Raw genomic sequence first — 288,358 nt, 5'->3', positions numbered from 1 at the left:
CTTAGAAACTGGATATCATATTTGCCTATATGTTCAACAACACTTCCGTCTTAGCCACTGGGGGCAGTGGTTTGAATTGTAATTTGTAGCATGTAATTTAAAGAGGCCTTATTATGCTTTTGGGGATTTTACCTTTCCTTTAGTGAGCAACATAGCACTTTGTGCATGTAAAAGTTCTGAAAATTTACAAAGCACAAAGTCCATGCAAAAGGGAGTTATGCTCTCCCAAAGACAACATTGCTCAAGAACTACATGAAACTGCTGGCTTGTAGAAGCCATTACAGAAGCCATTTCTTCTATAAAGTATCTATGTCACTATTTCACAGATTTGCATAATGCCCACCTAAGGGCTACTTTGGCCCACCCTCAAACAAAGGTAGTTATAGCCGAGGCCAGGATAAGTTGGGTTAATGTTGTCTCCATGTCAAGAAGATGCTGTTTTCTTCACTGCGAAAGTAAAGCCTCTGTTTGGACTTCCAAAGCCAGACGAATTGAAGTATCAGTAGTTAAAATGTATTTTTACCACTATTTCTCAGCAGTACAACCACAACCAATGCCGGATTTTTAAGATAGTTACACCTGAAAGATGGTGCAGTTCCCACTTTGTTGGGACAATCTGGCATTTCAGGATCTCAACCTGTATGTATGTTTGATTATTTGTGGATTGTTCTGCTTCCGAGAGTTCAGATGCAGAGTTTTGTGTTGTAGCTTTGGTGTACACCCAGTGCACAGCTGTAGGCCTCTGCTAACCTGATAGCTAATGTTATTTTGTTGAAATAGTTTTGCTAATCAGCTGTGGGCCCAATTTTACCTACAGTTGTGTACAATTATGCAGATTGTTTGTTTTTCTTACTATCTTGAATAGTGATCAAGTGTGGAGATGGATTTATTTTTCCAAATGGTCATTTTATGTGTGCAATCCACAGTAGTGCTCGGCTAACTTGCTATGAAAAGTTATTGTTTTGGTAAGGATTTACTATTCAGCTGTCGGCCAGCTTTTACCTAAAACTGTGTAAAATGGTCACTCTCAAGAGTCTTATATATTTATTTAATTACAAGCTGTTATGTTACTTCCATGGTAGTCCATGGCTAACTTGCTCTCTAAATCTCTAATACGCCCGGTAATGTCCAACCGGGAGTACAGTAAGCCTCAGTTCTCCACTCATATCTCTGGTGAAAAAACCTTCAGCTACCGCCATTCCAGCAAAAGATGACTATGCACTTTGTCTTTTACTTGAAGCTTTGTTAGGTTCACAATACTCAACAGTGTACTTGTAAGAAATCTACAAAATTAAAACTTACCACTATGAAACGTCCTGCTAAAGTCGTCCTTGCGAAGGTGGTTCAGGCCGATCAGTTTGTACTTTCAAACTTTCATTACCAGACTCAGGCTAGAGCTGGTATAGTAAAAACCGATGCCGCTGTAAACGTTGTTACGATAGTGTTTACAGCTGCTCAGGAAGACTCGGAAGCTCAAACTCAGTTATGGTAAGTGGCGTACCATTTCTGACACACGCTCTACATGGTTGACCAATCATAACAGATGAGGCCAGCTGACCAATCAGAGCAGACTAGGCTTTTTGGAAAGTGGGGCTTTAAAGAGACAGGAGCTAAATCAGAATGTTTCAGCCAGAGGATGATGAGAGGGGAGCAGTAGTTTTTTTTAACATTAAAACATGTAAACCTATTCTAGTAGACTTCCAAAATAAAAGAATAAACATGTAAATTAGCATAATATGGCTCTTAAACACAGTACCATTATGTTGAATGAGGAAGTGATATTATTGTCTGTGATATACCTGTATTACATGATTGTTAGATGTGCTGATATATGAAAAGTGCATAGGAAATTTAATGTGAGGTTTGCTCCAGTGACCGCATGCTTACTGTTTATGGAAAACCATATCAAGTTAGAGGTGAAAAGATACGCTTGCCAGAATGGCATGTTTTTAGTACAGTGACTCACTATTGATATTCAGTCTAATGTAATGAAATGTAATGAAAGATTAATCTTCTGGTAAAGTACTTAGGTGAGACCCAAACACCATGCAGATGTGCTATATCATGACGTCGCAATTTTACATTTTGTTTTGCTGGAAGACAAAACTTGTCTGAGCTTGTAACCACCAGGCATACCTTTGAATACACATGCATTAATTCATAAACAGAGCTAAAATTAATTTACATTTTCCAGCAACATATTTCTAGGAAACAAGCCGATGTCTATGTTGCACAAAGAAAAAAAAAAAAAAGAAAGGGCACGGTCGCCTCTTATGGGAATGAGAGCCAAGGGAAATAACGTGGGTTAAACTGACCAACGGTAGAGCGTCTGAGTCCAAACACTTAAACGATGGATCACTTGAAGAGTCCAACCAATCATATGTTAGAGTACCTGATTTTTTTGGGTCTGCTCAACACGTTTTTTTCTAAAATTTTAACTAAAATAATACATTAATTCAGCAACATCAAAGAGTAATTCTTACACATGAACCAGAAACTATAAGAATCTATTTGGACATGATGCAAAGCAGTGTTTTTGAAACATGCATGGCTGTTTAAATTCAGATTTAATATGAAAGCAGTGGTGATTTATCTCTGCATTTAATAAAAAGAGATGTAGTTAACTAAAGCAGAGATTGCACAAACACATGATCATTTTGTTCTGTTTAATAAGTTTGTATTAAAGCACTTACTTGTGTTAGTTGCATTTGCCTTTTCATCATCATGTAAGGTCACTGTTTCATATACAAAGACAGGAATAAACTCCATACAGGCAGGCGAACTAGACATCTTCTAGAGGTCCCTATGAGGTAAATCTAAAACAACATTCTCATGGTCATCTCTGGGTGTGGGCCAGCAAGCCAGCTTTCCATGCCAAGTTTTCGTTGTCTCATTAAACAAGACAGTATCATGGCTTACTGTAAGATTTGTTTGAAATGAGAGAAAGTCTTCAAAGCGGCCCACCCTATTTGATATTTGATAAAAGATACTCCCTCACAGAAAGTTTTGTTTTCCAAATGAAAATGTTATCGTGCACGTCCAGTACAGTGTAGTAGGCCAGAGGGCCAAGCATGGTTATAATATCAAGTAAAACTGAGACCACAATACTTTGTTTTTGGAGACAATGAGGTCATACAGCATAGTTTAATTTAGATTGATGTGTGACAGATTTAAATACGTTGCAATCATTCAGTTATAATGGATTCTTTGTTGAGTAAGCCAAACAAAAGCACAAAAGTTATAATGGATTTTGGTCACCATCAACGCAGCCAACATGCCTTAAAAAGCTGAATAGAAAAGGCCAAAATAGCCAATCAAGGGGTGTAACATTATAAATCATTCATTACCACCATTCAAGGCTTAGACCTGCCTGGCTTTCAAAGCATGTTGCTGAAATAGACACTATTTTACACTTTATCATCAAACTCTGTTGTGAAACAAAGTTTCTTTGCTCGGTCTTACCACCTTGAAAGTGAGGAAGACTGAGTGACTTTTGAATTTGCAATATATTCTAAATGTATACTATTATTTATAGCCTTCACCAGGGGCTTGCACCCATGACCTTGGCATTAAGGGTTGGCAACTTTTTGCCACACAAATATAGGACACAGAATGGAGTTTTTGGGGTTTAGGACACGGGATGCATTTTGGCAAAAATACAGGACATCCCAGCTGGGATAGTTGTGACCCTATTGACATTGTTATCACCATGTTGAGCTACATGAACATCAGTAAAAGATCCTAAATGGGTATTCGTTACCTGGCAGGTCCAGGCCTGCTAAACTAACTTATAATGTTAACGAGGTTGCTACTGCTGTCAGCTGCCCCTGCTGGAAGTCCAGCTAACTACTCAAAGCTGGTAATTTATGGTCATTTGTTAGTTTATTCAGTTGTTTGTTAGGAGTTAGTTTGGGCTTTGGTTTGTTGTTTTGTCTTATGCTGACCCCTGAAGTTGTTGCGTCCACTGTTGTGTTTTAAATTCAAAGTTGTAAAAATACATTTATTTTTTGTTCCAGTTTTATTTTACAGCCTCTTCCTGGATGGGGTCATAACAGCAGCACATAAAACTAAAGATACATGACTGTGATTGTAAATGCAGAACTATTTTAATTGTTTGGTAAATTGTTTTTAAATGTGCAATAGACCGAATAGTATCCATGGACACTTAACAAGCAATATGGAAAAGGAATTATAATTATTGCAATCATAATAATTGTAATCATTGTTAAGAATTTTCAAAATATTTCCAGTGATTCCACCCAATAGACAGAAGTGCTTATGAAAATCTTACAAAATTGAACTGGCTCAACTTAATACTCTACATTTTCAAACTGTATTACCTGCACCAGATATCAAAACCCTAAACCCAGTCTTTATATGATGGGACATTCTTAGACTGCCCCCATCTCTCTGACTATAGAGATGTCAAAAGCATCCCAACACTGGACACCAACCGATATCACTGTTCAGTTTGTTCACTTGACCATTTTTACAGAAGCTGCATAAAGAAAAATACAGTTGGAACATACTAAATCTCCAAAAACATTATGATTATAGGAAAACGTTTTATGGTAGTGAAGATTTTGAATACACAGGCCAACTGAGGAGTTGGGTAAGAGCGTAAAATACGTGTAGCTCCCCTACTACTTACCACATCTTGTGATTTCCAGCTGTGCTGTTTACAGCACTTGACATATTTATGCATGTACACATAAGTTTGTCCCACTGAATTGTTGTCAATGGGACAAAGTTAAGTATGTAAATGGGTAGACCAAGTATTTGAATGCACTGCATCAATGGCCAGGATATCAAATAACACTGCAGTGTAATGTATAGGGAACAAGCTGGAATAATGCAATTCAGGAATAATTCTCCAATTCAGAGCTGCAGGGAGTTTCATGAGAGTCAAGTATGTAAACAGATGAGAGTGTAATAAAATGATGTACAGTATAATGCTTCCATACTCCTGTGGTGTTCCTGTTGCTCAACAACCAAGGATTTGATGCCCAGGGAACACACATAATGATAAAATGATTGAATGTGTTGTACAGGAAGTAATTTTGGTTGAAAGGGACTGTCAAATGCATGAATTTGTTGATGCATTGTTATTATCTTTGCATTCTTGTGTTAAACAATGCTGGGCAATAAAACATAAACTCTTAAAAAGCTTTTGACATACACATTTTTGTGCAGTCAGTTCTGATATTCTTTGCCTATGGTGAAAAGAGACACATATACAGTAAATAACTAAGAAAGAAAGTCACATGTCATTAGAGTGTATATCTGACATACAACATTAAGTTAGAATTGAGCAAATGCACTGTGATTTGGATAAATGTGATTTTTAAATACTTTTGTGACTCATTTGGACTTGAGTCAGCCATGGCAGGTAAAAAGTCCTGGCTAGGAATATGGCCAAAAAAGCCAGTTGCCAAAGCTGCAACTCATCTTTCATCTCCTGTCTAGACAGCCTCAGGTCCTCTGTAGCCACAGCCAATCGGCTTGCTCATTTTCACAACCAAGAGTGATCTGAAAGCCCAAAGAACAAAATCTACTGACCCACACTGCTGCACACATTATCTTTGACCAAGGCCAGACCAGAGATGCGCTTCATAGACACCATAAACAGGGATAATTAAAGGGAATTCTGTCTTTTCTCCAGTGCATATTATCATAGTGAAATTCTAACTAATAATAATTTCAACTCATCCCTCCTATTCTTTAAAAAAAAAGCAAAAATCTGGGTTACAGTGAGGCACTTCCAATGAAAGTGAATGGGGCCAGTTTATGGAGGGTTTAAAGGCATAAATGTGAAGCTAATAATTTAATAAAAAGCACTTATATTAATTCTTCTGTTAAAACTCATCTATTATATGAGCTGTAACGTTATTTATATCATTATTTTTTTTACAGACATTTTATTCTTTTGGGTTTGTTGACATTACATCATCATGGCAAAATTGGCTATAACTTTACACAGAAAAGGTTATTAAGTGATGTTATCACACTAAAATCATGTTAACACTCATATTGTTTATGTTTTGTGACTATCATTTTGAAGCTAATGGTGGAGTATTTGAACTTTTATGGATTGGCCCCATTCACTTCCATTGGATACCTGGAAGCCAGATAATTGCTTTTTTCAACATTATCAACAATATGCTACAAATGCTTTTGATTGATCTTAACTTTTTTTGAATCCAGAATATTCCTTTATATACATGGGATGGAAGCGCTGCTTTATTTGCAAATAGTTTTTGTGATATTCTGAATTTGCACATGAATTAAATTCGCAACTTACATGGAAACCAGGGTACTGTGGGTTTGTGTCATTTTCAAAATATTGCTCTGATTGTTAAAGAATACCTACAAGCCCGACATAGCAACAAGGGGCTCAACCAGTGGCATGAGTTTGGGGTGGGAGACTCTTTATGTTTGGCCAGTGGCAGACAGGGGGTGTGTTTGGGAAATCTGTTTGAAAATAATAATATTATTTGAAATTCCGGCGATCTAATTGCACAGTTCACCTTTCTTAGAATGTCTATCAAAGTTTGGGTTGAATTTTCTCTAGGAGAGGCCTGTATTTGCGTAATTGTTCCTCACATTGATGTATAATTTCATTCCCAGAAAAAATACTCACTGGCTAAGTTTAGACCTTGGGAAGCATTTAATGTTTACTTGTGTCTTCGGCATACACATCAGAATCTCTTGTGAAATTTCTGAGTACGGCCACAAAGTCAACTGTCCCATACTTATAGGGTCCAGGCATCAAAGATGGCCATAAATGTCTTATATATGAGTAAGAATATTTTGGCTAAAAGGGAATGTGGCAAGTTAAAAATAGATACATGGATAACATACTTCTAACCTGAACTCATGTCCATTACCGTGATAATTTTCCCATACCTCTGCTTTATTTACTGTGGTGAGATGCACACGTAGAACTAGATTCACCCTCTGAATATGTGCAGGTGTTGTCCCTATACTATCTGTAATATATTTTTAATCTGTGGCTCAATCTAGTGTATACATTAATATAGTTATATGTATTTCTTTAACTCCACTAAGGTTGCAGCTGGACTGGTTTTTTTGCAACACTGTTTGCAATTGATCTTGGTTTAAGAGCTCACTTTTGTTTTGTGAATTTATCAAAAGTGTCAAACCTGCCAGTTAGATCTTTGGATGTCCCCCAGTGTGATTTGAAAACTCTGTACCCTGTAAAAGCATGTACTGTGTCTAGACAACATGGTGGGAAAATATCTAGACCAACCCATTCTTCCTGAAACACATTATGATCAAAGGGTTTTAGATGGACACTGCAGAAAATATTAGTCGGTTTCAGCTTGTCCTTTTATTCACTGTTAATTTGGTGACAGGAGTTTGAAATTTCTGTTGCACCAAAAGGGAGTTGCATTTTTAGTTGTAAATAAGGTAATACACTCAAAAGAAATGCATAATTATTTTATTAACTTTACCCCTACCCCAAACCTAAACCATTACCATTCAGCAGAAATTCAGCAGAATGGGGTTGATTGCAGGATACATTCTCATTTGGAAGGAACATTTTGATTTCCAGTGTGATCATGTCAGTAATACTGTATTGTATCCATATTGTATTGTATCCATAACTAGTTGCATCTAGTTAAAGGTTGAGCATGGCCATAAAATGTTGTAAAACACCTGGAGATTTTATAATATGACCATCTTGTCACTCTGAATCATGTAAAAACTCCTAATTTTATAAGCCACTATATATTGAAACTCCACCCCATGCTGTCTTTTTGAGTTCATCTCAATAAGAACTGGAAGTGCCAGCTTATAAGACTCAACAAGCCATTTGAGCACAAAACATACTAATGATTTCCACACGAAAAAGATCCCTGAGGGGATTCCAGAAAGAGTCTTGCCTTTTCGATGACTCCAAATAAAAACAAATTAATGGTGACTGTTCAAATCAAATCATAGCTCCTGCACTGTTCTCCAATCTGACCCTGAGGGCAGACACTGGTTTGCTAGTCTCAAGGCGGTGGTGTTTTAGTTTTCATTCACACACCGATGACTGCTAAGTGATTTTCCTAGACAGGCTGATCTCATGCTGCCAGAGGAGAAACTAAAGCCTACAGGTGGAGTTCACAGCTGTGAGTTTGTGTCTGAATGCACGGGTTGAAGGCAACACTGATGAACTCCATGATGTGTAGCCTCTTTTGCGTCTAACCCTGTTGGCATCAGCAGTGCTTCCACGAGGCCATGGAGAGGGAGAGCGAGGGGAAACTTGGAACAAGGCAATAAGTAAATAAATGTTCTGTCTGAAAAAAAGCAGGCTTCATCGTAACAGTCCTCTTCTCCTAGTGTGTTCCTAAGATACGAGAAGTAATTATTTGTTTGACTGTGATAATAAAATGGTCTAATTACCACTAAAGCCACTAATCAGGCAGAGGTGACTGTTGATGTTACAGATTAACATCTGGAATTGAGAGATTGTGATAAATATTCAGTCAAAGTGCCTCAAGACCAAAAGACCTGAAATAACTCATATAACAGCAGAGACCACTGGTGAATAGTTCCATATTCCCACATTTCTGGCCATAATCTCGGTAGATATCATATGTTCCTTTGTATTCTGATGCAAGGGATGGATACTCTGTCAAGCAGCAAGATGACAGACCTCCTTTCTGATAAATGAGTTGACAGAAACATGTTTGGTGTGATGATTAAATCCATAAAAAAACATAGCAGGTGCAGTGAGGTCAGAGCTGTTTATTAGTGTGTTCACATTCAAGCGTGAGCAGAATTTGGATTGGCACACTGATGGACGTTGGTGTACTGATGGAAGGGGCAGGTGAATTTGTTTTGACTGTACATGTTACTCAACTTATGGCTTAATGGCACAATTGATGTTACTCAAAATGTGCTAGAGTATGTGGTCAAAATGGAAATGTTTTCACAAAGCTGCCTCAAAATACTGAAGCTTTGGTACCATGCTCATGTGCCTCATGAGATTAGATATTTGGAGTTTAGTGTAAACAAAAATTATTTGAGAGGCACAGAGATGGAGAGCGAGGGGATGTATATGTACTCACTGTGTGTGTATATACATACACTCACTGAGGAGTTTATAAGGAACACCTGTTCACCTACTTATTCATGCAATAATCTAATCAGCTAATCGTGTGGCAGCAGTACAATGCATAAAATCATGCAAATACGGGTCAGGAGCTTCAGTTAATGTTCACATCAACCATCAGAATGGGGAAAAATTAGATCACAGTGATTTCGACAATGGCATGATTGTTGGTGTCAGATGAGCTGGTTTGAGTATTTCTGTAACTGCTGATCTCCTGGGATTTTCACGCACAACAGTCTCTAGAGTTTACTCAGAATGGAGCCAAACATCTAGTGAGCAATAGTTCTGTGGACGGATATACCTTGTAGATGAGAGAGGTCAACGGTGAATGGCCAGACTGGTTCGAGCTGACAGAAAGTGTACGGTAACTCAGAAAACAGTTCTGTAGAATTGTAGTATTGTAGAGCAGAATAGCATCTCTGAATGCACAACACGTCAAACCTTGAGGCTGTCTAAATTGTTTTTGTCTCTTCATGTAATGCCAGACTGACTCCATATGTTGGATAATGTGTGTGCCAGACATTAATATGAAGGTATAACATGCATAAACGTGATCTAATTTTTAAATAACAATCACAGTCTAAAGAGCACAAACAGACAATGTTTCATCTTCTCACAATTCATGCTCTTCCATCACTTCCAAGAAAGTTTGGAAAGCACTGGCGTTTATGCAGGGGAGGGGGAGGGGTGGGGGGGACTGCTTCTGCGTCACATGGCTTTAATTCGTCCGCCAGCTGCCAAAGAAAATTATTAAATTGCTGAGGGGGTTTTGCTCTTGGCTCACCAACTGCCGTGACACACTGGATTGGCTGGACACCGACGCTGAACAAGTGTAATCTGTACAGTTAAATTAATTATTATAAATAACACAAATAAAATAAAGTGGTAGAAATACCTGGTACTCTGCCCTAATGTATAAAACTGCTGGACTTCCCCCCAACTACTCTTGAATGTCCTAAATACTTAACTGTTTAAGCCATTGTAAGACTATTGTTGTGTTATTACTACATACTTTACTGTGCAGTCTGTTACTGTAAAATAAGTATACCAGTTTATCTAAAATCTGTAAGCACATCCTGCTGATAAAAAACTGCTTAAACCAACCTATGCTGGTTTGCTGGTCTTAGCTGGTTTAAGATGGTCTAGCTGCTCTCTCAGTTTGGCCAAGCTGATCATCAAATAGTCTTCACCAGTGACCAGCTGAAAAGTGCCCCTTTTAAATTCAGTAAACAAGACCAGCCTGACCAGTCTGGGGAGAACAGCTCACCATGTTAGGCTGATTTAAGCTGTTTTTTGTTGTTGTTTTTTTTTAGCAGGGTATACATGTTTTTGCTGGGTATGATAGATGATAAAAGCAAGAATAACAATGTATGCTAGGGATTAAGTAACATACAAGTTCTCTTGTTAATCAGAGATAATCAGATCTCTGTTTATCTGTCTTATGGTTTATGTTCATATTTGGCTCAAATGTGTAGTCCATTTATTGGCCATGGCAATGGACTGATGTGCATTTTGGGGTCACTGGATTATTCACTTGCTTATCTTATGTTTTCTTTTCTACTCTTGCCAGCTGTGCAAACTCAAAGGAGATGTTTTGATTAAGCCTGCTTGGATCTGCCTGGAAAGCAGAGTATTACGTCTCGATGATGTCGAGTTTCAGGTGACAGACGGGGCGGAACCGTGTACACCTTCAAAGCCGGAACACTTCCTGAACCGGTACCTCAGCGCTATATAAACCGGCAGCACGACTCAGCAGGGACAGAGCATTTCTCTCTGGTTCTCAGAGAATACAACCAAAGCTTACTACTGTTCAGAGACAGGGAAACAGGAGCCGTGTTTATATCCATATTCTGCTCGAGTATTTCTCAGAAGGTAGGGAGGGATATGTGTGTGTTGGTGGATTTTTTTTTAACGGTCCAGCAATTTGCGACTTTTTAAAAATCTGATTGTGTTGGAAAATTGTTTTGTAGACAGATATGAGCATGTTCAGATAGCTAACTTTGAATTACATTTTATTTATTAAGAGATAAAGCATGTACTATATATTTATATATTTTAATAGCCTATAAAAATCTAGCTTGCCATCTAGTTTCTAGCTTTTGTTATTAATACCATAATAAATACATATTTTAGGTTATCTAATATTGTGATGATTTCAGAATCCTTCTACTATTTATTATATATGTATTTATTATGTTTATTTTTTCTTGATGTCACTGATGCATTAGCTACGTTATCACTGTTTAACTGTAGGCTAGAAACATTAACTGTATTAAACACATTTGGGATGAAACTATGATTACTATGATACAGTAAGAGTTAAATGACAGAATAGGGTTTGTTAGTGCCATGTTCTAATAAATGGGAATATTTCTATTTCACAGGCAATTTCTGCGAAAGGAATAGCTACCTCTCACCACAACGTCAATCATGAATGAAAACCGCTTGGCAATCGACATTCTGCTCTTGTGTGTATTCTGTGGAGCAAGTGCACTGGCAGCCTTTAATCCAACTTCATCCTTGCCAGCGACCAATTTCACTGATATTGGCTCCGCGCCTCCTAAATACCTCACTGAGGCTACGAACATTCCCAAAACCAGACGGAAGCGTTATATTTCCCAGAATGACATGCTTTCTATACTTGATTACCATAATAAAGTCAGAGGAAAAGTTTTCCCCCCAGCCTCGAACATGGAGTATATGGTAAGTCACTTAAATAATTATCATTTTTAAGTAAATACGATAAAATCCGGAGCAGTTCGAAACTCTTAGGGGCCGTTCACGTCTAATCTGTTCTTGCTTCCATCTACGCCTTTTTTATGTAAACATGAGCTAGATGGACGTGTTGGATCATCTTGCGCAGGTGCGCCGCGTTTTTTAGACGCCATATTAAGTAAACCGCGTCTTGAGACACATGTGTTCTGCGCTATTCGTGGCGCTGCGTCGAGCTTTTTTAGCGCGAGGACGCGTTCGGTGTGAACGGCCCCTTAAAGTTTTAAACTAAAGTTCTGTTCGTTTGAACTTTTGCTCAGCATTCTCGCTGCAGTTCACCGGGTTCAGCTGTTTTATATATTTATTTGCTTAACTTCACATTTGTTGAGGGGTATACACACCAAATAGCACACACACACACGTGGGGTTTTCGTGTTTATGAAGACTCTCCATACAAACTTTATATTCAATCCCTTAACCCTACCCCTAAACCTAACCCTCACATACAATTTCTGCATTTTTACATGTTCAAAAAACATCTTTTAGTATGATTTATAAGCTGTTTTCCTCATGGGGACCGACTGATTGTCCTCACAACGTGAAAAAAAATCCAGGTTTTACTATCCTTGTGGTCCCCACAATGTAGGGAGTAACTGGATACACACACACACACACACACACACACACGCACACGCGCACGCACGCACGCACGCACACACACGTTGGTCTATGAGGACTTTCCATTGACATAATTATTTTTATTCTGTAAAAACTATATATTCTATCCCCTAAACCTAACACAACCCCTAAACCTAACCCTCACAGAAAACTTTCTGCATTTGTACATTTTCAATAAAACATTGTTTAATGTTTTTTTTAAGCTATTTAAATTATGGGGACACTACAAATGTCCTCATAAACAACATTTATAGCATAATACCCTTGTAATTACCAGTATGTAACCTAAAAAATTGTCCTCGTGAACCACATAAACACACACATACACATATACGATACATGTCGGTTAACTTCAAGCCGTTCTTCAAGATTTTCAGTGATAAAGTGATAAGTTAAGCCTACCAGTCTCTTTGTCCACTTGGACATTGTTTTCTTAATTTTAATGCACTGTTTTTAATGCACGCATTCCCCCTCTGACAGTCAGAGCAACGTCGGTAGAAAGATGGTGAGCGGTACCTATGAAGGTACTTCTTGATGAAATAAAATAAAATAAAATGTATATTTGAACCCATTTAAAATGCTAAGAAATTTGAAAGTTAAATTAAAAGTTAAACAAAATACATCCTTTCATTAATTGTTTAATACATAGTTTATTCTATGAGATTTAAAAAGTATGCGTTGCATATGTTGCATACCCCATTTTTGCGCCCCTGATTTGCGTAATTGTCTGGCATTTTGCCCAGTATGCAATCAATGACCTACCTCCATGTCAATTCGGCACCGGCAGCTGTTGAGCAGATTTAATTGGCTTGGTCTACCATACTAGATCCTCACGAGCAGAGATCAATGTGCTGATACTACAGCTAAGCAAAATTGCACAGTCATGGGAAATGCAACATCAGAGATGCAATAAGTGAACCAAGTCGGATTATTCTGGTATGATGTTTTTGTATTGTAAATAACTTTACCATTAATTAAAGTCAAGCAGAAGTTATTGAATGGTCTACTGTGGTGAAAGTCAATAGTTGAGGTAGATTTGCTGAAATAGAATAAATTGTTTTGTCAACGCATAACCATGGTTTAAGACTCCCTCAGCTCACTCAGGGACCAAGGAAATCATTATTAATGCTTGAGGGCAGGAAAAGGTTATAGCCTACTCTTCAGTGTCATTCACAGAAACAAATAGTCTTACTTTGTTTAGACATAATGGCCAGATCTTCCTGATTATATGGAACATTTTATATCTGTGGGTGGGACTCTTTTTAATAACCCAATTATTTCCCATAACAAAATGTGTATATTCACAACTGTATAGATTCCATGTCTATAGCGGACTGATAGCAGTTTCTCATTTTTTAAATGAAAGTTCCCATATTACAATAGATTACATTATAAAGATGGTTGACACAACAATTTTCAATTGAAGGAATAACATTAAATGGAAAAAAATAATAAAAGAACATATCAGACAGGAAATTAAAATTAAAAAAGAGCGAAAAAAAACAACAATAAGAAAAGAGGGCATTAAAGACAATAATAATTTGTACATCTATTAAGCTAAAGAATTTAAAGGTAGTGCAAGTGCATTTTGTTAATAGAAAGGACTGATTGCACCTTATTTCATGTCTCAGGTGTGGGATGACACTCTTGCAAAGACAGCTGAGCAATGGGCATCCACATGTATTTGGGAGCATGGTCCTCGCAGTCTTCTCAGATTTCTGGGCCAGAACCTTTCAGTCAGAACAGGAAGGTGTGTATCAATCCCCTTATTCACAGTGTGTCATCAGACATTTTTCATAATATTGTGTTCTGCTGTATCAATGGACATTTTGGGGGCCTACAAAACCAAGCAAGTCTTTTCATGAGACCATTTCCATGATGAGATTTCACTATTGCTATGTTTGAATTGTTCAGGTATAGGTCCATTTTGCAGCTGGTGAAGCCCTGGTATGAAGAAGTGAAAGATTATTCTTTTCCCTATCCTCGAGACTGCAATCCCAGATGTCCCCTTAAGTGCTATGGGCCTATGTGCACTCATTATACACAAGTGAGATAATTATTTGTTATTACAATTTTATAACAGTGGAATTCTTTAGGTATGTCATCCACAATTTGACCATTTCTCTGTTTTTGCCTTCAATTTTACCAGATGGTGTGGGCAACCTCAAATAAAGTAGGATGTGCCATCAACACTTGCCATGATATGAATGTTTGGGGCTCAGTTTGGAAGAGAGCAACATACTTGGTGTGCAACTATTCTCCAAAGTAAGTACTGTGTATGCTGTTGCCTTACGTTATGCCACATAACTAGGATTTGCGATGCTGTAGCTGAGATAAACTGCACTCCTGTCGCACAACTACAGATTGTACACAAACCTGAGAGTAGCAACTTGACACTCGTCTGTTAAAAATATTTTTGACATGGACATGCATGGTGCCTTCTGGTTCAAAGAACTAGACGACCTCTTGCATTCCTGCAGCTCCTGCTGCATGTGGAATTTTGCCTCTAATTCCATAATCAAAGCCTCTTAATCTTGCCAGGCTTGTGACTGGCTTGTGACCTTCTTCTTTTAATCTTTTAAGGCAGCACACTTGAGAAAATTGTGAGGCTACTTCTGAGCAAGCTATTTTTAAAATGCAGTAAAGATTTAAGACTTGCTGACTGATAACTATTTACAGTAGGTAGAAAATTATTAAGTATGTCATATATTAAACATGGAAGTGTCCATAGAAATGACAACACAAATGTGATTCAAATCATATTGCAATTTCAAACTGTTTTTATTCATTGGTTTAAAGGGTAATACAGCAATGTAGGAAGAATTGACAATTGCCAAACTCTTTATTTACAATCTTGTGACATTTTAGAAGTGTTTTTCTGACAACCAAGTATACGTCTAAGCAGGTATTTACCTACAAATAAAGTTATGGTCAAATACAGTAGGTTTATGTATTTATGCATATTATGTCTAACAACAACAACAACCTAAAATCAGTGCATGTAACTCTCAATCTTGTGTCATTGACAATTATGTTGTCAATGTTGTTTATAGGGGGAACTGGATTGGTGAGGCTCCATATAAAGTAGGTGTTCCTTGCTCCATGTGCCCTCCAAGCTATGGAGGATCATGCAGTAACAACATGTGCTTTCCTGCTGTGAACTCAAATTACCTGCACTGGTTCAAATAAACACAGACAGACAGAATGCACATGCCCCATCACAGAGACACTCTCCCTTGATGGGAATTTGCACAATATTCCTGCATCACCCTGTTTTGTACATTTGGGCTATATAGGACCATGTTTGTTAGGCAGCAAGTGATTATTTTTTATTTTTTTTGTACATAAATAATTTTTCAATGTTTATACTATGTATTAATATTACTTTGTTTATGGAGTCATTAATTGGAAATACAGTTTATTTCCTGAGAGGGACTGTTCTGTGATCTATCAAGACATCATTGGTGCTTACAGTTTTCAGAGTAACTGTACTCAGTTAACACAATGACAGCATTACACTTAATGTAACATTAGCCAGTCTAACGTTACAAATGATCTGTAGTTCCAGACTAGGTGCCCAGAAAACCAACCCTCAAGGTATTCTGCTTGATCCATAGATAAAGACATTGTTGAATGACTCTGAAAAGTCAACCCTGCTAAAAAGAAGAGTTCAAACCAGCCTAAGCTGGTCTTAGCTAATCTTCCAGTCTGCTCAGGCTGGTCTGTTGACTGGTTTTAGAAGGGGTTTTGGGCACTTTTAAGCTGAAAGATCTGCCAGACCAGCTGAAGACCAGTTTAAACCAGCTAAGATCATCAAGCCATTTAGGCAAGTTTAAGATACGTTTTTTAGCAGGGTATTCATCAGTACTGACATTGGGTCAAGCAGTCTGCTTTGTCTTATGTCATTATTTATTAACCCTTAGGGTTGAATTTTGGTGCTTTAGATGAAATACTGAACTCTTTTTGAATAGGAGTGAAACACGGCAGTACTTTACTTTACTACGAATTACTTACTGGTATCCTCAGTCATGCTTTGCTTTAGGTCTTCCCTCCTGGAATGTTTCCAGATGCGTAAAGCATTAAGCCTAGAAATGTGTGTTTGTGGCTTAGAAATGGTGAAATGTAGAGTAGTAACATTTAATTGAAAAAACTCCACATTTTGCAACCCCAGCATTTTGCAAGGCATAGCATTGAACAAGATGGCAAACTGTGCTGTACCCTCATGGAATGTTGAGGTGAATTAATATGAAAACATGGCTGATATGTAATCGCACCTTAAAATGTTTTTTAATGTATTTTTTATTAGAAGGCTTTTATTGATGGTGATTTTACCTTTTGTACATACATTTATCATAAATTTAGCAATATGCTCTGTGTACAATGCATGCATAATAGTGGCACTCTATTGGGGGAAATGTACTGATTGTGTTGATTTTACTCATGTCTTTTGAACTGCATCACACAAGCACTTAGGGAATCTAGCAGGCATACTTTGCAACAATGTGCATATAGAGGAGGTTATTTAAAGGGTCATACTTTCTCCTTCTACAAATATAGGATGTCCAACATGACATCAGTGTCATTGTATGACACTTTATGTTCATGAATTTGAAAAATTCTCTGAAGGCAAGTTCACACTCAACCGTTGTTGGGTTTTGTTGGATCAGTGTGTTGACCCTGTTGCCGTTTGTTGGGGCAGTGTGAAAATGACAGTTATGTTTCCCAGCATTGTATATCCAGCAGCCAACTTTAGAATGCTGGAAAAGTTTGCTTTTGTTGGAAAATGTGAAAAAATCTTTGATCTTTGTAGACCTCAGATTTTTATGCTACTTTTTTGTTTAGATTTTTTTTTTTAAATACCATGACAGGTTATGGTTCTGGATTTCATAAACATAATGTAAATTTGTAGTTTGCACCTATTGTTAAGATGCCATATACCCAATTGGCATATATATTTCAGTAACAAACTATTTATCATCTGTAATAAGCTGTACATAGCCTTTTTTATACAAATATTTTTAAATGTCTATTTTATTATGAAGCAAGTGTTTATATCTGTTATTTAAAAGTGTTCATTTATGCACCATTGCAAAGCTAGGCTTATTAAATCTTTCTGTTATTATTCAGCTTTCAAATGACTCCCATTACTAAGAGATTTTTATGGTGAGAGCTTCTGAGAAGCCATGGAGTTTTGGACCAAGGCTAGATGTGAAAAAAGACACCACCTGAGCCTTGAAACCAATTTGCCTTGGACTTTAGCCTGCAAACAACAACAAATGCATTCAAAACCATTCAAAAAATAATAGAGGTATAATTACTATTGGAAATATACTGTATGTTTTTATTATATATACATATACCACCACCCATGTTGACTATTTAAATTAATGTTGTATTTATGATTTTTAATCAGGCTGCTTGCTGATGATCATGTTAAATAAGAAAAAAGTTTGTTTTTCTTGACTTCTTAATCAGACAAATTCTTAATAAGTCCCATATTTCCTCTCTCTCTCTCTCTCTCTCTCTCTCTCTCTCTCTCTCTCTCTCTCTGTCTCGCTCTCTCTCTATACACAGAAACAGACAAATCTGATAGTAATTATGGGATCTTTTGAGAAACTCTTTCTTATCCCTGCTTCTTTTGATGCACTGTTTTCAGTTTCACTTAAGCATTGTAATTGTAAGAATACTTCTTTGATATGAGAACTGGTTATAATTAAATCTTACTAAGAAAACGTTGACTTTGGCCCAACTCATACCAGACTACACAAACAAAGTGTATATGATCTAATGAGAGGGGCCTCTGCCTCAGTCCTGAACAAAGCGAATGAAACTGATGAACTCTGATAGCTAAAGGCCCTGCCTTATGCGCTCTGTTTGATAGAGGGTGGGGCAAGCAGACAGACAGACTCTCACAGCTACCAAATTCAGCAGACTTGGGAGAAGTATGTAAATATCACAGGGAAATATGATGCCATTAATGTTTTGATCTATTGGACAGACACAGCTGTTACTTTAGACTTCCAGCTGTGAGAAGGGCTCAGAATCCAGCCAATAGCATACAAAGAAGAGCCGACCATTGTACCCTTTTGTAAACCTTATGGAATGCAGTAGCTATGATTAATATGCAAAAAATTAACAAGGTAGTGTTAATTTTTTTCTTTCACAGGAAGGCTGAAGTCGTTGCAAACCTGTATGACTTTCTTCATTCTGTGCAACACAAAAGTAGATGTTAGGCAGAATGTTAGCCACAGTCACCATTCACTTTCATTGCATCTTTTTTCCATACAATAAAAGTGAATGGTGACTGAGGCTAAAATTTACTGTATAACATCTCCTTTTGTGTTCCACGGAAGAAAGAAAGTGATACGGGTTGGAAACAATGTGAGGGTTGAGTAAGAACTATCCCTATATCTATATAACCAGTTATTAACCTGAGGCCGAGTCTCAGCTTAGCGAGTTTGTCTTTAATCAGATTTTTCACATGCCGCATTGCTATATATGCATCATTAAACTATAATACAGCCCTGTTTTAATTTAAGCATTCATGTTAAAATGACAAATGTGTGTGCATTGTATAAACTAAGTCCAGTGGAAATTAGTGTTTTGGGTCTTTAAATAGTGAATCGATCTCTCACAACCAAGACTCGGACCAAAGACTATAGCTGCAAGAAAAATACCCCACCTGTGTAAATTTCAAGATTTCAAGATTTAAACATTGAAATGTGCACTCGCCAACAAAAGCTATTTGAAGACTGACATTTTCCATTTTATAGCAAACCCACTGTACAAAAACACCCAATTGGGGCACCAAATTGCTGCCTCTATTAGTCTCTAATTAATGCACTGTTAAATAAACTGTGAATTTTGAAACTATTAAATTACATTGTCTCATGAAATGCAGGCTGGGGATTTATCACAGAATGGCTTTGACTTCCAAGTTAACAGGTGATTAATTGCCAGGAGTATGAGCTTTCAACAACCTCTTTTTCCAAATGCGCCCCAAGCTCTTCCAGCTAAGCTTAAGGTGAATGTGGTTGATGGCAGAATGTCAGCCTGAGCTTTGGCTACAGACTGGACATGGCAGACCATCACCTGCTGATGAAAACTTGGCGCCTTCACTTTTTTTTCCTGATCTCTAAGGAGCCATTGAAGATAGCATTCTTCAATTCTTTGTGTGCTTCTTTACTTTTTCCTTTCTCTCTTTTTGCTGTTCCCTCTGCAGGAACCCACAGCAAATCTGTTCATTCGACAAGTGTCCTTCCTCCCCCTCTTCCCTCTCCTACTTCCTTTTGTCTGAGGTGGCTCCTTAATTTGTCTGGAGTTCAGACTGGCCTCTGCTGTCCTCTGACTGCCCCATGAATACTATCCCTGCTTTCCATTGTTAAACGAGTATAAACAAACTGTTTGTTATAATGGAGTTAAAAGGTTAAAATAATATGTAACAACTATTGTAACAGTTCTTATTTTACCTTGGTTTATCCACTGAATTTCAGAACACCAGGTAATAGACCAGTTTTTTTTGTCTAAGTTCACTACGGAGGGCAAGACTGATATGACACACAACACAGACTAGGAAATTATCTTGAAACAATGTTATATTTAGGAAATGTGTGTATGTGTGTGAAATGAAATTACAATGCAGTAATAAAATAAAAATAAAAACACAAAAGAATGTTTTTCCCCTTTTTAGATCCTTTGAATTCCCTTTTTAATAACCTTGAAAAGTTATTTTAAGCTATTTTATTATTTTACTTAGTTATATTTTAATTATATAATTTTAAAGTTTAATTACTTTTTCTATATTGATTTTATAGATATTTAGATATATTACTAGTAGTTTAATAGCTTAGTTTAGAGCTTTTGCTAAACTTTTGGATTTGTTCTGCGCTCATTTATTTATTTATTTCTGATATGGAACTATTAACCCATAAACAGAAATTACAGAGTCACAAAAACAGGTTGAAATCAGTAAGAGAACAATGCAACTCCTCAAACATTACAGCTTAACAACATTTCACAACCTGTGAAATACAATTCTCAGTCCCTAGAACTTTGTGGGTGAATGAATGTCCTTTGAGGCATCCAAACTAGATGTAAGTGTCACTGGTAGTAAGTAGTAGTGCAAAAAAAAGATCAGTAGTGCAAAAAACAATCAGTAGAGAGGTAGTCAGTTCAGTCCTACCAATGAGAAATTCCAACAGAAATGAATGGGCTCCACTTGCAACAGTAGAAAGGCTCTATTCTGGTGATCAACTTTAGAATCTCTCCTCTTCTCTCTTATCAATATTCAGTCACTGGGTGGCTCGCCATCTCGGTTTTTGAAGGGTTTGATCCAATCACAAAACAAAACCTGACCAAATCCGGGGAATCTATATGCATTCACCATCCACATTAGATTTAACAGGTTCACAATCGGCAACCATCAGCATCAAAATCAACAAATCACCACTCTTGGATTTGTCATCCGCGATCAGCAAAACGTGTCTCTCTCTTTACTTCCGTGTCTCGTCTTTTTGACATCACACACAGTTTTTCCGGTCTCAACCTAACTCATCACACTTTCAATGTTGAATTATTTTTTAATTCTTTTATTTTTTAAATTACACCATGGCTTTTATTAGACATTATATTGCATCTGTTTAGTATTTTTGTTGAAAAAAATAGTTATTGCAAATTATATTATTATTCTAGTCAGTCGAATTATGACCTGTGTTACAAATACATTTTTCACAATATCTTTTTTGTTGTGCCAAAAAACTATATTTGAGCTTTTCATGACAATTTTCACCCTCTCTCTGACTTTTAAGTACATTTTAGGGTTATGCTTATTTCCAATATATTATTTAATTAGAATAGATTAATTATGGCCCATAATGAGTCATTGTTAAAGAGAAATGGGAGGTGCTGTCTGTATGACTTGTGTTTAACTGTAACGTTCAGCAGGCAGAGGCAGACGAGGAGTGAGGATCTACACGCGGGTTTATTAATCAACAGTGAAACATCCACGGGGGGAAAACTGAAACTAAAACATGAAAACATCGGAGGTACAAGAACTGGATGAACACGGCAGGATGAACACGGCAAGACAGGCATGAGAGCAAACATTAGCAAAACATCAGAACATGGACAAAACATCAAAACACCGAACGACAAGGGAATGGAGGAACAGCGGGGTTTAATTACACAGAGACAAGATGATAACTTGGCAGACCAAAGGGAGCACACGGGTCAACCAGACAGTCCAAGGGGGCACAAGGGGCAGACAGGCAGTCCACGGGGGCACAAGGGGCAGACAGGCAGTCCACGAAGGCACAGAGGGCAAGCAGGCAGTCCAAGGGGGCACAAGGGGCAGACAGGCAGTCCAAGGAGGCACAGAGGGCTGGCAGGCAGTCCACAGGGAGCACAAGACGGGGACTGGGTCAGGTCAGGGTCCGGAGGCCTGGGAGTCGGCCACAGGACAGGTTTGGGAGGTCTGGGAGTCGGCCTCAGGACCACAGCCAACGGGACTCCGAGGGCGTAGCCGTGGCAGGCGGAGCCATGGAAGTTTCTGGTGGCGGAGCCATGGGTGGCTCAGGAGGCGGAACCGTAGAGGGCTCTGGAGACGGAGCCATGGTAGGCAGAGCCGTGGGAGGCTCAGGAGGTGGAGCCAAGGGAGGCGGAGCCATGGAAGGTTCAGGAGGTGGAGCCGTGGGAGGCTCAGGAGGCGGAACCGTAGAGGGCTCTGGTGATGGAGCCATGGTAGGCGAAGCCGTGGGAGGTTCAGGAGACGGAGCCGTGGTCGACGGAGCCATGGAAGGCAGAGCCGAGGGAGGCTCATGAGGTGGAGCCGTGGGAGGCTCAGGAGGCGGAGCTGAGGGAGGCTCGGGAGGAGGAGCCGAGGGAGGCGGTGGCATAGAAGGCTCTGGAAGCAGGGCCGAGGGAGGTTCAGGAGGCGGAGCCGTGGAAAGCTCTGGGGTTGAAGCCGTGGAAGGCTCGAGGGGCGGAGCCCGGGAAGGCTCGAGAGGCGAAGCCCTGGGAGGCTTGAGAGGTGGAGCCCTGGGTGGCTTGAGAGGCGCTGGCTCTGGGACGGTTGAGGCTACTGGCGCTGGCTCTGGCATGGTCGAGGCTACTGGCGCTGGCACAGTCGAGGCTACTGGTGCTGGTTCTGGGATGGTCGAGGCTACTGGCGCTGGCTCTGGGACGGTCGAGGCTACTGGCGCTGGCTCACTGACGTTCGAGGCTACAGGCACTGGCTCACTGGCGTTCGAGTCTTCAGGCACTGGCTCGCTGACCGTGGCTGTCGTTGGCTCTGGCTCGCTGACCGTGGCTGGCGTGAGCTGGGGAGCGGAAGCCTTTCTTCTCCTCCTCCTCTGGGCGGACGAAGCTGGCAGCGCTGGCACTTTGACCAAGGCAGGCGTGGGGGTTGGCTCGCTGACAGGCGGGGCAGGCGTGAAGAGACGAGCCATGGATGAATGGGGGGTCACCACTCTGGGAGAAGAGGCAGGGTCCTCCTCAACGACGTCCACAGTGAACGGCGAGCCGCAGGCCAGCAAAGTTTCCTCCACGAATTCGCGGAGCGTCCAGCCGCGCGTCGCCGGTGGCAACCGCTCCTTGAGCGAACTGTTCAGGTTGACCTGGAACAAAACCACCAGGGAGGAGTCTGGGACGTCCGTGGCACTCGCTAGTTCAAGAAAATCGCGGACATGGTCCTCCACCGGACGGTTTTCCTGCATCAAGCTGAGTAGACGACAGTTGGCTCGTAACACCGCTAGATCCATTTTAGGGTTGTTCGTTCTGTAACGTTCAGCAGGCAGAGGCAGAGGAGGAGTGAGGATCTACACGCAGGTTTAATAATCAACAGTGGAAACACGACAAACAGGAACAAATGAAACATCCACGGGGGGAAAACTGAAAATAAAACATGAAAATATCGGAGGTACAAGAACTGGATGAACACGACAGGATGAACACGGCAAGACAGGCACGATAGCAAACATTAGCAAAACATCAGAACATGGGCAAAACATCAAAACAACGAACGACAAGGGAATGGAGGAACAGCGGGGTTTAAGTACACAGAGACAAGATGATAACAAAACGACAATCAGGTGAGCACAATGACACAGTGATGAGGGTCGGGAATCATGATAATTGGAATCAGTGACGGCGACACAAGAAACACGGGGCAGACACCCAGGGATCGTAACAGTAACAATGAACAAGAAAGGGGGGCCTGAGTAGCTCAGCGAGTAAAGATGCTGACTATCACCCTGGAGTCATGAGTTCAAATCCAGGGTGTGCTGAGTGACTCCAGCCAGGTCTCCTAAGCAACCAAATTGTCCCACTTACTAGGGAGGGTACACATGGGGTAACCTCATTGTGGTCGCGATTAGTGGTTCTCGCTCTCAATGGGGCGCATGGCAAGTTGTGCGTGGATTGCAGAGAGTAGTATGAGCCTCCACATGCTGCGAGTCTCTGTGGTGTCATGCACAACAGAGATAAGATGTGTGGATTGACGTTTCAGAAGCAGGCGGCAACTGAGACTTGTCCTCTGCCACCCAGATTGAGGTAAGTATCCACGCCACCACAAGGACTTACTAGTGGGAATTGGGCATTCCAAACTTTTTTTAATGTTTTAGAAGGTAACTTAAAAGTAATTCATTTGATTACTTTTCCAATGATGTAATTAGTAAATTAATCTGATTACAATTTTAGATAAATAATTATTAATTTGTAGTGTCTATTTGCAAAGCCTGTATGACAATGTGACAGGATCACCATGCATTCCATGCTTAAATGTGGCAAACAATGGTAAAAGCTGATGTACCATAATTTCTGTGACAGATATATATATATATATATATATATATATATATATATATATATATATATATATATAAAAAATGTATGTACAAAACATTTTGCGCTTCGTTTTTTTCTTCATATGATCTGTTGCTGAAAATGAAAGCAAAATGCTGTGCCTGCAGATTAGGACATACCGATTTGCAAAATCATACAATGCATGGTATTTACACTGTAAACATTTTCCATACTTTTAATGGTAAAGACTGTAAAAAAGATACAGTAAAAAAAAACTTAATTGGTAAACTTGTTACCTAAAAATATATGGTACTATTGTAAAGACAATACATGAACAAGTAAAAAGTCAGATTTTCCCATATAATTAAAGTAAATAATTAATTTCATGTTTAACAAGAGAGAACATGTACTCGGCATAATCGGGCATTCCCAGAATTTCCTGCATGACTCATCACATTTAATTATATTTTATGGGAATAGTTATGTTTCTTATTTTTTATTATAATTTTTGAATATTTAAAATTTGTGCAAGTATAAATCTCTGATTGGGGTGTTGCATTTACTATCTGGCAACCCTGGGTATTTTAAAAGCTGCGTGATAGGTTCCAAAGCCAGATTAATGAAAGAGCTAATAAAAAACGTTCATGATAAATAGACCCGCGGGGCAGTAGTTTGCCGTGGTCTGCAAATGAGGATGCTCTAAGGGTGCTTTCACACTAGCACTTTTGATGCACAGAAGAGTCGAATGACATCAAACTTCGGTTCGTTTGGGTGGTGTGATCGCTGTTTTCCGAACTCGAAGTGCTTGAAAAGGTTCATATGAATTCCTGTATGGTTCGCTGCTGATTTAAACACAATCCTACCAAATCATGGAAGTGAACCGCTTTTGATGATGTTAATTATTGTGGTATAATTAATTTCTCCTACCTGCTTGTGTCCAAATAGTGCAGATCGCATTCTTCACATCTCTTGCAATGAGTCCGCGGGCTCACGGCAGCCAAACGTGAATATTCTTCACATCATTGCACATTCAATGCATCTGCAGGAGACAAACACAAGTGTTGTTCTGTGCATGGCAAATTTTCATAGTAAATCAAAAGAGACTTTTCTTCACTTAACACAGTGACGTCTGTCGACAGTGATGTCTTGTCAACACAAGTTGTTACCTAGCTAAAGTGGTAAACAGCTGCCGCTTGTACTCACGTTGATGACGAAATCGGACCATGGTTCGGACCCAAAAAATATGATGTGAACTGACACCAACGGGGCAGCGGGAGGTGAGAGAAACAAACTCTGGTTCGGTCCACGCAATCAAACCAAGTGTGAAAGCAACCTAAGGTTCATTTGAGGGTGCTTAGCACCCCCATAGAACTGGGCCTGAGCTTGGTTTCAATAAATTGTCTTTTTTAACTAGCGAGACCGAAGTTTGAGGATCTTTGAGGTCTTCTAAGATCAAGAAAAATGTTATTCCTTGTGATATGACCCTTTAAAAATCTTTGCATGCTGCTTTGCAAATTCAGCTTGGAAGAAAGCTTGTGCATTCACTATCAATACTAACTTTTTAATTTTTGGGAGATCGGGAAGGAAAAGCAACACTTGGTGAAATGGAGGGTGACGAGGCTGCAGAGTAACGTCCTGCATCTGGTGCTCTCCACAGACGCAAGATCTGGTCTACTGCAAAAGCAACAAAACGGACTGTAAACATCCTCTGTGCAATGCAGAACTGTCTCTCTAAGCTCAGTTCCACAGCCCCATCAGCCCAAGTACCCCTTTGTCAACACCAAACCAGAAGGTATTCCTATTACAGTAACTCATATACTGGATATCCTTTATTACTGAAATGATTACATTTATTAAATGTTCTGCTACAAGTGATATAAATAATTTCACCTTGAAAAAGGGTACAAATTGCAGTTACAGTATGACACTTAGGCCTACAATGGAATTGTATAGGGCCATTCCATAAACATTAATGCACACTTATTTTAAAAGTATAGCCACAACATGTGTAACCTGTTAACATGATTTAAGTGTGATAAATTGGATAAAGTTATATCCAATATTACAACTTTATTGTCATGACAATGTAACACCGGTAAACCCAGTTATCTGGTAAACACTGTCTTACAGCAGTAAATACCTTACTTTATTGTACTAAAATTATGTTGACACTTATGTTTATGTCTTGTAGATATACTTTTAAAAAAGTGTGTATTTTATAGTTTATCTGTACCTTTAATGTTTAATGTAAGGTAACTTACTGTAAGCTTACTGTAACTAAAGTTGTCCTTCTTTTTATGCTTTTATTTTTTGAATGAATGAGGGACAATAAAAAATTATTCTTATTTTATTTATTTATTTTGGTAATCAACATTGTGCCACCACACATGCTAATGACTGAACTTATACTGTATTGAACCTAGAACATGCTGTTAATTACACAAAGCATTATATCGTTTTTAATTCTTTTAATCTTTTGACAGCACTAATATTTTTATTTTGAGGTTGTAATTTGTTTTTTAGGTTTAAAAATGCTAAATCAATTTTTCCAAGTACTCCCTAGAATCTGTTAAAGTTCTCCTTTTGGTCCACATAATCATGGTTGGGAATCACTGTCTGGTGTTAAGCAAGCTGGCAAGAAACAACAGAGAAAGCGGTCAGATGGTAAGTAGGAGGAGAACCGAATGACGCCACTCCAGTATTACGCATGTTTGTCCCCCATAGCTACAAATCACATGGTCTTAATGAAGGTGCGTGAGGAGATCTGTTGAAATTATAGGACTCTGCTTCAGTGGTTTATGATTGTCAGGGTAGAGACCAGGAGATCGGAGGTAAGTGATTCAAATGCTGTTTATTTTAGGTGATAATCGTGTAAGGTAAGTATATGGTGAATCTTCGGGTGCAGGTGAAGATCGTTGGATGTACAGAGAACAACAGGTAAGCCAGATAACTTCCAACGTAGTAATATCACTTAGAATCAGTTTGTTAACCCCTCTTCTCTTCTAGGGGTGATCGGGGCCATTTGATCAGATCTCGGACATGGGCTCAGGAATCGGGTGGGAGATCTGGAGATGGCAGAACAACAGTGCATAGGGTTAGCATGAATCAGGTAAGGAAAATAGGATACTCAGGAATTCAGAGTTGACGGAGATTTCAGGATGTGGGAAGAAACGGTCTGTTCCTGTTGGAGGCTTGACAAAGACTGGAATCGTGGTGAGTGTTCTTATGAGCTGATTAATGATGTGATAGATGATGACCAGGTGTGTGTGATTAGTATTCTGGGGAGAGTGATCTTTGAGTGGTGGATTGGAACGAGCTTGACTGATTCCTGACATTACCCCCCCCTCCAGGGTCCGCGCTACCGGACCTAGTACCTTGACGTCGTGGGGGTCGACCTCGAGGTCATGGAGCAGGCCTTTCAGGATGTTGTTCGTGGAATTCCGTGAGTAACATGGGGTCGAGGATGTCCCTTCGAGGTACCCAACACCTCTCCTCTGGTCCATAATCCTCCCAGTCTACCAGATATTAAAGTTGACCACCTCGACGTCGGGAGTCCAGGATTTCTCTAACAGTATAGATGGAGTCGGTTTCAATGGGGGGTACTGGGGGATTGTCATCCTGAACTAAGTCTGTAGAGGGAACAGAAACAAGTGGGTGATGGGGTTTCAGAAGTGAGACGTGGAATGAGGGGTGGATGCGATACTGGGCCGGCAGACGGAGTTGGTAGGTGACTGGGTTAAGTTGTCTTACGATGGGAAATGGACCAATATATCTTGGACTTAGTTTGCGACATGGTAGCCTTAAACGAATATCTCTGGTCGAGAGCCAAACCAGTTGTCCAGGCTGATATTCGGGAGCGTCACGACGATGAACGTCTGCAAAGCGTTGTTGACAGTTCAGGGCTTGTTGGAGATGATGATGGGCTTGGTTCCATACCCTCTCACTGTCTTGGAACCAGGTGTTAACTGCAGGGACTTCTGATGGCTCACCGGACCAAGGGAATAATGGTGGTTGGTAACCTAGTACGCATTGAAACGGTGTTAGATTAGTGGAGGTTTGTCGAAGGGAGTTTTGAGCATACTCCGCCCATACGAGATATCGGCTCCAGAGGTGTTGATTAGAATGGCAGAAGGTACGGAGGAAACGACTGACATCCTGGATCTTCCGTTCCGCCTGACCATTTGCTTGTGGGTGATACCCTGAAGTTAGACTCACCGTAACATTCATTAATGCAAAAAACGCTCGCCACACCTTGGAGATAAACTGCGGTCCTCTGTCTGATACAATATCCTCCGGAATGCCGAAATTCCGGAAGACGTGCTCCATAAGTAGTTCGGCGGTTACAAAGGCTGTGGGTAAGTTCTTTAGGGGAATTAATTTGCAGGCTTTAGAAAAGCGATCAATGGTTACCAAGATACATGTATTCTCGTCTGAGGGAGGAAGGTCTGTTACAAAGTCTACTCCAATGTGCGACCAAGGTCGTTGTGGAACTGGTAAAGGCATGAGTTTTCCAGTGGGTAGGTGACGGGGGTTTTTGTTCATGGCACAGAGGATGCATCCTTGGACGAAAGTCTTGATGTCTTGGATCATGTGGGGCCACCAGTAGCGCGTCTGGAGAGTGCAATAGGTTTTGTTAATTCCAGGGTGACCTGTGCCGACGGATGAATGTGCTGAGGAGATTAGTGAGGTACGAAATTCTTCGGGTACGTAAATCTTTCCGGCTGGACACTCTGGAGGGCTGGGTTGGTGTTGGGATAGTTCTAGCAGCTGTTCATTTAAGTCCCACTGAATGGGGTTGACAAACATCTTTTCGGGTAGGAGGATATTTTCAGGTTCTTCGTGGGAAGTTTCGGGGGCATGGAGACGGGACAAGGCATCGGCTCGGACGTTCTTCGAACCAGGGCGATAGGAGATCCGAAAATTGAAACGAGTAAAGAAGAGTGCCCATCTGGCCTGGCGTGGGTTAAGTCTCCTTGCCTCTTTCAAGTACTGAAGATTTTTGTGGTCTGTGAGAACCAGCAATGGATGTTTGGCTCCTTCTAGCCAGTGTCTCCACTCTTCTAGAGCAAGTTTAACTGCCAGGAGTTCTTGATTGCCAATATCATAGTTAACCTCTGCAGGAGATAATTTGTGAGAGAAGAATGTGCAAGGCATGGGTTTGACTGAAGAGGCAGAGTATTGTGACAACACAGCTCCTACTCCTGTAGTGGAAGCATCAACTTCAACAATGAACATTTTTTCAGGGTTTGGATGTTGGAGTAATGGGGCTGTGGTGAACGTGGTCTTGAGAGATTGAAAAGCCTGTTCCGCCTCAGTGGTCCAGAGTAGTGTCTTTGGCTTTCCCTTGAGTAGAGAGGTCAGAGGAGCAGTAAGCAGGCTGTATTGGTGAATGAACCTCCGATAGAAATTCGCAAATCCGAGAAATCGTTGTAATTCTTTAACAGACTGCGGAGCGGTCCAGGAGGTTATGGCCTTGGTTTTGCGATCATCCATCTCTACCCCTTTTTCACTGAGGTGGTAACCGAGGAACTCGACTGAGGTTTGATGAAAGAAGCACTTCTCTGCTTTCAGGAACAGGGAGAATTCACCCAGCCGTTGGAGTACCTGAGAGACATGTCGCTGATGTTCCACCAAGTTTCTGGAGTAGATTAAGATATCGTCTATGTAGATTATTACAAATTGATTCAGGTAGTCTCGGAAAACCTCATCCATGAAACTTTGGAAGACTGAAGGGGCGTTTACCAGACCATATGGCATGACGAGATATTCGTAATGTCCTGCTGGGGTGATGAATGCGGTCTTCCACTCATCGCCCTCTTGGATTCGAATGAGATTGTATGCACTTCTCAAATCCAGCTTGGTGAATAACTTGGCTTCTCGAAGTTGTTCAAGAGAAGAGGGAACCAATGGAAGCGGATAACTGAACTTGACGGTTATCTTGTTTAAAGCTCTATAGTCTATACATGGGCGTAGACCTCCATCCTTCTTCGGGACAAAGAAAAAACTGGCAGCAGCGGGTGAGGTAGAGGGCCGAATATAACCTTGTTTTAACACCTTTCCAATGTACTGTTGCATGGCTTCTTGTTCAGGGATAGCTAGAGAGTAGATTCGCCCCTTGGGGATGGATTCTCCGGGAATCAGATTGATGGCACAATCCCAGGATCGATGAGGTGGTAACTTGGCAGCCTTGACGGGATTGAATACATCCGAATATTGAGAGTAGCATGAAGGGATGGATACCGACAGGTTTTCTATGGGGCTTTCAATGGAAGTTGAATTCATTGGGATGGCATCGGGTAAGTTAGCGACAGAAGAGACTGGGAGTTCAACACTCGTGGATGAGCACATGCAACCCCATTTCAATACCTTACCAGATTCCCAGTTGAAGTTAGGTTGATGTCGTATAAGCCATGGGCGGCCAAGGATAATATCAGTCTGGCTATTCTCAAGTATGAAAGGTTCAAACAGTTCATGGTGGGTGTCTTCAATACAGAGTAGAATGGGTTTGATTTGAGAAGTGACGTACCCCTGATTGATGGTTTCACCAGTTACTGCATGGATGGAGTATGGCTTGGTGGTGGCGGATTTCTGGAGTTGGAGTTTCTGACAGAGCTGTCCCGAGATGAAATCTCCTGCCGACCCGGAGTCCACAATGGCGGTAGCAGAGACATGGAAACTCGTAGATTTTAGAATCACTGATATCGTTAGAGGAGCTGATACAGATACGGACGTGCAGACGGAACTCACAAGCATTCTAGGAGGTCGTGTAGGGCATGAACGAAGAAAATGTCCTCCCATTCCACAATACAGGCATAGTCTCAATTCTCGACGTCGTGAACGTTCTGTTTGAGACAGTCAATAGGCATCCACCTGCATCTTCTCTACGGTCACTTCGGAGGGGCGTTTATCGGGATACTGAGGTGGTAAAAAGGTGGGTTGCTGGGCTTCGCGATAGCAGCCTTGAGATCTTTGGTGCACACGGAGAGCTTGCTGTATGAATTTCTCGACCCCCAGGCTATCATCAAAAATCGCGAGTTGAAGGCGAAGTGCAGGATTCAAGCCACGTCGGTAGACGGAGATGAGCGCCTTTTCGTTCCATCCACTGGCGGAGGCTAGAGTGCGGAATTCTAGTGAATATTCAGAAACTGATTTCTTGCCTTGATGTAATTGTAATAGTTTATCACTGATGGATGAATCATCTACTGGGCGCCCGAAAACGTCTTTGAAATGGTTTACGAAATCCTGTACAGAGGAAGTAACGGCAGATTCCTGCATCCACAAAGTTTCAGCCCATCTTAATGCAGCTCCTGATAATTGTTGAATAATAAAAGCAACCCTTGACTTTTCAGTGGAATATAACTGGACTTGCTGTTCTAAAGCGAGTGAACATTGTAATAGGAACCCGTTGCAGTCCTCCGCCCGGCCGGAGAATGGCGCTGGACGGGAAGTTGGGTTGGCGAAGCAAACCAGAGAGGAAGCGGGGTTTGCGGAAGTACTGGGATTCACAGCGGCGGCTGGCGGTTGTGCAGGATTATCAACATTACGAGCAGATTCCATCGCGCTGTTTTTCTTCCTTTTTTCTTGGTCAAGCCTTCTGTCAGGGTAGAGACCAGGAGATCGGAGGTAAGTGATTCAAATGCTGTTTATTTTAGGTGATAATCGTGTAAGGTAAGTATATGGTGAATCTTCGGGTGCAGGTGAAGATCGTTGGATGTACAGAGAACAACAGGTAAGCCAGATAACTTCCAACGTAGTAATATCACTTAGAATCAGTTTGTTAACCCCTCTTCTCTTCTAGGGGTGATCGGGGCCATTTGATCAGATCTCGGACATGGGCTCAGGAATCGGGTGGGAGATCTGGAGATGGCAGAACAACAGTGCATAGGGTTAGCATGAATCAGGTAAGGAAAATAGGATACTCATGAATTCAGAGTTGACAGAGATTTCAGGATGCGGGAAGAAACGGTCTGTTCCTGTTGGAGGCTTGACAAAGACTGGAATCGTGGTGAGTGTTCTTATGAGCTGATTAATGATGTGATAGATGATGACCAGGTGTGTGTGATTAGTATTCTGGGGAGAGTGATCTTTGAGTGGTGGATTGGAACGAGCTTGACTGATTCCTGACAATGATGGTGGGAGCAGCGTGAATTTAACACATCTGTCTGACAGAAAGCAAGGACTCTGTTAGCTTGTTTGGCGATCTGCACAGATGTTGGCACATGGATGTTAAAACGTTCTCAGCAGTAAATCTTCTTAAGTTTGGTGAGCTACCGCTCACAGTCTGAGTTCTGAGGAAGTGATCTAAGGATGCAACCAAGTCAGCTGTGTCCTTTTAAACAAGGAAAATAAGCAGTGGGTAGTTTGAACATACAGTACATTTCGACATGACATCTATTGTTTGTATAGGCCCGCTCTCTTAACACAAAAGTCAATCTCTATACAGCTCCATCTGTTTTTAATTTGAAGTGGCTTGTGACATCCACCAATGGGAAACTGCGATAAATGTGATGAAGTCATATGTTGCAGTCTTGATATAATTATGATTAAAAGCTGAAGTCAGCAATTTCTCCAACCCTAGCATCACAAAACAGAATTGCAAAAATTATCAGTCTTTTTTTTTAACTAGATTCAAGAAAACTCCCCCGTCTTCCATTGATTGCATAAACATATAGTCCCGCACCAAACGCACACAATTGTTCAAACCAGTTTTGCTGTGCCAGTTTTGACGGGAATGATTTGATTGCACCACAGAGCCACAGTGTTACACTTTTAGGAAAAGTCAACCTACAAATGGCTTAGGCTATGTTCAGATTGCAGGCAAATAAATTAATGTGTCAGTTTTTTGATAATGCTGTTGCTGGGCAGCAATATGTTGCTATGATACACATTTGAGAGATTTTCTGTTAAACACATTGGCCACCCTGAGAACTGGGATGATGATTTTGGGCCTGATAATGAAGTTACTGCAGAGATTATTTAGCAAGAAGAGGAAGTCCCGCCTCACTGTTGAAATAGCCAATCACCTTTTAGATACAGACATCATCTGTCAATTAAGAATGTGCATGCACATTAGCTATACAAGCTGGGAATTTATTATTATTATAATAATTTTTGTAAAATGAGGTAAAGAATCACAGTTTATGATTCCAGTAATGTCAGTTTTTATTGCTGATTTGAAATATGTTATTTGATCATAATCTTGACCAACCATTTTTGAGATTTCTATGTTTCCCCATTCATGTAGGAGCTGCACTGGCGTTACAGGAAATAGTCTCCCAGGATCGTTCCAAAGATGGCCAACGGACTGAATTGCTAGAAAGACTTTGGTTATTGGCAGTGTGGAGCTGCATTAGGACAAAGATTGCCATCTGCTGGTAAAGGGACCACGTGAAAAAAAAAACATTAGGGAATTTGGGGACTGATTATAACAATAGTAACTAGCATTGACAAAACGCACATGGTCAAGGGTTGGATATTTACAGTAAAACTGCATACAGCCTATTTAATACATCACAGTTAAAAACTAAATAAAATACTGAATAAATAGACTGTAGCTTTCTGAGCAACACTGAGAAAAATAATTACATTATTATAAATATGTAGTTAATTTAATTTAGGATGCTTTATGTCTAGTAAAGTTAACCCTTAAAACTCTGCATATTGTCCTAGTGAGTTTTATGTTGGGGAAATTCCACTTAAGTCATTGAAAACAGTAGAGGGAGATGGTTGGCTGCATTTGGTCTTGAATATCTAAGTTCATTCAGTTTACTGGGCAGGCAAAATACTGTGCATAGGACACATCAACCTTAAAGGGATAGTTCACCAAAAATTATGTTTGAATCATTATTTACTCAACTTCATGCCATTACAGATGTGTGACATTCACTTTCTTCAGCAGAACACAAATACAGATTTTTATAGGAATATTTCAGCTCTGTTAATCCATACAGTGTAAGTGAATGGTGACCAGAACTTTGCATTTTAAAAAATTACATAAAGACAGAATAAAAGTAATCCATTTGACTCTGGTGGTTATATCAATATCTTCAGAAGTGATGACAGGAGTGGGTGAGAAACAGATCAATATTTTTCTATAAATCTCCACCTTTGCCCAGCCGGGGCCAGGGCCAGGGGCCAGTAGGTGTCGATATGCATGACAATTTATGGTAAAAATTACTTAAATATTGATCTGTCTCACCCATAATTATCATATTGCTTCAGAAGATATGAATTTAACCACTGGAGTTTAGATTAGATTACTCTTATGCTGCATTTATGTGATTTTGGGATATTTCAAGTTCTGGTCACCATTCACTCTAATGTGTAAAACGTTTTAATGAGGAAAAAATGAAAAGACTTCAAGTAGTATGGAGATACAATAGGACAAAAATTGCCATCTGCTGGTACATTACTCCACAGCTCAATACAAACAGCTAAAGGGGACTATTAAATGAATATTCCTGGTCCAGTATAGGTTAAGATCATTCATCAGCATTTGTGGCATAATATTGATTACCACTAAAAAATATTTTGACTTGTTTCTCATTTTCTTTGAAAAAAAGCAAAAATTGAGAGGAAGTGGAAATTGAAGTGAATGGGGCCATTTGTTTTGAGGCTTGAAAGACAGAAATGTGAAGCTTATAATTTTATTAAACCACTTTCATTATTCTGGTAAAAATCCTATATTATTTGAGCTGTAAAGTTGTTTATATTGTAATTTCTTCAGTAATTTTTGAGTTTTAGGATTTGTTGACATTATATTGTCATGGCAACAAATTTGTAAAATTGGATATAACTTTACAAAGAAAAGGTTATTAAGTGATTTTATCAAGCATACTGTTTAAGTCTTGTGGCTTTACTTTTGAAATGGTAAGTATTTTAACATTTACAGATTGGCCCTATTCACATCCATTAAAAGTGCCTTACTGGAACCCAGATTTGTGCTTTTGTCAAGAAAAGAAGGGGCCTGTTGATTGAGCTTAACTTCTATTGAACCCAGAATATTTATTTAAATATATTTATATTACATTAAATATTTCCAACCATCCAGATTTAGTTTACAACTAGCTGAAGACCGATGCTATACTTTTTTTTATAAACTTATTAGGGCTGTAATCTAGGGTACTCACTGTAAAAAGTATTCATGGCAACAAAAAAAAAAGAAAATTAAATTAAGTATTCATGGCAAAATTCAACATATAAATGCACACAGCCTTCATAACTACCACACCAGTGCTTAAAATGGATCAAAATGTGTTCAAAAATGTTTAGCTATCAGAATCAGTGAGAGAGAAAAAAATAGCTTTATTATTATTATAATACTTTATAGCAAAGCTTGTGTCTGAGTATATATAGAGAAGACCCATCATATGTTGGCAAATATTCACCTAGAAAACAGTAGAGGGAGACAATGAATAGCATTTGGTCTGTATATCTGGGTTTATCCAGTCTATTGGGCAGTAAACACACAAAAGGACAAAAGGACTTTAATTTTTACACTTGGCAAGGAAGGGTAGATTTGGCTGCCCAAACAGGGAGCCAAGAAAAAGTGGAAACAGACTTCAACTGAGAAACAGAGATTCCCTTTTGATTCAGTACACTCGACATTGCTGTAAGCACTATGGAGAGTGTACTTTTTCACAACCATGCTAAAACCCTTATACAATCACACCAATCCTAAGATTGGCAATGGTGTCTAAGCCCCGCCCCTTCAGGTGCGCAGTTGGCCTTTATAAGCGGGCACTAAGTCACCAATTCTTCAGAATTTCCTTCCTTCAAGACTGTATATACAGTATCTATACATATATATATATATATATATATATATATATATATATATATATATATATATACATATATAAGCTCCGCCCTTCAGGTGCTAGTTGGCTTATAAAGGCCAACTGCGCACCTGAAGTGGTGGGACTTATATATATATATATATATATATATATATATATATATATATATATATATATATATATACATATATACAATATTATCTAAAGAGCCGCTTGTGTGATATGGTTATTTTTAAAGATATTGTTCTGCAAGCGTTCCATATGCTAACGGCATATGCCGCCACCTGATGAGCACAAGAGCTGTGTTCACTGCCTGGGCCAAGCCAACGCACATGCAGCTCTCATGGAGACAGACTGCCCTAACTGCGAGGGCATGAATCACAGGATGTTGCACTCTAGGATTGTCCTCCTGAGGGAAGATCCAGCCTCTCACAACCTCCCACCTCGGAGGTGCTGCTGTCCTCACTAAAGTGGACGACGCTGAGAAAAAAACTATTGCCCCCTGCCCCCCTTCAAGAACTGTACATTTCCAGAGTGCGGAAAAAGGCTGTAAAAATCACTCTGGATCCCACTCACCCAGCCCACTACCTTTTTGAACTGTTGCCTTCTGGCCGACGCTTCAGTGCTCTGAGCACCAGAACCGTCAGGCACAGGAACAGTTTTTTCCCTCAGGCTATCCATCTCATAAACAGTTAAAGCTGCCCCATTGAGCAATAATGATGTGCAATACACAGTTTAGTCTATTTATATTACCCAACATATCCTCTTCTGCCATAACATACAAAGAAAAAAAAAAACTTTTTGGACTGTACATAACATACTGTATTTTTGTACTTTATATAACGGATCCATCCATCCATCCATCCATCCATCCATCCATCCATCCATCCATCCATCTTCAACCGCTTATCCGAAGTCGGGTCGCGGGGGCAGCTGCTCCAGCAGGGGGCCCCAAACTTCCCTATCCCGAGCCACATTAACCAGCTCTGACTGGGCGACCCCGAGGCGTTCCCAGGCCAGTGTGGAGATGTAATCTCTCCACCTAGTCCTGGGTCTTCCCCGAGGCCTCCTCCCAGCTGGACGTGCCTGAAACACCTCCCTAGGGAGGCGGCCAGGGGGCATCCTTACCAGATGCCCAAACCACCTCAACTGACTCCTTTCAACGCAAAGGAGCAGCAGCTCTACTCCGAGCCCGCCACCCTTCTGAGGAAGCCCATTTCGGCCGCTTGTACTCACGACCTAGTTCTTTTGGTCATGACCCAACCTTCATGACCATAGGTGAGGGTAGGAACAAAAATTGACCGGTAGATCGAGAGCTTTGCCTTTCGGCTCAGCTCTCTTTTCGTGACAACGGTGCGATAGAGCGAGTGCAATACCGCCCCTGCTGCCCCGACTCTCCGGCCAACCTCCCGCTCCATTGTCCCCTCACTCGTGAACAAGACCCCGAGGAACTTGAACTCCTTCACTTGGGGCAAAACCTCCTTCACTTGGGGCAAATATTTATATAACGGATTAGTAATATATTTGCACTACGTATGTGTATGTGTGTTTTATGAAGGTGTGTGTCTGTGTGTATGTAATACTTTTTTTATTATCTATGTCTTCCTGCTGTTTTTGTATTGTTGTTTGTATTGTTGTGCACTGGAAGCTCCTGTCACCAATACAAATTCCTTGTATGTGTAAGCATACTTGGCAATAAAGCTGATTCTGATTCTAATTCTGAAATATTCGGCAATGCAGAAGTTGACCCCCTTCGCAATGTCTTGTTCCCTTCATCTCAGGGAAATGAAGTTACTTGTGCAACCAGAGACGTTCTGTATGGAAACAAATAAGAAGCAACTGCACTGTACTGCATATTATAATCTCTTTCCTTTGAACTACAAATGTGAATACTATGTGAGGTTGAATCTTTTTATGGATAAAAGATGGAAAAATTACATCAGTAATAAAGGTACTGCATTATAAATCATTATTAAACACCATGACCTGCTAAATGTTTACTTTAAGCCACAGTCTCAATGACTGAAACAGTGAGTGTGTTTACATGGACAACAGAAAGCAGTGTATTGCTTATTGAGAGAAAGTTGCGTTCCTGTTTACATGTAGGCCTACTGTATAAGTGCATACTCTTAACTCGTGTATACATGCGGCTTGGTGAGAAAGCAGCATTCTCCATAGCAATGTAATATCCCTGCGACGCTTGTGTAAATAACAAACACAGCATCTGAGAAAGACTTATCTGTTTTACTCTCTGTTGCTTTGCTTAATTTATATACTGTATATTCCACAGTTGATGCTGTGTTTGTTTACTTAACTTTCTGTTGCGACCTGCAGCGGAATTGAGCAGCAATAGTGGGGTTTTCTCTCTTACATAAAACGCCAGTATTCCTCCAATGCACAAACGCACACGAAAGTAAGGGACAGTCGATAATTTACACTGGTGTTTATAAATGAGTATAGTTTATTGTGTATGTGATTTCCCTACTGTACTCCCAGAAATTTTGAAATCTTTCTGATTTGTTTACTTCTTGTTCGGCTCCATCCGATGGCGTGTGTTACCCCGGTCTGTACACGCACATGCGCACTCTTCAAAAACCTGCGAGAAAGGCGCTAATGTGTATACATGGCCAGATATAAGCCTTCTCAGAGAGAAACCTAGGTGTGTTGAACCGCTTACTCTTAATCCCTTAAGTGGCTTAAGGAAACCCGCATTCTCGTTTACACGGTATTTCAGACATAGGCGGAAATTTCAGACATGGGGGGGGGGGTATTTTAATCATTAAAATATGTGTATTGTAAATAATATAATGATATATTCTTAAAATAATTGTTTAAGAACTAAAATAATACAAATGCAAACGGGGCAACAACAAAAAAACATTTTAAACATTTTGCTCTTGACAATTGTTATGTTTATTGCCCCCTTCTTAAGTGCATGTAAAGGGGTCAGTTATTCTCAACATTTTGTCAACAACAAAAGTTCAATGTGGACGACTAACCATAACTGTACGTGGCATATGAATTATTGTTTTGTGGCAAGCTCCTACTGGCATGGGGAATACAGTGGCATTTCTATTTTCAGTTGGGGCAAGTCCTGGTCTCTTTACACAGCTATGCATTCTGATGGCTGCGGTCAGGACCTATGCCTTTGACCTTGATGACTAGCCACAATCTTGCGTTGTTGTTTAAAATGTGGTAGGTCAAACTGATGAGGTCCATTAAGGCATTAATTGAAAAGTAAATCTTTACTCAGCCCCCCTAAAAAACAGCTTCTGGTTTGGAAGCACAAATATGGACAGCAGAATGAAGCTAAATACTGTCTGTATGATTGAGAGTCAGTTGTATGCATGTGGAGAAGAGAGTGATAGGACAGTGGTTTGTTACACTTTAACTACACGTACATGTAGTATAGATGAGGCAAAACATGTCTAATGCTGTAGTTATGTGTTTGAGACTGTAAAAAAAAAAAATGCTGTGAAAGTACAAATGTGATATCACATACAATGATTGTTGGGGCCATTTTGGGTGGTTTGGTTTGAGTAAGATATCCTTAAAATCAAACATATTACAATGAACTGCAAGCCCAAACGTATGCTCAATTATTAAAGTGAAAAATAAATAAATAATAATATTAACATGAGTATTATTAGTGTACCTAACAAAGTGGCCAAAACAAAGGAAGTTTTTCTGGATAATAATGTGCTGTACTGTTATCATGGTACTGTACATACAGCTGTGCTTCAGCCTCTGGCACACATGAATACCAACAATTGTTGCATATTTTGTCTTTGAATTCAGGTAAAACGAGCGAGTTGACTAAAACATGGGAGGTGTGGTTTACAAGAATCTGGACAATTTTCAAGGAGTTCCGTGTGAATTTAAAGAGATGTCCGTTCTGTCCCACATAGGGGAAACCAAGTCTACTGATCCAGAAACTGCATTTATGTTCATTATTTCAGATGTTTGCATTGTGGTTTATGGATGAGAAGTTGATGCAAACAAAACAACACGTGCAGTGCTCAATACTGAAACTTACCGCAAGTCTGCAGAAAACCGGGATCAACACTGCTGAGGAAACTGAATGTGAAGCCGTTCGCTGGATATAGGGTAATAATCACCCTTCAAACGTAGAAATAGTTTCCTTTTTGACAGTAGTTTGAATGTGTTTTGGATCTGTTTTACGCATTTTACCTACAAGTGTTATCTACAAGGCAATATGCGTGTTAACATGATTTAAGTGTGATAAAATAACTTACTAATCTTTTCTGCGTAAAAGTTTTATACAATTTTAGTACGTTGTCATGATGACGTTATGAAATATTTTCTAAAACCCTATGAAAAAATTACCACAAAAATGATGATGAACATGATGAATTTAAGAGCTGCGGAAATGGAAAAGACCATCAACTGTTTAAAGCCCCGAGACACCTGCTTTCTTCTGCTCAATTCGTGGCGCTGCGTCTATTTTGTTATTTTTTTTTTTTTCTTAACGGTCGCTTATACTATGGAGTTATATAAGTGCCAAAATTTTGCGCAGCACTAATTGAGCGCAATAGATTTTTTAGGCGTGACCATGAAACCCATGCTGTGTCTGAAACCAGTATTTTATAGATCCATACCCAAAACCAGGAAAATATTGCCTTCAGAGTCCGGATGAAAATAAGTAGCTTTTCAAACTGTTCGGCATTTCATTCATTTAAAACAGCTGTCAGTTAAGCCATTAACAGCCCGGATGTAGTAGATGAGCCAATAGTTGAGGAGTGGGGAGCGATACAGAGAAAAATCAAGATCGTTCGAATGGTCTGGGGACAAAAAGTAATATATATTTTTAGAAAAGATTAATCTCGAGTCCGCCATGACAGTTGTTGATTGAAAGAAGAAAGTGCACTCTAGTGCCTCTTGCGGCAATGCTGAGAATGCTGCGCGTACTTGCGTTGAGCACAGACACGTAACAATGCGTGAACTCGAGCTTGCGTAGCAAGGTGCGTACCTGCGTTCAAGTACTTGCATAGAATATGTTTGGGCCTTTAGACTGCTCGTTTGCTTTTCCAACCATATTCTGACAAGTCCCGCCTCCTATGTCAAGATTGGCTATTAGAAGCTGCTTACAAGCGCTCTGTGAATGGACAGTTGAGGTAGCAACCGCAACCACGAACATCTCAGTTTAAATGTAGCAGAAGAGCCAACAGGCACAATTTGTAGACATAAAGGGATACTGTAAGGCTTAACTTGCTGTAATGTATGTTTTTCAAATATAGTAGCCTGGAATCATGCAAAACTAAGGATTTCTTTCTATTTCTTATTTTATTTTAATTTTTTTACTTTTTGCAGTCTCAAACAAGTGAGGTTCATAGGCAGAGCATGTGTAAGATTGGGCAAGGCTTAGTCTTCCCCTGTCCATGGACATAATGTTTGTATTAATACTTATTTGGTATTGATCGGAAATTCTTGTTGCCGCTCCTGGGTAACACTGCTTATAGCTGCACCAGTAAACTGATCAGTTTCCCCACCTCATATACAAATTTTAATTACTAGCGTAAAGGGAAAGCTGACTCTAGATCAGTGGTCATGGCCAACTTAATCTTAAAACATTAATCTCTTGAGAATTTAACATTTTAAAACAAATATAAAATAACGTAGTGCAATTCTTACATTAATACATATTTATTAGATTATGGTATGGAAAGGAGTGTATCAGCATTTGTAACATTCCTTTTTAATTGCATTCATTCACATTTAAATCAATAAGCATCCAATCATACTCAAAACGATCCACTGAAAATAAATTTATCATCATTCCTTGAGCTTGTGAAGAAGACACTCTCCACTGGATTTTATCTAACTTCCATAACTTTTAATTCAACTGCATGACATAGGTGCGGGACCACTTTAAATGTCATATGCAGTCCTGTGTTTTTAATTTTATCTTTTATTTTTATTTTGCTGTGTTAGCAAAGAGTTTGTACTACTTATTATTTTTGATTTGCTGTTATGCCGATAAAACAGATTGTGCATATTTGCATGATGTAGCCTAATATTGAGTCGCTAAAATAAGTTTTAATATGAAGAGCCTACTGGCATCTGTGTAAATAACAATAATTAACCATTTATTCATCTGGAAGGTTTTGTATGGTGTGTGAACATTAACAGTTGGTAGTAGATAATTGAAATTTAATCAAATATTTTGTCTTTAATGCAGGGGTTAAATTGAGATTTTGGAGATGGGGAACCTCATATGATTGCTGTTATAACATACATTCAATTAAAAAAATGGGTGTCTAAAGTAAATATGTTTATATTTATAGGCCTGTTTGATACTTCATAGAATATATATTTTTTCTCTCTCAGATGAATCTCTGAGTGGAATTCTTAATTGTGAAAATAGATATTTGATTTAGTTCCTTAAATGACAGAAATACATGTTTGATAATGATATCAGATGTATTTTATGTGTTTTATAATAATCAGATGACAGCTGGGACAAGTTTATATTCTTGACAGAGGTAAGGCGTCATCTTGCTTTTGAACATTCTAAACTATCCTATCTGTTGAGTTTGCTCACCCTCTGCCTATGAATTCAATATACTGTACATTTAATTTGCCTCAATCTATGACAGGAGGCATAATTAGCCTATTTTCCCTTTCTTCCATTTCTACTCAATCAGTTATGCCAGAAGAATTGTGGTAGCAGGCATAAACATAAAAACATGTCATAAAAACAGCATACTAAAAAATTCAAGATAACCCACAGCTTTGAAATGCAAAAATAAGCATCTTTTCTAATTTATTATCAAGAATAGAATGTTAATTTAGGCAATATTTATAATATTCATAATATTTATTATATCCAAGGCTGTCAAAAAAATAGGAGAGGACACACAAAAGAAGGTGGACTAAATAACATTAGTTTATTAAAGAAAATAATATTTCATGTAATAATAACAAAAAAAGAAGGTAGCTGATCCATGGTGCACTAGCTACTGATGCTAGAGGCTATAGTTTTTAGCCTTCTTGTTAGCGCACCCTCCTCTCATGCCAGAGATGCCGGTTCGAGTCCCGTACAGAGTGGGTAGAACAGGAGTGTAACACTGGTGCCATGACCCGGATGGGAGTGAGGTTAAGGGAATCCAGTGAGTGTAACAGGATCCAGCTCGTAGATAGCGGTGCAGTAAACCTCACTCTTCTGACCTCAAGAGGTGCACTAGCGACTGATGCTAGAGGCTGTAGCCTTTAGCCTCCTTGTTAGCGCACCCGCCTTGCATACCAGTGTTCCGCACGGAGTGGGCTGCACCTCTTGAGGTCAGGAGAGTGAGGTTTATACACATTGCACAGCTATCTATCAGCTGGCTCCCATTACACTAACATAGCCAAGCTAGTAGCTATGTCTCCTTCTCTATCATGTTCTATTCTCCTCCTGTCCTTCCCTTTGCAACATAGTCTGAAGACCCTCAAACGTCATCATCAAGATCACCTCTCCAAGTCCAGAACTCATCCATCATGAGTCACTTACCCTCTGCATTACTGAGGGGGCTCTCTCTCTTGCTGGTGTCCCAGAGTGTGTTTGCCATGGTGCTATTGAACGCCACCGATCTGGGAATTCTCCTGGAGAAGTATCTGGATGATGATGATGGAGACAGGGCAGTGGCGAAACAGCGAGGCAAGAGGGCTATCACAGCTAGTGATATGCAGGCTATCCTGGACCTACACAACAAACTCAGAGGGCAGGTCTACCCACCAGCTTCAAATATGGAATACATGGTAAGACAAGTCTTCTCATAAATGAATGTTACAAGTGATAAAATAATGTACTCAGATATTAGTACAGCTTGACTGAATTTACTGCTTCACCTTAAACTTTGATGCGAGAGGCATGGTTATTTTCCAATGCCTTTGCTCAAGCACAGCCAACTTTCATTGGATCGTTTAGTTTTGTTAAGACACAGTGATATGTGCCAGCAGAAGACCACACACTTTTAGGCTCTTACCACCAACCTTGCTCTAGTCTGGATGTAAAACACACAATCCACAAAGATGGCACCTTACAGAGTATATCACCTGACATTTATTGTTTTGTCTTAAGGATCAATGTCAATATGGAAGGTACATTTTTTCTCTCATTATTCATCCCATCAGTTTGTGAAACTGACATAGAGCCCCTTCAGTGAGATGTTGACTCATAGATATAAAATAGCAGATTGTCAGTATCTGCAGTACTGTAAAACAAATAAACTTAATTAGTGCTTCAGATGGAGGGCTCCTGCATGCTTAGTCAGACTGGCTCAGCACAAACATTACAAAGCCTTACAAAGAAAACACATTGACGGTCCATACATTGACATACTACAATTGTATCACTAAGGTTATACTATTGCTGCAGTATACAGTACGGTATACCATGCAAACACAGTGTGCAAATGTTCTGTATGCATAGAATAACCAGACGATCTACTACATTTGCCAATAAGAGTAGTATACAAGAAAGTCTGCTGTGTGGAATATAGAGATATAGATCTCGCAATGTGCTGAACTTGACTATGGCTGAGTTCGAAATGGTGTACTTCTCTTACTGCTATGTCTTTATATGGCAGAAATAATAAGAAAAGTATCATAGTACAGTATTCTGAACTCAGCCTTGATAAGTTGAATGAACCGGATGTAAAACAGCCATGATTTTTAAAAGAATAGAATGCAGAACACAAAAGGAAAAATGTTAAAGGCATATTTCACCCAAACATGAAAATTCTCTCCTCATATACTCACCCTCAAGCCATCCCAGATGTTTATGAATTTCTTTCTTCTGCACAAACAAAGATTTTTAGAAGAATATTTCAGCTTTGTAGGTCCAATGCTACATTGGTACCAACATTTTGAAGCTCCAAAAGCACATAAAGGCAGAATAAAAGTAATCCATGCATCTATCCATGTCTTAATAAGTGATTTAAGTGAGGGTGAGAAACGGATCAATAGTTAAGTAATTTTTTTGCTTTAAATCTCACTATCACATTCTTGATCTTTGATTTTTTCTGATATGCATTCTTCATGCATATCGCCACCTACTGGCCAGGGAGGAGTATTTGTAGTAAAAAAGGACTTAAATATTGATCTTGTATTGATATTGATTAAATATTGTTTCTAACCCACACCTATCAAGTCTTATGGATTACTTTTATTCTGCCTTTATGTGGTTTTTGGACCTTCAAAATGTTGGTACCCATTCACTTGCATTGTGAGGACCTACAGAGCTGAAAAATTATTCCAAAAAATTAGTTTGTGTTCTGCTGAAGAAAGAAAGTCATACACATCTGGCATGAGGGTGAGTAAATTATGAGAACATTTTTGGGTGAACTATACCTTTAACGGATATTGTAGTCTGGCTATTCAATATAATGCCAGTTTATAGACTCCTTTTAAAGCTTAAAAAAAGGACCCCAAAGTATTTTAAAGTAAACGTCCGTTGCGTGTTCGTGATCGTTATATTTTTATTTTGTTGTATTTATTTATTGATATCTCTCTTAACTCGTTTGTTTTTGGGCAGCAAAACGTTAAGACAATTTTAAACAAAATTTGATTAAAAATGCAAAATTACTGTCTTTTTTCTTTCTTTTCTTTGGATGATATTTGAACTGCACTCCCTGAATTATAACATGTTGAAGTTATGTGAGTAATGTAGGGAGTTCATGTGAGAACAATGTTTATTCATAAAGACAGGAAATGGCTTGAGAGATGCCTTGCAGGCCAGAGTTAACTGGATGTCAGGATTGGAGTTTGGGTAGCTCAGCAGAGTGAGAGTTATAGAAACGTTTTGATGGATGTGGAGACATGGAATGTGATGATGCGCTGTTCCAGCCCTCCACAACAAAACAGCAGAATTCCGGACTGCAGTGGGGAAAGAGAGCCATCAACAGACCCTTACATCAAACAGCCACCCACTCATTCATTTTCCTACACACATACTTTTTCAGTCTGTTGCTGTACAGCCCCTCCACTGACTTGCTCTTTTAATACTTTCTCCGTGGCTCTTTTCACTCACAACAGAAAAAAATCAGCTCCCTGAAGGACGCTGGAAACTTTTCTCTTTCTTGGAATGCAACCAGATGACAAAAAACATGCAGCTAATGAGGTGTCAAATGAAGTAAACAATAGTGTTTGAAGGAGTGTGAGTCTCTGCATTGACGTGTCGTGTTGTCCTTACTGGTCCTGTCTAGGTGTGGTCGGATATTTTGCGGCCTCCCCTGTTGAGAATGCTGTGCAAACAGAATCAGTTTCCTTTTTTTCAGTTTGCAGATTTTGCTCTAGAAATGTGCAAATCTATGTAATTGGTACTCGCTGGAAAGGTTATGCATACAATCAAATTCTACAGTACTTTAGCACAAATGTATCTGTCACCTGGTAGAAGCAAATCAAACTAGGCAGATGCAAAAATGGTCAGGTTGCGTGACATGCCCTTGTCTTCAAAAACCATGAACGAAACACAAGTTAAAATAAAATACAGTTACAGGCTTGGTGTTGCGTAGGGGCACCGCATGATGTCCAGTTTAAAGTCTGGGCCCTGAGGCAAAACCAATTGAGACCACTGATATAGACAACTGTTTCCTTATGATAACTCTGCAGTCTAAAGGCCCACTTTGATGGGTGACTTAGAAAACCAAGCAAACATCCTGTTGGCAGGTGCTACCTTCGAGGATTAATGTCCTATGCAATTGTTTCTGGGGGCACATCAGCTATTTTGGGGACCTTACTGGACAAGATTTACCACTGAACTGTACTTTGGGACTTTCCAGGGAAAAAGTGTCAAATGTATGGGCAGTGACAGGGCAGACAACTCCCCTGTCACCCACCTCACAGTTCTGGCTCCGATTTCTGTCCAACCTTGAGTTCTGTGTGCTTTCCATTCAAGGTGAAAGTGGTGTTTTGCTTTAAAGTAAGCCATTCCCAAAATAAACGCAGGCCCATTTTTATTAAAAAGCAAATGGGGGTCAGATGAACTCTTATATTTGTGAGTTGGCTTGTATAGGTACGATTGATTTAGCTTCCTAGCCAAAACCAAGATCACAGAGTTGGAATTGCAGAATACTTAGTGAACTACAGAAACAAAGACATATGGAGAACAATGCTAATCTCCAAAAAAACGTTGTGTCTTTTTGATTAAACACACAAGAAATATAAGGCAAGGTGTGGACCAGAGAGAAGCATGGTTTTTTTCTGGAGTCTGCAAGCACACGTTTTGTTGAAGAAGCACTCAAAAGAGCTAAAAAAGGGATAGTTCGGCCAAACATTAACATTCTGTCATCATTTACTCACCCTTGTGTTATTCCAAATCTGTATTTGGAATAACACACTGACTCTGACTTTTTCTTCTGTGGAAAACAAAGCGAGATGTTTAGCTTTCAAGTCAAGGTGCATTTATGAATTTATCCTCATTAAAAGAGTTTAACAGACTAGTTTTCAGTGCAAGTTCAAGATTGCACAAAGGCAAAAGTTACTGAGTGCAACTTTCAGTGCATTTTCTATTTCATACAATAAAAGTTGGTGAATAAGTCTGTCAGTCCCTGAAATTCTCCATTACATCTCCATATCTGTTCCATGGAATAAAGAAAATCATATGGGTTTGGAAGAAACTGAGGGTGAGTAAATTATGACTATCCTTTTAAAGCAAAAACTGTCAAGTCATTTAGACTACAACAGTCATTGACTTGTTTGCTGTCTTAGAAGTATTTCACTAAAATCAAATCCTTTTTTCTCCTTCATACAAGTTCAAAAGCACAACACATAGTGATTTACAAATACGAAAGATTAGGGATTAAACAGCTTTGGTTTTATAATGTTCTACTTGCAACCCATGTTCATTTGATCCTCATCCCAATCTCTTTTCTTTTAGGTATGGGACACTGAACTGGAGCGGAGTGCTGAGGAATGGGCTGAAACCTGCTTGTGGGAGCATGGCCCCGCTGGCCTGCTGCCTCAGATTGGACAGAACCTGGGAGTGCACTGGGGAAGGTTTGAATGGGCTTTTTGTTTATAGAAATGTGGGCTAGCTAGTCATTGTACTAGTTATATTTGGAACAGCATACAAACACTTGAATATTCTTGATATTACTATATATATAGTGTGCACAGTATGCAAATTGTATGTTTGGATTAAATACCCAGGTGACCTACTAAATATTTAAAAATGTGCAGTATACAACAGAGCCGACCTTGCAGAATAGTGCCTCCCCCAATACAATGAGCCTGTCTTGTCCTACCGTTTCCATGTTATGAACGAACCAGACGTAATTACAGCTGCAATTTTTAACATTTCCAAATATTGCATTGATATCCAAGATTATAATGGGACGCCACTCGCAACATGATGAGATAACATAAAAACAAACATTTAGCATGCAATAATGTCTACTGTTTCACATAATGTTATTAAAAAATAGTAAGCTAATATTTAATTTCGAACATATCCGGTGTGATAACTTAAAGTCGATACTGCTAGAATCCAGCTTTATTAATATGCATATGTCTTTTAAAAGTGCACTCAGTAATGTTTTATTTATGTCATCTTGGACTTACACTGACACCTTGTGTGTAGATGCAGCATCATTCAAAGACAATAGTTTTCAATAGTTATCAATGCCATTGTAGAAATTCACTATTTGCAATCAGGCATGATTAATTTAATTAATGATTGAAAGTGTCCAATAACAGGGTGGTTAATTAGATTAAGTGAGTAGTGTTTGGCTGGTCATGTGATTCTAACATGGCAACCCCATGAGGGAACCCTGCGGAGCCCTTAAAAGGCTGGGTGGGAATTATTTTCCTGAAATAGTTTTGCATGCCCTTGCAATATGTTTTGCTATCCATAGCAGTAGTTTGCGTGATCATAGATATTGAATAAATAAATTGTGAATATAATGTACTGTGTGTATATATATATATATATATATATATATATATATATATATATATATATATATATATATATATACTGGATGGCTACTGTAGTAAAACCATTGTATATGTATTGCAAGGAAATCAAAACTATTGCAAGGGCATGGACATCTTATTGTGAGGGAATGCAAACTATTAAGAAGGCACACAATATGTATTATGAGGGAAATAAAACGTATTGTGATTGAAATCAAACTATTGCAAGGAAACTCAAACTATTACGAGGGAAAGCAAAAGTTATGTGAGGCCACACAAAATGTATTGAGAGGGAATGCATAGCGTATTGCGAAGCAACGCAAACTATTGTGAGGGAATGTGAAACTTAATGCAAGGGAACACAAAACCTATTGCGAGGGCACGCACAACTTATTGTGAAGGAACGCAAACTATTGGGAGGGAACACAAAACTTAATGCGAGGGAACGCAAAACTTAATGTGAGAGAACGCAAACTATTGCGAGGGAATGCATAACTTAATGCAAGGGAACACAAAAAGTATTGTGAGGGAACGCAAACTATTGCAAGGGAATGCAAAACGCATTGCGAGAGAATGCAAAACGCATTGCGAGAGAATGCAAAACGTATTGCGAGGGAACGCAAACTATTACGAGAGACAAAAACTTACTGTGAGGGTATGCAAAACTATTTCAGAAAATAAAATCCCACCCTGTCTTCTAAGGGGCTCTGTAGGACCCTCTCCATGTAGAATATAATATCTTTTATAAGGTTTCTGACATGACTGGTGTGAGGGCTCGTGATTTTATACATCTGTTTCCAAATTACTTTTCATTTCTTTAGGATAATTTTTTTTTTTATGTGGAAAAAGAGTGCACCTTCAATTGAACTAGTAAATTTCTCTGTTTACATAGACTTCATTAACTTGACATTTACCTTTATTATACATCAGACAATGCATCAGTGATGCTGTATGTTTGTTCACCTCAGGTATCGTCCACCTACTTCTCATGTTCAAGCCTGGTATGATGAGATCAAAGACTACTCTTTTCCAAACCCGCAGGAATGTAACCCTTACTGCCCTTTTAAGTGCAGTGGTCCAGTCTGTACCCACTACACTCAGGTAGGAATGGCATATGGAATATACCTAATAAGCATATCAAATGATCATATCACATTTATGTTCACATTGATGGATTTAAACACCAGCGACAGAATTTGTCTGTAACTGGGAACCCAGTTACAGACTTTTAATAATGTTGTCAGCTTGTTTGGGCGACTAGTAGTCGAATTGGATGTGCAATCAATGTGTGCTACAACATGAATGTGTGGGGCCAGATCTGGGCAAAAGCTGTGTACCTCGTGTGCAACTACTCACCAAAGTGAGTAATCTTATTTGTTATTAAATGTTGCACTGTTTCTCTGTGAGCTGTATTATGATAGATGACAAACACTTTAGTGTTGTCTCATTTCTTTGTGTTTTGACCGTGTTAGAGGGAACTGGTGGGGATATGCCCCATATAAACATGGCATCCCTTGCTCTGCCTGCCCACCCAGCTATGAAGGAGTGTGCAAAGAAAACCTCTGTTATAAAGGTTTGTTTTTATACATCGTGCAACACAAAATGTTATGTATACAATCTGCCAAGATAGCTTTTAATTAAATGGTTTCTAACAAGGTCCATACATTTATTTTATATGTTTGATAATTTATACAACAGTTAGTCCCAGTCCTCCAATATAATTGGACAAGAAACATTCCAAGAGTGCTGATTTTTAGTATAACGGGACTGGAGCGCTTCACTGTATGTATCACTCTGATTGTTTTGGTGTTCTTATTGCTTGGTGACACGCAAAGATCTATAATGTTTGGCTTTGTTTGGACAAATTTTCATTAGCGGAGCAAAAAATGACAATGTTATTGGCCATATTTTGTTTATAATGTAATCTACGCTAAATTAACTTTTTGTTCAGAGACTGTTGAATAAAAGCAACATTTCTTAATGCTTAAAGATTGCTTGATGAATAACATCAATTTCTGATGCACCATATTAACATTGGATCATCCAAAATGGAATGCACAATTGGAGGCATTCCTCTACAACCATTGGTGGTAATTTGCATCTTATTCATCAGTGACAAGAAAACATTCATTTCCCCTTTATTTCACTTTCAGGTGAAGGGACAAATAGACAAAGTCCACATGAGGAAACTGAGGAAAGAAACTCTGTAGAACCAGAGGCCCCTCATAGACCTGGACCCCGTTTACGTGCCCCAAATACAGTTGTGAGCAAAGAGCATATGTGTATGTTTTTCTGTTTATACTTTCAGCTTAATGGGGGTACCACTTTCTAAAATAAATGCTATCCTTGAAAACCAATTTCTCTTTTATCTACAAATTTATTTTCCAAAAGGGCCTGTGCCCAATTGCATTAGTGTTCCGGATAAAAGTGCTAGCTCCCAAACTGAAACAAACTTGTTTCTGCTTATCTTAGATCGTTTTGATGTTCAGCAGGCATATATCTGTCAATTCCACTATTTGCCATGGCAGAGTTAGGTTTTTTGTTCTCATAATGGCGATCTCCCTGCTGTGTATGTTTGCTTTGGGGATGTTGAATACTTGTGGGTTTTATATTGTTTCCTTTGCTGAAAAGTGGTTTGGACTGAAAGCTGAGATCTCCTGCTGGAATTCCTCAGCTTGCTTTTACAGAATTGCAGGAACAGAGCTGTGCAATACCAGCCTTGTTCTTTCCATAACTCTGCTAAACTATACAGCATGTCTAAACATTGCAACATACCTGATCTTGCTAACTGATGCACCTGGTTTGTTTGTGCAGCCCAGATTGTGACGTGCGACACAAAGCTGAGAGACCAGTGTAAAGGCACCACATGTAAAAGGTGACGTGAAATCGTTCATTTTTAAATAATATTCAATAAAAGCTCAGATAGGCCTATTTAACATTTTTTACATATTATGACAAAATAATGTGTTCCTGTTTCTCAACTTATAGAGCAACCCACAAGCAACACAAAGATTGTTGATTTGATTTCCAAGAAAAACACGTACAGATAAAATCTATACTATATGTGTCTATACAGTATATAGACATGCTGATCTTACATGCATGTAGCTTATGAGAGCTAAAACCGTTTTGTGTGTGTGTGTTTTGTTGTCATTTTCAGTTTTGTTTAAGGTAATTAAATCAAAAGTTTTTCAATAAATGTCCAATAAGTGAAAGGAAAGTGTTTGGGGTTAAAAGTCCCCTTGTTTCAAGTTCATAAAATGATATTGCTCCAGCAATATTTAATATCCAAAACAAATGAATGTTTTTTTTCTTTCAATTTTTATACACTTTGCAACCAGAAAAAAAAAACACATTTTCTTTTAAGCAGCTCCTTAAGCCCCATTGTACCTATTGTTATTTGATCTGTATGCCATTCCTTCCAGTAAAACAGAAATTTCGCCATTACACTAAATCCCAAAAATTTTTTTTTGCCTCTGTGAAGGTACGAGTGTCCTGCTGGTTGTTTAGACAGCATGGCAAAAGTGGTTGGAACAGTGTATTATTACATGGTAAGTCTATAAACAAAATATTAACAAAGTAACTTAAAGAAATAGTTCATCCAAATGAAAATTGTCATTTTCACCCTTGTGTCTTTTGAAACCTGTAAGAGAAAAGTAGAATTTTTTCAAAGAATTATTTTGTAGTTCTTGCATATAATAATAATAATAATGACAGTATATTGTGACTAGGGCTTGTCAACCTCAAAAAGTAATTGAATAGCACCAAAAAATGTATCCATACGACTCCTATAGTCCAGGTCTTACGAAGCAATTAATTAGGTTTGTGTGAGGAAAAGACTGAAATCTAAGTGATTAATCACTGATAATATTCACCTCCGCCAAAGCTCATGTCAAGCCTGTGTTTGCATCCAGATTCAACAATGCTGCATTGGTTACTACATGTGAGAACCAGTGCAGTTTTGGCATCAATGACGTCAGTACGCTATTTTTAAATCTGGACAGACTGGGCTAGATGAGTGCTTTGGCGGAGGTGAAGAAGATTTTTTCCAAGCTATCGTATGGCTTCATGTGACTTGGAATAAAGTAAGAAATAATGAATACATTTTCATTTGTGGGTGAACTAGTCCCTTTAAGTATATTTTAGTTGATCATGTTGCAAGTAGTCTCTGCTCTTCATGCTAAGATTATCCTTTTCTTTAGCATTCCAGTATTTGCCGGGCAGGAATTCATCATGGTGTTATTAACAATGATGGAGGCTGGATGGATGTCACAAGACAAGGCAGAAAGGAATTCTTCATTAAATCATACAAAAATGAAGTTCAGTCTCTTGGGTAAGCAATCTGTGTAAGAGTGACTTTCATACACATTAGAGACGACTCAATCTAACAGAGTGAAAATGTTATAGGAAATACCAGAGTGCCAATGCTTTCACAGTGTCAAAAGTGACAGGTAAGTTTTAAATGCAAGTTCTTCCAATTAAAATTGCTTTATTGTTAGATTTAATAATCTTTCATTTGTTGCAGTAAAAGTTATCACATGTGCAACTACAGTTTCTGTGCTATGTCCTTACCAAAAGCCTGCATGGCACTGTCCAAGGTAAATCTAAAGTTTATCAGAATTGTATTTGATTACAATTAAAAATAGTTTCATTACAATCGTTACAATCATAACCATTTTCATGCCACAAATGTCTGGAAATCTTACAGATTTGACAATATTCAAAATGTAAAGACACTCTTTCTGACCTGTTTTGTCTTCCTGCTAGGATTTACTGTCCTCGGGACTGCTTGCAAGAAAGTCCTCACCTGTCCCGAGTCATTGGTACCACAATTTATTCAGATGTAAGCTTTATTCATTTATTAATTAATTTAATTTTTAAAACAAAGAGAATGCTGTACCAATAATGAGTGTGTTCTATTTGTATTTATTTTGTTCAGAAATCTAGTATATGCCAGTCAGCAATTCATGCCGGTGTCATAAACAACGAATTAGGTGGTTACATTGACGTGATGCCCATCGACAACAGGAAGCTGTACATTTCATCATACCAGAATGGCATATTATCAGAAAGGTATTGTCACTTTTGTTTGTCTGCTAGGCTAAATACTACATCTTTGGTCATCTCAGCTTTTACACCCCCAAACTGGCCCAGTGTAAGTATAAGACAGAGTATGGGGTAGCCTGTCTCTCCATAAGCCTGTACTGACAAAGCTGATTACAGCCAAGCTGTACCAGTGTGGTAGAGTAAAGCCAAAGAATAAAAGTTACTTTGTGGGTAAGTATGTGTGCTAACTACAAAATAATTTGGTGAATAGATGAATACTACAATTATGTAAATTTATAATGCCTTGGAATAACATAATGTCAACATTCCCATAATCAAATCAACACAAAAGATTTTTCTTAACATTGTAAAATATACTCTTACTCTAAATATGCTTTTTTTGTTGTTGCAAAAAGCAGGTTTCTATGAGTGCAGTAATGCTTAAGAGTTTGGAAACAGTGCTTATTTAACTTTTGTATTCTTTTGCAGTCTGCAGAACCCCGCAGGAGGCAAGGCATTCAGAGTATTTGCCATTATATGAGTGTGTGCTGAAACTGTGGTCACTCATCAACTGTCGAATAGGCTGTAATCATGCCCATTGTGAGGGCTGTTCTGCTCTAAACCACATATATATATATTTCCTTTCACACAAATGTTGACTGAACTAAGTATTTGCTGTATAGACGGAGAGCCCCTTCAATGCATCAAGTTGATTAGCCATTGTCTTACCTAAAATGTATGTAATTAGATGATCATTCAGGGAATATGGTGTCTCTATTGCAAACAAAAGCTCTTAAGAGGATTTAATCTTTCAATATATTCACTAAGCACATTTCAGTGAGTGTTATATGTATGATAGCTTTTAGCTATATTACATGTTGAATATGCCTCTAGTTCTCACTCATTCATTGTATTCTTCCTTTTTTTTTTCATGTATTTCTTTTAATAATTTTATTTGATTTAGGGCAAGAAAGGACTGCTGATAAGAGTTTGACATTTTGCTGATTATCATGATGATAATACAAAATGTGGATATAATCATTCAACATAATAAATAAATATATATATATATATATATATATATATATATATATATATATATATATATATATATACATTTTTTAGATCAAAAGCTTGTTGTAAATAGCCTGTTCATTGTGTTAATTGTCTGAGGTTCTGTATTCGACTCTATGTCACTGAATGATTTAGTAGGTTGGTAAAAACAAGTATTTTTTTTTTATATTACAAACATTTAAGGTGCTTTTCACTTGTAAATTTTTTTGAAATTCTGTATTTTCTTAGTTTATGCATATAATTGTGCACATTACTGTTCCTACCTCATATTGTACAAACATTTTACAATAAACTTAAGTTATCAGTCCTAATGTCTATTATGCATTCCTATCTGGAAGCATAGTGTGTGTGTTGAGCACACAATGTGAAATATGACATTTCACTTTTTGGAGATATGCTAAAAAAAACTGTGAGGGGCACAATGCATTTACCAGGTAAAATATTGAGGCCATCTGTCTGTAATGAAAACCAGATGGAAAAATTCTTAGTGTTTACTGGTCTCTCACCCTCTGGGTAACAGCTAAAACAATTCCCTTTTGAATTACAGGTTCATTTTATAGAGCAACACACTTCCACATCAGTTTCATTAATTTAAGTTGATATAGTAGATCTTGGTTGCAATTTTGGAGAACATCGAATGCCTTCTAAGTAAGAAGAATGGGCAAATATACAGCTCTAATAGCTCAGGTGGTGCAAGGCACCATTAGAACACCTGCCTGTTGGGCATCTCCAGTCTTCTTTTGAATAGCTTTATTAGCTAAATATTTTAAGTCTATTTTAAATTTTTAATTTAGTCAACTTATTGGAAGACTTTGAAGACCCAAAAAAAGTACTTAAATATTTAATTATTTTTCACACACAATTATCATATTGATTTTGAAAGCATGGATTTAACTACTGGAGTCTTATTGATTACTTTTAGACTGCCTTTATGTGATTTCTGGACCTTCACAATTTTGGTACCCATTTAATTGCATTGCGAGGACCTACATAGCTGAAATATTCTTCTAAAAATCTTTGTTTGTGTTCAGCAGAAGAAAGAAAGTCCTAAGCATCTGGGATGGCATGAAGCTAAGTAAATGATGAGAGAATTTTCATTTTTTGGGTGAACAGTGGCGGCTGCTGGTCTTTCAAAGAGGGGAAGCTCATTTTCGGCCTACATTATAAACTTATTTACCCTATTTTTTGCATTAAATCAATCTTATGTGTTGATCTGCCCTGCTGTTTAATTCTAATTTTTTCCTCGTATGGAAGACTTTCAAATGGCTTCGCCAAAATCAGGTCGACAATATTAGCACCGTCTGCCATCATGCGCAGTTTCACCTGTACGACGCTAGCCTAGCCTACTGTATGAATGAATGAATGAACGAACGAACGAACGAACGAACGAACGCTCTAAAACAAAATATATTAAACTTGGTAAAACTGAAACAAGGAATGTGGTGTATAATTGTGTGAAATGTATTATGCAAATTGACTAGCAATTTCGCCAAACAAATATAAAGAAATAGGTTGCAGCAGTTTGTCTTTCGACTACACTTGAGAAATCCGCGATGGGACTGACCGCGAAATAGCTTCAGTGACTTCTTATAGTACAGATTCGCTGTCAATCAAAAGGAGATGCAGTCTTTCGACAGATCCTCCAATCATCACGCGGAAGCCCGGAGTCCGGGCCAGCCCACTCCTCATTCACCCCCAGAGACGCTGAGCGTCCGTGGGCGGGACATAATCGCAGCATTTATCCAATGACCGTCTATTTTCGGAGCACTGAAAAAAACTGTTCAGAGCAGCCCCATTGAAGTCAATGGATGCTCGGCTTCAACAGGGAAATGCACTGACGCTACGGGAATGTATAAGAAGTAAATCGAGTCAGCCGACCTGCTATATGTAATGTAGCTGATTCTGAACGAACTCGTCTTCGAGATGAACGTGTTCTAACGCATTTTTAGTCAATAAATTGTTTACACAATAGTACATATTTGACCATTATTTTTTTGACATTATAGGGGAAGCTGAGCTTCCCTTGCAGTCTTAAAGAAATCCCCACTGTGGGTGAAATATCCCTTTCAATTCGTAAATACTATTATTCATTTTACATGTACATCATTGGGGTCTCATCAGTCAATCTCAATAGAGTATGCAGTTTAAGGCAGTTCAGACTATTTCAAGTAGTTTGGTAGATTTTTGTTCCACAATCTCATGTTATGCTGTGTTATAGAATTTATCATCTATGTCCAAATCATCACTCTTCTTCCAGTTCTGTTCAGCCTGGATGCCTGCAGTCCAGAATCACAACTATAGTGTAATTACCAACTGGCAAGCTGGTGTCTGACATCATAACAAAACCATTGCTTTCACAGAGTAATGCAGGGTGACTTCAGCTGCCACAATAACACATGTTCATAATATAAAGCGCTGTTAACGTGGAACGGCATGATTTCAACACCTTGGTAAATAACAGTATGCCTGTTAATGGGTGTTAGGTGCTTTTGGAAGGAAATTACCAAATGAAGCAATAAAGTAAGACATGGAAATATTAATGTTACTACTGCTTTATACTCCTACAATATAATTGGCAAAATTTTAAAAACAGAGGAAAATACCCACCCTATTTAAGGAAAAGTGATAATATAGAAATGCAACTTGTATAAAGTTGTGTACTCAACTGCTTTTTTTCAGCTTAGTGACTAGAAGGGCAGACAAAGAACAACATTGTGAGCATGCCAGAATAATTCTGGCTTCTTTCACTGCTGAATCAATTTACACGGCTACTGCATGATTTTGCTTGTGCCATCAAATGCATGAGCTATGGCATACATTCAAATATTGCTTCAGAAGTGGTGAGAACAAACAATTGACAACTCCTGGTGTTACTGATACTGGCACAATTTTTAAACTATTCAAGACTTGTTACACTTTAATTTGGTTCAATCCACTGTGAATTTTACCATGCTATTGATGACTGCTTTGCATGGAACTTGATAGGAAGAGTAAATGTTAAAATTAAGTGTAATTTTATGTGTGTTTGTGCAAGATGAATACAACGGGGGGTACTTGTTAGGGTTCAATGTTTTGTTGTGTTGAGATTTAGAAGCATTTCTGTTAATTCTGAGTTAGGGGTTAAGAGTGGAGCTTGAGCTAATGCTGAGGACAGGTAAATGTCGCACATGAATTGTATCGCTTGCTTTGTTGAGCAAATTCTGTGCTAACCATAGCATAGTTACTAATATATACTCTGTAGTGCTTCCAACCAACATGTATTTAGCATGCTAACATTTATTTTCACTATTTAGTACATAAGGGAACATCCAAGATATATTTGAATTACATTGACATGTCTAATTTTGTTGGGTTTACCCAATTAAACTAGGTTCTTTCTACACAAAGTATTTTTATTGAGATTACATAGTCATTTTAAGTTAAGAAGACTCATTTCAAACATGTGGAACCACTGTCCATGGTTGAATCACATTCAGCCAGAGAGCTATTTTTTATCAGATTACAGTTACTGGCTTTCAATTAAGTTAATTTCGTTTGCATTACATGGGTATGTGAAAAGTGTTTTAGAAAGTTAATGTAATTAGTATTGCAGTTACTTTTTCAATTAAGTAATCAGTGAAGTCATTTATCTGATTTTTTTTTTTAATTATTAATTAGTAATTTGTGAAACTGGAGACCAAAAAATAAATCTGGAATTGAAAATCTAATTTAAACATTGAAATAAACAAATGCTGCATCCGAATATCCAACTTCCCTACTATATGTACTATATATAAACAGTATGCCAGTGGCGTAGTATGTCAAAATCCACAGTACTCATTAAGCCATAAGCGAGAAATACCCGGATGACCTGCTATATCTGGTGAAATTTTGAAGTGCGGATTGTGATGAGGATCAGCAGGAGAGAGATAAAAGGAGGAGGTGTGGACGCCAGATACAGAGAGATGAACGCAGCAGTGTTTGTGTGTACACGCTTTTTGTTTGTTTTAAGTCTTTGTCAGTGTTTTGTTAAAAGTCTGTTGATTGTTATCCTGTTCCTGCTTCTTCCTTTTCCAAACAAGTAGAGATCTGTTACAGAGATCAACTGGACACTCAATGATCCCATAATCCCTCGGGAGCTGAGGCGATGTTCAAAACACTGGATTTAAAGTAACGGCGAATCCAAGCAGACGAATCTTCTCAGCTGTAAGAGCGATATATACCAAGATAATTGTTCCTTGTGCTTGAATTGTGGTTGTTTAACTAAACCAAAGCAGATAGTTTTCGCATTGTTGTTATTACGTATATTCGGGTCACAAGATGATGCCAAGGTCCCCGGATGAATTATGTCTGAATTCTATTCACACTACTTGCATGTACTGTATATGTAACCAGTCCTACTCGACCCTCTCCGAGCGGGATTCGAACCGGCGTATGCAGCATGGGAGGTGGGCATGCTAACGAGGAGGATAATGGCTACAGCCTCTAGCGTCAGTCGCTAGTGCACCTCTTAAAGCCAGGGGAGTGAGGTTTACACACACTGTACAGCTATCACATACCAGCTGGTTCCCGTTACACATACCTAAAAGAACATACTGTTTTGCCGGCAGATAAGTGTGTCCTTCGTCAAATAGAGAACATACTGTGACAGTATGCATTTTCGGACGCAGCAAAAGTTTTATGAGGCTCAAGTGCATGCTGCAGACTTGTAGACACCACTGTATATTTTCTTTCTTTCTTTCTTTCTTTCTTTCTTTCTTTTATTCTCTATATTCTCAGTAAGAGGGATTTAAGAACTTGAGCTCTTTCTCTCTTAAAGAGAGGGCTTCTTTGTGTAGTGACCTTTCAAATCACAACTTCTTAAACAATGACAGGACAGGCCAGATATTCACAATGTCTTCTTACAAGCACAATGTTAAAACTTACAATAATAACACATAGCATTAAAATAACACTTTGTAGCTCATGTCAAACTCATAGTTCTCCTCTTAGAAGCCGATATAGAAGGTTTTGTTAAAAATAAACCAGTTCATATGTACTGTTTTCCAAAAATTAGCAGGACTAAGTGTCTTTCAACAGCATGGCAGTAGAGGGTCACACAGGACAAATGGGTTTGAGTGTTGCCTCAACTTTCCATTGACATGTTCAGTGGTTAGCATTGATGACTGAAGATGTTTGTGTACATGATGAAATTGAAAAACCCTACAGACTAAGGTTCCACTTGTGTCTTCTAAGAGTAATTTGAAATAGCAGTCACTATTAATAACCTTCTAAGCTGCAGTTTGATGAAATAAAAGCACTATACTGTATATATTCACCGCCTGGTACACTTTGTCAATCAAGCCAAGAACATTTATGACTTTTCTCTTTTTCGTCTTTTGGAACACTGCACCAATCTTATTAATTCATGTAGGCTAATTTGTCTGTTTACATGCTGCATTTACTTAGATGATTCAGTCTGGCTTGCACAAAGTTGTTGACGATGAATTCAAATATTATGGTCACCAAAGGCAATGTCTGCCTTTCTACGCCCATCTTTTCCTTGGCATCGGAATTGAATTTACAGATGAAGGAAAATGCTAAAAATATGACACACAAATTGAATATGTTTTTAGTGGAAAGTGTTCTTTACCTCAAATGAGTTGCCAAATGAGTCCTAATAACTGAGTTTTTTCATTATGATTTTTATTTTTTTATTTTTTTAAGACAAAGAGCCCATTCAAATTTGAGACAGTAATTTTTAAATATCCTTTAATTACTATCTGGCTTTCTTTCTGGGATTTTGAAACACTGTCTGTTTGTGTCCATGAACAACATAGCTTTGGAAAACATTTGAACAAGTGATTTGCACATATGTGTGTTTGAATGAGATATTTGATTTATAAGGTCTGACACATTAACAGGACTAATAACATCTCATTCTAAGCACAGTCAGATTCACATTCATACATATAAAAATGACATGTCATCTATTTCCACAACACATTTAAAATGTGTGGGTCTTACAGTACCAGTCAGTCATCATGATCAGTCAGCGATCATTACAGCAAATGAGATCTGGATCAAGTAAAAAACACGTGCTCTGATGTGCATTTATGAGAAAATAAAGAAATGTTTCCTTTTTGGATGACATTTCTGAAATATAACAACTGTTTAATATAAAATCTGGTTTTGTTATCTGCCTCTCTGTATTTCAATTCATGTATATAGGCAGTTTTGCCCAAAATTTGCACCATTCTGTACTGAGATTTTTTTAAAAATTGCTGCCATTCACTGTACAACATGATAAGCCAAACCCCTATCAACAACAAGTCTAAGGCTTATGTTGATAGGGTAACATAACAAGGTTATGCTTCAGGTGTGTACCATTTGTAAGCCCTTTTCTCCCCAATTTGCAATGCCCAATTCCCAATGCGTTCTAATCCTCGTGGTGGCGTAGTGGCTCGCCTCAATTCGGATGGAGGAGGTTGAATCGAAGTTGCCTCCATTTCTTAGACCGTCAATCCATTTATCTTATCACGTGGCTTGTTGAGCGAGTTACTGTGGAGCCATAGCGCACGTGTAGGCTTCACGCTATTTTCCGTGGCATCCACGCACAACACACCACACCCCCCAACGAGAGCGAGAACCACATTATAGCGAGCACGAGGAGGTTACCCCATGTGACTCTACCCTTCCTAGCAACCGGGCCAATTTGGTTGCTTAGGTGACCTGGCTGGAGTCACGCAGCATGTCCTGGATTCGATCTTGTGACTCCAGTGGTGGTAGTCAGCGTCAATGTAAAAAGCTTCTTAAAACAAGCAATCTCAATATCAACAATTCAAAAGGCACAAACTGCACATGAGAATCGAGTGCATCTAATATCCAGAGTTCCCCTCCAGAGATTCCCATTCATTCGAAAGGTTAGCATTTTTATGATCTACTCTAATGGCATATTGGAGTTTTTGCATTAATAATCAAATTCAAGATATGATTTATGAGATGAAAGTGTTGAACTTTTTTAATACGTGTAGAATTATGATTCTAATAATTTTTTTCCTTCTAAAACAAGAACAAACACCACTGTTTTAGATTACTACACAACCACCATATTAGTTAAATGAGGAAGTTAAACAAGAAGTGGCATAGAAAGGGATGAAAACTGGGTCCAATAGGATTATGAAGAATATTTTCAATCAGAAGTACAATGAAAAGTAGGATTGCAATGAGGTTATCCAACAGATTCTTTTTGCATTAAAAAAAATTAGATCTGGTCTGGCAAGTTTATTTACTAATGCTCATATTTTCGAAGGAGTGACTTGACTTACTGCTTGTTTTGTGTCTCAGAGAGCTCTAGGCTATATATATATATATATATAGTAATGTCAAAATTAAAGTGTTATTTTCCCTTCACATTTTGTAACCCATCCGGGAGATGGGCTAATGTAGTTCCCAAGGTCAATTAGATCCCAAGGACACAAAAACAAATCCAATAGGCAGGAGTAAACATTTTTGAAATATGTTATCAAGTTGAAATCTCGGCTTTAAAACTATATTGTTTATTAACAATTCTTACAAAATTAGGAAAATTTGAAGTATGTTTTTTAACTATTTAAAGGGACATAAAAAGATTAAACTTGATCGTCAGTTTACACTGTCACAGCAAATGAACTACACACTCTCATGGCGAAATGGCGAAAAGGATTCACACGCCTTTTCTTAATTTGTCTAATTCGTATGATATTATACGACTACACTTGTATGAATTCCTACAACTTTCACTACAGTCAATGACTTAGTTGGACATTGTTTCCATCTAATATGCGACAGTTACTTGCTTTTGTCACAAACAACATCTTCCTATCATGTTTACACTCTCACCTGATCAGTTAGGTTTAGATAAGGTATTTGGATAAGGGCAGAATATTAATAAAAATGTCCAACTTGTGCACAAAACTCATGCTTTATTCCGCATTACACATCCAGACATTTGCACGTGATGAAATTGTAAAAATTTTCATGAGACTGGGTTGAAATGAAGCATGCTCCATGCAGTTAGGGTTATGTACCATGGTGAGCCTGAGGGGCTGTGCTACTCAACCACGTCATAACTGAGCTTTCTGTGTTTCTAAAATGGATTTCATTTCGCTCCTTTTTCCATGTTCACACATAAGTTGTCGGTACCAGCGTGGTGAGTTGAAAGAGCCTTTGTCTTGATGAGATGGCAGCACCAGCCACACGTGTGTCTGTCAAATCAACGCAGATTCAAGAGCCCCACAAACTTTACCTGTTATATATTCAACCTTGTCAGATTAAATGAGTGAGCTGATAAACTGCTGCGTTTACAGTGTGAGCCAATATACGGTATATGCCTCTTTCCCCTTCAATGCCTCAAGTTTCCTGCTGTACTCTTGATGCGATGCAATGAAAACTAGAATGCTCCCATTAATCAACGACTCTGTGCAGCTCACTTGCAATGAAAGCCTGTCAAATTAAATCAGGTCCCAAATAAGCAACACTTGTTTGATAATCAATTAATTTCCCCTCTAGTTGGGTAACTTCTACAGTAAAAAACTATTCTGTATAATCAGCATTTAATTGTGTCTCCCCATCACTTGTTGTCCATGGTAGGCAATGAAAATGACTGATACAGCAGAGCAGTAAATCAATGATTAAAATAAACCAGTGAGCGCAATACACAAATATAAATGCTTGTTGAATTGTTGTATAATCAACTTTCGCTTTGATCCTAAGACTGTTTGTGAAGAGAAAAAAATATATAAACTGGACTACTTAAATTTTTGGCTAGATTTGTTCATTTAGAGGCTAGATTGTTACCATCTAGTCTCTTATTTAAGAGGCAATGGTGCCACAAAGTCTAGATTGTTACTATACCATAGCAGCTTCAAAAACAACCAAAAAAGTAGGCTACCACTGTATTACTATGCTACCATCACCTAAAGGATACAAATATAATCTATATGCTGCAGAGAACCATTTAAGAACCCCTTTTTAGATTCACACTTTGAATTTTCTCAACAAAAAAAGCCTTTTATTTTGTTTGTTGCTATGTAGCCTATAGTGCACATTATTCTGTTGAGGAAATTGTTCACTTCACTTCAGCTATAGAAACTGGAGGAGTAAATGATGTTCTCATGTGAGTGCTTAACAGCCACAGATTTAGATGAACCCTAATGGCTTGCTTGTTAGTTCAGTTATCTGTGTAATTTACTGTACACTGCAGTACATTCATATTGAAGACAACACCTCCTTTCAACAGAACCCATTGATATTCATGACACCCATATCAAAAGGAACATCTCACTTCTCATTGCCTGGTTCAATACAACAATCAACAGCATTTGTGGCATAATGTTGATTACCACAAAAATGTATGTTGACTTGTCTTCTTTTCTTTGAAAAAGCAAAAATCACTTGCATTGACAAGGGAAGTGAATGGGGAAAATGTGTAAATGTTAAAATACTCACTATTTAAAAAGTATAGACACAAGACTTAAACACTATGCAGGTTAAAGGAATAGTTCATTTACTCTTCCTCATGCCATCCCAAATGTGTATGAATTTCTTTCTTCTGCTGAACACAAACAAAGATTTTTAGAAGAATAATTCACCTCTGTAGGTCCATACAATATAAGGGAATGGTGGTTAGAACTTTGAAGCTCCAGTGGTTTAATCCATATCTTCTGAAGTGAGATGACAGGTGTGGGTGAGAAACAAAATCAATATTTAACCTCCTGAGACCCGAGTGTGACTGCTGTGTGCATTTTCCATATCCATTTTTGATTTGTAACTAGTAGCCCCTAAGAAACATGCAAAAAAAGAAAAAAAGATTTTAGACCAAATTTCCTAAAAATGTATGTCCACAAATGTGGACAGTTGGACTAAGTTGTGAAATATAAATTATACCAAGCTATAGCTATATATAGCTTTTTAGATGTGTTTGAGACTTCACATACATTACAAAAGAATAATTCTGATTCAAAGTAATGGCCAGCATCATCCTCACGTCAAAATAACATTTTACATGAAAAAATCGGAATCTATGTACTGATTACCATTGTCCCATGTCTGCCAAACATTTTTAGTGTTCAAAACATCTTCTGCAGCCAGAAACTGAACTTTTGTACAGTTGGTAGGAGTGAATGCACTTGGCTTCATTGGAAAGATAAAGGATGCTCCCTTGCTCCCAAATGCTGCCTAATTAGGGAATGACTTAACCTCCAGTGTGCTGTCTGCACTGGTCTCAGAACAGTCTGAAATACACCTTATTTTCATCTTAACTCCATATACAGCTTACGAAAGCAACATTTTCCAGCTGTTGGATACATCCTTTGATTCTCAATGTGATAATGCACAGTGAATATTGGACATTTTATGGAAAATTAGTGTGGCATTTCATGATAAATCGATTAAAGTTTTTAAATGGCATTTCAAATTAAACTAGATACTCTACTCTTTTGAAAATTTTTGTTTTTCAGTTTTTTTTACCAGATGTACTTTTGTCGTCGTTTCTCCCAAAGACAAACTCAGCTGAGATTGGCGCTATGTTGTTTTTTCATGTGACTCATGTGCATAGTAATTTTAACCCTTTAATGACAGCTTAAAGTTTCTGAACTGAGATCAGTCTCTTTAAATGAAATTAAATTATGCATTGCCTGCTGTGAATCCAAAACTCAATGTTCACGCATTTGGATACTTGGTCTCAGGAGGTTAAGTCCTTTTTTGACATAAACTCGTTCCATGCCCCATAGGCAGAAAAGAATGTGAATTGCTAAAAACAAAAGAAGAATGTGAAAGTGGAGCTGTATAGTAAAAAGGACTTCAATATTGATCTGTTTCTCAGCCACACCTATCATATCTCCTCACAACACATGGTTTAAACCACTGGAGTTGTATGGCTTACTTTTACGGTGCCTGCATTTGCTTTTTGGACCTTCAAAGTTCTGGCCACCTTTCAATTGCATTGAATGCACCTACAGAGCTGAGATATTCTAATACAAATCTTTGTTTGTGTTCTGCAGAAGAAAGACAGTCACACCAATGTCTTTCTAGCAAGTCAATCCACTGTCAGCCATCTTTGGAATGCTCTCTGGAAGCTATTTCCAGTCATGCCAGTGGAGCTCCTATCTACTTGAATGGAGAAAGACCAAAATATCAAAAACGGTTGGTCAAGATTATGATCAAAGGACATATTTCAAATCAACAATAAAATGTTACAATACTCAAGTCATAAATTGTGATTCTTTACCTCATATTACGCAAAAAAACACAATTTTCCTGGCTTGTATATCTAATGTGCATGCGTGTTCTAAAGTTGATTGACACATGATGTCTGTATCTAAAAGGTGATTGGCTCTTTTAAGTGTAAGGCAGGACTTTCTTTCTACATTCATTGACCACTGGGCACTCAGAGTTCCTTGGTTGTGTGACGTGTGCAGGAAGACAGGACCCAAAAGAAGAGGAAGCTGAGAGGCGATTCCTGCTCCGGCCGCTGACGCCTGATCCTACAGATACACAAGCCCACACTAACTGCACAAGAGAGGAATATTAGACAAGACAGCTAACATTACGGTCACAGTAACACCTCAATACACCACAGTAGACAATGATCTGACATCGGACGTAACACATGCAGGGGTTTAAATAAGAGAAACAAACACAGAGCAGGTGTCGCTCAGCGTTCCCATGGAACCAATCACAGTTCCCATGAAAATGCTGATTCAGCATGTCAGCAACCCCTGAAACACACAAGGGCAAAACGTAAACATGCTTTGATAGAAACAGACAACGGAATGATGATGCCATGGTCCTCATAAGGCGAACACCACCTGGCAAGGTTCCATGACCATGACATCACCGGAGGGCACACAGTGGCAAATCGCGCACAGAGAAAACCCACTGCCTGACCCGAAACACAAAACATTACAAAAAATATGAACATGAAACATAAGATAGACAGGGCACAAAGATATCATGGTTCTCATCAGACAAAACCCAACTTGACTGGAAGACAGAATCATGACATCACCGGAGAGCTCACACAAAGGGGGAACACAAAGAACAAAGGCAGGCCGATACTGCCACGGTACAGTCAGGTAGAACCTAAACCTGACAAGATGACAGGACCGTGACAGTACCCCCTCCCCCCCTCCCCCCCTTCGAAGGGAAGCCTCCTGGCATCCCAAACAGGAACATCAAACAAAAGAGAAAAGACAAATACTTAACAAAGAACAAGAAACAAAGAAAGGGAGGGAAGGGAGTTTACGGAAATGGGAACAAGGTGACTGGACTGTGACAGGTTGACTGTTCCAATTTCTCTCATTCATTTTAGTAGAAGTGACCCATCTCTGCTAAATGATCTCTGGTTATACACATCTGGGATGGCATGAGTATGAGTAAATAATGAGAGAATTTCAATTTTTCAGATTTAGTGAGATAAAATTGCTTCTGTCAAACACTGGTCAGCATAACTCTCTGGATTTTTTTATTTACACATTTTTTAAGCCATTTTAAGTACAAAGTGAAAGATAGGCACAGTTCATTTAGAACAAAATAAAGATTGAGTTGTTGGACAGATGAAGACAAACGATGAGTAAACAAACTAGCACTCTTTGCCTTGTTATATATGTCATTAATTCATCCACTTTGGGCCCTGCTACATTGGTAATGTACCATCTAGCCTTTTCGAGAAATGGTTAATCAAACATTCGAAAGGACTGACGTCATTAGTGTCCTTATCTAAAACATAGAGTGCCATCCATGATCAGTTGTTTGTGTAATGTGAACAGAGAAGGACACAGACAATTGATGAATTCTTGATTCTTGGATTTTTGATTATCCACAACTATCCACATCTCACAACCTGCAAAACATTTGCCTATATGATGACATCAGGTATCGAAACTGAGAACAGCAGAACTTGTGTGTGAAGAATTACGGATAAAGGATACTGGTGAGCAGTTTGCTACAAATAGCCCAGGATTTTGCACTGCAGCATTTATACCCTTATGTATTCTTGCATTACTTATTCGGACGACTTGATACTGTATCTTTCTTTCTCCCCCTCAAAGAAAAAAAAAAATAGCCTAGTTCACAGGAACCAAGATTTTAATATACATTTGCTTTTCATTTAAATAATGTTTTTTCTCTGGTTAGAAGATTTTTGTGCCAATTGGTGGATAGTGCACACCTAAAGTGAGTCTTCAAACTATGTGACATTTATCTGGTTTACATAGTCAACCAAGGGCCATGTGAGCACTCTGCAAATATGACATGAACTGACCGGTCTCTGAGGTTTCTTATAAAATGCATCAAATGTAACAATGCCATCTATTGGACAATAGTTGCTGTGACAGTTGGATGAACAGTATGGGTATTTCACATTTCAAACATTCATGTTTCTAGAGCACAAAGGAGAAACTCACTTGAGATATTTTATCATGTTTGAAATGGATTTTGCAACATCTCATGTTTAAGCAACTGTAATACTATTTAATTTATCTCTGAAGCTCACCCTTGGAAATTGCTCTCATATGGCAAAAAATTCATAACATATTTCAAATATTTCCATTATACAGCTTTTATGGAAAAAAAATAATACTGTAGATGTTCTATGAAAATATCCATCTGTTAGAAAGTGCTTTTAACTGAATTTTCAATCAACGTGCAGTGGCAATGCGTCTTGTGACATTTCACATGCTCAGTGTGTATGTGTGAATCAGTGTCATTGATACACAGCAGTAAAAGTGTGACAAGACACACATTTTTTGACTAAATAAATCTTAATATAGCACATCCAGCCTGTGATTAATAATTTGGATTTAACACTTCTGCCTCACACAGACACACACTCTGCACAAAGAGATGTGTGAACTTCTTTCTTTTTCTTCTTCTTCTTTTCCGGTGGAAGACTTTGTTCCAACACAGAGTAAAGCCTTTATTGTCACATTCATGACAGCTCTCAGACTCCTTATGCAATGAGGGTTACATTTTTGTATAACTCTTTTTTTTGTTGAGTTATCCTCAGCACAGGTAAATTACTTCAAAGGCAGCAAGCCTGCTAAAATATATTACCTCAGAAAGGGAAGTTTAAAGACCATTTCCAATTCGTCAGTTATGAATAAATCATAAAAATGACACCAAGGATAGACAGTGGAGATTTAATTTTTAATGCATTATGGTGAGTGGAGAGCTTGCAAATAAAATTGCTGTGAATGTATATTCCATCTTAGGGCTGTACACCTATTTCTGGCTTTCTATGAAAGGTGAAAACATAAGGAATAACCTGAAATTTTGTTAATTGAGCATTGAAAAAAAGGGAAAGCCGCTCTGTTCAAAGTACTAAACCAATACTCTTTTAAATCAACTTAATACATTAATGTTTGAGATGAGAACATAATTATATAGTGGAAAGTCCAAGTGATATTCAAAAGTCATCAAAAAATAATATAATCACATTGCTATGAAATGCTCAAATGGATTCAGACTGAACGTGATTTTTGCTACTTGCTCAATTAACTACATTTAATTTATTGAACTAAAATAAGCTAATGCAATTCTTTAGCATTTGTTCTCAACTTAATTTCATTGTATACAATCGATCTGTTCACTTAATCCAGTTGTGTTGGGACTATGTAACTAATATTTGTTGCATCGATTTATTTCTGAAACCGGGCAGGGGATTTCTAGTTTCCAGAATGCTTTGCATGGGACTGGATTGGTAGAGTCAATTTTAAAATGAAGTGTTATTTTAATGTATTTCTGCACAAAATGAAACAAATAGGAGTCTTCTTGGTGTTTAATGTTCTGATATGTTGGGATTTAGAGGAGTTTCTGTCATGTTTATTTAAATAATTAATACATTTTTATTATGTTACCATTGTAGAGAAGAGTTGAGCTAATGGTTAGGTCAAGGCTGAGCACTGTATTACTGAAAAATCAGTGTATTGTTTATCTCATGAAGAATTACTGACAGTACATCAACAAATGCCCAGCAGTCTCATAATTGTCATACTGCACAAATATATATATATATATATATATATATATATATATATATATATATATATATATATATAAAACCTCCTGAGCGAGTCTGCTGTGTAAAGCTATAGATAGATAGATAGATAGATAGATAGATTTTTTTATTGTGTTTTCAGGAGTGTTGGTTATTCATATTTTTGAGATGTTACAGACATTACTGTACATCACAAATGTTGAATGGTCCAAACATCATCTGCAGCCTGAAGCTGAACTTTAAATAGGAAGTTTGTATTGAATGCCCTTAGCTGCATAGAGAGCTATAGGATATTTTTAATGAAGCTGAGCACACAGTCCATGTAGTGTGCCATTTTGTCATAAATTGCTCTAATTTTAAAAATGGCATGTTGTATGAAACTAGAGACTCTAATATTTTGGCTCAACCAGGTTTCAATGTAAAAACTTTAGGTTATACCAGATGCAGTTTTGTAGGCATTTCAACCAAACACAAACTCCTTGCGCTGAAAGTTTAACCCTTTGCTGACAGTCCAGAGTCTTCTGAGTCAGTTTAAATGAATTTAAATAATGCGTTGCATATAGCGAACCCAAAATACAACGTCCACACATGCAGGGTCGCACAAGGATAATATGCTAATGTGTTTGTTGCTAGCTAGAAAAAGTTCAAGGTTCAATTGAGTTATTTGAACAGATCAAGTTAAGTTAGATTAACTCAATTTATTTAGGTTTGTGCTGCACAGAGTATTTGAGTAGAGTCTACATTTTAATTTCATATTAAAGCTGCACTATGCAAGATTTTTTGGTTAAAATTGAACAAATTGCCATTTTTGATTGAGTACATAAACCATCAGTGTTCAAAATAATGTTCTTATACCTTGCACTGATTCACTAAGGTAAGCCTATGATAATGGTTTGTATTTTGAGCTGTTGGGTTCTGTCGCAGGCTTATGATGTTCATCCATGCGTCATTACATCATGTCCGCACACACAGGAAAGAAGTGCCGGATGTCTTGTGTTCCAACTGGAGAAACTAACAACGCTGTTTAACTCAGTTCCGTAACACTCACACAGTTCAGGACAGCATCGTTGCAGTCTAGATGGATGTTCATCTGTTATCCATTTGGTGAAGTTGTTTACCTGCTTTAATGTTTGGTTTCAAAGTTACTGTGACATATTTATTATGTACTGTATGACTTCTGCAACTGAAATTTGATCTCCATCATTATTGAATCCTCGTTTTAGGTTTTATGTTAACGGTGTTATTGTGTGCATTGCATAGAAATGCTTTTGTAGTAACTGATGCTGGACAATACAGTATAAAAATAAAAAAGTCTTCTATTGAATTTGTATCAGCCATACCATGAGTTTAACCTCTTAATTTGAAAATTTTAGTAAAATTCAAACATTAATAGTAGATAAAATACTTGAATTATCATACTAAGATCTACTGGTGATGGACTTAAGTGTAAAATTAACTCAAGCATGTAAATAAGAGTGTTGATTATTGTCATCAAAGCATGTAATATTTCCGTTTCAAATGCTAATCGTATAACATAACATCAACATGCGAACTGTGTCATGCGAACTGTGTCACACACAGGTGAGGTCCAGGTAAGCTCAAATCATGAGACATAATGTATTCTTCTGCAATTTCTTACAATTTTAAATTTCAACCACAGATGTCGCTATAGAGCACAAAGTTACATAGTACAGCTTTAAAAAACGAATTTTCATTGTGTGGAACCAGTGTCCACAATTGAATTAAATGTAAAAAAAATTCAGTGAGGTTGACAGAGGTTGTTTTTGTTATGTTGTTGTTGTTGTTTTAATCTACTAAAATAATATATAATATTGTTTGGTATATATATATATATATATATATATATATATATATATATATATATATAAATACATGTGATCATTATTTTACATAACAGATATTTGCAGCATATTCTGAGTGTTTATATGTGCTATATAATCATTTTTTCATCATCATCAAATATAATTGTTATAGTTTTAGTTTAAAAGTTAAGACATTTTGGATTCTTGCATACTTGTATTCTTAAATACATAACGATAAATTGTAGACAGACTCAAGCGTGAGTATTTACTTGGAAAGGAATGATACACAGCTTTCAATGTCTGGCTGTTTGTGAGAAGAGAAAGTTTGAGAAACAAACAGAAACAATTAATAAATAAAGACATAATGTTGTTTCACGAAGCACAGTGAAAAAATGACAACTTTCAAAGTATCAATCTATAAAGTAAAAAATACTTTTTTCTTTTCTACTGTCAATAATAGATTTTTTTTCTCCCCCTAGGGGAGATCAATGAACGAATGATTGTATGACATTATGGTAAAATATACAGAGATATAAACTAATAAATACACAGATTGTTTTTATTATACACATATACTGTACATAGGATTCAATCATCAGCATCATCATATATTGTCATTTATGCAGTCAAAACTCTCTGTAACTGTTTCATCAGTTGTGCTTATAATGTGCTGGATTTGGGCATCCTTCAAGAGTGTCTTCATAAAGTAGGATTAATAGATGAGACTTTTGCCGGTATTTTCAGTATTTGTGTCAGTAGAGCTACATCATGCTGTACATCTGAAATATGAATATAACATTCCAGTTTTTCACCAATTTTTGTTTTTCATTGCTATTGATCCACTTTGATCTTTTAATCTCAAGAATCCATCAACAAATCAAATCTCCAAACCACGTTATCACCACTTTTTGATAGTGGATGCTCACATGCAAACAAAACCTTTCTAGTGAATGAAAATTAAGTCTCAAAGTTTACCACATAGCACGTGCTGTAATTGATCGACATAAATAAGTATCTTGTTATGAACGTAGAGACGAAGGCAGGTGAAGGCAGACGAGGAGTGCGGATCTACGTGCAGTTCTTTAATTGAAAATAATAGGACAAACAAGACTGGAACAAATAAAACATCCACGATGGGAAAAAACAACATAAACATGAAAAAACCATCAACAGAGAGTACGGGACAGGGGAATGGAGTACCGACAGGATTTAAACACACAGACTATAAAAATATGCACAAACATCAACATTCAACGACCGACAGGGGAATGGAGAAACAGCAGGGTTTAAATACACAAAGGAACAAACAAGGGAATGAGGGACACCTGGGGCAACAATCAGGGAAGGAGAACCAATCATAAAAAGAAACTACAAAGGACTACAAAAACCAAACAGGAAACAGGAACTAAACTAAACTTCAACATAAAAGCACAAAAATAAAAGACAACAGTGAACTTGACATGTCTTTAGTCTTACGTCTTAATTTATCAGATTACTTAAAGGGGTCATTACATGAAGGATAGAATTTTCCTTGATCTTTTGACATATAAGAAATCATTGTACTATAAAAACATACTGCAAGATTCAGAACTCAAAACTTCCTCCTCACTGTAAAAAGAGCATTTGTTGAAGCAAAGCTGCTAAAACAACTCATTCTCTACTTTCTCCACATTGTGAAGTCACACTGAGGTATAGATATTTGAACATTAAATTCTGTTCCTTTTAAATGAAAATAAATATGATGAACAATGCACTCAATTTACCTGTTATTTAATTCCCTCTATAAGAGGTGTCTTCCCATCCATTTTTAGTTTAATAAAGACACGTACAGTATATTAGAGATTTCAGAAATATGATAATCACATATCTCATACAGAGAGTGTTGGGAATATTTACATGATAGAAGAGAAATCAAACATTTTAACAGAGAACAAAACATCACTGTTGTTTAAGCTGATGAACGAGTCAGCAATCATTTCCCATCGTACTTGCAGTTTGTGCAACTCTGAAAAAATAACTGCTGTGCCTGCCTGCGACAACTGCGGCCGCCTCACTCTCACAGGACATTTTTTGCCAAACGTCATTGTGACATCATAGCAAGTCGGACAGACTATTTACCGACATGCACCTGCATCACCGATGATCGGTTCTGCGCAGAACTTGCTCATCTCAAACGAGCCTAATATCAACGCCATATCAACGCCTCCACAACAACACCTAATTTACCTGATTGCTTCCTTAACCTGTCCAGTGGCGGTGAGCAGAAATATGGCAAGTAGAGAGAGCAGGTCAGTTGAGATCAGAGAGCCAATCATAACAGTGGGTGTTTACTGTCAAATCATAAAGGAGAATCGGCACCAAAACCGAGTGTTTCCAGACAGAGGGTCAGAATGAGGGTAGAAAATTATCATGTTTTACAAATAAATGAATCTTTTTTTTTGTGCGAAGATATTTACTAATATTATAAGTGAACATCAAGGAACATTTTAAAATAATAACAAAAAGGCATGCCATGACCCCTTTAATGCTTGTGCTTTGTTTTGAGCATCTTGGAATTAATAATAACATGCAATTGTTAGTCATAATACACAAGTGTATTATTACTTTGCATCACTCAAAACCTGTCAAGAACATGTTCATCCCAAAATCAAAAGAAAAAATAATATTGTATTTTGGTTAAAAATATGACTGTTTTGATTGTTCTAATGAGAATCACCATTGAGAATGATGCAATAAATGTGTAAATTAAAATGTGTTAAATGTCGCAAAAAAATCCCAAAAAAGCTTAATTTGAATTCTATAAAATCATATAAGTAGTTCATAATCTGAATAATAGTTAAATGTTTTCTAATAATTACAGACACAGAAGTATTTTTTTTATTCAATAAATAAATACAAAGACCAAATAAATTTCCTGTGTGAAATATATTACAAGATGACTCAAAATTATATTACATTTAAATAAATAAATAAATAGTCTATATTCTTATCTATACAAGTGATTCGCTGCGTCCACCCCTCTGACCCTCCTCCTATGGTGCATTCCAGGAAGCTGACACTTTACTGAATTAAATCATCTGACGCGCGTTGTCTCCCCATTCTCGGATGGAATAAGCCGCTCGAGCCGGTAGCCCGAGCAGCAGTAGCAGCGGCATTGAGGCAGGTTGTTTAAGGACTGAATGTCGTATTGACTTCTAAAGGGACTCGCAGCCGACAAGGGGGTAAGAGAAAAGAGAGGCTGTCAGAATGGCTTCAAACTTCAACGATATAGTCAAGCAGGGATACGTGAGGATTCGGAGCAAGAAACTGGGGGTGAGTACAGTCACAGTCTGCTGGACGTTACTGTGTGGTCAGTAAATTTGGGTCTCAGCATCTGCCGATGCATCTGTGTTTAAAAAAGCTTCAGAGAGCGCGCGCTGATCAATGAGAACATGCTATCATCGTGCACGAGCAAATCTACTCACTGCAGGCTTTATTCTTAGTGGTCAGTTATTTTACATATATATAGCTTAAATCCTTTTCTGAATTAGTCAACAATACTATAATGTGTAAGTATGTTGGTTTGGCTTTCTGTTTGTGCTTAAAGTAGCTTAATGTGTTTTGTTTTAAAAATTGTCACATTATTGTTCCATAAAAAAAATATAATAATGATAAATAAACACTGGCACCATGCACTATTATTAATTTATTTTGATGTGTTTTATTTTCAAAGTTATAATGGATTTGAGTGCATGTAAAATTTTTAAGATTATTACGTTTAATTAAGAACATGCTGTTTTCAATAGTTTCTTTGCATATTTAGAAGACACATTATTCGATTATATAATTCCAGCCTTAAGCAGCATCATGTGTACTGTTCACCTGATTCTGCAGCTGTGACAAGAGTGAGTAGGTCATTAGGTCTGTGTAATACAGCAGGTGGATTTATCTCTGTGCTTCACTGCCACAAAATACTTTATACAACATCACCTGTGCAACAATGAGAAGCTACAATTTAAAGAACTCAATGTTTAGAAATAAACTTTATACTATATTTGGCAGCAATGTACAGTATTGTATCATAGCAGCAAGGGGTTTGAAGACTTTACATTTTAGAGTGTCTATCATCTAAGTCAGGCTTTTTGTTTGAATACCAAGTGGAGTTCAGATTGTCTTTGAAAAGCTGATGTTTTCTGGCCAAGATTGCTCTTATGAGAAATATCATAAGAGCAAAGCTCAATATGCAATACAATATAAATCAGAGTAAAGTAGAGCATATAATACACACGGTATACAATACAGTATAGCAGGTGAATAGTAAACATTGGAAAAAATAAAATAAAATGCAGTCATGGACCCAGCACAATATACAGAATAATGCAATAACATATAAATAACAACATATGTACAATACAGTACAGTACAGCACAGCACAATGTAAACCGTATACAAAACAATATGCAATAGCAGCACAAGAAGAAAAAAACAATATTGTCAAGGTGCATCAATTTACATAATTAAATAGGCCTATATGTTAACAATAAACTAATAATGAACAGTGTAGGCATCTTGTATTTTTCTTAAGCCTTTTTCACCATACAATATATAACATAACATATAACTTAAGCTCAAATCAATACTTGATGCCTCTCACAGCCAGATTCAGTGATGTTTGACCAAGAAGGTTTGTTTTTGCCCTAGACATGGGTTACGAGACGTGAGATAAAGTTTATTGCCACAGATATTGCTTCCATATGGACTCACCCTAATTGTATTACTTAAAAGGCAGCTTCATATCATTTGTTGATTTTTGTTGGTTATATAAAGTTACCAGCCCCATTACATATATATATATATATATATATTATTAGTACAATACATTAGTCTATAAATATATAGTTGGGGTCACATTTCTTTGGAACACATATAAAAATAAATGCACATTAATGCAATATTTACTGTATTTCTTCTGGCATGCAAAACGTAGAAATATAATTTTATAATAGCGCTGTGAAAGAATATAACCGCTTTCATTATTTTCAGATTATGTGCAATGGGTTCTGGTGTCGCATTTGTCATTAATAGAAGGATATGAATGTTTAAAAAAGGAAAAATGTGTAAAACTGTGTTAGTGAGGTTGCTGCGAAATCACTGTAAAACCTTGAAATATGAATTTACAATTCAGTGCACCTGACATTAACTGACCTTCTCACACAGGCACAATGACCTTTGAACTCACCATCTTGTCCACCTTTGGCATTTTCCCACTCTACACATATCTCATACATTGATGATTAAAACCCGAGACAACAAAACAGCGGAACACTTTTATTTATATTTAAAATGACCATTATTGGTCTTTAGTGCCATTTGTATCTATTTGAGTATAATTTTTTCATTTGATAAAAATATGACAATGAGACAGCAAGTGGTGCTCCTTTGAAGGTTTAAAGGGAAAGACTACTTGTCTTATCAGAGCTGGCACAGGCTTTTTTCTATAAGTATGATGTTTTAGACTACAGGATCAGCTAAGCGTTTCTCTCTGATATCTTAATTTTCCCATTATTCTTTAAATAAAGTCAGTTCTTAATTAGACTAACTCATTTATGGTTCGATTTCTTGGTCCGAACTTGAGTTTGATTCCATCCTCCTCCCCTTGCCCACGCTGGTTTCTTTTTACATTGCACTGTTGCAAACACGAAGTATGCTTGCGCCATCAACGTGAGGACCACTGTGTAAAACTGAGGAAGAGAATATGTCGGTTTTACTGTTATTGAAGTGTTTGTCCCTTTTGATTTACCTACCCAAACTTTACACACAGAGAAAGGCACTTGTAGATGCATTGCAAGAGATGCAAAGAATGTGAACTGCTCTCCCAAGGCAATTTATTTTGAAACAAGCATCTATGAGAATGTAAGTAGTTTGAATATAAGTTTGACCAATTGCATGCAAAAATGCTAATTATACGTAATCAAAAGTGGTTTTCTAAACTGTATTGGTGTTCACATGAACCATACTGCTCAAAATCAAATAGCTTTCACACCAACCACACAAACCCAACTCAGCAAAAGTTCTAGTGAGAAAGCACTCTGAGACTGTAATGCATTTCTTCTGCCATCTTAGGCCTAGTTCACACTAATACGTATTCATTTGAAAACGCATGTTTTTCTCTCCGTTTTGGCCTTCTGTCCATACTGAGCTTTTTGAAAATGCACTCCAAAGTGGATACATTTGAAAACGCCGTTTTCGCATTGTTGTGTGGACTGTGAAAAAGGATTCTTTGGAAAACGATGACACGTTTTAGTCATGTGATCTATCCAACCAAAACAATCAAGATGACGGCCTGTGTTATAGCGGTGCTGTTGTGCCTGATACTCACTTTGATAGCGTTGTTAAAAAATAAATGTCACTTTGTACAACCTTCACACATTGCATTCCTACAAAGGTGAAGGGAAATTTACTCGGAATTGGTGTCTGGCGACGGAACACGAGGACAATTGCGTTTCAGACCGTACATGCAGCGGGGGTTTTCCGCATGCGCAGTGACACGATTTAAGTATTTTCATATGTTTCATTGTGGGCAAGCAACTTTTGGAAAATGCTTGAAAACGTTAGTGTGGACGGAGAGCGTTTTGAAACGAAAATGCCGTTTTCAAATGTATCCGGATTAATGTAGACGTAGCCTTAATCTGTATCTACCCAGCAGACAGCCGGGGACTTTGTACATAAAGTAAACCCAGTCTGTACTGAAATGCTAGTGCCCTTTAACCTTGGATAATTTCACATTTTGTCTCTATGTCGTCACTGTTATCCCAGACAGTCACAGTTGCGTCATAAAAATAATTATAAAACCTGATAATGCATTGTGAATCCATAGAGAATCAACTATAAGCTTACCCCGAAGCAGTTAACTTAAACCTACCTTTCCTCTCAACACTTCAAATGGAAGTGCAATCTTATTTGAGATGTTTCTTGACCCATATTTGAGACCTGTGTCTCTATATGTACAGGCAGTGTTGTAATGTCGGAGATTCATGTATGACAGAGATGATCCTAACATGAGGCTTTGGACAATGAAAATGTCATCAGTATCTTGCAGAAGAGCCCATTAGATATGTAAACATTGTCTAGCCCTATAGATACTGTGGCAAGAAAAATATGTGAACCCTTTGGAATTATTATTTGGTCATAAAATGTGATCTCATCTTCATCAAAGTCACACGGATAGACAAACACATATGGAATGATATTCCGGACATTATTCAAAAGGAATTGCAAATTGTATTTGCAATTGCGTTTTCAATTTGTGGACGCATAAAATGTGACATAATCCAAACGCAATTGCAAATCGCGCATTACGGTTTGCATTTTCGTTTAAGCGAACGCACAGTGACTGCCAAATTTCAAATGGAAAAGCAAAGTCCGTTTGCAACTGTGTTTCCCATATCGAGTTTTGGCCCTGTCATATTTAAATAGCAATTTCAATTACCACGTCTGCTTTTTCACTTTCTCAGCGTCGCATATGTAGCCAGCCAAAACTCAAATGGAATACTATTTTTTTTATTTTTTATTTTTTTTATTGCAATATTAACAAACAGAACAAGATGATACATACAAGAAATATAAACAATCTTTCAAAACAAAAGAGAAATTATGGTTCAGAATACATTAAGAGAGGAAATGTGAAAGAAATTTAAATATATTCAACAATAGTCTAAAAAGAAAAGAGAGTAAGAGAAAAAAGGAAAAAAAAAAAGAAGAGGGCACAAAAGAAAAAAACATTAAGAGAGAATATTAAACATGGCACTAATTCTGGATGTTTTCATTGCTTTCTTGTTAACAGAAGTTGAAATTGTATTTAAATACATCTTCAATTCTTCTTTGAAAAAGCTAAAGTGGGGTTTACTTTTCATATATTTACATTTATGGATATGAAACTTTCCAATATATAAAAGAAGGTTTATACAAAAACATGCATTAATTAGATTCTTGTCTTTAACATAAAATCCAAAAAGAATGTGTCTATATGATAAAGAAAAGTTACATAAAACCTTTTGGACAATCAGAGCATCAATATTGTTCCAGAAAGACCGAGTAAAAAGATATTCCCAAAACAAATGATCAACAGTTTCAGAGGAGGCTTCACAAAAGAGCAGGAAGTATCAATATCATTTCTAAATTTCTTTAAAAAGTATTTAACTGGATAAAATCTATGAATAATCTTATAGGATATTTCTTTAACTTTATTAGTTAGAAAGAATTTCTGAGGAAGTGACCAAACATATGACCATTTAATATCATCAAAAGGTTATTCCAATAAGAAATGGAGGAAGGAATTGAAGTAACAGGGTCCAAAAATAATGACCTAATTTTATAATTGGATTTATGTATTGAAAAACAAATAGAACCAACCACAGTAGATTCAGGGCAAGGGGGAGAAACAGAAGTCACTGTAGCACTATTATTGTTTCTAAACAGCATACAGATTTCCAAAGAGATGGCCTTGAAAACTATATTAAATTCTTTACTAGATACTGGGAATTTGTATCCTGAAACAAAATCGGAATAATTAAACAAATTACCTTCACTATCAAATAGCTGGTTTACTAATATCGTATCAGTTACCTAACGTAACCTCGGTTCTCTCTAGATGAGGGAACGAGTATTGCGTAAGCTAGCTTACGCTACGGGAAAGATTCATCTTTTCTGAGATATTGAAGCCAAAAAATTATCCTTAATTTTTGTATCCATTGTCAACGCAGTGCGGCAGCTGCAGACCTTGAGCGGGCTAGCTAGCGAGCTCATAGGTTGCTCTGCGGCAACTGCTGCAGCCTATAGACGAGCTTGGGCGAACTCGCATCCAATGAGAGGCGTCCGCGCGCTCACTGCATCAAAGCCCGCCAAAATGGGCGTGACTTGAGTGCATATAAGCGTAGTTCGTAGGCTGGAACCCTGGTTTTCATTGACTGAAGCGAAAAGTCGCTCGTGGCGCGAGCACGGCCGGCTACGCAATACTCGTTCCCTCATCTAGAGAGAACCGAGGTTACATTAGGTAACCGATACGTTCTCTTACGAGAGGTTCTCTCATATTGCGTAAGCTAGCTTACGCTATGGGAACCCATTGTCAACGCCGTGCGCGCCAAGCATCCACTGTATGAGCCCCAGGGAATTAAGGGGGGACCCGGGGGAGCCCTTATGAGTGGGGAATTGGCCGGCAAGAATGCGGGTCATTGATTGTGTAATACATAAGCACATAGTGGGAAGGGAACGACAGAGCGGCGGTGCCGGTCTGTGTGGAATGTGTCCCATCAGTGCAGCTCACCAGGGGAGCTGTAGCGTATTAAACCGCTAGTAGTTTTGCCTGCAGAGCGGGCACTTCCATATTGTAAAGGTGGAGGGGGAAGTCCATCCCGCTGCCACACATATGTCGTGAATGGAAATCCCGCTGGACCATGCCCACGAGGATGCCATGCCTCTAGTGGAGTGAGCCCTAATGCCCAACGGGCATGGCAGGTCTTTTGACGCGTATGCAGCAGCAATAGCGTCCACTATCCATCTAGATAGTGTCTGTTTCGAGGCGGCGAGACCTTTGGTGCGCCCTCCGAATGAAACGAAAAGCTGCTCAGAGCGTCTGGAAGCGGCGGAGCGCGCAGTATACAATCTCAGTGCTCTGACCGGGCAAAGGAGATTGGCGTCGCGTTCGCTGTCGGGTGCTGGCAGCGCCGATAGGGAAATGACCTGTGCTCTGAAAGGAGTACCGATCACCTTGGGAACATAGCCGTGTCTAGGCTTTAAAATGACCTTGGAGTCACTTGGTCCAAACTCAAGACACGCAGCGCTGACAGACAGCGCGTGAAGGTCTCCCACACGTTTGACTGATGACAGGGCAGTCAGAAAAACAGTTTTGAGTGAAAGGTATTTCAAATTCACGGATTGAAGTGGTTCGAAAGGGGGGGCTTTCATAGTTTCGCGAACTATAGAAAGATCCCAGATAGGAACCGATGGGGGGCGCGGGGGGTTCATCCTTCTAGCTCCCCTGAGGAAGCGGATGACCAGCTCGTTTTTACTGCAACGGCCGCCACATACACTTTGAGCGTGGATGGGGATCTGCCCTTATCCAGCAGCTCTTGTAGAAATACGAGCAGCGACGACACCCCACATGTCCGCGGGTCCAGGTCTCTGTCGGTGCACCATTTTGAGAACACAGACCATTTTGACGCATAGAGTCTTCTTGTGGAAGGGGCTCTAGCGTGTATGATGGTGTTTATTACTCCTGGCAGAGGGACGGGTAGTCGTTGATCACCCACGCATGCAGCACCCAGCGCTCTGGGTGGGGATGCCAGATTGTGCCGCGAGCTTGAGAGAGGAGATCTGCTCTCACTGGGATGGGCCACGACGCTGTCAGTGACAGCTGCGCAAGCTCCGGGAACCATGTCTGATTCTCCCAACGCGGGGCTATGAGGAGCACCGAGTGACGCGTTTCCCTGATCCTCTGCATTACCTGTGGCAATAGCGAGACGGGAGGGAAGGCGTAAAGCGGGCGTCTGGGCCAGTCCTGGGCCAGCGCGTCCTCGCTTTTCGAGAAAAATATTGGGCAGTGAGAGTTCTCTTTGGACGCAAAGAGGTCTATCTCTGCTCTGCCGAATAGGTGCCATAACGTCTGGACTGTTTGAGCATGCAGGGACCATTCCCCTGGGGGAATATTGTTTCTGGACAGTCTGTCCGGGCCGTCGTTCAGGTGGCCTGGCACGTGCGTCGCCCTCAGCGAGCGCAGGTGGCACTGGGACCAACTCAGTATGCGTTTCGTCAGATGGAATAGGTTCCTGGATCTGACACTGCCCTGACGGTTTAGGTAGGATACCACAGATCTGTTGTCCGAACGGACCAGGACGTGGTGACCCTGAATGACCGGGAGAAAGCGCACAAGCGCGTACTCGACCGCTATCATTTCCAGACAATTTATGTGAAGGAGCTTTTCCTGAACTGACCATAGGCCGAAAACCGGAGAGCCCTCGTAGACCGCGCCCCAACCCGTGTTGGACGCGTCTGTCGAGATGACTTTTTGGCGAGATACAGCTCCCATTGTCACTCCCCGCTGATACCATTCGGCCACTGTCCAGGGCTGCAGAGCTGAAATACAGGTCTGAGTCACCTTGATGGGCTGGCGGCCTGTGGCCCAAGCCGGCGAGACGCACGGGTGTTTAGCCAATGCTGAAGCGGGCGCATGTGCAGTAAACCCAGCTGAAGTACTGCTGCGGCTGAGGCCATGTAACCTAGCACTCTCTGGAATTTCTTCAGAGGCGTGAGGCTGTTCATCTGAAAAGATGCGGCTAGTCGCTGAACACGGCGCGCACGCTGTGTAGATAAGCGAGCCGTCATTGCCACGGAGTCTAGTTCTATTCCAAGGAAGGAAATTGTCTGACTGGGCTGTAGTGAGCTATTGGTACAATTGACTGCAAGACCCAAACTGTTCAGATGGCTGAGGAGAACTGCTCTGTGAGACAGAAGCTCCATATGTGACTGTGCCATAATCAGCCAGTCGTCCAAATAGTTCAAAATTCGCAAACCCTGACTCTGCAGGGGTGCGAGCGCCGCATCCATGCACTTCGTGAAAGTACGGGGTGCTAAGGACAGGCCGAACGGAAGGACGGTGTATTGATAAACCTGGCCGTCAGGCTGAATCTCAAGAATGGCCTGTGATGGGGATTTATCTGAATCTGAAAGTATGCATCTTTCAGATCGAGAGAAATAAACCAGTCCCCTGGCGCATCATGCGCGAGGAGTTTCCTGATTGTAAGCATTTTGAACGGTCTTTTTGCAAGCACCTTGTTCAAAACCCTGAGATCTAATGTGGGTCTGAGGCCGCCGTCTTTCTTGGGAACAAGAAAATAACGGCTGTAAAGCCCCGACTCGCTCAGAGAGGGTGGCACTTTCTCTATGGCCCTTTTGCACAGAAGGCTTGCTATTTCTGAACGAAGCATGCACGCTGCTTCCGTGTTCACAGTGGTTTCGAGCCGCGCTCTGAAGCGAGGAGGGCGGCGATCGAACTGTAGCAAATAGCCCTGTTGTATTGTGCTTAACACCCACTTGGATATCCCTGGAATAGCTTTCCACGCTTTGAAGCATAACGCTAGAGGGTGAATGGCCAATTCGCTCTGATTGCCGCACACAGAGCGCTGAACAAAATGTGTGAGCGCGTTTAGTCTGTTTATGCATGATTGCTCGCAGACAGCATGAACAGGCTGTTTTGTGAGTGACTTCCCGATTGGAATGAATGGGGAAAGAGTCACATCTGTTATGTGATGCGCAAGCATAGTCATGGGCACGGGACTTACACACAGAGGAATGTTTGCTGGCCGTGTAACAGAGCGGGCAGAGAATGGGCGCGCACACGTATTCGTGGGCGCATTTATTGACTCTAGCGCTCGAGCGGTTCGTAACCGCTTTATGTGAGCGTGCTCTGGTGGGGACACGAGACATGCAGTGCTTGTGTGTAGAGGTGAACACTGGATTGTGGGCACATTTTCTACACATAGGGCTGGTCGTGTGACAGAGCAGCCAGAGAATGGGCGCGCGCATGCATTTGTGGGTGCCTTCATTGACTCTGACGCTCGAGCGGTTCGTAACCGCTTTATGAGAGCGTGCTCTGATAGGGGCACGGGATGTGTTATGCTTGTGTGTAGGGGTGAACACTGGGTTGTGGGCATATTTTCTACACATAAGACATGTTTGCTCTTTACAAGATTTATTTGGGTCGCCGTGAAAACGGCGTTTGAGTGCAGGCAAGCGGGCAGTGTCACTGGCTTGTTGGCTGCTAAATTCACCACTGCAGTAGCCTGAGAGAAGGGGACTGACAGGGGGCGAAGCTTTGACGGTGGTCTGGCCGCGGCGGGACTGAGCCGTCGTTTGTTCAACACAGTTAGGAAGACTTCGGCTGCTCGGGTTTCAGCGTTACCTTAGATCGAGGCCCGGGGGGGGGGAGGGGGGGCAGGAAGAGTTTCATGGCTTGGGTGGCTTTCTGGACTTCTGAGAAGCGGTCAACAATGCCACTCACTGCGGAGCCGAAGAGACCGGTCGGAGAGAGCGGTGCGTTGAGGAACGTGGAGCGCTCTGCTTCTCCCATGTCAACTAGTGTTAGCCACAAGTGTCTCTCGGTCACAGTCAGCGAGGCCATGCACTTCCCTAGAGCTTGGGCTGCAGCTTTGGTAGCGCGAAGGGCGAGGTCTGTCGCGCTTCGTAAATCAGTAACAGCCTCTGGGTGCCTGCCTTTCTCATCCCACTCCCGAAGAAGGTCTGCTTGTAGGATCTGTAAAACGGCCATTGAGTGCAGAGCAGATGCGGCTTGGCCGGCGGCGGAATAGGCGCGGCCAGCATAGGCGGAAGTCGCTCTGCAGGCCTTAGACGGGAGCACAGGCTTGGAACGCCATCTCGCGGAGGGTGGACAAAGGTGTGCTGCTACCGAATCCTGGACCGGGGGGATGGAGGAGTAGCCTCTCTCAGTGGCGCCGTCCACTGACGCGAGAGAGGTGGAGACGTGGGAATGGGACCTGGCTGAAAAAGGAGCGTTCCACGACTTTGCAAGCTCCGTGTGTAATTCCGGCAGGAAGGGAGCGGCCCGGGCCGCAGGTGTAGAGCGGCGATGGCTTTGAAGAAAGCAGCCGTCGAGTCTGTTGGGTGCCTGCTCAGGGGGCGGTGACCACTCGAGCCCGAGGCGGTCGACGGCCTGTGTGAGGAGGCGTGTTAACTCCCTTCGACTCGGCGCGGGTCCTGCTGGATTCCTGGGCCGAGGAGGAGGCTTGGGAGCCTGACCACTCCTCGCTGTCCGAAGCCATGATGGAACAGCGGCCCTTATCCTCCGCCTCTTCATCCGAGATGGCAGCAGTCGCGGCCGCTCGGCGGCAACTGCGGCGTCCGGGGCGGGGAGGGTGAAAGCGATGCTCGAGGGAGAGGCTCCGGCGAGGCAGTCGCTTCAACCACAGTTTCCGGCAGCCTTTGTGAGCGGCGCTTCTTCCTGCGCGGCTGAAGGTAAGGCGGCGCGGCGTTTCTGCTTTGAGCGCTCGAGTCGAGCCCGCAGGGTCGACATCGGTAGCTCCTCGCAGAATCGCATCCGCCCTCAGTGAGGGCGAGCTCTGCGTGCCCCAGTCCCAGGAAGAGAGCGCAGATGATGTGGCGGTCTCCTGTGCTGAGAAGGGCGCGACATGAGGCGCAAGTGGAGTGAGGCATCTTGAAAAAGACGCTCGTACTCTTTTGTGAATAGTTCGTGAGAACTAGCTTGCTGAATAAAAGGATACGTCGTCGGATGGCGTAGCTCGCAGGATGGCTGAAGGTGGCTGAGACGGCCGGCTTCTTCTAGCGCTGTCCACGCTTGCTTGATGCCCCTCAAACGGCGACGCGGCTTCCAGGTCAGCGATGCGAAGAGCTTCGCTGAAGAGATGAAAATCAGGGTTCCAGCCTACGAACTATGCTTATATGCACTCAAGTCACGCCCATTTTGGCGGGCTTTGATGCAGTGAGCGCGCGGACGCCTCTCATTGGATGCGAGTTCGCCCAAGCTCGTCTATAGGCTGCAGCAGTTGCCACAGAGCAACCTATGAGCTCGCTAGCTAGCCCGCTCAAGGTCTGCAGCTGCCGCACTGCGTTGACAATGGATACAAAAATTAAGGATAATTTTTTGGCTTCAATATCTCAGAAAAGATGAATCTTTCCCGTAGCGTAAGCTAGCTTACGCAATACGAGAGAACCTCTCGTAAGAGAACACCCCATTATTGAACCAGTTTTCAAGAAATAAAGATTTCCTCTTATGAAGAATATTACAGTTGTTCCAAATTAAAAAATTGTGTGGCGAGAAATTATGCTTGTAAATAAGTTTCCAAGCCATAAGCATCTGCTGATGATAATTGGAAAGTTTGACAGGAAGTTTACTAATTGAATAATTGCACATTAAAAGAAAATGTATACCTCCTAATTGAGAAAAAATATATCTTGGGATTATACTCCAAATAGAAGATTGATTGTGAAGGAAACGTTTAAGCCAATTAATTTTCAAGGTATTGTTAAGAGAATCAAAATCAATGAAATTTAAGCCACCTTTATTATAAGAATTCAAAATAACTGATTTTCTAATACTCAAATGGAATACTAATTCTCTTAGTATTTCCATTTCCGATGCCTTACACAGAAACCTGTCAATCAGGGTCAAGGGTGGGATTATGCTATGGGGCGTGTTTGTCTTGGGAAGTGACGTCACTCACAGTCGACGGTCAAGAGGTGATGCCCGGTTTATCAAATCAAATCAAATCACTTTATTGTCACACTACCATGTACACAAGTGCAACAGTAGGTGAAATTCTTGTGTGCAGTTCCGAGCAACATAGCAGTCATGACCGTGACGAGACATATACCAATTACAATAAACAACATACTTACACAAAACAATTTACAAATCAAATGTACACATACTTACACAACACAATAATTATATACAATGTACAGTAAACAATACACACAATATACAATATACAATACAATAAGTAGGAGTATATGAAATATATATATATATCTATGAAGTAGTATATTGAGGAGAATATGTTGACAGTCCAGTGTGAGATTATAGATGAATAAAGTGCAGTGCTAATTATTGATCCTGATAGACTGAGAGTGATGTCACTTCCCAAGACAAACACGACCCATAGCATAATCCCACCCTTGACCCTGATTTACAGGTTTCCCTGTAAGGCATCGGAAATGGAAATACTAAGGGAATTCGTATTCCAGTTTTGGCTGGCTACATACGCGACGCTGAGAAAGTGAAAAAGCAGACGTGGTAATTGAAATTGCTATTTAAATATGACAGGGCCAAAACTCGTAAGATATGGGAAACACAGTTGCAAACGGACTTTGCTTTTCCATTTGAAATTTGGCAGTCACTGTGCGTTCGCTTAAACGAAAATGCAAACCGTAATGCGCGATTTGCAATTGCGTTTGGATTATGTCACATTTTATGCGTCCACAAATTGAAAACGCAATTGCAAATACAATTCCTTTTGAATAATGTCCGGAATATCATTCCATAAACACAAGCTAATAACATACAAATAATTATAATCTTTCTTGTCTTTGAACACATTTCATTAAACATTCACAGTTCTGTGGTAAAAGTAAGTGAACCCTTGGATTTATAACTGGTCGATTTAATAACTGGTTGATGCTCCGTTGGTAGCAATAACCTCAAGTTAATTAATGTGGTTTTTATTGTCATTCAACCATGTACAGTTAGTACAGTACACAGCGAAATGAGACAACATGCCTTGAGAACCATGGTGCTATATAAACAACAGGGGACAAACACAGAACCACATGAGACTACACAGACTAAATAAGACCTACACATTCCTACATAAAGTGCACCTGCAAACATGTGCAAAAAGTACAGGACAGTACAATAATTACTTAAAAGGAACAGGACAAAAGGCACAGTAAGAGAGAGCTCTCTCAACCTCAACCAAGCGTTACCGGAAGCTGCAGATTAGATCTGCACAATGCTCAGGAGGAATTTTGAACCATTCTTTCTTACAGAACTGCTTCAGCTCAGCCATATTCTTAGGATGTCTGGTGTAAAGGGCTCTTTTGAGGTCATTCCACAGCATCTCTATTGGGTTAATGTCTAGGCTCTGACTGGGCCACTCCAAAAAGGTAGATTTTCTTTTTTTGAAGCCATTCTGGATGATGTTTTCTTGTTGGTTTGCAGTGCCCCTTTTACACCATACATAGTGCTGGGTGTTCTTCCCAAACAATTCCACCTTAGTTTCATCAGTCCACTAAACATTTTCCCAGTAGTGTTGAGGAGATGGTCTTTGACACTTCACATGAACAGCAGTTGTTTTTGTTTGGAAAGCAGCTGCTTCTTTCATGGTGTCCTGCCATGGACACCATGCCTGTTTAATGTTTTCCATAAAGTGGGCTCATGAACCGAGATGTTAACCAGTTCCAATGATTCCTTCAAGTCTTTATCTGTCACGCTAAGGTTCTGTTTTACCTCATTGAGCATTCTTCTGTGTGCCCTTTGAGTAATCTTGGCTGGACGGCCACTTCTAGGGAGAGTTTCCACAGTACTAAATTATCTCCATTTATAGGTAGTATGTCTAACTGTGGACAGCTGAATATCTAAGCTCTTCGAGATAACTTTGTATCCCTTTCCAGCTTTATGCAAAGCAACAATTCTTGATCGTAGGTTTTCTGAGATCTCTTATTTGCAAGGTCTGTTCCATATCAGTACTTCTTGTGAATAGCAAACTCAAAATGTTTAGAGTGCTTTTAAATAAAAAAAAAAATAAATAAAAAAAAGGCAAAATAGCACTAAGCCACACCTCCAATCTCATTTCATTAATAGGATGTAGGTTTTATATATAGGACTCTTTTTAGTTTTTGTTGACGTCATTATCCTAGAGGTTCATGTACTTTTTCAGACCTACACTGTGAATGTTTGAAATATGTATGCAATATGTAAAAGAAATATACAATAATTTGTGTGTTATTAGTTAAAACAGATTGTGTTTGTTCATTATTGACCTAGATGAAGTTCAAACCAGAATTTAAGACAAATGTATACATAAATACAGGTTATACATAAATTCCAAAGGGTTCACATATGTTCCTTGATCTTCATGAACCAGACAAACACCCAAACCATAATTTCCAAATTTTATGTTAACTAAACGTAGTGTGCATCCCAATTTCCCTCCCATTCTTTCCCCTTTGTGAGCATTGATGTATAGATGTTAATTACCTGACAGCAGTTTTGGATAATTCTTTCTATTGTCTGTCACTGTGCACATAGCTACACCTGTGTCATATTCATACCTATTCCCTGTTTTCGTGTTTATGCTAACAGTGTTTATCCAGCTTTCATCAAATTGATTCAAACAAAGAGAGGAAGACAAATTGGAGCCTCTTATTAGTGCTGATGAATTGCCCCCCACAGCAGCAGAAGCTGCAAATGTTATTCAGAGTGAATAATGCTGCACTATTGTGCTATTTCTCTCGCAGATAAATCTCCTCTCAGTCTTCACTCCAACATTTCAAATCATCGATCCCTGCTTTTTTTAATTACAAAAAAAGCACTTTTGTTTTGAACTAGGGCTTCTTGATTATGGCAAAAATCATAATCACGATTATTTTTGCCAATATTGAGAATTATTTAACACAATTACTCATTGACTTTGGAAACATCATGCATTTATTGAACTTTTAGTTTTTTTTTAAATGTTCTTTTTAACAGTGGATCTCCTTGAATTAAAATGTAAACTGCACTGGGTAGGGGAGGAGGCTATTGTCATATGATAATTATTTTGTCACATATGGTTGTCAAATAAAGGAAAGCCTCCATCGCCATCATTAACAGCTGGGGTGCTCACACTTCTACTTTTCAATCATGTTACTGCAGTAAGATCTACCATGTACAATAAAGACTATACATTATCACAATAGCAAAATTTCAGTGGTCTGTTGTGAAATTTGACTATTCTCAATTTAAGCTTAAAAGCAACAACAAATAATAAAATTAAGTAATATGTTAATTATGGAAGAATTTTAATTTAAATTAAGTAATTATTCAAGACTAGTAAACAGTCAGTAATAAAATAACAATAAAAAAACAGCAATGAATAGAAATGGATTAAAAATAATAGAAGAAATATACAAATTCAGTGCTTTTTTTTAAACAGCTTTAAAAAAAATGTACTGCGGTAGGCTATAAAGTATTCACGGAAACATTCAGAATGAAATGCAACATAAAATTACTACTGGTCTTTCCTGTATGATTATAACACATTAATACATTTTAAAGCTACTAAAGTTACCTAGTCAAGAGCAGTGAGTGTTTTCTTGTTATGGCTGTTTGATTATTATAATGACACACTAGACAGCAGCAGGTCTGTTAGCTTACTTACAAGTCCGACATTTAAATACAAATTCACTTTTTTCTCCCCTGTTTACATTCACTTTAGACATCACTCTATTTGTTTACAAAGACGGGCATTTGGAAGTGTTTAAAATGTATTTGACCGTTCAAGTGCGCATTAGTGCGAGCATTCTCGGAACACACACATATGGCGCCTGCCAATCAAACAGGGCGCAGCTGTTACTAGATAACTAGAGAATTATAAAATGACTTGTTCTGGATTTCTTTCAACAGCAGATAAGAATATGAACTTTATAATAAGTGACACAGGCCTAGGCTATCACAAATATAGCCGTTTATTTATTAAAAAATATTTATTCTTTTCTCCCCAATTTGGAATTCCCAATGCTCTCTAAGTTCTCGTGGTGGCGTAGTGATTCACCTCAATCTGGGTGGCGGTGGACGAAATCCACTCATCACGTGGCTTGTTGAGTTCGTTACCGCGGAGACATATTGCATTCGGAGTCTTCACACTATTCTCCGCGGCATCCACGCACATTTCACTACGCCCTCCACCGAGAGCGAGAACCACATTATAGTGATGTGGAGTATCTTCACCCTCCCTTAGCAACCGGGCATATTTGGTTGCTTAGGAGACCTGGCTGGAGACACTCAGAATTAGAGGTCGACCGATATGTGTGTTTTCAGGCCAATGCCGATCTTTTGAAATCCGGGTCGGCCGGTGGCCGATTAATGCTGCCGATTTATTTTGGCCGATATGTGCTTGTTTGTAAGCTTGTTAATTGAACATTTTATTTGAAAGTATGAATGTAACACAAATAATTACTTAAGATAGACAATTTCTCAACAAATACATTTATTGAACACTTGACCAATCTGCACTTGTACACTTAAATTAAAAATGTATAATGTAAAAACATATTGTATAAATAATGTATAACAAATATATTAAATAAACAAAGCAGGTGTTACAAACTGCTCTGCGACACGAAGGTTGAGATCCAAATGCAGCTTTAATTAAGGGGCAATCCAGACACGTAATCCAATATTCAGAGCATTCAAGAGAAGCACAGGCATAACTAGGGATGGTATCGTTAAGGTTTTAATGGTTTTACTACTCTTACCGATACTGCTTATCGATCCGGTACTTTAACGGTATTCTTAACGGTTCTTTTTGTTATATATTAAACAAAGTTAAAAATTATATAGGCACAGTGATTTAATTTCAGGAAGGTCTACTAACATTACTGTTCAGGTGTGGTCTAAAAAGAAATCTAATAAAGTAATCAATTGTAAAATAACACTGCATAGTTTATCATAGATTAATGCTTATTAATGCAGAAGTTATTCATTCAAGAGCTGTAAGTGATTTTCTCTTTGCCTTTTGTTGTTTGAGTCGCAGTAATGGCTCAATCGTCGGCATGTTTATTAGACTGCTTCCCCTTTAAGACCGAGTTCAGATCTAATAGACTCCTGATGCAGCATATTTTCTCCCAAACTGTGTTTAAGTGAATCTCCAAGCCGGTCGTTTTGACATATTTTTGTGTATAGTTGATCGTTTAGACACGCACATGAAACCCAAAGTAGCCTATACTTGGCTTGTCTCATCGTGGTCTGTTTCAGAGCGCACGCCGCCTTGGGAACGGTATCTCTTGCGCTCTTTTTATTATTAAACGCGCCCCGCAATTTATCAACAGTAGCTAGACTGCATTTTACAACAATCACTGATCGTGCTGATTCTGACGTTAAGTTTGAGTTTTAGGGAGAAATGTCAGTGCACCGCTGTGAAGGGAAGGAAGTTGTGCTAGACAGAAAGCAGCTTATGTATAAATATTCTTTTTATAATCTTTGGAAGGCGAAATCTAAAATAAAATCAGACTAATATCACAGATCTAAACCAGGCTATGTTTGAATGTTTTGTTTTGTCCTCCGTCGTCACTCATTAAGCAGGGCTCGTGTTGTGCTCGCTGTGGCACCACGTGAGAGATCTCTCACTCTCTCTCTCTCTCTCTCTCTCTCTCACTCTCTCTCTCTCTCTCTCTCTCTCTCTCTTCTCTCTCTCTGACTGCGAATAGCTAAATTGCATCACAGACAAATGGTTTAATATTATTATACATAGAAATGGCTGGCGAGATAAAATAACTTTCTCTTTATAGCAATAATAAATGTATTTTCTTAATTCCTCCAGTACCGACAGCAGAACCGATAATGTCCGAGCTTACCAAAGCCAGTCCTTCAATAGCCTGTAGCGCGTTGGTATATTTTTTATTACTTATTTCTCTGCATTGAGTGACAATCCTCTCAAATATAAGACACACAAACAGAACAAATAAAAGTCTCAGATTCACTGTCTGTAATTGCAAAATTCTTGCTTACTTATTGTGACATGATAGCAACCCTTCTGCTGTGATAATGCAACTTCAACTACGCTATCAATATCCAAAGTAGCCGAACGTCATGTCGCCTATCGCGTTTGTCGCGTTTGTTCTTGAAGTTGGCAGTAACATATCAAAAGTTTTAAATTAAATATAAAGGAGTTCTACAAATTTAATCCTTACCGTTTTCTCCAAGGAACTTTGCTCACTCTGCTGGAAAATGACTCTTGGGGCAGCGTGCGTTGACAACAACACTAGGCTGCCCACAGATGCGCCTGCCTAATAATCGGCTTGATTTACTTGGATATTGGCCGATGCCGATTATGTTAAAAAAATTCAAAAAATCCGCCGATTAATCGGTCGACCTCTACTCAGAATTCCCATGGGTGTCTGTGAATTGGGTATTCCAAATTGGAGAGAAAAAGAAGATAATTTTTTTTTGTTTTGTTCCAGTGTATAATGGGTTAAGACACTCTCACCTTTTATGTTCACTTCAAAAACAAACTTTCTCTTCTTAATAGAGCTGCATATTGCCGATTTTCATCATAAGATACACATAGCGAACGTGACACATATATTATCATTTACTACATCGCGAGCCATCATGTTATAATCTAGCTGCAGCAAACGTTCGCGAGTGATGAGCGTCCCCGCACCAGAGTCTGCCTCAGCTGGGAGAAGATTCAATCTCTTCCCTGGTCATTTCACAACATATAGATGCGGCACTGACCACATAGAGAAATGCCATTTTATTGTTTATAACCAGTTTATTTTCATAACCTGCTTCCTTAATATTTGAACATTATTAAAGGAGGCTTTAAAGATATAATGCCAGGGTTTTTATTTGTGAAACTGAATGTGGCACAATAATCGTTTTATCTCGATAATCTTGCTTTCATAATCGTTGGAAGCCAAAATCGTTATTGAAAATAAAATGGTATTAATCGCCAAGCCCTATTTGAACAGAGGCAAACATTAATATTAGCTGTTACCGATGTGCAAAACATAACTGATTGCATAGGTTCTTCAAAACTAGAAGTGGTTACTGCTCATATAACACAATGCTGAGTGAGTCAGTGATGTTTATGTCACGCTATTTTCTTGTTACACTCATTCACATTCTCAAAGTTTGGAATCCTCACACAATATTATGCATTATGTACCATGACACCACTTTGAGCAGTTCTTTTTGTGTGTATGATTTTAGACTTTACTGTCTGTAAATTGAATAATCCAGAGAGAGAGAGAGAAAGCGAGAAGGCAGAAGTGAGAGATAAGGGCGTAGCAGCTGCAGGGAACATGGTGATACGTCCCCCGCACGCTTTAAAAAGATGATTTTTGTCCCCCGCACTTTTCCAAGCTAAAACCCTACAGAGTCCAAATGGTGGATTTGTATACATTATTCTTTGCGTTTTGTTACTTCGGGCTGATTGAGTGACCATGCACCCAATGACAGGTGAATTTCATGAGGCGAAACAACCCTTACGTAATAGGCCGTCAGACAGACAGTCTAATCAACGCAGCTCTGTTCATTTATACAAAGATACTTTCAACAATGCTCTTGCATGTTTGTTATCAGCATTGATGTTGATCTAAATGAATATTCTAGAGATGAGGAACACACAAACAAGAGTTATTTATCTGCATATTGTTCTTGATTGGCAGCTATACGTGAAATGTACTGCACAAAATAAAAAAAACAGGACAATCGTTCTTTTAAGGACACGTTGTAAGTGGAGTTTATATCAGCGCATGAGTCTTCATTAAGTTAAGCTTTTTACATTATGTTTGTGAGGTTGTTTTTGTCAATTTATTCAGGTCACTAGATCTGTGTTATATGTAAAGCTATTTTTAATATCAGCTCCTGTTGTTGACCTCTGTGTTGGTGTGCAGTCCACAAAATGTAGGAAAAAAGATAGACCTGCTGTGTTCTTAGAACACTTAAGCATTTTACTGAAGTGAATAGATGTGTAGAAACACTTCGTTATTGAAACTCACTATTATTGTTGTCTTTTGATGAAAGTCATGCTCAGCAACTCTAGGGAAATTACAGATTTGCTTTTAATGCTTAAAACTAGTGGTCAACCGATATATCGGCGAGGCCGATAAATCGTCCAATATTGTAAATCTTTTAATTATCGGCATAGATATATTTTCCCGTTTGGCCGATTTGTTTCTTGAGGGCGCCGATAATCGCCTGCTTGCATGTGAAGGAACTGAGACATGTAAACAACCTGTCACAGTTCGTTTTCTTGTTATGCGCCATCATGTTACTACAATAATAGACCGGTGTGTGTGCAACACAGTCTCATTTAAACAGTCTGCATATCAGAGCCGCAGCAGACGCGTTTGAGCTCATAATGTTAAAGTTCTCATCTGCTTCATTCTCCCTCTCTCTCCTTAACAGTTCCCTGTAACTTTTAACTGTCTTGTCTTATGATAAAAAGGCAAATATTAATGAAGCTAATATGATATTCCGTCTTCAAATATGCATATATCTCGTTTAAACAGATGCAATAAACTAACCTCACACAACTTCAGCAGATCCAGCATCCTGTGGAGTGCTCATTTATTTGACCTCTAAATCATGTTGTAACAAGTAAAGGATGGGCAAGGAGTAGGCGCGGACCGGCTGAACAGTAAACGTAAGGTTTAATAAGTATAAAGTTGTAAAACTAAACTTAAAACAATATAAAACATAAGACAAACAGACACGCACAACGCAGTCATGTGTGTCTCTCTCTCTCTCTCAAATGCTGTACAGTATGTACTGTATTTGATGAAAAATTATTTAATCATAACATTTAATTAAAACATTTTACATGGAATCCATAACATTTTTAACAGAAAAGGCATAATTTGTATCTATAAGACTTTATGCAGTTCTTTTTATCAATCGTTTTCTGTGTAATTTCATAAATAATCTGAGTTTTTTTTATTTGTTGCCCAAGTATCAAGCTAGTATCCATACCCTTGTCTGTGTGAGCCACCTACTGACAGCTGTGTCCCCCCACTTTTAAAATGACTGCTACACCCCTGAGAGGAAGCATTTACACACTCCTACTGATGAAAGTCAAAGGACTCTTTTATCCAAGGTCATTTGAAGGCTGCCATTTAGCCAGTCATCATCAGACTGGAAAGTCAAATCACACTAGTTAGAATCTGAAAAGATCTTTTATTTTAACTGTCCACAACTTGGAATCCATTTGGATAGAACAACTATACATATTTGAATAGCCAAGCACCGTGTTGCAGGGTTAGTAATAAACCACAACTCAGGGAAAAATGCCAACAGAGCTGACAAAAGCAACCTAATCTCATAGAATGAATGTTACTAGAGCTTAATTTTTGCGTTTTACTGCCGCAGTCTACATTTTGTCAGAGTTTCCTGGTGTAATTAGTAGTTTAGGCGCTACAACAACTGTACGTTTTCACACAAATTTTGAGTACAATGACTGGTTATGAATTATTATTTTTTTGTTTGTTCTTTATTTGATATGTTAAATTTTTTTACATAATTGTTTCCATTTTATGCATTGTACCGGATTTAGCCAAAGGCTAATTTTCATACGCAGTCCCCTGCCAGGTCATCACTAACATAAATGATAAAAAATAATTACATACCTACATACAATAAAACACACACACACACACACACACACACACACACACACACACACACACACACACACACACACACACACACACACACACACACACACATATCTTATCAGGGCCCAAAAAACAAATAAATAAATACAAAAAATATTTTAACTATATATCATGTTCACAGATCATTGACATCGATTTAAAAAATGTTTTAGCTTCAGTTTAAAAAGACCAATATATTTACACCCTTTTATATCCTCTGGTAAGGCATTCCAATGAGTAGTTGCTTTCACTGAGAAAGACGATAGTCCACAAGCAGAATGACGAAAAGGAACAACACAAAGAGTTTTTAGAACGATAATTAACAAAATCACAGAGTACAGAAGGAGCCAAACCATTTAAAAGTTTATATACCATACACAAATTTGAAAAAAAGTCTAAAATTGTCAAAACTCTTGTTTTCTCTAAGATCCTAAAATGATGATAATATTTTTTTTTTTGTTTTGTTTTATCTAAAATTTGTAATGTCTGTTTATATAGGGATTTTAAGGGTTTAATCACAGCTTCATCAGCTTGACCCCAACATGTCAGACAATATGACATATGAGAAAGGATCGTATCATGTATGAAAGTCTTGGCTACATCAATAGAAAGACATTGTCTAATTTGTCTAAAATTTGCCAAGTTATATTTAATAGTTCTCACCATTTTCTTTATATGTTTTTTAAATCTAAGATTTGAGTTCAATATTACACCAAGATAATTGAGCTCAGTAACGTTTTCTATCATTTTATCATTAATAACAATATCAACATTGGGGGAATGAACATTGTTTTTTAGAGAAAAACATCCCTTTTGTTTTACCAATGTTCAAACTAAGACACGATTACTCCAGCCAACCTTTTCATAGCAGCTTTTAACTTATCCTCTGCTAACTCTGCTGTTCTCGCATGTGTAAAAATAACAGTATCATCAGCATACATTTGCACTTGTATCCCTTTACACTGTTTCAGGAGATCATTAATATTCAGACTAATAATAAAGGACCTAACACAGATCCTTGGGGTACACCCATTGTATAATGTAAGTTACTGGATAGAACCCCTTTATTTTTTACATATTGTTCTCAATTTGATAAATATGTGGATATCGACTCGGTTACTAACGTAACCTCGGTTCCCTGAGAGGAGGGAACGAGTATTGCGTAAGTAGCTTACGCTATGGGAAAACTCAGTTTTGTCGAGAAATATTGAAGTCTTTATGTAAAACGCATTGCAGCTGCACAGCAGACAGTAATGAGCGAGGCAGCTCGGTCATTGGCTGTGCTGCGGCAACTGCTCGAACCAATGACGGGGCGACTCTGAACGCGCGACCAATGGGCGCGCCTCGCGTCCAGCGCTCAGAGCCCGCCGAAATTAGCATAGCCAGGCTATATAATGGGCACCCCGTCATGCGAGTTCTTTTAGGTTCAATCGACTGAAGTGAACTGACCAAGCACAAGCACGGCAGCTTACGCAATACTCGTTCCCTCCTCTCAGGGAACCGAGGTTACGTTAGTAACCGAGGGAGGAGACAATGAATAAGGGAGGAGACAATGCACAGCATATACATACTCTATTCCATTCTATAGTCAGGCTGATAGAATGTTGGAATGTAATGAGGGGACCTGTAGGTTATAAAACCTGATAAATGTTGAAGGCGAGGCCCAGCCTGCCGCCGCACAAATATCTTCAATGGGTATCCCACTCGACCACGCCCACGAGGAGGCCATGCTCCTTGTAGAGTGAGCTCTGACTCCTAAGAGGCATCGAAGGCCCTTGGCATCCACTATCCAGCGCGATATTCTTTGCTTTGAAACTGCAAGACCTTTAGTGCAGCCGCCAAAGAATACGAATAATTGATCCGTCTGTCTGAACAGGGCAGAACGTTCCAAATATACTCTGAGCGCCCTGATCGGGCAGAGTAAATTAGCGTCGCTTTCGTCTGCTGGGGACGATAGCGCTGCCAGAGATATCACCTGCACTCTGAAGGGTGTAGAGAGCACTTTAGGAATATACCCGTGCTTTGGCCTAAGGACAACTCTGCAGTCGTTAGGTCCAAATTCCAGGCAAGCAGCGCTTGATGACAGTGCATGCAGGTCGTCCACTCTCTTGACTGAAGCGAGTGCCAGCAAGAGCGCGGTTTTGAGCGAGAGCTGTTTAAGGTGCACGGTTCGGAGAGGTTCGAACGGGGCACCCTTGAGTGCGTCCAGGACAGTGGCCAGGTCCCAGATCGGCACCGAGGGGGGGCGAGGAGGGTTCATCCTCCTAGCGCCTCTTAGGAAACGAATGATTAGATCGTTTTTCCCTAATGAATGTCCTTTATCAGGATTGTGTGACGCCGCTATGGCAGCCACATAGACTTTGAGCGTGGAGGGTGTGCGGCCCACCTCCAGTAGCTCTTGCAAAACGGCGAGTACACTTGGTATCTCGCACGATTTGGGGTTCAAGCTCTTGGTATCACACCAGTCACTGAACACTTTCCACTTTTGGGCATATAAGCGCCTCGTAGAGGGTGCTCGCGCCTCAGTGATGGTTCTCAAACTCCACTGGGGAGGTTCTCGGGAACCCGTTGAGGGGCCATGCATGGAGGGCCCACAGATCTGGGCGGGGATGAAGAATCATCCCGTTGGCCTGCCTGAGGAGGTCTAGCCTCAACGGAATCGGCCATGGGGCAGATTGCATCATCTGCATCAGTTCTGGAAACCACATTTGGTTGTTCCAGAGTGGGGCTACCAGGAGCACTGCACATCTCACTTCCCTGATCCGACTGATGACCTGAGGTAGCATCGTGATCGGGGGAAAAGCATACAAGGGGCGGCTCGGCCAGACTTGGGTGAGCGCGTCCGTGCTCTTTGAGAAGAAAAGGGGGCATTGCGCATTTTCCCTGGAGGCGAAGAGGTCGACCTCTGCCTCACCAAAGTTTTGCCATAACCACTGAACTGTCAGGGGGTGGAGAGACCATTCTCCTGGGAGAACCTTGTCTCTGGACAGCATGTCTGCTCCCTGGTTCAGGGCCTGGCACATGCGCTGCTCTCAGCGAGCGCAGGTGGTGTTGTGACCATAAGATGAGCTCCCTGGCCATAGAGTGCAGGGAGCTCGACCTGAGTCCACCCTGGCGATTTATATACTGAAACTACCGTCATGTTGTCCGTTCGGACCAGGACGTGTTCGCTTTTCAGGTACGGAAGCAGGGCTCTGAGAGCCAAGGCGACCGCTTTCATTTCCAGACAGTTTATATGTAGGCTTTTCGGGTTTGACCAAAAGCCGGATACAGGCCTGCCCTCGTAAAGGGCCCCCCATCCTATTTTGGAGGCATGTGTCGTGATCATTTTTCTCCGCGTATTTACGCCCAGACTCACGCCGGTTTGATACCAGTTGACGGCTTTCCAGGGCATCAGGGCTTTTATACAGCCATGATTCGCTCTGATCAAAAAGTGGCCCTAGCGCCACGCGTGAGTGGGGACACGGCTCTTGAGCCAGCGCTGGAGAGGACGCATGTGCAACAATCCTAGCTGGAGTACCGCTGATGCCGAGGCCATGAGACCGAGCATTCTTTGAAATCATTTGACGGGGGCGTGTGCGCCCGTTCTGAATGATGTTGCAAGGCGTCGAATAGAGAGCGCTCTGATGAGAGGCGCGCTGTCATCTGCACTGAGTCTAGCACTATTCACAGAAAAGAGGCTGGGGGATAGCACGCTCTTTGCAAAATTGATTCTCAGACCCAGGCATTCTAGATGGCTTATAATCCAAGATCTGTGAGTCGTTAACTGATCCTCTGATTGTGCTATGATTAGCCAATCGTCGAGGTAATTCAGTATTCGCACTCCCCGCTGTCTCAGGGGGGAAAGTGCCGTGTCCATACATTTCGTGAATGTACGGGGGGCCAATGATAGGCCGAATGGTAGTACTGTGTACTGGTATGACTGTCCCTCGAAAGCGAATCTCAGAAAAGGCCTGTGATGAGGCGCTATCGGAATGTGAAAGTAAGCGTCTTTCAAATACACTGATAGAAACCAATCCCCGGGCTGAACTTGCGTGAGGATATGTTTGGTTGTTAACATTCTGAACGAGCCGAATCATTAAAGCTTTGTTCAGATGTCTAAGATCTAGGATGGGGCGGAGGCCACCGTCCTTTTCGGACGAGAAAATAGCGGCTGTAAAAACCCACCTCGCTCATAGAGGGAGGAACAGTTTCTATAAGCCCTTCTCTATCAGTTTGAGCACCTCGGTGCGTAGAACATGTGACACATCTTTCCTCACTTCGTCTCGACCACCGCTGAAAAGCGGGGTGGTCTGCGAGCTAATTGAAGTGAGTAACCGTGTTTTATTATGTTCAAAACCCATTTTGGCATGTCGGGGATTTTTTCCCAGGCTTCTGCTCGCACAGATATGGGCTGAATGCTGGCTGGGGGCGTGTCGCAGTGACGTATGGGCCCCACCGGCAAATTGCGTTGTGCTAACACAGAGTCTACAGCTCTCAGAGGCGCAGGTGCACGCTGAGCAGCCGTGTTGAGTGCCGAGTGCAGGGGTGCGTGTGAGAGTACAGGCACGCGCGCTATCTCCGAGATGCTCGCAGCATGAGTCGGAGAGATGCTTGAAACTGTATGAACAGAGTTTTGTGGTGGGGGTGCATACATCGTAATAGGCACGCACGCCACATTCATAAAGCTTCCCGCATTTAGCGGGGAGTTTCTTGGCTCGCGCATTGCATCTGTGATGCTTGCGGCATGAGATAGAGAACTGTTTGGAACTGTATGGGCAGCGCTTATGGGTGGGGGTGCATATATTGTAGTAGGCACGCGCACCACTTCCATAAAGTCTTCCGCTCGTGGCGGGGATTTCTTGGCTATGCATACAGTGTTTGTGTGTAGGGGTGCGTGCAGTACAGCAGGCACGCGGCTACATTTATAGTATTTCCGCTTTTACTGGGGAAGTGTTTATAACTGTGGGAACAGTGCTTGTGTGTAGTGGTGCATACATGACAATAGGCACACGATCTACATTTTTGGGACGTCCAGCCTGAACTGGGGAGGTATTTGGCACTGTTTGGACAGTATTGATATATGGGAATGTGCACTTTAGTGTGGACATGTGGACCCTTAGTGACACAGGCAGAAAATGACTCTTTTCTTGATTTCTGTGTGTCGCCGTAAAAACGGCGTTTGATTGCAGGTGAGCGAGTTCTATGACTGGCCCATTGACTGCTGTATAGACATTTCCAGCCGCCTGTAAGGGGACTGGGTAATGTTTTACATGTTTGAGAGAGAGTGGTCCGGCTTTTGCGAGACACGTACTCTCTCTTTTTCTTCCTATTGCTAGGAAGACTTACGAGGCTCCGGGTTCAGTGTGATCTTGGGCCGAGGACCTCGTTGCTCATGCGGCTTTCTTCGGCCAGCGGAACGCGATCGGCGTCGAGCGTCCTTTTCAGCTCTGCTCCTTGGCTGGGAGACGGGAGGCGCCGCCCTGGCTCGCTGCTGCTGCTGAGGCGGTTTCTGAGATGAGCTGGAGCGCTTGGGCATGAAGTGATGCATAGCCTGCGAATCCTTCCGGGCCTCAGTGAAGCGCTCAGCAAATTCTTTCACCGCCGGTCCGAACAGGCCGCTCGGAGTGATAGGCGCATCAAGGAATGGCGCCTTATCCGCGTCCTTCATCTCCGTTAGCGTCAACCACAGATGGTGCACAAGGACAGTCAAGTTAGCCATGGCCCGGCCGATAGATTGGGCGGTGGCCTTTGTGGCTCGCAGGGCTACGTCCGTGGCGCTGCGCAGGTCCTTGAAAGCCTCAGGTTCAGGTCCAGACTCGTCCATGGTGTGGAGAAGTTTGGCCTGATAGACTTGTAAAACCGCCATTGAGTGAAGCGCTGACGCAGCTTGGCCGGCGGCGGCGTATGCGCGACCGGCGAGAGCTGAGGTGGATCTGCAGGGCTTCGAGGGATGAGAAGCTTTGGCCTTCCATCCAGCGGTGGAGGGTGGGCACAGATGGTTGGCCACGGCCTCCTCGAGGGCGGAGTTGCCTCGTAGCCTCTTTCTCTCGCGCCGTCCACTGAGGAGAGCGAGGAAGAAAAAGAAGGCTTTAGGCGAGCAGAGTGCGGGGCTTTCCACGACTTCGTGAGTTCGTCGTGGACTTCGGGGAAGAAAGGAGAGGGTCTCTGTCGGGGGGGCCTGCCGGCGCCCCTGCAGGAACCACTCGTCCAGCCGGCTGTGGGCGGGTTCTTCTGGAGAAGACCAGTCGAGCCCGAGGTCTTCCACGGCCCTGAACAGGATACGGACGATCTCAGAATCCATGCTGGTGCCCGCGCTCGTGTCCGCTGATGTCGATGGCGCGGGGTCGAACGAGCCCGGCCAGTCGTTGGATGCAGCGTTAATAGAAAGGCTGTCATCCTTTTCATCGTCGTCCCCTGACGTGCCAAACGAGACGAGACCCACCGCTCTGTTGGAGGGGTGCAGGTCCGCTCTCGTGAAATGGACTGGCGGCGGGGCGATCTCTGGTAGCGGTGACGCACGCGGGGACTGGGCCGGCGTGACGTCACCGAAGTCTTCGTGCTCCGGCAGCCTCTGTGAGTGGCGCTTTTTCTTGCGCGGCTCGAACAGAGGTGGCAGCACGGTGGAAGCAGGCTCGTTTGCGGCGAAAGCGTCAAAGCGAGCGCGCAGCTCGGCGAGGCCCAGGGAGTATCATTCGGGGCATCCGCCCTGAATGAGTGCAGCTTCTGCGTGGTCCGGTCCCAGGCAGCGAGTGCAAATGACGTGCCGATCTCCGTCAGGAAGAGGGCCTCTGCACGAGGCGCAGACTGAAGGCATTTGAAACAACGCCTTGGAAAATTACTCTTTTACTTTAAAAGCGTCGCGGGGGCCAGCGCTTGCAGTAAAGGATATGCGATGCGCGCCGGATGGCGTAGCAGAAGGCTTCGAAGGCGGCTGAAGGCGCCGGCGTCCTCTTAGCAGGCCAGCTGTAGGCTTTTCAACGGCGAGGGAAATGCTCCAACAATCCGGAGGATCCAGCGAAGAGAAGGTCTTCGCTGAAGGAGATTAAATCTAAAGGAACTCGCATGACGGGGTGCCCATTATATAGCCTGGCTATGCCAATTTCGGCGGGCTCTGAGCGCGCGAACGTGAGTTCAGAGTCGCCCCGTCATTGGTTCGAGCAGTTGCCGCAGCACAGCCAATGACCGAGCTGCCTCGCTCATTACTGTCTGCTGTGCAGCTGCAATGCGTTTTACATAAAGACTTCAATATTTCTCGAGAAACGGAGTTTTCCCATAGCGTAAGCTACTTACGCAATAGGAGAGACCTCTCGATAGGGAACCATGCTGAAGCTCCAGATGAAAACCAGTTTTCAAAAACGATTTTCTCTGCAACCTTTGAGAGTACTGGCAATATACTTATGGGTCTATAATTACTAACTGCATACTGATCTCCAGATTTAAAAATAGTAGTAACAATGGCTAAACAAGCCATTGGAAAAATGCAGTTGGAAAAATGCTATATTCAAATGACAGATTAATATAAAATATCTTTGAGTTTTTACAAACATAGTGTCAAATTGATGAGCATCTCTAGATTTAGCATTTTTTAATAAACTAATAACTTTGTTAACTTGCATTTCAGTAGTCATAGTTAGAGTTAAAACCTTGACCTACATCATCGATTGGAAGAAAATGTGTATCTCCCTTGTTGCAAAATTGTCACGTAATTCATTAACGGAATTAATAAAGAAACTATTCAAAGTAGTAGCAATTGCATAATCGTCTTCAATTAGCTTTCCCTGAACTTTATTCTTAAAATCTCCTATAAAATTTGGTTCCTTCCGTAGAAGAGTATTTAATTTTTTCCAAATTAGCTTGCTATTGCCTTTTGCCTTGTTCATTTGATGAATATAATAACTGGATTTAGCTTTTCTCAGCTCTCGAATAACTTTATTTCACAGACCTTAACAGAGCCTATCAATGTCTCTTCCAGACTCAATAGCCCTATTCTTCATCGGCTTCCATAAATTATCTTTGAACCACGGTAAATATTTTCTGAAATATAACAGTAAATTTTAGCTCTTACAGAATTAATTCTATTAAAAAATGTGTTACAACCATAAACTATATCCTTAGAAGATAATATATCGTTCCACTTTAAACCAACTATTTCCTCATCAAATGCTACTAACTTCCCTTTAGGTGAAAAACATTAGTAGAAGTTACAATATTATTTTAAAATCTGTTTTTCGTTAGTTTCCGTGCCACCAAAGTTAAATTATGATCAAATAACTCAGTGATCAAATTATAACTCCTAATTATCCTTTCAGGTTTGATAGTGAAAATTAAATCTAATTGTGTCTTTGAAGATTTAGCAATTCTTGTTGGCCTTTTAATTATCTGATTTAAGTGAAAATTTTCTGCAATAGTTTTAAATTTTTTCCTCTCTGATTTATCTTCCCAGTTCAGATTAAAATTACCCATAAGAATTATTTCATTGTTATGATTACATTCTTTTAAAATTCCTGTTAATTGATCATAGAATGTATAGAACTTGGATGCGGTTTTTAATTAATGTGAAAATTTCCCAGCCCTTAAAAAAAAGTTGGAATTTTGGACGCAATATATTCTTTATTCCCCCTTGATAACAGGGCTGAATGGGGTCAGGGTACCAAAAAATTTGGTAGGAACATGTTAAGTTCCTGTGTGATCATGTTGAATATTTTCATATTACCAAAGATAATATTACAGAAGGAGAAGTGCTGAAAAGGCCTAGTCTTACTTAATGTGAGGCATCTCCTGTAATACACAGTTACATGGTTCCAGTCTGTGGAGACTTTCAATTTGTATAGAAGAAATCCTACTCTGGATGAAAATACCATTTAGGTCCATTTACCCATGGTGTCTCTCTCCTCTAATCATTTGGCACACATTAATCATAGCTGTGTCTCCTGGGTTTTGCTCATCTCTGAGCACATTACAGTATGTGCTCTGGGCGAAAGTATCAGCACCCAATCTGGCCAACCCAGCCCCATTCATACTAGCATGGCCCATTGAACACACTTCTGGGGTTTTGTTTTCCACAGGGCATTTTTTTTTATTTCACACCACTATCACCCTCTTTCCCACAAAACATCTCGGTTTCCTTTTTTCTCTCTCTTACTCTCTTAAGCTGAGAAAGTTCTTGATGCTTCAGGCCTCTGAGAATTTGCTATGTGGACATACTATCTGCTTTCCTTTGCCAGAAGCTAGTGTTTTCATGCTATTTTGTATTCTCAGATAAACTACACAGCCAGAGGATAGCTTAGACTTTATTCTTTTCCTCACAATTTCATAGACAATTTACAGTTAAGTGTAGTTTAGCACTGTATGACCCCAGCATAAGGACACTATGTGAACAAACTGTGGTAAATTCCTATTTCAAAGTTTATTGAGGGCTGTCAATTTAATGCATTAATAGTGATTGATTATATTAAAAAATAACATGTTTTAAAATGAACACAATTTGTCATGTCCCCGGACCATAACAAGGAATATTACTACCATCTAAGCAATTTAAGCTTAAAGTAATATGTTCACACAAAAATGAAAATTCTCTCATCATTTACTCACCTTCATGGCATCCCAGATGTGTATGACTTTCTTTCTTCTGCAGAACACAAACAAAGATTTTAGAAGAATATTTAATCTTTGTAGGTCTATATACAATGCTAGGAATGGGGCCAGAACTTTGTAGATCAAGAAAACATACAACCCCAATTACAAAAAATTTGGGACAGTATGGAAAATGACAATAAATACAAAAATAATTGATTTGCAAATTATATTCATCCTTTGCTATATTGAAAGCACTACAACTAAACATTATATTATGTTTTACCTTAAGTAATTTAAAATCAGATGATTGCAACACTCTCCAAAAAAGTTGAGACGGGGGCAATTTAAAACTAATAACAATTTCAGGAGTTGAAATAAAAAGGCGATGTGAAACAGGAGATGTTAAACAGGTGAGGCAATCGTGTCATAGTACTGTATACTGTATAATGTGCCTCCAAAAACAGCCTAGTCCTTCAAGAGCAAGGATCATACAAGACTTGTCAATTTGCCAAGAGATGCTTCTGCAAATAATGCAGCACTTTGAAAACAATGTTTCCCAAAGACAAATTAGAAGGATTTGGGGCATTTCATCCTCTACAGTGCACAATATGGTTAAACGATTCAAGGAATCTGGTCAAATCTCGGTGCGTAAAGGGCAACACAAAAACCATTTCTGAATGCGTGTGATCTCTGATCCCTCAGATGTCACTGTCTTAAAAATGTTTTATTCATCTGTAATGGATATCATGAACATGAGCTTGGGATAACTTAAGTAAACCTTTGTTTGTCAACACCACTCACCGCTGCATTCACAGATGCAATTTAAGACTTTACAATGCAAAGCAGAAGCTCTACATCAACACTGTCCAGAAGTGCTGCCGACTGCTCTGGCACCATGCACTTGCATTTTGAGGACCTATTGAGATATTTGTTTGTGTTCAGCAGAGGAAATAAAGTCATACACATCTGTAATGCCATGAGGGTGAGTAAATGATGAGAGCATTTTCATTTTTGGATGAACCATTCCTTTAAAGTACCATCTTCATGTTTTTGTGCGTCCCAGTCAGTAGGGGGCAATAAACGCAACACCAGCTGAACAGGCAACAAATCACACATACCAACAGCAAACAACACAAGATGAGGATGTGTTCTTGCATTTAAATTCACCTAAATGGAGCTGAAATCGAAAGGAGTCTTAAAGAGGTGTTTTTTTCTAATGTTCAAACTACATTTTACTTGACACAGTGTCCTACAAACGACATGTTTATGACACAACACAACCAAAGTGAAACACCCCAAAAGCAACGGTCTGATGAATGTGTACATAGAGGCATTCTTAGAAAAGCCCTTAATATAAGTCTAACCCAGACAGATTGACAAATTCAATTACAAAATGGACCGTGTGGACTGTAGAACAATGATCGGCTTATGTTCAATGAAATGGAAATAAACAATATTTTGCATTCCAACCAAAGCCAAAGAAATGGTCTAATCAATGCTTTACTCATCTGCCACAAAAATTTTATGTATTTTAATTATCTGAAGTATCATATTTTTATGAATGTATGATATTTATAATTATTTATTTATGTATAATTATGTAATTAATATATTTGGAATTGTTTTTTATTTGAGAGCCTTTCTCTGCAAATATTGATATGTGATTGTGTTTCATTTAAAATTAAATTAATCGGAATATCATGTAATTGATTTGATTACAATTTTATATAAATTGACTGCCCTGGTTTCTAAACATCTTATTTTTGTATTTACTGGCGTAAATCTGTAAAGATGTAATGTAGAAAGCTGATTGTGGTTTTATATTTGCTCAAAGTGTAAAATGCACTCATAAACGTAGTGTAGTTTAGCTGACTGATTGTGCATGTGGGAGTATTCATGCTCTCTTTTAATTGGAGAGCCACTTGCTAAGCACCTGATTCGTGCAGTACATTTTGCAAGCAGCTTTCCACAGATCCATAAATGCTGTCAGTCTTTGATTTAAAATTTCTCTAAAGCAAAGGCTTAGTAGAAGTCACCATCTGCGAAGTGTTGTTTGGTCATTCAAAATTAGTTATTTACAAGCAGGAATGGGGTTTGTGATTTTCTTTAGAGGTTCTTGATCCCACCATGGCTCATTTTGGAGATATGCTGCCCATACGGTACCATGGGGCCATCAAACTTAAAATAAAATGCAGTGTTTACTTATTGGTTGCCCATTCTGCTTTGTAATATCTGCAAGAATGAAGAACAGTCCCTCGCACATATATGAGTGACCGCAGGCATTCTGTCGAGAAATGATGGTTACCCACATATAAGTGCAATAGACTATAATGAGCAGAGTGATGGCTGCTAAGCTGCAAAATGATCCAGTTTTTTATAAATATCAAAGCATTTTATACTCAAAGAGTTATTGGCCAGTAGAATGAATTCTGCCTTTTATAAGGCACTATTTCTATTTTGGCCAAATATGTTTTTCCAAAGAAATTTAATGGTAAGAGATGCATGGGGTTACATATGGCCCACAGAGTAATGACAACATGTTACCCAACAGAGTAATGTTACATTGCCAGGAACAAAATTATGTGTCATGAATATGATGAAATATATTCCTGGGAATGGAGATTCATATGAGATATGTGGATTTGTAGGTCACTGGTTTATTTGATAAAAGCTTCCTACGTGAGCTTTGAATGGCTTTTAGGTCTACCTGACCTTTTTCTTTTCCATTAGGGCTTCTCAAAACGCAGATATCACTGACCACAATCTTCCATTCATGACAATTGAATGATTGTTACAAATGACATCCTTTTGTCATCCACCATTTAGTCTTATGGGCCTGCATAATTTTACGGTAGACTTTTGGCTTGGATTTCTTTATAAAACGACACTGTTGTGCATGGATCATCGAATTGAGTCTTTCAAATAGATAAGTGAGTATACAAATAAGCATGTAATGATATAAAATAGCTATTTTTCATTGTGCACTAGTGCATTTCAGTGCTTCAAGTCTCCGGCGATCTGTCACACAGGCTTCATAACAGATTTATACTCTTACAACTAATGAATATATAGATGCACCTGAATTCCTAAAGGGCCACAGTGATCTCTCAGAATAATCTATGAACAATAGTTCCGGATTAATCATAGTTGTTTATCATAGCAGGTGTGTGAGTGCACGTGCTTAGCCTCAGTGATTAGTCCAAAAATAGCAAACCAACAGAGTCCCCAAACTCCATGTGTGGAGATGGTTGTCACGGTGGCATGAAGGTAAACAAGTTAAAGTGACAGAAAATCAAAGCATCTCGAGTTTCTCAACCATGTGTCTAAACAGGATAGAGCTTTGCTCATGAATAACATACAGAGCCTTTGAAAAAACAATTCTTTCATTTCAGTGAATTACAAACCCTCACTGACATTGTTACATTATAATAATTATATTATTTCAAAACACTGAAACTCAAAATTTATTATTTTATTTATTCTTTTAATATTATGTCACAAAAATAAAACAAAGAATTTGAAATAGGCTGTTAACCCAAAAGGAAATGATAGGGAATAGGCAAAATGTTAGGGACTAATTGCCTCAGTCACCATTCACGTTCAATGTATGGGAAAATAAATGCAATGGAAGTGAATGGTGACTGTGGCTAACATTCCAACCTGGCCTCATAGAAGCATGTTACTATATCTTTAAGTTTTGCTAAATCATTTTTACATTGCTGATTGTATCACAGCACTTTCCTGGTAAAATGAACACTAGAGGTGCTACAAAAAACAATTACTTTTATTCCCTTTCACACAAATCACAAGTAAAATGCTAGATTATCAGTTCATAAACCAGTACTTTTCACCCTGTTCCTAACACAATGCTATCTTACGACATCAATAAACATTTACTATAGTGCATGACTCGTACGGCAATACATTTTAATGTTTGCATTACTTGATTAACTACATTTACAAGCTTGTTTGGGTGATGCAAAGGATTGGGTACAAGTCCTGAAGAGAATGCAGGTCAACATGTGAGTCCTAAGTGTCGTAAAGGCACCACAAAAATATGTGGTTGCTTCAGCATTTACGTTTTATGCTTTTTCACATTTGCTTTTCATGACAATATCGGTTAGGCTTAGGTTTAGGGTAGGTAGTTCGGTTTTGTTTATTTAAAACTCTCAAGAGCATTAACCTTCAGTACAAGTTATGTTCAATCGACAGCATTTGTGGCAAAATGTTGATTACCACAAACTTTTATTTTGACTCGTCCCTCTTTTTCTTTAAAAAACTAAAATTACATTGAGGCACTTACAATGGAAGTGAATTGGGCCAATCCTTAAACGTTAAGATACTCAAAAGTATTACCACAAAATGTAAACAATATGCGTGATAACATAATTTTAGTGTGATAAAATAGTTTGATATCCTTTTCTGTGTTAAGTTAGATTACATTTTTACAACTTTGTTGCCATGTTGACATAACGCTGTAAACACTAAAACCTTAAAAAGACAGTTAAAATGAGGTTTTAACAATTTTACAGTTCAAATAGCATGAGTTTTAACATAAGGATTAATGCAAGTGCTTTCAAAAAATTACAAACTTCACATATCTGTGTTTAGAGGAGAGGAGAAACCAGTCAAAATGTATCAACATTATGCTGCAAATGCTGTTGACTGAGTTTAACTTGTATTGAACCTGGAATATTCCTTTAAGGTTTAGGGAAGGGAGGTAGGCTTTGTTGGTTTAAAACTCGATCGAGCATTAACTTTAAAAATCTCATCTCTTTGGGAGAACATTTACAGTAACGCGCTTTTAGTTCCACACAGTGGACATTTCACCTTGGAACTGCCGAGAGACCACATAATATAATTTTACAAATATGTCACCACAATTGTGTCATTTTTATGAGATTGGGGAGTAACATTCTACCTAATATCTAATTTTGTTTAACGGAAGAAATAAAGTAATACGGCTAATATCATTAGGGTGAGTACATAATGACATAATGCTCATTTTTGGATGAGCCATCCCTTTAAATTCGGAGTAAGTATAGGCTGAATACAAAGTATGCACACATAATTGTTAATTCACACCTGCAATGTATTTTGCCAAAAAATTAAATTCCTTTCTTGCTCACTCAAAAGTATTTTTTTTTTTGCAGACTGAAACAGGTTTTCTAGCAGTACTTTTAACAAGATGCTCACTCTCTGCTGATGAAAGCAGCCCCTCAGCATGATCCTATCACCTCTATACTTCAATCTAGGTGTGGTGTTTTTCAAGGGCAGCATTAGATTTGCACCACATGCATGTTTCACTTTGAATTTTGGCTCTGTCGTAGGCTCGTCTGACCCCAGATTCTTTTTAGATGTTGTAACTGGGTCATTATTATACTTTTCAGCTAACTTCAGACATGGTTTCATGCAGTTCTTTTGGGGAAATGGCTTCATTTGTGCCTGCCCTCCCATACAGACCAATGTTATGCAGAGCTCTTGATGTGGTTGACTGCTGCACCTTTACTTTCTTCTCAGTGTATGAACTCTTTAGCTCTTTCAAAGTGATTGTTGGCTTCTCTCTGGCTTCTTTCTCAAATCTCCTTCTTGTTCAGGTAGAGTGCTTTGACAGATGACCATTTCTGGGTGGTTTGCTGTATCCTCCACTTGATAATTGACAATTCAACCAACAGTGCCGACTGGTACTGGCAACATGCTGTATGTGTCCCACCCCAAGGAAATTAAATGATGGACTAGTATCTCACCTGCTGTGGTTTTGCTAATAAACCATAGATGTATTTTATTCCCATGTTTATATTTTATTATGCCATATAGATCATCTAGCTTGACAGTTCTGTGCATAGCACAGTGTTTTCTAGAATTTTTTGGTCTTGTCGGCAGCCGTATGGATGACATTGTTTTTCGATGAGAGGCTTAAAAAGAAAGTAATGGATAAGTGAAAAGGTTCCATAGGCATCTCATACATATTCATGGTAAAAAAAAAGGAAATCCCCCATTAGAGAGTGACGAGATTGTTGTAGTTATCCAGTTTATAGTGTTAGCCTCAAATGGCACACAACATTTACATCATGCACACTGTGCGTGAGACGTGCATGCACACGGAATACAAAGTATACTTTGGCCTAAATGCTTATTGCACACAGAAATGCAAGAGCTGTCTGAAATCACCAGTTACAATCTGATTGGCTGGCTTCGGTGCAATTTCCAAGAGTAAGGGTGCATAAACAAAATTGTGTGTTTTTTTTTTATACAAATTACTACAGAGAGTGCTACATAATAGGAACTGTATTTGCCATAATTTGCAAAGTTAATTTAATCATTTTAAAAGTTAAAAAGAGAGAACCTTGATAATACCTGTACTATTCTGAGTTAATTTTTTTTGCTATATCCAATTTCAGAATTGTTTGGCCATAAATGTAATCAAAACAAGACAAATAAAACTGCTTGTTCACATTATATGTCGGTCAGAGGGATAATTCTTGACCAGAGTGAGCGGCAATGTGGGCCAGACTTTAAGCCGATAGTCAAACGTCTGGCTGCATGAAACTATCTGGCTTATGTGATTACAAAATTCTACAACTTCTCATTAATCCAGACTCACAACCACAAATGTATTGTATTTCTGCTTACTGAAACATAAAATTTTGTCTTAAGGATATATTCGGTTGTTGTTGTTTACCATAAGATGCGCTTTTACCAAACTTGCTGGTATTTTGAGAGCGAAAACTAAATATCAGTCATTGAGAAACTTTATAACATAATATTTAATATGAGATGTAGGCTTTTATGTTTGCATGTGGAGAATTTTTGCATCCAGAAAAAGTCCATTGGCACCGCTTCACTTTAAGATGAAGAAAAGTTGACCTACATATTGTTTCAACATTATTTTGCAGCTATTTTGGTAATGTACTGGTATGTCCAGAGCACAGGCAGGCTGTTAGTCCTGCCTCAATTCTGACATTTTAACTATTGTTGTTCATGAAAGGTTAGAGTGACCTACATGCTCCACATAGATTTTTCTCTCCCCCTCCCTCTCTCTCTCTTTGCACCTGAATTAAATGATGCCAGTGATTAAGTGTTAGAATGCACAAAATAAGAAGTCCTAATGATCCAGGATTTCAATTATGTTTTTCATGAAAATGAGGATAGTATGATAACATTGATAACAACAGTGTCATCCTACAGTAAAATTAGCCCTCCTAAAAGAGAATATGAACCTCTTTTAGGAGGCAACCTGACTTTCAGTTCCTATTATCAAACAGGATGTGGTGACTCTGATCACCCAAATGTTTGTGCATGCTGAATGTCACCTGAATTCAATTTCCTTCTGCACCTCCCAGATCGGTTGTCCATAGTAACAGAGAAGATGGAATTTTTTTGTACAGTATACAAGAGAAATTAGGAAAAGTTCAATTCGGTTATTATTCACTCACCCTCATTCCAAACATGTATGATTTCCTTTCTTCCATGTAACACAAAAGGAGAACATTTGAAGACAATGCTGATTGCTCCGCTTGTTTCATTGAATGCAGTCAGTGATCAGTTTGATTTGAAAACAAATGATTAAGATCAGTTTAATTTACCAGATCAATTGATTCATTGAAAATATCGATAGAGAATGATTTGGTCATGATTCAGACATCACTACTTTTATCATGAATGTGCGAAGGTGAGCTAGGCAGGATGTCCTCTTTCAGTTAACGACAACTTACATTACTGTCCGTTTCTCATACAAAGCTATAGTTTTACTTGAGAAAACTTGGAATATAGTGCACGTTTATGATAGTTATTATGGTGCTTTTGCATCCTTTTTTAAGCTTGATAGGTCCAGTTCCCTTCATTGTAATTCATTGGAAAACAGGTACCAGCAGTCTTCAAAATGTCCCATGCAAGAATGAAAGTCATACTGGTTTGAAACTACATAAAGATAAGTACATTATAACAGAATTTTCATTTTTGTGTGGACTAATCTTTTTAAGTGTTGTTGAACTGTTGAAAGAAGAGAATTATGTTGATCATTGAGCTCTTTTCTCTCTCTATCTCTCTCTGCCTCTCTCTCTGCCTCTAATTCTCTCTCTCCCTCCCTCCTGCAGTATGCTGGACACCGTTTCTTGCTGGCAGTGTTGTTATCCATGCAGACCTGTGAAATGCTTGTCTTTGGATTAGCCCTATGCTGACACAGCTTGATCTTGTTTGTGTGTGTGTGTGTGTGTCCTTAATATGTGAAAGTGTATGGATCTGTATGTGTGTGTCAGGAGTGTTTTATCATGAAGAGGCAAGGGTGGCAGTGTCCAAAATAATAATAGTACATAAATAAAATAAAAAGAATGAGAAAACTATAGACCGTACCGAAGTAAAAATAAAATAAAATAAATATCATAAAAAGAGATCAAACAATATAGTAGTATTTTCCAATGTAACACTTTCCAACAGCCACACCAAATTGGAAATTGACTAATTATAAAGTAAAAATCTCAGATATAAAAAGAATATCATCCCTTTCGAAATGTCAAAATGAACTTGAAATAATTTGGGACTTGAAATAAAGGTGCACTTCTGTGCCTGTGACCATCTATACACCTGTTGTGTTTAAGGATTTCACCCCACTGGCATTCGTGGATGGGAAGGGAGCAACCGCCGGCCGACGGCGAGCCACAAAAGGACTACGCGATCCGAGGGACCCGACCAGGGACCCCCGGGCACGTAGTCGGCCCAATACCTGACCCAGCCACCGATCCCCCCCGACCCGACCCCGTTGGTGCCATGGAGGAAGACTACAATCCCGTCAACAGGGCAGGTGTCACAATCATAGAATTCCGGCTTGTCCGCCCTTAAAATGTCTGATCAGAGCCTCGGAAAGAAGACCAGGTGGCACACTCTGTACTGGGTGCGCACGATTCACCAGGATGGAGCGACACCCAGCCTTTGTGTCCAACCTGGCCCGGGCATCAGGGTTGATCTTGTCCGCCCAACAATCTGCACACTGGGGTACAGACACGTCATGCCGGAGCGTACCACAACCCCCCCCCCCCCCCAAGGCTGATGGTCCGGGGCCCGGTAACCGGCATCCGGGAGTCAGCAGACCACCCGGCATCCCAGGCCCATTAAACTTTTAAAATATTGTTTTCCATAAATTTTTACCGAATCATTATCAAATATATTAGAGTGTATATTACAATATATTAGGTTTTTTTGTGGTTTGACAGCTTGAATAAAACCTATTCATACAGAGAAATTGCATAATAAATGTCACCATTTCTAATCGTACAGTTTGCGAATGTTCAGTTTCATACACTAACCTGCAAACTCATCTATGTCACTTTGTTAATTTTTGAAGAAGTACAAAGACCTATGTAACTTTTGTGTGTATAGTGATCCACCACCTAGTTTGGAAAACTGTGCCCTGTCCTACCTGTGTCTGGCTTCAGTAAATAGTATATCACCCAGTTATGGTCTTCCAAACCTATTACGCCAGACAACATTAATATTAACTGGCATTGAATAAGAAAGGATTCTAAATTAGGCTTCTAATTTGAATGTCGGCTAAATATCACTATATTGATGCATTAAAAACATATCGATAAAATACTGTGCTCAGGTGGTAGAGCTGGTCGGCCACTAATCGCAGGGTCGATTCCCGGCCCACATGACTCCACATGTGTCCTTGGGCAAGATACTGAACCCCAAGTTGCCCTCAATGTCAGGCTAGCGCCTTGCATGGCAACTCTGCTGTCATTGGTGTGTGTGTGTGTGTGTGTGTGTGTGTGTGTGTGTGTGTGTGTGTGTGTGTGTGTGTGTGTGTGTGTGTGTGTGTGTGTGTGTGTGAATGGGTGAATGGGACACAGTGTAAAGCATTTTGGTAACCACTAAGGTTAAAAAAAGGCGCTATATAAGTGCAGACCATTTAGTTGTAATAATAAAAAATACACATAATTTGTATGCTACTGTAGAATTGTAGTTATTATTTTTGAAGTTATGTAAAAAAAACTTGATAAAACTTTGATGACTTGATTTTAATAAATAGTGTGTTAAAAATGCAAGAAACCTGCAAAACTATTACAATATTTGTTATTTTTTTTTGTATAAGGTAAATTGTGTTGTATAAGCCTTTAATCTGGAAACTGTGTAACCTATGATGCGCCACTGGTGTCTGTGTTGGGGGGGCATGTGTCTTCTTGATACAGTATGTGAAATTGTGTGACTCCAATTGTATGAATCCCATTGGCCCATGCCATTAACTCCATATTACATTTCTGGACTTGGGTGGTAGCCCAGTAGGGATATTTTATTAAAGATCGTCCGTGCATCGGAAATGAGCTGGAGTTTTATTGTAATTACTTGCCACTGGGACAGCAGTGTGCTTTACATTTGGAATGCCCCAGATAGTGTAATCTATGATTAACTAGGAAGAAATTTTACCTTCCCTGGAATGGTTTTTGTCACAGAGGAAATTAATAAATAAGGTGACGGCTAAACCTGAGACGCATCGGCCTGCAGTGACATAGCAGCCACTGGAAGTGGAATCCAATATAATCTGGCGCTAATCTGAGTGGAGAACGCAAACAGAAGTCTGTATATGATTGCAGTAATGATGGCCTTAGCGACCATCCGTCCAGATAACAAATCAAATCATAGCATACTCTCCAGCTCTGTCCCAAAACAGCTTTGCAATCATGTGGAGAGGAGCCTATTGTCTTGTTTGGAAACTAGTACTCGTGGTGTCAAGATATTCCCAAACAACAACACTGCTCATCAGCCTTGCCGCTTTATTCTTCACAGTTCCACACAATCAGCAGTAAATTGCTTTTGTATGTGTGTTTAAAGAGATTATATACATTTTAATGTGTGTTGTGCCTAAAACTGCTATTGACCCTAATTTCAAGTGTTAAAATGACTCCTATTAGCTGATTAAAAATGTGATAATTGTATTGTTACAGTAAATGTCATTTTCTAGTTAGACTGATGAAGACCTTACCATTTTGTAAATTCAACGGGGTTCTGAAGTCTTGGAACTCCAATAAAAATACTTATTTTTTGCAATATTTTTTAATTGTTTTTATGACATTTCTTATAATATGAGCATTACAATTTGAGTGAAAAGCTGAACTGAAAAAATATAGGCTATATTTCTGTGGAATGTCCCCCTTTTCCTTTAATGACAGCATGTAATCAAGCTGACATGTACTCCACAAGTTTGTGCAAAACTTTTTGATTTGAGATTTTTCCTGAGAGTATCTTGTTTGCTTCAAGGGATGCAAGGATATCTGACCTAGTGCACAAAGAAGTTAACATGGTCAATGTCACAAACATTCTTATTAGTGACCTAGAAATAGTACAGAATCTGAAATGTTTCTTCTTGATTTTTTACATCATAACCTTTCTTTTTTTTAATATTTTCCAAAATCCGAAAACTTTATTTAAAATTTTAATACAAATTTTAATCTCAGATTGTCATTGTGGTCTCAGACTGTTGAATGCTTATAAACAAATGTACTAAAGGTTTAAATTGCACAACCTGAATATGCAAAAAGCCCTTGAAATAAATCTACATCTAAGTCCAGAAAGATTTATTACACAGATTTTCTGCCATTTTCTGGTCTACTTTCTCTGAATTGAATACATACGTTGAATACATTTAATACATACTCCAAAAGGAACTATATATACAGTGAGGAAAATAAGTATTTGAACACCCTGCTATTTTGCAAGTTCTCCCACTTGGAAATCATGGAGGGGTCTGAAATTGTCATCGTAGGTGCATGTCCACTGTGAGAGACATAATCTAAAAAAAAATCCAGAAATCACAATGTATGATTTTTTAACTATTTATTTGTATGATACAGCTGCAAATAAGTATTTGAACACCTGTCTATCAGCTAGAATTCTGACCCTCAAAGACCTGTTAGTCTGCCTTTAAAATGTCCACCTCCACTCCATTTATTATCCTAAATTAGATGCACCTGTTTGAGGTCGTTAGCTGCATAAAGACACCTGTCCACCCCATACAATCAGTAAGAATCCAACTACTAACATGGCCAAGACCAAAGAGCTGTCCAAAGACACTGGAGACAAAATTGTACACCTCCACAAGGCTGGAAAGGGCTACAGGGAAATTGCCAAGCAGCTTGGTGAAAAAAGGTCCACTGTTGGAGCAATCATTAGAAAATGGAAGAAGCTAAACATGACTGTCAATCTCCCTCGGACTGGGGCTCCATGCAAGATCTCACCTCGTGGGGTCTCAATGATCCTAAGAAAGGTGAGAAATCAGCCCAGAACTACGAGGGAGGAGCTGGTCAATGACCTGAAAAGAGCTGGGACCACCGTTTCCAAGGTTACTGTTGGTAATACACCAAGACGTCATGGTTTTAAATCATGCATGGCACGGAAGGTTCCCCTGCTTAAACCAGCACATGTCAAGGCCCGTCTTAAGTTTGCCAATGACCATTTGGATGATCCAGAGGAGTCATGGGAGAAAGTCATGTGGTCAGATGAGACCAAAATATAACTTTTTGGTCATAATTCCACTAAACGTGTTTGGAGGAAGAAGAATGATGAGTACCATCCCAAGAACACCATCCCTACTGTGAAGCATGGGGTGGTAGCATCATGCTTTGGGGGTGTTTTTCTGCACATGGGACAGGGCAACTGCACTGTATTAAGGAGAGGATGACCGGGGCCATGTATTGCGAGATTTTGGGGAACAACCTCCTTCCCTCAGTTAGAGCATTGAAGATGGGTCGAGGCTGGGTCTTCCAACATGACAATGACCCGAAGCACACAGCCAGGATAACCAAGGAGTGGCTCTATAAGAAGCATATCAAGGTTCTGGCGTGGCCTAGCCAGTCTCCAGACCTAAACCCAATAGAGAATCTTTGGAGGGAGCTCAAACTCCGTGTTTCTCAGCGACAGCCCAGAAACCTGACTGATCTAGAGAAGATCTGTGTGGAGGAGTGGGCCAAAATCCCTCCTGCAGTGTGTGCAAACCTGGTGAAAAACTACAGGAAACGTTTAATTGCAAACAAAGGCTACTGTACCAAATATTAACATTGATTTTCTCAGGTGTTCAAATACTTATTTGCAGCTGTATCATACAAATAAATAGTTAAAAAATCATACATTGTGATTTCTGGATTTTTTTTAGATTATGTCTCTCACAGTGGACATGCACCTACGATGACAATTTCAGACCCCTCCATGATTTCTAAGTGGGAGAACTTGCAAAATAGCAGGGTGTTCAAATACTTATTTTCCTCACTGTATATATATTTATTAAAAATTTGATGACTAAAAAGAAATCAGAAGAATCTACCATTTAAATATATATATATATATATATATATATATATATATATATATATATATATATATATATATATATATATATATTTATAATCTTTTTTTTTTAAACTTTTTGACAAATGTTCTGATTAAAAACAGCATGTAATTGGTTTTCATCTCACACAGCACTGTGTCAGACTGTTCAGACCCTGTGCTGCTGGACTATGATCTAGTTGGAACAAAGCCTCTGTTTGGGTCTGAGAAATAGATTGTAGCAACATATACAGAATTATTTCTCTGCCTTCCCTGCCTGGGTTTAGAGTGAGTATGATTGCAGTGTCTTATAAGGAATCAGATAACCTTCACCTCTCGCAGCTTGTAGTTGGTGGATCAAAACAGACACAAATTTTATTAGAGAGGTGAAACGTCAGACTGTTTACATCATCTTGCTAGCACATGAAAAGGTCAGCCATCTCCCTGTCTGAGCTGCTTTGTCTTTTATCAGCTAATATCATAAATGAAGACATTCCTGCACAGATAGAGGGTCATGGTACAATTCATTTGCTTTTGGGCTCATATCAAGAGAACTCTGCTCTTCGGTACACTTTCATTTCAATTCAGATTTTTACACTCATGCTTTTATGAAAATATTTGGATACTTTCACAGTTTGGTAAATAAATAGAGCCCTGTTGCACGATTCAGACATAACAATACAGTGTTATGGCTTGTTTCAAATGGCCGGTTATTGAACACATTGTTTTTCCTCTGAGAATCCTCTACAAGGATCTGTTGGGATTAAAGAGCTTTATTGAACATTATGGGGTGAACTCAATGAAAAATTGTGCAACCTTTTCCCACATTATTTCAATATGAAAATCAGCATTTTATCTAAGTGCTCAATGCGCTGAAATAGCATTGCTCGTTGAATATTTAAATTAAGTTATTGTCATTATCTTTAGCGCAAACACACCTCTTTTCTATGTAAAATAGGTTTACATTATATTATATTAGCTTTTTTCATAAAACTCAGTGCTATTTGCCTTATACATTTAACATTATTACCGCTCACTGAAAGTAGTCTGTTAGAAGAATTTCATCTTAAAGAGATGTTTGTGTAAATTTTTATTGATTATGGCAGAAGTAATTCATCAAATGATGGAAATGGGCATTATTATTGGGCATACAGTATATCCAGATGTGCCATGTAGACATGTTTTTTTTTTCTTTCAGCTTTTTAAAAGGCTGATCCTGGATCACTGTGGAGTGCTGCAGTGGAGTGATGCTGTACAGCCACTGTAAAGCCTGATCACTGTAATCTGCTGCAATCTGCTGCATACTCCACAATCATCCAACTGGCTTGCAAAATCCAATATTGCACTGTGAAAATGTAGTCAATTCAGTCTTAGTGAATTCCCCCCATATACCATTGAAGGTTTCCCTGCATCATTTCATAAACGCTCTTTGTAAATACTGTTTATGGTCGGTTTTTAACGAAGTGGCTAAATTTACCTGTCTTTGTTTTCAGTGAATAGTCCTTGTGTGTTTACATTTAATTTCAACGCTTCAGAACGGCCATTGTGTCCTGATTCATAATTAAGCAATCCACTCCAGAGACTGAAGGTTTGTTCATTAATCAGCCTTTGAAATTTCAGTATGCAATCAGGGAGCTCAGAGAGATACTGTCCGCCCGTAACTTCCACCAGCAATTGAGCCGCACTAAGTGATAGGGAAAGGCTGATTGCAAATTCATTTTATGCCATAGTCATCGTTGTCATAGTTAGACGTGATGACTTTGGCCATGGTTGCAGTAGTGAAGATTGGGTAAAAGTAGTGTATGTTTGGGTTTGTGGTTATTTGGGAATAATTCCATGAAAAGCTCTGAATGCTGTGGTCAGAATTAACATTTATTTGAAGCAATTACTCAATCAATTTGCATTTATCAGCACATTTTAACCATTTAACAATTCTGTGGGCTTCTACTTAGATTTTAATCCAAATGTTTTTGCTTGCTCTAATCAAATCTTGTTTGGATCTGTCTGTTGAAAGATGGAATTGAGTATGTTTTCACTTTTAGAATCTGCTTGTCTTTACTGTTCATATTGCTTTTGATTTCATTACCACTCATTATGTGAGGCAGGCACTGATTGGTAACAGAATTAAGACAGAATTAGCATTTGATATAACAGAGAACTGAGATTTGATAATGAGAGAATCTCTTGGAAAAGTTCAGGTTGGGCAGCCTGGCTTTGTGACCCAAGTGTGGGACAGCTTCTATTCCTTGCCTTAGTTCTTGTTCTGGAAAGTCTTGTTTGACTTTTCAAATTCTTGTGGAACTAAAAGAAAGAAAAAAATACTAAAAAAACAATAATATAGTGTAGCATTTGCTACATAGTCAAACTCTTGAACAGAGGATAACCTACATTTTTCTTACCTATCAGATATTGTGTTCTGTAAGTAAAGATGCCATGTGATAAGACTTGGTGTTCCCATTTGGCCTTTGAGCCACTTCATTACGGTTCAATAAAAGCAATCTAGGTCATGCATGTTTGTCATCACTTGGTCTCTATCTAGGGTTAGTAAAAAGGGGTTAACTAAAGTCTCAAGGGTTAAACAAAAGTAATAAAATACAAACATTGTTTGTTTCAGACTATGAAAGTTTACTAGTTGAATGTCAAGAGGCAGCTGTACTGTATGATATGGGGACCAAGTGAATTATTTAAAATGCTTGTTTTTTTGGCTTTGCTTGACCTAAATAAAATAGAATTCCTTAAACAAAATCAATGAAAAGAGATGGGATTATAGATATTTTATATCTATAGTTTATTATAGATATTTCATATTACATATGAAAAGTATTGAATTGTCTTATCCTTCTTAGAGGCACATGTTTGAATAGGAACCCTTGTCTATCACAACAGTCTACACTACCAGAACCCTAGCACACAGCAGAGAAGATACCAGGCTTGCTGATTATTACAATCTCAAATCCACAAAACTACATTTGATAACAGATGGCATGTGTGCAATGATTCATTATTTCTTATTTTCCTCTTGTGGACAATTTTGATAAAATCCATGTATCCATTTTTTGTGTGTAACCTTTGGGTACGACATACTTACAGTAGCAAATATTTGGTATCAGGAGAAGCAGGCATGCATACAGGAATGCACCCATCAATTATGGTGCCAAATTAAGCATTGTTCTTTTTCCGTGCACTACATCAGCAGTGTAAACAAATTAATCTTGCCCATGGAAATGAATCCTGCTGTAAAGCGACAGGAATACACATACACCGACAAATGAATATTGGCTGCCTGCAGCAGGATATGGAGAAACCCTTCTGTAAACGAATCATCCTAACCTCGATAGCCTGTTCAATGGTCATACGTTTTTAGGTGTGCTCTGATGGCATTTATCTGCTTGTCACAATACCAAATGTTCTGTAGGTGTGTAGAATTTCTTTTTAAATGAAAGGCTTCAAGGTAGATGATCAACCATGGCACTAATCCAGGTGGACTGCTAACCCTTGGTAAATATCAGTCATAAAATGTTCAACTACATTTGAAGAGTTCTCTTCCATTTTTTAATGTATGACTCTTTATTATGCATATAAATCAGAGATTTTGAGCAGATGCGGACGGCCCCTCTGTGAAAAGGTCATTCAAACCTCATTTGTTAATTATGAAACTGCAAGGTTATTGATTGGCCAGGACTATTTAGTCTTTAGAAGACTTTTTGGGTGAACCTGGGAGAAAAGTGTGTTGATTTCTTGGCAGTATTGGACAGGGGAAATGAACGAAGGTTGTGTGTTTCTTATATTTTCATTCTTTTCTTTTTTTTTTTTTATAGAGATTGGTCACATTCTTTCACACCCTCTCTTTTCCCTTGAAATGCTATCTGGGTTGTGAGTGTTCAGTCTATGAAAGTGTCCAATGTTGCTGGAAGGGATGTTCCAGAGAGAATTTTGTTTATAAACTTTTTTTTTAAACTATATATATATAAATAGTATATAATAGTATAGTAATATAATAGTACTGTATAGCATAAATTCATACATTTATAATTTGATATATAAATATTTATATAATATATTGTTTATTTTTTAATAAAATACAGGATATAAAATATGTATTTTTATATGATTAATCGATCAAATAAATAATTAACAGATCAATTGATTATCAAAATTGTGTTTGGTTGCAGCAACAGAATGTTGCATGCAAGCTGTTATTTGTTTTATTACCACTGCCTTGCCAGGTGACTAGTCTTAAATATGATGTACTTTTGTAGTGTACACTTTTATGTTCAAAAGTGATGATTTTTTTTATACAAAATATTACAAATGCAGTTATAAATAAGTATATGTCTGTTATAGATCTTCAGAAGATGCTGGCTGGTATTCAAGAAAGCATCCAGTAAAGGACCTCGACGACTAGAGAAATATCCAGATGAAAAAGCTGCATACTTCAGAAGCTTTCATAAGGTAACATCCGCTTTTGATCCACTGGTTTTTTTTTTTAATGACCAGTGCAGATACCGATATCTAGAGGTTGGCCGGCTGTTGATGTATTTCTGATATACACTCACTGAGCACTTTATTAGGAATACTACGGTTCTAATAAAATGCCTGACGCGTTCTTCTGCTGTTGTAGCCCATCCGCCTCTAGAATGGACCTCACTACAATTGTACAGTGTGATTATTCTATGTGACACAATTTTGGTTTCTGGGTAGCAAGTGTTATTTCCTAATTGCTTATGCCTCAAAAGTATAGAAAATGGCTATTATTCCCCACAAACTTTGCTTTTGTGACCAGGACAGGGATATTTTGAAATGTACCTATTTCCAATGAGAAAACTGGCATATTCACAAAGGCAGAAAAAACAAAAACATGTATTTATACTAAAGTTATACAAAAATGACTACAAAACATTTGGAAGGGAGTAGTTTTTAGAGATTTATGATTATACTGTAAATCACTTTCACAAATCAGCTCCCAAATGTATTCATCATACTTCCAAGGCGTCCAGCAAAGTCTTGATGCTGTTGTAATCCTCTTTGAGGTGCACCGAGTGAGCCAGGGGAAGAGACGGGTACTTGTTATCATTATGGAGCGGCACAGCTTTGAGGCTCCTGGATGAGCTGTCAATGAAGAGGTGCCACTCATTCTGGTTACAGGCTATTCCGACTGCCTCAAACAGACTGGTCACATTGTGGCAGAAGCAGAGCCCATCTTGATGAGTGAAGAAGCTGGAAAAAAGTTGGTTACGCTTCCTCTGATCTGTGACTTTCATCCAACAAGTTCCACTGCTTGAGCCTAGATGCCAAATGCTCAGCATGGGACTAGGGAGACCAAGATCTCTAATCAAGTCGTTGAGGTCTGTTTGGTTGCGGTAGTATGGGTTTCTCTCCTCGGCTCCACCTCTGAAATTATCATCTGCATCTACAATGTCTTCCTCGCTCACCGACTTGCTGCTCTCTTATAAAGACGGCTGCTCTCTCTCCGGAGGAGTGGGTACGTGGAGCTCATGGCAGTGTGGCACCAGGGCGATGGATGAAGGAAGGTCCGGATACGTGATAGCAGGTGCATTCTTGCCATTCCGATGTTTGGAATGGTCCACCATGCAGAAGTAGCAATTGCTTGAGTGGTCAGTGGGTTCCCGCAAAATTGGGATCGCAAATTCATGGTTCTCTTTTCCCCTCTGTACCATCCTACAAAAATACATTAATTTCACCCATGACTAATGTGTAAGAGATTCTCGCAACATTTTTCAGTTATGAAATAATTTTTCAATTACATTGAAAATGGTAAAACATTTTAAAATTAAAAACTTTTACAATTATAAAAAAGAAAACATTTTATAACATACAATTCTGAGCAACAACGGTCCATCTTACCTTCCAGTTTTTTGCAGTGCTCACAGGTGAAATTAGGTGCCCAGGGTTTGTCTTGATCCCCAACAGGCATGCAAAAATATGCCTTGTAGGCCTCACACATCTTAGTAGATGCTTCTATGGAGTACTTTTTCGCTCTTATCTTGATAAATTGGCCGCAGACGTCTGCTGGATGTTTGGAGCCTCTTGATGCCATCTCAGAAAAATGCAGAGATGTATCCACTTAGGCAGCTGGCACTAAACTGAACTGGTGGGCTTAAGGCCCCTGTATTTATACTACTATGTACTGTATATTAGTGGACATTTCTAGAAAGTTCTAGAAGTTAATTCAAGTTTACTCAGCACTGAATCTATCTGGAATGTTTTGGAAAATAAATATCACTGTCATGGTTGCAAAAGCAAAGTTTATGGGGAATAATAGTCATCTTCTATACTTTTGAGGCACAAGCAATTAGGAAATAACACTTACTAACCATGAACCAAAAAACTAAATTGTTACCGTAGCCTTTCTGTCAGCTCGAACCTCTCTAGCTATTCTCCTTTGACCTCTCTCATCAACAAGGTGTACAGGTGTAATGTGCTCAGTGAGTGAAAATACAAATACAATTAAATAACATAAAAAAAGGTGGAAACAAAATTTCTGAAATGAGTGAACACTTATTTTACATCATAATTATTCAATATTCAAAATGAAAAAAAGAAAAGAAAAAACAACAGTTTTCAGAAAAGGGTTGCACTATCAGAAACAAATGTACTGTTTAAAGTACAATGTTCGTCACTGGTTAGAACAATTAGTGGGACCTTTTCTGTACCTCAGTACCTTTTCTGTTCAAATGTATAACTCGTTTTGAGTGTAAAATTGTACCCTAAAGACATATTGTGTGCATTTAAAGATACATTTATATGTTTTGTTCCTTTGGGGGGAAAAAAACAACTGACTTTTTTATCTCAAGTGTACAAATACAGGTATGTACCCAAAACAATGGAACCACCCAGTGATGGCTATTGTATCTTAAATATTACCATTTGCAGGATTATACTTATGTTAATCGGCCAGGCGGCCAATGCCAATATTTTCAAAATGGACAAATATTGTCCAATTATTTGGTAAATAATTTTATGTTTATGTGAACAGAAACTTTCCAGTCTCGGTGTACTCAAACTTGCATGCAGCCATGTGCAAAGCTAAGCTTTCTCAACAACTTCCTTTTAATCATGCTAACAAATCACTGAATGAATTCATTGAATTAAGAACAGCATTGGGTCCATTCTGTTTAATATGCACCTTCGGTTCATTACAGGCTCAAGGATAACTCTATTCATTACCTACATGATTTATTTGCACAGCGACCCTCAAGAGAAGTTTCTCTGACAGTGAGGGTTCTGGCTCAAGGGTTCATGCCGTGAAAGAAAAGCAGAGTCTAATTATTTAGTTAGCAGGGGTCATACACATTTCATAGTGATCACTGTGTGATACTTTTGGAGCTGACTGTAGCTCAGATTAAAGGTGTGAATATGAGTGTATGACTTGAGTTGTGGCAGAAGCAATGGCAGATGATTGTATGATGTGCTCTCCCTGGAGTATTGATCCAGGCAGACCTGTATCTGTATTGATATTGGCACCAATACAATGACTTTTAAAGTCACAGAGATGAAGGATTTGATTTTATCATCATAGAGTACCTCCTCCTCACCCAATCTGAAATTGTTAACAGGGGGTTGGCTTACGTTAGATGCTTCCTAAAGCACAACAATTATGGAATTATTAAAACAACAGTTTTTGGAAAGACTTTTACTAAGGAGACAAATGTTAAATTGCCCTAGGAATGTTAGATGCCTTTTTAAATTATTCGTAGTCTACCAGATATACACCAACAGTCAAACTGTTGAATACTACAACTCAGCACTGCTACAATACTCATTTTTTCCCACAGGTGTCATTTTTTCATACATTTTAGAGTAAAAGTAAAAGCCGATTTATACTTCAGCTTTAAATGTATGTCACGGAGTTTAGCAAATTAAAAAAACGCCTGTTTAGATTTGGTTTTATTGCCTATATGCATTGTCAAATTCAGCTTCTAAGCTTTTTTTTTTAAAAAAAAAAACATTTTGTGTTAGTCCAGTGAGTAGATCTTTAATATGTTTATTTATTTTTATTTTTATTCAGCACAAAGTATGACAAACTATGTATTTATTATTATTTAAGTGACTCAAGAGCAAGCATACAGTATATGGTTGGCAACATGTTCTGTATAATATTGATGAATATTGAATAATATTATGAACTCATTTTAATACTACAATATTAAATAAAGGCTTTTGAATCCATGAATTACATTTCCTTTGTTTATTTATGAACAGTGTTGGGTAACTAACTAAAAAAAACAGTAATCCACTACAGATTACTAACTACTACACTGTTTAAAAATCTTTACTGATTACTTCATCAAAAAAGTAATCATATTACTAATTACTTTACTTTTAAGTTACTTTCTAAAACACTAATCACAAAATAAAATATTTTGATATCTAAATAATGTCTATTTTCTCTTTGTTCATTGGTACACCCTTCAGCTGTCACAGAAACACAAAAATAAGTACAAATGAACATATGAATTCACATTTTAATTGTTTTACAAATAAATAATATTGTTTAGAAATATTTAACACAAGTAATGTACTTAAAAGTAATTATTTTTCATTGAACGTAAGTTACTGTAATCTGAGTACTAGAAATTTCAATAAATTCAGCATACGCCTTTAAATTAAAAGATGTTGAAAAACATAAATTCACTCCATTCAAATTACATTAAAGAAACGATTGAATAGTTTGGACACTGCAGAGGACTTCTTTTCCCTTTTTTGTATTTTACAAATGAGACAAGATTAATTTTCCCTTCTTCATGCAATATGAGAATTAGATGTTTATGACATCCACTGCAGAGTAAATTCCATTACGGGCTATTTTCCAATTCCATTTACCTCCGCCCAGGAGCTAGCTCCTAATTTTAGTGTGAGTAATACCAAGCATTACATCTCTTTCCTATCCTTAAGCCCTTTGAAAATATTCCAATTATGACTCATTATCAGGGTGATGGCTGATGATCTTACAGAAGATGCAGAACATTCTAGAATAATGAGCATAGATGCGACTGTAGATTAGGGCCTTGACAACACGGTTTGATGTCGCTGCATTGTGGGAACGTGCCTTGATCAGCTCTAACAGGTCTTTTAATAAGATTACTATTTAGACATGAGGGAAACAAGTGAATGTTGTACAAAGCAACAGCTTGGCTTATCAGTATTTGCAAAAAGACGCTATAGCAGGCACACTGTATTACACATGTAAAATGACATGTGCCACATCTAGCTGTGGTAAAGTCTGTTTCTGTGTCCTCTGATTCCATGCATTCTCTGATTTTTTTTTTTTTTTTTTGGTTTCTGAATAATTGATTAAAATAATTTAAAACATTGACTTTGCTGGGGATTTTCTGAGCTGCGTGAGCAGAAAAGAGTTTAACACTAGCAAAATTAACCACTATACAAACAGGTTAATTACCTCACTCAAACACATCCCATGAAATTAATTGGCCATATCTACAACATAAATGCAATATCTGCACAGACAACAAAACATATACACAAGTGCACTTGAACTAAGTTACATGCTAGGTCAAAATATTAGTGCTAAGAATTTGCTACTTATGATGCAATATCCTAAACTTTAACCCTTTAAGCTCTGAGGGTGTTTTTAAAGATTTCCTGTTTGCTACATGCTGCATCCACGCCCTAGGTGTCCAAGATGACTTATTCAAAAAATGAAAGAGTGCGTTTTCAAATTAAAGATTTGATAAATTTTTCAACATATTTGAATTGGTTTGTTACAGTTGGACACACTTTTTTTGTTTTGTAAAATGTGTTATTTTCCTTGACTAAAATAATATGCAACTTCAATTACAATTGAAAAAAAATTAATTGCTACTTTGCTGTCAGTGGAGAAAGAGGCTTTCTAGGCCCAGATGGTATAGTTATGGCATCTATCAGCAGGGACCAACTAGGCCATGCCAACCAGCCAAACCCTGATCCCCTTGATTTAAAAAGATATTAAAAAATAATTTTCACATTTATTTTATTCCTGTGAGGCCCGATTCCATATTCTAAGCTCCCTTTTGGGCACATTGTCAGCATTTGATATTCACGATATTCAAGCTACAGTACTCTTTAATTCTTGCCTCATGAACTCAGATTAAAGCACTGTGAATGTGTTATACTTTAGTCTGATTTAGTGTTATAACATAGTAATTGTATATTTATTACACTGTTCTTAAAGTCTCGAGTCTCTGCATTGCTGTCAGCAGAGCAATTTTTAGAAGATGCTTTATCACACCCATCTGTGAATCATCCACCCACTGATGCACCTGAGCTGGAGAAGTTCATTCAAAGCCTTGAGAAAACCCTTCATCAGATTCAAAATCCCTAGAGCCTCACTCAGCCTCATACACAAGCACACAAACACACAGACAAACTCATACAAATGTAAAAACCTCCTATATATTGCCACAGGCAAAACGTTCTCATACAAAACATGAAATGCCACTGGCAATACTGAGAGGAGAGGTGTAGTGTCTGCTGTGGTCTCGACTATAAAAATATACAACTTGAACAGAGCTTGGAAGAAGTGAACTTCTAGGATTTTTTTTGATTAGCGTGACTCTAGAAAATGAATTACATTTTACTTGAAGTCCTGAAATATAGATAGTTGCTTGTTTTCTTAGCTCCAGTTAGGAGGTTGCTTTTCTCAGATGTAACATTGTTTATCATGGATGTTGTAACAAATCATGAATGAATTTATTTTAAGTTTTGTCCCAGCCAGCTTCATTTATTAAAGTGCTAACGGTCCCTTTCCTTAACCACAATTAAACAGAAGGCATATCAAAACTATTTCAGGTTTTATTCATTCTAATTGAAGTATGTTGTTTTTGTATGGTGGCAGCTTAGTTGTATATCTTATTACCTTTAATATTTAAGTGTACTGGATGAAACCTGTATGGAAACTAGAAACATATTTTCTTATATATTTCTTCTTAATTAAAACAAAAATACAGAAAATTAAAAATAAACATGCAAAGCATAGGTTGGGTTTTAAGATGGGTATAGGTGCATTTAAAAAAATATTATGGTAACTTTTAATTAATATTACAGTATGATGTTATTGTAAGTTTCTGGATGATCTTTACCTCTAAATCAAAAATGTCTTATTAGTTATTAGTGTGAAAATAGATATGAGAGAAGTCTATCACTAACTCTTGTCCTCATTACTCCCTAAAGCCAGGCAGAGCAGTAATTTCTAATCATTGTATTTTCAGATAACAGTAAGCACATTGCCTCTGTGTCACCCTGCTTTTGTTGTTTTCCCCTTCACTTAAGTTTGTTAATTTTGGTAATGAGTTTTGTCTTTTACTTTTGCAGATAACTGAGCTCCACAACATCAAGAACATTACGCGAATGCCCCGAGAGACTAAGAAGCACGCAGTGGCAATTATTTTCTGCGATGAGACGTCAAAGACATTTTCCTGTGAGTCAGGTAAGCGTTGTCTCCATCTCTGAGAAGTTTTTTTTTTTTATGTAAAAGCTCTACCATAGAGACAAAAGGCTGAATTGTATGCAGAATAGCTTCATTTATTCTGTATTCAAAGATGCTCTATTGATTTTCACATCCAAGCTACCTGAGTATTAGTTTATTTTGGAATATATTTCTTATAAACTTTGTAGCTAAAGAATACTCTTCAAACATAAACATAAGCAAATGTCTGAAGGACTCAGTGGGATACACGGAGTAGATTTTTTTTAAATTATAGTAGTTAAGATAATGTATATGGCCAAAGGCAACCAGCAGAACATCTGTTGGAAAACAAAACAAGAGAAAGGCTTAACGCACACACACAAACACACACGTTTGAAATATGAATGAGATGCTTTACTCACTATTAGCTTGGCAGCAGAAACGGTCTCTTTTCCCATGCGCTTTCTCTTCTCTCACACTGAGAACCTTGTAATGAAAATATGACAATGTCAAAACTGATCAAAGCACTTACTCAGAAAAAAATTACACCCAGAAAACAAACATGAATAAGACCTAAGTTGCTGGTGAAGTGATTTGAGGTGAATACTGATTTTCAGTTCTGGGATCTTCCAAAGATGGCGTTTTATAGTGTGATTAACCCTAATTAAATTGTATTTAGCATTTAATTTTTTTGCGCTGCATCAGTTCAGTTGGCATCTGAAATACAGTGGCCCTAAAAAGTATTTGGACACCTAGGTCACACTTAAAAAGTATGAATATGTATTGCATTACGAATGATGTTAGAGATTTTTCTGAACTAAATTTTGTAAAAGAGAGTGACCTAAATCACAACCTAAATGACCTAGATCACAAACTAAAATGACAACAATTTCCACCAGCCCAAAAATGTGGCAATAACTATTATATAAAAATCTATTCTATTCTTTTTTTTAACTATTCTGTTCGATTTTTCAACTTCTGTAACAGAAAGAGACATAACCACATACTAAAATGTCAACAGTTTCCACCGGCCCAAGAATGTGGCAATAACTATTCTATAACATAATATTCTATTCTATTTTATTTTATTCTCTGACTTTTATAACATAAAGAGACATAATCACCTACTAAAATGACAACAACATCCCTCAGCCCATGCATGTGGCAAAAATGTATCTATTCTATTCTATTCTATTCTATTCTAAATCTCTTATAAAACCTAATCAAATACTAAAACTACAAGTTTTCAACAACCTAATACTATGACAGTAGTTATACTATACTAGACAATACTATACTATATTCTGTTCTATTTAAAACTTTTATAAAAGAAATTACCTAATCACAGTCACTTCATTTGAACAATTTAAACATTGATGTTTTTATTTAAAACGAGAAACTCGTCCTCTTCTAGCACAACATTTGTCCTTTGGCTTTAGATTTCCTGTCAAGCAGAATTCCCAGGTAGGCCACTGATCGTCAGGATAAACCGAGGTGGAAAAGAGAAGACAGAGAAGGAAGGAGAGAAGATGGAAGGGAAGGGGAGGTAATGGAGTGGATGAGCTCAGGGGGAGCAGCACGGAGGACCCACTGGGATATCATTAGCACCTCTGGGGTCTTCCGCACTGCCAGGGGGAGGCTAGGAATGTTCTCCTGAATCCATTTACCACAATAACCTTCCCACCCCCAGCTCTGCCTCAACTCTCCTCCACTCCCTTCTGAGGCAAAATGTTAATGAGAAACGGGTAGAACGGGCAGAGGGCATAAATGAAGAGCTGTGAAATATATGGGCATGCACAAGGGGTATAAAAGTATATAAATGTGTCTTAAAGCTGAAGTGTGTAATTTCTGTGCTAAGCAGAATTGCAAAAATAATGATTGTTTCCCTGTCTTCCAATGGATGGACAAACAGATAGTCCCACCTCAAATGCCAATGGTTGAGCAAATGTTGCTTTGTTGTGCATGCCCTGATGCTCAGACAAAGGGAGAAATTTATTGATAGCACCACAGAGCCACAGTGTTAAACTTTTCAGGTATTTTCTTGTATAAACTAGGATAAGAAAGCATTTTGACATAAAAAATACATACTTTAGATGAATGGCTATTTAGATGTATTAGATTTGTTTTGTGTATCAGTGACAAGTTTAAACACTTTTATTTGTTGTTTTGCTGTTAATAAGACCTGCTGTTAATGTTTCCTGCTGTATGAGATCACCTTATTGTCCTTGTGGTAGACAATCTCCTTTTTATTAGTGGGGAGGGCAAGAGTATGTGTGTGTGTGGCATTGTACACTCTGCTTGTGGCTCTTCATTTTGGCACAGGTACATGTCCACAAGCCGCCCCCTTTCGAACTTCCCCTTTCCCACAAACCGTGGCCATATGGAGCAAGTGTACCTCACATGTCCGCCACATGTAGGAACCCGACCTCCTCTGATCTTTCACTTCCACTTCCTCACCTCCCTCTGAGTTTGTCAGGGTCACGCCTCTGCTTTTTTGACCTACCCAGGATGATGCGGGACTCGTAAGAATAAAGGAGCTCATAGTAGAACCTTTTTCTTTTTTTATTACAATAATGCAAAAAACAGGCTGGTTTATTCCACTCATTTGTCAGGTGTGGAATAAAGTTCATTTTGGACTCTGATTTCATCCAACCCATCTAATCTATTTTATCCATCTTGACTTACTTTTTCTGTACTGATTGTTTATCCTCTAGTTTTATGTCCTTCTCACATCCTGTGCTTTGAGTGAACTATTAACCATGTAAAGATGTTGTGCTGTAAAGTACTTTGATTCCACTGGGCATCTTTGTGTATGTGCACATAGCTGCCTGAGCACTTGGGAGTCTGCCATGCTGATAAAGTATTTGTTTATCCAATTTTCTACTCAGTGGGCCCAAAAGTGTGTGTGAATTTAGACACACTTAAAGGTCACCATGTCAGGAGAGAGGCCATGCAAAAAATCCAGCGAAGAAAAGCTTGTATTAAAAATATGGGTGCACAGTAATTTGTTTATGTTTAAGAGGTTTATTTTCAGGATTATCTGTGTGGTTGACTTCAACTATTTTGAGTGAAATTATTTGGGAAGACTGTAATGTGCTATTCCAAAATGCATTTGGCACATAGCCTAGTAAAAATAAATTTAGGTTCTTTTGATTGTTCATTTTGAAAGATGCTTGCCCACAGTCCATAAGCAGGCAGAATTCAAATGTGAACAGACAAACTCATTTTAAGTATAATTTAAAATGCTGAAACGTATTTAGGGAAATATATCAAGCAGACAGCCGTTGTTATTCAAACAAGCTCTGCAGAAAATGTGAACTTGTCAAGGTCACAAATCTGTTAACACCTACTTGGCACATAATTAGACAAATCTAATCTTATAAAGTTGAGCTTTCATACCTTGTGTCACAAGCAAAAGCAGTGTTGACGGAGCTCATTTCTGAGGCGAGCTGGCAGTAGTTTGAGCTTTCGTCCCTTTTTTGTCATAGTGCTAAACTGCATTAGGCGCTTTTGAGTGGATGTTAATTTGCAGGTCTTACTCATTAGAATGGTGCTGCTTAGAGTCTCCTGTAGATTAGATTGGAGCTTTTGAAGAATGGAGGATTTAATAAACTAACTGACAGAAAAGAAACATGCAAGTGGCTTCTCAAAAAGCACAAATCCTGCAGGATGCAATTTGTGTGTGGGTGTATGTGTGTGCACAGGGACCATAATTAACTTTTTGCAACACCTGGCAAGTGAATTGAGAAAACCGGCTATTTATTTATTTTTTGCCATGAAACTCTGTTTTGCATTTACTTAAAAATATATATTTATTTGGTGAGCTTTTTGTCCTTTGTATTAGCAGCAAACAATGTTGTACATCATTTGGTTGTCCGCAGCATCATATGTTTGTCTCTTTTCACAAAATATCAACTTGTGACTCACAGTTTTGTTTTGGCACCAGGAATGTGTTGTCACATAGGGTTCTGGAGTTATGACTATAAACTTTCGGTTTTCACAGCAGTCACTGTGCTTAAGATGATCTCTAGTATCTTTAAAAGGCTGTCAGGAGGCATTCACACAGGACACATTCTTCAAAAATAGCTAGACAGAGCGCAACTGAAGGAAACCGAATACAGGGGTCTTGACATTTTTATAATCTGAATTTCTTGACAAATCTTCATCACGCTCTCATGGCATAAGACACTGAAAAATAGCTAAATGCATCAAACAGCTTATGCATAGTCACATTTTTTTTAAAAGGAACATGAAAGCGAGAATGCGTACTATGTAATCGTGTTAATGGCCCCTTAGATTTGATTCACTAACTTCGCTTTAGTGAGAAAACATTCAGACAATTGTTTATTCTTATCAGTTTAAACCATGCCCTGTTTTTGCATTCCTAAAAGTGTTATTTGACAGCTGATCTTATTTACTTGCTTATTTAATTATGATTTAATTAAATAAATAAATCTTCTGCTCATTTCAATGTGTATTTGCGCTGCTCTGTCCAGTCTATATTAAGTTAGAGCATTATTACAGTGTTTTCAGAGTTGTTCTGTGCTTCACAACTCCATCTCATGCTTGGAGTTACAGAAGTTCTCGGAGTTTGTCTGCTTATGTGCACTAAGCGTTTTGTTTACTCTAAACTGGTATCTCAGTCTCCCTCAGGCACAGGTATCATAATAATAATGCAGAATACAAGATGGGGTATAATTCAAAATTGTATTAAATTATTGCTGAGCAAACGGCATTAACAGTAGCACCTGTAGAATCCAGAAACATGGACTCTTCCTCATTCTCCTGTCAAGGAAGGAATGTACATACAATAAATCTATATAAAATATTTAGGTACTATAATCTAATGCATTGTTAAATAATAATGAAATAAATAATAATAATAATTTTATTTATAAAATCCAAAGTGCTACAAGCATAAAATAAACATTGAGTTCAATAACACCAAACACATTAAAATATATACATCTAAGATTAAAAAGGTTCCTAATCAATAAATATTTTGTAAACAAAAATAGTTTTTAGTAATTTCTAAAAACAGTCCAGAGTAGGGGCTTTTCTGATGGCAAGAGGAAGAGCATTCCATAGCTTAGGGGCAGTACAAGAAAAAGCTTCTCCCCAATAGTTTTGAGTTTACAGGAGGGCTGCTGAAGAACAAAGCTGCCAGCAGAGTGGAGAAAGCGAGAGGGTGTGTAAAGAGTAACATGTTCACAAAGGTACACTGGAGCTGTCCCATGAATTGCTTTGTAAATTAAAATGAGATTTTTTAAAATCTATACGTGCATTAAATGGAAGCCAAATCAACTGCATGAGCACAGGAGTAAAGTGTTGACGTGGTGACCTGTGAGTGAGAACATGAGAGGGATGTATTGGAGACTTTTGATGGATTTTGCTGGTAGACCAGAAGAAAAGTGCATTACAATAATCTAGTCTAGATGTAATAAAACATAAATAAGCTTTTCAGCATCAGGCAGTGAGAGGAAGGGCCTAAGTCGATGCGATGTTCCTGAGATGGTAAAGCGGTTTTAGAAATATTTTTAAAATGAGCGTCAAATGTTGAGTGAGCATCGAAGATGACACCAAGGTTACTCACTTGAGAAGAGGGATGTACCAGGCTATTGTCAACCATCAGTTCAAAATGGTCAGCTTTGCGACTAGCAGCTGGAGTGCATATAAGCAAAATTTCTGTTTTTGAACAATTAAGTTTGAGAAAGTTATGTTTCATCCATGTTTTTTTTTTCTTGCAAAAAATCAGTAAGAGCTGTTGAGGTGCAAGTGATATCAGGCCTAGTCCTAATGTAAATTTGAGTATCATCAGCATAGCAAAGATTCCCCAGGATTTTCCTGATAATCTGAGATAGAGGTAGCATGTACTGTGTATGATGTATATCCTTGCCAGACCAGCACAGTCTAAGATTTGTTAATGCCCAGTACAACAAACAGGGAATGTCTGTAAGGTAGGATCTGAACCAGTCCAGCACAGTCCTTGAGACTCTGAGCCACCTATACAGCCTATCCAGGAGCATAGTGTGACCTACAGTATCAAACGCAGCACTGAGGTCTAGTAAGACCAAAATGCTACTAACTCCTGTATCTGATGTAATGAAGAGGTCATTCATGACTTTCACCAAGGCTTTCTTGGTACTATGCCCAGTTCTAAAGCTGGATTGGAAAGGCTCCAGTAAATTATTAAAGGACAGGTGATTGTGTAGTTGGGCAACAACAATACATTCAAGAACCTTCACCAGAAACGTCTAGGTTACGTATGTAACCTCCGTTCCCCGTTGGAGGGAACGAGATGTTGTGTCAGAGAAGCGACACTAGGGGTCTCTCTTGAGCGCCGATATTCACCTCTGAACTATGAAAAAAGGCCAATGAGAGTTGGCAACCAGTATTTGCATGTCCCGCCCCCGGACATACGGGTATTTAAGCGGCGCAAATACGGGAGTTCATTCAGGAGCCGGAAATGGTCCGGCCACAACAGGGGCTCGGCTCAGCGACGTGGCAGGGGAGACACAATGTCTCGTTCCCTCCATCGGGGAACGGAGGTTACATACGTAACCTAGACGTTCCCCTTCTGTCGCTCTCTCCACGTTGTGTCAGAGAAGTGACACTAGGGGTCCACTTAAAAAGAGCCATTCGCTGAGCCGTGTACGTGATCTGCTGATACAGGAGCGAGCAGGTATTCCTACGTGCAGAACGACCAACTGTATCAGGCTGCACGTACCCTTCCCCAATGCCCCATTTAAGCCATCAGGATTCCTTATCGTTACCCTGGAGGGGGGAACAAGGTGATGGCCGCCAACATGGGAACGGGCCAGCCTGGCTGGGCCTCTTTTCTCTCTATGTTTCTCGCATAGAGCAACTACGGTCGGGGCCCTTACACGCATTGAGGGAAGGGGTCTTAGCCCTTATTAGGGCGGAGAAGACCCTGCGGAGGCCACACCTACTCGGGAGGGGAGTCAAATTTTGAGTGGCAAATACATCGCATGGCCTATACTTAGGTCTTATGCGGAAAAGTAGTGCGGTGGTAGATCCAGCCTCGCAGAGGGGGGAAGCATACAGCACGGCAACCGAGGCAGCTGTAACTGCCTAAGGGAAACACGGAGTCAACTCGTGAGGGGACAGAACCGTGGTTTTACACACAGGGGAGTCCGGCCTTACCTGTGGGGCACCTATACCAGTACAGGGTGGCTTGCGGTACCCGCAGTGGTTTGGGTCGGCGAGTTCCTCCGCAGAACTGCGACCCACGAGGGCTAGGGAGGAGTCAACCAGTGTCCCAAACCTGGGATCTCCTGGGAATGAAGGCGCACTGTTTCCCCTGGTTAGGGGGAAGGGCGCTGGGTGCAAGCGATTCACCCGGTCAGATCGTGGACGTGCCACCGAGTTCTACGGGCTCGGTGCCTGAGAGAACACGGGACGATACTGACTCAACTCGGAGATTGTAGAATCTCGCAAAAGTGTTAGGTGTTGCCCAGCCCGCTGCTCTACAAATGTCTGCTAGGGCAGTGCCCCTAGCCAGTGCCCACGAGGACGCAACACTCCTGGTGGAGTGGGCTTGGACCCACAAAGGGGGGGGGCACGGCCTGGCTGTGATAAGCCAGGGAAATGGCGTCGACAACCCAGTGGGCGAGTCTCTGCTTGGAGACAGCATTCCCTTTCTGCTGTCCCCCAAAGCAGACGAAGAGCTGCTCAGAGCGTCTGGTGCTCTGTGTGGTCCAGGTAAATACGTAAGGCACATACTGGACACAGCAGTGAAAGGGCTGGGTCTGCCTCCTCCCGGGGCAGTGCTTGCAGGTTCACCACCTGATCCCTGAAGGGTGTGGTAGGAACCTTGGGCACGTAGCCCGGTCGCGGTCTTAGGATCACGAAAGTGTCCGCCGGACCGAACTCCAGGCAAGCGTCGCTAACAGAGAACGCATGCAGGTCCCCGACCCTCTTGATGGAAGCGAGAGCGATCAGCAGGGCGGTCTTGAGAGAGAGGGCCCTGAGTCCAACTGAGTCAAGCGGTTCGAAGGGGGGTCTCCGGAGTCCCATAAGGATGACCGAGAGATCCCAGGAAGGAAACAGGTTAGGCCGGGAGGGAGTAATCCTCCGGGCACCTTTTAGGAACCTGACGATTAAGTCGTGCTTACCAAGAGACTTGCCGTCTACCGTAGTCGTGGTGGGTCAGCGATAGCGGCATCATACACCTTGAGGGTGGAGGGGGACAGCCTCCTCTCCAGCCTCTCCTGAAGAAACACGAGCACTGACCTAACTGCGCACTTCTGCGGGTCTTCAGCTCGGGAAGAACACTAGTCCGCGAACAGACGCCACTTCAGGGTGTAAAGATGCCTGGTCGAAGGGGCTCTGGCTTGGTTAATAGTGTCTATGACGGCCGAAGGTAGGCCGGCTAGATCCTCCGTGTCCCGTCCAGGGACCAGACGTGGAGATTCCAGAGGTCTGGATGCGGCTGCCAGAGTGTGCCCCGTCCCTGAGAAAGAAGGTCCTTCCTCAGGGGAATTCGCCAGAGAGGGGCTGTCATGAGGAGCGTGAGATCCGAAAACCACGTCCGTTTGGGCCAGTAGGGGGCCACCAGAGTGACTTGCTCCTTGTCCTCCCTGACCTTGCATAGCACCTGTGCAAGAAGGCTCACTGGAGGAAAAGCGTACTTGCGCAGCCCCGCGGGCCAGCTGTGCGCCAGAGCATCTGTCCCAAGGGGAGCCTCTGTGAAGGCATACCAGAGCGGACAGTGGGAGGTTTCCTGGGAGGCAAACAGGTCTACCTGGGCCTTGCCGAACCTGTCCCAAATCAGCTGGACCGATTGGGGGTGGAGCCTCCACTCTCCGCCGGGCAAGTTTTGTCTTGACAGCGCGTCCGCTATCACATTGAGGTTGCCGGGGATGTGAGTGGCGCGCAGTGACTCCAGTCGCTACTGACTCAAAAGGAGGAGACGACGGGCGAGCTGTGACATGTGGAGGGAGCGTACTCTGCCTTGGCGGTTTATGTAGGCCACCACCGTGGTGCTGTCTGTCCTTACTAGGACGTGCTTGCCACGAATCAACGGAAGAAATTTCTTCAGGGCAAGAAAAACGGCCAGCAGCTCTAGGCAGTTGATTTGCCAGCGCAGCGGGCCTCGGTTCCACCGGCCTGCGGCTGCGCGCCCGTTGCACACGGTGCCCCAACCCAATTTGGAGGCGTTGGTTGTAACCAGAACGTGACGGGACACCTGCTGCAAGGGTACTCCTGCCCGTAGAAAGCAGAGGTTTGTCCAGGGTTTGAAGGTTTGGCGGCAGGCAGGGGTAACTTCCACGCCGTGCGTGCCGTGGTGCCATGCTCGTCTCGGGACTCGAGTCTGGAGCCAATGCTGAAGTGGTCTCATATGCATCAACCCCAGTGGCGCGGCCGCCGCGGAGGATGCCATATGCCCCAGGAGCCGTTGGAAACGTTTCAAAGGGACCACGGTGCCTGGTTCGAAAGAAGCGAGGCATTCCAGCACTGACTGAGCACGCTCGTTGGAGAAACGTGCTGTCATTGAGACGGAGTCTAACTCCAAACCGAGAAAAGAGATGCTCTGGACCGGGGTGAGCTTGCTCTTTTCCCAGTTGACCTGAAACCCTAAACGGCCGAGGTGCTCGAGCACCTGGTCTCTGTGTGCGCATAGTAATTCCTGCGAGGAGGCCAAAATGAGCCAATCGTCGAGGTAATTGAGTATGCGTATGCCCGCCCTCGTAGTGGGGCAAGAGCCGCCTCTGCGACCTTCGTGGAAGACGCGAGGGACAGAGACAGGCCGAAGGGGAGGACCTTGTACTGATACGCCTGGCCGTCGAACGCGAACCGTAGAAAGGGTCGATGTCGAGGGCGAATTGAGACGTGGAAGTACGCGTCCTTCAGGTCTACCGCTGCGAACCAATCTAGATGCCGGACGCCAGATAAAATTTGTTTCTGGGTAAGCATTTTGAACGGGAGTTTGGGCAAGTTCCGATTGAAAACTCGCAGGTCCAAGATCGGTCGTATGCCGCCGCCTTTCTTGGGTACAACGAAGGGCTGTAGAAACCCTTCTTCGTTTCGTTCGGAGGGACAGGCTCTATTGCGTCCTTGATTAGAAGGGTGGCTATTTCCTCGCGCAGGGAGTGGGCATGTTCGCCGTGCACTGCGGAGGAACGAATGCCCACGAAGGGGGGCAGAGACCTGGCAAACTGAATTGCGTAACCGAGTCGGATGGTCCGGTGCAGCCACCGTGACGAGCTGGGCAGTGAAAGCCATGCCTCTAAGCTCTGTGCTAGGCACCAAGGGGACAAGTATTTTGGACGTACCCGGCGGGGCTTCGCAGCGGTGCGGAAACAGGTAACGTGGCGTCGGGAGGCACTATGGCATCCCGAGGCTCTGGTGCTGTGAATAAACTCAAAGCACTTACCTTGTTCCGCGCACCCGGCAGGGGGCGGGTTCATGACTGAGGAGGAGTTCTGATGCTGGCGTCCTCTGGACTCATCTGAACTGGCCGGCCGGGGAACAGTCGTGGGGCTGAGGGCGGGAGCGCCGCATCCTGGGCGCCGAGACTGTTGAGGCCTGAAAGCACAGTGCCTTGAGAATGGCATTTGCGGGCCATGTGACCCAGAGGTAAAGGAAATAGCTCTTTTATTGAGAATTTGGGTACCGCAGCCCCCGTCAGGGGGTGCGGCAAATGAAAAAACAAAAGATTCTCCTCCCGGCCCTCCACCGGGGGACGGAGTGGTCTTACCACCTCCGGAGCTAACTTCTTGTCCTCTGGGTCCGCTGTCTCAGGGACGCTTGGGAGCCTTCCGGGTCCTCGAAGGGGTCCGTGAGGCAGGGGGCGTACGCTTCCTGCGGTTTGCTCGACGCCGGGGCTGAGAGCTTGACCCAGGTTGGGGCGGAGCAGAAGGTCTTCTGGCCGCGGGAGGACGCCCTCGGCGGGCGGGCAGGTGGGGCCTGGGCCGTGGCGGCAATCTTGCGGCGTGTCATGATGTGCGAAATGGCCTCCGTCTGCTTCCTCAGCAGGGAGAACTGCTGGGCAAAGTCCTCAACGGTGTCGCCGATGAGGCCGAACTGGGAGACAGGGGCGTTGAGGAAGCGAGTCTTGTCAGCTTCACGCATCTCAACCAAGTCCAGCCATTGCTGACGTTCCTGGACCACCAGAGTGGCCATCGCCTGCCCGAGTGCCTGCGCTGTGACCTTCTTCGCTCTCAGGGCGAGGTCGGTCGCTGAGCGCAGTTCCTGCAGCATGTCGGGATCAGGGCCACCCCCGTGCATGTTGCGAAGTGCCTTGGCTTGGTGGACCTGCAGGAGAGCCATGGCATGCAGGGCGGTAGCGGCGCGTTCGGTAGCGCTGTAGGCCTTCGCGGTGAGCGAGGATGTTGCTCTACAGGACCGGGAAGGGAGTACAGGGCGGCCCCGCCAGGTGGTAGTGCTTCTGGGACATAAGTGGAGCACAACAGCTCTATCTACCTGGGGGATCTCCGTGTACCCATGGCGCGCTCCGCCGTCGAGGGTGGCGAGGGCGGATGAGCAGCTGGCGGTGCGACGAGTGGAGAGGGGTGCTCTCCACGAAGACGTCAGCTCATCATGCACCTCCGGGAAGAAAGGAACCGGGGGGGCGAGGCTGTGAACTTCGCCCAACGCCCAAGAACCAATCGTCCAGCCGTGATGGCTGTGGGGAGGATGGAGGGTTCCAATCCAGACCCACACTGTTGGCTGCCCGGGAAAGCATATCGGACATCTGTGCGTCGGCCTCCTCCTGGGCGTGCAAGCCCGAAGGCGGCAGCCCAGAGGAGCCCTCAGCATCAGAGCCCACGCCCTCCGATGTCGCGGCGAACTCATCTGCTTCCATCGCAAGAGGGTAGGCAGACTGGCTGTGAGGCGAGTCGCCGCCACCTCGAGCGGGGACGGGAGTCAACGAGCGTGCCGGGGCGTGGGTGGTCCGAGGGGGCATACCCGGCGGAGCTGCACCCGCTGCCATCCCTGAATCGCCTCCATCGCCAGCCGCATCGTCCTCAATCCCGTGGGAAGAAGGAGCGACGCGGGGGGCGGCTGGAGTGGCATGCTTACGGTTGTAAGCAAGCCGCGACCACAACGTTGTCATGGTCATGTTCTCGCAATGAGAACATGAACCATCCACAAACGCAGCCTCAGTGTGATCGCTGCCCAGACACACGAGACAACGCCTGTGGCCGTCGGAAGCGGAGAGTACTCTACCGCATCCAGGAACAACACAGGGGCAGAAAGTCATCTTTATAAAGACGCGTCCTTAAAAGGACGTTCAATGCCGCTGTGTTTTTGCTCTTTTAGAGGAAATTACTCTTAAATAAAATCACTCTTTTATGAATGAAAGAACTCGTGAGAGATCTTTCTTATCTGCAACTCTCGATGCGCTCAGGGGCAGGAAGTGCACAGCCGTGCAAACAGGAGAAAGCCGCTGTTGTGCGCCGTAGAATCCAACAGCATGCAGCAGAGGATAGCAGGAACTCAGTGTGTAAAACGCAGCAGTCTGCAAACACGACCATCGGCTCCGAAGAAATTTTCTGAATGAACTCCCGTATTTGCGCCGCTTAAATACCCGTATGTCCGGGGGCAGGACATGCAAATACTGGTTGCCAACTCTCATTGGCCTTTTTTCATAGTTCAGAGGTGAATATCGGCGCTCAAGAGAGACCCCTAGTGTCGCGTCTCTGACACAACGTGGAGAGAGCGACAGAAGGGGAAGGGGAGGATAGAGATTGGCTTGTAGTTTGACAGGTGAGCACCATCACACCCAGGCATTTTAGGAGCTGCAATTTAAGTGCAGGGGGAACCAACCCAGTACTAAGATAGTTAATGATTGCAGTAATATGGGGACTAATGAATGACAGACAACCTTTGAGAAGGTAGGGGGTGAGGATACTGGTTGATTAATTCATAGATATAACTTATTTTAAGATTCTAAAACTTATTGTCGACAGCAATAATCCTGGAAAATGTAGTAGACAGGAGGTTTGTAGGATAAATCTGAGAATGTACACCAGAAGAAATAGAGGCAATGGAATTGTGAATATTCTCAATCTTTTTAATAAAATAAATGAGAAATGTATTACACTGTTCAATAGAAACACAGGTAATTGCATTCATAGGTTTAAGTAATTTGTTAATTGTCTTAAACATCATTTTAGCCGAACCATCACTGATGATTTTTTAATAGTGATCCTTCCTTGCAACATTAAAATAATTATGGTAATCAATCTGGGGTGTTCAACCAATGAACAATAAGGCCAGAAAGTTTCCTTCCTTTAGCTTTCAGTGCCTGTAACTCAGTTGTATACCAGGGACAAGGTTTACTGAATCAGATAACACACTCTCTCAAAGGGGCAAGCTCATCCAATATAGCTGATAGAGCAGAGTTTTACTGATCAACAGAATTTGTAATTGGGAGCTCAGAGACAGAGGGATAAAATGGGAAAGGAAGATGCGGGAACCAGCTGAACAATCAAAATAATATTTTAATAAGAACTTAAACAAAAAGACACAAAAACATAAACACACACAGCAGCTGCTTGTGGCTCTCTCTGTCCCGAACTGCCACATCCGGCTCGGCCTTATCCCTCTACTCTGCTGATTAGCCCAATTGATGGCTGGACATGCTCATTCATGGCCCAGCCCCACCCTCCTCGTCACACTCCTCCCTCCTTTGCCTCAGGCCGGGGAATCCCCAGCATGACGTACACCCCCCTTCCCCCCTTCCGAGACCTGGGAGGGAGACAAGGAGAGGGAAAAGAGGAGAGGGAAAGGGCAAGGTGGAGCGAGAGAGAGAGAGAGAGAGAGAGGAAAAAATGTGCTTGCCGGTTCTCACACATGCCGTCGCCTGATCCTCCACCACTCCTCCTTCTTCTAGTGGACGTCAGCTGCTCCTCCCAGGGTGGACAGCAGTGAGTCCTCTGACCCCTGGTGGATGGAACGCCCCTTCGTGTTCTGGTGGCCGAAAGTGAGCCCCTCCTCCCCTCACAGATGGCAGCTGTTCCTCCGACACCTCTGCATTCTGGTGGCTGGCCCGACTGCTCATTACGGTGGACAGCAGTACATCCCTCCTCCTTCCCTGGTTTCAGCACCAGTGGGAATAAAATTGGAAAGGAGGAGGTGGGAAATGGATTAACAAAGTAATATTTTAATAGGAACTTAAACAAAAAGACACATGAACACAAACGGCAGCTGTTTTTGGCTCTCTCTCTCCCAAACTGCCACATCCGGCTTGGCCTTATCCCTCTCCTTGGCTGATTAGCCCAATCGGGGGCCGGACATGGGGATTCACGGCCTGGCCTCACCCTCCTCGTCACAATCAAAATCAATGTTCTTAGTATTACTAAAATTGATGACATGTTTTTTTAATGATCTAGTAGGTGAAACAGTCATAATAAAAGTAAGAAGCTTATGGTCTCTTATGCTCATGTTAGTGCCGTCAAGTTGTTTAATATTGACATCAACAGATCAAACCAGATCTAATATGACAGCGGAAGCCACGATCATGAGCCCCAAAAGTCTGTGAAATGTTCTAGCGTCCCACTCTGAACATTGTTAGACACTGGCATAATGATTGAAACGCGAGCTGGAGACAAGCACGCCTGCATCACATGCAAGTCCAGCTCCACTCCTATAAACTTGCCCTGGCAACAGAGCACTCTTGTCTAGGTTTACATGCAGCCTTAGATTGCTCAAATGGCTGAGAATGACACCTTGATGCTGGGCAGCCAAATTCTCAGCGTGGGCTAACACCAACCAATCATTGAGATATTTCAAAAGATGGATGCCTTGAGGCCTCTAGGGCATCAATGCTGCATCCAAGCATTTTGTGAAAATGTGTGATGCCAGTGCAAAATTTATCTTCAGCAGGGACGATGACAGAATAAACCTTTTCCCTAGTATTTTGAACAGGGAAAAGTGTATGAACATAGGAGGGAATGTTTATTTGAGAAAGCTGGTTCGCCACAATGGCCCCAGCGTTCTTTATGGGGGGATAACGTGTGGTGCTTCTGTTCGCTATGTTTTATGTACACTTGTGCTTGATGAACATTGAATTCTGTTATGCATGTCTCGAAACCTTTAGTCATGGAGACAAAGGACGAATTCGATCAGGTGATAATAAAAAGCGGTCCCTCTGAATGTATTTACAGCAGCAAACGCCAGATAAACCATCTTCCCTAGCATAGAAAGAAGAAGAATCTGTGAAAATGGAGGGAATTGAGAGCAAGCATGTTCACCACAAAGGCCCCAGCATTCTCTATGGGGGGGACAATGTGTGGTGCTTATGCTCACTGTGTGTGTTTTGTTTTGTTTTGTTTTATTTATCTAAAGTTTGACAAGGCAGGATATTGCAGCACAGAAAAAAAAGAACTGAAACACTTACTTTTCCTTTTAGTAGCACAACCTGAAATGCATCACATAATCCTGCATCATAACCATGCCATTCATAAAACATTTTAAGTGCACATAAAATAAAAGACCAATTAACTTTTCTATTGGCCAGCACAACCTGAAATGCATTAAAACATCTCAGTCAAGTCATCAAGTACCATATATGTCACTTATAAAAAGTTTTAAGAGCACAAGGAATAAAAGGAAATTCATGTCTTTTTGTTTTACTCCTGGGCAAAACATATTCCATATGTCGATGAAGTGAATAATTGGATGTTGGGGCCACAGGCAGGAAGCTATTCAATGGCGATAAACTGTCCTTGAGTATGTGGTGGCCTCATCATGCCTCTCTCTCAATGATGGGAGAGAAGAAGTCGGGATACCTGTTATTCGACAACAGCATTTTTGAACTCTCTCTAACTCATCAGAGAGTCCTTTAGGCAGTCCACCCCAAACTGGGCTGGCATACTCAAGAACTGGCCGTATAAAAGTCCAAAAGTATATTTGCATTAAAACATTGCGTGGGAGACCTGCTCTCTTTGCAAAACTAAGATAGTAGATCCTTGGACGTGAATTTGCAATTATATACTTGATGTGGGTATCCCATGACAGATCAAATGAAATTTGAACTCCAAGCAATTTAAAGGTGGAGACTCGTTTTTATTACATGACCAGAAATAAAAAGAGGAGGAGGAGGAGGGGGGAAGCTGTTATCTCTCCTGGCACTAATTACATATCCATTGTCTTGCCTCCATTAATTTCCAATGAAAATTCCTGTCCCCAATCTGCCACTGAATCCAAGGCCTTCTGTGGCCAGGTAGGGATCCCATTAGAATCTCAGTGATTGTTAGATCATCAGCATATTTCACAGGGATTACAGATGGAGGCAGACATGTATCCAAGCTGTTTGTACAGATGACAAAAAGCAGAGGGGATGAAAGTCTCCCTTGGGGAACACCAGCTGGAATTAGATAGGAGTTTGACACATGGGGACCCCACTTTACACTTTGCTCTCTATTGCTTAGATAACTCCTTACGATGAGCCAAAGGGGGTGTCTGACATGCATGTCAGCCAGAGCATGAAGCAGTTGACAGTTGTGTCAAAGGCTCAAGTAAAATTGACAAAAACAGCATGAATGTCCATTTTGGGGTTGTTATTAAGAGCTTCATGCCAGTATTGTAGAATCTGAATCAGAGCAGTGACTGTTGATCTGTTCGCCTTAAAGCCATGTTGCGATGGTGCAATCTTTGTGACTGTATCCTCCAGAATGGCATATCTGAGGATTCCTTCATATACTTTCCAACACAGCTGATTAATGATATCTGGCAGTAATCTGCTGGAAAACTGGGCTTTGCTTTTTTAGGAACAGCGTTTACCATAGCCTCCTTCCATTGTTTTGGGAAAATGTTATGGCAAATGCCTGTGTTAAAGATATCACATAACACAGGTGCCAGTTCTTCACAAAAAGTCTTTAAGACACGAGGAATGCAGTCAGGACCTGCAGCCTTTGTTGCATTCATTTTGCAGAGTCTAGCCTTAACTTGCCCAATACTCAGGGGAGGTATTCTTCCATTTGACAGCTTATTTATAACATCTTCAGAGGGAGAAGTGTGGATCACTTGATCCCACACAGAAGCTAAATGTTTAGCCAAGGTGTCACACTTATATTGCAAAATGTTATAATCCTGAGACACCACATCTCTCCTATCTCCTTCCATCCCCATTAATGCCTTCATAGATTTAAACCACTGTACACTTGTGCTTGATGAACATCGAATTCTGTTATGTATGTTTCGAGACCCTTGGTCATGGAGACAGAGGCTGAATTTGTGAAGTGTTTTTTAATGGTTATTCCCCAGCAAGCTACGGGGAGAAAACTGAACCATATTTTGGTTGTTGGACATTTGAGGCATGTACAGTGACAAACTCATCCCGATACTGACTGAAGGGCAAACGGAAGACAAACAGTTTGTACAGTATTTTTATGAGAATATGTTTATAGGGTCCAATTTCATTCACTGAATGGGGCTGATCCTTCATTAAACAGCAAGCCTGTCAGGCTCGTGTGTAGACCTATTTTTATTGTACACTGAGTTATATTATGTGTGCCCCAAGACCCTTGGTCATGGAGGCAGTATCAATACTCAAGATGAAAATATGAATTGCTCATTTGCCAGCGTAGATTATGGGGGAAACTGAGCTAGATTGGTGTACTGAAAAAGATATTAGATACTAAACTGGTCCCGGCATATAATGGGGGAACAACGTATAGTACCCGGTTAAGCCCTCATGTGCCAGTCAATGCATGATCCCCTCCGCAGTGAGCAGTTCGCTTCTAACAGGGAGGGGAGAGAAAGAAAGGCTGAGGCTGCTCCTCCATTGCCTTATTTATGTGCATTCTCCCAAAAAGACACAGAAAAAGACAGTAAGGACAAAGGGGCCAATTTGTTCCCTTTTAAAGAGGAATTCTCTCATACAGTGTTTTTAATGACGACGGCTCAAGACACGCATGGCATCTCTTTCGCTTGCTTTGTTTGTCAGAAAATGGCTGCTGAGCGAGGCCTCCGAGCATGTTCAATGAGACTTGCGCTTTTGCTCAGGGGAGGGCAACAAACATGAGGAAGAATCCGATGTCCGTTTGCACTCCAATCCTGTCAGACACAAAGCCGAAATCCCAAAGGCTCACGCACTTGGAGCTCCAAATCTGGAGTCTGTGGAACTGGAACAAGTGGGGGTAATGCCTCATGGAGAGAAATTGCGATCCTTGAAAAGCACTGCTCACGTCCTCACATGTTCGCTCACATGTTCGCCACTCAAAAGGGAGAATTAATTATCCTCTCTTCGACGTGAGTAGCTAGAAACAAACACAGGCTTAGACAAATTTGACACCCTAGGGGTGCCGCTTAAGCGCCATCAGCCAATAATTTTGTAAGATTGGATAAGGGCTTCAGACCACGTGACACTCAGGTGGTGTCCCATAGTGAATATGCAGCTCGAGATCCTACGAAAGGGAACATTAGCTAATTGCAGTTCAAATCGCAATATTTTTCAAATGAATCGCAATCTGACATTTTATCATTTGTCCACTCCTTTTAGCACTTTTGTGGTATTATTTCTGTTGCTTTGTTGCAAATAGTTGTTTGGTGTGATGTCACCATTAGGACGAATCTGTGTCCCCTGTGATCAAGTTGAACACCATCTCAGTTAGCCTTGAGCATGTGCAACTGAAGTACAGGTGTTTATGAATTTCTGTGAAGAAACCAGTTTATTTGATGACTGACCTAGAATCAGTTATAATCTTCAATATTTATGCTGTGCTATTGTATGACCTAAAAACCTTGAGTCCATTCAGTTAAAACTATTAACTAGAAACAACAACATTTAAAGGTGCACTCCTCATTAAAAAAGTTTATTTCATAAAGACATGAATTGCAATTTTGCAATATATGCAATGAAATCATGACCACTCACATTAAAATTAAGACTACAGTCATATCAGTAACCTTTAAAAACTGTTTTAGAATCACATGACCAGCCAAATAATACTCACTTAATCTCAGTAACTGTCCTGTTATTTGACACGTTCACACATTGGTTATTGTAATCATGACTGATTGTGAATATTGCATTTCTACAAAGGCATCTGAAACTTAAAATTATTGATTTTAAATTATGCTGCATCCATGCCACTAGGTGTCAGTGTAAGTCCAAGATAACATAAATACAAAAGTTACTGAGTGCACCTTTAAATAGAAAATATGAGTTCAGTCTACTTGTATCTAGTTACAATCATTGAAATTGTTAAACTAATTCCATATGATCAACAAGTTAAGTGAACTTAATCACACAAGTTTTGGAGATGCCATTACTTAATTCAATTGAGGGAACGATTTTACACAATAAATTAAGTTGAGTCAACTTATTTGGGTTTTCAGTGCATTTGGTGACTGGCATTTGTTAATTTTGGACCTGTATGTTTGCACATATGAACTTGACTATCTGTGTGACACTTTATCTGTCTGACTGTCTATTTTATCTTTCTGTCTGCCAATGTATTTACCCCTCTGTATCAGGAAAAGACAATTGATTGCTTTCAATTCTCTTGACTTCTGTTTTGGAAACATTAGTGTTCATTCATATAAATCCTGGGTTCTTCGAAGAGTAGAAAACATCCATCAATAATTTACTGTTCATGAAGTGCTTGTTTCTTTGGATTAGTGCTAAATCGATTAAATGTGTTTTCCTCTGGCTTCCTGTTTGCTCTCCAGACAAACTGTATGTTTGTATGTAAACCTGATGATATGGATGTGTGTGTTTACAGAGCTGGATGCTGAGGAGTGGTGGAAGTTATTGTGTTTGGAGTGCCTGGGTAGCAGACTTAATGACATCAGCCTGGGAGAACCGGACTTGTTAGCAGCAGGCGTGCAGAGGGAACAGAACGGTCAGTATCCAATTAAAGACTGACTTTTGGGTGATTTTTCCTCTTGTACTCCCTAAATGATTCTATTTCAGGGACAAAATGTGTTTGTTAAACACAGTCCCTCCAGGTCTGTTCTCATGTTTATAAATGATCTGCTCGGCCAAGGTTCTTCACTAAGCACTAAAGGGCACTGCCTTGCATCAGAGCATCAGCCCATAATGAAGCTTGTCATAGAGATGAATGAGATTAAGGCGCTGAAGAAAAGCAGGATTAATGTGCAGTGCACTTGTGCAAAAAACAATTAATAGAATGAGTGACAATATTCTGTTGGTGTTGTCTTCGAGAATGAATGAGGACATTTGTTACCAAATGGTTAAATTTCTTAAATGTATTAGTTCTCAATTTGTTTTGCTTCAGGAATTAGATTTGACATGGGTCATCAAGTGGCAACCCAGCTAGCACAATACCAAAATTGGAATACACTTTACAATAAGGTTCTATTTGTTATTAATAAATCTATCAGCATTAATAAAATACATTAGGTGTCATGAACAAAAAAACATTAAACAATATTTTTTAACAGGGTTATTAATCTTGGTTCATGTTAATTTATAAAAACACAATTGTTCATTGTTAGTTTGTGTTAGTTCATAATGCATTAGCTAATGTTAACATATACAATTTTTATTAAAAAATGTTTTAGTATATGACATTAATATTAACCAAGAATAAGCAGCCAATATTTCACCACAGAAAACACATTGTGGTCAGCACAAATCAAATTTAAAGGGATACTCACCCAAAAATGAAAATTCTCTCATCATTTACTCATCCACATGCCATCCCTGATGTGTAAGACTTTCTTCTTCTGAACACAAACTAAGATTTTTAGAAAATGATCTCAGCTCTGTACTGTAGGTCCATACAATGCAAGTGAATGGTGACCAGAAATTTGAAGTTCCAAAAAGCATATAAAGACAGCATAAAATGAATCCATACAACAGTGGTTAAATCAATACCTTCAGAAGAGAAATCCATACCTTCAGAAGAGATATGATAGGTGTGGATGAGAAACAGATCAATATTTAAGTCATTTTTTTACTATAAATCTCCACTTCAACATTCTTCTTCATATGTATTTGGCGAATCACATTCTTTGTGCATATCACCACCCACTGGGCAGAGAGGAGAATTTATAGTAAAACAGGACTGACCTATTGAACTATTTTATCGCTTCTGAATATATGGATTGGACATACTTTGATTGTACATACAGAGATTTTCTTCTCCCTTTTAAAGTTTGACAAGCTTATTTATGTTAACTATGCACAATTGCGCATTTTATTATTTGCATTTAGCATGTATTTCCCTGCTGTCAGTGACCCTATCAGATTAGAGCTGCAGTCGGTTTTTGGGTCACAATCCACCAGTTGAGAACCACTACTTTTTAAAGCAACTGCATCTTCTCCAAGATTGTTGTAGTCTGAGCTGGTCTTGGACAGGAGTTTAAGCCTGTCCTTGTTTGTGTGAGTGTTTGTGGGTGTATTTTTTAAACACAATTTAGAAAATCAATACTAGTTAATCTCAGAGTTCTGTTTAACCATTCAAGCACTAAGCAATGGCAGGCACTCTACAGAGCGATCATAATTTTTTTTTTTATTAAAATCAAATGACAGGAAAATGTTGATTTGTTTTCATAACGAGTGTGTATGATTATATCAGCTGGAGGTCAGCAAAATGATGGTTTTGCCACTGACAGCTGAGGAATTAAGCGCAGAGAATTTGCCATTTGCGCTTCAATTAAACCCCTCAAACAGCGCGCTCCGATAATTAAATCAGAGTTAATTTTCACAATCCCTAAAATAGCCCACACATTACATTGCCTCATTCTCTAGAGAGACACATAGTTTATTTTGGAGCATTAGGTATAATTAGGCACTATTAATTTGTGTTATTTGTGCACCCCTGTCTTTTTGGAGCTAATTGAGATGGTGTGGTTACTCCAGCAATGTTTGTCTGCAAAAACACTCGCCATAATTTTTTCCCACTGCGACTCTTATGGCAAAACTCTTTTGACTTTTGTGCATGAGCCACATCTGAAAGAAGGGAAATAGTGTGACAGAAAAATAATAATCATTTTATTTTAATGGTCTACAGATCTCCAGATGTACCCTCTAATTTCCTGTCATCTTTAGGCAGAGACAAATCTTTCAGCTGCCCAGATAAATGCTGCATTTACCAAAGCGCCATTTATATCTGTGTAAATGTGATAGATAAGAGGACTAAACTTCCAGAGTGGTTGCCCATTTGTAAAGCAAATTTAATTATTATTAGAAGAAATGTCAATCAAACAACAGTCGCTGACCTTTTTAGGTTTGTTAAAGAAACTGTTTACCCTATTAAAAACAAATTTCTTTCACATGAGATGTCAGAACAATTTCCCTGAATTTATGTTGGTTTGGCAACAGAGATTACCATTTGGCAACTCCTATTACCATTTACAGCAGGGGTGCCCACACTTTTTTGCCTGATGATCTACTTTTAAATGACCAACTCAATAAGATCTACCAACTTAAAAAACACTGCTTGTTGGGACTACTGCATGTATCCCTACATGGAATTCATCTTCTATTTAAGAAAACAATATATAATAATATTCAATGTTGATATCATTCAGTTTAAAACTAAACCCAAAACTCCTACAGCACAATAGAATACAATAGCCAGGGCATTTAACTTATTCTGATGACTTGCACTGAATGGAATCAGACAGTTTTGCATAATCCGGGCAGTATCATCGCAATTTCGCGCTCTGTTCTCAGAAGCCCTTGGAAAGCGAGTATGCGCAAACCTAGTTGTTATGGCAACTGAATAAACAAAAATCTCGCCTGGTCAATATTTCCTCGTCAAGTGCAAGTCAGACAGAAACTAAAATAAGGAAAGGCATTATATTTATTTTTATTAAAATTTAACGAAAGTACATTTCAATTTTGTGCGATCTACCAGCATTGCCTTTGCGATCGACTGGTAGATCGCGATCTTCGTATTGGGCACCCCTGATTTACAGTATTTACCTCATTTGGCCCCTGAGATTTTGAGTCAATATGAAAGTACAATTTTCTTTTTTAATGCACAATCCTGATGAAATTGTGCAAAATTCATTACTGCATGTTATTCCAAATAAAAAATAAAAGTTAATCCTTTATCAAATTGTAAAAACATAGTACACTTCAGAAACAAATTTAGTTTTTGGTTGATATCAAAAATCCCTCTTATTTTTCATCTTCTCGAACCACCTGGCTCCATTTTGGTATGTAGTGCCCACTTTTCACAATCCAATTTTTATTCCTGATGGATAAATCAAGTCTTGTGCTACTTTTTGTTTCACTATGAAAAATTGTACATTATGTATGTAAAATGGGTTGTGAATGCCATTTCATGTTTATTGTAGTGTTAGCCTTTCAATAAATATACTATACCTTTTCACAACATCTTGGTATGTCGTCATTTTTATTTTATTTCATTTAGAATATGCATTTCAAATTCCTGTTTTAGAAACCCTGGTCTACAGCACTTAACTCTTAATTATTATATTCTAGAGAGATTTAACGTTTACTTGATGCCGACCCCAAACCTGGACATCTACGGAGAGTGCACAATGCAGATCACCCATGAGAACATCTACCTATGGGACATCCACAATGCCAGAGTCAAGCTGGTCATGTGGCCGCTCAACTCCCTGAGGAGATACGGCAGAGACTCAACATGGTTCACGTTTGAGTCTGGGAGGTGCGTGAACTTCGCTTGACTCTAGTTTGGAGTGCCTTTGTCCGACAAGATGTTTTCATCCTAAATCCAATATTCCTGATGCTGCTGCTCTGAGTATTGATGAGCTGATTCAGGAAGGTGCTCAACATTTAACATAGGCTTCAATTTCACTTCTGGCAGCCCTTAAAGTGTTCTATTATTTTTCCGCCCATTATATTTACATTTAGTCATTTAGCAGACGCTTTTATTCAAAGCCAAGCTCTCAAGTGGTGGCTGGAGTAGTATAGGTGTTAGCACAGAAGAAAGAGACTGAAGTGTTTTTTTTTTTTTTTGTGTGTAATGTAAGTGCAAGTTAAGTTTAATAGTATGTGCAATTAGTGTGGATTGGTTAAGTGCTCATGGAACAGATGTGTTTTCAGCTGGTTCTTGAATGTTGAGATGGTATCAGCAGATCGTGTGGTTGTTGGCAGCTCATTCCACCACAGTGAAACAGAGAAAGTGAAAGATTGTGAAATAGACTTTGAGTCTTTTTGTGATGGGACCACCAGGCGCTGCTCATTCATAGATCGCAGAGACCAGAGTCAAAGCCTTGAATTTGATGTGGCCAGTGAAGTGAAATGAAGAGTGGGGTGACATGAGCCCTTTTTGGCTGATTGAAGACCAGATGCACTGCTGCATTCTGGACCAGCAGCAGTGGCTTAATTGTGTTCGCTGGGAGGCCAGCCAACAAGGAATTACAGTAGTCCAGTCTTGAAATGACCAGAGCTTGATCCAGGAGCTGTGCAGCATATTCAGATAGAAATGTAAGCACATCATAGTTCTAGCAGGAAGATTCACAGCTGTACATGATTTGCACCATTGGCTAGGTTACACCTGTCAGCTATCGCTTTATAAGCCTGCTCACAATCTTTCACATTGCTGTTTCAGTGTGCCAACATGGCAACCTCCTTCACCCCACCGCCACCAGTTGAGTCCTGTCCAGCACGGTGGTAGACTCCTCGCCCCCTGCCTCCTATCTCTGGCAGGATATTATGGTTCCGAGTACAACTTCTTCGGACTGCCATATGGGGCTACGCCAAAGATAGACATAAAATTTAAGTTTTTTATATTCATCAAATAAATTTCATGTGAATTTTTACTCAAGTCTGCGATTTTCTTCCTGATAGAAAAGGTCTGATTTTCCTGATGTTGTATTACAACAAGAGTGCGATTGTGAGTGACTGAAACCGGTAGAACAATGATTGTTCCATTGATGTGGGTATGCTGTACTCTTACAGGATGTGCGATACAGGTGAGGGCTTGTTTACATTCCAGACCAGAGAAGGGGAGATGATTTATCAGAGAGTTCATTCTGCTACACTGTCCATTGCCGAGCAACATGAACGCATGATGATAGAAATGGAGAAGAGCTCACAGGTACGGTAAAACTACACATCCCAAAATTCCACACTTGCAACTTCCTCTTTCCGATATTCCAAATGGGCTATTTTCAGAAAGGAGTACTAGCTTACTACTTACTGAACGCTGTGTATGTAGAAACTCCCTATCGTTTTTTATTTCAATATTAAGTGAAATATTAGGCTTAATTCCACATTCCAAAAATGTCCAGCCTAATCTCATAAAAAATACGTGACTGTGGCGACATGTTTGCAAAATGACATTGCGTGGTTCCTTAAACATATTGTGGCAGAGCCAAGGTAATATGTCCACTGTGTGGCGCTAAAAGCGAGTTAAATGTTCTCTCAAATATAAAAGGTTTTGAAGGTTAATACTCTAACAAGTTTTAAACAGTGGTGGAAAAAGTACAACATTTCCATACGTCAGTAAAAGTACAGATACCACACAAATGTATTAAGAAAAATGTAAATTCATCCATTAAAATACTATTTAAGTAAAAGTTAAAAAAATACCTGGTTTTGAAAAATGAAGTGTTTATCTGTCATTTCACTGGTGATTTGTGTGAAATTGAATAAAAGTAATTGTTGTTGTAGTGTCACTAGTGTTTATTTCACCAGAAAACAGCCCCAATATGTACAATGAGCAACATAAATATTATTTTGCATAAATGTAGGTTGAATGTTAACCACATTGTTTTTGCATGACCTCATCTTGTTGCATGTGAGTCATGTTATAAGGAAAAAAGATGGTTATATTAACAATATTTTTAACAGAGCTGTCAGAATAATCGCATGTGATTTCATTAAAAAAGTTTAACAGGTTATTTTTTCTTAATCGCAATTAACGCATTTAACTTTAATACAGCATTAACACATGTGTGACTGGCAGAACCTTTGTAATGTGTCCACCCGGAGTCATTACATTGATGCACACAAACAGGCAGCCCCATTGACATTCTATGGGCGGTGGTTGTTATCTTAGTAAATAAAAGAATCTCTGACAGCACTTCCCTGTCAGTGAAAAAATTATGGAGAAAGGAGCTCTTAGCACTGTATGATGTACAAAACAAGCACAGATGGGACTTGTAAGGTGCATTTTAATTAACATAGAAGCATCTCAATTATTAACTATCACCAAAATGCTGAATGAGACGTTTTTGTCTGGAAGCGCTTTTCATGGTGGGTTCAAAGCGGCTCTGACACGAATCATGAACGCAGCTTCATGATTTCTGTAAAAAAGCAGGTAGTCACAGTCTACTGGCAGATTCATATTGTGGAGGAGGACAGTTTAAGAGATTTAATGCCCACTACAATGAAAATGCAATCTATGGGCAAACTAGTTCTTTCAATTACTCAAATTTCCACACAACGTTTAATGTTACTCGAATTGGTGATATTTTAGTGCTTTTCTTGTGGAAGGCACTCTCAAAAAAATTATGAGCTTAATCGCGGTTAAAAAAAAAGATCGACTAACAGCACTAATTTTTATAAAAATAATTATATCATTTTTTTTATTTTTGCTGTCCAATCAAATAATGTTTAAAAAAATGTGGTTTTAATTACATCCATTTAATTTATCAAACTGGAAATGAAAGGTCAAGTCAAGTGCCTTTCACTGTCTAATACAGTGGTCTGTACAGTGTTCTCTGCTCTATACTGCTTATTTTGGCAAATTTATTCTATATACTTTCAGGATCTTTTCAGACAGTTGGTGTTATAAGATTAGTTACAATCTAACATGCCTTGAAATATGATCTTGCTAGTTCCTGTAGCTCAACTGGAAGAGCACAGCACAAGCAATGCCAAGGTCATGGGTTCAATTCCCAGGGAACACATCTTGACATACTGAAAACATTTATACCTTGAGGGATTTATATGTCACTTTGGATAAAGAGCATCTGCTGAATGAATAAATGTAGATGCAAACCTTGCCAATTTTATAATTAACTTATCATTAAAATTACCGGTAAATTTCAGACCAAAATGGCTTTCTCAATAACCTTTCTGAACCTATTGAAGTCGATGAATCGTTCAGCTGCCTGGTATGTATGATCTTTTCAGCACCATTTAAATTGTGTTACTGGATCACTGGCAGTGATTATGTTTCTGTAATCTCTAAGGCCTTTAGTGGAAGCTGATGAGACTTGACCATATGGTCCTCCTCTCAGATCTTGCATACAGACCCACAGCCAAAAATGCTTCTTGCACTAAAAAACAGTTCTGCTCTTAAATTTACATACTGCTGACAGAATCAGCAAGATCATATTTTAAAAATAATTAGATTTAGTACTGCCCAGATTACAATTTTTACATATATTCCATATATAAGACAAAATAACTGAGAAAAAAACCTAAAATGATCCTACAAATGATCTAATTTATATATATATATATAAAAAAAGGAGATAAACATCTGCATGCAAAGTCTCATTTGTTTGAATTTACAAAGTGTCTTTAAATACTGTGATAAATGATACTCTTTCTTTCTTTTAAAAGGCTTGTAATGACTTCACAGCCAGCTGTCAACTTTAATGATCAAAACGGATAATGGAGGGTTGTTGGGCTCTGTCTTTGAAATCCTCTCAATGTAAGCCTTTTTTGAGTAATTTGACTGGAATATAACCAATGTAACCCAATGATTTTCTGCTCTGCCTCACAGACTCTTTCAAACGAGAGCACATTAACAAAGTCGATATCTTTTCCGCGAAGCGCTTACTGGCATCACATCACGCGTCAGAACAGCGTGGGAGACATCTGCAATTACCAAGGTAAGATAGAGCTCCTTCCCACTCCGCAGCTCAGTGAAAACACTATCTTTAAATGTCCACAGTACTTATGAGGGTGACAATTTCATTTTTAGATTCACTGAGTACATGTATAAACTGGTGAGCAACACTGATCCAGTTACTTGGATAAAACATTGATGTCTAGTAAATCAATCTAGTGATCTAAATTGAGTAAAGCTATAACATTGTGACACATTTGTTGTGCATATTCCAGCATTATAAACGTATCCTGCTTTTCAATTTTCCAGAGTGAAAAGTGTTTTTGAAGAAGGTTTGAACATGACACTGCATCAGTCTAACTTGAAGTCAGACTGGTGGATTTAATTCAATACTTAAGTGAACATAAATTAAGCACTGAAGGTTTCCATAGTGATTTTATATTATGAGTAATGCTGTGTTCTGCTTGGGGAGTTGATTTGCATAAAGTAGCTGATTAGTATGTATTTATCTAATTAAAGCAATTGTGTCAGAGAAAACCTTACCGTATTTACGCTTTAATTATTTGCCAACAAGTAAAGTCATACTGCAGCTCTCTCTTATATCTGCTTTATCATTCTTAAAGGAACAGTTTACCCAAAATGACCCAAAAATGTCAGTTCTGTCATCATTTACTCACCTACATGTCATCAAAACCTGTATGACTTTCTCTCTTCTGTGGAACAAAAAATTAGGACTTTAGCAGAATGTTCATGATGCTCTACCATATAATGAAAGTGAATGGTGACCAGGGGCTGTCAAATTCCAAATAAATAAATAAATAACACCATAAAAGTAGCCCACATGACTTGTGCAGTATTTTCCAAGTTTTTGAGATTGCTTATTCACTGAAAATCTTGCTTGACATTTGTGGTCACCATTCACTTTCATTGCATTGCAAGGGCTATCATGGACAAACTGCTATAAGTTGTCCATGTTTTGTGTTTAATGGAAGATGGGAAGTTATATGGGTTTGGAACAACGTGAGGGTGAGTAAATGGTGGCAAAATATACATTTGTGGGTGAACTATTCCTTTAAATGTGGTTAATTTTGTGTTGCTTAAGTACAAACCCTCATTGTCCATGTAGTGTCTCATGTTCTACATTTACTTGCGCTTTCAATAGCATATTCATGTATGAAAATACATTTTGCCTCTACTTCATGTTCTATATGTGGGACATTGATTTTTTTTCAGTTTTCATTGCCCTTTTTTAGCTAATGTTTTGAGCGTTGGATGGAAGGGTGTATTAACTGAGAGGGTCCATGTGATACAGATACACACACCATTAGGGGAGTGATGTGTTCATCTGCAAGGAAAGAGATAATCTGTCTGCTTCGAGATAACTGGATGCGACATGGGTTGCATTCAAAGGAGTTATTCAGAGCAAAATGTCCAAGCTGCGCTTCTCCATATAATAAAAGTGAATAGTGACCATGGCAATACTTTCAGTGGTTTAGGAAACCATAATAAAATGAGTCCATATGGCTCATGCTCTATTTTTACAAGATTAACAGGAAGACAGCCTAAGTCACCATTCAGTTACCTTGCATCTTTTTTTCCATACAATGAAAGTGAATGGTGACCATGGCTGTCAAGCAAGATGCTCAGTGAATAACAACCACAAAAAAAGTATTTCATAAGACTTCTGCACTTTTTTCCAAGTCTTGGCAGAATGGCAGCCTCAGTCACCATTCACTTCCACTGCAACTTTTTTTTTCTTCAATAAAAGCACATGGTGACCATGGATGTCAAGCAAGTGTCCATTGCAAAATTTTCAGCAAATAACAGCCATAATAAACATAGTCCATTTGAATCATGCCGAATGACAGTCTCAGTCACCATTCACATCCATTTTAACTTTTCCATACAACCAAAGTGAATAAGGACTGAAGCTGCTCAACATTTCCTTTTGTGTTCCACAGAAAAAAGTAAATCACATGGGTTTTGACAACATGAGGGGGAGTGATAATAACATAATTTGCAAGAGCACTTTGCGGGGCACAATCAGGCAATTGGATGTTTTGTCAAGCTGTCAAAACATTTCATATGCAAATAATCTGTATGTTTTTACAAAATACAAGCAGCATGTTTGAAGATATGAGCACATCAGTAATTGCACATGCAAAAGTTATTGGCCATTATAACACAATATTTGCATCCGTAATCAGTGAAATAATGTTTCGAGGCAGGTACAGCTGCTGATGTATCTGCATCTGAAGCAGCCAGCCTTAAAACCTCTATCTCATTCATCATTGTGGCATTCCCATTGTTGAGATGTTACCCTCTGATATAGTGAATGCTCCCCCTCCTCATCAGCTTCCCTCAGAAATACAAATTCAGCAGAACGCTCCTTTTTTTGCAATGAATAAATTGAGTTCATCACCATGTTGAAGGACGATGTCTTTGGGTTTTGAAGAGTCAATGAGAGCGTGTGCTTCAGTGAGAGGAAAATTGAAAATATTACAAAGATATTTGCAGTGCAATAGCTCACTCTTTACAAATTGTGCTAAATAGAGGACTTTACCACCTGCGGTATATAGAGTATAAGATTTTTTTTTTAAATTTACAATAATATACAGTTCATGACATGAATGTAAACATACTTTCTCTTGATCTTAAAGCATTTTTAAGGCCTTTACTTAATTGAGTTGGACTGCAGATTCAAGGAAATGCAGCCAACAAGTTACCAGCATTTTGGACACCTTCAATACTGTTTAAAAAGCATCCCAGGACATTTCACCGTAAAGTTGGTTGAGAGCATGCCCAGGTTGTTTAGAGCTGAAATCTAAAAATATAAATCTAAAAGTAGCTAAAATGTAATTGTCCTGTTGTTTTTCTTGTCGTTTCATAATTCCCATTCTTCAATTTGTGCGATTTTGTAGTTTTGATTTACTATTATTCTAAAATGTGTAAAATAGTAATAACAAATAATGTGCATGTGTTTCCAAAGAATGTGTCAATTATTAATTAGTAAGGCATCAAAAGTGTTTTTCCCTTATATTGATGTATGAGAATTAATATATGAATCAACCAACATATAAATATGCACTCTTTAATAGATTAATCTGCAGACAAATACAAGTTGTTTGTTTTGCCAGTTACTATCCACATCTGGCAAGAAAGAACACGTCTCCTTCCCAGTTTATAAATTAAAAATAATATCTGGAACGTGTAATGCTGATACTCATTCAGTCAGAGCTCAAGTGACAGGTAGAAAAGAGGCTCCAAACAGGCACAATATAAATTTGCAGTCAGCAGGAATGGATTTGCTGACTCATATTCATGTTATAAATGGATCATTCCCATTAAACCCTCCTTCCTCCTCCCCCCTAGACTCCAAATACAATTAATAAATACTTCCTGACACACATAGCTTTTGTAGTATATGGTATATTGTCTGTTTATTTTCACCTAATATCAGCTATTATGAAGAGGAAGCATTGCACTCACCCAAACTGAACTAGAAAAAGTGCAAGAAAAAAACAGGACATATAGAATGAAAGTAGAATACAATTAGGAGATAGATTTGTGAAAGTGGAGTGTGTACAGCATACTTACCTGTCTATAAGGGCTCGACAATATAGCTACAAATTATATCTTACAATTTCTTTGGTCTTTGTAGACATTTAGTGCAAGAAAATATTACAAAAATCTTTCATACATAAAATTCATACAGTTTTTCAATACATGAATTCAAGAAATAATTTTATTTTCATAATTCAGTAATTTTTGTATATTTGCACAATATAACAAGGCATGCAAATGTTAAGATGCATTTTCATTTTTACTAACACATTTTAATATATGACAAATGCCACACAGTATTTGAGTTATAATGCGAAGGAATAGTTGAATAAGTTTTGAATTGATTAATTTAAGTGGACCGTTTGAACCTACTTGGAATAAATTTAACTTAGCATCTCAGAGATGCTATTAAACACTAATAGCATGCTCTTTAGGAAACTTAATGGTTAATAAATAAAAAGTGCATTTAAATCACTGCAACGTTTACAATGCTGCTTAATTTTATATCATCAGCAAAATCATTGCAAATATATTGTAGCTAAATATTTAATGTATCACCCAGCTCTTATGTCTGTGTAGGTAACCATTTATCATAAAAGAAAAACAAACAAAAATAATTATCTGGCTCTTGCAAGTGTTAAGTCCCTAGAGAAAATATTATCTATTAAAAATGAAAACATTGGTGTAAATTGTATTTTCCTATACATATATATTATATTTTTACTATCATGTATGATTTTCCATACTACATTTCTAAGCTGTGTAGCACTCAATTACACCATGTTAGAAAAGATTCACATGTGTCATAATTATACAGCATAAATACTCAGACAAAGCACAAATGTAACAATGAACTGTAGAGTGGAAGAGAGAGATTCATACTGTATGACACATTTATTGACACACACAAGGGTTCCTATAATTTCTCCAAGACACCTGTGCTCACTCAAAGTTGTTTTGGTTCGAGCTGAGTGAGGCAACTTTCAGTCCATATACAGACTCAAAAAAGTCTGTCTTCGCATACTTTGCAATCTTGCTAATCTGAAATCAATACACAGCAGACTCAATCCGCCTGCCTTCATACCAGTTAACACGTTCCAAGCTGCTCCGACCACGCAACATTGATATAAAGAGACTTATTTTCGTACTACCGTAATTTCCGGACTATTTAGCCGTTTTTTTCCCACGCTTTGAACCTCGCGGCTTATACAATGACGCGGCTAATATATGGATTTTTCCCGCTTTCAAATTTTATATATATATTTAAAAAAAATTAAAAAAAACTTTGTGACGTGCTCAGTTCCCTTCCGAGGGAACTCGCACTGCGTCGTTGAAAACGACTCTTTGGGGAACGCTCCTTAGCGTGCGCCTCTGAAGTATGAATGAAACTATTCCAATCTTGATTGGTGTTGCGTCATGACGTAACATGTGACGGCATAACCGGATGCATAAAAGTGACGCCGGCACACATACACATCAGCTTTCGCTCTTCAGCAAGCGCTCTATGTTGAAATTGTTTGTCTTATTTGGTGTTGTTTGTCTGATTTAAAAATATTAGGGCCACCGAACAGTTCAAGAAGTGCGTGCACCCCTGCCCTCGCTTCATTACGGGTAGGGACACGCGACGCTTTATGTGTGAACTGTTTGGGAGCGCTAGCACTGCACAGGCAGCTCTCGAGGGATCTGCCTGTGAAAGTTGTGAAGCACTACCCATGAGAGTGCTGCGCCCCGGTTGGCGTGCTTTGATGAGCACGGTCAGGCTCGCGTTCCCCACGGTTTTGGTCCCGCGTCTGTTGAGGGACTTCATCCAGAGGTGGTGAAGTTGATATGGGACAAATTTGGACCATCAGAAGTGGATCTGTTCGCCTCGAGAGACGCCCCACTGTCCACTTTGGTTCTCCCTCTCACATCCAGCCCCACTGGGGTTGGACGCCATGGTACAGGCTTGGCCGAGGCTTCGCCTGCACGCATTTCCCCGATCGCTCTGCTCCCGGAGTCCTGGAAAGGGTCCGCCAAGAGGGCATCAGTCTACTTCTGGTTGCCCCATGTGGCCGGCCCGAGTATGGTTCTCAGACATAATTTCACTCCTGATAGCTCCGCCATGGCAGATTCCTCTGAGGAGGGATCTGTTGTCTCAGGCGGGGGGCACAGTCTTCCACCCTCGTCCAGAGCTGTGGAAACTGTGGGTCTGGCCCCTGAGGGGTTCAGTACCTAAATGCTGGTCTATCAGCCGGGGTGGTTGAAACCATACTTAGCTCTAGGGCTCCGTCTACTAGGAGATTATATGGCCTCAAGTGGAATGTGTTCTCCACTTGGTGTAGAGAACATGAAGTAGATCCAGTTAACTGCCCGGTGGCTTCAGTTCTGGAGTTTCTTCAAGATCGCTTTCTATGGTCTCTCCCTTCCACACTCAAGGTGTACGTGGCTGCCATTTCGGGCGCTCCATGCACCACTGAGTGATGGGCCTCTGGGAGGCACCAGCTGGTCATTCGCTTTCTCCGTGGTACATGGAGGATGAGACCGACAACCAGGTCCAGGGTTCCTGCCTGGGACCTGGCGGTGGTTCTCGGCGGTTATCCCTGGCCCCTTCGAACCCCTTCAGTCGGCTTCGCCCAAGGACCTGACGCTCAAGATGGCTTTTCTCTTAGCTATTACCTCTCTAAAGAGGGTGGGTGATCTTCAAGCCCTGGCAGTGACGCCAGCTTGCTTGGAGTTTGCCCCTGGCGGAGTTAAAGCCATTTTACACCCGAGACCTGGCTATGTGCCTAAGGTGCCGCCTAACACGCACGGCTCCACGGTCCTGCAGGCTTTTCATCCTCCACCTCATGTGTCGGCAGAAGAAGAGAGGCTCCATTTGCTCTGCCCTGTCAGAGCTTTGAGCTGCTACCTCGAGAGGTCCTCTTCTTGGAGGAGGTCGGACCAACTGTTAGTGTGTTTTGGGTCACCTAAGAAGGGGCTCCCTGCCTCGAAACAAACCATTAGTAATTGGATTGTTCAGGCTATTATCTCGCCTACAAGGTGCTAATTTGCCTTCACCTTTGGCCGTGAGGGCTCATTCAACTAGAGGCATGGCGTCCTCTAGGGCTCTCTTATCGGGAGTACCCCTCCAGGAGATCTGTGAGGCAGCCGGTTGGGCTACCCCAAGACACTTTCATCAGGTTTTACAGTCTGCACCTCCCTAGTACGCCTGGCGACGTGTGCTCTCGCCCTAGCTGAGTGCCTGAGTTCAGTTTCACCCTAGGGCAGGCCTTTTTCGCGCGTGGCCTAGTGGGCATTCGTTCCCCAAAGAGTCGCTTAACGACGCAGCGCGAGTTCCCTCGAAGGGAACGCCTCGGGTTATGACTATAACCCTTGTTCCCTGAGAGGGAGCGAGACACTGCGTCGTCCTGCCACGCCCTCAAGGCCTGAGAGCGGCTTGCTTCATCGCTAGGCTAATGTGTATGTGTGCCGGCGTCACTTTTATGCATCCGGTTATGCCGTCACATGTTACGTCATGACGCAACACCAATCAAGATTGGAATAGTTTCATTCATACTTCAGAGGCGCACGCTAAGGAGCGTTCCCCAAAGAGTCGTTTTCAACGACGCAGTGTCTCGTTCCCTTCTCAGGGAACAAGGGTTATAGTCATAACCCGAGACGTTTTTTGGCGGCGTGAAGCTTTCATTAGACCAATTGAAATTGCCGTACGGGTTAAGGTCAAAACAACTTTTTTTGTTTACTGTTTAGATTAAATAGAGCGCGCTCAAACTTCCCATCATTCTTATTACGGTAGTAATTTTGTCACCCTCACCATGGCAAAGACACGGAGAAATGCATATGATGCAGCTTTCAAGTTGAAGGCGATTGATCTGGCTGTTGAAAAGGAAATAGAGCTGCTGCACGGGAGCTTGATCTTAATGTGTCGATGATAAGACGTTGGAAACAGCAGCGTGAGGAATTGACTCAGTGCAAAAAGACAACTAAATCTGAGGCTATTCAACTCCGACACCGAAGGAGATGACTTCAGTGGTTTCAGTGCACAGGACGAGGAAGATAGTGACCAATGACTTTCTTGGTAGGCTACTGTTTACTGCAAATGTTTTATTACAAGCCGTGTGTGGCAGCGGGGCGTGGTCAAGCGCCCGTCCGGAGAGAAAAGCTGTAAGGCGCTTACACCTGCGCTAAATTATGTCTAACACCGGTGTCTAATTTCAAGTGCCCTGCTTCACGTGTCCTTCTTGGGAAAACTGTCACACGGGCACCAGTGTGACAGTTTTCAGCAGGGCACTTGACGTTCCAGGTAAGGCTTAAGGCCACAGCAATGTTTACAATCAATTTTATAAAGTTTCTCAATTCTTCTATGCGGCAACACTAGACTGACGTGTGTCACTCTCTCAGCTCTGTGGCTGCTGCCTTTTTATGCCGCTCTCCCCATGCTTACTGAAATTAGACACCGGTGTTAGACATAATTTAGCTCAGGTGTAAGCGCCCTTACCGCTTTTCTCACCCGGACGGGCGCTTGACCACGCCCCCGCTGCCACACCGTGTTTCGTTAAAGCCTATTCATTTTTGTTACAAGGTGTGTTTCGTTAAAGCCTGAGTACCGGTAGGCACCTGCGGCTTATAGACAGGTGCGGCTTATTTATGTTCAAAATAATATTTTATTTAAAAATCAGTGGGTGCGGCTTATATTCAGGTGCGCTCAATAGTCCGGAAATTACGGTATATAGACAGACTCACACACTGGCGTTTCAGGTCTTGGGAACACTCTAGAGTGGTTTGATAAGCCTAATTGTTCCCATGCGTGTCCTTTTGGCCACCTGCAACGTGCTTTTCTAACGATTGGTCCACTTCGGTTTCCTACTGATGATTGTGTGTGTGTGTGTGTGTGTGTTGAAAAATATAACTGGATGTGCTTTACAAAGAAGTGTTTTTTCTGTTGCTTTTATAGATAAATAACAGCTACAGTCAATTGCAATTTAAGTTATTAAACAGTGTTCCTATCCTGATAATAGTTAAATTATTAATGAAAAAAACACAAAAAAGTGACAGCTGTGGTCTAACCCGGAGCCCTGGCACTGCTGGAGTTGTCTTGCACACAACAAATATGCTTGTTTACCAGCCCAGCAGAAAATACCTTTTTATGTCCTACCCAGCTAAAATCAGGCCCAAACTTTGAGCAACATATCTTAGTGTAATGGCCTTTTTTTAAAGACTGGCTTGTTTCAACCAAGATACGGCTTGATGAAAAGGTTTGTTTGGCCTCTGCCATATCACAGAAACTAATGAAGAAGAATCGAGAGGATGTCACTTTGTTTTCTTCTTTGGTCATTGTTAGCTTGTGCTCCTGTGGTGGAAACTGATGGTGTTAACCAACTGGCTATTTGCAGTTGAGATTGGGGAGTCAAACACAGCGGCACTTCTGTCAGTGTTATTAGTTAGAATAAATGTTAGAAGATGCCCATGTTTCAAAATAAATCAATACACATTTTCTGTGTATCTAACCCCTTTAAAAACTCACAGCAAAAGGGAGGGAAGTTTATATGGGAAAAGCCTTTCTCATTTGGTGTTTAATGTTTGCCAACATCCCTCTTTGAATATGCAGCAATATATTTTACTGATATATAGGTTAGCTAATTGTAAATTACTTGTGTAATAATTTACTTGTCTTTTTGCTTTCCATACATTTCTTACACATTTAGGTCATACCATTATAAAGTTTATCAATCAATCAATCAATCAATCAATCAATCAATCAATCAATCAATCAATCAAACAAACAATCAATCAATCAATCACATTTATTTATATAGCACATTTTAAAACAACACATGTTGACCAAAGTGCTTTACACCACAATAAAAAAATGTAAAAAAACATACTCGCATTTAACCTGTTCTTGAGTAGGGTCTAAATTCCCCTGCAGTGCCCTCTGGAGTAAGTTATTTTTGCACGTGACACTGCACAGCCTGTAAAGGTGAGATGAAATCTGCATCTGCACCTAAGAGGTAGACGTGGCTGCATGCATGGGATGATCGCGTTTAGATATGATGGCTGTGTATATACAAGCTGTGGACTGTTGCCATGGTACTTTGGTGACAACTAGGCTGTTTTTTACATAAAATAAACATATTATGTGCTTGAAAAGAATCTGGCAGCTTGTAACGTAACTGACTGTTTCAGAAACACATATGTGTGGCGCTACTCTGCGAGGCCCAGTTATTAATGTGTGACTTTCTGGAAGCCCAAGAGTGCCATTTACAAAAGAATGAAGGAATAAATTATCAATCTATTCATTTGAAAATACAAATGTGAATAAATAAACCAATTTATAAATGGACAAATAAATAGACACATTTAAATGTGTTTATTTAATTCATGTTTAAAAATGTAATTATATTTAAAAATAAAATTGTGCATTAATCACATTTATTTCATGTTTAAAATGTCATTAAATGTAGCAATAAATGAGTATATAAAGCTTTTAATTGCATTTTAAAAAGGTATTTGGCAATTGATTTCTTAATTAATTTGCCAATTCCTTTTCTTCATCCATTTGCCAATGACTTTTCTTTTTCATTTAGCTTTTTCTTTTCTTTCTCCAATTGAGAATCGAGTTTAAAAAATGTCATTGGACTGTTGACTGGTGAGAGCAACCAATGAACTTTTGACTCAGTTATAAGACACACCCCCTCGCCCACATGCCACTCGAAGAGGATGTAAGACGGCCTGTCATTGGATGACGGTACGAGCAGTTTACGTGATATTATTGGATCTGTGAATCCTGTGCATAAGAAAAGGATGCAAAGCATATCAGAATTAGGGAAGGGCAATACCACTTATTTCTTTTTGATCAGATACCAATCATTTCTAGTTCAATATTGTCGATACCAATACTTCTATTAAATTGATTTTTTTTATTTCTTGGGATAAAATTGTTCATTTTAAAATATAAATTTTAGTCATAATTTGTCTTTTTTTTTTTTTTTTACATTCGTAAGCCTAAACAGAAAATTATTAGACATCTGTTTTGTTTACCCTTACAAAAATTAACTATGGTTTCACTACAATAACTATAGTTTAAAAATGGTATTTAGTTCAACCATATTTACCACACTATTAACCATGGTTACTAATACAATATTACTGTAGTAAAACCATGGTTTCAGGCCAAAAACAAACAGACATAGTTACTGCAATATTACTATAGTAAAACCATGGTTAAATATTTGTTTAGTTACTTAACAACAATTACAAACTCATAAGGAATGTCACTTTTTATATGTTATTTTAGCACGAATTTACTCCAGAAGCTGTTTCTCTGATTTTCTATATTTACCTCTACAAGGCACTGATCCCTCTTGTTTGAACGAGCACAAGCGATGTGTCTTTCAGCATTCATGTTAAGATGAGTGGAAGAAGAAATATTTCCTAATATAGCCTAATACTTTTTATTTCACTTTGAAGCTTATGATTATTGTGAATGTTAACAGTAACCAAATAATAATATCTCTAGATGAAAAAAAATTATACAAATTAAAATCTATTTTATTGTGAGCGGATTGATATTTTTGATACAACATCAGTATCGGAATTGGGGAGTCAAGTTAATCGATAATTTAGGATCGATCCGCCCATCCTTAATCAGAAGTTCACTGTTGCTGTGAAATGCTGATTATGGCCCTACCTGTGCATGAACAGTGATTTGTGTCCAGGATAGGAGCTGGTAATTGTGTTGCTGTCAGCAGAACCAGCATTCTGACCCGCACCCTGAATTGAAAAGCATGCTGCAACTGCCATTTGCCTCACGCTACTTCACTTTCTGAAGCTAATTTGCCCAAATTGTTTGATAAAATTTTAAATCACTTTAGATGGTTACTTTAAGTTTAATCACTTCATCTTTGAATATTGTGGCAAGATGGCACGAGTGTGGTTGTTGGTATACTGTTGCCTGTCTTGAGTCTGTTTTTGTTATGTGTGTGTGTATTCATGTGTGTGTGTATGCACAAGGAATTAGTACCTTAGTGTCCTATGATCACCAAGCCCTTTTTAATATACAATCCTCTATCATGGACTTGTGTGTTCGAAATCCTGGTGGAGAGCGATATTTAATTATTTTTTCTATAACCATTTTTTCCCGTTGGTGTGTGCTGTATTCCCATCTTCATCGTAAGAGACGCCATAGAAAGTGAGGAAATGAGGCGGTCTCTTGGTTAGGAATAAGAGATCTCTGCACACGTCTATGGTTATTGTAGGTTCCACATTTGGCGAACTTAATGGAGGAGATAGCTGGCACAAATGCATCATACCTCGGCGTACATTAGAGCCCTGTTACACCTGTCTACTGCTGATCCTACCAGATTCGGCATAATCTGCATGCGCTCATGTGCGACCGCAAATCATCAGAAGAGGCGCCAATCTCCGAAATCTCCAAACACTGGAGATGAACAGCCACAAACAGCCATCAAAAGCATAATTGGATGCTGCGCTACAAGCTGGAAATTCCTATGTTGCTAAGATGGCTTTGGTAACTTCTTCAAATCTTATGAACTGGATTTCCTATTTGTAACAGAGACTTGGCTTCACGTTGGTGAGTTGGATCATTTATCCTAACTCTCTCCAAGTGACCCTAACGTTTTTAGCTCCCCTAGGACTGTGGGGCGAGGTGGGGAGTTGGCTGCAGTTTAAAAAAAAAAATGAATTGCTGATTATGGCCCTCAGAACATTACAATAGTTTTGAAGTACAGTTTCAGCTGGCTCAGCACTCCTGTGCTCTCATTTACAGGCCTCCTAAATATAATACAAATTTTATTCTAGAAGTTTCTGATTTTTAATCATCTGTTGAATACCGTTGATGAGCTAAATACATTTAAACTTTTCTCAAGTCCTGACATTTAACCATAGAAAACATTGCCTGTCTGAGGTCAGTTAGGATCACTACTTTATTTTAAGAATGTGAAATGTCAGAATAATAGTAAAGAGAATTATATATTTCAGCTTTTATTTCTTTCATCATAATCCCAGTGGGTAAGAAGTTTACATACACTTTATTAGTATTCGGTAGCATTGCCTTTAAATTGTTTAACATGGGTCAATTTTTGGTCAGCCTTCCACGAGCTTCTCACAAAACATTGCTGGAATTCTAGTGAGATTTGTAGAACTCCTTGCTTATACACGCTTTTTCAGTTCTACCCAAACACTTTCTTTTGGATTGAGGTCAGGGCTTTGTGATGGCCACTCCAATACCTTGAATTTTGCAAGCCTCACTTTTCATCAGACTAGAGGACACATCTCCAAAAAGATATTTGTCCCCATGTGCACTTGCAAACTGTTTTCTGACTTTTTTCTGGTGGTTTTTGAGCAGTGGCTTCTTCCTTGCTGAGCAGCCTTTCAGGTTATGTCGATATAGGACTCGTTTTACTGTGGATGTAGATACTTGTTTACCTGTTTCCTCCAGCATCTTCACAAGGTCCTTTGCTGTTGTTCTTGGACTGATTTGCACTAAACTACATTCATCTCTAGGAGACAGAATGCATCTTCTTCCTGAGCGGTATGATGGCCATATGGTGTTTATACTTGTGTACTATTGTTTGTACAGCTAAACTTGGTACCCTCAGGCATTTGGAAATTGCTCCCAATGATGAACCAGACTTGTGGAAGTCCACAATGTTTTGATTGATTGGCTAATTTCTTTTGATTTTCACATGATGTCAAGCAAAGGGGTACTGAGTTTGAAGGTAGGCCTTAAAATACATCCACAGGTACACCTCCAATTCAGTACACCTCCTATCAGAAGCTAATTGTCTAAAGGCTTGACATCATTTTCTGTAATTTTCCAAGCTGCTTAAAGGCACAGTTAACTTAGTGTGTTTAAACTTCTGACCCACTGGAATTATGATATAGTCAATTAAAAGTTAAACAATCAATCTGAAAACAATTGTTGGGAGAATTACTTGTGTAATGCACAATGTAGATGTCCTAAACGACTTGCCAAAACTATAGTTTGCTAATATGGTGGTTTTTGATCATCTGTGGAGTGGTTAAAAAATGTGTTTTAATGACTTCAACCTAAGTGTATGTAAACTTCTGACTTCAGTTGTACCTATTTGTGACCTATTAACATCCATGTCCGCTGTCCCAGTAAGGCTCTGGTTAGAGAATTTTTACATCTGCTGGTCTCTTATAACCTCACTCAGTTTGTGGTGGGATCCACTCACAAGCAGGGGGTCACACTTTTGATTTGGTATTGTCATGGGGTGTCCCTGCTTGTGATGTGGTCATTGATAATATTTGTCTCTCTGATCATATGCCTATTATTTTTTTATATTTCTTTTTCTGGGTCAGATTCCAACTCTAAGCCATTAGCCCATCGTGTCCATTCCATAAAATCTTTATTGGCCTGCCAGTTCTCTGAGGCATAAAATTCTTCTCTGCTGGTCCATACCATTGAGTTTTCTCAATTTAGTCTGGGAATGAATGAGTTGGTGTCCTGTTTCAACTGTACATGGAATGATATCCTGGACTCTATTGCTCCTTTTAAAACTGTAACACCTAAAGCCAGATTTCAGCAATGGCTCAATACTGATAGCAAGATACTTAGACAAAAGTGGAGGAAAACAGAGAGGAAGTGGAAAAAGATAAGCTTCAGGTATCTTATGATATGCTCAGTGATTGTATGATTTCTTACCAGCAATCTGTTAAAGCAGCCAAGGCTAAATATTTTTCAAATTTAATTAAAAATAAGTCTCATAGTCATAGAGTTCTGTTTCGCACAATAAACACAGCGCTCAACCCTGCCATAACCACATTTCCTGATAAATTCCTGACAGCATGTGAAAATAGTCAAATAATTTTCAAGGATAAGATCAATACTATTAGATACAGCATCCCTTTTTTGATCCCCCTCCTCCTTCCATAATTCTTGTTTTGCCCCTTTAGTTAAGTTTGAGCCTATCACTCTCTCTCAGTTGGTGGACATTGTCCAGCATCTGAAGCCTGCCTACCGTTCTTTAGATATAATTCACCCTTGCTTTTTTGATCCAGGTTCTGAGTGTTGTTGGTTCTAGTCTTCTGGCAATTGTGAACTATAGTTTAGTTAATGGTACAGTCCCATTTTGTTTAAAATACGCTGTGGTGTAACCCCTCCTTAAAAAGCCTGTTCTTGATCCCTCAGCTTTAAATAATCACAGGCCGATCTTGAAATGACCTTTTTTATCAAAAATATTTGAGAAAGTTGTTTTTCTCTTGCTTTCTGCATTTTTAAACAAAAGTAGGATCTTTGATAAATTTCAGCACAGAGTCTGCTCTTCAAAGTTTTGAATGACTTGATGTCTGTAGATTCAGGAAACTGTGCTATTTTGGTGCTCCTTGATCTTTGTGTGGCCTTCGACACTATAGATTGTGGTATTCTCATAGACCAGGGCTAGTTAACTAGCAGCCCATGGGCCAAATCTGGCCAGATAAATATGACTGGCAGGCCAGATTTGGCCCTCAGGCCACTAGTTGACTAGCCCTGGTCTATGAGAATACCATACCTCCGACTGATTTTTGAAAATTGTCTCATCTGAAATACCAGAGTGCTCTCTGCACAAAACTTAGCATGCATAGGCACGAACCTCAGCAATAAGCGGTGAGTTTAACAACGATCATAGACACGTGTAACAGCATTCTGCTGTCATCAGTTGTGCAGACCTGAGTGCGCATTTAAGCTTTTCTGCCGATTGTTTAGTTACACTGCTTTGCTAAACATGGATCACAACGTTTAGGTGAGCATTTGATAGTGTCTTTTTCAATTAAATTTATTTATATTAAATTGCTTAGTTGTGTAGAGTGCAGCCAAATGTAGATGTAAAAATGATAACCGCAGTTGTTACAGAAATGTTGTCAGCGCATATGCACATCTTAGGCAACAAAAGATAAATTGATGATGAAAACTGAACGTTCAAAGAAAATGCGCTGAAAAGATTGCTTTTATTCACTATTCTTGAAGCGTCAAACGATCGTGTCTCATCTGTTCAGGGTCTGTAGGGTTTGGAAAAAATTCTATTTTGAAACTGAACCTGCAAATATCCTGATAATATTTGGTTTTATACAGCTGTGAGTCAGCCATCTCCATCACAAACATCATTATCTTAGTTGATCTTTTGCCATTGATTACCTACACAAAAATCTGGCTCCTGCACTGACTATTGTGTGCAAATTCACAATATTTGCAGAACAATATTTTCCCTCACTGAATAGGATGATACTTTATAGAGAAAGTGCAAGAATAGACATTTTATCTTTTTTTCCCCCAAAAGAAAATGTATTTTAAATGTATAGTAAGCATGACCTTTTTATATGACCATTGTTTTCATTTGTGGGTTGATGTTGTGAGAGGGCTTTATCGGGTCTAAATGTTTCTCCTCAGTTTTAATAATTTGTAAACAATAAACCTAAAATGTAAAAATTATTACTATGTTTTTTTTCAAAGTAAAGTTGATCAAAAAGTATTTGTTATTAAGAATATAAGTCATATTTGTTCTTCAGCCAGATCTTATGAAGGAATTTTGGCCAGACCTTAAAAAAATTATAATTCAATATACTGTATACCCTGCAACCATTTTAATATGAATAAATGCACAGTATTAAGGGTGTTGCGATTAAAGTGTTAGCTAAGATAAATACAGTTCTCTTATGAGAGGTTCTCTCGTATTGCGTAAGCTAGCTTACGCTACGGGAAAGATTAATCTTTTCTGAGATATTGAAGCCAAAAAATTATCCTTAATTTTGTATCCATTGTCAACGCAGTGCAGCAGCTGCATACCTTGAGCGGGCTAGCTAGCGAGCTCATTGGTTGCTCTGCGGCAACTGCTGCAGCCTATAGATCTAACTTGAGTGAACTCACGCCCAATGACAGGCGCCACGGCATCACTGTATCAAAGCCCGCCAGAATGGGCGTGGCTAGAGTGCATATAAGCATAAGTTCAGTAGGCTGGAACCCTGATTTTCATCTATTCAGCGAAGCTCTTCGCATCTCTGAACTGCAGAAGCCGCGTCGCCGCTCGAGGGGCATCTAGCAAGCTTGGACAGCGCTCGAAGAAGCCGGCCGTCTTCGCCACCTTCAGCCATCCTGCGAGCTACACCATCCGGCGACGTATCCTTTTTAGAGCAAGCTAGTTCCTCAGCGAACTTCACAAAAAGAGCAACGAAAAGCCGCCCTAGAACACGCTCTGACAGCCGCCGCAGACCGCCGCCCCCCCCGCGGGCCTCGGCCTAAGATTGCGCTGAAACCTGAGCAACCAAAGTCCTCCTAGCTTTGTTGAGGAAACGACCGCTCAGTCCAGCCGCGCCGGACCACCGTCAAAGCTTCGCCCCTGTCAGTCCCCTTCTCTCAGGCTACTGCAGTGGTGGATTCAGCAGCCAACAAGCCGGTGATACTGCCCGCTTGCCTGCACTCAAATGCCGTTTTCACGGCGACCCAAAGAAATCTTGTAAAAGCAAACATGCCTTATGTGTAGAAAATGTGCCCACAATCCAGTGTTCACCCCTACACACAAGCATTACACTTCCCGTGTCCCTATCAGAGCCCACTCACATAAAGCGGGCACAGCCAGCTCGAGTGTTAGAGTCAATAAACGCCTCACCTAATCCGTGCGCTGCCTCTTCTCTGCCCGCTCTGTCACACGGCCAGCAAACACCTCTCTGTATGTAAGTCCCATGCCCGTGACTATGCTCGCAAGATCACTTCACAGATGTGACTCTTTCCCCATTCACCTCAATCGGAAGTCACTCACAGAACACCCTGTCCCTGCTGTCTGCGAGCAGTCATGCATAAGCACAGTAAGCGGCCACACATTCTGTTCAGCTCGCTGTGTAGCGCAATCAGGGCGACTTAGCCATTCACCCTCTAGCATTACGCTTCAAAGCGTGGAAAGCTATCCTGGAAATGATAGCGGTCGAGCACGCCGCGGCGCTTCCTCCCGGTCATTCAGGGTCACCACGTCCTGGTCCGCTCGGACAACAGATCTGTGGTATCCTATCTAAACCGCCAGGGCGGTGTCAGATCCAGGAACCTCTTCCATCTGACAAAACGCATACTGAGTTGGTCCCAGTGCCACCTGCGCCGCTGAGGGCAACGCGACGTGCCAGGCCACCTGAACGACGGCCCAGACAGACTGTCCAGAGACAATATTTCCCCAGGGGAATGGTCCCTGCACGCTCAAACAGTCCAGAAGTTATGGAGCATATTCGGCAGAGCAGAGATAGACCTCTTTGCGCCAGAAGAGAACTCTCACTGCCCAGTATTTTTCTCGAAGCGTAGGACGCCGCTGGCCCAGGACTGGCCCAACCGCCGCTTTACGCCTTCCCTCCCGCCTCGCTATTGCCACAGGTAATGCAGAGGATCAGGGAAACGGCCACCGGTGCTCCTCATAGCCCCGCTGGGAGAATCAGACATGGTTCCCGGAGCTTACACAGCTGTCACTGACAGCCCCGCGGCCCATTCCAGTGAGAGCAGATCTCCTCTCTCAAGCTCGCGGCACGATCTGGCATCCCCACCCAGAGCGCTGGGCGCTGCACGCTGGGTGATCAACGACTACCCGTCGCTTTGCCAGAAGAAGTAATAAACACTATCATACACGCTAGAGCCCCTTCCACGAGAAGACTCTATGCGTCCAAATGGTCTGTGTTTTCAAAATGGTGCACCGACAGAGACCTGGACCCACGGACATGTGGGGTGTCGCCGCTGCTCGTGTTTTTACAAGAGCTGCTGGATAAGGGCAGATCCCCATCCACGCCAAAGTGTACGTGGCGGCCGTCGCGGCGCTCGCTGAACCCCTGCACGGCCAGTCACTGGGAAAAAATGAGCTGGTCATCCGCTTCCTCAGGGGAGCTAGAAGGATGAACCCCCGCGCTCCCATCGGTTCCTATCTGGGATCTTTCTGTAGTTCTCGAGCTATGAAAGCCCCCTTTCGAACCGCTTCAATCCGTGGATTTGAAATACCTTTCACTCAAAACCGTTTTTCTAACTGCCCTGTCATCAGTTAAACGTGTGGGAGACCTTCACGCTGTCTGTCAGCGCTGCGTGTCTTGAGTTTGGACCAAGTGACTCCAAGGTCATTTTAAAGCCTAGACACGGCTATGTCCCCAAGGTGATCGGTACTCCTTTCAGAGCACAAATCATTTCCTATCGGCGCTGCCAGCATCCGATAGCTGAACGCGACGCCAATCTCCTTTGCCCAGTCAGAGCACTGAGATTGTATACTGCGCGCTCGCCTCTTTCAGACGCTCTGAGCAGTTTTTCGCTTCGCTCGAGGGCGCAGCAAAGGTTTCACCGCCGACACAGACACTGTCTAGATGGATAGTGGACGCTATTGCTGCCGCAGACGCGTCAAAAGACCTACCATGCCCGTTAGGCATTAGGGCTCACTCCACTAGAGGCATGGCCTCCTCGTGGGCATGGTCCAGCGGGATTTCCATTCACGACATATGTGTGGCAGCTGGCTGGGCTTCCCTCCACCTTTGTCAGATTTTACAATCTGGAAGTGCCTGCCCTGCAGGCAAAACTACTAGCGGTTTATCACGCTACAGCTCCCTGGTGAGCTGCACTGACGGACACATTCCACACAGACCGCACCGCCGCTCTGTCTTTCCCTTCCCACTATGTGCTTATGTATTACACACACACTGGCCCGCACTCTTGCCGCCAAATATTATTCCCCACTCACAAGGGCTCCCCGGTCCCCCACCCCGGGCTCATGCAGTGGATGCTTGAGCGCGACGGCGCTGACAATGGGTTCCCGTAGCGTAAGCTAGCTTACGCAATACGAGAGAACCTCTCGTGAAGAGAACGAATCGGTTACCTAACGTAACCTCGGTTCTCGCTAGATGAGGGAACGCAGTATTGCGTAGCCGGCCGTGCTTCAGCGCCACGCAGCGATTTTCGCTTCATTCAATGAAAACCAGGGTTCCAGCCTACTGAACTTACGCTTATATGCACTCTAGCCACGCCCATTCTGGCGGGCTTTGATACAGTGACGGCGCGGCGCTCGTCATTGGACGCGAGTTCACTCAAGTTCGCTCTATAGGCTGCAGCAGTTGCCGCAGAGCAACCAATGAGCTCGCTAGCTAGCCCGCTCAAGGTATGCAGCTGCTGCACTGCGTTGACAATGGATACAAAATTAAGGATAATTTTTTGGCTTCAATATCTCAGAAAAGATGAATCTTTCCCGTAGCGTAAGCTAGCTTATGCAATACTCGTTCCCTCATCTAGAGAGAACCGAGGTTACGTTAGGTAACCGATTCGTTTTCATCTGTATAATCTGATGCTGCAAGAATGTAGTTGAAGAGCCCTTCAAAGACCGTTTAAGTCAGTGGGTGGGGATTCGGGGGATTGCACTAAAGTGGTTCTCTTCCTATCTGAGGGTGAGAACATTCGCTGTTGAAATTGGGAATTTTTCCTCCTCTGTGCCCATCTCCTGTGGTCCTCAAGGCTCTATTCTCAGCCTTGTTTTGTTTTCTTTATACATGCTTCTGTCAGGTTCTATCTGTCAAAAAAATACAACATTGCATACTACTGTTAAACGTTATCTCCCTCTGAAGCAATGTGATAGTTCTACTTTAAATTCTCTGTTTGACTGTCTTAATGATATCAAAAGATGGATGACTGTTAACTTTATCCAGCTCAATGAATCAAAATCTGGAGTGGTAGTGCTTGCCCTCCTGATTCGGCAAAACAATTAATTAAACATCTAGGCCCACTTTCCACTAACAAAAATGCTCAGGCAAGGAATCTGTGTGTTTTTTTTTTTTTTAATTTCGACAAGCAAATTAATTCTGTGGAAAAAGGTGATATTTTTTTCCTAACTTAGGGCCATAGCTAAAATAAAATATTCTCTGTCATTTTAAAGGTCTGGAGACTGTTATTCATGCTTTTATTTCATCCAGACTGGATTATTGTAATTCTTTGTATTTGGGGCTTTCAAACACTTCATTATCACGTTTACAGTTTTTGCAAAATGCAGCAGCTAGGCTTCTGACTGGCACCAGGAAGCACACTAGTATTTCTTCTGTGATGGCTCCTCTACACTGGCTTCAAGTTAAATATAGAGTTCAATTTAAGGTACTTCTAACTATTTTTAATGGTCTGCATGGGCTTTCTTCTGAGTGTCCCAAAGTCCCATTTGAGGTCTAAAGGGGATTGTGGCTTCTCTGTTGCAGCCCCTTGCCTTTGGAATAGTTTGCCCCTACACATTGGATCCTGTGAAACAAGTCTTTTAAATCTCAGTTGAAGACTTTTCTCTATTCCCTATAACGGTGTCTAGATGCACTGCAATTATTCTTTGGTGTATGTTTTATATTGTATATGTGTTTTAATTTTTTCATACATATGGAAGCCCAGGAGTGCCATTTACAAAAGAAGGAAGGAATAAATAATCAATCCATTAATTTGAAAATAAAAATGTAATAAGTCAATTTTATAAATGGACAAATAAAAATACACATTTAAATGTGTTTATTTAATTCATGATTAAAAATGTCATTTTATTTAACAATACAATTTTTCATTAATAAATCATATTTATAACATGTTTAGAATGTCATTAAATATAGCAATAAATTAGTATATTAATGAGTCTTTTAAATGTACTTTATTTATTTAATTGCTTTTCTTATTTAATTTGCCAATTGCTTTTCCTCATCCATTTGCCAATGGCTTTTCTTTTTTGTTTTCCTTTTCTTCAATTGAGAATAGACAAAAAAAAAAAAAAAGCCATTGGACTGTTGACTCGTGGGAGCAACCAGTAATCTTTCAAATCAGTTATAAGGCACACACCCTCTCCAACGTGCTACTTGAAGAGGATGTAAGATGGCCTGTCATTGGATGACAGTACGAGAAGTTTACGCAAGCAAATCCCACATATAAGAAATGGATGCAAAGCATAAGAAGTTAATGGTGGCTCATTAACTGTTTTGTGAAATGCTGAACATATTGGGGATGGGACCTGGTAATCGTGATGCTGTGAATAGAACCAGCCTCCCGACCTGCGCCCCGAACTGAAACACGAAACGGAGGTGAGCAAGGGCAACGGCTTGAGTCACTGGAGAAAGCTGATGGACTTTCCAGAACTTATACTGAAGAAAACACACATCCCCTTTCATTTATATCACATTCATTAAAAAAACACTGAATGATCATCTTTAAGTATTTTCTTTTTATTAAAATAATTGCCTGCGTATGATCCAGAAAAGGAGTTTATAATCCGTTTATAATATTGCAAATACATTTTGTGCTTAATCTTTTGTTGTGTTCATATTCATAATGATGTTTATTGACTGACAAAAGCTATACACACAGTAAACACACAATGTGCACATTCTTTTATCACATTCCTCTTTTACAGTTGTAGTCTGGGTCTTTGAATTTTGAATTAATTAAAAATGTTATTGTACCCTTAAATTGATTACAAGTCACTCGGAAAGAAACAGGAAACAGTAAAAATTCCAGACTAAAATAATTACAAATGTAGGATGTTTGCATTGTATGGATGTATATGCAGATTTCAGATATAAAATCTGTGATTAAATGATAAACGTTTAATCGCTGATAATTAGATGATTTCCTATCAAGTCAATATGGACACTGGTATGTTTGGGCATAGCAATATGGTGGCGCAGTGGCTTTAACTGATATGGCGTCGTGAGCAATCCAGTTATATATATATTACGCACTACCACTCAAAAGTTTTGAAACACTTGACTGAAATGTTTCTCATGATCTTAAAATATTTTGATCTTAAGGCGTATTCTTAAATGTTTGAAATTAGTTTTGTGGACAAAAATATAATTGTGCCACCATATTAATTTATTTAATTATAAATCTAAAATTGTATAAAAATAAAAGTTTTTGAAATTGATGACTTGGATCAAATAATAAAGAAAAGCAATAAGTGCCCTACATATGCATTTCCACTGCACTGTACAACTCTACTTTTTGGGGGGTTTTCCAATGTGGATATTACCCAATACTTTTTTTTTTAGTACAACCTCGGTCGAGGTTCCAATTGAGCCGAGCCGAAACTAAATGTGTTGTCAAAATCCTGCAGATCATTGATTGGTCAGGGAGAATCATCACTATCAGCGGCACTGGATTTCCGACATCAACCCGCTAGTTTTAAAGTTAGCAACAGCGATAACAGTATAATTTTTTTCACGCAGCATTTCAATTGTGAAAAAAATAAATGGCTGTGCACAAAACCATGCTGTGGTCAATAAACGAGGTGCAGAGAGTCCACTCGTTAGCGATGAGGGGATAAAGTCTCTCAGGAAGTGTCTCAGCTGTTGGCCACACGGCTACCACCGGACCTAGCAACAGTGTAGGAAAAAGATAACAAAGTGACTACAGAACCATCAAGGAGAAGTGGTTAGATCAAATGGATGCTATCTAAACTGGATAGCAATGAGATGGAGAGTGCCCTGGACTCAGCCACGATGGATAATGGTACATTTTGTTACGTTAACTCTGCTTGAAAGCTTCACTTTATTTAGTTGACCAGCTACTGGAAGCTTGCTTCTAATACAACCAGCCCAATTTAACTGTTACACTTGTGTAAATTCACCATGCAACAACAGCTTTATGCAGCACAATAAACTATTAGCTAACAGCTAGTGGACGTGTTATTGTTTTGGTCAGTTTGCATCGTGTTTAAGATGATTTCACAGCAGTAGAGGAGGCACAACTATGACGATCAGCCTATAATCCCACCTATGTTGTGATGACACTAAACTGCAGTCGAAATGCAAGTTCAGAAACGTAAAGCGAGTAGAGTTGAGGCGAGTTGAACTGTAATGTGCAGTGGAAAAGTGCCAATAGATGGGAACACCTTCAATACTGTTTAAAAAGCATCCCAGGGTGATACTTCAAGTTGGTTGAGAAAATGTCAAGAGTACATGTCTGCAAATTCTAGGCAAAGGGTGACTACTTTGAAGATGCTAAAATATAACACAGTTCTGATTTATTTTGGATTTTGTTTAGTTACACTCACAACATAATTCCCATAGTTCCATTCATGTTATTCCATAGTTTTGATGATTTTAATATTATTCAAAAATGTGACAAAAATAAATAAAATAAAAATAAATATATATATAATAAAGATTGAGTAAGTGTTTAAAAACTTTTGACCAGTAGTGTATATCAGTAGAAACATCATATATTTGAACTTATTCAGTGTAGCCTTTTGTCTATTCATTTTCTCAATCAAATTCTGGTGCATCCAGGGATGCTTTTTAAACAGTATTGAATGATTTTATATGCTGGACACTTGTAGGCTCTTTAAAAAAAAAAAAAAAAAAACTTGTAAATAAAACAAATAAATAAATAAAATATTTGGATAGACATCTATAATTAGGCACAATTTCTTTTTGAGTACAGAAATAATCCCAAGCGTTTGACCATAAGCCTTTAGATAAAAAGGTTCTAAGCTTATTAGAAAAACATATTATAGTTAGGGGGTCTGTATATAAATGCACAGAGGACAGAAGTATACATATCTTTTTTTTTTAAATAGTTGCACCTCAAACTAGCAAAGTTTTCTTCCGATAATGATCCTTTCCTCCATCCTTTTGAGCACACTACAGCTCAGGTCATCTGTGGCATGGGACAAACACACATACTGTATGTGTGTGTGTGTGTGTGTGTGTGTGTGTGTGTGTGTGTGTATATATATATATATATACACACACACACACACACACACAGTATCTCACAAAAGGGAGGACATCCCTCACATTTTTGTAAATATTTGATTATATCTTTTCATGTGACAACACTGAAGAAATGGCACTTTGCTACAATGTAAAGTAGTGAATGTAAAGCTTGTATAACAGTGTAAATTTGCTGTCCCCTCAAAATAACTCAACACACAGCCATTAATGTCTGAACTGCTGACAACAAAAGTCAGTACACACATAAGTGAAAATGTACAAATTGGGCCCAAATTGTCAATATTTTCCAGCACTGCTTCAACCCCCTTGGGCATGGAGTTCACCAGAGCTTCACAGGTTGCCACTGGAGTCTTTCACTCTGGTGGATGTTAGAGACCTTGTGCTCCTCCACCTTCAGTTTGAGGATGCCCCACAGATGCTCAATAGGGTCTGGAGACATGCTTGGCCAGTCCATCACCTTCATCCTCAGCTTCTTTAGCAAGGCAGTTGTCGTCTTGGAGGTGTGTTTGGGGTCGTTATCATGCTGGAATACTGCCCTGCAGCCCAGTCTCCAAAGGGAGGGGGATCATGCTCTGCTTCATTAGGTCACAGTACATGTTGGCATTCATGGTTCCATCAATGAACTGTAGCTCCCCAGTACCGGCAGCACTCATGCTGTCATGTTGACACATGACACCGGGGAGGAAAAATGGCTAATTGGGCCCAATTTGGACATTTTCACTTAGGGGTGTACTCACTTTTGTTGCCAGCGGTTTAGACATTAATGGCTGTGTGTTATTTTGAGGGGACAGCAAATTTACACTGTTATACAAGCTGTACCCTCACTACTTTACATTGTAGCAAAGTGTAATTTCTTCAGTGTTGTCACATGAAAAGATATAATCAAATATTTACAAAAATGTGAGGGGTGTACTCACTTTTCTGAGATACTGTATATATATATATATTATAGACAGACCGATAAGGAATTTTTGAGGCCGATGCAGATTATAGTTCATTTTTTAATTGAAATGAAAGCAGACCTTTTCTATGTGGATTGTTCACCGATTTTGCACTGATATGACTGCAAAGGTACTCAGAAGCCTACTTTCTTAAACAAATATTTTATCAAAGAATATTTTACATTATTATTATACATTGTCCACCAATTCTAGTGAGAAAATAAAGAATACAAATGTTCAGTATCAGTCAGTTGCTGACCATTTAAATAAAAAATAAATAAAAATAAAATAAATAGCTAAATTAACATCAGTATTACTGTTTATTATCAGTCAAATGCTGACTATTTTAATACTACCAGTCAATTAGGAGCAGGTTGTAAAACAAGAAGCATTTACACCTTCTGAGTCAAGAGATAAACAGCAGAAGCGGTGTTACATTGTATTCTACAAGTTCAGGGGAATCTTGCAATTACATTTTGTAAATGCAACGACTGGAATTGTTCAGTTGAAGGGGGTACCAAACTTTAAATTCTGAACAAAATAGTTTGGTGAATACATGTTTACACATTACATTTACATTTACATTTATTCATTTGGCAGACGCTTTTATCCAAAGCGACTTACAAAAGAGGAAGAACATCAGCGAATCATCTTAGGGAGACAGTGGTACAAAAAGTGCCATATTACAAAGTTTCACTATCATCAGAATAGTACACCAAACAGATTTAAGTGCAACAAGAAATGTAAATAATTTTTTATTTTTTTTTTTTTAGTGACCGGTTAAGTGCTTTAGGAAAAGATGTGTTTTTAGCCGTTTTTTGAAGATAGAGAGTGAGTTAGCTTCCCGGATTGAGTTGGGAAGGTCATTCCACCACCGTGGTATGATGAAACTGAAAGTCCGGGAAAGTGTTTTGGTGCCTCTTTGTTTTGGTACGACAAGGCGACGTTCCTTAGCCGACCGCAGGCTTCTGGTTGGAACGTAGCTCTGCATAAATGTTTTTAGGTATGCTGGAGCAGACCCAGTGACTGTTTTATATGCCAGCATCAGGGCCTTGAATTGAATACGTGCATGATCCGGCAGCCAGTGGAGAGAGACAAAGAGTGTTGTAACATGTGCTCTCTTAGGCTCATTAAAGACCAGACGTGCTGCTGCATTCTGGATCATTTGCAGGGGTCTAATAGCACATGCAGGAAGGCCTGCAATGAGAGCGTTACAGTAGTCCAGTCTAGTTATGACAAGGGACTGAACGAGCAGTTGTGTGGCATGTACAGAGAGGAAGGGTCTTATCTTCCTGATATTGTAGAGTGTAAATCTACATGATCTTGCAGTTTTTGAAATGTGGTCTGTGAAATTTAGCCCATCATCAATGGTTACCCCTAGATTTCTGACCGTTTTGGAAGGCGCAACTGTAGTTGGACCCAGCTGCACAGTGATGTTGTGTTCAACAGCCGGGTTGGCTGGAAAGACAAGGAATTCGGTCTTGGCAGGGTTGAGTTGAAGGTGGTGTTCCTTCATCCAGGCTGAGATGTCTGCCAGACAGGCAGCAATTCGAGCGGTCACTGTGGTGTCGTTGGGCTGGAAAGACAAGTAGAGTTGCGTGTCATCAGCGTAGCAGTGGTAAGAGAAACCATGTGACTGAATGATGGGTCCCAGTGATGTTGTGTATATGGAGAAGAGAAGTGGCCCAAGCACTGATCCCTGAAGTACCCCAGTAAGTAACAGGTGTGGCTTGGATACTTCCCCTCTCCATGCTACCTCAAAGGACCTTTCTTGAGATAATAGTCGAACCAGTCAAGCACAGTTCCAGTGATACCCAGTTTAGAGAGGGTGGAGAGTAGGATTTGATGGTTGACTGTGTCAAAGGCTGCAGAAAGCTCCAGCAGAATCAGAACGGATGATCTGGATTCAGCTTTCGCCTGTCTCAGCGACTTGATGACAGACGGCAGGGCAGTCTCAGTGGAGTGTCCACTTTTGAAGCCTGACTGATTGTCATCCAGCAGCTTGTTCTGTGAGAGATAGGCGGAGATCTGATTGAAAACTGCCCTTTCAAGTGTTTTTGCCATGAATGGGATGAGAGAGACTGGTCTGTAGTGTTCTATCTGTGTGGGGTTAAGTGCAGGTTTTTTCAGCAGTGGGGCAGTTACTCGAGCCTGCTTAAATGTAGTGGGAAAAGTGCCTGCGAGAAGGGATGTGTTAATTATGTGTGTAAGTGCCGGTAGGATGGACGGAGAGATGGCCTGGAGAAGGTGTGATGGAATGGGGTCAAGGGAACAGGTTGTGGGGTGGTTGGAGAGGAGGAGTTTAGAGACCTCAGTGTCAGTTAAAGGAGAGAACATAGGGAAAGAAGGGTTGCATACAGGAGCCAGGTGTTTGACAGGGTGTGGTGCTGTGAATGTATTGCTGATGGCTGTAACCTTATCAGTAAAAAAATGTGGCGAATATATCTGCTGTCAGTGATGTGTCAGGTGGTGGAGGGGGAGGGCAGAGAAGTGTGTTAAATGTTCTAAACAAGCTACGAGTGTCTGTGGTGCTGTTGATCTTGGTCTGGTAATATGAAGTTTTTGCAGTTTTAACGTTAATTGAAAAAGTTGCAAGCAGAAGCTGATATTTACCTAGATCAGCTGGATCTTTAGATTTCCTCCATCTCCTCTCAGCTGCCCTGAGATCAGTCCGATGTTCACGAAGGACGTCAGACAGCCAGGGGCTGGGTGGTGTAGTCCGTGCTGGTCTAGAGGAGAGAGGACAGATGTTGTCTAGACAGGTTGTTAAAGTAGAGCTAAGTGTGTCTGTGGCAGTGTTTACATCAAGCATGGAAAATACATTTATTGTGGGAAGAGAGGCAGAGACATCAGTGGAAAGGCGAGAGGGTGAGAGGGAACGGAGGTTACGGCGAAAGGAAACCAAAGGTGGGGTCGGTTTTACAATGGATGGGAGAATCATGTTGAATTGAACAAAGTAGTGATCAGAGACATGTAAAGATGTAACAAGAATATTAGAGGTGGTACAGTTACGTGTAAAAATGAGGTCCAGCTGGTTTCCCGACCTGTGAGTTGCTGTGGTGTGTAGTCTTTCCAAGTCAAATGAGGCCAGAAGAGTATTCAGTTCAATGGCCTGGGGTTTGTCTTGGTGTATGTTGAAATCACCAAGAACCACAAGTGGCCTGCCATCCTCTGGCAAGGAGGACAGCAGGACATCCAATTCCTCAAGAAAGCTTGTCAGCTGACCTGGGGGGCGATAGATGACAACAACATGTAATTTTGTGGGTTGCATTGTAGTAATGGCATGGAATTCAAAAGATGTATTGTTACATAGTGAAGCCTGTGGTGAAAAAGTCCAGTTATTATGAATGAGCAAACCTGTTCCCCCACCCCTACCAGTATGTCGAGGGGTGTGGGAGAAGGAGAAGTTGTCGGAGACATTAGCGTCCACTCAGCTGACAAGCTATTTAAGTAGCTACGTGGTTAGCTAGTTAGCTATAAGCTCGTTGTCACAGAGTAAAAGATGGAATTTATTTACTTCCAGCATTGCGTCTCACCAACTAGGTAACAACGTAGCGTGAAATCAACACTCAACAGACACAATCCACCTCCGCACCGTTATCTGTTGAGCTGCAAATAGATGCTCTGCTTACCTTTCAATCTGCTACATTACTGACTGCACTGACAAACTATAGCAGGCTAACATGGCAAACAGATGTGAGTGTCATGGATGTCAGGGACAGGGTTAACGTTGTTTTAGTTATATTGAAAAGGAAAAATTATGGGGTCTTTGTTTATAAATTTCCTGTATGTATTTCACAAACTAGTTTACAAATTACTGTGAAGACACTGCTTAACTCCACACCGTCACCAGAGCCACTGTCAGCTCAGCTCTGTAAATAATGGATTCGGAGCACACTCTGCTAAATCTATAAATCACCTCAAGCATTGTTTCCTGCATTATATGTTCTGAAAAAAAAAGGTTTTCATATCTGCGCATATCAGAAAACATATACACCGATACCGAAATATCTGTGAGAGGCTAATATCAGCCAGTATAGTTGTTCAATAATTAGCCTTTCACAGATATATTGGTATCGGCGTATATGTTTTCCAATAAATCGGTCTGGCACTAATATATATATATATATATATATATATATATATATATATATATATATATATATATATATACACTATGTGTGTGTGGCTGGTGTGTCTATCAGGTCACAGAGGCATAAATGTTTACCAAGCATGCAGAACAAGTGGCGCTCTGATTCACCTGCCCTTGGGTTCATGGTGCCTCCTTCAAATCCGCTTACATAAAAAGAGTGACATCTGGATGAGAGGACCCCTCCTGTGCTCTTTGAATCATGTACTGGAGCAGGATCCACTCGGTCCTGTTCCAGGATATATCTGCTTTCCTGCAGAGGTAACTTCCAAACCTCCTGTAACACACCTGCCTTGAATTTTTAGGAAAAGCCAACAATGTTGATTAAATGGTGTATTAGATGAGGCTTGGACTTAAATCAGCTCTCAGATCTCCATTGATTTGAGCCAATTCACCTACTTCAGTGGATGTGTTTGGTTCAAAAAGCTTAGTTAAGTGCTGTCAACAATATTTGTGGAATAATGTTGATTATCAGAGAAAGTTTTTTATTTTATTTTTTATTTTAACTTAAAAACATATTTTAAAAAAATTGTTACCTGTTACAGTAACACTTACAATTACAGTAAACTGGGCCAGTGTTCCAGATGGGTTAAAAGCCAAAATGTGAAACTTGTTTTTTGTTAAAGCACTTAGTTTATAATTTGAGCTTTAAACTTGTCTAAATCATCCTTTTTGACCTTTTTTTTGGCTTTATATTACAATGTAATTTATGTGGGTAGAGTTTGCTGCATGTTATCCATTCCGTTAAAGGTACAATATGTTATATTGTACACTGTACTAAAGCATAAAATTATCATAATATGTTATCAGAGATTTAGGAAACATGTGAAGTTGAAATACTGGCTTCTCCAAAAACAATGCTACAGCCAGTATATTCAACTTTTTCCGGGCCGGAATTTCTGTTTGTGTTTTGGCCTGTGTGATCCCGCCAATCCCAATAGTATTTTGACACCCCAAGGTTGCCAGATTTGAAACGAGTTGGCAGCAAAACAGCACGCTGCAGCCATGGAAGCCAGCAATACATCTAGTTAACATTGACAGAGAAAAATCCACATGCGCCGGTTTATCATTTGTAAACAATAAGAACATTGCAAACGTATACATTAGCAGATTAACGTACAGTGTAAGGCTTGTCGCTTGTCATTGTCAGTTTGTTCGTTCCTGTTGCATGTCCTTAACCTGGCACCCGTGTGAGCATCGAGTCTGTGGAGGTCTGGGTACCCATTTTAAATCCTTGATGTCAATGTTGCATATTGCTCCTTTAAGCCAGTGATTCTCAAAGTGTGGGGCGCAGAAGACTTACCCGTTCTCAAATCACTTTTACACATTCAGCTAAAATAGTGACAATACACTCAAGAACCAATGTGCGCAATTTCTTTACCTCTGCCTTTTCTCCTGTTTATTTAAACTTTCGACAGTCACCACAGTGTAAATGGGACAAAGCATTTTGACAGTGTCAGCCGCAGACATCTCGCACACCAGTTTCAAATGCGGGAAACGATGAATTAACACTAATATTTTGGTCAGTCCCTCACACAACACTATTGAATGGCTTCAGAAGAATTGATATATAAGGCGCAAGAGTTAAGGACATCTTGAATGGTGCTTTTGGAACTTGGACAGCCTATCACCATCCTCTCATCCCTCAGTCTTGTCACTGACATGTGGTACCTGTATGTTTTCTGTGTAAACTAAGAGACTGTTGTGCCTGAAAATCAAAGGAGATCAGCAGTTACGTAAATACTCAAACCAGCCCGCCTGGCACCAACAATCATGCCACAGTCGAAATCACTGAGACTGCATTTTTCCCCATTCTGATGGTTGATGTGAACATGAACTCAAGCTCCTGACCCGTATCTGCACGATTGTATGCATTACAATGCTGCCACATGATTGGCTGATTAGATAATCACATGAATATATAGGTGTACAGGTGTTCCTAATAAGGTGCTCAGTGATTGTACTTCACTGGAAATGAGAAAATATATGCTAAATATTGTACATGGTAGTATAGAAGTATTACAAACACATCATACAATTGCATCTTGATACCACAGACCTCATTGTCCCATTCTGTTTGCATTTGTTTTTAAGCATCAGATCAATCTGAATTCATTACAATTCATTCATACCTCAGTTTAAGTTAATGCAATAAAAGCTGAAGTGTGAAATTTCTGTGCCACTAGCACCACCAAAAGGAATTGCAAAAATTATTTTTCAAAGAGCTTTCTGAATACACCCCCAATCTGCTGTTGGTCTAATAATCAGATTGTTCTGTCCTCAACTCACTCCATTGGTTGAGTCAGTGTTGTGTCTGGCAGGACAAACAGACAACTTCTTAGAGCGCCACAGAGTGTTTACAGTTTTTTTTTTTTGTTTGTTTGTTTTTTTTATTACCTTGCGAGTGGCTTGCTTATTTGTCTCTGCATATTAAACTTAAAATGATTAACGCATTTTAACACAGAAAAAGTTTAACTTTTTGCAGAGCTAACTGAACAAGTCAAAAGTGAATGGTCACAGACTGCTCCACTGGAAATAGTATACCATCTGGGCACCTTGGCATAGAGTACTATTTTCAACATAATATGAATTGGGATGCACATATTATAATCTTGGATATTACTTTATTTAGGGCGAAAAGGTTGCAAATTGGGACACATGACTAAGTACCCTGTTTCAGAGTTTACAGTACTTCAAAAAAAAAAAAAAAAATGATTTGGGAAATGTCCTGTCTCACAAGATGTAGCCAGCTCACTTTGTGTTAGTGCACTAGCTATAATACGGGCTTTGGGTTGTTAAAAAACAAATACGTGTGTATCGCCTACTCGAATAGCAGGTATCCTCATCTAACCCTGGATAGTGCACTGCTCTCATCCATAATTAATAAAACAATCACCTCTAGAAAATCAAGTTAAGCTATCTACCTCTCCTGCAAGCATGCCAAACACTGATACGTGGACAGTTGCCATCTTTTCTTTTTTTACTTGTTTCAGAAACTGTAATCAATGCAATTCTTATTACCTTAATTTCAATGTATTTTCGCATTAGTACCATGTCAGTAACGTGTAATGATCTCTCACTCTCTCTAGGCACGAGTTTTACTATGACACTCATTCCACGAGCACAGACGTTTCAAAACTTCCTCTCGGAGAAAACAGTTGAAGAACAGAACCAGGAGCAAGCGACACCGGCCTCTAGCGGCCATGATAGGAATTGCAGTTCTTCATCGCTCCGTTGACATGCACTGTCATGGCTTGTAAAGCCAAAACTCCTGGACATTCCAAAGCTTTAGAAAGCTCATAGACACATGTACAGTATATATATATATATATATATATATATATATATATATATATATATATATATATATATATATATATGAATAACTGAATAATTCTAATTATTTGTAGAACAGTGTGTATACTACAAAACTCTAGAAGCCTCTTTTGTACATTGACTCACACACACACACACGTATACACAAACTAATGCCAAAAAGTTGTACCATAAACTTTATTTTCCTTGTGTAGTTAAAAAAAATACTTTCTGCAGTTATTTTTCAGATGTACTGTAAATATTTAAGCGCTGTAGTAGCGCTTGCAACACCGAGCATAATAAGTTTGTTGTATATTTGTCTGTCGTCTTAATGGAACACTTAGTAGAGGTTTGCTCCGTTAGTTTCTGTTTTATTTATTTTTTTTGCACCCAGCACTTTCAAGTTAGCGCTTGCTTTGCACCTTGGTCTGTTGGTCTGTGTGGCAATATGTGCAGCTATAGTGTATGTAGATGTCTGCAGTGTGGCCTTCAAACAACTTTATTTGGCAGTTATTTACTTTCTAATATCCATAAACATTGGACCGATTCGGTCTGATTTGAATCAAGCTTCACACTGCATAAAAGTGCCTCCAGACTCCGCTATACTCAGACTCTGGCTAGAAAGATGATTAAATTAAAACCCTCTTGTTATCCATGTAAAACAGAATTAGGTTTGTATGTTGAAAGCCCATTTTTCTAATAGCAGAATTAAATATCTAATCTTTCCCTGCACAGAAAAATGCAGTTTCAGCAATTTTACTGAATGACTCTGCAATGGTCTTGGATATTAGATGATAAAATAACACGAACATATTCGATGCAGATAATCAATACAGATTCAGTCATCTAATGGGTTTTACACCTAGACCATAAAATACCTTCAAATGACTCTTTATTTATTGTGCAATTATGCTAGGAAAACCTGTTTGAACAGGATAATGCAAAACATTATTATGTCACGATGTGGATCTCAAGGTTTTAGAAGCACATGAAGGATTCTTAGAGAACTATAATAACAATTAAAAAAAAAAGCAATTTGTACGTTTGTTCCGAATTGTTCTAGTCAGAGATTTGTAGCGCTTGAATGTGAATTAAACAACAACTGTTTTATAACAGTGTATACAACTGTATCGTTGAAACGTCTTTCACTATTTAAAAAGGGAATGTACCTCTCTAAGGGGGTTTCTAGGGGATATTTGGTCAAACACCAGCCTTCATTTTGTGTGTAATTGTATGTGTTTATTTGTTCATCCATGTTTTATTCTATCACATTAAGTAGAATTTTGTCCTGTGTGGATTTGTCGTTTACTGAGTGAAATAAACTGAATGGACTTTAAAGAAACCCCTGATTATTAAGAGTTGTTTATATGCAATGAATATGTAAAATTAGAAAAAGTAAATGGTGAATGTAACTGCTTTATGAGTCTTAGACATCATGCATACAACAACATGCTAATGGTATACTGCAGTCTTACCACTGAGCTGTAAACCCATGTTTTTTATGTTGATTTGTGAGATCAAGGGCAAAGAAACACTCTCAAAACATGGATGCATCAAAACGTGATTCATTTTATTTCTCTAAATGTTAAGTGCTCTCTGCTCAAAGATCATAGAAGCTCTCTGAATTTTGAACACTCCTAATAATTTAAAGTCATTATTACTCTTCTTGAGATCACAAATAAAGCAGATCATGACAAACAGACAAAACATATTCCATCAAGAACACTGTAAGATGAGCATTGACAGTTCTCATCAGTAACAGAGCCTCTGGTACTCATTCTCTGTATGTCCATTTCTGTAGAGAAAGAGAAACATGATTTGGCCTCAAACTGAGACACAAGACAAGGATTTGATTTTTAGCATGTTTATCTACTCAAAGTCCTCTTTGGTCTGATCGTTTGATAAGTAGAGTCACTCAAATTAAAGTGTTGCTTTGGAGTTTGCTCAGAGTGGACTTTCGCTTGGATCTGGTTTTTAAGCAATCGTCCAGAAATCTTCTTAAACTGATTACATGTCAAACAGACTTTATTGAGGAGCAGAGAGGAAATTATTTGGTTTTCCCCCTAATACAGTCATGAGCAGCCAACATCCAGCACCATTATGCAATGAAGTGCCATGTGGGTTATGTGCCAGGCTTGAATTGTTAATGCAATGCTGCTGCTGCTGCTGATGATGGTGGAGGTAGTGGTTCATCAAATGATAAATGATATGGATGGGTCCATCAGTCTTCTGCATTGTAATGAAGTTCTCCTTTTCCCCTCTGATGTATCCATTAGTCTTTGGCATTAAGTTTAGGTTATTCTTTTCTTTAATTGAATGTTGAGCAATCATCTCTTTTGTTTTTGTTTCTGATTTTGTTTTTCATGAGCTTTTATTATCTGAAAGTTAGCATATATTTCTTTATCTCTTGCCCCAGTTCTGGTCCCTTTATTCATCCTGTCATAGACATAGCCATGATCATAGTGGTTACGCTACCGTAGAAAGGAAACATGAAAGATGAGTTACATGAAATAAAATGAAGGATTAGAAGTACTGCAATTCATACATGTTAAATGTGGCAGTTAAAAAAACACATTCAGTGTTGGCTGCACCATTATTCAGTGTCAGACATCTGTTTGTGTCAAATAAATTATTATTCAAATTTCAATACAATTGAAATACATTTTGTGTAGAATTCAACTTTAAGTTTAAAAGGAAAAAACAAATTTAAGACTGGTATTTATTTCTGATATACAGTAAGTAGGGGAATTGATATCCTTGCAGTTCCCTTACAGGTTGAATAAAATAATAATAATGCTTAAATTAGGCATCATAAATATTATTCCAACTCTGAAAAATGGTTAAATGTAATTTTAACTGTAGCTGTATGTTAATGAGCTGCTGTCTCCTTTAAGCAAAACATATAGCAGGGTAAATTCAACAAAATCTGTCATCAAGATTTCACCACAAAATCAAAAGAAAAAATGTAATTGAAATACTTTTATCCATCCATCCATTTTCATTACCGCTTAGTCCATTAGGGCCGTGGTGCCAATAGGGAGAACAGGGAGGCCCAGACATCCCTGTCCCCTGGGGATCCCCAGCCGCTCCCATGCCAGCGGGGAGAATAATCTCTCCTGCCCGTTGTGGGTAGTATATGTATTTATTTATTATTTTTACATTATATGAATTTATTTTCATGATTATTTTTATTATATTAAGCATCCTCTCTCAGTTTCTATTACTGTTATGCAACTGAATAATATTTAAATTGTAAAGTATTTATACATCATGGTCGAACCGTTATACTGAATTTAATATAGTGATAAGAATGATAAAAAGTGCATGGATAGGATGATTTTTTTCTGTACGTATTGTGTGATGCGAATAGGTTTCTTTCATATAACAGTAATGAGAATTTTGAGAATGGATGCACCTTATTATCATGAAAATAATGTCACAAAGCAAAAATACAAAATATGATCTCTTAATTTGTTCTTTTAGATTCTGTGGTTAAATATGACCCAGACATTTCTTGAGATTCACTGAGCTGTGTGGAGCACAATATTGATTTGACATATTTACCTGTCTTTTACCAGGTTGCAATTTGATTTTATATTCCTCTCTCCTCCTTTTCTTCCTGTGAAAACAGTGACAGTTAATGACAGATATTAAGGTCCACTTAATCATTTACAAAGAGCCCAACAAGGAGCAGGTAAGCAAACACTGCAGTATGGAAATAACCTTGCGTCACTAAAACACAATAAACTGCACACTCAGTATAAAGCGGCAGACAGTGTGTTGAGCATATGGTGAAGACGAGGCAATGTTCTAATAGGCCATCTAACAAACAAACCAGAAGGTTATAACTTAATACATATTGAAAGCTATGGAAAATGTAATGTGTTTTAACACTTAACCCAAGTTCAGCCACAACATTGTACAGTACGCAAGTGCTACTAGATTTAGATAGCAAAGCAAGTAAGATAAAATAACTGACCATATTGTGTCTGAAATATAATTTTTGCAATGTAACTAGATGTTAACTTTTTATTTATAGAACTTTTTCAATGAATATCACACACTTTTTGGCTTTGTGGCTTGTTAGATCAATAATCCACTTAAATTACCTGTAAGTAATGTTCCTACAACAACAAAACACAAGTATCATTTAAGATGGTTTGAAGCTTAAGTGCAAAAGTGTCCGGGTGCCTTTAAGATTAGTATAGTGAAATGGCATACCTGTTCACCCACGTCAGCAATAAAATCAGGCTCATCAGAAGAGCGCCACCAACCACCCCTCCTCCAATATATACATACAGCATGTACCGAAGGCTCCTATACTCTGATATGAGAGTAAAAACAGGTTTTAATCGTTCTTTTGTACGAAAAAGTAAAGCTCAATCGACAGCATTTGTGGCATAATGTTGATTACCACAAAAAATGATTTCAACTTGTCCCTCCTTTTATTTAAAATAAATATTTTAATATTAACGGATTGGCAACATTTCTACGTTTTGCAGATTGGGGCGAGTCATAATTCATTTTCGTGGTAATCAACATTATGCCACAATAGCATGTAATTGAGCTTAACTTGTATTGAACCCGTAATATTCCTTTAAACTCTGAAACTTGAATCTTTCAGTATCGAAAATGAGCTATACCTTGGAAAGATAACGTGGTCAGTAGGACTGTGGTGGTCTGGACACCAGAATCTGTGCTGAAGTTGCAACGGTAGAGTCCTCCATCCTCTTCGATGATGTTGGTGAGGTGTAGACTGACCTCCATAGCTTCACTGCAGTTCAGTGTGCCTCTACTGGTGAAATTTCTCAGCTCCACACCACTGTCCAGCATCTGGCATGTTGCTATAATGTTGCTACTGCCCTCCTCTGCCCCCATCTTTTCTATGCTTACATGGTAAACCTCATCATTGTGGATGTGGTCACATCTAATGGTCATGTTGTCATTCTCTGTGGCCACCAACTCTGTGTCAGGTTTAATAGTGATGGTGGTGGTGATTGCTAAAGGGGGAAATAAGAATAAGCGGTCATTATACAAGGTTCCTTCAAAATTATAATTATTGTGGGCTTTACAGCCCTTTTGACTCCTTTAACTCCTTACCCCTTTAACATAATTCTGGGCTATCATTTTCCATGTTCATACTTTGGCTAGGGTTATATGACTGTGCGCCTTTGGCATTGCAATTCGTAGTTTGTACCATAAAAGCGGCTTCACAGCCCTAAACTTGAATGTATTATGTAGAATCGGATCTCAAAGAACCACAACAAATTAAAAAAAAAACGACTGTGGAAACATGTTTGTAAAAAAAACAAACAAAACAAAAAACGTAGTGAGCAAAACTTTTTGGATGAGGTGGTCATCTACAAAAAATGAAAAATGCTAATAAAACAAAAAGGATTGATTTGTAAATAATATTTCATCCTTTGCTATATTGAAAGAACTAGAACTACACAATATATGATGGTTTACAATTGTTTTTTGTTAAATGTACAGTCATTTCAAATCAGATGATTGCAACATGCTCCAAAAAAGTTGAGACAGGGGCAATTTAAGACTAATAACAATTTGACGAGTTGAAATAACAAGGGGATGTGAAACAGGAGATGTAAAACAGGTGAGGCAGTTATGTCATAGTACCAGAGACATTGCAATGGGGTAGGCAAACCATGCAATTGCCTGGGGCCCCGAGCTGGAAGGGGGCCCCTCAAGGACAGCTGATTAAATTGGACCACAGCAACGACAACATGGAACCCCCTTAAATTCTTTGATGGTAAAAGACACTGCAATGACATGTCCAGAACCCCCCTAAATGGGCCCCCATGCTACGAGCTCACTGTCACAAATTTGTAGTTTCAGATCGGCAATTAAATGACGTATATTAAGAGGAAATTAAAGCAAGAGGAAGAAGAAAAGAAAAAACGAGACGGTGGTAAGTGAGAATCTGTTACATTGAATGAAGTCGTAATGTCAAGAGGTTTCATTTTTCCCACCACACATCAGAAAAGTTGGTTGTCATTTGTCAGTTCAATGCTAACCACAGATGGTTAATCAGTAGACTAGCTTACTCTGTCTAAACTAGGGTTGCAGAAGTATACAGGTTTCACTGTATACCAAAGTATGAAAATTGATGGTTATCATACCGTGTACATTTGCTCATCTACGGTATTGAGAAAAAAATGCAACCGGACGGAAAATATCACCTGCGCGTGTGCATCTCTTTTCCTCCTTGTCTGCCTGTCAAACTCGTCAACTTGGCCCACACACACACACACATGCAGAGGAGAAAATGTCAATGCGAGGCAAGGGGGTCTGACATAATTGAGTGTGTTAGAGTTAAAGCAGTGTTTCTCAACTGGTGGGTTGCAGGTCTGTTCAGTCTGGGTCACAGATAGCAGGGAAAGAACAATGCCATAGTTCTCCCATTGAAGATATTTCGGCGGCCATCCAGGTGATGGCCTATTTAGGACTGCCGAGGCAGATTTAATGATAATCTCACAATCAGCTAAAGGCTTCTCATCTGCATTTCGCACGAGTGTAAAAGAACCAGTTGGCTATCATGATCTGCTCTTTACTCTGACGCGCATGTGTAACAACCAGGCTTTCCCTCGATATTGCGGAACGTAGACCTCAAAACTGATGTGACTCATTTCAATTCTAGTGAGACTTTTCTCAAGTCAAGTCGAACCTCTCAAACCGTAGGCAGCACTGTCATGCCAAACAGCACCGAGGAGGAAAAGAGCATGCTATTTGCCAAAAAATGTAATAAAATCATTACACATCATCATCTTTACAAAATTGTTTCACGATTTTACATGAATAAAAGTAACTATATTGTTATATTTAAAAAAAAATATATAGTTTCATATGAAATAATCTAAACGTAGAATCTATTAGACCTTTTATATCAACAATTGCAGTTAAAGTTTCAAGATGTGTTTCAGCTAGTTTTTCATAAATACTATAATTTATTATTATTTTTAGTACTGTTATTCAAGACTAGCTACACTGACTTAACCATGTTAATGAGAAGCCTTTCCTCCTGTGTAATATTTACTGTATGTTATGTTTGAATTATTGAATTAGGAAACAAATGGGATAATAATGGGCTCATATAAGTAATTATGCTCTTCAATTTTTAAAAGGTGGGAGAGAAAACTTCCTGTCTCTATTGCCTCTGGTGAGAGGAGCTTTTCAGTTTAAAGTTGATAAAAACTTACTTGAGGTCAACCATGTGCCAGGAGAGGCTCACAAGGCTGGCACTGATATCAATTGAAGATGGCATTCGAAAGTCTTTAGGCATGGAAGACAAAGTGGTTGCATTTGCTGAAGCCAAGGCCCTTAAGCAGCAATTAAAAAAAATGTGCACTACGGTTTTGTAAGCAATTTTTGTATTGTTTGTGTATTTGGAGTTATTTATATTACGTATGCAAAGTTTGCCTTTATTTATTTATATTTTATTTATATTATTCCTATTGAAAATAAAACATTTGACATTTTTTGGAACATAAAAGATTTGTTTGTATAGTCATCTACTGTATGTGCATGGGTGATTAATGTGCCTTATGAAACGCCCCTGAATAATCCATTAGACTAATCATTAATACAATAGTACCTCAGCTCGCTATACTATATTATGCAGTCTGCATAGGGCACCAACTCCCTAGGGGGGCACCAGAAACTCCACTGGCTGCCCTTATGTTATATGCAGTGGCGGCTGCTGGTCTTTCAAAGAGGGGAAGCTCATTTTCGCCCTACATTATAAACTTATTTAAAAGTAAATTCTGCCCTACGTTCCTTTTCGAGAAAATGCACTGTGACTCTGTCGTACCAACTAGGCGTCTTTTCCAGTGACTTGACCAGTGTCTTCTCAATGGCCAGCAGAGCTAGGCTGCTTAAACGACCTTGGCCCTTGTTGGATGATTCACTACTCTCATCATGTCCCCTAAATGACAGCTCCTGTCGGCCAAGCAAGGATGTTACATCAATAAGGCGGTTTAGGAAGGCCCTGTTTTGTTTGACTGTTTCATTATGTTTAGTCACTTGAATGCGAGCACCTTCATTGATTGCATGCTCAACCCTGATCCTGCCCATGCAACTTAATCTTGCACATGCACTCACATGTTCATTGCTCTTTTCATGTCTTTTATATGCCCTGTCAAAGTTAGACAGATCTCTAAACCCCACTTTTGACCAAACAACACATCCGTGAGATGGTTTCATCAAGAGGCATGGCCAGCAGTACATTTTATTTGTCACAGCACTTCCAGTCAGCCAGCTAACTTTGTCATACCAGGAGAGCTGAAAAGACCTGTTATTTTTCCCTATTTTTTGCACTAAATCAATCTTAGGTGTTGATCTGCCCTGCTGTTTAATTCTAATTTTTTCCTCGTAAGGAAGACTTTCAAATGGCTTCGCCAAAATCAGGTCGACAATATTAGCACCGTCTGCCATCCTGCGCAGTTTCACCCATACGACGCTAGCCTAGCCTACTGTATGAATGAATGAACGAACGAACGAACGAACGCTCTAAAACAAAATATATTAAACTTGGTAAAACTGAAACAAGGAATGTGGTGTATAATTGTGTGAAATGTATTATGCAAATTGACTAGCAATTTCGCCAAACAAATATAAAGAAATAGGTTGCAGCAGTTTGTCTTTCGACTACACTTGAGAAATCCGCGATGGGACTGAGCGCGAAATAGCTTCAGTGACTTCTTATAGTACAGATTCGCTGTCAATCAAAAGGAGATGCAGTCTTTCGACAGATCCTCCAATCATCACGCGGAAGCCCGGAGTCTGGGCCAGCCCACTCCTCATTCACCCCCAGAGACGCTGAGCGTCCGTGAGCGGGACATAATCGCAGCATTTATCCAATGACCGTCTATTTTCGGAGCACTGAAAAAAACTGTTCAGAGCAGCCCCATTGAAGTCAATGGATGCTCGGCTTCAACAGGGAAATGCACTGACGCTACGGGAATGTATGAGAAGTAAATCGAGTCAGCCGACCTGCTATATGTAATGTAGCTGATTCTGAACGAACTCGTCTTTGAGATGAACGTGTTCTAACGCATTTTTAGTCAATAAATTGTTTACACAATAGTACATATTTGACCATTATTTTTTTGACATTATAGGGGAAGCTGAGCTTCCCTTGCAGTCTTAAAGAAATCCCCACTGGTTATATGTAATTCAAGGACCCTGCAGCATTCGAAGAACAGTCAATCGCCTCATGTTTGCACTGTCTCATCGATTGATCGTGTTCATATTTTATGATACTGTCATGGTACTCCAAGGCTTTTTGTGAGAAATATAACAGAATAGGCTATTATTTGTGATAAAGGAAAACAATTATGTACAGTATATACTCAGGGGTGTAAAGTAATATCAGCCAGATATCAGCATTAATCCTGCCTCTAATTTGAAGAAACATATCGAGGTACATTTCATATTTCTGCTGGCTAGATTCTGTGTCTATAATGTAGCCTGTAAATTATCTATCTATCTATCTATCACTCAGATTATTGCGTTGATGTGAGAGATTAATGCGTCAATGTTATCAACAGGGCTGGGCGATAAAAAAACAATATGGATGATAAAATTCTGAGTAATTTTTAATACTTAGCCTACATTCAACATCTAGAACAGGGGTGTTTATTACATCGATCGTGATAGCAAGACAACACTGGTTGGTTTATCTAGATAAAATATACAAGATTGACTTTTTATTTCCTGACGTCTGTCACTCCGTGCTGTTTGATTGACAGGCAGCTAATGATTGTGTGCTAATGCGGGTTCGCACCTAAATGATCAAATATACTTTAGAATTCCACCAATGCCCGTCTTGATTAATGTAAACAGTCGGTTTGGTCTGATAAAAATTGTATTTGCATCAAAATGTTGTACTTGAAGTGTACATGTAACTGAATTGTGCACTGTCTAGTTTATTACATACATATATATTGTCTATATGACATATGCCATGTCATATAATGTCTATTAATCAAACAACAATAACAAGGAAATGAGAAAACCACTCACCACTTTTGGCTGAATAACTTGAGTATCTTAAGATGTATTCATGTAATATAATATATTTAATAATCATATTTTTAATAATATTGTTAGTTTTTTTTTATAATACCGACCCTTGATGTAGAGAGTGTTAATTTGTGTAATAAATTACCAGGAAAGTAGAGATGATAAAATAATTTAGAATTATGCTCAGCCTTTATCATGTTTTTTTTATAATGCCTGATAGAAAAGTATCAATCTTTGTTCAGCAATACTTCAGCAGAACATCCGTCACAAACTTCAGAAAATTGTGCATCATGCATTAGAATGAGAACACAACTATTGCTGGGCTTAATCAGTTTGTATCTCAAAAGGAGGACAATGTGGCCCCTCATGTGCTTCTTAAAGAAATAAATTAAATTTATTCAAATTCTCTTATTTACTCACCCACATGCCATCCCAGATGTGTATGACTTTCTTTCTTCAGAAGAAAACAAATGAATATTTCAGCTCTGTAGGCCCATACAATACAAGTGAATGGATGCCAACATGTTGATGCTCCACAAAGCACATAAATGCAGTATAACATTTATCCATATGACTACAGTGGTTAAATCCATGTCTTCTGAAGAGGTATGATAGGTGTGGGATTGTTTTTGTGATATAATTGTATGGACCAAAAGAGCTGATACATTCTTCTAAAAATCTTAATTCGTATTCTGCTGAATAAAGAAAGTCATACACATCTGAGATGGCATGAGGGTGAGTAAATAATGAGAGAATTTTCATTTTTGTGTGAATTATTCCTTTGAAACCAGATGTGGCCCCTGTCCCAAACAACTGCTCTACCCCTTCTATTGTGCGGGACATAATGCACCATGTGACCCTGCTTTTTTTATTGGGTTTTCATTAAATCTTTTGCAATCCTTGCATTGTTTAAACATGTTTTACGCACAACAATAATGCTATGTCGGCATTAAGGGAAATTTAGACCCTACACAGAAACTGATTTGAATGTAATTGTTTCATATATTTTATTCTTTCTGGCAAACAGCCATAAAAGGAATGTAAATTAGGGTATGTGTGCTACATTTTTAAATTGCAGCATAGAGTTTATATTATAAAGGGGCATAGATTTCAAAACTCAATACTCATGAGTATGTTTAAATGAGCTACTCTTTTACTGTTACTTGAGTAGTTTTTAGGACAGGTACTTTTACTCTACTCCTACTACATTTTTTAAGATGTAACTGTACTTTTACTTGAGTATTATTTTTCAGTACCCTTTCCACCCCTTTATATACATTGAAATTATTAAATACTCTAAAGGCAAAGAAATTAGTTAAGTATTTATAATTACTACTCATTAAAAATAAATAATATATCGTGCCTTTTTTTATTTTTCCGCTCCTGTCCCTGCCAAGATCTGAGCACATCACTGATATAATGTGTTGTTCTAGTGCTTTCAATATAGCAAAGGGTGAATTTAATTAGCAAATAACTCATATTTATTTTATTAGCATTTTTCATACTGTCCCAACTTTTTTGGAATTGGGTTTGTATAATGTAAGATAACAGGTAGACCCTCTTTTCTTTGAAACAAGATGGCAAATTTTAGATAATTTTGGCTAGGTACCATACTCGTACCTTTTATTTCGACGAGTATGTCTTTGGTCCAGGAACCCTGAGGATAGGTCTGCAGAGAGCATTGGTAGTGGCCGATGTCCCCCTCAGTGACGTTCATTATGGAAATGCTGCCATCCATTGGAGTGGTTTTGAGAAAATCCACTCTACCATCATAAGATGGGGCAAAGTTGGAGCCATACTGAGGATGATACACTGCTACAGGTTGTGAAAGAGATTTTTTAGTCCAAGAGACCATAGTGAGATGGCCATTCCATGGGCACAAGCAGTGCAAAACCATTCCCTCCTGCAGGATGACTGATGATTCTGGGGCTTTCATCTGATTGGAACCTAGAAGACCATTGTTTAAGCATGGGAAGTCAGACAAAATCAATGTCACAAATGATTTACAAAACGTTAAAATTAACAAATAAAAACATAATTGTACATACTTTCACATAACCCTGCTTTAGTGTCAATAGGAAATATCAATTTAAAATTTCCAAACATTACTCATCCAAATAGAATAGAAGTAGAACAAGGAGTCCTGTAACAGATGCTATGGCCCTAAGAGAACCTGCATCTCAAAATTATTGAGTCAGTCTGGAATTACAAGAGACAGAAGCAACTGAGAGGTTGCTTCCTAAATACATAGAACTGTGTCAAGTTCTTCAAGATGCTTGGAACAACCTATCATCAATAACCTTCTATGCAAGTATTCCTAGGAGAAGTGGTGCTGTTTTAAAGGCACAGGGTGGTCACACCAAATATGAATTTAGTTTGATTTTTAAGTTCAAGGAATGTTCTGTATTCAATACAAGTTTATATCAACAGCATTTGTGGGATAATATTGATTACCAAAAAATGTATTTGGACTTCCCCCTCTTTAAAAAGAAGCAAAAATCTTGGTTCCAGTGAGGCACTTACAATGGAAGTGAATGGAGCCAATCCATACATATTAAAATACTCACTATTTCAAAAGCATAGCCACAAGACCTAAAACAATATGTGTAAACATAATTTCAGTGTGACAAAATCACTTACACAATTTTACAACTACCATTCCATGATGGTGTAATGTCAACAAACCCTAAAATGACTGTAAAAAGTATGACTTAAAACAACTTTACAGCTCAAATACATGATTTTTAACTGAAGAATGGAAGTGCTTTTATAAAATAATCCTATAATTTTTTCCTTTAAACCCTCCAAAAATTGTCCCCTTTCACTTCTATTGTAAATGCCTCACAGTAATTTTTTTCCTTTTTTAAGAAAATTATTTTAACCCATAATATTCCTTTAATAGATTAATAGAAATTATTCATGACATTTATAAAAAATAATCCTCAATATTTTTGAAAATGTCCATTGATAAGTTATTCTTCAACTACTGTTACATAAGTTTATATGCTCTGCACCCATTTACTTAATTTGGTAGTGAAGTTACAACAAAATGACTTGAATAACAAAATGGTCATAGACACTGACATTGTAAGACTATTCCAGAACTAATTTAACTATAACAATGCTCAAGGTTAAAAACAAAATTACTTGCAATGTAACCACAAATCCTCCCATTTCCCTTTAAAAATGTTTATACGTTTCTAGGATGAACATGTTTATCGTCGACTACAAAATATACACAATACAAACAAATAGTACAAACAAATCCTTATGACAAACCATTCAAAATTCATCCCAGAATGTCTAGCTTTGTTACAAAAACATTACCTTTAAGAAAATAGAGCGACATCATGAGTACCAAGGAGTACCAGTAATCCTTTTGTACTGTGACCATTTTGCTTCTCTGAGACAGAATGAATACAGTATTGACAGGGACGAGGCAACCACAGGCACTTTGTTTCAGCAGCAAGAATCTGCAATCACCTCAACCAGTAGTTGAACAATGTTTGAGAGGAGGGGTTAAGTTCACCAAACCATAATAGGTTGAATTTCACTCCCCACACAACTGAAAGTGAAAGATTTTAAAATCTGATTAAATAAAAGCAGTGGAAAAAAGAACTGTCTTTAACTTAAAAGCAATTCCAGCAATGGGCAACATAATGGCTAAAAGCCATTTCACCATATTTGCTTAGAGTTCAGCTCCCTTTGGGAATTAGATATGCAACACAAGTATCCATTTTTAAAATTGAGTTAAAGACAGTTCTTTTTTCCACTGCTTTTAATTAATCAGTTCTTTTGTTACTTTGTAATTTTATATATTTTGACAAAATGTGTCTGTACCTTTATAAAACTTAAAACTTAATTTGTATTTGTATTTCGTATTTTTTTTATATATATAATTTTTTTAATTATTTGCTTGTAAAGGACTTTGAATAACTTCCATGTATGATAAGGTGCTATATAAATAAACTTGCATCACACTATGACAATAAATAATATCAGAGTTTTCATCATGCAGTCATATCAACCTGGCAGTGGGAGTGAAAAGGACAACGTGTCTACTGTAAGTGCTGAAGATCTGAATAATCTAATTCTGTAGTACCATCTGAAAGGTAAAAATTAAAGGCTCTCCAATGATCAAACTGAATATATTCCTATCTTTCCTGGCGGACACGTATGCCTCTTCAAGTTTCAGTCTGATAGAAGGACACTTCAAAGTAGCCTTTACCTTGTTTGAGGAGATGTGCAGGATGGGAAGATTAAGGGTAAGATAGTGTGCATTAGATGATACACTCACATTTAATTTGTCTTAATAAAAGTGATCAGGAATATCAAGTTTCTTGTGTCACATCCATTTGTTGCATGACTCTACCACTATTTTTAGTCTGTTCCTTACACAAAGCTATTGTATGACTTCAGAAGACTTAGAATATCACACACAAATAATATGTACAATTTTAATAATCCTTTTTGAATATTGAAATCTTCAGTCTCCATTTACTGTAATTGTATGCAAAGGAACGACCAGTACAGTTGTGGCCAAAAATATTGGTACCCTTGGTAAATATGAGCTAGGCTGTGAAAAAAATTTACAAAAATCTCAACTTTGATTGAAGTAAAACAATTCAAATCGATTTTTGGATTTCCTCCAAAAATCATTGGCCATAATTATTTGCACCCTTGTATTCAATACTTTTTGCAACCTCCCTTTGCCAAGATTTCAGCTCTGAGTCTTCTACTATAATGCTTAATAAGGTTGGAGAACACATGGCAAGGGATCTGAGACCATTCCTCCATACAGAATCTCTCCAGATTCTTCAAATTCAAAGGACCACGTTGATGGACTATCCTCTTCTGTTCACCCCACAGGTTTTCTATGTGGTTCAGATCAGGGGACTGGGATGGCCATGGCAGAACCTTGATTTTGTGGTCAGTGAACCATTTTTGTGTTGATTTTGATGCGTGTTTTGGATCATTGTGCTCCTGGAAGATCCAACCATGGCCCATTGTAAGCTTTCTGGCAGAGGCAGCCAGGTTTAGATTTTCTATCTGTTGGTATTTGATAGAGTCTGTGATGCCATGTATCCAAACAAGATGCCCAGGACCTCTGGCAGAAAAACAGCCCCACAACATTAAAGATCCAGCACCACATTTAACCGTGGGCATTAGGTACTTCATCATCTCTGTGTGAGCCAAACCCATCTCTGGTGTTTGCTGCCAAAAAGCATTTTTCTTTTTGTTTCATCTGACCATAGAACCTGGTCGCATTTGAAGTTTCAGTAGTGTCTGGCAAACTGAAGATGCTTGAGTTTGTTGTTGGATAAGAGCAGAGGCTTTTATTCTTGAAACCCTCCCAAACAACTTGTGGTGATGTAGGTTACATCTGATATTTTTTATGAGACTTTCTGACCCCAAGACCCAAATAATTCCTGCCATTCTTCAGCTGTGATCCTTGGAGAATCTTTGGCCACTTGAACCATCCTCCTCACTGTGTGTGGAGACAATATGGACACACGTCCTTTTCCAGGCCAATTCTTAACATCTCCAGTTGATTGGAACATGTTAATTATTGCCCTGATGGTGGAAATGGGTATTTTCAATGCTTTGGCAATTTTCTTTTAGCCACTTCCCATTTTGTGATGCTCAACAACATTTTGCTGCACATCAGAACTATATTCTTTAGTCTAACCCACTGTGATTGATGGGAATTGATTAATGGTGATTAAGGGAATTTGGCCTGTGTGTTCCCTTGTATTTATACCCCTTTGAAACAGGAAGTCATGGATGAACAATTTCATGTTCCTTGTCACCCAGTTGCTCTAAAAAAATTAAAATATGAATGGGAATATAATTCAGATATATTTTACTCATAATAATTTCTAAGGGTGCCAGTAATTGTGGCCAACGTGTTTTGGAGAAACATTTTTAATTAATGAGATATTTCCCCTCTTTCAATTTTGTTTTCTTCAATTAAAGGTTCGATTTTTGTGAATTTTTTAAATGAAAGATCAAAAGGATAAACGATGCAGATTTTTTTCACAGCCTTTTTTGCTAATTTACCAAGGGTGCCAATATTTTTGACCACAACTGTATATTATTCAAAAATTCTCTTTTTTTTTTGTTCCAAGGAAGAAAGTCATACAGGTTTAGAACAAAATGGAGGTGAATAAATAATGACAGAATTTCCCTTTGTTTGGTTTTTTTTGGATGAACTACATTATTCTTATAATAAAAGAACTATAATATTCTTTAAGTATCCCCCAATTTTTCCCAATCTGCCAAAGATTAGTTGCAAGGAGTTGTCATTTTATCATTATATAATGACTGGATGCCTTTAAATAAATGATGATACCTTTTGATTTTTGAGCAACAGAGCTCATAGGGAAAAAGCTGCTATGGTGCATAAATCTGATGAACTACTACTCAAACAAGAGACCAGCATCTTAATGGCTTTATCTGAAAAATAAAGACATGTTGCATACCATATGTGTGTAACAACAGGCTAATATTATTGATATTATCAGTAGTGTTTTCACAATTTTTCACACCATTTGGTGTGTACATTCATACCATTTTAAGTCAATTATGTTTCCCATCGCTTTCTAAAAAAGCAGTTGGCCGGAAATGTTGGTTTGATGTGCAAAACTATTATCACTCCTTCATCTGGGTTGTTGTGACACATCCGGATTTCAGAGTTTGGCTGTGCTGCTGTGAGAGTTAACACCTGTGCGTGGTTGAACACCTTTAGGCAGTGTTAAATTCACCCAACCTCAACAATCTTGAATCTACATCACAGATGCAGGGCATCTGTGATTCCTACATCCAGGGTTCCCACCCTTTTTAACCAATGGCATTCCATGACCTTTCCTGTCGTTTGTGATTACTGGATACATATTTGTAAATGTCTTTTTGATTCAGATGGATTCATGAATGAATCATTCAGACTGAACAGTTTAAACCTATTTGTTCACTCAAAAGAATGATTCACTCACAAATCTCTATGGCTGTTTTACTCTGCCCAAGGGCAATATCTAGCCAATGAGATATTTTTAGTGCAGAGGAAACCAAGAAAATGTATATTCACTATAAAAATATCCATGACTTTTTACATTTTACCAATTTCCATGATTTTACAGGCCTGGGAAGCACAATCCCTGATTTATCCAGGTTTTCCATGACTGTGGGAAACCTATGCAACTTTAAACCAATTCAAATGACGTGATCATTTTTTTTTTTTTTTTTTTTTATAATTTTAAACAGATTGCACTCACAAGGAGCTATATCTATCAGATACATATTTTAAAGCCAAGCAAAACTTACATTCACTTCAGAGATATTCTGATAAGACTTTCCCATGACTTTTAAGACTTTATTAATTTGGATTATTAGCACTAGATGTAAACAGCACTGCCACACAGCAGGGCTATTTGTACTCTTTATAGTCTGTTTGAAACACTGAAATTAAAGTAAAACTGCACCCACAATTGTTGCTGCAATAGCGTAGTGTGTAAATTATGGTGTGGAGTTTTTAATCAAGCAGACGTCCCGGGTTCGATCCTGTCTCTTGATATTTCCTTCAATACTACTTATAATAATAATAAATAATAATAAATTATACATACAAATTTATATAAAGGTTAAAACCATGTTTTTACTATAGTAATATTGTAGTAACTATGCTTTTTGGCTTAGTTTTAGTGCAATTATTCATGGTGTTACTACAGTAATATGGCATTAATATATTAACCATTATATAGTTTAATTATGTGGTTTACTAAGATTTTACAACAAAATACCAAGGTGATACTATGGTTTCTGTAGTAAAACCATGGTTAAGTTTTGTAAGGTAAGGGGTTGGTATAGGGTGTCTGGGGGACTCTAAAAAACACATTAAACATTCTGCATTGATGTCCCTATACTGTATGTTAGTATTTAATTATACAATCTAACACTATTTGCACTCCAAAGAAGTGTAAAGAAGATGCTTTTTGTTGCCATTTGTAGTGTAAATAACATCTATCGCCTTTTTGCACTTACTCCATCGCTATAGCCACTGCCTTATTAATTTTCATGACGTATTGAGGCCTGGAATTCGCCATTTTAAAAATGGAGAAAAATTTCCAGGTTTTACATTACTGTGGGAACCCTGAAGATGACAACAAAAATCCAATATGAAACCGTTAAAAAGGAATATATCTTTTAACAAAGTAAATGCAAATGCATAACACGAAAGCTACCTGGTTACAGGACAATATTTTAACGAGGACAATGAATAAGCAATTATTTGCAAAAAAAAACAAACAAAAACATGCTTGCTTGGTCGATTAGCTATTGGCATTGACTTCCACCAGTGAAAAACCCTTATTCGCTGACCATCCCTTTAAACCCAGTGCTCGTACCATTGGCCAGGAGTTTGGGCTTGTTAGTGGAGCAGAAGCAGATGTTGTGGAGAATAAGCAGGATGGTGAGTTTGCTGCTGGAGTTTTTGGACTGGATCAGTTCCACCAGAAGCTCCAAAGCCCCTTTCCGCCTGAGGACCATCTGCTGTCCGTCTTCCCTGAATGAAACATTCAGCAGCAGCTTGAGCCAAAGTGACAGCAGCTCCATTGCCGGCCCACCACTCCGACCACCGAAAGAGACAGGAAGTGCTGCAGGAAGTTACTGAGCAGGGCTTGGATTTAGTTAATGCTAGATTTTGCAGAGAAGTAAACTGCTTTATGAAACTGAAAATGGATACTGCAACCAACAAGTCATAAAAGTATTTCAGGAGGCAGCGCTGAACTTGAATGACTATATTTATAGACTGAAGAGTATTGTAGATGCTCAGGGGGTGAGTGGTGTAAGCTGTGCCACTTTTTACTTAAGTTGTTATCTAGGCCAGTAGAAATTAGCTAATGACAAAGCTAATTATCCTAGATATACACTGATGACCACCTGCCTCATATGCTGTTGGAACTCCACTTGCCGCCAAAACTGACCCTATGTCAGGGTAAGGTATGGACTCTACAAGACCCCTGAAGGTGTCCTGTGGTATCAGGCAACCAAGACTTTAGCAGCAGATCTTTCAAGTCCTGTAAGTTGCGAGGTAAATCCACTGTGGATCGGACTTGTTGGTCCAGCACGTCCCACAGATACTCAATCGGATTGAGATCTGGGGAATTTGGAGGCCAGTGCAATACCTTGAACTCTTCATCATGTTCCTCAAACTATTCCCGAACATTGTGTGTAAGTTGTGGCAGGGTGCAAACTGATGTCCACTTGAATGGCCAGACCCAGGGTTTCCCAGCAGAACATTGCCCGGAGCATTTCCCCCCTCCACTGGCTTGTCATCTTTCCACAGTGCATCCTGGTTCCATCACTTCCCCAGGTATATGGTGCACACGTACACGGCTGTCCACGTGATGTAAAGGAATGGGGCACACTGGACCAAGCGACCTTCTTCCACTGCTCCAAGGTCCAGTTCCGAAGCTTGCGTGCCCATTGTAGGTGCTTTCAGGGGTCCTCATGGGCACCTTGACTGGTCTGTGGCTACACGGCCCCATACACAGCAGGGTGCGATGCACTTTGTGTTGTGACACATTCTTCCAATAACCATCATTAGCATTTTCTGGGACTTGTGCCACAGTAGACCTTCTGTTTGTTTGGACAAGATGAGATAGCCTTCGTTGCCCTCGCACATCAATGAGCCTTGGGCGCCCAAAACCTTGTCAACGGATTGCGGTTTGTCCCTTCTCAGACCACTATCATTAGGGACTCACCACTGCCGACCCAGTGCGTTCACTACGAGAACAGATTGTTTGCTTACCATCTAATCTACCCAGACCTTGGCATGTGGCCTTGTTAGGAGAGCTCAACTTTATTCGCTTCACCTGTGAGTGCTCATAATGTTTTGGCTCATCAGTGTATTTCAGGATTTCTGCAATTAACTGAAATTAGACGTGTCTAAAACATACTGTAGGGCCATAGAAATATGACTTTGCCACACAATAAGGGGTAAGCTCTAAGCTGTAACAAGGGGTAAAATAAATAATTGGGGAATAAGTGTAAAAAAATAACAGTTCAAATAAAATATGAACTTAAATGAGAAACCAACGCACAATGCCAATCCAGGGTATTATTTTACTCATCATTATTTATATTTCTTAAACCAGACAGGGAAAAGTTTAATATTCAGAATTTCTTAAATGTACAGTAGTTTTTCCATTTTAAACATTTTGCAATAGTATCTGCAATCAGTAATAGTAATTGTTATAGTATTTCCTGCATTTGGATTCAAAGCATAATATATCTGCGAGCAGCGATGATGGGCCCAAGCACAGCTGGTCCATTTCCACCCTGCGGCTTTTGAAAAACAATGCAAGGTGGACACATGCATTTGGTATTAGACATTATTCTAAACAATTTTGAAGCAATTTGGGTAAATATAAGAGGGCATTTCAAAGTTTGTTAAAAGTTACATACTTCCTGCTGCCAGTTGGTGGCACAATGGCCGTGACCCATAATAGCTGCATCAATGTGATAAGCACCCATTAAAAAACATACAGCTGAATTTTCATCAAAAGCACACAATGCACACAGAAGATATAAGGCATTTCATGTTTTCAATTTTTCACCATAAATGTATTGCTTCGCCATGGCGACACAGTTAAAAAAATTAAATATCTGTTCGCAATTTAGTATCTACAATGTCTTGGAATGATGTTGCACAAATTTAGTGCCAGTCACAAATACCCTAGGAGGAGTATTTAAAATTTAATAGCGATTTTCAGACAATCCAAAATGGCAGACTGAATAATAATAAGAAGAACAACAATAGGGCCTCCGCAATTTCAGTGTTTGGGCCCTAATAATAATCCATAGAAGAACAATAGGGCCTCTGCACTTTAAAATTACTTTTTGCTTTAAGAAAATTTCCTTTTAGCATGAAAATGCTTATCACTTGTCTCGTGTGCATCTCTCAATCACAGTTGTATATGATTGGCCCCTTCTACATATATGGTCATAAGAAAAAGTATGCTCAGTTTGCTAAATAAAAGGGCCAACACATCTTACCTCATTGTCTTTTCTCAATTTTTTCTCCTTTCCCAAAATAAATATGTTTTGTATTAACCTTTAGCTGGTTAGTTACTTTCTGCATTACCCTTTTGCAGTGTCTCGAGATGGCCAGGTTGGCCAGCAATGAGAAAGCCAAACTGTGGATGCTGCTGTTGTCAGGGGAAACCGGTGAGGCCAGTTTCATCATGCCATGCATCGGTGAATTTGTGACCATAGTCTTGGAGAGAACATTCTGAGCTGGGCCACCACTGCTGCTGTTACTATATTAAGCACTGCACACTGAATTAGAATGGGGTGGAGAGAGAACTAGAGAGAGAACCTGATTTAGGAAATAAAATTATAATTCATACAAATAGTGCTATTCTCAATCTAAAACTATTTTAATCAGCATTTTGTTAATTATTTTATTATTATTATTACTATTATTATTATTATTAGGGACAAATTATGCATCAATAATCCAAAAATATCAGACCCAAAGTAGAATAAGCAAACTTCTCAGTCTCTGTGAAATACAAAATTATAAATGAGCATATAGGAAACAAAACGATCAGACTGTTGTTATAAAACCCACACACCACCCATACTTTTTCTTCACTGCACTGATTGAGCAACATAATGAGCTTTGAAACTGTATGGAAACTGCATTGTTCCACTGTGTATTTTTAAAAAAAGCATTTCCTTTATACAGTGCATCCGGAAAGTATTCACAGCGCTTCAATTTTTCCACATTTTGTTATGTTACAGCCTTATTTCAAAATTGATTAAATTCATTATTTTCCACAAAATTCTACAAACAATACCCCATAATGACAACATGAAAGAGGTTTGTTTGAAATCTTTGCAAATTTATTAAAAATATAAAACGTTTGTTGAAGCACCTTTGGCACCAATTAAATCCTCAAGTCTTTGAGTATGATGCTACAAGCTTGGCACACCTATTTTTGGGCAGTTCCTCCCATTCTTCTTTGCAGGACCTTTCAAGCTCCATCAGGTTGGATGGGGAGTGTCAGCACACAGCCATTTTCAGATCTCTCCAAAGATGTTCAATCAGGTTCAAGTCTGGGCTCTGGCTGGGCCACTCAAGGACATTCACAGAGTTGTCCCATAGCCACTCCTTTGTTATCTTGGCTGTGTGCTTAGGGCCATTGTCCTGTTGGAAGATGAACCTTCACCCCAGTCTGAGGTTCAGAGCACTCTGGAGCAGGTTTTCATTAAGGATGTCTCTGTACATTGCTGCATTCATCTTTCCCTCAATCCTGACTAGTCTCCCAGTTCCTGCTGCTGAAAAACATCCACACAGCATGATGCTGCCACCACCATGCTTCACTGTAGGGCTGGTATTGGCCAGGTGATAAGCGGTGCCTGGTTTCCTCCAGACATGACGCTTGCCATTCAGGCCAAAGAGTTCAATATTTGTTTCATCAGACCATATAATTTTATTTCTCATGGTCTGGCAAATTCCAGGTGGGATGTCATGTGCCTTTTACTGAGGAGTGGCTTCCGTCTGGCCACTCTACCATACAGGCCTGATTGTTGAGTGCTGCAGAGATGGTTGTTCTTCTGGAAGGTTCTCCTCTCTCCACAGAGAAATGCTGGAGTTCTGTCAGAGTGACCATCGGGTTCTTGGTCACCTCCCTGACTAAGGTCCTTCTCCCCCGATCGCTCAGTTTGGCCGGGCGGCCAGCTCAAGGAAGAGTCCTGGTGGATCCAAACTTCTTTCATTTACGGATGATGCAGGCCGCTGTGCTCATTGGGACCTTCAATGCTGCAGAATTTTTCTGTACCCTTCCCCAGATCTGTGCCTCGATGCAATCCTGTCTCGGATGTCTACAGACAATTCCTTGGACTTCATGGCTTGGTTTGTGCTCTGACATAAACTGTTAACTGTTTAACTTATATAGACAGGTGTGTGCCTTTCCAAATCATGTCCAATCAACTGAATTTACCACAAGTGGACTCCAATCAAGTTGTAGAAACATCTCAAGTATGATCAGTGGAAACAGGATGCACCTGAGCTCAATTTTGAGTGTCATGGCAAAGGCTGTGAATATGTAATATGTTCTTATGTACATGTGATTTTTTATTTATTTTTATTTTTAATACATTTTCAAAGATTTCAAACAAACCTCTTTCATGTTGTCATTATGGGGTATTGTTTGTAGAATTTTGAGGGAAATAATTAATTTACAAAATTTTGGAATAAGTCTGTAACATAACAAAATGTGGAAAAGTGAAGTACTGTGGATGCATTGTATGTCTGAAAATGGTGGGATTAGTAATATGTAAAACCACTAAATGTCTCACTGCTGGGTAAGCGAACAGACATATTTTGAAGAGGAGTATGTTCGCAAACTAATCATTTAACATTATCCTGGGTATTGTGGATTGTTGAGACCTCAACAGGATTTTTCTTGTACAATACATCCAATATTAATCAGCCAGATGAAAGAATGAGGGTTGCGTGTTGCAGGTTAATGAATTCTGTAATATAAGTGAAACAGGAAAGAATATTGAGGGCAAAAAGTGCTGTTATGCTGAGGCCTATTTCCATAATTTAAGAACCAACCTCATGAACTTAAAACATTACCTGCTGCTCACACAGACCTTGAGAATCACACATTTGACAGCACGGTATTTTAGCACATTGCTGTTAAACCATAGTGACAGCCCAGCACATACACACACAGATATAAGCACATATAAGGCAGAACACACAGACACACACATATGCGCACCCACACAGAGAGGTATACGTACAGACTGACATACACCCATGCATTGCTAGCTCTTCACAGGTGTGAAGCCACATCCTGTCCCAAAGCACCGCTTTCCATGAGTTCAGATATGTGACAGAGCAATCATTGTGTTCAAGTAAACACACACAGACACACAAACACTTTCATGTACAATAGTCTCTTTCCTTCCCTCACAAACACATGCAAATGCTTTCATGAATAACGGTCTCTCTCCTTCCCTCACACACACATATTCTTATGCTTTCATGAATAACTGTCTCTCTCTCTCTCTCTCACACACACACACACACACACACACACAAACAAGCAGTTTTTGCAAATATTACATTTGAAATTTCCATTTCAGTTCTAGAATGACCAATTCCTGACTAGCTTCAGAGATTCACAGTTCAAAATCCTATATTTATAAATATAGACAGACTCTATTTTGGGGAGGTAGTACAGGTGAATACGCTAAACATTTTCCTTTCCTTTTCTCAAAATGGAACTTTGTCATATGAAAATACACTTTACAGGTAAAGGCAAATATAGCATAGTCTTCTTAAATATGCATAAATTCACATTGTGTCGAATTAAGTGACACAGTGGGTCTTCCTTGGGAGCCTTGCGTACCTCTGAACATGAGAAAGGGCCAATGAGAAATTGGCAGACAGAATTTGCATGTCCAGACCCCGGACATACGGGTATAAAGGGAAGCAGGCATGTGTCTGTCAGTCAGATTTTTTCTTCGGAGCCGAGCAGTTGTGCAGCAGCAAGCTGAAGTTTCACCACTGTTCCACTCACCTCTGTTGGCAAGAAGCACTGCTGCTGGATCCTATGGCGCATTTCCAGCGGTGTACTCTCTCTTTGCACGCTGTGCAGTCCACGCACCTGGGCACTTCGACAGTGCTTTCTCTGTCTAAAAGAGTGTTTTCCCCTCCTAAAAGAGTTTTGATTTTTCTAAAAGAGTTTGTTTTAACTCATAAAAGAGCAAGAGATATCTCTCCGAGACCGATGGTCTCAGACGCTGCCTCGTGTTCCTGGGCAGCGATCACAATGAGGCAGAGTTTGTGGTTGTCTCATGTACTCATTGCGAGAACATGACCATGGCAGTGTTGAGGTCGCGGTTCTCCTTTCTTAAGGTGAATGCCACTTCAGCTGCCCCCCACATCACTCCTTATTCCTACGGGATTGAGGACGACCCGGCTGGCGATGAAGGTGACTTGGGGATGACAATGGGCTCGGTTTCGACAGTTAAATCCCCACGAACCACCCGCCACCCGGCATGCTTACCTTAGTGGCTCCTTATTGGCCACTCAGACTTGGTTCTCGGATCTCACGCTCCTCGCAACAGCACCTCCCAGGCAAATTCCCCTGAGGAAGGACCTTCTTTCTTCAAGGAGAGTCTCTCTTTCCTTGAAGACGGCCTTCCAGATAACAACCGACCGGGTGTTCCACTTACACCTAGCGCCCTTCACCAAGTTGATCCAGTGCGCTTTCTCTCCCAGGCTAGCCGCTAAGCATCGCTCCCTGGATGTTCTTCTTCCCTAGCCTTCTGGCCTGCGAATTCAGCTGGGCAATTTGAAACCAGACTCACTATGAGCCACAAATGTTCTGTACTGAGGAAGGGCTCCACAGGCTTAATCCCCTCTTCAGGCAACTCCCTGTGATGTATTTTCTGCGGTATGGTCCCACTGTCGGCGGACCCGTGTCTCCCTTGGGCAGTCCCACTGCCACCAGTCGCCGTGTTTGTAGAGCTCCTCCCTCATCTGGTAGGACCTACCACCGCACCACTCCCTCGTGTGGCTTGACAACTCACGTGGTGTATTAGCCACAGATCACCTCCCCCTAGTTTGGGCAGGATGTGTCCTCCACAGGGTCTTTTCGCCCTGAAAGAATAGGATCGGGAAAGACCGCCTTCCCCGATGCATTTCATAGCGTTAAGATAGCCCCAGCCACTTTACACTCTATGCGAGAGTGTGGGGAGTTGACCAGAAAGGCATCAGGAGACAATGCTCAAAAACAATAAACTATTTATTGTAATTTTTTCCTATCTATTGGGCAAACGTACATACCATGGAGAAAGACCTTTGACACTCAGGACTGATTAATCAGACAAAGACACCACATTTTTAACCTGAGGATCAAACCATTTGACCCTCCCAGGGAAAAATAAATCAACACAACACAAGACAAGATAATTACATAAATAAACAAACTCTTAACAATTAACATTAAAACATACAATAATCATCAACATAAATACAGAAAATAACAAATACACTATAAACTACCACATCTAACATTAACAATACATCTACTATAATCAGTGAATGCTCCTCAACAGAAGGCCTAGTTGACAAGTCCTATATTACCCATAATTCCATGATGACTGTATAAAACAGGAAACAGATAGCCCGGACATTCTCTTAAAACCCTTCCTGGAACCATGCTGCAGTCATGAACTAAGAGAAAGGTAAGAAGAAGAACCAAACAAACTTCAAATTAATAAAACAATAGAAAAACTTTTGTTGTAATTCTTTCTTGCCTAATGTGCACCCTTAGACAGCAAAAAGACAACAAATACATGTCATACAACTTATCACTTAAACATATAATGTGGGCATGTATGACTCAAAAACAACCCATCACATCCTCACAGAGAGACATAGAGAGAGAAAAGGCCACGGCTGCCGGGCTTGCTCCCATGCTGGTCATGTAGCACCTGTTCCCCCCTCAGGGGTGCTGGGAACCTAAGGTCTGTAAATGACAGCTTTTCTGGGGGAGTTGGGGAGGGTTACATGCGGCCGTTATAGTTGCTTCTCGCACGCAGCAGCTTGCTTGCACCTGTGTCAGCAGTTCACGTAACATGGGCTAGTGCATGGCATTTTTGAACGGGACCCCTTGCGTCACTTCATTCGACACAACGTTGAGTGAGTGACAGAAGGGGAATGTCACGGTTACTGTTGTAACCTCCATTCCCTGAGGGAGGGAACGAGATTTTGTGTCCCTTCTGCCACGACACTAGACCTACCACTGTAAACGGCCGTACCTTATTCTCAGCTCCTCAGTGCAGACACACGCCCGCTTCCCTTTATACCCTTATGTCCAGGGGTGGGACATGGAAATTCTGTCTGCCAATTTCTCAATGGCCTTTTCTCAAGTTCAGAGGTACGTGAGGCTTCCAAAGAAGACCCCTTGTGTCACTTCATTCGACACAACGTCTCGTTCCCTCCCTCAGGGAACGGAGGTTACAACAGTAACCGTGACGATATTCCAACAGCGGTTATATTGTCTCCACTGAAAATGTCACAACTGTTTTTTAATGCATTCTACAAGTGGTTGGTAATGTTAGAAACTTTTGCAGTTATTCATTTTATTAAATATGCAAAATATTTAATAAAAATACTGAATGTAAACAAAGTCCCTTTAAAGAAAGTCAGGTCACTTGATGACAATATCTGTAAAACCTCAGATTATTTTCTAGTTATACAAGTACAGCTACTATCTATTTAAATGGGGAAAGACAGATATCCCCCAAACTGTCTAACTTACTATCAAATTACATTTCAAATCAGCAATAAAACATGACAATGGTATCATAAATTATGCTTTTTAGCTCAAATAATGCAAACAATTTAATCAAATATACATTCAGGCAAGTCCGTAAATAAACAAACTTCTTACAATTTGTAAGCTAAAAATGTGATTACACACACACACACACACACACACACACACACACACACACACACACACACACACACACACATACACAGCCAAAAGTTTGGAATAAAGTACAGATTTTGCTTGAGCTGCCACAGTATGCAATAGACTGGCATTTCACTACAGTCTTCAAAGACAAAGGACAACTGGCTCTAACAATGACAGAAAGAGATGTGGAAGGCCAGATGTACAACTAAACAAGAGGATAAGTACATCAGAGTCTCTAGTTTGAGAAATAGATGCCTCACATGTCCTCAGCTGACAGCTTCATTGAATTCTACCCACTCAACACCAGTTTCATGTACAACAGTAAAGAAAAGACTCAGGGGTGCAGGCCTTATGGGAAGAATTACAAACAAAAAGCCACTTTTGAAACAGAAAAACAAAAAGAAAAGGTTAGAGTGGGCAAAGAAACAAAGAGTGTTATGGACCTTAACCCATTGAGCTTTTGTGGGATCAGCTAGACTGTAAGGTGTGTGAGAAGTTCCCGACAAGACAGCCACATCTATGGCAAGTGCTACAGGAAGTGTGGGATGAAATGTCACCTGAGTATCTGGACAAACTGACAGCTAGAATGACAAGGATCTGCAAAGCTGTCATTGCTGCACATGGAGGATTTTTTTGATGAGAAAACTTTGAAGTAGTTTAAGTTCAGATTTTGTTTTTCACACTGCAATAGTACATTTTCATGTTATTAATGTCCTGGCTATACATTGTGATTGCAAAATCTGTACATTATTCCAAACTTTCGACCACCAGTGTGTGTGTGTGTGTGTGTGTGTGTGTGTGTGTGTGTGTGTGTGTGTGTGTGTGTGTGTGTGTGTGTGTGTGTACACACACACACACACAGTATATATAAACTCAGCAAAAAAATAAACGTCCCTCTTTAGGACACTGTTTTTTAAAGAATTTTGTAAAAGATTTGTAAAGTTATTTGGATTTTATTATAAAGGGTTTAAATAATGTTTTCCATGCTTAAAAAATAATGTTTTCCATGAACCATAAACAATTAATGAACATGCACCTTTGGAATGGTTGAGACACTAACAGACAGTAGGCAATTAAGGTCACAGTTGTGGCCATGGCAATAAATTGCATTGTCCGTACTGTGAGATGCCCAAGACAGCACTACAGGGAGACAGGAAGGACAGCTGATTGTCCTCGCAGTGGCAGACCACTTGTAACAACACCTGAACAGGATCGGTACATCCGAATATCACACCTGCGGGACAGGTACAGGATGATTACTTTTTGAGTAACGGCTTCTTTCTTGCCACCCTCCCATACAGGCCAGCGTTATGCAGTGCTCTTGATATGGTTGACTGGTGCCCCATTACTCCACTCCCAGCCACTGAAATCTGTAGCTCATTCAAAGTGATTGTTGGCCTCTCTGTGGCTTCTCTTACAAGCCTCCTTTTTGTTAAAGCGCTGAGTTTTGAGGGACAGCCTTTTCTTGGCAGTGCCTGGGTGGTGTGGTGCAGCTTCCACTTCCTGATTTTTGATCCAACTTTGCTCACTGGGATATCCAAACATTTGAATATTAGTTTGAACACTTTCCCTAATCTATGCATTTGTATTACTTTAACTCTGACTTCTGTGGAATGCTCTTTGGTCTTCATTTTCCATCAGATTCACAGCCTGACCAATAATCCTTCAATAATGGGTTTTTTATCAATTAAATGTGATTGCAAGTTTATTGATTCAAAGGTGGATGCAAATGGTAAAGTAATTGTGTCCTCAATAGGGCAATTTCTTTCATCTGTGTAGCCTGGTAGCTTCCACAGCACAGGGGTTGAATACTTATGCAAGCAAGATATTTTCATTTTTTTTATATAAATATTTACGAACATAAAACTAATGTCACCTAACAATAATTGATTTTGAGTTCCAGTTTTTTAAAATAAAATATCAAACAGAATGAAAATTCATTGCATCATTTGTAATTCAGTAATATGAGATAATTGGTCAGGGGTCTGAATACTTTTGCATGTCATATATATATATATATATATATATATATATATATATATATATATATATATATATATATATACCAAGAAAAACTGTATCCAGGTGTACCTTGGAGTATTGCTGCTGTTTTGAAGGCAAAGGTGGTCACACCAAATATTGATTTAGATTTTTTTATGTTTACTGGACTTTGTATGATGTGCAATATCTCATATTTCACTAATTTTGCATTTTTAGCTTAAAAATGGCTATATGTTTGTATATTAGGGCTGTCAATCGATTACAATTTTTAATCAAATTATTTACATGGTGTCCCGATTAATTAACCGTGATTAATCGCATATACAAATATTTGCTGAGAAAGCCCCTCATATAACAATAACTCAATATATAATGATTATACATATTTATATCAATATATAATTATACATAGTTATCTTTAAAAATGGTATACATATATACATACACACACACTCACACACATATTTATATATATATATTAAGATAATTAAAATGCTTTACATTCCTGTAGTAGAAGAGTTAAGGCCATACAAAAAGCGACTTTAGAATATAATGAATTGGTTACTACCATATTATTGATCATAAGTCAATCATTGGCACACAGTTCACAGCAATCCATTTCACAAGTTAATTTGTAAATCAGTTCGAGATTTATTATGAGAGCTTGTTTATGGGCCCGTCAATTTACACCTATGTTAGACGTCTCGGGTGCATTGCGTCATAAACATAAAATGTTTAGGTTACTGTGTCAAGTTAAATATAGTTTAATACTCAATCTTTAAACACATCTTGAGATGCCCTTAGTTTGTATTTGCGCTCCTTCGAGTGTTTTGAACGCAAGAGCGTAACGTATGTTTTTGTTGTTCTGCCTACTGAAGTGCTTTCTTCACTGTTTAAACTGTGCGTTGCTCATACAGCTGAAATTTAACTTACTGCCCTCTGGAGTAAACAGGTGGTAATGCAAGCGTGCATTTCTCAGGAATCTTCCTTATTATGGTCCGTGGGCATGCGATTAATTGCGTAAATTTTTTTAACGTGTTATTTTTTGCTAAATTAATCACACTGAATTAACACGTTAAATCGCCAGCCCTAATATATATATATATATATATATGAAAATGCTTTGTTTGCTTGGTAAAGGTGATATAAAATCATACAAATTTAATTTTAGAACATTTTTGCTGGCGATGTTTTGAAAGTTTATTAGCTGAGGTTGCAAAATATTGTGTAAAGTCAAAATTGTTGAGTCCAACCAAAATTATAATTTATTCCTCCAGTGCCTCCCCTTAACACATGTTCCAGGCTAGACATCCAGTAATCTGACAGCACAGTGTTACTCTGACACAATTCCTTCTCTAGCTGTCAGGCTCATGTCAGCTTTGTATTTGGCACACAATGGTCCTTACTGTCCCGCCACATGACTCATGGAGAGAGAAACCGTAAGCATGGAGACAAAGCACATTCATTATCCAAGCACACTCTCTGTCACTTTCTAATACCCTTTCAGTTTCTTATGCCCTTTCTCTTGCTTCTCCACCTTTCATGCATTTTAACCCACTGTTCGGTTAGCCATGTAAACACACAGCAGTTCCAGGGCCGCCGTCATGGTGGGGTCGTCCAGCAATATCCAGGGCCACAAGGCCATCACTGCCTCTGCCAGACACAGCTCTGAGTCAGTTTAATTAATCAGTTTAATCGGCACAATATTAGTTAAAAAAATAAGTAGTTCACCCAAATGTTTTTAATTTTGGACATTATTTACTTATTCCCATGTCGTTCCTACTTTGTTTTATTTTTATTTTATTTTTTAAAAGACAAAAAAATGTATGTTAAGCAGAATGTCCAAGATGATATTTCCATATAATGAAATTTGATGCCAATTTTGTGTCAAGCTTAAAAAAAAAGTACAAAAAATCACTATAAAACAATCAAAAAATTAGTCCATACCACTTGTGCTACATATTCCAAGTCTTCTAACGTCAGGGTAAAGCTAATATAGTGCACAATTTGTATTGACTACTTCTAAGGTCATTTTATGGTTCTTTTCTATTTTTGTTGTTGTTGATTTTTTGGAGATTAGAGGTATAAATCAATTCAGCCTAGATCTACGAAGAAAGGAAATAATATTTGATTGGAATGACATGAGGTTGAATAAATTATTACATTTTGGGGTTCAACTTAAAGGCCTAAAGTTGAAAAATTCATTTCTTTAACATGTTTCTGAAAATCTTTTGGAAAAGCTGTAATTTAATTTTTTTTGGTGAAATATTCATGTGACAACTTCTCATCTCTTTCATAGAAATGATCACATGATTGATCACACGTACACAAACATCTTATTTGTTGTCATGCTGATTTTCTTGTAAAGACTGAGGTGGTCTGCACCAAACCCACAAAACCACTGTGAGCATGCCTGCTGTTACTGTAGATGAATGTCACCAATGAAATAATCAGCACAGGGAGGGTTATTAGAACGGACTTACTTTACATTCATTATGTTGATAGAGACAATTTTGCAGTATCTCTAGAATCATCTTAAGCTCTCTCATGCTGTTCTCCACCTGATCACATTGAAACAACAGTAATAGTCTAGCGCATTGTTTCCCAAACTGGGGTATGCATACTCGTGGGGGTACGTGAGGTGACAATGGAGGTATGTAAATACAATTCAGAGATTTTCTCTTCTTTTAATTTCATCACAGTCTAAAATAACATTCAAACCCAGTTCATGTATTTCTCTCTGGAAAAAATAATTTTGTGTGCCCCCTAGTGTAGAAAATAGGTGTCATAAAGGTCAGATAAATATGCATTGAAATAACCTTATCTTTTGCTTTTATAAAAATGCATCTACTCATGCATCGTGCATCACACAAGTATATTTTTTGCCAGCCCAGCACACAGCTAGGTGATGTAGCTTAGTGATAGCAAGTAAAACTGATACTTTACTGTTTTGCCAGACTCGCACTTGTCAGTCGTCCTCGGTTTTTTTTGTCTGTTTTTTTTTTCCTTAGTTTAAAACATAATTTGTATTTAAGGTTAGATGCATATGGAGTTTTGATTCTGATGGTATAAGTTCATAAGCTTTGATGACAGTTGTCAGACATCCGGTGTGGCCAAATCATTTTCAACAGTAATTTTTACTCACATTTGCTTGCACACTAGAGACTTGTTTTTACATTGTTGATTGATGATTTTTCAGTAAATGAGCTCAACCTTGCTAAAAGTGTCAAATGTGACATAAAAAAGCACCTTGAGCTGACCACGCAGTGGCACAGATACCCGCAATGCTCGAAGTCTGCCGGCAATGCTGTACCTGCAATGATGCGCAATTCCAGGCACAGAACTGAATGTTATTTTTGCATACCGCAATGCAATACAGGGGGTGTTTTCAAGATCTGCAGTTAAATCATATCTAACATAACCATCTCATTTGTTAAGCCATTTATTCAATATTAATATGATTAATATAACATGTACAAACATGTACAAATGTAAAAAACATGTATAATATAAGGGAGTTATTTTACAAAGATAATTGTGTTAAAATACATATGTAAAACAGTTAAGGATGGGCAAGGAGGAGGCGAGAACCGGCTTGTCAACATAAATCATAATTTAATGCAAACTTAAACCAAAAGCACAAACATAAACAAACACACACACGACGGACATGCCCGTAATTCTCTCTCTCTCGAACCATAGTCACCGGCCGCCTTTATCCCTTGCGCGCATCATCAGGCCGATTGGGGACCGGGCGTGCGATATTGCGACCCGGCCCCGCCCCCCTCCGCTCCACAACATATTTTCAAAATACATTTTGTGAATGTTATCTATGCTTTAGAGAGGGGGGTATGCCAAAGAATGTTGAATGTTTTGAGGGGTACGCCACTGTAAACATTTTGGGGACCACTGGTTTAGCAAATATGAGATATGTCATGCATGTCACGCAACCTGTCCATGTTGGCATGCCATGTACCCTAATTTGGCTACTAGGTGATAGATGATTTTGCCAAATTGCCATAAAAAGCATTTACTCCTATAAAACTCCTTTAACCCTCTGTGGTCTGAGGGTATTTTGGGCCCTGGAGAAGTTTTGACATGCCTTGACATTTGTGCTTTTTTCAGTTAATTAAAAACATATTAATGGCTAAAATCTGATAACACTGTATTCAGCACACACTGGGCTACAATAATATGTGAGCAACATGTGTGTACATGTTTGTATTTTTGAGAAAATAACGTTTATACATGGTTTTTGAAAAAACTAAAATTTTAAGTTACTGAAATAAGTCCATATAACACATACTAAACATTTGTCCACAAGACTTTTGAGAACTGGATCTTGTAGCCTAGAGTTTTTGCTACAAAATGATGTGAAAACCATCCTGATCACTCATTCATACAAAACAATGTAATTGAACTTTTGTAAGACACTTTTAGTGTTGAAAGGTAATATGCAAGGAGGCGTGAATGATCATGAATATGTATTGTAATTCACACATGAGAGACCCCCTCCCCTGAGCCTATCAATGAGGTATGTGACAGAAAGAGAATGAATATGAGGAGACTTAATGATCAAAATCAAGTTTTAAGTTAAAAGTAATCTGACTATATATTTTCTTTACATAAAGACTTAATTTTAGACCTACACTACCATTAAAAGAAGTCACTTCTGCTCAACAAGACTGTATTTATTTGATCCAAAATACAGAAACAACATTGATATTCTGAACTATTTTTACAATTTAAAAGAACAGTTTTCTATTTGAATATATTGTAAAATGCAATTTGTGATCAAAGCTGAATTTTCAGCATCATTACTGCAGTCTTCAGTGTCACATGATCCTTCAGAAATCATTATAATATGCTTATTTTCTAATATGGGCATATTTAAAGTGCATTTTACTCATTTAACCTGAACACATATTTGCAAGCACAAGCTTTGTTGATGATAATGAGGTAGCATAAACGCTAGTTAAAATATAATCTAAAAATTCATATTACATTTCATATTTATATCATACAGCATACAATTTAAATACACGCTTTAGCCTAAACAGCATTTAAATGTAACTAAAAGTTGCTTAATAGGACATCTTTCAAATTTCAATAGGCTACTCTGAATCCTGGCTAGCAAGCCTGGAAACAGTCCACTAGTAAAATGTGTACATGTTTATATAAAACAGCATGTCAACTAATGAAAACTAAATGACTTACTCATCCGAAATTGTATCCTCGGCTGGATCAAGTCTCTCTTCAAAATACAAACGTTCATCAGAACGTGCTCTTCTTCTGAGGAAAATGTTAACTCTTCCTTACTATCCAGGAGTTTCATCGCCTGTGTATCGTTACAAACACGCAGAAAAATGAATGAATTGTGTTTAAATCAAACCTCACAGTCGGGGGTGTGTACATTTGCATTGATCGTCTCAGTACATTAGCGTATGAATGGTGCGCTCTGCTGGTGGGTGTGATCACATTACAGATAATGAGATGGACTGGTAAAAACTGTACATCACTTTGTTTCATACAGATTGCATTGCAGGAGAATATTTGTTTTAAATTTGAATTGTTTTATTTAAAAGTAGAAATCTTAAGCTTTCTTTAGACATATGTTTCATGTTTGTGTGATAAGTATTCGTGGAGTTTCAGTTCATTTTTGTGACGTGTTTCAGAAATATGCTCGCAAACCCAGAGACTGCTGACAGCTCACCCTTTTTATTTTCTTTATTTTACAAAAGCACAAGATTTTGTTGTTATTGTGAGTGTACACAAATGAAAGTAGACCCTTTATAGTCTCTAATGATGTCTTACACTTATCTGTATACCCCAAAATTAGTATTTTAAGTTGTTTCTGCTGTAATGATGAAAATATCCAGCAGGACGTGCCGGCGCGGCTGTCGACCCCAGAGGGTTAAAACAATTGATAAGACCATTTAATCAGTCGAGCAGGATCGGTTACATATGCATGATTACAGGATTTGTTATATAACATTGTTTTCATTTAGCATTGTTTTGTTTTGTTTTTGTTTTTTACATTCTTTGTTACTCCGTAAGAACAGATCTGTGACTCCTTTTCGGGTTGTGACCCACCACTGATCTAAATTGAAGTCTGTGTTACCTTTAGCAGCACATAACTTCTCCTGGCTCAGAGGACAAGACTACAGTTAAAGAGGAACTGGAGCTTGCCTGGTCCTTTGTGTGGCCTCCTGAACTTCTCTTGGCCTCCTCAGCAAGCACAGAAATTGCATGGCTAAGGTGTAGATTGGAGAGTCAGCACCTCGTTGCTCCAAACAAACTTGGACAGAACAACAACAAGGGTAGAAATTAAGCATAAAGAATTCTAATATTTCATTTTTGGAGCTTTGCTCAAACTCAGAGATGAGAAGATTCAAAAGATGCAAAACTTCATAACAAACAATTGTCACCAAGGGGAAACATCTGACAAAAAGTCTCTCCAAACTTACAGGTTTTCAAAACTGCTTCCAAAGCCTGGATACCTGCAGGCAAGTCAGCGAGTCTTCTGCCCACCCACCTGTTCTAGCATTTTCTACCCCATCCATCAGATCTAAAACAGACTGACTGTTCTCCCTGTCTTTGTCCCGGTCTGTCATATGCAGCAGGGACACTCATCTACACATAGACATAATGAGCTGGCCTCCCACTGCATCTGTCTCCATCTTTCTGTCTCCTCAGCTGTCTATTTCCTACTCAATGTCTATCCAACCCTCCCATCTCCCATCAAAACGCCTCAATCCTTCTCTTTTCATTCATCCCTATTTTCCTATGTGCATTCATCATGTTTGCTATCATTTCTCTTTGTAATCTTCTTTATTTCTGCCTTCCCTCTGTATTTGCCTGTTTCCACCCTTTGTAGCACAATTTGATGTGTGTGCTTATGTGTGTCACCTAAAAAGCACTGCCAGTGTTTTCCCAGTGCCACACCGACAGATGGGCCGATCGCAGCTTGGTTCCTGTGCAGCAGAGTAGCCAGGAGCATCAACACATCCACCCAGGTGTGGAGCACTGCACCCTGGGCCTGCACATCTGAGGACAACCAAAACAAGCACTCACTTGTATAAAACTCATTTTTAGTTCATTTGAAGGTTCCGTATTAATAATTTTTTAGACTTAGGGACTTGCTGAAATGATAAATTCACAAAATAAAGCTCAGAAAGTAAAGACGCTGACAACCACACCTGGAGTCGCAAGTTTGGGCGTGCTGAGCGACTCCAATCAGGCTTCCTAAGCAACCAATTGGCCTGTTTGCTAGGGTGGGTAGAGTCACGTTGGTTTAACCTCCTCGTGGTCGCTATAATGTGGCTCTCGCTCTCGATAGGGCACGTGGAGTGTTGTGCGTGGATGCTGCGGAGAATAGCGTGAAGCCTTCACATGCACTGGGTCTCCGTGGTAATGCACTCAACAAGTTATGTGATAAGATGCGTGGATTGACGTGGAGACAACTGAGATTTGTCCTCCACCACCTGGATTGAGGCGAGTCACTACGCCACCACGAGGACTTAAAGCGCATTGGGAATTGGGCATGCCAACATTGGGGAGAAAAGTGGAGGAAGAAAAATAAAAAGAATGTACAGGTCGCTCTTTTTAATGCAATTACAATCAATGGGGACTGGAGCGTTTATGCTTCCTGAAGGACACAAAAGCACAAAAAATCTTGGAAAAAGCACCGAAAATGTGTGAATGAACCGTTAAGACTGGTTTGTGAACTGGATCTACAGGTACATAACTCATAAAAACTACTTATTCACAAATTGGACATTGCTACTTTTCTCATAAACATGCCAAGAAGAGCTACTGTAGGTGGATATCAAAATTAACAGTCAATAACAACTTTTTTAAATTTTGTTCTGATCCTGTGGCTTCAAAAGACATGGAATATACTGTATATGTCGTATGGACCACTTTTATAATATTTTTATGGTGCTTCTGTCTTTTGAAGCTTGAAAACTCCTGTCCCCATTCATTATAACTGAATCTAAAAGAGCGACCAGAATTTTTTTTTTTAATGTCTCATTATGTGCTTCACAGGAGAGAGAAAGTAATATGGGTTTGGAAAAACATGAATGTGAGTAAATGATGACTGACTTCATTTGTGGGTGAACTATTCCTTGGCTTGTCAGTTGTGTTATTGGATACCCAAGTCATTGACAGGCAATGTGAAGATGGAAATTAGGTTGTTCAGCAGGGGTTTAAGGAGCACTTGCTGGAACGACAGATTCTCACTGTGCATTGCTGCTGACTGCAGGAGGTTACACAAACTCTGCACATAATTCACAGTAGTCAGCACCTGTGGGAGAAACCAAGGGGGTGAGGGGAGAGAAAGAAAGAGTGCTAATGAGCAGCAAAGTTATCAATGAACAAATACACACACAGAGCACCATGGTTTCACAAACCATCACAACCCAGAAACCATCATCTATTCTACCTGAAGTAATAGAATACAAGGGCTGTACATTTTCTTAGAGTTTGTGGGAACTGTACAATAAATAAGAAGTTGTGACAGATTCATATAAAAACTCTAATAATGCATCTGCTTCCTATCATCTTCTGTAGCAGATGAGAGAAGAGGTGTCCAAACCGAGAAAAGAGATGCTCTGAACCGGAGAGAGCTTGCTTTTTTCCCAGTTGAAACTGAAGCCCTAAACGGCTGAGATGAACGAGCACCTGGTCCCTGTGGGTGCATAGTAACTGTCGAGAATGTGCTAGGATGAGCCAGTCCTGGAGGTAATTGAGTATGCAGATGCCCACATCCCGCAGCAGGGCAAGGGCTGCCTCTGCGACCTCTACACCTGGCCGTCGAATGCAAACCGTAAGAAGGGTCAGTGTCGAGGCAGAATGAAGACGTGGAAGTACGTGTCCTTCAGGTCTACCACCGTGAACCAATCTTAATGCCGAACGCTGATTAGAATTCGCCTCTGCATGAGCATTTTGAACGGGAGTCTGTGTAAAGACCGGTTTATAACTCGTAGGTCCAAGATTGGCCGCAACCTACTGCCTTTTTTGGGTACGATGAAGTAAGGGCTGTAGAAACCCTTCTTCATCTCAGCTGGAGGAACAGGCTCTATCGCATCCTTGAGTAGCAGAGTGGCAATCTGGTGTGGCAATCAAAAGGTGCTGGTATTTTCGCCGCAAAGGCGAATTGAATCGCGTAGCTGAGTCGGATGGTCCTGGCCAGCCAATGCGACGGGCTGGGAAGCGCAAGTCATGCAAGCCAAACGATCATTTTAGATGTACCGGGTGGGGCCTCGTGGCGGGGGGGAGCAGGTAATAGTGCGTCGGGAGGCAAACATGCGTCCCTAAGCTTGGGTGCTGAGAAAAAAGTTAAAGCACTTACTTTGTTCCACGCACCCAGCAGGGGCGGGTTGTAGACAGAGGAGGGGGTCCTGTAAGTACGTCCTCGAGACTCGTCAGCACTGGCCTGACCGGGCTGGGCAGTCGTGGGTCCAGAGGCAAGATTGCTGCGTCAGGGGAGCCGGGTCTGCTAGGTTTTTGTGCCAGGGTGCCGTGAGAACGGCGCGCAAGCAGAAGGGGGGGGCGGCCTGCACTGCGACAGCGCGGCATGATGTGTGAGATGGCCTCCTTCTGTTTCCTCACCGGCGAAAACTGCTGGGCGAAGTCGTCGACGGTGTCGCCGAAGAGACTGAACTGGGAGACGGGGGCCTTGAGAAAGCGGACTTTGTCAACGTTGCGCATCTCGACCAAGTTCAGCCACAGGTGGCGTTCCTGGACCACGAGGGTGGCCATCGCCCACCCGAGAGCTTGCCCTGTGACCTTCGTAGCCCTCAGAGAGAGGTCGGTGGCAGGGCGCAGTTCCTGCAGCACGTCGGGATCGGGACTACCTTGGTGGTGTTCTTTGAGTACCCTGGATTGGACACAACCGCTCCTAAGAAAAACTCTGTCTGACATTCGCTGCCCCGCTCCCTTTTATACCCGTATGTCTGGGGGCGGGGCATGCAAATTCTGTCTTCCAACTTGACATTGGCCTTTTGTCAAGTTCAGAGGTACATGAGGCTCTCAGAAGGAGAACTCATTTTTTTAACCACTCCACAGATTTAATATTAAGAAACTATAGTTTTGGCAAGTCGTTTAAGACATCTACTTCGTGCATAACAATTTTGTGTATAATTTTTCCAATAATTGTTTACAGATTCACTTTTAATTGACTATATCACAATTCCAGTGGGTCAGAAATTTACATACACAAAGTTAACAGTGCCCCAAGTACCTTGGAAAATTCCAGGAAAAGATGTCAAGCCTTTAGACAATTAACCAATTAGCTTCTGATAGGAGGTGTACTGAATTTGAGATGTACGTGTGAATGTATTTTAAGGCCTACCTCAAACTCAGTGCCTCATTGCTTGACATCATGGGAAAATCAAAACAAATCAACCAAGACCTCATGAAAAATATTTACGGACCTTCACAAGTCTGGTTCATCCTTGGGAGCTATTTCCAAATGCCTGAAGGTACCATGTTCATCTGTACAAACAATAGTACACAATTGTAAAGACCATGGAACCACGCAGCAATCATTCAGCTCAGGAAGGAGATTAATTTTGTCTCCTAGAGATGAACGTAATTTGGTGCGAAAAGTGTAAATAAATCCCAGAATAACAGCCAAAAACCTTGTGAAGATGCTGGAGGAAACAGGTATACAATTATCTATATCAACAGTAAAACGAGTCCTTTATCAACATAACCTGAAAGGCTGCTCATTAAGGAAGAAGTCGCTGCTCCAAAACAACCATAAAATAGCCAGACTACAGTTTGCAAGTGCACATGGGGACAAAGATCTTACTTTTTGGAGAAATGTCCTCTGGTCTAATGAACCAAAAATATAACTGTTTGGCCATAATGACCATCATTATGTTTGGAGGAAAAAGGGTGAGGCTTGCAAGCCGAAGAACACCATCCCAACCATGAAACATGGGAGTGGCAGCATCATGTTGTAGGGGTGCTTTGCTGCAGGAGGGACTGGTGCACTTCACAAAATAGATAGCATCATAAGGAAGGAAAATATCAAGACATCAGCCAGGAAGTTAAAGCTTGGTCGCAAATGAGTATTCCAAATGGACAATGACCCCAAGCGTACCTTCAAAGTTGTGGCAAAATGGCTTAAGGACAACAAAGTCACGATATTGGAGTGGCTATCACAAAGCCCTGACCTCAGTCCAATAGAAAATCTGTGGGTAGAACTGACAAAGAGAGTGGGAGCAAGGAGGCCTATAAACCTGACTCAGTTACACCAGTTCTGTCTGGAGGAATGGTCCAAAATTTCAGCAACTTATTGTGAGAAGCTTGTAGAAAGGCTACCCAAAATGTTTGACCCAAATCAAACAAGGTAATGCTACCAAATACAAACAAATTGTATGTAAACTTCTGACCCACTGGGAATGTGATAAAATAAGTAAAAGCTGAAATAAATAATTCTCCACTTGTATTATGACTTTTAACATTCTAAAAATAAAGTAGTGATCCTAACTGACATAAGACAGGGAATGTTTTCTGTGATTAAATGTCAGGAATTGTAAAAAAAAGTGAGTTTAAATGTATTTGGCTAAGGTGTATGTCAACTTCTGACTTCAACTCTAGGTAACAAGGCTCAATAAAAAGCCCGGGACTAGAGCGAGAGCTTTGGGTCAATTGAAGGAACTGTTACTTGCTGTCACTAACATGTTAATGTGCTTTTACACCTTCCAAATGTAGACATTTGGGTTGCTGTGATTTTTGTACATTGCTATTTTGAATTCTGCTGATGTAAATAATTCACCAGGTACTGAAGAAGTGCTTTGAAATTTGCAGACAAAACAGAATCGTTCCGTTTTGATAGTTTATTAATAATTTTGCACTGTACATGCTATTGTAATCTGTACATCAAACATCAAACTGATCAGCCACTGAAAAGCCATGTGTCATATGTTGTTGGAAAGCTCATTACATACCTTTGACATCCATGTTACATGTAAACAGATGTTGCTTTTAAGCCACGTTTTCGGTTATAACTTCACGAAAAATAAACGAACATAAAATATCACAAATCATTACATAGAGAAGAGGATTCCAGTTAAAACGACACCACACACAATGTAACAGTATGCATGGATCATTAAATAATCCACAATAACCACAATGTGCACACAGCACATAAAGTGGTATATGGCTAAAAGATAGCTTTTTAAAATACACTAGCTTTTCTGGACTTCATTGGAAATTATGTAGTATGTTGTCCAATGTCATGGAATGTGAAACCATTTGTGTTACACCCTGTCTACACCGGGTGTGTCTGCTTATGCAACGCGCCTTACCGGTGTGAGGATGTCTACACTGGATGCATCGACACAAACGTTCTAAACCATTAACCACTTTTCGCACCAAATTACGTCCATCTCTAGGAGACAGAATATGTCTCTGAGTGGTATGATGGCTGCGTAGTCTCATGGTGTTCATACTTGCGTACTATTGTTGTACTGATGAACGTGGTACCTTCAAGCATTTAGAAATTGCTTCCAAGGATGAACCAGACTTGTGGAGGTCCACGCATTTTTTGTCTGTGATATTGGGTGATTTTTTTTTATTTTCTCATGATGTCAAGCATATAGGCCCTGAGTTTAAAGGTAGGCCTTAAAATACATCCACAGGTGCACTTCATATTGACTCAAATTAGCCTATCAGAAGTTAATTGGCTAATTGCCTAAAGGCACAGTTAGCTTAGTGTATGTAAATTCTGACCCACTGGAATTGTGATATAGTCAATTAAAAGTTTGTAAACAATTGTTGGAAAAATTAGTTGTGTCATGCAGTAGATGTCCTAAACAACTTGCCAAAACTATAGTTATAGTTATAGAGTTGTTAAAAAAAAACGATTTAATTCAACCTAAGTACATTACTTTAACAACTTCTGACTTCAACTGTATAATGTTAAATCAGAAAAATAAGGGAAAAAAAGTAAATTATTGGCTCAAGTTTTTTTGTGATTTTCCATCAGTTTCTTAGATTGAGAGTCTCAGGATTTATCATTACTCTTTTTTTCTTTAAAACGATATCAAACAATTTACCCTCTTTATTTTTTAGATTCCTCCGGTAGGAATGGATACCAAAAAATGAATACAATACAAAATAGCTGAAAGGGGCGTGTTTATGTAAATGTCCACCTTTTATCAATATATATGTGTCAATAAATCAAATGTCATTTTGACTGACGGTTTTTCAAAGCTAACATGCTTCAAGATGACATCACTCTGAAGTACTGCGCAAAGAATGGCCCACATTCACCCTTAGTTACAGGCCACGGCCAAAATTCCCATTTTCTGGTCAAAATTGTTCTAATTTGGTACATTGATAATACAGGCCAACAGGAACAAACAAACCAAGAATGGCCCACATACGCCCTTCGTGGGCACTACAGGCCGTGCCCAAATGTCCCATTTTCGGGTCAAAAATGTTCTAATTGTGTACATTGTTATTACAGGCCAACAGGAAACCCCACACCAAGAATGGCCCACATTCGTCCTTAGGGGGCACTACAAGCCATGCCCAAATGTCCTATTTTCAAAGTGATGTCATTTCCACCCCATTTATTCAATTCTTCTGAAATGTAATGTGCATACCTCATTTCTCATTGGGAACAAAAAAGCCTCTAGAATCCATAAGGTCCAGCATGATGGATTTTCCTGTACACTGAACATTTTTCATTTAAGATTCAGACAGAAAGACTTTTTGGATTCCTCCATTGGGAGGGTTTAACCCCAACCCTCTACTGATCAATTTTAAATTATTTGCCATTTTGAGGAGGAATCGCATTGTTGCTTGCCACTATATATATATTTTTTGTTTTTGTAGAGCTATAAGCCTTTAATTTTGGGTATGACACTGAAAAGGAATCTTAAAAAACACCTTCAGAGCATAAATAGTTAAAATGGGTTAAAAAACAATTAACAAATCCAGGGATGCCATTGTTTTCCAGCAAAATGTGTTTGTGATTTTATAGTTGTCATGGAGTTACATTATATCCATATTCATTTTAAACAAAAATATGTTGCGTAAAAATAAAATGGAATAATATTTGTGGTGAAGCTAGTAAAATGTTTCAAGGGCAAGCAGAATTATACTGGCCTGACTTGGAAAGCTTAAAAAAATCTTGATTGTTAAGACCTGGATAAGACAACCACAGTTTGGTATTTAGAACAAGTGGGCAGATTGCAGCCAGTATGTGATTGTGTTATCTGTGTTGTTAGATAAATCAAGAGAATATAATTATATTTGTGTGCCTGTGTGATAATAAGATGGGAGGTGTACCTACAATATGTGATACATTATGTGCAATGTGTGTCTGTGATAAAGGGCACAGAAAATCTTATAGACAAATTCACTAGTTTTACGAATTGTCTAAAATATCAGCATAATGGCTCAAAAAGAATATAAAGCCAGAATGCTGAAATATGGAGGGAATATCTGTTTGTGTCTGTGTGCAAGTGTATCTTTAACCTGACCATGCCCTCCAGTATTTGGTTCTGTTTAAGTGCCGATAGACTAAACTCAGAAAGCACAGCCAGAAGGTTGTCCAGTAGACCGCAAACAGCTAGCAACATGTGAGAGTTTATGGCAACAGGCTCGGACCTCCCCACTGGGTGGGACTATTGAGAGAGGGCGGAGTCTGAGCTGTCTGTGTCACTCTGACCTACAGGACAAACAAAGTAGAGCAGAAAGACTCAAATCACTGAAGAATTAAAAACATTCCTCAACTTTATTTAGCAGAAATTGTCCAGACTTTTTTTCCAGTCATAATCAGAGCAGTGAATCTGTTGAATAGAGTGTCCTGGATTGCAGGTGCACAGGAGGTCATAATTGGAGAATAAGTCCCACTTGAGATCCCTGATGGAATATGAAACACACACACACAAGACCACAGATATTCTAACAATCTGAAAACAACTCAGAGAGACAATACCCAAGGGCTCTGTACATACTGTACCGGAGGAGCTGAGAGATGATACATAATTACATTTTAGTTTTTTTTTTTATTCACAGGTTACTAAGGAACTGTAGCACAAACCATATATTTCCTGTATCTGCAAATAAAAGCTATTCTTTTTCTGTAATTTGAATATTGTGATAGCGTTGTATATCAAACTGAAGTGTAAGCACCCCCTTTGTACAGTTCTGAAATCTAACAAAAGTTTGTCAATGATAAATGTATGTTGACTGCTTTCAAAAACAATGGCATGAAAAAGTATGTGAAGTCTTTGGAATTAGCTGGTTTTCTGCATTAATTGGTCATAAAATGGGATCTCATCTTCAAACAATGTGCTTAAGCTTACAACACGCAAACAATTATAATCTTTCATGTCTTTATTGAAAACATCCCATTAAACAGTCACAGTGCTGTGGAAAACGTAAGTGAACCCTTGGATTTAATAACTGGTCGATCTTCCTTTGGCCGCAATAACCTCAACCAAGCATGACCGGTAGCTGAGGATTAGACCTGCACTATGTTCAGAAGGAATTTGGGATCATAATTTCTTAAGGAACTGCTTCAGCTCAGCCATATTCTTAGGATGTCTGGTGTGAACGGCTCTCAAGTTCATTCCACAACATCTCTATTGGGTTAAGGCCTGGTCCTCTCCAAAAGGTGGATTTTCATTTTTGAAGCCATTCTGTAGTGGATTTACTTCATTGTTTAGGGTAATTGTCCTGCTGCACCACCCAACTTCTACTGAGCTTCAGCTGGCACACAGCCACCCTCGATTATTCCCTCGATGATGGCAAACGGTCCAGGCCCTGAGGCAGCAAAGCAGCCCAAATCATGATGATCCCTCCACCGTACTTTACCTTGGGATGCTGCGTTTTCTTCCAAAACAATTCAACCTCAGTTTCATCAGTCCACAAAACATTTTCCCAGAAGCATTGTGGAGTTGGTTTTTGGCAAACTTCAGGCACACAGCAATGTTTTTATTGGAAATCAGTGACTTTCTTCATGGTGTCCTGCAATAGACACCATGCCTGTTTAATTTTTCTGTATAGAAGACTCATGAACAGAGATGTTAACCAGTTACAATAATTCCTTCAAATCTTTAGCTGTCACTCTACATTTATTTTTTTTTTTTACCTCAAAGAGCATTATGCTGTGTGCCCCATGAGTCATCTTGCCTGGAAGGCCACTTCTATGAAGAGTAGCCACAGTACTATATCGTCTCCATTTGTAGACAATTTGTGTAGACATTTAAGCTCTTCGAGATAACTTTGTAATCCTTTCCAGCTTTATGCAAAGCAACAACTTTTGATCGTAGGTCTTCTGAGATATATTTTTCATAAGGCATGGTCCACGCCAGCAGAATGGCTAACTCAAAATGTTTGAGTGCTTTTTAAAAGTCAAAGTAGCTCTTACCTACACCTCCAATCTCATTTCATTAATTGGGTGCCAGGTTTGCCAACTCTTGACTCCAATTAGCTTTTGTTTACGTCATTAGCCTAGGGGTTCCCATTCTTTTCCAGACCTACACTTTTAATTTTTTAATGATGTATTCAACAAGAACAATACAATAATGTGTGTGTTATTAGTTAATTCAGATTGTGTTTGTTCATTATTGTCAATTAGATGAAGATCAAACCAGATTTTAAGACATATTTATACATAAATGCAGGTAATTCCAAAGGGTTCACATAATTTTTGTTGTCACTGTATGTTGGAGTGAATTTTTAGTAAATATTGGGTAAAATACATGTTTTTATTTATGTTTAATGATTATGATTGAACATATTACATATGTTTAAAATATGTCTATATAAAGCTGATTCTGATAATTAAATCATATGATATAGGAGTATTATAATGACAATCAGCCACCCTAATCTATAAATATCTGCATTGACCATTGAAAAACCCCCATCAGCTGACCATGAATTCATGTCCACTGACCAGAATGCTGGAGGTGGTGATGGATCCTGAGCCCTGACTTTGGTTTAGAGTAGCAAGCATCCCTCCCCTCTCCAGTGCTTCAAAGAATCATTCAGATCTGTGTCTAGAGAAATATACAAATATGCACAAACCATGATTCAACGTCTACAGCTAAAACAGCAATATTTACTACAAAGTATATGCGCTGGAATTATTAATACCTCAAACAGCTTACTAATACTTAAAATGCTGATCTAATAATTGCAAACAAGTGAATAACAATTGCAAACACTTTAAAATATGTAGTAGCACACCACCCTCAATCAGGCTCACTAATACAGAAGCATTAATAATGTGTGTAAACATATGGGGGCCACAGAGTCAGACATCCACTAATAGCTGGCAGTGCTCTGGGCACATGGACACTGTACCCTGAGTGACACTGGCTGGCAGTGGAGGGGGGCTGAGGGTGAAGGCATGTCTGCCGATGTAAAAGCACTTCACCATTTGGCCGATGCTCTCAAAAAACTGGCAGAGCCTGCAAGGTAGGAAGCCCAACCAGACACATGCCTGAATCCTAGTCATGGACACAGGGATTCTGGGAGACACAGGAGAAAGAAAAATAATGGTAAAAATTGAAATGAGGGAGTACAAGGGAAAAAAGATAATACTTAGGGAAACACAAGAACATAGGCTGATTTGTTATGTCTACAGAGCTTTTAAGACTGGTTGTGTTATTGATATTCAATTCTGAACATTTAGTCTGTTCACTTATAAACATACCTGCCAGGCACACTCTTTGACCTCTTCTGCATTTGCAGACATTGGCATCACAAGGAGGTTTTGCTAAATAAACGCTGCCTGTGGAGAGGGGAAATGTAAAAGTCAGCAACACTGCCATCTTGTTGCAAATAAATGGAAATGCATGCTGGTTGAATTCTCAGTGGAATTGCTGACAGCATGTGGCAAAATCCTCAAAAGACATCAGATGAAATGGAACTACATTTGTCTTATTTAACTAAGAAACCTCGATAATTGATATATCTGTCGATTATTTATTCGATTACTCATACAAAATCTCACTTTTATGTACTGTTTTTTATTATAGGCAAAAAAGTTTTCAAATGTAAATGTTATGAATATTGCATATAGTATTTCGCATTATCAAAACACAACAAATAAGACATGGGTTGTGTATTGTTTTAGTACATTTATTTTTGTGGACACCACCATTTTACAAACGCGTTTGTTGCTGAATATGTCACTGAATAAGGTTCTCAGTGCACATATCCAAATAACTGATAAGGAAATGCATTTTGATTCTTTTTTATTTTCATTATACTATCATTTATTTTTTTATTTACATTTATTTTATCAATTAGTAGACCGTAACAATATGTTTCCTGTTCCTGGTTCTGCTTCTTTACAAAAATCCCTTCCATACTCATAAAAATGAACCCAGAAATTGATCGCAGATCAGGAGGAATGGGTAATTAAAGTAGTTGTCATTTTTTGGTAAACACCCTTCACACACTATTATTTCTAATATTCTTAGATTAAGCATACACTCTCCATTATTTAGGGCTGTGGAGCCACAGCTAGACTACAGGCCAGTATATGTGTTCAACTATAGCTGTATGGATTTACCAACATACTGCACTCTTGTTTCTCTAGGAGGATGTTGAGAACCATGGTCCACAGGCTGCCTGAAATGTTCTGGCAACTCGTTGACAGTGCCATACATCCTCTCAAGCGAACAGCCAGGTTGGCACAGCGAACCTTCGGTCAGACAAATACACACACACACACACACACACACTTGCTCAGACCCAGCACATGTGCTTGGTAGTGCTAACTGCAATGGGCTCTTTGGCAGGCAATGTTGGCACAGATTTGTGAATGTCATGCCCATTATTTTCAGTGCTCAGCATCTGCTCAGCTGAGGGAGCCCTGGACATGCACGGGTGCTATCCAAAAAAAGAAGGTCAAAGGACCCAAATTGCTATAAAATAAGGTTTCGACCCAAATTATTAATATACCGGTACGCTTAAGAGTTTGCATATGCATGCAACAGCATCAATCTTAATCATTAAACAAAACATGGTGAAAGGCATTGATGGCAGATTTGGGTGCACTCAGAAATATCTTTGCTAACTGCTAATGTTTTGTATGGATAGTTCACCCAAAAATTTAAATTCTCTCAATATTTTCTCACCCTCGTGCTATCCCAGATGTGAATGACTTTCTTCCTACATAACACAAACCGAAATTCTTAGAAGAATATTTCAGCTCTGTTGGCGAATGCAATGCAAGTGAATGGTGACCAGACCTTTCAAGCTAAAAATTCCACATAAAGGCAGCATAAACGTAATCCACATTACTCCAGCAGTTAAATAAATGTATTTAGAAGGGATATTATGGGTGTGGGTAAGAAACAGATTCATATTATAGTCCTTTTTCACTATTAGCCTCCAATTTCACTTTCATATTCTGAAAGTGAAAGTGGAGATTTATAGTACAAAAGGATTGAAATATTGATCTGTTTCTCACCTTAAGTGATTGCATCTCTTCAGAAGACATATACTAAACCACAGGAGTTTTGGAGCTTGAAAGGTATGGTCACCATTCACTTGCATTGTATGGACCTACAGAGCTGAGATATTATTCTAAAAATCTTCATTTGTGTTCAGCAGAAGGAGAAAAATTATACACATTTGGGATGGCATGAAAGTGACTTGTTTTAGGCAACTTATCCCTTTAAACAGAAAGAAATAGTGATAGTAGAACACTTAAAAAAATGATATACACTCACATAAGATAAAGATTCTCTTCAGTCTAAAGGAAAACTGGGGTTCCCCTTCTGTCACTCACTCGACGTTGTGTCGAATAAAGTGACACAAGGCGTCTTCCTGGGACACCAAACAAACCTCTGAACCTGAGAAAAGGCCAATGTCAAGTTGGCAGACAGAATTTGCTTGCCCCTCCCCGGACATATGGGTATAAAGGGAAGCGGGGCAGCGAGTGCCAGTCAGAATTTTTCTTCGGAGCCTGAAAGTTCACCACTGTTTCACTCACCTCTGTCAGCGAGAAGCATTGCTGTTGGATCTACGGCACGTTTCCAGCTGGCGTTCTCTCTCTCTGCATGCTGTGCAGTCTACGCCCCTGGGCACTTCGACAGTGCTTTTCACTGTTAAAAGAGTGTTCTCCTCCTAAAATAGTTTTGTTTTCTCTAAAAGAGTTTGAGTTTTCCACTCACAAAAGAGCAATACACAGCAGCGATGAACGTTCTTTTCAGGACGTGTATTTTTCAAGATGCCTTTCCTGTGTTGTTCCTGGATGCGGTCGATTTCTCTCCAAGACCGACGGCCACAGATGCTGCCTCGTGTGCCTGGGCAGCGATTACACTGAGGCGGCGTTCGTGGATGGCTCATGTACTCATTGCAAGAACATGACCATGGCAGCGTTGCGGTCGCGGCTCTCCTTCCTCAAGGTGAATGCCACATCAGCCACCCCCTGCGTCGCTCATTCTTCCCACGGGATTGAGCATGAGCCGGCTGGCGATGAAGGCGATATGGGGATAACGATGGGCTCGGTTTCGGTGGGTAAATCCCCACGAACTACCCGCCCCCGACAAAGCTTCGCTAGCTTCCATCTGAGCTCGGGATGAGTGCGGCTCACCTCACAGCAAGCCGGCATTCTCCCTTGAGCTCCTGGACTTGGATGAAGACATCGGCGCTGCATCGGAGAGCGTCCAGGCGTCTGCCACTGGACAGGCCGCCTCCGCCCTGCATGCCATGGCTCTCCTGCAGGTCCATCAAGCCAAGGCACTTAAAGATCTGCACCTGGGTAGTCCCGACCCGACGTGCTGCAGGAACTGCGCTCTGCCACCGACCTCGCTCTCAGAGCCACGAAGGTCACAGCACATGCACTCGGGCTGGCGATGGCCACCTTCGTGGTCCAGGAGCGCCACCTCTTGCTTAACATGGTCGAGATGCATGACATTAACAAGTCACGATTCTTCTTTGGCGAAACCGTCGACGACTTCGTCCAGCAGTTCTAGGCGGTGAAGAAGCAGATGGAGGCTATTTCTCACATCATGCTGCGTGCCACACCAGGCAGGTAAGTGCTTTTAGTCTTTTTTCAGCACCTTTCTTATGGGGCTCCTCCAGCACATTGTGATCAGGAATACCCACGTGCAGCTCTTTCAGTGCCTTGGACTAGTGTACTTGAAGGAGGGCCATGGCATGCAGGGCAGATGCGGCCTCTCCAACAGCACTGTTGGCTTTGGTTGTCAGAGACGACGTAGTCCTACAGGTCCTGGAGGGGAGCGTTGGGCGATCGTGCCAGCTGGTGGCGTTTTGTTGGCATAGGTGCACCGCATCCACCTGAGGGACCTCCATGTACCCGTGGGCCACCCCGCCGTTGTCAGTTTGTTGTGCACTTCAGGGAAGAAAGGGGGGGAGGTTGTGGCCGTGAGCAGCGCCCTGAACCCAGGATCCAATCATATAGCTGCAAGGGCTCAGGGGAGGATGGAGGGTTCCATTTCAACCCGATACTCGTGGTGGCCCATGCAAGCATAGCGGTCAGCTCTGCGTTGGTCTCAGACTGGGCGGGCAGACCTCAAGGTGGCAGCCCAGTTGAGTCCTCAGAGTCCGACATCACCAGTGTGCTCTCCGATGCAGCGATCGAAAACTCATCCTGCTTGCGAGCCCTGAAAGAGACGTTAACCTGGATATGAGGCGAGCTGGTCTCATCTCGGAACTCAACAGGGGCAAACTAGTATGCATAAGAACGGGAGGTCTGTGGGGATTTACCCAGCGAGACCACGCACATTGAACTCCCCAAATCTCCTCAGCCGGGTCGGCCTCGTACCTGTGGTTAGAAGGCGCAGCGCAAGGGGCGGCTGAAGTGGCTTTCCCTCGGAAGAAAGAAAGCTGCGATCGCAACGTTGCCATGGTCATGTCCTCGCATTGAGAGCATGAACCATCCACGAATGCTGTCTCAGTGTGATCGCAGCCCAGACACTTGAAGCAGCGCCCGTGGCCCTCGGCGGCGGAGAGATAACGACCGCATCCAGGAATCACATGAATACGGAAAGGCATCTTTAAAAAGACGTCAAAGTTTATGTCAATGTGTTGCTCTAATAGATTAAAATATATTAATTTACTCTTTTAAGATATATATATATATATATATATATATATATATATATATATATATATATATACTCTTTTAGTAGCGCTGTCGAAGGAGAGAAAGCCAATGGAATGTGCCATATATCCAACAGCATACACTCGCTTTCAGAGGTGAATGGAACAGCAGTAGTATTGAGCTCGCTGACACACAATCACTCGGCTCCGAAGAAAAAATCCAAATGAGAGTGAGCATTCCTTCTCCTTTTATACCCGTATGTCCGTGGGAGTGGCATGCAAATTCCACTCGGCAATTCCCATTGGCCTTTTCTCAAGAATTTGAAGGTGTTTTGGATCTCCCAAGAGCGACCCCTAGTTTCACTACATCGACATAAATTCGAGTGAGTGACAGAAGGGAAAGCGGCTTTATTCTAAATATGGTGCTGGGAACACTTTTATGAGTGTTACGATGTTGAGATCATATGACAAGCTGAATATTACTCGCTTTAGCTTGATTATCCCTTGTAAATTCAAGCTTTCACTTTGGTGTCTGGATATTATTTTTTGTCTTATGGACAAAAATTATTTTAAGAAACAATGTCTGAATACACACTCACTATTAGAAATGTGTGTCGTAATGTTTATTTATCATATACGTAGATAACTGCACTCTTCGTCACTCCTTTGCCCATAATATTTAGCTGTCTGCATTAAGTAAAAAGAGTTTCATTATGTGTCTGAGAGATGAATAGGGTTAATTTATGTTAATTGTTTAATTTACTTTTGATTTAATATATGATTTAAGTAGGACTGACAAAAATAAGGACAAGTAAATAATTTTTCAAATGTAATAGGAATCCACTCTTTCAGCTTCATGAGAAGATTCATAAGGTATGATAAGTGTAATTAAGTTATAGAGAGTTATTGATCCAAAGGGCATTAGATGAGCCGAGACACTCTGTGTGTGTGTGTGTGTGTGCGCTTGCGTGTGTGCGTGCGTGCTTGTTTAATGTTAGATCCAGCAGCAATAGCACCCTGGAGCTCAAGACTGGTTACCCACTGAAGCTAAACAGGGTTGAGCCTGATCAGTATCTGGCCGGGAGACCTCTTGGAGAAAACTAAGGTTGCAGCTGGAATAGGTGTTATTGAGGCCAGCAGGGGGTGCTCACTCTGCAGTCTTTTTGGGTCCTAACACCCTAGTATAGTGACAGGGACACTATCCTGTAAAATGGCACTGTCCTTCAGATGAGATGTTAAATCGAGGTCCTGAGACTCGGTGGTCACTAAAAATCCCAGGACACTTCTCGTAAAAGAGTAGGGGTGTTACCCCTGTGTCCTAGCCAAATTCCCCTTTTTGGCCCTTATCAATCATGACCTCCTAATAATCCCCATCCCTAAACTGGCTATATAACTGTACTCTCTACTCTCCAGCAACAGCTGGTGTGTGGTGAGTGTACTGGTGCACTAAGGCTGCCGTGGCATCATCTAGGTGGATGCTGCACACTGGTGGTGGGTGAGGAGAGTCCCCTGTTCAATATGTAAAGCGCTTTGAGTATAATATCAGAAGGGCGCTATATAAATATAATATTCATTCATTCATTCATTCATTCATTCATTCATTCAATGTTGGTCTGTCTGGCTGAAATCAACAGGAAGTACATGTAATCTGTGCATAATATATTCTGGTGTGTGACTGAAGCACTTGAGTCAGGTAAATGTGTATGTGCATACCTCCAGGAGGCCACTGAGGTACTCGAGTAAGTACTTGAGGGCATACATTCAAAATGGCCATAACAATGCTATAGGTAAAACAGGTTTGTCTGTATGCAAGTTTAAAATCCTTATTTACAGGTCAACCAATATTGGATTTTGCTGATACACCAGGGACTCTTATTTTGAAATGTTTGCGCTTCACTGCGTCTAGCTGCTCATTCAAAGAGATAAGGGATATAAAATGTGCTCTCCTTCAACAATATACAATGTATTACAATATAAACAATTAAAAGTAAACATTGCAATATTTCATAAACACTATATCATTATCTTCAACAGTTGATCTTTAGTGATAGTTTGTCATAACTTTATGATATGGCTTAATGATTGTGAACTGCTCTGCAACAGATGAACACAGCTGTGCGGTGCCCTGCGAGCTTGGATAAAATACACCAGTGCCACATTTTCAGTTTGAAGGACACAGCACATGCATTTATTTCATTAAATCACATTCTTTTGAAGTTTGATAATCACATTTGGTCATATCACGATTCCTGTCTTTCCACCCCCAAATTTAAGACATCTTTAAATAAAATGCAGACTTTTGTTGTATCATTTAAGATATTTAAAAATTAAGACTTAATGACTTAAGACATTTTAAGGATCTGCAGGAACCCTATATATATATATATACAGTATATATATATATATATATATATATATATATATATATATATATATATATAAAATGTGATTTATTTATTTATTTCCTTAAAGTGTCTTAGTGGTTAAAGATCTGGGCTGGTAACCAAAATGTTGCAGGTTCAAACTCTGCAAGGGTAATTTGTGTGAACTGCCCTGAATGTGTGGTGGCACAGGAGATCCATTTTATTTTGTTCTATTCTTGTTGATAGATAAATTCATTCGAGTCTAGAGGAAAACAAGTCAATTTTATGTTAATGAAGGCTGCAAAGGAACATGCTCATACTAGTATTCTAAAATACTTTACTTTATTGATAGGATGATACCTGTTAGATTGCTGCTCATAATCCGCAATGCAGGGATATGTCTTGGTAAAAACAGATTTACATTACAGTGCCTTGATACATCAATATCAAACAGAGGGGGGTTTCAATATACAGAGGTTTCCAAAGAGTTCTTCTATAAATATCACAATTAAATCAAAAGCATCATTAGATTTGTCTGTTTCCCCTGATAGCAGGTAGAGGTGGAAGTCTCCACATGAGAGTAGTACAATTGTTTATGCATTTATTGGAGCAAAGAGAAAAGAGGGGAGTATTTTTGGAATAACAAATCTGCCTTGTCTGCCTAAATGATTTCAATTAGCTCCTTTTAGGGAGCTACTTAGTAAGCTCCATAGCTTCTATAGCTCTTGAATACTCTTGGTATGAAGTTTTAATTCAAATGCACAGCAGCTAAATCAATCAGCCTGTTTAAAACAAGACCCAGATCAATGAATGCATGCCTTTAATCAACATCAACAACAAAAAATTCACAGAAGCTTTTTGGAGTAATAGTGTAGTGCAGTGTATTGGTTAACACACATGCTCCAGACACATTAGGTCTGGCTCAATTTTAACAAGGTTTTAAGAAAAGAAGAAGCCTGAAAAGAAGCCTTTCTTTTGTCACACATTATACATTTTGCATCTATACAGTTAATTTTTTTTTCTGCATATCACAAATTTTTATATCACTGCATCCCTAGCTAGAAGAGTAAGTGAATATGGCGAGAAACTTTCAATTCTATATTCTTTAAACATTAAACGGGGCCAAGGCAAAACTCAGGAGGTATGTGTGTGTGTAGAGGCATGTTCTATAGATAGAGCTGGCTGATGGTTGACAGCATGTGTTATATGGCAGCAATATGAGTGAGTCAGTAAGTGTGAGACTGTCGCTAAATGAGTCAGTGAGTCATTGTGTGTGTGAGTCATTCAATGTTCCTGAGTTAGTGAGTCATTATCCTGCATTTTTGTGTAATCCACCACTGTGTGTGTGTTGGAGTGTTACCTGTCAGAAGTGTGTGTCAGTTGTAGAAGCAGCGTTGAACAGGCCTGTCATTGCTCTTTGTAGCCGGTGACTGAGGTGCGCTTGGAGCTCATCGGCCAACCCCTGCGACTGGATCTGTGTGTGTGTGTGTGTGTGTCTGAGGCTCACCACTCAACAACAAGTTCAGCAGGGTGTGTGATTCCTATATACACACACACACACACACACACATTTACTTCACAATGTGATCTGTCAATTATGCCTACAAGATACTTCCACAATAAGTTGAACAAAATTCAATGTAACCATTCTCACTCAGAAAATACTACTAAAAGTAGCACCTTCATCCAGAGAGAAGGGTGGGCTATAGGCCGATAATTCACCGATATATCACAGAATTTAATATAATAGTAAATTACATATACATAAATTGGCTAAAAAATTTATTAACTTTTATTTAGCATTATATTTTGTGTGTTTTAGATGGTAGATAGAGGTTTTTGTTTATTCTGTATGATCTTTGTTCCCATTTTAGTAGTTGTTTGCACAGAATCTGTTTTTTATATATATTGGGAAGAATTAAAAAAACAACAACAGTGCACATAGTCCAGCATCCATGGACAGTATGTGCACATTAGCAATCACATTTTCTAACAAAATGACTGAATCAAACGAACTGTGCATAAAGTGCACAGGTAATATGGCATTTACTGAAGTTGATTTAACGCTCTCACGTGGATCCAGTGAGAGCAGTGATCAACAGATTTCCTGACATTTTCCAGTTTACTTGGCCTGGATCGTCTGCTTGGAGTGTCATGGACAGACCGTCATGCAGCATTCATGAGTCAGATGGACAATATTGATCCAGGCTATTATAAAAACATGTTTAAGAGGAATATATACGTATATATATATGAGCACTCCACAGAAAGAAAACGGATTGGTGTAAGTTTCGTGAAATTGGGAAGTTTCAGGGAACTGTTGAGAGCAGTTAGACGAGTGAGGTTTCTGAATTAAATCTTTTTAAACGAGATATCCACATATATGCAGGAGGTATATGATAGATATTTTAGCTCCTTCACGTGCAACAGGTACTATTAGTGGCTTGAGACACTAATAGGCCAAATGGGAAAATGTACCGTCCGATAAAGATCATTTTAAAGTATACGAATATCTGCCTATTTATTGGCCTGGGCAATATATCATTCGAGCACTAGCTGCTGGGTGGTGCAATGTCATTACTAAGCAGATCTGGGTGGATGTTTAGACACCCTCCACAATAAACAACAATTTGAGGTATTATTCATGTATGTAGCACATATGCTGCTGGAATGAGTTAGACACCGAAGTTTGGGGTGGAATAATAATAATATGTGAGCAATAACAATAGTGATATCTGACTTAGTAAGCAGGAAAGAAACAAAAAGAAAAAAAAAGCTGTTGTGGCTGTGTTTTGTTTAGACAGCACAGATGTTTGAGAAACACTCCAGCGACTGTGGATTCGCTCTGCATTTCATCACCTCCCCCACCAGGCATTTCTTCAAATTCAAACATTGAGGCAGGTTTGTTAGCATACATACACATTAATGCAAGGTAGGGTAGGAGCAAACAGATTCTATCTGAAACTTTTAGGAAATAAAGCCATTAATCCCAGAGTGAGAAACAAAGACAAGTCTCTGTCGAGGAATAACAACATTAAAAAAGAAAACGACAGTTGACGAACTGTTCTCCGTTACAAGCAGTAATATGATAATAATGCATTTCTATTGCTCTGCAGCGTGATTTATTTCAGCTACTCCTAATAAATACACCACACTGTGTTCATTTGAGGGGGCTAATTCAATTATCAAGGATGAGTTTCTTTATTGTTTTATGATGCCTGCAAAGTAATATCAGCGAAATCAGGCACTCATCCATAACAGGCTCTGGTATGGTTGTAGTATATGGCTCTGGAATTATTTAATAATACCTGGTTTAGGAGCAGTTCTAAGAGCCAATTCAGGTCCTGGTGGTCTGATTCAGATTGATTCTGCTTGAAGAAGGTGTTGAGGAATGACACAATGTCCACCAAATCCTCTCGTCTTGACAGCCAGCTGGACGCACCATGAGGAATCTAGCAGGTGAATAAAGCATAGGGCTGAGAGATTTAGCTAAAAATTATTATATTTTATTGTTTTTCAGCCTTTTGATGATTTTTTATATATAACATATATAACATAATTTATGCACGAGTGAGTTTTCAATCAGAAATTCAAAGTAGAGTAACAACACTTATATTAGTTATATAAACTAGGTAAAGTTTTTCCAGAAAAACTTTGATGTTGGCTTGACAAAGCCTTGTCTGAAAGTTTAAACTAGTTTTAAAAATTTGAAGTTCTGTGGATACACAGTCATTATAGTAAGGCAAACAGCCAGCTAGCTAGTAAGATAGTTAGTCAGACATACCATGGCATAGATAGTCAGATAAACTGTCAAGGAGGTTGCACGCTGGATGTGAATTGACATGCCGCATAGTGGGTAGGACACAGCACAGGTATCAAATACAAGGCACGTTGTGCAGAAGGCAGACAGTACACACAAAAGTTTCCACGGTTCTTGCGTTCTTCAAGAATGAACAAAGTGACATTGATGAGTTTTCAGGTTAGTGTTAGAAACTGTAGTAACTGCACAAACTGAATGATTAGGCATGGCAACACTAAATAAGCAATTTCTGTAGCATTGAATGGGCTTCATTCATGCTGTTAAACCACAAAATACATACTTGTAATTGAAAACATATAGTATAGGCTATATAAAAGAAACATATACACAATATATCATCCAGTGTGCTATAGAAAATAATCTATGTCCTTCGATAATGATTTTGGTCCAATTTAATGGAAAACTTTGCAAATTCGAGAAATTCGAGCAGCCTCTAGAAACGTAGCTGGGTGCTGGTGACAGACGCCAAGCGGCGGTGGCAGTGGGCGTACATTCATAGAAATACCGGTGCCATGCCATCCACCAGACGTGTCCGGTGTGTGAATTTAATTAAATTAGTCAAATGACTCTTTTCTGGAAACTCAATGGTAAATACAAAGCCCATTAAACAGCGATATAAACAATTGTTGCTTAATTTTAAATGTTTAGCAAAACCATGGTGAATAAACCATGAAAATGTGATATATTCCCCAGGCTTAACAAAGGAGGAGGGAAACTGGTGACATACAGCCGTTTAAGGACTGTATTTAGTTTCCAGTAGCAAGTGGCATTTCTGAGCTCTATTTTGCCAAAGATAAAACACTGTGTCTGGAATCTGTCAGCTCATTCATCGTTCAGGGTTGTGATATGCAAGCACACTCCATCAAACTCATGTAAAGTCATGCCTGGTGATCACAAATCAAATAGTTGAAGTTATGAAGCCAAACAAGTCTATAGATCAACCAAAGAGGGTGGCGGTATGCATATCTTTCTACAGCAGTTTGCCAGCAAAGGGTTTGCAGGATGCGTTTGCTGTTCTGAGCAGCGGGTTTGAGGGCCAATCAGTCAGCAAGGAGGTACAGATGCATTCTGGTCACAGCAAAGGTCACAGCTTTGTGGGAGATTGCATCACGGACTGCTTGATTTCAGTCATGTAAACCAGATATGTTGTTGCTTATCCATAACACCATGGCCTGGGATTCGGACAGCACCAGTTCACTATGAAACCTTAAGGTGAGAGGGGTATAGGGGATGTCTGGTAACTTAATTTTTTTTATTTTATTTTTTTAAGTACAAATAATTTCAACATATTGTCATATGAATAACCAGTAAGTAATTACACTGATTTAAAGCTGAATTGTATAAATTCTGCCCCACTAGCGCTACCGAATGGAACTGCAAAAAATAAAACAAAGTTTTCAAAACTTTCTGGATACACCCTCTGTCTGCTGTTGATTGAACCAACAATTAGTCCAGCCCAAACCTCACACCATTTATCTAGCCAGTGTTGTTGTATGAGTATAAATGCATCACCCCAAACTAACAGAGAGATTTTTATAGTGCCACAGAGCCGTTTTACACAAAGTGTTTACGGTTTTTGAGAAAATTAACCTATGAATGTCTTATAGTTGTCTCTGCATTTAAAGCTGAGATAGAAGAATAGTTTTTTAACACAAAAAAAGTTACACTCTTCAGTTTTAAGTCTCACAAGCTGTAGGTACAAATAAACCACAATAGTTTTTTTTATCAATTCATTTAATATAATTGCATTATAAAAGCAATTTGTTCATGACTTGGACTACATTGGTCAAACTAGATGTTTGTTGTTGCCTACAACCAGCCACGACAACGCAATAACAAAACATTATTTGTTAATCTACTTATTACCTATGTATTTATTTGCAGTATCACACAATGTTTGGCTCATTAACAGTGTGTATTCTTCTGCTGATGCAGATGGAACACTGTACTAAAATACTCCAACAATGTATTTTAAATAATGGCTTGTTGTAAAAATGGCTTATTCAGAACTGGTTTTCTATTGCTAAGCTCACAACCCTATCATTCAATTATTCTTATTATTTATTCATTGCCTCCTCAAATTGCCTAAACAGATGCAAGCTTCCAAGACTTGAAATTCTGCACAACAAAACTCAGTATTAAGGTGTTCAGACAGGTTAACTGCCAGTGAGTCTGTATTTATTTTAAACTTGGTAATAAAACAACAGCAGTAGTGTTTTTAAAAAGACATACATCCTAAATGGCAGTTATATGCTGTTAAAGTTTCTAAACACTAAAACAATGAAAGCGATCTATCTTAACTCTTAACTATCTATCTGAACCAGATTTACTGTCTAAAACTCCCAGTTCTCAATACAACTTGAATGCTTATAAATAAAAGCAAACCAAAACAAATCAATAAAAGAGCTATAAAATTAAATCAAGTGAAAATTTGGAAGCCCCTGAAAATACTCTCCTCCTCAAACACACACACTCATGTAAATTATCTTTCTCGGGTACATCACTCCTAAAACCCCTTAGACACTCTAAAAGTCCATCTGTCCCAGAATGCTACACTCTGTTCCAGGTGATTTGCAGTGCTTCCCAGGCAGGCTTCAGACTTAGCAGATCAGAATATGGAGGGAGAACTGAACAGTATGGACTTGAAACGGCAGATTATACATGTGAGAATGCATGGGTATGAAAAAATATAATACGTTTCATATGCAAAAAATCTACTTTCTGTCATAATGTACTCAGCCCCTCAGATATTTTGACATTTTGGAGCTTGAAAACCCAGATCCCCTTTCGATCATGTTAAATGGAAAAGAGTGGTCATTACATTCTTTGACATTTCTGATTTTGTGTTCCACGAAAGAATGAATGTCATTCGGGTTTGGAACAACATAAATTTGAGTAAATTACAGAAATTTCATTTTCAAAATTCAATTTCACCACCTTGGACCACGTATACAAGTTTGATTATATTGTTGGTCATTTAAAAGGGAATTTATTTTAATGCACAGTCAAAATTGAGTTATGTATGAGATGTACCTTAATATAACAGAGGCAGGCAGTGAGAAGTGAGACCGGTCTGTGTCTGAGCTAGCTTTGTCAGTCCTGATCAGGAAACAAAGATACAAGAAAGAACCACAAATTCAAGTTTTATTATCAAGAATAAGCTGTAACTTCAATCTCTGTTTGACAAAGCAGATATCTTGAATTAAAGAATGACATTTTATATATAAACATTTACAGTGAGATCATACAACAAATAAATTACCAAACATCAATGCATGCTATTTCATCAAATAGTAGAATGCACATCAATGCAGCAGCCTCACTAACATCAATGTTGATCTTCTTAATTAAGAGAGTAATAAAAAATAAAAATAAATTGTGAATTGTATGTTAACTGCATCAAAACAGTGGTAGTTTTAATGCAATAGATACAATGGCACCAAAAACTGACAAGCAAAGCAACACAACATATCCATTATAGATTTGAAAGTAAAACAAAACTAAAAGAAATATTTAGTTGAGCCAGAAAAACAAATTTTATATTAGGGTAATCCAGATGATCACAACTAAAATACTTCAATTTATAAATATATATATATACTGTTTGTAACTAAACATTTACAAACATTGGGGAGCTCTTTTTATGCTTATAATGTCTGAATGTTTCAAGTGGGACAAGCATACAACTTAAATTTGCCATTTGTGTATCATTCTAGAGAACTGGAAGAAAAATGTAATTAACAAAGTTGTGCATTTTTAGTTAAAAATAAGTAAATATCAAAATAAAACATCTAACTTTGTTTATAACAAGGGGTGGGAATCTTTAGGCACCTCAAAATTCGATTTGACACACTGCATGTTACTTATCTGTAATGTTTAGTCCTGCATATTTTTCAATGAGCAGATTTATATCAATTCATTTAAAGTTCTGATTTTGCGGATACAGAATAATTTTGGAATGAATCACGATGTATCAGTGAATTGACCCCCCCCCATTTATAACTACATTAAGATGAATTAATAAAACTGCAACAGTAAGGAGATGTTCTGTTGGCAGCTTTTCGAGCATGGTGGGCTGTACCTCTGAGCAGCATTAGAAGAGACGTCTGCTGGGCCAGACTGTGACACAGGGAGGGGTCGGCAAATGGCAGTTTCCTCAGCATGCAAATGCTGAGCTCCAACAAGCAATCCATGCTCTACATAATGTATACAAAACCCAAATGCATACCTTTAGATTAGATACAGGGCACTCTGAGCCAGTTGTAACAGACTAAAAGTCTTAAATAACAAACAGGTTCAAATTTTCAATAAAAATATGCTTTTGGGTTATAAAAGTGTATATACAGTATATATAGATTTTTTTGATGTCCTGTATTTTTCTTTTGCTCATTAAAGCCTTGGATGCCGTTCATTTTATTTATTTTTTGATTCATATAGACAACAAAGGAAAGCAAAACATATATATATATATATATATATATATATATATATATATATATATATATATATATACAGAATCAACATTTAAGCCCCACTATTACCTCTCCCCTCCCAATCCCCAACCCCACCCTCAACAACATCCCTGTGGTCACACATGATTATAGACCTAAACAAACAAATTGTCTGTTGATCATGAAACTGGTTAGAACCCAATTTTTTTATGTGTTTATATATTATATTATATAATATTATATTTATGATGACCCATCTCCTAAAATACAGAATCTGGGGCCAAATTTGAGTGCTCAAAACATCACACATAAAACTCTTGTTGTGTCTTCATCTTCTGATTGGCATCACCAGCAGGTGGGTGTGTCTTTAAGACCAAGCCGTAACAATCTAGAGTGGGTCCAATAGAATCGATGTAAAATCTTGAATTGCAGAAGGCAAATAAAAATACCTAAAGAACTGAGATCTGGGAATCCCAAAATATTGAACCAAATTTTCAAAGGATCTCAACACTTCACTCTCATTTAAGTTACCGAGTGTATTTACCTCCCTCACAATCCACTCTGACCAGCAGAAAGGGGACTTATTAATACAGAATTTGGGGTTCAGCCATATGCTCGAGGCAACATTTAAATAAATATCCGAATTAAACACTCTGGACAATTTTGTCCACACCGAGTGCAAATGTGAGATAATGGGGTGTGTAAATTAACTTTTTCGATTAGTTCAATAGAAAGGCTTTGCAGTGTGGCAAAATAGGGGCAAGAACTTCCTGTTCAACACAAAACCAGCAAGGGGCTCTCTCAGGTGGAAGTGACCAATGAGCCAAATGTCTGAGACCGAATGCATAATAATAAAACAAAATCTTGGGTAGGCCTAGCCCACCTTTGTCAATCGGCCTATGCAACTCTAGGACTTTTACCATTCCAAATTAAGGACTTGCTATTAAATTGGTTGAAATAAGAGAGGGGGACATCTACCAGGAGATATTGTAGCAGGGAGTTGAATTTTGGAATACAATTCATTTTAATAAAATGAACCTTCACAATCATAGATAAATGAAATGAAGCCCACCTGTCTACATAACTTGAAAACCTTTTTATTAAAGGGTCAAAATTTACTCTAACTAAATCACACAAATTTGCAGGGAATAAAATGCCCAAATATTTTAGATTTAGACAAATAATTCTGTGGAGGAAAGACATAGATCTAGTATGGTTGGAGTCAAATAATAAAATATCCGTGTAAATCAAAAGTTTATGCACCACACCTCCAGGCACCACCCCTAGAAAATCATTCTCCTTTCTTATCGTGGCTGTTAATGGTTCCAGGCCAAGACAGAACAATAATGGGCAAAGAAGGCAACCCTGCCGGGTGCCCCTAACCAGAGTAAAAATCATCTGAAATTACTGAGGACCAGTTGGTCTCCATATAATCACTGATTTCAGTCTTTAGCATTTGTTGGAATTCAGGATTTTCAAAAAGAATACATTAAAGCACCAACTATATGATTTATTTTTCTCCATATGTGGCAAAACCTCTAAACACACCAGGGTGTGATCTGAGACAAAAATGTTTCCAATTGTGCAATCAACAACAGATGAAATGAGGGACTTAGATAAAAGAAATACAGTAATTAAAAAATATCTATTCTAGAGTAAATCCTATGGACTGATGAAAAAAATGTATAGTCCCTACCAGATGGGTTCAAAAGTCTCCAAATATCTGTAAGACTAAGATTTTAACACATCTTGTGAAGCATCAATGTTGCACTAGGGTTCTTGCACACTTTTGCTTCACTATGATCAAGGACTGAGTCCATCAAAAGACTAAAGTCTCCTCCCCGCTCGGGTGCCAGTGGCTTGCAACATCCCTTCAAGATCTATAAACAACATTAGGTGCATACATATTTGCCAAAATAAGACTTTGCCCCTGAATTTCTGCTAAAACATTAATTTCTCTTCCTAATTTATCTTCTGTTTGAGTCATTTGAATTGTAGATGCTTACTTATCAGAGTAATGACTCCCCTGCTCTTACTTGAGAAAGCATTGAAGAAAACATGTCCACCCCATATCTTCCCAAATTATTCAGCTTCCTGCAGGGTAAGATGTGTTTCTTGAAGAAACACTATATCATATTTCTTATGCTTCAGAAGAGAAATAACCTTCATTCTTTTTATGAGGTGCCCCAACCCATTCACATTCCACATGGAGAGAGACAATCCTCTCATATTACCATTTTGACATATGAGAAAAAATTTATTGTGTATCAAAAACAAAATTATAAAAAGCACATTCCAACATTAGAGCAACAATCAAATCCCGAACTTCCCCTAGAACAAAAAAACAACAAAAAACATGCGCATTAACTCCACGCACAACAGCGCCAACTGGCGTCCATCCCTCTAAACTCAAACAGTCCATGTAAGCCTACAAGAGCCCCCACGACAACTTTGCCGTCGGAATGCTCAAGTCCGTTATTCTATACAAATTTTGTGAGACATAACAACACAACAAAAGATAATTAAAAAAAACTCCAGGCAATAGGCAGAATAAACAAAAAAACTTGTAGTTTCATTCACATAACTGTTCTAAAAGTGTGTTCCTCCACAAAACAAACTCCAGCTGCAAGGCGGAACCAGAACAAATAGTTAAAAAAAACAACAACAAAAAAGCATCTAATTCTCCTCAGTCAGTTAAACTAATGTTCAGTGAGCAGGCCCATTTGACTGCTACACGAGTGCAACAAATTACCTAATCACTCTAATGTCTTGCAAGAAATACTCCACAAAACAAACTCCAGCCAAAAGGATGCATAAGCACAAATAACATGCAGATTCAGCCGCTAGGCGGAACCAGCACTAAAAAGAAAAAAAGTTCCTTGGACAGTCACATAAATGTTCAGTGAGTCGGTTCACTCAGCTGCAATGTGAGTACCACAAAATAACTTACTCACTCAATTGACTTTATGAAGCACAATGCTTGCTGTGGGCATGTGAATGTTTTACAACCATCCTTAGCATCTATTCTCAATTTGGCTGGGAACATCAGTGCAAAAGCGACCCTCCGTTGATGTAAGTGTTTCTTGCATTGCTTGAATCGATCATGTTTCTCTCGTCGAATTCGTAAAGTCTGGGAACAAGAAAATACATTTTTTTCCAAGAATACCTTCCTTTACTCCTCACCTCACACAACACAAGATCTTAATCAGATGTTCTCAGACATTTGTCCAGAATTATCAGGGCCTGTCTCCCTCAGCGGTTCGCCGAGCTGGAATCCTGTGAGCTCGCACGATTTCCAGCTTATGGCCCATTATGTAGAGATTCCCATCCAGGAATTTCACCATATCCCCACCAGCTTCAGCTTCTTCAGGAATTCCAAAAATATGGACGTTATTCCGCTAACTGCGATTCTCCATATCCTCCAGCTTCTCCCAGATACGCTCCAAATCCACCTTGGTCAGTAGCGGATTAGCAGCTAATTCCCTCTCCGATGACTCCAGATAATCGATCCATTTCTCGACATGCCCCACTCTTGTAACCACCTCTGTGAATTTCGTCTCCATGGCAGTGGAAGATCCTCCAAGTCAGCAGTGACCTTTGTCAGCATTGCCAACATGTTCTACAATTCTCAACGTATTTCTTCTCACTTTTCCAGCCAAATTGGCTCCCTGGTCTGCGGCCTTATCAGGGGTGTCAGCCTTAGCACATAGCCTAAGTGTCTTTTAATGTTTCCAGAGCCTGAGGATTTTGAATTATTTGACATATTGTCTTCATAGAACAGTTATGGAATAGGGTGTATTGAATCTCACCGGTTCATGACATTAATAGTGTTAAAACTAGCAAAGTGCACAGAGCTCGCCATAAACACGTCTGAACCTTGTATGGTGTCAAGTGACTCCCGGATGACTTTTATTTTTAAACTTCTATATTTAACATATACATTTTTTCTCTAGGCTATCAGTTAAAGGTAAACATAAATGACAGTCTTTCTTTGATTGACAGCACTACAATTTATATATATACTCAGTGTCAGCCTCAACAACTGTTACATACTCCCCTATAAAGGAGGAAGTTGTAACATTCTGACTTCATGTATTAAATAAAAAAAATATAATAAAATCTTTATCAATGTAACTATTTAAAGTTACTATTTCTGGTGGGACACATACATGTTTCTTAAACCAATTGGCAGGCAGATTTATACTGGTAGTAGAAATGTTACAAATGCCCCCAGTCACCTCTACTGAATAAATACTTGATTAAGTAAAAGATAAACTAAACTGGAGTCTCTGTAATCATCAGAAAAACTTTGAGACTGTGTTGTGTCTGGGGAAAGCCACAAGCTGTAATAAGCTATTGCACTGATAATTTGTTTTGAGAGGTGTTATGCCACCATTATGGCACTGCAAGTAAAAAGTCATAACAAGCAATCACAATTGACTGTAGAAGTGTTTACACAGTGAACTCAATCGTAACTGCAGTCATAGTATTCAGAGTGAAACTAATGCACCACAAAACTTAGACAGCTTCAAAGCCTAGTCATAACAAATAGGCAAAACAATGTCATAACTGACGGCAACAGCTTTAACTAGGCATAGCATATGAAGGCAACGTATCGGATTCAGCTTGTGGCATAATTGCCAGAAATTTCAGTGCATAATTCTCTCTAATTATCCTCATTAGCATAGCAGACTACTCCACAAAGCTGGCAGCTTTCGACCTAGGGATGTACTGATCATTCAACAGACATGAATTAGGACTGACTCACTCACTTGACTGACACCATTAACTCAAGCTTCAACTGAATTAATTCATGATAAAAGGATCATGAACAAGAAAGAACATGAGGTTTACCGCCACATTGTTGTTGACATTTTCCGTGATGAAAGATATGAGCATGTCTTATAAATGCAAAGCCTTCAGCACAGCGTGCATTGATGAATCTATGAAAAATATAATGAAATATATATCACAAATGATTTTGTTTTGAAAATTTGTAGACAACGCTGTTTCTTCTCTTCTTAGACATAAATATGATTGATAAAATGGTCTTTAAAGCTTTAAATAAATTTCAATTTCAAAGATAACAAAAATCAACAGGTTTTTTTTTTAATACTTAAAAGGTGCACTCAGTAATGCTTTCCTCATTAAAATTGTTTTATATCCCTAATTAAATGAATAGTACTTCTAAGAAATCATGTGCTCCCCCATGAAATGAAGACTCCAGTCATATCAGTAGCCTATAAAAAAGCCAATTTATTTTACATGGAGCTGGGCTACTGCATGTTGAGATCACATGTCAAGCTCAGTATAATAATACAGTATAATAAATTATAAGTTATATATAAATATTATATAATTATAAGTATAAATAAATCTGCAAGCAGCAATTATCGGAGTTCAAGCACCATAGGGCCTTTAAGCCCATGTTCTGGACTATTTTTGGCATTTCTCAAACATTATGCATCAAAGACAAATCACAAATTGCATACAAAATGTCAACACAAATGTCAACTTTTGGAACGTGTTGTGGCTTTGCAGCTACATAGTCATCTCTCAGTAAATAATCTTTTTGAGCCCCTTCAGTCTGGTTTTCGAAAATTTCATAGTACTGAGACAGCCTTGGTTAAGGTCACCAATGACCTGTTGATAGCCTCAGATTCTGGTTCTCTTTCCATTCTTATCCTTCTCGATCTTAGTGCCGCTTTTGATACTGTTAATCACAATCTTCTACTAAACCGTCTGGAAAATGTCTTTGGTGTTTCTGAGACTGTATTAACCTGGTTTAGATCTTATCTCTCACATCGTAAACAGTTTGTTTGTATGAATGGTTTTCGGTCTGAGATTGGTTCTGTCCGTACGGGTGTTCCCCAAGGTTCAATTATTGGTCCCTTACTTTTTAGCATTTACATCTTTCCACTCGGACTGCTACTAAGATCACTTGGACTTAATTATCACTGTTATGCAGATGACACTCAGATTTATATTCACTCTAAGCCTGGTCAAAATCTGGATGTTCTTTTTTTAACACACTGTATTTCTGAGATAAAAACATGGATGTCTCAAAATGTTTTGTGTCTAAATAATGATAAGACTGAGTTCTTGCTTATTGGCACTCCTCATCAGCTTCGTAAGGCTGGTTCACTAATTCTGAACATAGATGGGACTGACTTGGAGGCACAGACTAAGTTAAAAAACTTGGGAGTTATATTTGATTCTAGTCTGTCCTTCGACTCTCATGTGCGGTACATTGTTAAGAACTCTTATTTTCATCTCAGAAATATTGCCAGACTTCGGCTCTATGTTATCCCTCTCTGTGACTGAAAGGCTTATCAATACTTTAGTTTTTTCTCGCATTGACTATTGCAATGCACTTCTTGTTGGAGTTCCAAAACCACACTGAACAAATTACAATGTGTTCAAAATTCTGCTGCTAGGATCTTGACTGGAATCAGAAGAAATGAGCATATTACACCTATTTTAAAGTCTTTGCACTGGCTCCGGTCAAGTTCCGAGTCGATTTTAAAATACTTATGCTCACATATAAGGCACTGCATGGTCTAGCACCGCAGTATTTGTCTGCGCTTTTAACTTTATACACACCCAAGCGTCATTTACGCTCTTCACAAGCTGGTCTATTGGCAGTCCCACAGACTCGGTTACGTACTGTAGGGGATAGGGCTTTCTCATCCTATGCTCCTAGACTTTGGAATGCACTCCTTCAAATATTAGAGATGCACAGTCTTTAAGTAATTTCAAATCTTTATTGAAAACGCATTTTTTAGGCTAGCTTTTATTTGACTTTTATTTTATTGTATTTTATCTTGTTTTTTTTTTGTTTTTTGTTTTTTTTCTGTGATGTATTTTTGTTTTGCTTGTTTTATTATGTAAAGCCTTGAGAAGCTGCTTTAAAGGCGCTATATAAGAATAAAGTTATTATTATTATTATATTATTATTAACTCGATCGGAAAAGTGGTAACATTGTTACATCCTCTTTAAATTTTGTTATTGTTATAGCGTATTGACACGTAAAATCGAAAGTAACAATTTGTTTTTATGATTATTCATAAATAGACTCCAGAGAATGTTATGGCACTTGTTCCGTTGGGATTGAGCGAAAAACCTAAGACTAGTTGGCAAAAGATTTTTAATCTCAAATATTTATCGAACGGTTTGACGGTTCTTGAGGTAAAGTTGTTCAGATTGAGAAGAGCTATCATATGTTATGAATTACTTAAATACTTTTTTAAAACACCTAGTTGTGTACAACCGTTAACATGCACAAAAATTGTGATAGTGCCACCCAGTGGGGGATTTTTTTACAAATTTGCATAGATTGGCTGATGGCGGCCATGTTTTTAAACATACTCAAATGTCCTCATAGACATTGACTGTGACAAAGATACTGCATGCAAAGTTTTAAGTCAATCGGACAAACAGTTCCATGGTAACAGCCATTATCATGTTTTTCTCTGTTTTAGTGCCACCAAGTGGAATAACTGTGCAGATTTTTTTGTGCGTTCTCAGATAGAGCCCATACATAAGTGTCAAGTTTAATGAAGATCTCGTTTCGTTCAAGAGTTATAGCATTAACGTAAAATTGGCCAAGCCTACTTCCTGTGTTTTCGTGTATCGTAGCTAACGTGAATCTAAAGTTCAAGCTTATTAAAATAATTATTGATATTGAGACTCCATAGAATCGTTTGGCATTGGTTTGGTCCCGATCGGACAAATGGCCTAGGACTAGTTTGCAAAAGTTTTTTTTATGTAATCTTGAATATTTAATGAACAGTTTGATGGACACCAATGGTTCTTGAGGCAAAGTTGTTCACAATGAGAAGAGCTATCATATGATATTAATTACTTAGTTATTTTAGTTTGCAAAAGTAGGTTTTGCAAAAAATCCAAGATGGCAGAAATTTGAGACATACAGTTTATTCATCTTGAGTCACAGATTCCATTGATATAAGGCACTTGAGTCAGTGACAAATGGTTAAATGGTTAAAATGTTATGGCCATTTTTCTTTTTTTTTTTGTTTTGCTCATTATGGTGCCACCATCTATCCGATCGGGGCAAGACTTTGTGCCTGAGTAGCGACAGTGAGTACTACCTTCTGAAGTTTCATGTGTCTACACCTTAAGTTTTTGGCTCCATGATCAGATTTAAGGCATCATCATCATCATCATCATCATGACTCACCTCAATCCGCGTGGCAGAGGACGAATCTCAGTTTTTTTGCTTCTGAGACACTCAGCCCGCACATCTTATCACGTGGCTTGCTCAGGGCGTTACTGCGGAGACTTCACATCCATGCACAACTCACCAAACACCCCATCGAGATGGAGAGCCACCTTATAGCGACCACAAGAAAAGTAACCCACGTGACTCACCCTAGCAACCGGGCCAGTTGGTTGCGTTGGGAGCCTGGCTGGAGTCACTCAGCACACCCTAGATTTGAACTCATGACTCCAGTGGAAGTAGTCAGCACTCATTCAACTTTTACATAAATGAATAAGCATTTTTTTAAATTATTTTTATGTACACTCATTGTCAAATCATATATCATTGGCCTTACAAAAGCAGTTTAGTTTTATATGGAGTGAGTTGGCTCTTATGGGCCAATATATTAGGATCTATATTAGGACTAGCCGATACTACTTTACTTGCTTTGTCTTGGGAACCCATGTTATTGGACCATTGTTATTGCAGAGAAAATTAATCAACTGACTGCAAATAGATTATTTCTACAATGGCACTGGTACTCAAAAACATTTGCCTTTGGTGTCAGTATAAGTCAGACACAGCTACCATATTGGCTAGTGTGATATAAAAAATTACTGTGTGCACATTTAATAGGAGAAGTCATGAAAAAAAGAAGAAATTCCTCAAATGCACAAGAGCCTGCTAATTTCCCCACACAGTTGTACAGAAATCCAAATTGACCGTGCACATTTAACTCACGCATGGTGCTTGGTGAACAGAAGCCGGAGGGCGGCCCGTAGTCTTGCTGTCGGTAAAAGCACCTGATCTCCCTTCATGGCAGATGCATCACTTATTAGCAGGATACAGTTTCCCTGGGGATCTTTTTGCCTGCATAACTCTTAATATACATAAACACACCAGGCTTTAACACAGCCGTGGCAGAAAAGAGACTTCCAAATGAAAATCCAGCTGGGCACAACAATAAACAAACAAACACGCAATTCCAAGAGAGCATTTCAGTCAAGCTTGATATTGATGGGATAAACCCATAATCGAGTGTCCATGGCAAAAAATTTATCAAATTTGATTACCTTAACAACATTTATGAATATTCAACCCCCTCACCAAAACTGGTGTGTGAGGCATTACAAAAAAAGAAATAGTGCAGCTTCGATAGTTTAAAAAAGTACAAAATAACATTGTTTAAAAGAGAATGCGGTGTAACGTGGATATTACCGTTCCGCCTAGGGCATCTTGCAAACACCTAAATATTACATTGGAAATTATTTTTGTGGCCCAGCTTGATGGTTATATTGCTACTGCGTGTGTGTGTGTGTGTGTGTGTGTGTGTGTGTGTGTGTGTGTGTGTGTGTGTGTGCGTGTGTGTGTGTGTGTGTGTGTGTGTGTGTGTGTGTGTGTGTGTGGAGAGAGACTGAGAAGAATGAGAGAGAATATCTGCTCCTGTAATACAGGAATGACCGGGTAAAGTGCCTCATTAAATCTGCTCTAACTTGCAGCTGTCATCATCAATCGCCCCTTTAGCGGATAGAGGAGAATATCCTTGGCAGCGGAGCTCACCTTTGGATCACACATAAACTTAGTTGATGGCTCTATGATACTGCACTTAAAACAAGCTATATAATCCAAATCCAGCTCTTGAGCTATGCCACCAACAGCAAAGAGAAGAGGGCATCTCCAATGTCAAACATTAGTTTAGCATGACCTGACAAACACATTAAACATCAAGCAATGGCTACATCATTTATTAGCAAGCGGAATATTGATACATATAAATATATCTTCTTTGTGCATTACACTGCATCTCGCTGGAAAGAGGAAGCTGAATAATTCACCTCCCTTGCTTGGTCTTGAAGGCCAAACACACTGATCTCATAAAGGACACGGGAGTGTAGCAAGAAATGCACACCGTTGTAGATGAATGAGGCGGGTTTGGCCACGTTCTGAACTCTCAAACACTCCTGTGGGGGTGGAAACAGCGAGATAGTGTGGCAATATTACTGTCAATAGAGTTCAGGGGTCACTAGCACTCAATGTGGAGTGTAATAGAATTGCAAGGAAATGTAATAGCAATTTAATATAAAGTACACAAAAGCAGCCATTACCAAGGGTTAGCAACACAGCCTAGCATTTTAATTTTGACATAAAGTGCTGTTTACCAAAATATAATACTACCTGCTTGCAATACCAGGTCATACCAGATTAAGGTGGCCAATCAAGTTTCCCACATTTTTTAACCAATGCATTTATATGACTTTTGCATGACCTCTGCATGTGTTTGTGATATTTAATATTTAATAATAATTTTGATTCAGGCTGATTTGTAAATTGATCATATAGACATACTGTATTTGTGAACTGTTTTGATTAATTTATTGAAAAGAACTGATTCAAAAGAATAGTTCTCTGACAAATCAGACATCACTGCCACATGCAACAAGTGTTAGTCTACACAAGAGAAATATCTAGCTCATTAAATTGACTTTAAAAATGTCAATGACTTTTCCAGGCATGGGCAACTATTTTAAAATTCCCCATTTTCCATTACTATGGGAATCCTGGCCAATTTAAATTTGCGAAGGTGGTCTAGCTGTTTAAACTAAACTTTTGCATTTTTGGGCTGCCACATGCAATTTTTCACACTCAAATTTAAAAGCTCACCATTCACACAAACTGTAGACTAATTGAAAAAAATCTTATTATGAACAGAAGAAAAAAAGCATGTAATTCTGGTTCTGTTCACTCTGTCTCCCTTTAAAAAGTTTTATTTTATTTCACTAGATGGCAGCAAGTACTAAGGAAAAAAAAATTCTCTATCACCTTCAATCACAAAATGCAGATCTAAAATGTAGGTGGTGCTCTAATGCATTTTAGCCCTCAGAGATGTGCTCGTACATAGACATTCAGTCTAATTTTCAGTTCATGCACCACCCCTATTGTTTCATTGAATATATCAGCCTCTGAGTGAACTAGAAGCTCAATCTAGGTGTCATTAGAAATCTGAGATTCTCCCCATTGCGATGATATACAAATGTTTTTCACCAATAGTCAATAACATATTTTTCCAATTATTTGTTTAGCATCCTTTTCCTGCCTATTTTGTTCAACTGCACATTGTACATTAGAACTCAAGCACTACTACTCAATTATTACTCAGTCAATGTGACCAAAATGCTGCTTCCTAATACTCGCTACCATCAGAAGCCGGTTTTAGCTAGATTTTGTGTCATTTTGGCTGTCAAAACTTGGTGAATTTCTTTCTGTCACTTATCTACTGGATCTAACTCAAAATAGGCCCTCGCCAATTTCCAGAGTACATCTTGTACCTTCAAAACACTCAGAGCGCAGGAGTATGTTTCCGCCTTCACCGGGGACAGAGGATGAGACAAAAGCTTCAGAAATATCTTGTGACTCTCCGACTGCAGGAGCGGGATCTCTTGTGCAAATTTCCACCTACGAAGAGACATGACTTTTGCAGATTTTAATACAATGACACCTTTTCCATAGTGCCAGAAAAAACAGCAGATGTCAATGGCAGTTTTGCTGTTTTCATAATTGTGATCATCTTACAGGTAGGAGCAAATCTGGACACATTCCATCACCACCGGCAGGTGCTGATGGCATGGAAAAGAATATATTGCTTGGTCAGCAAGCTCCAAGGGTTCATGCTAATTCTTATCTCCCTGTTAAGAAACATTTCAACTTTAAAAACACTTCTTGAAATTTGAAAGACATACTATCATTTAAGTTGCAAAATAGTGATGGGTCACAATGGTCATCCATGAACTGACTAGTTTATTAGTGAGCTTGAACAGTTTATACTGTATATATTTTTGTTTTAAATGTATTTAGCACTGAAAGCTTTAGCTGTTAGACCATTTGCATGGAAAATCCATCACTTAAAAGTCTTTAAATTCATCCCCTTTTGTTCACAATTCATTCAACGCTCTGCCACTTCAGTTACACAAAAGCAGACAGAAGCCTTTGTCTGTTGTGTCATGTATTTCCCTTCTTTTTTTTAAGCGTCCTGTCACACAAACTTGTTGCTTTTTTAAAACACTATGCCAAGTTAAACTTCTAAAAACTTGTCTTAATCCGTTGTGCATCATATTTGAATGAAACAATCTTCACTCATCTTATGTAAAAAAACGCCCCTAAGAAACAAATCCGATTGCCATTAAATGGACCCAAAATTAGCCTAATCCTTTCGACATATTAGATAACTAAACATTCAGGCAACCCACAAACTATTCTACTTTGAAAATATGTAGTTTTCACATTTTTAAAGCACAACCATCTTCTCTGCTAAATTCCTCTGGCAAATGTCCTTCAAGTCATTAAGGCACTCTTTCTTGAAAGGTTTCAATCGTTACCTCAGCCTGAGCATCTTTTAGAAAGGTGCATAGCCTCCATGCAGTTAGAAACATGATAAACTCTAGGATACAGGATGTATCAGAACAAGCCTGCTCTAAGTAAGCCATTGCTGACTCATGGATACTGGAGTATGCCATACTGAAGGATGTCTCAAGACACAAGAGAAATATGGCAGCCACTGAATGCTCAGGAAGGTTATCTCCAGCCTGTGTGTGAAAGTCCAATTAATTACATAAGTTAGGTGATGTGTGTCATTTTTTCAATGTTAAAACACTTTCTACTCTCCCATTTTAATATGCAGAGATGACTATAGATAATCCATTTATTGGTTAATTTCCCCCCAGTGCAAGACTCTGTGGCACTATCAAAACATTGTTCAGTTTGCTTTGTTATCCCAACCAACCCAACATAGCAACATTGGCTCAAACAATTGGCATAAGTTGGGAGTACTATCTGTTTGTCCAACCAAAGTTTAATTTAAAACAGGTGGTATTCAGGATGCCTGTTTGAAAACAATTATTTTAGCAATTCCGTTTGGTGCCGAAGTGATGAAATGACACAAGCAAAGCTAATAATAAATGCTAGAATAAAACACACACATACACAAAATAAATAAATAAATAAATAAATACTAATGATTCCTTTGGTCTCCATAACTGAACAATTGACCCTTTCACAGCGACTTCTGGTTTGTTTCACGCTCTCATTTGTTTTAATAATGACCATGAAGGACAAGGCCATATGTCCATTCAGCGCTGGTGGCACAGCTTATTAATGTCTAAGAATGGAACAGCCATATGTTCACTCACCTTCTCCACAGGTAACAAGGTTTGCAGGAGACAGACTGCGAAAATGGCAGTGCCCAAAAAGACCATACTATGGTGGATTAAAGACGACTCTGGTAGTTCAGAGGATGTCATCCCATGATGGTAGCAGAGAAAATCTCCCAGTGTCTCTATACATGCCTGTAATTTCTCCCTCTTTTAGGAGACAAAAAAAGAAAGAAGAAAAAAGAAAATGAAACATATTAGTACAGGAGGACTTTCTGATTGTGGCATCTTCCTGCCAGCAGGGGGCAGCAAGAGTCCTGTGCATTTCAAAGAACGTTTTCAGATGACTGCATTTTTTTTTTTGGTTTTTAGATAAAACGCCACGAGCATGCATTAAAGATCAATGAGGCTGAGAGTCATGCCTTGAAATATACATACCGGTAATTATTTGCAGCGGGGTATGTTCTCACAAGTATGCACACACAAAGCACAATGAGTGTATTTCGAAAATATTATACAGGCAATAATATCGCTTGAAAATCCATGTAATGTGACCTACATAATTCTTTGTATTCATATAATGAAATGCATGTAATAATTTAATGTAAAATACTCATAAGCTGAATGAGACAAGGTGAACTTTGAACTCTTGAATAACAATATAATGTGCCTCACAATTGGTAACACTTTATAATAAGGTTATGTACGTTAACATTAGTAAACACAATAGTCAAAGGTTGTTTTTAGTCTATGGCTTTTAACTTTAGAGCCATCTATTTGCAAGTGTACTCCTAAAATTTTACTAAATTTACTTTTAGCATACATATTTAAAATGTAGTCTTTCTCTTCCAGAAAAGCAGACCAAACATGTTGATGACTCATATACAACTACACAGCATTTGGTTAATACATTTCCATGTATACTAATCCATCTTGGTTAATATCTCTACATAAACTAATACATATTTTTTTTTGCATAAAGTAATACATGTTGAACATTAAATGTTATATGTGAATATGTTAACATTAATGTATTATACAGACAATAGTATACTTACAGCATATATTAACATAAGCCAAGATTAATACATTAATTATATAGTTTCTGTATAAACCGATTGTTCATTGCTAATGATCCCTAATGCATTAACTAATGTAGAGTGTTGCCATACTATTAAACTAATCAAAACATTTGTGACAGATACAAATGTACTGAGTTGAGGTCTAGAGCAAACAGGGACTTTTAAGTGGTGAACCTGGCCTAAGACACAACTGACATGCCGTGACTGATTTGGGCTCAACAATGACCATCTGACCCCTGGAGTAAGAGGAGTTGGTGAGACTGAGAGGCGACAGGTGTGTGTTTTTATGCAGTAATGCAGACATCAGCCTCATAGCTGTGATGGAGGAAGGCTGTTGTAGACACTTGCCAGATCTGTCGTAGTGAGGCTGTGCTCATCCCACACCTCAGGGGCAACGCTGTCTCCCAGCAGCCCCTGCGACTCCACCAGTAGCTCCAACGCCCGCTGGAAAACCTTTAGGCTGCCTGATAGGGCGGGGATGTGATGAAAACGAGCAATATGAAAGATAAAAGGGATGTCATAAATACCAGTTGTTTGGCACCAAGCTGATACTACAATTAAAAAGATGTAATGACACCAGTCTTTCAGCAGTACCGGTAGAATCGATACTGGTTCAGCACGGTACACTTGTGGTGACTGATTGACAGGCAGCTATTTGCCTTCTGTGTGCGTGCATGCTCTGTGAAGAGAGCTTGCAGAAATGCTAATGCACGCATGAATGGTCAAATCTACCTCAAAATTAGGTCAAAATGTTTGTCTTGGCAAGTATTAATGTTGACATAGTACGTTATATCCTAAGTGAATGGAAACAGGGAAAAATTCAGATACTGATCAGTATGTGTCAAAATATAGGATCTGTGCATTAGGTCTTGCGGTGTAAATGCAGCCTAATAGATCTGCCATGTTGTTAAGTCATTCATATTAATCAAACCGAAAACCACTCACTTGGCTGGATACATACATAAGATTTGATTCAACAAATGAATTGATGTATTATATCAAATTCATACAGTGAAGACTATGCCAGTGTTTTATTTACATTTGATTTCTTTTATCTACATTTCTGAATGTTCACTTGAATACTTGATACTGCTGTTAGAAGCCTGAAAAAGGGTGGCATCTTTGTTCTATTGTCTTGATTTGTTCTATTTGAATTTGTTACTTTGTTCTTATTTTATTGTCTGTATATTTTTCTTTAAAGGAATAGTTCACCCCAACAGGAAATTCTGTCTTAATTTACTCACTCTCATGTTGTTCCAAATAGTTCTAATGCTGAACACAAAACGAGAAGCTTGAATAAATAGCTTGGTTTGTCTTTTCAGTACATTAACAGTGGATAGTGCCTTTTTTAAGGTGTAAAAAAGGACCCAAATGTATCATAGAAGTATTTCATGCAATTTATGTGTCTTCTGAAGGCATGCAACCTGAAATATAAATCCTTTTCAGTGAAATTTTTGATGTCCATTGGATGTTAATGAGTGCATGAGAGAAGCTTATTCACAGTGGCACTAAAACTGTCAAGACAACTAGCTAGGTGACAAATAACATGACAAAGAAAGTAACTGTTGTTGCCATTTGCAGATTATGTAGCTTGCTTTCAAGTGGCCAAAGCGTAGTTCGCTAAAACTCTTTTTAACGTTTCCAGTTACAGTGGAAATTAGCTAATACTTAGTCCTGTAATTAATAATGGTAATGTGGCAATTGTTTAAAAGGGACCTTTCATGTTTCCAGCTTTGCACTTTAAGACGGTGACTGACTATTTGACTTAATACATTTGTATAGTTTTTATTGTATATTATTAAAAACAATTTGTGTCATTATTTAAAGGTCAATCAGTTTTTAAATGGTCAGGGTTCTTTTTAAAGTTCTTTGTTATCTGTTCATTTAACAGGTCAGTTTGGAATTGAAAAAAGTAATAAAACTTGTTATAAAGAGAACAACAATAATGTTTGTTTATCTTTCAATCCGTTTTTGTAATGTAATTCAATTCTGCGATAATACCGTATACTGTGATAAAAGCTTCAGCAATTTAATAATTGCTGGAGAACTTAAAATAATGTTTACTTAAGAAATTTTGATTGGTGTTATTTTTTGCTTTAGTGTTGAAATTGGTATTTAGAATTGTTGGTATCGACTACTGAAAATTTGGTACAGTGACAACACTAAGATAGATGGCTAGAAGCACATGGGTACGGCACCAGCTGTAGCCCTGTTTAAAATCAGAAAGAGGGCTTTAAGAGTACTCTCACCTGTCCTGATTAGAGGGAGTGCGTGCTCTACGGCCACCACGCTGAATCTAGCCAGGCTCCACTGCTGCGAGAGAGGAGACTGCTGGGCAGGCCTGGGGGGAGCCCCTCTTTGACTGCGGCTACCGCTGTACACAATCAAAAACAATCCTTAATCACTAAAGACAGATAGTTTAGAGCAACATTTAAAAAAAAAAAAAAAGATTTTAAGGCAATGTTGATTTCCTTTAACTCGGTTCTTATTCTCTTTCAATATATTTTCCCACATAAACATAAACTGAGTAATTCTAACCTTCTACACTTCAATAACTGTCTGGTTTGATGCAGCTTTAAAATCAGATATTAGAAGACTACAGAGGACAGTTTGGACTGTTGAGAGAATTATTGGTTGCCCCTGCCTTCCCTTTAAGAACTATATACTTCCAGAGTGAGGAAACCGCCTGGAAAAATCACTCTGGACCCCACTCACCCTGCCCACTACATTTTTTAACTGTTGCCTTCTGGCCGGCACTACAGAGCACCAGAACCATCAGGCACAAGAACAGTTTTTTCCTTCAGGCTATCCATCTCATGAACAGTTAAAACTGCCCCATTGAGCAATAATTATGTGCAATACACAGCTTAGTCTATTTTTATATTTATCCAACATATCCTACCTCACCTGCCATTCCATTCACTTGCACTGTATATAACAGATTTGTATTTGTACATACGTATATATATATATATATATATATATATATATATATATATATATATATATTGTGTATTTCTATACTTATATTTTCTATTTGCCTTTTATTTTTCTTCTATTTTTTTATTATCTATTTTATTTATAGTATCTCTTGTTTTTGTATTGTTTGTGCACTAGACGTTTCTGTCACCAAGACAAATTCCTTGTATGTGTAAGCATGCTTGGCAAAAGGGTAAAAAAGTTTAACAATTTTAACCCTCTCTCTGGATCAAAATTAACTTTGCATGGTTAACATCTGCTGTATCAAGCTGTATCAAGCCAGGCTAAGTGAATGGGGGTTAACATGTAAATGTGATGTTAATGTGATGTCAAAATCATGAACCGTTTTTGCAGCTTTGTTTTCTAACTTGTCTGTGTTATGTATACCTTGTCTTGTTTCACCGTTGCCCTTTGTTTATCATTTTTGTCACTTTTGTAATTCCTTAGTTTTCACTTTTGTCCCTTTTGTAGCTCCATAGACTCCCTGTTAGCTTTCGTGTTCTCCGTTCATTGTTTTCACCTGCCCTCGTTAGTTTGGTTTTAGTTTATCACCTTGTTATCTTGTTTGAGTTCTGTTTGTTCATTGGTTCCTGTCTTCCTATGTCCATGTATTTAAACCCTGTCTGTTTGTTTCATCGCTGTCAGTCGTTGAATGGTGCTAAGCCTGGTCTGTGTTCCCTGCCCGAGTTCTCTGTTTATGTCCCATCGTGGCCGTTTTCTTTGTTCCCGAGTTTTCCGTGTTCCTGCCTTGTTTGTTTGTTGTTTTGTTAATAATAAAGTTAAACTGCATTTGGATCCGCTTCTCCTCGTCTGCCTTCGCTGCTCACTCATTACAGAACGACTGACCAACCTATGGATCCAGCGGTTTTGCAAGCTAGATGCCGCTTGCTCGATCTCAAGCAGGAGGACCGCCCTGTCGAGGACCACATTCAGGACTTTCTCTGTCTGGTGAGCGTCTCAACCTTTCCGGACCCAGCCCTGGTGGTCTTCTTCAGGGAAAGCTTGGGCCCGTCGCTGAGGGAGCGGCTGCCACAAGCGATGCATGGCTGGACTCTCCGCGACTTCCTGGTGGCGACCCTACTGGTGTGCGAACCACCGCTCGCGGTGGGCGTTGCTGAGAAGGACCCTACCTCACCGTCCACAGTGGTGTCTCTTCAGCCACCCCCGGCGCCCCCTGTAACACCAACTCCACCTGTCAACGAGGTCACCCTCATGCCAGTCGCCTTCCATGAGCCAGCGCGGCCCACTTCGTCTGCCCGGAGGAGGGAGAGAAGACGGGCTTCCGCATCCCGGCCCGCGCCTGCCCCGGTCTGCGAGCCAGAGCCCACGCATGTCACTGTGAGTGAGCCTGAGTCCTCGTCAGCCACGGTGAGCGAGCCTGAGCCCTCGACCGTCACCGAGCCAGCGCCTGTAGCCTCAGACATCAGTGAGCCAGTGCCGATATCCTCAAATGTCAATGAGCCAGCGCCTGTAGCCTCAGATGTCCGTGAGCCAGCGCCTGTAGCCTCGACCGTCCCTGAGCCAGCGACTGTAGCCTCGACTGTCCCTGAGCCAGCGCCTGTAGCCTCGACTGTCCCTGAGCCAGCGCATGTAGCCTCGACCGCTCCTGAGCCAGCGCCTGTAGCCTCGACCGCCCCTGAGCCAGCGTCTGTAGCCATGACCGTCCAAGCGCCAACGCCTCCCGAGCTTTCCAGAGCTCCGCCTTCCGAGCCTTCTGAGCTTTCCAGAGCTCCGCCTCCTGAGCTTTCCAGAGCTCCGCCTTCTGAGCTTTCCAGAGCTCCGCCTACCGAGTCTTCCAGGGCTCCTCTCGAGCTTCCCATAGCGCCGTCTCCCGAGTCTTCCAGGACTCCGCCTCTCAAGTCTCTCGAGCCTTCCAGGGCTCCTCCTCTCGGGCCTCCCAGGGCTCCGCCTCTCAAGTCTCTCGAGTCTTCCAGGGCTCCTCCTCCCGAGTCTTCCAGGGCTCTGTCTCTCAAGTCTCTCGAGTCTTCCAGGGCTCCGCCTCTCAAGCCTCTCGAGCCTTCCAGGGCTCCGCCCCCGAGCTTTCCAGAGCTCCGCCTTCCGAGCTTTCCAGAGCTCCGCCTTCCGAGCTTTCCAGAGCTCCGCCTACCGAGTCTTCCAGGGCTCCTCTCGAGCTTCCCATAGCTCTGTCTCCCGAGTCTTCCAGGACTCCGCCTCTCAAGTCTCTCGAGCCTTCCAGGGCTCCTCCTCTCAAGCCTCCCAGGGCTCCGCCTCTCAAGTCTCTCGAGCCTTCCAGGGCTCCGCCTCTCGAGCCTTCCAGGGCTCGGCCTCCCGAGTCTTCCAGGGCTCCGTTTCTCAAGTCTCTCGAGCCTCCCAGGGCTCCATCTCTCAAGTCTCTCGAGTCTTGCAGGGCTCCGCCTCCCGAGTCTTCCAGGGCTCCGTTTCTCAAGTCTCTCGAGCCTCCCAGGGCTCCATCTCTCAAGTCTCTCGAGTCTTGCAGGGCTCCTCCTCCCGAGTCTTCAAGGGCTCCGTTTCTCATGTCTCTCGAGCCTCCCAGGGCTCCATCTCTCAAGTCTCTCGAGTCTTCCAGGGCTCCTCCTCCCGAGTCTTCAAGGGCTCCGTCTCTCAAGTCTCTCGAGTCTTCCACGGCTCCGACTCTCAAGCCTCTCGAGCCTTCCAGGGCTCCGCCCCCCGAACCTCCTACGGCTCAGCCTCCCACGGCTCCGCCTCCCGAGCCTCCTACGGCTCCACCTCCTACGGCTCCGCCTCCCACAGCTCAGCCTCCCTCGGCTCCGCCTCCCGAGCCTCCTACGGCTCCGCCTCCCGAGCCCCCTACGGCTCTGCCCCTAGAGACCACAGAGGTTCCTTCGGCTCCACCTCCCGAGCCTCCTTCAGCTCCGCCCCCAGAGCCTCCTACGGCTCTGCTCCCAGAGACTCTAGTGCCTTCCAGGTCATAGTCACCGTTTTCCTGAAGTTTTACATCAAAATAAAAGCTCCAGAAATTATGATGGAAATATATTTATATTGTATAATAAAATTCTAATATGTATTATTATTAATGTTGTTGTTATTATTACTGTTAATAATAATAATAATAATAATAATAATAATAATAATAATAATAACAATAAATTTGGTTATGATTATTACTATTCTTTTTTTTTTCTTCTTTCTTTATCATATTTAAGTTGACTGGGTTCCAAAAAAATAACTGATTGAAAAGTGGACTGAAATCCAATTACAACTGAAGTGAACAAAAACATTTGAGAAGTCTAGATACAAGCTAAAAAAAATGTGTAAAGAAAACTGAAATATTTTCAGCTGAAGACTTGCTCTGCAATTATATTTCATTTTGCTGCCGCAAAATCCAGTAAGACTACTTAAATATAAATAAAAATTCTATAGGCTACACATTTTTTTATGTAATTATTTGTAATTTTTTCTATTTCATAAAGAAATAATTAGTTTTTTTATATATATCTTTACATATAAGAGTATCCCCCAATCAGTTCCACACAGTAAGGTATAGATATTCTAAACCGATTACGAAAAAACAACAAAGGTATCAGATCAGGATAGGCAGATTCTGAGAGTTCAGGTATTGGAATCATATTGGGAGAGAAAAGTGGTATCGGTGCATCCCTAGTTAATACTGGAAGGTGTGGTTGGGTTTAGTTACCTTTCTTGGTGGAGCATAAGCTGGGATCTCGGTAGAAACGTACGCGGCTCCTCAGATTTCTACAGAACTGCTCCAGACAGGCCAATGCCTGAAACGTCAGACAACTGGCATCACCGTCAACATTCAGAACAAGAAGTGGCAGGAGGCTCTGGAGGGAAAAATAACAATATATAAGAACAGAAGTTTATTTTGAATTTGGCAAGTCATGTAAAGTTGCCAGGACCTGCTAGAGCTATTATAACAATCCATCCAGATGGTAAAATGTCTAAAATGAAATGACATTGGCAACACATCCCATTTCTGCAGAACAAAATGGGTAGGTCAAGTTCACGCCCAAGAGACCAAAGTATTCCAATGGTAACATTTCTTTTCCAAATCTATTATTTCTTGCTATTGCTGAAACCTTGAACATGAAATATCAACATTAAATGACTGTGTCGAATTATTGTGTTCACTATTAGAAAGACTGTAGAAAGACTGCATTACCTACATCAGTAACCTAAAACAATCGCAATAGCTTGGCTGTTGGTTAACAATAAACAGCTTATTTGACACCAGACTCAATGGAAAGGTTGGAAAGGCATTAAAAATGCTTGTTATGCTTATAACATTAAAATATAAGCATACATACCTGTATATTAACTTTATAGTTTGTCTCAAAGAACTTGCAAGAAATTGGTTTGTCATTATTTATTTAAATGTATACAGGTTCAACTTTTTTGCAGATATAGTTCTTAGACACATTTTTACAGTTGTAATTCCTTGATTCTAGTATATGTACAAAAGCCATAATATCAGTGGACATGCTGTAATTAAAAGTTTGGCAAACTCTTCTGAATTTTTCCAGTGGACATTTTGAATAATAGGATCAGATGGGCAGATTCAATTCATATCAAGCTTTATTGGCAAGATAAAATTAAGTGTACATTGTCAGTTCATTATTATAGACTATATATGCAGATACTGTATACAAAAAAATTTGCATTTGCTGAAGTTTAAAGTCTCACAACTATTATTTTCTCCTACTGCCTTTCAGTCTCTGTCACACACACGTCTCTTTAGCGTGGTAGCGTTTTCAATGCAAAGAGATATGGCAGTTTGCCTGTATCTCCCACACCTGGCTCACCACTTGCAAGTGAAGTTTCCACTCTCCGTATAGTTGTGCCCCACACAATCAGTTTCTGTGCTAGGATGTGCAGTTGAGTCGACAATGTACATTTTTGGAATAACAGCCAATAAGGCAGAGTTGGGGTACTCGAGTTCGGACTCTAGTCACTGGTCCAAATTTAATGGACTTGGACTTGTCACGGACTCGGATGCATTTTACTCGGACTCGAGCCTTTGGGACTCAGGATTTTTTTCCGAGGCCAGCGGAGTCCATGACATTTGATTTGTGATGCAATGAACAAAATAAATAAATACAAATAACAAAACAGAAATAAATGTACACTGTGTGCAAGCAGTTGTAGCACCCCCTGATGTTGTAGACAAAGTCTATAGCCAGAGTTTGTTTCACCATGTTGAGCAAACACACCTGCAAAGTGGCACACTCAGTCAACCAATATGCTTGAATGATGCTAAGGAGACCGCTGTATAACATTGATTACCGAGGTGGTTTGCACGACGAACACATGAAGACAGGTATGTTGCCAATTTACTAGAAACTACAAGGCAGTTTTGCACGACACAGGACCTGACAGCTGGTAAAGTCACACCCGGCATTTGTCCAGCCAAGACGGTGCTCGCAACATAGTTTCGTCAAGTCACCCACATCTTGTCTCTCACAGTTTACTAAAACAACATAAAAAAAAAAAGAAATTCAGAAAAACATTAATATTGGGCTAATAAGTCTTTTTAGGCATAATGTATCCACACATGTAGGCATCTGTAGTCTTTTAAAATTAAACTGGTCCTTGATGAATTAACTTTTTAAATATTCGGGATTTTTTTTTATTGCTAAAGCAGACTACAACTCAAACAGATAAACACCACCAATTTAATGTTTTTCTATTTTAAAAGCATTGACGAGCTGCTTAAATATGTTATTTAACAGTTTATTCCACAATAACATGCACAATGATATATGAAGTAATTTTGGGCAGCGAAATGTTTTGTTTATAATTTAATTATAGATTGGGTGACAAGTCATCCCGGTTTATTACACAGGACAGTCCTGGATTTTGGTACTTTTCACTGATTTTTTTTCTTCTTAAATGAAATCTCCTCATTGTCCTTGTCACTATTGTCTCTGTCACCACTATCACTATTTAGTTGCGTAGCACGTTGATTTGACAGTACATTTATTATAGTCTTCAGCAAATCAGCTGAAATGTGTCTGGTTACCATGGCAATGACTTCATACATTTAATGCTCATGCTCTATGTTGTCCTGTTAGTCAGTGCAAATTCCCAAAATAATGCAAACATGCGTTTCCAACAACGAGCTGAAAGAAGCCGATCCATGTATTCGTGCAACATGTGAAAATGTAAGTGAAGTGTTTTCTGAATGTTCATTTTCCCCATAAGCATGGAGGTAAATCAAACTAGTGTCACATTCAGACAACTAAACTGCACTTTTTACATAGTAAATAGTTAAAGGAAGGTTCCGGGTTCAATACAAGTTAAGCTTAATCGACAGCATTTGTAGCATAAAGTTGATTACTACAAAAAGTACATTTTGACTCATCCCTCCTTTACTTTAAAAAAAAACAAATTTTCAAAAGTAGGCCTATAGCCACAAGACATACACAAAATGCATATCAACATGATTTTAATTAAATCAATTAGCCTACTAACCTTTTCTGTGTAAAAAAAAAAGAAAAGAAAAGAAAAAAAATCTATACTATGCCGCAAATGCTGTCGACTGAACTTAACTTGTATCAAACCCGAAACTTTCCTTTAAATGTTGAGATGTGGGGATTGTATTTAGAATTTTAAGTTCCTTTGTAGTGAATTTTGTGTTAAAATGTGTAACTGACATGACAAGTCTACTCATAATTATACATGCAATATGAAATTATATGGATAGATTGGCTAAGTGGATCTGTCAATTAATAAAAGCTAAAATGTGGTTAAATAGTGAAATATAAAATATTAAATAAAATATAAATTTTCAAAAACTATATATATTGCAGAAATTTGCATACCCCTTTTGTTTTAGGTCTATATGTTTTCACACCCCTTTCAGAATGTATGCAAGTATAAGAGATAAAAGATTATATATTTTATGTAGTACTGTCCTTCATTATGCATACAACTGCATTACACAAAATGTACTGTAATTTACACAAATCATCCCCTTGGTTCAGGAATGTTTGCACCTTTTGTAATAGCGGTGAATGTGTCCATCAATTGTCATAAGTGTCAAAACTGGAGGTCTATATAATTTAGCCACTGTTGGGAAGAACTCAAATGTGTAGAAGATGCTGGAAACCAAAGAATGTGCAGTAATTTCTAAAGAAATGTGGGCAGCTTCACAACTCAGGACAAAGAATGGACTCATGAACCATTATTACACAAATAGTCATTAATAATAAAGCAACACCATATTAAAGGGTTTGCTCTCGTGCCAGTAGCTCTAAAGCTCACATGCATTCTGTCTCATGAACGTGTACAGGAGATCAGGAGTTTCGCTTAATAATACATCAGATTTCGGTTTGTTTCCCACCAAACCTTATCATATACCTTCAGAACAAGACATGAGTCACATACAATCATTTGTTAGACTTCTGCATTATACTTTTGTGTCCTTCTGAAGCTCGAAGAAGTGGTCACCATAAACAGTCATTGTGTGACATCACTGAGCATGTTTTTTAGTTTTTCACAATTTTTTGTGTTTAGAAAAAAAAAGAAAATCAAATTGAGTTATAACAACACGGGGTGAGTAAACAATGACTGAATTTTCATTTTTGGGTGAACTAATCCTTTTTGAACCAAGAGAATGTAAACTTTTGAACCAGATCATTTGTTTAAATTCAGTTACCATTTTGTCTTGTGGAATATACATGTGAATGTATGTGTTTTCAAATAGCTTCTTCAAGGTAGTACTAAATACATTTTTATGAATCCTCTTATTTTTTTAAAACAATAACACACAGGCACATCAGGGTTTTAGGTGCACAAGCAGTGCTTAGAACTGCCTCATGCTTTCCGTGAATTAACAATCAAGTCCATGTTAAATGGCCCTAATATTAGCAGTGGGCTTTACCAGTGTTTTCGGATGTAGCATTTGCAGTCAAGTCGTGAGATGTAACTTCTCAGCGAGGGCTCATTACTACTGTGTTGACTCAATATTTTCCCAAACCAGTCGGCAGATATAGACAAAAATGAAAACTCAGTATATATTATTTCTTTAGATAGGGATAATTTTAATAAAACTAAACTAATTGAAAGGACAAATTGAAAATGAAGTAGAAATAAAAAAACAAATTAAAATTTGAAACAATAATAACTCTGGTTTTAATGACTAATGCAGCTTTCACTTTCTTTAGAGGGGTAAAAGCAACAAATGACTGAAATGTCAACAGAATGCAATGAGAAATGTGTTGAAGGACAGTTTTGTCTTCATGCACCTAAAGCATATGCTTTCATTCTGAAACCACTTGAAAGTTTGTTCAGCAGGAAACTAATCATGAGGTGTTTTTGTTACATTTATATTGACAATTGCTTTTTCTTAGTTGTGAAAGTTAAAATAATCTTAAAATATTGATGTTGAGTTTATGGTTACAATTTGAATTCAGATTCATGAACAGATTCATTCGGACTCGGACTCGACTCGAACTCGGCCTGTTATGGACTCGGTCTTGAGTCCGACTTGGCCCCTTCTGGACTCAGACTCGACTGTTTAAAGACTCTGACTTGACTCGGACTCAACTAAGGTGGACTTGAACCCAACACCACAATAAGGCCTGGAAGTGTATCTTTAAGGTAAATATTTGATACATTGATTTCATGTTGACTTTAAACTGTTGAATAGTAAATCAACATTAAATTAGGCACTAAAGAAAAGGCCACCTTTTCCTGACTTTTAAGCTGTGTAATTTGTACCAATTTAAAACTACCCCTCCAGTGGTACCAAACCCATGTCAATGAATCAGTGTGATTCAATAAACTTAATTTAATTGATCAACAGTAGTCAGAATCAGTGGCACCTTCAATTTCTAAACAATTATACAAAAGATCAAGAGCATTAAGAACACATATAAGTGGGCACTTGTAAGGAGACACTTTATTTTTACACTTAATCATTTTCATTGAGGACATTTAAATCTGAGAGGCTGTCTCAAATGCATCTGCGCAAAAACATGATTTACAGAAATACAGCATTGCTAGTCACTTGACTTTAAATGCTACTACTAAAATGACTAGTGCTAGCTTGCCAGCTAATCATCACCATACAGCCCTTGACACAAGACAAGATTTCCTGCTGTCATTCCAATACTTTCCAGACGTGATTATATTCTACAACCACTCATATTCCACAGATTTTAATTGCTGAGCATAGGATGGAATTGGAATCATGCAGACCACAATATCAGTTTCATCAGTGTCACTCATGACACCTTGCAAGAACCCATCAGGGTTAACTATATTGACAGTTCAAAGACAGAGATGAAATGTAATTCTTACTTGCACTGTACTTAACCTTTGTAGGAATATTTAATTGAGGAAGTTTTGTATGATGTCATCACAAACAATCTCACAGGTGGTTCTCACTAAAGTGTAAGTGAACTAAGAATTGAGCAAGCAATAGGTCAATTTACTATTAAGAATCTGATATGTGTAATGAGAGACTGCAATTCTGTTTAATTTACACCAAGCATAGAATGCAAAAGTTTTTCGTTTGCCAACAATATATGCCGATCTGTTGTGTTCAACGACAGCCATGGAAAAACATCAAGCAAGAGAACTTCAAGCAACTAATAGACGTACTGACTGTGTGATGAAAAATAAACAACTTCAAGTTCTCAAATAAAGCACAAATGCAAATAATTCTAAACACAAGAGGAAATATGCTAAGGCTGAGAAGATTTTCAGCAAATAATGACTTCAATTTTGGTCTATTCCTAACACAAAGCATTCATATGGCTTCCGAAGTCTTAGAAAGTAGAGCATAAGTCATATGCAAGGTCAACATGCACGGTCAACTTTATGATACTTTAATGGTGTTTTTGTCCTTTTGGGAATATTACAGCCCCAGGCACTATGTGCTTTCATTGTATGGAAGTATGAATGTTCATCAAAATATAACATTTTTTGTGATCCACAGAAAAGAGAGAGTCATGTAGTTCCGTAACGACATAAGTTTTCAAATTTGAGTGAACTTCTCCTTTTAATAAGTTGAAGTTCCTTTGAAAGTTTGTTTAACTAAAAGTGTTTTGATGCGTTGGGAGTTGTTGTCACCTGATACTCTGGGGGTTGGAGCATCTGTTTGCTTGGGTTTACTGCACTGGAAATATCCCCTAGCTGACAAGTCCTCTTCGGAGGACACAAAAGCAGCTGTAAGTAAAGGCATAATCAGAAACCAGTACTTTTATGCTGTTCTTTGCCTTGAGACAGACAGTCGTATGTTCATTCAGAAGGTCGTGTAAGACAGCTATTCAACAGTCCAATGTGGAGGCCTTGACAATGGTAGTAATGACATCAATATGTACAGTAATCTGTGGTACAGAAAGATATAAAATCAATGAAACATGTTTTTTATACCTGTCTGCAGTAAGGGAACAGAGTGTGGCTGGTAGAAGATGGTGGGTGGACAACTAGGCAGCATTTGTGCTCCAGCAGGGTGCTATGACATGGCAAAATTAGATACTGCTCAAAACATGTTATCAAGTAGAATAATCTAGACGTTACTTTCAGTGGATGCTAACATTCCCTTGAGAGTTTTTTTCCAACAGAGCTAAGATTTTTAAAAATCTTCATTTGTGTTCAGCAGAAGGAAAAAATTCATACAATTTTCATTTTTTTGGTGAACAATCCCTTTAAAAATGGTCCATACATTATACAAGCTAAGTGACAGAGGGCAACATGATCCATGTGCAATGTGATGAGAAATGTGGTCCACCTGATTTTGAATAAAATGTACTGTGAATTATACTGTGTAAGAAAACAGTTACTAATTGTTTTATTATTTTTACTTTTATTTTATTTTATATGTAATCATGTATTTACTTGCCAGATATGCCAATGTCAGGGAGTTGCTATTGCTATAACAAGGTGCACAATGTTTATTGTGTTTGTATCTTTGACAAACAAGTTAAGATTTAGCTTTTATTGCCAAATAAACAAAATTAATTTCTAATTCTGATTGATTTCAAAGGACACATATTCTGGATAGCATTGGATGAGCTACCCTCCCTTTGTATCAGTCTTTATATTAGTTAGTATTATTATTATTATGCAGTGGATGAAATATGGTTTAAACACCTAAATATTGACAATATCCTCAGTATGATAGACCCGGCTTGTACTCAGGCTAGATCTGAGGTCAGTCATTCAAAGCAATCCAGCCTGCAGAAACAGACTGCACTTTTAGATAAATGTGTCCATGGTTCAATATGATTCATCACCTTCTCTGGTACACCAAAGCTTCACTGTGGAAATCAATCTATTTGTCTAAAACTCCACAGTGCTGTGGTCTTCTCCCCGAGCAGTCTGACCAGTTTATATGGTTCTCAGCACATCCCTGATCTACAGACCTTTAGACTGATTTCCCCATTTTATTTTCCACATGGCTGTTTCTTTCTGATATGTGAACCTGCGATATGGAAAGGGATCGCTCTACCCTTTCCTTTCCTGCTGTCAGATAAAGTGCTTGGCTGATTAACCAAATCTATTGCCCTGGCTTGAAACCATGCTCCTTCTCTGACTCATCATGAATATTCTGCACTAAAAGTCCAATATGAAACATAACCCTATAAGCTTGGAGTCCTTTGATATTGCATTTGGATTTTGTACCCTTTGTAATAGACTCTCCTATTTCTTATTTGCTTATTCTTTTTGAGACCCAAAAATGGGTCACAGGTCTGTTCTGATAAGGTTGCATACAACAGGGGAGAAATACTAGAGCAAATAATAAAATGCATAATTGTTTGCAGATAGGAACACAAAAGGTTTATTAACTTTTAAAAGGGGTAGAAATCTCATTTTTGTTGTTGACATCAAAGGCCATGCATTTAATTAAACTCTAAAGTATTTTGGTGCCAATGCATCTGTCACTTAGTAGAAGCTAGCCAAACTAGGCAGATGCCAACTTGGACAGGTTGTGTGACATGCCCTTATCCCCAAAACCATGAACTAATATTTGGAATGTAAAAGAAAATACTACCTAAAATACTATAAATTTGGGTTAACATTAAACTTAAGGACATGGTTTGTGCTGACAACAATGTGTTTGGTTCAGTTAATTATTGTTATTTAGAAACCAAACACTCAAACAATAAAGACAAGATGTTAATGGAAATGTTAATATATTTCAATGTTTGATTATGAAACAGTTTTATTTACTTTCTAAGTGAAGTAACAGGCATGCATTAATGATTCATTCTAAAACACAGAATAAAACATGTCATATTTTACACAAGGACACAAATTCAAAGTGTTCACCCCAAGCACAATTCATAGAGTTCTTCAAAGCACATTAACACCCAAATGACCCAAAAAGGACATGCCTAGTGTAAGCACAATGAGTAAAACCATGTATTACATGCTTAAGTAAATATTGATGATATTTTCTCTTCACTCTGTGTTTATGATAATTGCATTCAGCTCAAGTCATACTAAAGCTGACTAATTACATTCTGCACGGCTCCAGCTGTTTCAGGTGTAATTAATGCAAACTCTCTCAGACCCTTTAAGGACTCTCCATGTGGAGCGAGCAGAGGTTTTGAAGGACTAGCTCGCAGATTGCCTTTCCTGCATGCTAATGCATCTGGAGCATGCACTTGCTGGCTTGAAAGGAAAGGAGGGCACACGGTAAAGAGGTAAACATGATCAATCCAATAAATGACCCTGGACCGGAGTGCAAGAGCTGCTATATCCAAGTAATCTCAGACAACAAAAACCCAAGTGGTCCCACTGGTACCATCACCGTCTGACATGTTTGTAATACATGTCTTCCGCTCCACTGCAAGTGTTGAAGATATTAGGGTGGGCACTGAGGGACCTCTGACAACTGCCCCCCCCCTAGCAAAAACAGTCAAGCTGAAGGACTAAATCAATGTGAGGGATGTTGGAGACATATTGAGCAAATCATTTCTGGCTCATGCAGTGTTCATACAAAATAGGAAAAATCATACAAGATATGACAAATTATAATCTCCTGCTTGTGGCACAAGACAAGGTTTTAAAAGACATAACGGTGAATATGGCTGTTTGCATCATTTCACGTGATAGACATTGTTCTGTGCAGCTCATCTTTCTAAATACTTATATCTATTTTGGTCAAGAGAACACAAAAGTACAAATCTATCAAAAATAAATAAATCAATAAAATAAAGATCTTTCTTTCTTTATTAAAGATTTTGATTTGTGTTAAATAAAACATGACTGCTTTTAAAATGCTCTAACAAGAAACAGGTTATCTTCTCCTCTCTGGATATAGTGTGGTTGAGCTTGATAAGCCCTAATAGGGGCATGCAATTAGACTCTTTGCATAGAGGCTGTCTGTGCAAGTAGCAAAGGCAGATTCACCACAGCATTTTATTAACTTGACAGTTTAACTTTAAACTGGGAAAAACAATATCTCAGAGTGTAAGGCTCAAATTAGCCCAACAGCAGTAAACACAATTACCCACTTTACAACAATACTGACACTAATTAGGCCACCAATGAATTGCTTTAAAGTTCATGCTTTATCTCTGAAACACTGCACCACCAAGATAGCAACCTGACAAAATCTTCAAAAATATTGCAATCTTTTGCCGTTTTCAAAAACAAAGCAGAGAAAACATTATATATATATATATATATATATATATATATATATATATATATATATATATATATATATATATATATATATATATGTGTGTGTGTGTGTGTGTGTGTGTGCGTGTCTGTATGTTTCTGTTACTGTGGGCATTTTTAAGACTTACTCTTATCTATTTCAGATTATTGTATATAACACAATACAAAATACTGTTGTGAAAAAGAATGCACCACAAAACTGTAACTAACCTAAGGGTTGCTGTGAAAGTTTAAAAGATAAGTTTTCGCCTTTTGAAGGAGATTTCATCATCTTAAACTGCAACATAGTCAAAAGATAGAACACAATTTCATCTTGTTTCTTAATGCTTTTGGTGCATCAGTCGTAGTTGTTTTTTACATCCTTACAACTGCTAAAACCTTAGAGGTAAATCATATACAGTATAATATATTGTATAATAATATAAATATCCCAATGCTATAATAATACAAATAATCTACAACCTACTCAAGATTAAAGATGACACCCTTTGAGTCATAATCTAATCTTCTATTATATGTATATTCATAAATTTCTTGTTCCCTACCAAATGTGAAGCATATGTAGAGGTTTGTTGGATATTTCACATAATAAATAAGAAATCTAATAAATATCACATGTTATAAAAAAAATATTGAATAAACATTCTAATAAACAATAAATGATCTACTGTCTACTCAAGATTAGTATGTTACAACATTTTATTTAATATTAAGTGATTATATCTTAATTTGCGTAAGATTCTGTAAGATTTAAACACTGTTATGTTGCCCACCAAATGTGAAGCTTAGTTGTTTTTTCTATGTTATACAAACAAACAATCTAATGTATTACATATGAGATAATAGAACAACACAATTTGAGAAATAATTCAATATTATAATAAGTAATGCATAATACTCAAGGTTGAATATGTACACTCTTTGTTAAAATCACATTATATGACTATATCTTAATTTTCATAAGATTCTGTGAGCATAAAACACTGTTGTTGTCCACCAAATGTGAAGCTTATTTGGCTATTGTAAACAAACAATCAAGCAAATAAATAATCAAATCAAATAAAGACTATGACATACAGTACATCAGATATAATTAAAAAAATATTCAAATATAATCAAAAGTAATACATAATCTACTGCATATTGATATTAAAACTGACCCTCTTTGTTATATTTGTATTATGCAATTATATCTTTATATATATTATAAGCCATAACATATTTGATTATATATAAATGAATAATTAATCTAATACAATAATAGGTGATAGATAATTTACTGCTCACAATTAACTCGAAAAAATCTACATTGTATGCCAAAATAATATTAGGATACTATTTTGTTTATATGTATATATATAAAAAAACATATTATATGTATTATTGCATGAATTAATTTGCAAAGCAAGATTCGGTGAGAATAACACACTGTCGTTTACTTGTTATCCACCAAATGAAAAGCAGTTATGTTGATTCATTCAAATAAATATAATATAATATAATATAATATAATATAATATAATATAATATAATATAATATAATATAATATAATATAATATAATATAATATAAATAGGTTACAAACAGATTCACACAAACACAAATCCCAGTCCAGACATCCTCCTCTGATTATCCTTTTAGTGTATTTCCCAAAATGCAACAGTAAACAAAGGAAGAGGGAGAGGAGATTGAGATTGCTAGCACAAATACAGATGAAGAAAGGAATGGACTTTTCATGAAACTTTAAGGAATGCATTTCTCATCACACCGCTACATACAGATGAAGAGAAAGCTACGTGTAAGAGATGAGCATAGATGACGAGCATTGTGTGTTTATGTAGTGAAACCTCTTATTCGTGTGAAGGAGTTGCAGATGCTTTAGCTCAGCAGTTAGCAGCATATTATCAGCAAGCTAATGCCATTCTTGTCGTCACATCCCATCAAGTTCTTTCTTTTTTAAACGGGAAGGGAAGTTAATTCTCTTTAAAGTGGTAAGTGTAAGTAACTTGTTTTATATCAGTGAAAATTCACAATTTATAAATGTTTCTTGACATATGAAGCTCCCTTAGCATGCTAGCCGAGTTAGCTCACTTCAAGGCCTGTTTCTTTTGCGAGACAAAAGTTGAAACGGTTGATTTGACAGTCGTTATTATTATTGTTATCTTGTAATCTTGACTCAACGTGACAGTATTTTTTTCTATTTTGATGCTAAAGTTATCGAGATAGTTTGCTTGTTTCATACTTAAGCTAAATGTGTTGTTGCACAGGCATGTGTCAGGTTTTATATAGGTTGTATAAACTTCTGCATAATCGGAATTATATCTGCAAATAAATTCGAAAAAAACACGTTTGTTTGACCAGACAACGAAAAAAAAAATCTATAGTGATCTATATAAATAAATGGTTTATCATCAGCATATTAGCTTGTAAGACTGAATTCAAACACTGAATTGAGTGAAAGAACAAACATCTAAAGGCAGACATTTATTTAAGCAATAACACACGAGCAAGAGTGCGATATGGCCCTATAAGCCCTAGATTTTAGGGACATATAGCACTATTGCGAATGTGATTTTGCTTCTGTACAACAGTTCAGTGAACAAGTAAATAAAGAGTACGGTTATAAAAATGCATTTGTGCGTGGAACTACTTTCTTACGTGATGGATCAGAATCTTCAGTTGCTGGTTCAAACCAAATGATTCGTCCAAGCCTCTCAAAAACATCACTTCAGAACTACTAATATCACAGCTTGGGCTGTTTCTAACATGTTATTGGAGATAATGTAATTTTGCTGAAATACATCCTATTTTCTCAGGGGAAAAATAGCTGTTTTAAGCTGGGGTATTCCTTCCTATTTTGCGGTTGACTGTTCGCAGTAGTCAATCACTATAGAAACCGCAACATTCTCCTTATTTTGAACAGTATTTTCTCTCCAATGTGGAAAGTCTGGTAAGATGTAAGCGCCTTGAGTTTGTGTAATTAATCAGTCTGTTTTGTCTCTCAGCTATGATGAGCCTTAATGCGGAAGTTGTTAGTTTAAAGCATTTTAAAGCTATTTCCTAGTTTTAGTAGTGTAGTATTAACACGAAGGATCACAGAGTGCTGTTGAATATAAACACTGAGTGACGATGACTCGCTTCACGTCACTACTGGCTCATTTTACTCTCAAAAATTGTCTTTTGCCTCTACCTGCTGGCTAAAATATTTAATGTCACAAATTTTAATGTAAAGAGACAGATCTCTTTACACATCTGCACTGCTCTTACAGTTTAGTTTAGAATGGTACAAACACAAGTGGAGTGATACACACAGTGAAGTGTCCAACTGTTGATTAGGGCTGAATGATTTGGGGGAAAAAAAATAGAATTGTGATTTTTCTTTTAATAAGCATGTAACATTGAACAATCAAACACAGAACATTTATCACAAAGGCTTAGTTAAATAATAATAAAAACAATAATAATAACATTATTTTATAAATAATTAAAAAACTATTCCAATAAAGGAATTCCAATACAGGAATGCTGACATGTTACTATATTGCCACCTACACT

The 288,358-nt window shown here is 39.3% G+C and overlaps 5 protein-coding genes across 8 annotated transcripts in view; 4 read left to right on the top strand and 1 right to left on the bottom strand.

Moving 5' to 3' along the window:
• Window positions 1–10,890: 10,890 nt before the first annotated feature.
• LOC127634445 (peptidase inhibitor 15-A) lies at window positions 10,891–18,242 on the top strand. Its single transcript, XM_052114014.1, has 6 exons — window positions 10,891–10,996; window positions 11,509–11,827; window positions 14,146–14,264; window positions 14,429–14,561; window positions 14,664–14,779; window positions 15,568–18,242. The coding sequence occupies exons 2-6, from the start codon at window positions 11,555–11,557 to the stop codon at window positions 15,701–15,703; spliced, it is 777 nt and encodes a 258-aa protein (XP_051969974.1). The 5' UTR covers window positions 10,891–10,996; window positions 11,509–11,554; the 3' UTR covers window positions 15,704–18,242.
• Window positions 18,243–40,009: 21,767 nt separating this feature from the next.
• On the top strand, window positions 40,010–55,069 carry LOC127634461 (cysteine-rich secretory protein LCCL domain-containing 1-like). The gene is made up of 15 exons (XM_052114042.1): window positions 40,010–40,218; window positions 43,549–43,869; window positions 47,990–48,108; window positions 49,995–50,127; window positions 50,271–50,386; window positions 50,499–50,599; window positions 51,180–51,308; window positions 51,841–51,901; window positions 52,511–52,577; window positions 53,229–53,359; window positions 53,434–53,477; window positions 53,552–53,624; window positions 53,794–53,869; window positions 53,966–54,099; window positions 54,562–55,069. The coding sequence occupies exons 2-15, from the start codon at window positions 43,609–43,611 to the stop codon at window positions 54,611–54,613; spliced, it is 1,497 nt and encodes a 498-aa protein (XP_051970002.1). The 5' UTR covers window positions 40,010–40,218; window positions 43,549–43,608; the 3' UTR covers window positions 54,614–55,069.
• Window positions 55,070–75,196: 20,127 nt separating this feature from the next.
• Window positions 75,197–191,512, top strand: LOC127634540 (docking protein 6-like). Its single transcript, XM_052114143.1, has 8 exons — window positions 75,197–75,276; window positions 124,105–124,212; window positions 131,092–131,206; window positions 150,883–151,002; window positions 154,581–154,770; window positions 156,027–156,165; window positions 158,806–158,914; window positions 191,301–191,512. The coding sequence occupies exons 1-8, from the start codon at window positions 75,211–75,213 to the stop codon at window positions 191,447–191,449; spliced, it is 996 nt and encodes a 331-aa protein (XP_051970103.1). The 5' UTR covers window positions 75,197–75,210; the 3' UTR covers window positions 191,450–191,512.
• A 1,572-nt stretch (window positions 191,513–193,084) lies between these two features.
• Window positions 193,085–205,020, bottom strand: LOC127634634 (CD226 antigen-like). 2 transcript variants are annotated; one of them, XM_052114256.1, is made up of 6 exons: window positions 204,895–205,020; window positions 203,188–203,514; window positions 196,170–196,526; window positions 195,748–195,850; window positions 195,091–195,145; window positions 193,085–193,997 (listed from the first exon to the last, which is right to left on the bottom strand). In XM_052114256.1, exons 1-6 carry the CDS (start codon window positions 204,959–204,961, stop codon window positions 193,854–193,856), a joined length of 1,053 nt encoding a protein of 350 aa, XP_051970216.1. In that variant the 5' UTR covers window positions 204,962–205,020; the 3' UTR covers window positions 193,085–193,853. The 2 variants fall into 2 exon arrangements, with proteins under 2 accessions (XP_051970216.1, XP_051970217.1); XM_052114257.1 differs by having other exon boundaries at window positions 193,085–193,321.
• An 81,465-nt stretch (window positions 205,021–286,485) lies between these two features.
• Window positions 286,486–288,358, top strand: part of LOC127634664 (suppressor of cytokine signaling 6-like) — an 11,819-nt gene continuing 9,946 nt past the window's right edge. Inside the window, exon 1 of one of the 3 annotated variants that reach the window (XM_052114297.1) lies at window positions 286,486–286,601. The gene's annotated coding sequence lies outside the window, so the exon portion shown is untranslated. Of the gene's footprint in view, window positions 286,795–288,358 lie in introns of all 3 variants that reach the window. The other 2 variants (XM_052114294.1, XM_052114295.1) reach the window with 2 other exon arrangements.

Source organism: Xyrauchen texanus, chromosome 41, assembly GCF_025860055.1.
Source record: "Xyrauchen texanus isolate HMW12.3.18 chromosome 41, RBS_HiC_50CHRs, whole genome shotgun sequence".
Classification (NCBI taxonomy): Eukaryota; Metazoa; Chordata; class Actinopteri; order Cypriniformes; family Catostomidae; genus Xyrauchen; species Xyrauchen texanus.
This window is presented reverse-complemented; position numbering and strand designations above follow the sequence as displayed.

What these genes read in the sequence shown, in the direction of transcription:
- LOC127634540 (XM_052114143.1), top strand. Translation starts at nt 75,211, where the DNA reads ATGGCTTCAAACTTCAACGATATAGTCAAGCAGGGATACGTGAGGATT. An exon ending in ACTTCAGAAGCTTTCATAAG is followed by an intron (nt 124,213 to 131,091) that starts GTAACATCCGCT and finishes TTACTTTTGCAG; the next exon opens with ATAACTGAGCTCCACAACAT. An exon ending in GACATTTTCCTGTGAGTCAG is followed by an intron (nt 131,207 to 150,882) that starts GTAAGCGTTGTC and finishes GTGTGTTTACAG; the next exon opens with AGCTGGATGCTGAGGAGTGG.
- LOC127634461 (XM_052114042.1), top strand. Translation starts at nt 43,609, where the DNA reads ATGAGTCACTTACCCTCTGCATTACTGAGGGGGCTCTCTCTCTTGCTG. An exon ending in CTGGGAGTGCACTGGGGAAG is followed by an intron (nt 48,109 to 49,994) that starts GTTTGAATGGGC and finishes TGTTCACCTCAG; the next exon opens with GTATCGTCCACCTACTTCTC. An exon ending in AATGAAGTTCAGTCTCTTGG is followed by an intron (nt 53,360 to 53,433) that starts GTAAGCAATCTG and finishes AAAATGTTATAG; the next exon opens with GAAATACCAGAGTGCCAATG.
- LOC127634634 (XM_052114256.1), bottom strand. Translation starts at nt 204,961, where the DNA reads ATGGTCACAGTACAAAAGGATTACTGGTACTCCTTGGTACTCATGATG. An exon ending in CATACTCGTCGAAATAAAAG is followed by an intron (nt 196,527 to 203,187) that starts GTACGAGTATGG and finishes TTCCCCCTTTAG; the next exon opens with CAATCACCACCACCATCACT. An exon ending in TGCAACCTGGTAAAAGACAG is followed by an intron (nt 193,998 to 195,090) that starts GTAAATATGTCA and finishes TTTCTACGGTAG; the next exon opens with CGTAACCACTATGATCATGG.
- LOC127634445 (XM_052114014.1), top strand. Translation starts at nt 11,555, where the DNA reads ATGAATGAAAACCGCTTGGCAATCGACATTCTGCTCTTGTGTGTATTC. An exon ending in CCTCGAACATGGAGTATATG is followed by an intron (nt 11,828 to 14,145) that starts GTAAGTCACTTA and finishes TTCATGTCTCAG; the next exon opens with GTGTGGGATGACACTCTTGC. An exon ending in GTGTGCAACTATTCTCCAAA is followed by an intron (nt 14,780 to 15,567) that starts GTAAGTACTGTG and finishes TGTTGTTTATAG; the next exon opens with GGGGAACTGGATTGGTGAGG.